General features: G+C 41.9%; 1 pseudogene; it reads left to right on the top strand.

Moving 5' to 3' along the window:
- Positions 1-7,846: 7,846 nt before the first annotated feature.
- Positions 7,847-240,137, top strand: LOC143390356 (AT-rich interactive domain-containing protein 1B-like; annotated as a pseudogene).
- The last annotated feature ends 48,221 nt before the right edge of the window (positions 240,138-288,358 follow it).

The following is a 288,358-nucleotide window of genomic DNA, read 5'->3' on the forward strand; positions in this document are numbered from 1 at the left end:
AGTGCTGTACCATGGCCCCCAAGAGACCTCCTCTGTACTCTCTGCCCTGCCCAGTGCTGTCCCATGGCGCCCAGGAGACCTCCTCTGCACTCCCTGCCCAGCCCAGTGCTGTCCCATGGCTCATTTGGGGACATCCTCTGCACTACCTGCCCAGCCCAGTGCTGTCCTATGGCCCCCAGGAGACCTCCTCTCCACTCCTTGCCATACCTAGTGCTGTCCCATGGCCGCTAGGAGACCTCCTCTTCACTCCCTGCGCAGCCCAGTGCTGTCCCATGGCCCACAGGAGACCTCCTCTGCACTCCCTGCCCAGCCCAGTGCTGTCCCTTGGCTCATTTGGAGACATCCTCTGCACTACCTGCCCATCCCAGTGCTGTCCTATGGCCCCCAGGAGACCTCCTCTTCACTCCCTGCCCAGCCCAGTGCTGTCCCATGGCCCACAGGAGACCTCCTCCGCACTCCCTGCCCAGCCCAGTGCTGTCCCATGGCTCATTTGGAGACAACCTCTGCACTCCCTGCCCAGCCCAGTGCTGGCCCATGGCCCCCAGAGACCTCCTCTGCACTCCCTGCCCAGCCCAGTGCTTTCCCATGGCTTATTTGGAGACCTCCTCTGCACTCCCTGCCCAGCCCAGTGCTTTCCCATGGCTTATTTGGAGACCTCATCTGAACTCCCTGCCCAGCCCAGTGCTTTCCCATGGCCCCCAAGAGACCTCCTCTATACTGTCTGCCCCGGCCAGTGCTGTCCCATGGCCCCCAGGTGACCTCCTCTGTACTCTCTGCCCAGCCCAGTGCTGTCCCATGTCCCCCAGGAGACATCCTCTGCACTCCCTGCCCAGCCCGGCGCTGTCCCATGGCCCCCAGGAGACCTGCCTTGTACTCCCTGCACAGCCCAGTGCTGTCCCACGGCCCCCAGGAGACATCCTCTGCACTCCCTGCCCAGCCCGGCGCTGTCCCATGGCCCCCAGGAGACCTGCCTTGTACTCCCTGCACAGCCCAGTGCTGTCCCACGGCCCCCAGGAGACCTCGTCTGCACTACCTGCCCAGCCCAGTTCTGTCCCATGGCCCCCAGGAGACCTCCTCTGCACTCCCTGTCCCGTGCTGTCCCATGGCCCCCAGGAGACTTCTTCTGCACTTCCAGCCCATCCTATCGCTGTCCCATGGCCCCCAGGAGACCTGCCTTGTACGCCCTGCCCAGCCCAGTGCTGTCCCATGGCCCCCAGGAGACCTCCTCTGCACTCCCTGCCCAGGCAGTGATGACTCATGGCCCCCAGGAGACCTCCTCTGCACTCCCTGCCCAGCCAAGTGGTGACCCATGACACCAGGTGACCTTCTGTGCACTCCCTGCACAGCCCAGTGCTGTCTTATGGCCCCCAGAAGACCTTCGTTGCACTCTCTACCCAGCGCAGTGGTGACCAATAAGCCCAGGTGACCTTCTGTGCACTCCCTGCCAAGCCCAGTGCTGTCCCATGGCCCCCAGGACACCTCCTCTGCACTCCCTGCCCAGCCCAGTGCTTTCCCATGGCTCATTTGGAGACCTCCTCTGCACTCCCTGCCCATCCCAGCGCTGTCCCATGGCCCCCAGGAGACCGGCCTTCTACTCCCTGCCCAGCCCAGTGCTGTCCCGTGGTCCCCAGGACACAGCCTCTGTACTCTCTCAGCCCAGTGCTGTCCCATGGCCCCCAGGCGACCTCCTCTACACTCCCTGCCTAGCCCACTGCTGCCCCGTGGCCCCCAAGAGACCTGCCTTGTACTCCCTGCACAGCCCAGTGCTGTTCCATGGCCCCCAGGATATCTCCTCTGCACTCCGTGCCCAGCCCAGTGCTGTCCCATGGCTAATTTGGAAACCATCTCTGCACTCCCTGCCCAGACCAGTGATGTCCCATGGCCCCCAGGAGACCACCTCTGTACACTATGCCCAGCTCAGTGCAGTCCCATGACTCCCAGGAGACCTCCTCTGAACTACCTGCCCAACCCAGCGCTGTCCCATGGCCCCCAGGAAACCTGCCTTGTACTCCCTGGCCAGCCCAGTGCTGTCCCATGGCCCCCATGAGACCTCCTCTGCACTCCCTGCCAAGCCCAGTGCTGTCCCATGCCCCCCAGGAGACCTCCTCTGCACTCCCTGCCCAACCCAGCGCTGTGCCATGGCCCCCAGGAGACCTTCTCTGCACTCTCTACTCAGCCCAGTAATGACCCATGACACCAATGACCTTCTGTGCACTCTCTGCTCAGCCCAGTGGTGACCCATGTCCCCAGGAGATCTTCTCTGCACTCTCTACCCAACCCAGTGGTGACCCATGAACCCAGGTGACCTTCTATACAATTACTGCCCAGCCCAGTGCTGTCACATGTCCCACAGGAGACCTCCTCTGCACTCCCTGACCAGCCCAGTGCTGTCCCATGGCGCCCAGGAGACCTCCTCGGCACTCCCTGCCCAGCCCACTGAGGTCCCATGGACCCCAAAAGACATCCTCTGTACTCCCGGCCCTACCAAGTACTGTCCCATGGCCCCCAGGAGACCTCCTCGGCACTCCCTGCCCAGGCCTCTGATGTCCCATGGCTCCCCAAAGACCTCCTCTGTACTCCCGGCCCAGCCCAATGCTGGCGGATGGCCGCCAAGAGACCTCCTCGGCACTCCCTGCCCAGCCAAGTGCTGGCCCATGGCCCCCAGGAGACCTCCTCTGCACTCCCTGCCCAGCCCAGTGCTTTCCCATGGCTTATTTGGAGACCTCATCTAAACTCCCGGCCCAGCCCAGTGCTGTCCCATGGCTACCACTAGACCTCCTCTGCACTCCCTGCCCAGCCCAGTGCTGTCCGATGGCCCCCAGCAGACCTCCTCTGTACTCTCTGCCCACCCCAGTGCTGTCCCATGTCCCCCAGGAGACCTCTTCTGCACTCCCTGCCCAGCTCGGAGCTGTCCCATGGCCCCCAGGAGACCTGCCTTGTACTCCCTGCCCAGCCCTGCGCTGTCCCACGGCCCCCAGGAGACCTCCTCTGCACTCCCTACCCAGCCCAGTGGTGACCCATGACCCCAGGTGACCTTCTGTGCACTCCCTGCCCAGCGCAGTGCTGTCCCATGGCTCATTTGGAGACCTCCTCCTCTGCACTCCCTGCACAGCCCAGTGCTGTTCCATGGCCCCCAGGAGATTTGCTCTGCACTCCCTGCCCAGCCCAGTCCTTTCCAATGGCTTATTTGGAGACCTCCTCGGCACTCCCTGCCCAGCCTAGTGCTGTCCCATGGCCCCCAAGAGACATCCTCTGTACTCTCTATCCAGCCCAGTGCTGTCCCATGAACCCCATTAGACCTCCTCTGGACTCCCTGCCCAGCCCAGTGCTGTCCCATGCCCCCCAGGAGACCTCTTCTGCACTCCCTGCCCAACCCAGTGCTGTCCCATGGCCCCCAGGAGACGTCCTCTGCACTCTCTACCCAGCCCAGTAGTGACCCATGACACCAATGACCTTCTGTGCACTCTCTGCTCAGCCCAGTGGTGACCCATGACCCCCAGGAGACCTTCTCTGCACTCTCTACCCAACCCAGTGTTGACCCATGACCCCAGGTGACCTTATGTACACTCCCTGCCCAGCCCAGTGCTGTCCCATGCCCCCCAGGAGACCTCTTCTGCACTCCCTGCCCAGCCCAGTGCTATCCCATGGCCCCCAGGATACGTCCTCTGCACTCTCTGCCAAGCCCAGTGCTGTCCCATGGCACCTAGGAGACCTGCTCTGCACTCCCTGCCCAGCCCAGTGCTGTCCCGTGGCCCCCAGGAGACCTCCTCTGCACTCCCTGCCCTGCCCAGTGCTGTCCCATGGCCGCCAGGAGAGCTCCTCTGCATTCCTGCCCAGCCCAGTGCTGTTCCATGGCCCCAAGGAGACCTCCTCTGCACTCCCTGCTCAGCCCAGAGCTGTCCCATGGCCCCCAGGAGACCTTCTTTGCACTCCCTGCCCTGCCCTTTGCTGTCCCTTGGCCGCCAGGAGACCTCCTCTGCACTCCCTGCCCAGCCCAGTGCTGTCCCATGGCCCCCAGGAGACCTGCTCTGTACTCCCTGCCCAGCCCAGTGCTGTCCCATGGCCCTCAGGATACCTCCTCTGTACTCCCTGCCCAGCCCAGTGCTGTCCCATGGCGGGGTCTAGCTGCTCAGACCACACTCCTTCTTCTCACCTTTGCAGACTGCTTCCATTTCTCCACCATGGCCAGGGTCACAGGAACAGACTCATTTTTCTTCCGCTGAGGTCCTCCAGGGACTCTGTCCCCATCCTCTCCTCTGTCTTCTTCGCTTGCTTCCTACACCAGATACAGAAGAGTCATGCTGGGGGAGGGTGTAGAAGCCACAGGTGCCCTGCTGGACAGGTCTGTGCTGTCCTCACCTCCAGTGCACCTGGCAAGGAGTGAAACTGCTCCTCTTCCTCCTTAGAGCTGTCTGAGTCACTAAATTTAGCAGGCTCTTGTCATTGTCTTGCAAGAACTTGTAGAATTCTGGATCTTTTTCCTTCAGCGGAGAGAGCTGGTCCTTGTGCTCAGAGGCACTGCCTTTATGCCTACTGAGAAGGCAGAAGTCAGTAAGCCAGTGAAAAACCAGCAGGGGGTTGGCTTCTTGTCCACATAGCCACTTGTGGGCCTCCTCAGAGAGACCACAGGGTTATTCTGCTCCCTGCACAGCAGCCATCAACAACAAGCAGGAGGTTTCCCACAATGTTAAGTTTTCAGAAAACATAACTCTCTTCTGGACTCCTGTACCCAGAAGCCTCTCCCCGTTGCTTTAACCTCTAGCACACAGACACTCAACCTGTGCTCTCCCCAGACTTGCTGTCCTGGCACCATGCAGTCCCCACAAAGACCTGTCCCTATAACTCATCAACAACATCTTCAAAACCACCAAAGTCTCCTTGCAAACCACCACATCTCTCAACTCTCAATCACCATAATGGCCTCTCCATTCCCACCCTCCTCACCTATGATCCTTTTTGGCACAGAAACCGGAGTGACCTTTTCCCTTTTTTAAAAAATGTCACAGGATGTTGCTTCACAGCTCTCGCTCTGAGGAAACTTCCCATTTTACTGGGTGATCTAACCTGATTCCTCATCACCCACCCTCTGGGTGCATCTTCAACTACTTTCCCACTTCTCCTACCAGTCACCCCTTCCTCATGGGTTCCCACTTCAAGACCTTCTCTGTTCCTGCTGTACGGTCCACACAGCCTACCCCTTCGGGCTGTCACTCAAAACTCAGGCTGTCGCCCTCCCAAGTTTGGCCACTTGGCATCTGCTTTGTTACTGTAGTTAGGACACTTGAGACTGACTCCAGGGCTCCTCAAGCGCTAGGTAAGCGCTCTTCTTCAGAGCTACATCCCCAGCCCTTTCTGCTTTGAGACAGGGTGTTGATAAATTGCCCAGGCTGGCCTCAAACTTGGGCTCTCCTGCCTCAGCCTTCCCAGTGGCTGGGTCTGCAGGCACGGAGCCGGCCCGGCTCTCCGCTCAACCTCCCTCCGGCCCCTCGCGTGGTTCCTGACCGCCCCCTGCGCGCTACAGAAGGGTCCGCCCCACACCGAACTCTACCGGGTCAGAAACGCAACTCTGCGTCACCCGCCAACGCCTGCCCCACCCGGAGGAAGGCTGGCACAGCAAGCCACCCAGGCTCGCCGGCTTACCGGGCCGCGGGGCCCCTACCGGTCTCCAGATGCCGCGCAGCTCCACATCCGCGTGCCTCCCGCTCCCGCGTCGCCGCCTCCGGGGAGCCCTCGGACTCGGACTCAGAGTCGAAGCCTGAGGCCAGGAATTCGTCCACCGTCAGCTCCGCCAGGCGCCAGCGGGTCACGGAGGGTCACAAGGCGCCAGCCCACTAGCCCCAGCCTTCGAAAGAGGTGAGGACAGGCCAGAGCACAGGCTCCCGCAAGGAACACGGCAGACTTACCTCCTGCGGCTCCTCGCCTCAGCCATGACGCCGAGCCCGCCGCGTGCGCCGCACTTCCGGCCCCAGAAAGCCGTGCACTAAGGCACTACCTCCGGGTCGGCCCCGCCCCCGGCCGAGCCCCACCCTGTGGCTGGCTCTGCGATTCTCCACTGCGTAGCCGGTGGCTTCCAGGCGGGAGGGCGCGTTTGCACCCTCATGGCCTCAGGTGGGTTCTGGCACGGCTCTGGCATTCATTCGCCCAACGCGGGCCGGGCCAGGTCAGAGCGCTGCGTCCTCCTCCGTGACACGCTGAAATAACAACTCCCACCTGGGGAATCGAGGCCCTGTCTGCGGCCCACCCGTGCGTCTGCAGGGCGCTGACACCAGACAAAACGTGCGACAGTGGAGACTTCTATACTAAGAACACAATGAACCAAGGGTTTAATGGAGAAAGCAATGAAAACAGAAACGGCAGGGATACAAATAGACAGTCTGACAGGAATCAGAGCATGCTGGGAGGCGGGACTGGCTTCGCCTGATGCGAGGTCGGAGCAAGAGCCCTGTGTCTATCTTGCTGGACGGTCAGCAGCCCCTGGCAGCACCATCCACATTCCATGCAGCGAGGTCCCACGGAAAACACACCCGAGTGTCTGGCCAGGGCGCCCGGGGCTGGGCGGAGAGGATGCATTCCTCTTTCCAGGCTGCAGGGTCCGCGGGCGTGGACGGCTGGACCAAACGGCCAGTGCACGGCCCAAGGCTTGACCCACCACAGCACAACCGGCAGGTGGCTGGCCATCTGGGGCCCGGAGCTTGTCCGCCTGGGGCAGTACGCGGGGCCGAGGGCTACGAGAGGAATCGATCCGGTGGCGCCATGCCGGGCTGACCCGTGTCCAATGTGGATCCTCGAAGCCTCCTCGGAGCGCGAGAGATGGGGCGGGCGGCGCCGAGAAACCTTGTCTGCAGCCGGGGAGGAGCGCGACGCTGAGGGGCCACCGCTGCTGAGCCTCCATCCAGCAGTCGCTCTTGTTTGTCCTGCGCCCTTCGCGGCGGCAGTTCAGTGGCTGAGCTGATGCAGCCGCGCGGCGAGCGCCCAGCCGGCAGGACGCAGAGCCCGGAGAACGGCAGCCCGGGGCCCAGGCCCGAGGCGCCGCCGCCGCAGCCGCAGCCGCCGGCATGAGTAAAGCGGAGAGCGGGCGGCGCCGAGGACCGACAGAGGGACCGGGGGACTCGGAAGAACGGCGTCGCCCGAGAGGCTGCCACAGGCCTGGGTCGTGTGAAGTCCGAGCCCCTCCGTCCTTTGGCCACGGCAGCGGTTCTGGGAAGTCCTGAGTGCTGCGGGGGGGCCAGGGGTGCTGACCCCTGGAAAGAGAGGCCCTAAGCCCCTTGCCTGCCCTTGAATTCCTCCACAACGGGAGGTCCACCTGCTGTACCGGGGGGCCAGGGGTCTGCTTTAAAACAGGCATTGGCCGGTTCCCTGCGTACACCTCCCACATTCCCAGTACTGCTGAGGGATGGGAAGGGTGGCTGGCAAGGCAGGAGCCCTATCCTTAGAAGGGTCGAGGATACCTGTCTCTCAAGGGGAACAAGAGATGGGTGAACTTAGTAGCTGAGAAGGGAGGTGGGCAGAGGAAGCTGGACAGTCAGGGCAGCAGTGTCCGGATGATCCCCCAGTGGGAGTAGGCTTAGAAGAGAGTCTGGTCTGGCTCCAGGGTAGCTCCCTGTAGAGGAGGGGAGGTCTTGCTCCAGGCGGGCAGCATTACTAGGTGGGCCTTGATGCAGAAGTTATGGCCACTGGACTGCTGGACAGATGGTTGACTTGGCTGCCCTGGCCATACCCAGAAGTCTGGTGGTAGAGAGGAGGTGGGTGAGCAGCCCCCTACAGGGCTAACCCTGACCTGGCCCTGCCCACCTGCAGCCCAGAGGCAGAGCGAGCGTGGCCCAGGCAGGCCCTGCCCGCAGCCCCCATGGAAGGTGCCATGCAGCTACTGAGCCGCGAGGGCCACAGTGTGGCCCACAACTCCAAGCGGCACTACCATGATGCCTTCGTAGCCATGAGCCGAATGTGGCAGCGTGGCCTCCTGTGTGACATCATCCTGCATGTGGCCGCCAAGGAGATCCTTGCACACAAGGTGGTGCTGGCCTCCTGTAGCCCCTACTTCCATGCCATGTTCACAAGCAAGTACCACAGTCTGGGTGGCACTTGGGGGCTCTCTGCAGCTCTCCCAGGACAGGTACCAGCCTGACTACTGTCCCCACAGATGAGATGAGTGAGAGCCGCCAGACTCATGTGACACTGCATGACATTGACCCTCAGGCCTTGGACCAACTGGTGCAGTTTGCATATACGGCTGAGATTGTAGTAGGCGAGGGCAACGTACAGGTGAGGCAGTGTGTCTCCTGCCAGATCTCCCCATGCCCTGGCCCCTCACAGGCCTCTCCCCAAACCCTCCAGTTACTTTCACAGCCTGGGCACCTCCCACCAGACCCCATCTCCATGTTCCACAGACGTTGCTCCCAGCTGCCAGCCTGCTGCAGCTGAACGGCATCCGGGATGCCTGCTGCAAGTTCCTGCTGAGTCAGCTGGACCCCTCCAACTGCCTGGGCATCCGGGGCTTTGCCGATACGAACTCCTGCAGTGACCTGCTCAAGGCAGCACACAGGTATGTGCTGCAGCACTTTCTGGACGTGGCCAAGACCGAGGAGTTCATGCTGTTGCCGCTGAAGCAGGTAACCTGCCCACAGGGCCCAACCCACATCCTGCTCCTTCCCACCCCAGCACAATCCTTCACCCCTTGCTCTTTGTTCCCCAGGCCTCGTTCCCAGCTTCTGACCCATGCCCACCCTGTGACCTGTCGCCTGGACACCCCCACCCTGTTCCCATCTCCTGGCTCTACCCAGGTCTTTGCCTTGGACTCTTCATCTCATCTCATCCTTAACAGCCTCTGCTCCTAAACCCCAGTCTTGGTTCCATGTCCCCAAGACTATTTGGGATCTAGGCCACGGCGATGGGCAGGGAGTGCAGAGGAGGTCTCCTGGGGGCCATGGACAGCACTGGGCTGAGCAGAGAGTACAGAGGAGGTCTCTTGGGGGTCATGGGACAGCATTGGGCTGGGCAGGGAGTGCAGAGGAGGTCTCCAGGCTGCCATAGGACAGCACTCGGCTAGCCAGGGAGTACAAGGCAGGTCTCCTGGGGTCCATGGGACAAGCTGGGATGGGCAGGGAGTGCAGAGGAGGTCTCCAAATGAGCCATGGGACAGCAATGGGATGGGCAGGGAGTGCAGAGGAGGTCTCCTAGGGGCCATGGACAGCACTGGGCTGGGCAGGGAGTGCAGAGGAGGTCTCCAAATAAGCCACGGGAAAGGACTGGGCTGGGCAGGGAGTGCAGAGGAAATCTCCTGGGGGCCACTGGACAGCACTGGGCTGGGCAGGGTGTGCAAGGCAGGTCTTCTGGGGGCCATGGGACAGCACTGGGCTGGCAGGGAGTGCAGAGGAGGTCTCCTGGGGGCCATAGGACAGCACTGGGCTAAGCAGAGAGTACAGCGGAGGTCTCCTGGGGTCCATGGGACACCACTGGGCTGGGCAGGGAGTGCAGAGGAGGTCTTCTGGGGGCCATGGGACAGCACTGGGCTGGGCAGGGAGTTCAGAGGAGGTCTCCTGGTGGCCATTGGACGGCGCTGGGCTGGGCAGAGAGTACACAGGAGGTCTCCTGGGGGCCATGGGACAGCGCTGGAATGGGCACGGAGTGCAGAGGAGGTCTCTGGGGGCCATATAATAATAAGCCATGGGAAAGGACTGTGCTGGGCAGGGAGTGCAGAGGAAATCACCTGGGGGCCACAGGACAGCACTGGGCTGGGCAGGGAGTGCAGTGAAGGTCACCTGGGCGCCATGGGACAGCACTGAGCTGAGCAGAAAGTACAGAGGATGTCTCCTGGGGTCCATGGGACAGCAATGGGCTGGGAAGGGAGTGCAGAGGAGGTCTTCTGGGGGCCACGGTACAGCACTGGGCTGGGCACGGAGTGCAGAGGAGGCCTCCTGGCGGCCATGGGACAGCACTGGGCTGGGCAAAGAGTACAGAGGAGTTCTCCTGGGGGCCATGGGACAGCACTGGGCAGAGCAGGGAGTGCAGAGGAGGTCTCCTGGCGACCATGGGACTGCACTGGTGTGGCCAGGGAGTACAAGGTAGGTCTCCTGGGTGCCATGGGACAGCGCTGGGATGTGCTGGGAGGGCAGAGGAGTTCTCCACATGAGCCATGGCACAGCACTGGGATGGGCAGGGAGTGCAGAGGAGGTCTCCTGGGGGCCATGGGACAGCACTGGGCTTGGCAGAGAGTACAGGGGAGGTCTCTTGCGGGCCATGGGACAGTGATGGGCTGGGCAGGGAGTGTAGAGGAGGTCTCCAAATAAGCCATGGGAAAGGACCTGGCTGGGCAGGGAGTGCAGAGGAAATCTCCTGGGGGCCACGGGACAGCACTGGGCTGGGCAGGGAGTGCTGTGGAGGTCACCTGGGCGCCATGGGATAGTACTGGGCTGGGCAGGGAGTGCAGAGGAGGTCTCCTCAGGGCCATGGGACAGCACTGGGCTGGGCAGGGAGTGCAGAGGAGGTCTCCTGGCGGCCATGGGACAGCACTCGGCTGGCCAGGGAGTACAAGGCAGGTCTCTTGGGTGCCATGGGACAGCGCTGGGATGGGCAGGGAGGGCAGAGGACGTCTCCAAATGAGCCATGGGACAGCACTGGGATGGGCAGGGAGTGAAGAGGAGGTCTCCTGGGGGCCATGGACAGCACTGGGCTGAGCAGAGAGTACAGAGGAGGTCTCTTGGGGGCCATGGGACAGCACTGGGCTGGGCAGGGAGTACAGAAGAGGTCTCCAAATAAGCCATGGGAAAGGACTGGGCTGGGCAGGGAGTGCAGAGGAAATCTCCGGGGCGCCACGGGACAGCACTGGGCTGGACAGGGAGTGCAGTGAAGGTCACCTGGGCGCCATGGGACAGCACTGGGCTGGGCAGGGAGTGCAGAGAAGGTTTCCTGGGGGCCATGGGACAGCACTGGGCTGAGCAGGGAGTACAGAGGCGGTGTCCTGGTTGCCATGGGACAGCACTGGGCTGCCAGGGAGTAGAAGGGAGGTCTCCTGGGGGCCATGGGACAGTACTGGGCTGGGCAGGGAGTGCAGAGGAGGTCTCCAAATGAGCCAAGGGACAGCTCGGGTCTGGGCAGGGAGTTCAGAGGAGGTATCCAAATGAGCCATGGGACCTACTGGGCTGGGCAGGGAGTGCAAAGGAGGTCTCCTGGGGTCCATGGGACAACACTGGACTGGGCAGGGGGTACAAGGCAGGTCTTCTGGGTGCCATGGGACAGCACTGGGCTGGGCAGGGAGTACAGTGAAGGTCACCTGGGCGCCATGGGACAGCACTAGGCTGAGCAGAGAGTACAGAGGAGGTCTCCTGGGGTCCATGGGACACCACTGGGCTGGGAAGGGAGTGCAGAGGAGGTCTTCTGGGGGTCAGGGGACAGCAGTGGGCTGGTCAGAGAGTGAAGAGGAGGCCTCCTGGCAGCCATGGGACAGCACTGGGCTGGGCAGAGAGTACAGAGGCGGTCTCCTGGGGGCCATGGTACAGCTCTGGGCAGGGCTGGAGTGCAGAGGAGGTCTCCTGGCGGCCATGGGACTGCACTGGGGTGGCCAGGGAGTACAAGGCAGGTCGCCTGGGTGCCATGGGACAGCGCTGGGATGGGCAGGGAGTGCAGACGAGTTCTCCACATGAGCCATGGGACAGCACTGGGATGGGCAGGGAGTGCAGAGGAGGTCTCCTGGGGGCCATGGGACAGCACTGGGCTGGGCAGAGAGTACAGAGGAGCTCTCTTGGGGCAATGGAACAGCAATGGGCTGGGCAGGGAGTGCAGAGGAGGTCTCTAAATAAGCCATGGGAAAGGACCTGGCAGGGCAGGGAGTGCAGAGGAAATCTCCTGGGGACCACGGGACAGCACTGGGCTGGGCAGGGAGTGCCGTGAATGTCACCTGGGCGCCAAGGGACAGCACTGGGCTGCGCAGAGAGTACAGAGGAGGTCTTTTGGGGGCCCCGGGACAGTATTGGGCTTGGCAGGGAGTTCTGAGGAGGTCTCCTGGCAGCCATGGGACAGCACAGGGATGGGCAGAGAGTACAGATGAGGTCTCCTGGGATCCATGGGACAGCACTGGGCTAAGCAGCGAGTACAGAGGAGGTCTCCTGGGGTCCATGGGACAGCACTAGGCTGGGCAGGGAGTGCAGAGGAGGTCTTCTGGGGGCCACGGGACAGCACTTGGCTGGGCATGGAGTTCTGAGGAGGTCTCCTGGCGGCCATGGGACAGCACTGGGCTGGGCATAGAGTACAGAGGAGGTCTCCTTGGGACCATGGGACAGTACTCGGCTGGGCAGCGAGTGCAGAGGAGGTCTCCTGGTGGCCATGGGACAGCACTGTGGTGGCGACAGAGTACAAGGCAGTTCTCCTGGGTGCCATGGGACAGCGCTGGGATGGGCACGGAGTGCAGAGGATGTCTCTGGGGGCCATTACACAGCCCTGGGCTGGGCAGGGAGTGCAGTGAAGGTCTCCTTGGTGCCATGGGACAGCACTGGGCTGGGCAGGGAGTGCAGAGGAGGTCTCCTGGGGGCCATGGGACAGCACTCGGCTGGGCAGCGAGTGCAGAGGAGGTCTCCTGGCGGCCATGGGACAGCACTGTGGTGGCCAGGCAGTACAAGGCAGTTCTCCTGGGTTCCATGGGACAGTGCTGGGATGGGCACGGAGTGCAGAGGATGTCTCTTGGGGCCATTACACAGCACTGGGCTGGGCAGGGAGTGCAGTGAAGGTCTCCTTGGCGCCATGGGACAGCACTGGGCTGGGCAGGGAGTGCAGAGGAGGTCTCCTGGGGGCCATGGGACAGCACTGGGCTGGGCAGAGAGTACTAGGCAGGTCTCCTGGGGGCCATGGGACAGCACTGGGCTCGGCAGAGAGTACAGAGGAGGTAGTCTGGGTGCCATGGGACAGCACTGGGATGGGCAGGGAGTGCAGAGGAGTTTTCCACATGAGCCATGGGACAGCACTGGGATGGGCAGGGAGTGCAGAGGAGGTCTCCTGGGGGCCATGGGACAGCACTGGGCTTCGCAGAGAGTACAGAGGAGGTCTCTTGCGGGCCATGGGACAGCAATGGGCTGGGCAGGGAGTGTAGAGGAGGTCTCCAAATAAGCCATGGGAAAGGACCTGGCTGGGCAGGGAGTGCAGAGGAAATCTCCTGGGGGCCACGGGACAGCACTGGGCTGGGCAGGGAGTGCTGTGAAGGTCACCCGGGCGCCATGGGATAGTACTGGGCTGGGCAGGGAGTGCAGAGGAGGTCTCATGGGGCCATGGGACAGCACTGGGCTGGGCAGAGAGTACATAGGAGGTCTCCTCAGGGCCATGGGACAGCACTGGGCTGGGCAGGGAGTGCAGAGGAGGTCTCTTGGCGGCCATGGGACAGCACTCGGCTGGCCAGGGAGTACAAGGCAGGTCTCTTGGGTGCCATGGGACAGTGCTGGGATGGGCAGGGAGGGCAGAGGACGTCTCCAAATGAGCCATGGGTCAGCACTGGGATGGGCAGGGAGTGCAGAGGAGGTCTCTTGGGGGCCATGGACAGCACTGGGCTGAGCAGAGAGTACAGAGGAGGTCTCTTGAGGGCCATTGGACAGCACTGGGCTGGGCAGGGAGTGTAGAGGAGGTCTCCAAATAAGCCATGGAAAGGACTGGGCTGGGCAGGGAGTGCAGAGGAAATCTCCTGGGGGCCACGGGACAGCACTGGGCTGGGCAGGGAGTGCAGTGAAGGTCACCTGGGCGCCATGGGACAGCACTGGGCTTGGCAGGGAGTGCAGAGGAGGTTTCCTGGGGGCCATGGGACAGCACTGGGCTGAGCAGGGAGTACAGAGGCGGTGTCCTGGTTGCCATGGGACAGCACTGGGCTGTCAGGGAGTAGAAGGGAGGTCTCCTGGGGGCCATGGGACAGCACTGGGCTGGGCAGGGAGTGCAGAGGAGGTCTCCAAATGAGCCAAGGGACAGCTCTTGGCTGGGCAGGGAGTTCAGAGGAGGTATCCAAATGAGCCATGGGACACTACTGGGCTGGGCAGGGAGTGCAAAGGAAGTCTCCTGGGGTCCATGGGATAGCACTGGACTGGGCAGGGAGTACAAGGCAAGTCTTCTGGGTGCCATGGGACAGCACTGGGCTGAGCAGAGAGTACAGAGGAGGTCTCCTGGAGTCCATGGGACAGCACTGGGCTGGGCAGGGAGTGCAGTGAAGGTCACCTGGGCGCCATGGGACAGCACTGGGCTGAGCAGAGAGTACAGAGGAGGTCTCCTTGGGTCCATGGGACACCACTGGGCTGGGAAGGGAGTGCAGAGGAGGTCTTCTGGGGGCCACGGAACAGCAGTGGGCTGGGCAGGGAGTGAAGAGGAGCCCTCCTGGCAGCCATGGGACAGCACTGGGCTGGGCAGAGAGTACAGAGGCGGTCTCCTGGGGGTCATGGTACAGCTCTGGGCAGGGCAGGGAGTGCAGAGTAGGTCTCCTGGCGGCCATGGGACTGCACTGGGGTGGCCAGGGAGTACAAGGCAGGTCGCCTGGGTGCCATCGGACAGCGCTGGGATGGGCAGGGAGTGCAGAGGAGTTCTCCACATGAGCCATGGGACAACACTGGGATGGGCACGGAGTGCAGAGGAGGTCTCCTGAGGGCCATGGGACAGCACTGGGCTGGGCAGAGAGTACAGAGGAGGTCTCTTGGGGCAATGGAACAGCAATGGGCTGGGCAGGGAGTGCAGAGGAGGTCTCCAAATAAGCCATGGGAAAGGACCTGGCTGCGCAGGGAGTGCAGAGGACATCTCCTGGGGACCACGGGACAGCACAGGGCTGGGCAGGGAGTGCAGTGAAGGTCACCTGGGCACCAAGGGACAGCACTGGGTTGGGCAGAGAGTGCAGAGGAGGTCTCCTGGCAGCCATGGGACAGCACAGGGCTGGGCAGAGAGTACAGAGGAGGTCTCCTGGGGGCCATGGGAGAGCACTGGGCTAAGCAGCGAGTACAGAGGAGGTTTCCTGGGGTCCATGGGACAGCACTAGGCTGGGCAGGGAGTGCAGAGGTGGTCTTCTGGGGGCCACGGGACAGCACTTGCTGGGCAGGGAGTTCTGAGGAGGTCTCCTGGCGGCCATGAGACAGCACTGGGCTGGGCATAGAGTACAGAGGAGGTCTCCTGGCGGCCATGGGACAGCACTGTGGTGGCCACGGAGTACAAGGCAGTTCTCCTGGGTGCCATGGGACAGCGCTGGGATGGGCACGGAGTGCAGAGGATGTCTCTGGGGGCCATTACACAGCACTGGGCTGGGCAGGGAGTGCAGTGAAGGTCTCCTTTTCGCCATGGGACAGCACTGGGCTGGGCAAGGAGTGCAGAGGAGGTCTCCTGGGGGCCATGGGACAGCACTGGGCTGGGCAGAGAGTAGTAGGGAGGTCTCCTGGGGGCCATGGGACAGCACTGGGCTCGGCAGAGAGTACAGAGGAGGTAGTCTGGGGGCCATGGGACAGCACTGGGCTGGGCAGGGAGTGCAGAGGAGGTCTCCAAATAAGCCTTGGGAGAGGACTGGGCTGGGCAGGGAGTGCAGAGGAAATCACCTGGGGCCATGGGACAGCAGTGGGCTGGGCAGGGAGTGCAGAGGAAATCTCCTGGGGCCACGGGACAGCACTGGGGTGGGCAGGGAGTGCAGGGAAGGTCACCTGGGCGCCATGGTATAGCACTGGGCTGGGCAGGGAGTGCACAGGAGGTCTAATGGGGCCATGGGACAGCACTGGGCTGGGCAGAGAGTACAGAGGAGTTCTCCTCAGGGCCATGGGACAGCACTGGGCTGGGCAGGCAGTGCAGAGGAGGTCTCCTGGCGGCCATGGGACAGCACTCGGCTGGCCAGGGAGTACAAGGCAGGTCTCTTGGGTGCCATGGGACAGCGCTGGGATGGCCAGGGAGTGCAGAGTACGTCTCCAAATGAGGCATGGGACAGCACTGGGATGGGCAGGGAGTGCAGAGGAGGTCTCCTGGGGGCCATGGACAGCACTGGGCTGGGCAGAGAGTACAGAGGAGGTCTCTTGGGAGCCATGGGACAGCACTGGGCTGGGCAGGGAGTGCAGAGGAGGTCTCCTGGCGGCAATGGGACAGCACTGTGGTGGCCAGGCAGTACAAGGCAGTTCTCCTGGGTGCCATGGGACAGCGCTGGGATGGGCACGGAGTGCACAGGATGTCTCTGGGGGCCATTACACAGCACTGGGCTGGGCAGGGATTGCAGTGAAGGTCTCCTTGGCGCCATGGGACAGCTCTGGGCTGGGCAGGGAGTGCAGAGGAGGTCTTCTGGGGGCCATGGGACAGCACTGGGCTGGGCAGAGAGTACTTGGGAGGCCTCCTGGGGGCCATGGGACAGCACTGGGCTCGGCAGAGAGTACAGAGGAGGTAGTCTGGGTGCCATGGGACAGCACTGGGATGGGCAGGGAGTGCAGAGGAGTTTTCCACATGAGCCATGGGACAGCACTGGGATGGGCAGGGAGTGCAGAGGAGGTCTCCTGGGGGCCATGGGACAGCACTGGGCTTGGCAGAGAGTACAGAGGAGGTCTCTTGCGGGCCATGGGACAGCAATGGGCTGGGCAGGGAGTGTAGAGGAGGTCTCCAAATAAGCCATGGGAAAGGACCTGGCTGGGCAGGGAGTGCAGAGGAAATCTCCTGGGGGCCACGGGACAGCACTGGGCTGGGCAGGGAGTGCTGTGAAGGTCACCTGGGCGCCATGGGATAGTACTGGGCTGGGCAGGGAGTGCAGAGGAGGTCTCATGGGGCCATGGGACAGCACTGGGCTGGGCAGAGAGTACAGAGGAGGTCTCCTCAGGGCCATGGGACAGCACTGGGCTGGGCAGGGAGTGCAGAGGAGGTCTCCAAATGAGCCAAGGGACAGCTCGGGGCTGGGCAGTGAGTTCAGAGGAGGTATCCAAATGAGCCATGGGACACTACTGGGCAGGGCAGGGAGTGCAAAGGAAGTCTTCTGGGGTCCATGGGACAGCACTGGACTGGGCAGGGAGTACAAGGCAGGTCGTCTGGGTGCCATGGGACAGCACTGGGCTGAGCAGAGAGTACAGAGGAGGTCTCCTGGAGTCCATGGGACAGCACTGGGCTGAGCAGAGAGTACAGAGGAGGTCTCCTGGAGTCCATGGGACAGCACTGGGCTGGGCGGGGAGTGCAGTGAAGGTCACCTGGGCGGCATGGGACAGCCCTGGGTACGCAGGGAGTGCAGAGGAGGTCTCCAGGTAGTCATGGGACTGCACTGAGCTGGGCAGAGTGTACAGAGGTGGTCTCCTGGGGGCCATGGGACAGCACTGGTCTGGGCAGGGAGTGCAGAGGAGGTTTCCAAATGAGCCATGGGATAGCACTGGCCTGGGCACGGAGTGCAGAGGAGGTCTCCTGGGGGCCATGGGACAGCACTGGGCTGTGCAGGGTGTACAAGGCAGGTCTCCTGGGGGCCATGGGGCAGCAGTGGGCTGGGCAGGGAGTGCAGAGGAGGTCTCCTGGGGTCCATGGGACAGCACTGGGCTGAGCAGAGAGTACAGAGGCTGTGTCCTGGGGACCACCGGACAGCACTGGGCTGGGCAGGGAGTAGAAGGCAGGTCTCCTGGGGGCCATGGGACAGCGCAGGGCTGGGCAGGGAGTGCAGAGGATGTCTCCTGGGGGACATGGGACAGCACTGGGCTGGGCAGAGAGTACAGAGGAGGTCACCTGGCGGCCATGGGACACCACTGGCCGGGGCAGAGAATACAGAGGAGGTCTCTTGGGGGCTATGGGACAGCACTGGGCTGGGCAGGGAATGCAGAGGAGGTCTCCTTGGGGCCATGGGAAAGCACTGGGCTGGGCAGGGAGTTCAGATGAGGTCTCCAAATAAGCCATGGGAAAGCACTGGGCTGGGCAGGGACTGCAGAGGAGGTCTCCTGGGGGCCATGGGCCAGCACTGGTCTGGGCAGGGAGTGCAGAGGATGTCTCCAAATGAGCCATGGGACACCACTGCGCTGGGCAGGGATTGCAGAGGAGGTCTTCTGTGGGCCATGGGACTGTACTGGGCTGGGCAGGGAGTTCAGAGGAGGTCTCCAAATGAGCCATGGGAATGCACTGGGCTGTGCAGGGAGTGAAGAGGAGGTCTCCTGGGGGCCATGGGACAGCACTGGGTTGGGCAGGGAGTGCAGATGAGGTCTCCAAATGAGCCATGGGAAAGCACTGGGCTGGGCAGAGAGTGCAGAAGAGGTCTCCTCGGCGCCATTGGACAGCAATGGGCTGGGCAGAAAGTACAGAGGAGGTCTCCTGAGGGCCACAGGACAGCTCGGCGCTGGGCAGGGAGTGCAGAGAAGGTCTCCTGGGGCCACGTGACAGTACTGGGCTGGGCATTGAGTACAGAGGAGGTCTCCTGGGGGCCATGGAACAGCACTGGTCTGGGCAGAGAGTGCAGAGGAGGTCTCCTGGGGGGCATGGGACAGCACTGGTCTGGGCAGGGAGTGCAGAGGAGGTCTCATGGGGGCCATGGGACAGCACTGGGCTGGGCAGGGAGTACAAGGCTCGTCTCCGGGGGGCCATGGGACAGCGCTGGGTTGGGCAGGGAGTGTAGAGGAGGTCTCCTGGCGGTCATTGTACTGCACTGGGGTGGGCAGAGTGTACAGAGGTGGTCTGCTGGGGGCCATTGGACAGCACTGGTCTGGGCAGGAAGTGCAGAGGAGGTTTCCAAATGAGCCATGGGACAGCACTGGGCTGGGCACCGAGTGCAGAGGAGGTCTCCTGGGGGTCATGGGACAGCACTGGGCTGTGCAGGGAGTACAAGGCAGGTCTCCTGGGGGCTATGGGACAGCACTGGCCTGGGCAGGGAGTGCAGAGGAGGTCTCCTGGTAGCAATGGGACAGAACTGGTCTGAGCAGAGAGTAAAGAGGCGGTGTCCTGGGGGCCATGGGACAGCACTGGGCTGGGCAGGGAGTAGAAGGTAGATTTCCTGGGGGCCATGGGACAGCGCTGGGATGGGCAGGGAGTGCAGAGGAGGTCTCCTGGGGGCCATGGGACAGCACTGGGCTGGGAAGGAAGTACAATGCAGGTCTCCTGGGGGCCATGGGACAGGACTGGGCTGGGCAGAGAGTACAGAGGAGGTCTCCTGGGTGTCACGCGTCACCAGTGCGCTTGGCAGAGAGTGCACAGAAGGTCACCTGGGGTCATGGGTCACCACTGTGCTGGGTAGGGAGTGCAGAGAAGGTCCTCTTGGGGCCATGGGTTACCACTGGGCTGGGCAGGGAGTGTAGCGGTCTCCTGCGGGCCTTGGGAAAGCACTGGGCTGGGCGGGGAGTGCAGAGGAGGTTTTTGGGGGCCATGGGAAAGGACTGGGCTTGGCAGGGAGTGCACAGAAGGTCACCTGGAATCATGGGTCACCACTGGGCAGGGCAGGGAGTGCAGAGGAAGTCTCCTGGGGGCCATGGGACAGCACTGGTCTGGGCAGGGAGTGCAGAGGAGGTCTCCTGGCGGCCATGGGACAGCACTAGGTAGGGCAGGGAGTGCAGAGGCGGTCTCCTGGGGGCCATGGGACAGCTCTGGGCTGGGCAGGGAGTGCAGAGGAGGTCTCTGGGGGCATGCGACAGCACTGGGCTGGGCAGGTAGTGCAGAGGAGGTCTCCAAATGAGCCATGGGACAGCACTGGGCTGGGCAGAGAGTGCAGAGGAGGTCTCCTGGGCGCTATGGGACAGCACTGGGCAGGGCAGAGAGTACAGAGGAGGTCTCTTGGGGGCCATGGTACAGCACTGGGGTGGGCAGGGAGTGCCGAGGAGGTCTCTTGGCGGCCATGGGGCAGCACTGGGCTGCGCCGGGAGTACAGAGGAGGTCTTTTGGGGGCCATGGGACATCAGTGGGCTGGGCAGAGAGTGCCGAGGAGGTCTCCTGGGCGCCATGGGACAGCACTGGGCTGGTCAGGGAGTGCAGAGGAGGTATCCTGTGGGACATGTGACAGCACTGGGCTGTTCAGGGATTGCACAGAAGGTCACCTGGGTTCATGGGTCACCACTGCGCTGCGTAGAGAGTGCAGAGAAGGTCTCCTGGGGACATGGGTCACCACTGGGCTGAGCAGAGAGTGCACAGAAGGTCATTGGTGTCATGGGTCACTACTGGGCTGAGTAGAGAGTGCAGAGAAGGTCTTCTGGGGGCCATGGGACAGCGCTGGGTTGGGCAGGGAGTGCAGAGGAGCTCTCCTGGGGGGCATGGGACAGCACTGGGCTTGGCAGGGAGTGCAGAGGAGGTCTCATGGGGGTCATGGGACAGCACTGGGCTGGCCAGGGAGTACAAGGCAGGTCTTTTGGGGGCCATGGGACAGCGCTGGGTTGGGCAGGGAGTTCAGAGGAGGTCTCCTGGGCGTCATGGGACTGCACTCAGCTGGGCAGAGTGTACAGAGGTGGTCTCCTGGGGGCCATGGGACAGCACTGGTCTGGGCAGGGAGTGCAGAGGAGGTTTCCAAATGAGCCATGGGACAGCACTGGGCTGGGCACGGAGTGCAGAGGAGGTCTCCTGGGGGCCATGGGACAGCACTGGGCTGTGCAGGGAGTACAAGGCAGGTCTCCTGGGGGCCATGGGGCAGCAGTGGTCTAGGCAGGGAGTGCAGAGGAGGTCGCCTGGGGGCCATGGGACAGCACTGGGCTGAGCAGAGAGTACAGAGGCTGTGTCCTGGGGACCACCGGACAGCACTGGGCTGGGCAGGGAGTAGAAGGCAGGTCTCCTGGGGGCCATGGGACAGCGCAGGGCTGGGCAGGGAGTGCAGCGGATGTCTCCTGGGGGACATGGGACAGCACTGGGCTTGGCAGGGAGTGCAGAGGAGGTCTCCTCGGGGCCGTGGGACAGCACTAGGCTGTGCAGGGAGTACAAGTTAGGTCTCCTGGGGGCCATGGGGCAGCAGTGGACTGGGCAGGGAGTACAGAGGAGGTCTCTTGGGGACCATGGTACAGCACTGGGGTGGGAAGGAGTGCCGAGGAGGTCTCTTAGCGGCCATTGGGCAGCACTGGGCTGGGCCGGGAGTACAGAGGAGGTCTTTTGGGGGCCTTGGGACATCAGTAGGCTGGGCAGCGAGTGCCGAGGAGGTCTCCTGGGCGCCATGGGACAGCACTGGGCTGGTCAGGGAGTGCAGAGGAGGTATCCTGTGGGACATGTGACAGCACTGGGCTGGGCAGGGATTGTACAGAAGGTCACCTGGGTTCATGGGTCACCACTGCGCTGCGTAGAGAGTGCAGAGAAGGTCTCCTGGGGACATGTGTCACCACTGGGCTGAGCAGAGAGTGCACAGAAGGTCATTGGTGTCATGGGTCACTCCTGGGCTGAGTAGAGAGTGCAGAGAAGGTCTTCTGGGGGCCATGGGACAGCGCTGGGTTGGGCAGGGAGTGCAGAGTAGGTCTCCTGGGGGGCATGGGACAGCACTGGGCTTGGCAGGGAGTGCAGAGGAGGTCTCATGGGGGCCATGGGACAGCACTGGACTGGCCAGGGAGTACAAGGCAGGTCTTTTGGGGGCCATGGGACAGCGCTGGGTTGGGCAGGGAGTTCAGAGGAGGTCTCCTGGGAGTCATGGGACTGCACTCAGCTGGGCAGAGTGTACAGAGGTGGTCTCCTGGGGGCCATGGGAGAGCACTTGTCTGGGCAGGGAGGGCCGAGGAGGTCTCCTGGGGGCCATGGGACAGCACTGGGCTGGGCAGGGATTGTACAGAGGTCACCTGGGTTCATGGGTCACCACTGGGCTGGGTAGAGAGTGCAGAGAAGGTCTCCTGGGGACGTGGGTCACCACTGGGCTGAGCAGAGAGTGCACAGAAGGTCATTGGTGTCATGGGTCACTACTGGGCTGGGTATAGAGTGCGGAGAAGGTCTCCTGGGGGCCATGGGACAGCACTGGGCTGGCCAGGGAGTACAAGGCAGGTTTCCTGGGGGCCATGGGACAGCGCTGGGTTGGGCAGGGAGTGCAGAGGAGGTCTCCTGGGGGGCATGGGACGGCACTGGTCTTGGCAGGGAGTGCAGATGAGGTTCATGGGGGCCATGGGACAGCACTGTGCTGGCCAGGGAGTACAAGGCAGGTCTCCTGGGGGCCATGGGACAGCCCTGGGTACGCAGGGAGTGCAGAGGAGGTCTCCTGGGAGTCATGGGACTGCACTGAGCTGGGCAGAGTGTACAGAGGTGGTCTCCTGGGGGCCATGGGACAGCACTGGTCTGGGCAGGGAGTTCAGATGAGGTCTCCAAATAAGCCATGGGAAAGCACTGGGCTGGGCAGGGAGTGCAGAGGAGGTCTCCTGGGAGCCATGGGCCAGCACTGGTCTGGGCAGGGAGTGCAGAGGATGTCTCCAAATGAGCCATGGGACAGCACTGCGCTGGGCAGGGAGTGCAGAGGAGGTCTTCTGTGGGCCATGGGACAGCACTGGGCTGGGCAGGGAGTGCCGAGGAGGTCTCCAAATGAGCCATGGGAAAGCACTGGGCTTGGCAGGGAGTGAAGAGGAGGTCTCCTGGGGGCCATGGGACAGCACTGGGCTGGGCAGGGAGTGCAGATGAGGTCTCCAAATGAGCCATGGGAAAGCACTGGGCTGGGCAGAGAGTGCAGAGGAGGTCTCCTGCGGGCCATTGGACAGCAATGGGCTGGCCAGAAAGTACAGAGGAGGTCTCCTGAGGGCCACGGGACAGCTCGGCTCTGGGCAGGGAGTGCAGAGAAGGTCTCCTGTGGCCACGTGACAGTACTGGGCTGGGCAGGGAGTACAGAGGAGGTCTCCTGCGGGCCATGGAACAGCACTGGGCTGGGCAGAGAGTGCAGAGGAGGTCTCCTGGGGGCATGGGACAGCACTGGTCTGGGTAGGGAGTGCAGAGGAGGTCTCATGGGGGCCCTGGGACAGCACTGAGCTGGGCAGGGAGTACAAGGCTGGTCTCAGGGGGGCCATGGGACAGCGCTGGGTTGGGCAGGGAGTGCAGAGGAGGTCTCCTGGCGGTCATGGTACTGCACTGTGCTGGGCAGAGTGTACAGAGGTGGTCTGCTGGGGCCCATTGGACAGCACTGGTCTGGGCAGGAAGTGCAGAGGAGGTTTCCAAATGAGCCATGGGACAGCACTGGGCTGGGCACCGAGTGCAGAGGAGGTCTCCTGGGGGTCATGGGACAGCACTGGGCTGTGCAGGGAGTACAAGGCAGGTCTCCTGGGGGCTATGGGACAGCACTGGCCTGGGCAGGGAATGCAGAGGAGGTCTCCTGGTAGCCATGGGACAGAACTGGTCTGAGCAGAGAGTACAGAGGCGGTGTCCTGGGGGCCATGGGACAGCACTGGGCTGGGCAGGGAGTAGAAGGCATATCTCCTGGGGGGCCATGGGACAGCACTGGGATGGGCAGGGAGTGCAGAGGAGGTCTCCTGGGCGCCATGGGACAGCACTGGGCAGGGCAGAGAGTACAGAGGAGGTCTCTTGGGGACCATGGTACAGCACTGGGGTGGGAAGGAGTGCCGAGGAGGTCTCTTAGCGGCCATGGGGCAGCACTGGGCTGGGCCGGGAGTACAGAGGAGGTCTTTTGGGGGCCTTGGGACATCAGTAGGCTGGGCAGCGAGTGCCGAGGAGGTCTCCTGGGCGCCATGGGACAGTACTGGGCTGGTCAGGGAGTGCAGAGGAGGTATCCTGTGGGACATGTGACAGCACTGGGCTGGGCAGGGATTGTACAGAAGGTCACCTGGGTTCATGGGTCACCACTGCGCTGCGTAGAGAGTGCAGAGAAGGTCTCCTGGGGACATGTGTCACCACTGGGCTGAGCAGAGAGTGCACAGAAGGTCATTGGTGTCATGGGTCACTACTGGGCTGGGTAGAGAGTGCAGAGAAGGTCTCCTGGGGGCCATAGGACAGCGCTGGGTTGGGCAGGGAGTGCAGAGGAGGTCTCCTGGGGGGCATGGGACAGCACTGGGCTTGGCAGGGAGTGCAGAGGAGGTCTCATGGAGGCCATGGGACAGCACTGGGCTGGCCAGGGAGTACAAGGCAGGTCTTCTGGGGGCCATGGGACAGCGCTGGGTTGGCAGGGCGTGCGGAGGAGGTCTCCTGGGAGTCATGGGAATGCACTCAGCTGGGCAGAGTGTACAGAGGTGGTCTCCTGGGGGCCGTGGGACAGCACTTGTCTGGGCAGGGAGGGCCGAGGAGGTCTCCTGGGGGCCATGGGACAGCACTGGGCTGGGCAGGGATTGTACAGAGGTCACCTGGGTTCATGGGTCACCACTGGGCTGGGTAGAGAGTGCAGAGAAGGTCTCCTGGGGACGTGGGTCACCACTGGGCTGAGCAGAGAGTGCACAGAAGGTCATTGGTGTCATGGGTCACTACTGGGCTGGGTATAGAGTGCGGAGAAGGTCTCCTGGGGGCCATGGGACAGCACCGGGCTGGCCAGGGAGTACAAGGCAGGTTTCCTGGGGGCCATGGGACAGCGCTGGGTTGGGCAGGGAGTGCAGAGGAGGTCTCCTGGGGGGCATGGGACGGCACTGGTCTTGGCAGGGAGTGCAGATGAGGTTCATGGGGGCCATGGGACAGCACTGTGCTGGCCAGGGAGTACAAGGCAGGTCTCCTGGGGGCCATGGGACAGCCCTGGGTACGCAGGGAGTGCAGAGGAGGTCTCCTGGGAGTCATGGGACTGCACTGAGCTGGGCAGAGTGTACAGAGGTGGTCTCCTGGGGGCCATGGGACAGCACTGGTCTGGGCAGGGAGTGCAGAGGAGGTTTCCAAATGAGCCATGGGACAGCACTGGCCTGGGCACGGAGTGCAGAGGAGGTCTCATGGGGCCCATGGGACAGCACTGGGCTGTGCAGGAAGTACAAGGCAGGTCTCCTGGGGGCCATGGGGCAGCAGTGGGCTGGGCAGGGAGTGCAGAGGTCTCCTGGGGTCCTTGGGACAGCACTGGGCTGAGCAGAGTACAGAGGCTGTGTCCTGGGGACCACCGGACAGCACTTGGCTGGGCAGGGAGTAGAAGGCAGGTCTCCTGGGTGCCATGGGACAGCGCCGGGCTGGGCAGGGAGTGCAGAGGATGTCTCCTGGGGGACATGGGGCAGCACTGGGCTGGGCATAGTGTACAGAGGAGGTCACCTGGGGGCCATGGGACAGCACTGGCTGGGGTAGAGAATACAGAGGAGGTCTCTTGGGGACCATGGGACAGGACCCGGCTGGGCAGGGAATGCAGAGGAGGTCTCCTTGGCGCCATGGGAAAGCACTGGGCTGGGCAGGGAGTTCAGATGAGGTCTCCAAATAAGCCATGGGAAAGCACTGGGCTGGGCAGGAGTGTAGAGGAGGTCTCCTGGGGGCCATGGGCCAGCACTGGGCTGGGCAGGGAGTGCAGAGGATGTCTCCAAATGAGCCATGGGACAGCACTGGGCTGGGCAGGGAGTGCAGAGGAGGTCTTCTGCGGGCCATGGGACAGCACTGGGCTGGGCAGGGAGTGCAGAGGAGGTCTCCAAATGAGCCATGGGAAAGCACTGGGCTGGGCAGGGAGTGCAGATGAGGTCTTTAAATGAGCCATGGGAAAGCACTGGGCTGGGCAGAGAGTGCAGAGGAGGTCTCCTGGGGGCCATTGGACAGCACTAGGTAGGGCAGGGTGTGCAGAGCAGGTCTCCTGGCAGCCATGGGACAGCACTTGGTAGGGCAGGGTGTGCAGAGGAGGTCTCCTGGGGGCCATGGGACAGCTCTGGGCTGGGCAGGGAGTGCAGAGGAGGTCTCTGGGTGCATGCGACAGCACTGGGCTGGGCAGGTAGTGCAGAGGAGGTCTCCAAATGGGCCATTGGACCGCACTGGACTGGGCAGAGAGTGCAGAGGAGGTCTCCTGGGGGGCATGGGACAGCACTGGTATGGGTAGGGAGTGCAGAGGAGGTCTCATGGGGGCCATGGGACAGCACTGGGCTGGGCAGGGAGTACAAGGCTGGTCTCCGGGGGCCATGGGACAGTGCTGGGTTGGGCAGGGAGTGCAGAGGAGGTCTCCTGGCGGTCATGGTACTGCACTGGGCTGGGCAGAGTGTACAGAGGTGGTCTGCTGGGGGCCATTCGACAGCACTGGTCTGGGCAGGAAGTGCAGAGGAGGTTTCCAAATGAGCCATGGGACAGCACTGGGCTGGGCACCGAGTGCAGAGGAGGTCTCCTGGGGGTCATGGGACAGCACTGGGCTGTGCAGGGAGTACAAGGCAGGTCTCCTGGGGGCTATTGGACTGCACTGGCCTGGGCGGGGAGTGCAGAGGAGGTCTCCTGGTAGCCATGGGGCAGAACTGGTCTGAGCAGAGAGTACAGAGGCGGTGTCCTGGGGTCCATGGGATAGCATTGGGCTGGGCAGGGAGTAGAAGGCATATCTCCTGGGGGCCATGGGACAGCGCTGGGATGGGCAGGGAGTGCAGAGGAGGTCTCCTGGGTGCCATGGGACAGCACTGGGCTGGGCACGGAGTACAAGGCAGGTTTCCTGGGGGCCATGGGACAGGACTGGGCTGGGCAGAGAGTACACAGGAGGTCTCCTGGGGGTCATGGGTCAACAATGGGCTGGGCAGAGAGTGCACAGAAGGTCACCTGGGGTCATGGGTCACCACTATGCTGGCTAGAGAGTGCAGAGAAGGTCTCCTTGGGGTCATGGGTCACCACTGGGCTGGGCAGGGAGTGTAACGGTCTCCTGGGGGCCATGGGAAAGCACTGGGCTGGGCAGGGAGTGCAGAGGAGGTTTCTTGGGGGCCATGGGAAAGCACTGGGCTGGGCAGGGAGTGCAGAGGAAGTCTCCTGGGGGCCATGGGACAGCACTGGTCTGGGCAGGGAGTGCAGAGGAGGTCTCCTGGCGGCCATGGGACAGCACTAGGTAGGGCAGGGAGTGCAGAGGAGGTCTCCTGGGGGCCATGGGACAGCTCTGGGCTGGGCAGGGAGTGCAGAGGAGGTCTCTGGGGGCATGCGACAGCACTGGGCTGGGCAGGTAGTGCAGAGGAGGTCTCCAAATCAGCCATGGGACAGCACTGGGCTGGGCAGGGAGTGCAGAGGAGGTCTCCTGGGCGCCATGGGACAACACTGGGCAGGGCAGAGAGTATAGAGGAGGTCTCTTGGGGGCCATGGTACAGCACTGGGGTGGGCAGGGAGTGCCGAGGAGGTCTCTTGGCGGCCATGGGACAGCACTGGGCTGGGCCGGGAGTACTGAGGAAGTCTTTTGGGGGCCATGGGACATCAGTGGGCTGGGCAGGGAGTGCCGAGGAGGTCTCCTGGGCGCCATGGGACAGCACTGGTCTGGGCAGGAAGTGTAGAGGAGGTTTCCAAATGAGCCATGGGACAGCACTGGGCTGGCCACCGAGTGCAGAGGAGGTCTCCTGGGGGTCATGGGACAGCACTGGGCTGTGCAGGGAGTACAAGGCAGGTCTCCTGGGGACTATGGGACAGCACTGGCCTGGGCAGGGAGTGCAGAGGAGGTCTCATGGTAGCCATGGGACAGTACTGGTCTGAGCAGAGAGTACAGAGGCGGTGTCCTGGGGGCCATGGGACAGCACTGGGCTGGGCAGGGAGTAGAAGGCATATCTCTTGGGGGCCATGGGACAGCGCTGGAATGGCCAGGGAGTGCAGAGGAGGTCTCCTGGGGGCCATGGGACACCACTGGGCTTGGTAGAGAGTGCAGAGAAGGTCTCCTGGGGGTCATGGGTCACCACTGGGCTGGGCAGAGAGTGCAAAGACGGTAACCTGGGGTCATGGGTCACCACTGGGCTGGGTAGAGAGTGCAGAGATGGTGTCCTGGGGGCCATAAGACAGCACTGGGCTGGGCAGGGAGTGCACAGAAGGTCACCTGGGGTCATGGGTCACCACTTGGCTGGGCAGGGAGTGCAGAGGAGGTCTCCTGGGGGCCATGAGTCATCACTGGGCTGGGCAGGGAGTGCAGAGGAGGTCTTCTGGGGGCCATGGGACAGCACTGGGCTGGGCAGGGTGTACAAGGCAGGTCTCCTGGGGGCCATGGGACAGCGCTGGGATGGGCAGGAAGTGCAGAAGAGGTCTCCTGGGGGCCATGGGATAGCACTGGTCTTGGCAGAGAGTACAGAGGAGATCTCCTGGGGGCCATGGGCAGCACTGGGCTGGGCAGTGAGTGCAGAGGAGGTCTCCAAATGAGCCATGGGACAGCACTGCGCTGGGCAGGGAGTGCACAGAAGGTCACCTGGGGTCATGGGTCACCACTGGGCTGGGCAGGGAGTGCAGAGGAGGTCTCCTGAGGGCCATAGGACAGAACTGGGTTGGGCAGGGAGTGCAGAGGAGGTCTCCTGGGGGCCGTGGGACAGCACTGGGCTGTGCAGAGGGTACAAGGCAGGTCTCCTTGGTGCCATGGGACAGCAGTGGCCTGTGCAGGGAGTGCAGAGGAGGTCTCCTGGTAGCCATGTATTTCAGATTTTTTTAAAAACTGGATATTTTGTATACCTTAATGAGATGCCTTGGGAATGGGATCCGGTCTAAACACAAAATTCACTTATATTTTACATAAAACTAATGGACATAGCCTGAAGGTAGTTTCATACATTATTTTTAGTGCACTGTGCATCACATGAGGTCTAATGTGGAATTTTCCTCTTGTGGCATCATATCACTGTTAAAAATTTGGGATTTGGGAGGATTTGGGATTTCTGGATTAGGGATGCTGCTCAACCTTTGTAAGGGAAGAGAGAATATTAAGAAGGCAAAGTGGTTTACAGTGTCAGACTCTGAATTAGTATACAGGGTAAAAATGGGAGTTCATAACCTACTTTAATCTAATGTATGAAATATGATATGTCAAGAGCTTTGTAATGTTTTGAACAACCAATAAAAAAAAGAATTGGGAAAAGGCCACTGGATTCAACCCATGATCAGTCACATGACCTTGGAGCACTTTGAGGAATGTGAGGACTGTCACCTGGTTGTATAGATTTAAGGTAAAAGTGGTCAGTAGGAAAATGGAGTTGGAAGTACACTCTTTTCTGAAGAAGGATTTATATTTTTTAATCTTTTTTTGTAGTTGTAGATGGACAGAATGCCTTTACTTTATTTTTTTTAATTTTTATGTGGTGCTGAGGATTGAACCCAGTGCCTCATGCATGCTAGGCAAGCTCTACCACTGAGCTACAGCTCCAGCCCCATGAAGAAGGATTTAAATAGCCTAGATCAGAGTAGGTGGAACTGGACCAAGGCTTCCTGGAATGGTAAGAGTTATCTGGGTTCTGGGAAGATGGGTTGAATTTGAATAGGCGGATAGAATGGCAAGAGATGCCTAACAGTCCCACATTCTTTTTGGTATCCCTATAGTATTTACTGTTCCCAAGTCATTGCACAGTCCACACGCATGGGCCAGGCATAGGCCAAGGAACAGCAGAGTTCAATTGTAAAGGGAAGGTTGGCCACATCATAGAAGACCATACATGGCTTGTCTAGGGGATACGTTCTAAGTAGGACAACATCCAGTGGATCACGGCTAGACATACAGGAAGCCTGATCAGAAGAATGGCATAGCAGGGCTGGGGCTGGGGCTCAGTGGTGGAGCACTTGTCTAGCATATGTGAGGCACTGGGTTCGATTCTCAGCACTGCATATAAATAAATAAATGTCCATTGTCACCTAGAAAAAAAAATTAAAAAGAAAATGATGTAGCAGAGCCAATATTTTAGAATTAAAAGATTGGGGTGTGCAAGATATCTACCTTTTTAGTTTAAACAAATAGTTTAAACTGGGTTATGTAGAGCCCAGAAATAAAGGAGCACATCTGCCTAGAATGTCAGTTTGATTTGATTTGTATGGGGTAGGAAAACATGCAAATAGGTAGCCGTAGTAGAATGCAGAATTTGAATGATGTGAGACAAACACTAAGACTTCCAAAGGCATTTCAGGCTCATAGAAGTCCTCCCCACCTCCCTACCCAGGGATGCCTCTAGCACTTGCTTTCCCTCTCCGTTGCCTGTAGGGCACTTGGCTGGTGACGTTTGGGGAATACTGAGTTAGCAGAACATGAAAAATTCAGGAGGGAAGCAGATGAGAACCTGGCTAAGGCGGTGACCGAGGTCAGGAGAACAGGGGAGTGAGAAAAGGCTACGAATGACTGGCAGAGGTAAGGTCCTAGACCTAACTGGATTTGGAAGAGCAGGCACAGTAGGGTTCAGAGTAATTCTCCTTCAGTGGTCCATGTGAGACTGAGTGTTCTTTCTCTTGTTCTTTTTTCTTTTTTTAATCTCAGACTTGAGTTTGGGAGGTGTCCTTTTATTCCCTATTGATGATAAAGAGTCAAGAAACACAGGGCAAGATCTGGTTAGTTTAAAAACAAAAACACATCTCTTAATCAGAGCTAACATTTGGCTCCCAATAATTTCTCTTAAAGCCTTTCCTGCCCCTGCTGGCCAAGATCTCTAGTATGCGAGTGGTTTGCTACGGCTGCCATAACAGTGCCTCAGACTGGCACTCAGCTTAACCCTAGATACATATGTTCTCAGAGCTCTGGGTGCCACCAGTCCAGGATTAGAGTGTCAGTAGGTGGGTTTCTCCTGAGGCTTCTCTCCTTGACTTGCAGATGACCACCTCACTGTGTTCTTCAGAGGACATGAGCCAGTTTCGATTAGGGCCCACCCTAATAACCTAATTTTAACTAAATAATCTCCATTCTTTGTTTTTATTTTACGTGACAGAATGTATTTTGACATGTCATATATACATGGAGTGTAACTGCCCACTCTTTTTTTTAAGAGGGAGGGAGGGAGGGAGGGAGGGAGGGAGAGAGAGAGAGAGAGAGAGAGAGAGAGAGAGAGAGAGAATTTTAATGTTTATTTTTTAGTTTTTCGGCGGACACAACATCTTTGTTTGTATGTGGTGCTGAGGATCGAACCTGGGCCACACGCATGCCAGGCGAGCACGCTACGGCTTGAGCCACATCCCCAGCCCTGTAACTGCCCATTCTTGTGGTTGTCCATGGTGTGGAGTTACACTGGTTATGTGTTCATGTATGAACATAGGAAAGTTATCTGCAATTCATTCTACTGTCAGTATAACTCTTTTTAAGGCTTTTGTCCAAGTGTAGTTACATTCTGGGGTACTAGGAGTACCCCAAATTCAAAACATGGATTTGGGGGAGCAGGGTCCATCCCATAACAAGCAGGTTGGCCCCCACACTCTTCGCCATCCCCCAGCCTTCTGAGTATCACAGCCCCTAAGCGCTGTCCCCTGCTTCCTTATCATCCCCTGGCCTAGACTCCATGCCCCTTCGTGTGTAGGGACTTTTTTATCCTTAGTATCCCACATAGTATCGGCTCCTAGGAAATGCTCAGTAAACATTTACTGAAGAGTAAGAAAATATGTCTCAAAACTCTGGGGGTTTCATCATTTATTACATGAAAGTTTCTGTAAAAGATTGTGTTTGCTGGCCAGCCACAAGCAGAGGAAAGGAACCAGTACAACACTTCTCTGCTTACATCAGAATCCTCCTTTTGCACCTTAAGTATCTCTTGCTTGCTTGTCTGTCATTTGGAATACCTGTAGTGAATTCACTTACCATACTGATAGTTTTCTCCAAGACCTGAGTCCACATCCAAATTTTTTTTTTTTTAAGAGAGAGAGAGAGAATTTTTTTAATATTTATTTTTTTAGTTTTCGGCGGACACAACATCTTTGTTTTTATGTGGTGCTGAGGATCGAACCCGGGCTGCACGCATGCCAGGCGAGCGCGCTACCGCTTGAGCCACATCCCCAGCCCCTCCACATCCAAATTTTGAACCAAAACTTACACTTAAGAAATTTAGAAACCAGGCTGAAAGAGGTTCATTCTCTTCATATTGGTGGTGTGTGTGACTAGCAACAAAGTGGTTTCCGGTTTATTGGTTCATTCAGGAATTTCTAAAATAAGAAAAAAAGGCAGAGGGTATACAACATAATGTCCATACATGAGAATTTCAGAATATAGTTACTCAGGAAACTGTTCACGGTGTGGAACGTTGTGTCTCACATTGGCTCCAGAAGCTCCCTGAACTCTCCAGCTTCCCCCATTAGTTGGAGGTGGGGGATCTTTGGCATCTGTTTTCATAGAGATTGTCTAGACAGAAATGGTTCCCAGGACAAGCAGGCAGCCTAACTCTAGTGTCAGAGGACTGGATCGTGAGAACCTCTAAAATCCTATCTACTCCTAAGAGTAATTTTTCTTTACCTATGAGAACATTTAGAAAGTACAAGTTTTAGATTCCAGTTTTTAACATATCATGAAAAGAGGAAGAAATTCCCGTTACCACAAATTCAAGTTATGATGAGTACATAATCACACATTGCTGTGCAAGCAGAGTATACTAAAGAGATGGAGCCACCCGGTGCAGTGACACACACCTGTAATCGCAGCAGCTCAGGAGGCCGAGGCAGGAGGATCACAAGTTCAAAGCTAACCTCGGCAATTTAGTGAGGCCCTAAGCAACTTAACAAGACCCTGTCTCAAAATAAAAAAATTAAAAAAAAGACTGGAGATGTGGCTTAGTGGTTAAGCACCCCTGGGTTCAATCTCTGTAACCAAAAAAGGGGCCGGGGGGATGGAGCCAAAGCCTAAGTTGTCCATAAAAGGCTATGGCAGGTCACTGAGTTGACAGTGGAACTGTCTCATGTCATCCATCTAATGGTTGTTCTTTCTAGTTAGCCTTGGTATTGGCTCAGCACCGTGATCGCTCTAATGTCCTGTCTGGCATTAAGATGGCAGCCCTAGAAGAGGGCCTCAAGAAGATATTTTTAGCAGCAAAGAAAAAGAAAGGTAAGCTCTTCCACCTGAGATCAGGAGAGGACCTTCTTCTTCCAGACATGTGGTGTCGTTTTGAGGGGGAGATGAGGAATGTCCAGACCACACTCGGTTTGCATGGCAAAGGTAGAGCACAGAGTGCTGACCACTTCATCTTGTCTGTGTGTGACCCGTTTCCTTTTCAGGTTGGTTTTATATTTGTTATCTCGTTTTTATCATGATTTTACAGTGGGGAAGCAGAAGATTAGAGATGAAGAAATTTGGTCATACGCAATTGGGAAAAGCCGTTTATTATACTTCCCCTTAGAGAGTCACAGTATGCCATGACTCTCTGCCAAAGAAATTTAATTTTGTTTCTAAACCTAGTGTGTCTTGGTGTTTGTTGAATTTCATGGATTATTGGGGAATCTTTGATTTCACCATTAATCATATTCTACTTCCATTGTGCCTGCTTATTTTCAAGAGCCTGTGGATCTTTATGTTTAGCAGAACAACTTAATTTTTCCCTATTATAATCCCCTCACCAGCATATTTTTCACACTGTATTTGTGTATTTTGTGTGGACAGTCATTTTCTTCTCTGTATATCGTATACCCATCAACCCATTTTTGATGAGTGAAGACATCATGATCTTTTTTTGCAAATGCCAGTGGAATATTATGCATCCATAAAATAGATGAAATACTGATATGAGCTCCAGTATGGATGAACTTTGAAAGAATGCTAAGTAAAAGACAGTCAAAAAGCTCACATATTGCATAATTCCATTTATAGGAAATGCTCATAATAGACAAATCTAGAAAGCCGACTAATGTTTGTCAGAAAGGAGGAAGGAGAGAGTGAGGAGGGAATTTATTATTCTTATAGAGAATCTTCTTTTGAGGTAGTGAAATGTTTTGGACTCAGATAAAGGTGTTTGCACAATATGTAAATATACTAAGTGCCACTGAATTGTATCCTTCAAAATGGTTAAAATGACAAAATTTTATTTTCTACATATTTTATTAGTTTTAAGAACATGCATGATCTCTGGATCTTCTTTCTGAAATTGAAGCAACCCAGTTGTAGGGGGAGTGTGAGAAATTTTGCATGAGCATCAGCCAGGATATGGGCACTTAAAATAGAAAAAAAAAACAGGAAAATTAGAAGTTAAAAGTACTAGTGCTTTTAGTATCCTTGCAGTTCACTGTTTAAAATATATTATTCTTTTTAAATGAAAGCCAAATTTTTAAATTTAACCCTTTATTTTTAAAACCATCTAAAGCAGATCAGATTTTAGCAAAATATTTCTATCCATCTATCTAAATCTATTTATCAAACATGAATTATCTATGTGGTCACCCCTCTATCAGTGCATATCTTCCTAGAAAATTTTCTGTAATTTTCTAATATAAATAATAGTAATTTATGGATGGCAGAATTCTGGTGATAAAAATAAGTCTTCCTTTTAATTTTTGCATTGTTTGAATTCCTTGTAATGAACATGTATCATTTTTATAAACAGCTTTGTGTGATTTTTTTAACCAAGTAGTCTAATAAGCAATACTAATACTAATACTAATACTAATAATAAAGTGGCACAGAGGGGTAAATATGCTGAGATGTAATGACAATTAGTTCTGGGGGAAATATAGTTTTTTTTGTTTTGTTTTGTTTTAATTTTCTTGGGTTACTTTTTCAATTCCCAAGGTAATATTTTAAAAATCCTTAAAACTTAGAGAAATATTCAGAAGCTTGGCCAATGTCACAAAACTGTTCAGAGTGGAACTAGCCGGGGCTGGGATTCAGATTTGCTTGATATCAAAGCGCAATTCTCAGACTTGACTTAATCTTGCCATAAGTAGTATGGCTTTGTTTTTCAAAAATTCAATCTCAATGTAATTTCCCCCTGGATTCTAACTACTGACTGAGCCCTACATCTGTAGTTCAAAATGCCAAGCCTGCAGAGGAGGGTATTGTCTGTGCTTTCAGTTCCAGGAAATTATCCACCTACCATCAAAATGCCCAGGGTCGTAGCATCTGCTGCATACAGAGCACAAACAGGATGCATTGCTCAGCAACACAGAGTCCAGATTCCTCGTGAATTAAGATGCCCAGAAGCCCACTGCAGAGGGAGCTCTGTGGTGTTCGATTACCCATTTACTCACTGCTTATTGAGTTCCTGGGAACTATAAATGTGGATCCCTGATTGTTAGTAATGTTCTCCTTAAGACATTTTTTTTTCCAAGCAGAAACCAACTCATGCGAAAAGAGGAATTTTATTACTCCTGTAATCCCAGCAATTTGGGAGGCTGAGGAAGAAAGATCGGAAGTTCTAGATCAGCCTCAGCCACCTACTGAGATCCTGTCTCAAAATAAAAATAAAAAGGGTTGGAGATGTAGCTCATTGGTAAAGCACCTCTGGGTTCAATCCCCAGGTCTACAAAACAAAAAGCAAAACCTAGTTGGTTTTTTAGGATTGAAAGACTGAGTTATATCTGAAACTCAGACACAAAATGACACCAGGGATGGGACTTAGAAATTCAAAACAAATGGTCTAAAGTCACATGGTTCAAATTTAAACCTTTCCTCTGACATTAGCCCTCTGGCCTTAGATAATTTTCTTAACCACTCCATCTGCTTATCTGTAAAGGAGACATAACAGTAGTCTCCTCACTGGTAATTCTGAGTGTTAAGCAGGTTACATATGTAAAAAGGGCTTATCAGAGTGACTGATAGCTCTTTGAATTCTTCTTATTAAAATATACCACTGAATACTTGATTTCTTAATTTTTTAGCCTACCTGCTCAGTCCTATAGATTTTGTATGTTCCAGTTCAGCTTCAGTAGGCATAGTAATTTGACAACCTCTTCGTTTCAAATCCAAATTTCTAGAAAATATATTGGTTGACTCATTGGACTAGGAGTTTTTTCCTTGTGCAATAAATAGAAGCCAGTAAGTACAGACTAGTTGTAAATAATCATGGCTGTTGGGAATCCAGTGTTACCACGTGCATGAAAGAAAGGGGAACTGAGCCAGGGGGTAGGCACTACATGGACCAATGGAGAAGTGGATAGTACATGGAGGAAATCTCTACATGTGCTGCTTTTTTGCTGGTGTTCAGAAGGAAAAGTGGGAAAGAATTCTTTGCTTTAGCTTGGATGTGCTAAAACTATTTCTGTGAATCCCTATCTTTCTTTTTCAAATCTTCCAATCAACCAACCAATCTTTCTGTCAAGCAGCCAACTGTGCTCTTGGATTTAACATTTTGTGATAGAGACTTTGAAAGCTACCATGAAGATAATGAAGGAAATAATATACTTGGTCTTTTTTCTTTCTTTTTTCATTGCCTATTCATTATCATGGATGGAGAGGTATGAGCCTTCACTCTTCCCACAGTGAATTCTTTTTAACAAAATCTGGCACTCTGGAATCAGTAATAGATTTTTCTACATGTTATTGTTAGAAATCTTTTCTTCATAATAGATTCAACTTTACAAAACACCAAGCTACAGTTGAGTAAGATGCCCTACACTGTCTAATTAAGTTGTGAATCTCTAAGATACTTGGATAATTATATTCAAGTCTGGACTTTTGAAACCTACCTACCTTGGAGGTTTCAACCTCCATTAATAATTGACTGGATTTATTTGTTTACAAGACCCAGCTCAGACTAACTACAACAATAAGAGGAGCTCATCAGTTTATTTAACCAAGAAGTTCCATGACAGGTTAAGACTTCAGGCATAGATTGATCTAGTGGTTTACCCATATCACTAGGGTGCTTCTTGCTTTTCTCCATCTTATCTTCCATTTAAAGGTTGGAATTCTTCATGACTTCAAAAGGCTGGTGGTAAAACAGAAGCTCCATTTTTTTTCTGTTTCAGCAGATTGGAGAATGTATTCTTTTGGCAGCTTCCACAGAAAAGATAAGATACTTTTTCCCCCAGAATTCCTCCAAAAGGCCATTCACACTGGCTGGTAGAAGGATGTATTGACATAAACCAGTCAAGGCAGGAGAGGGGGGATAGTAGAGGCTAGAAAAGGTAGCAGAATACAACAGTTACTAATATGGCAATTTGTAAAAATGTGGATGTGTAAATAATGTGATTGTGCAATCCGTGTATGGGGTCAAAATGGGAGTTCATAACTCACTTGAATCTAATGTAGGAAATATGGTCTCAAGAGCGATGTAATGTTTTAAGCAACCAATATAAAAAAGAGGTCTTCATTTTTCTTTGTAGTTGAGATCTCCTGTTTCCGCGACATGTTTAGTTGTGTTCTCTCCTTTAGTCCTCCCATGCTCTAGTTATTCTGATATGGAAAAACTAGCTGAAATGCCCAACCAGTCTCTAAATCAGTGACAATTTTTCATTAAGCCTAAAGTCACTTTACATTTGCTACAGTCATACTAAATACACTTCTTTGTTGGGAGTTTAAAAGATATTTCCATCAGCTAGATTACAAGGACCTAGAACTCCCATTCTTGTTTATGTAAGAGTGGCTTCATCAGATTAAATGCTGTTCTCTGGAATAAAATAAAATAGGAATAATTTACTCATAAGATTCCTACGTAAACCATCTTTATTTACAAAGTACTATCTTAAGAATTATTGTTTCATTGAGCTTCAATTGGAGCCAAAGTATAGTCAATTACTGATGTAAAAGCAGTTACTTAAAAACTAAAAATGAGAGATAAGTCAAATTACATTTGAAGAGAGCGCAACAGCATGAGGTTTCTTGTTTGGTTCTGGATGTTGAGTAACAGGCTCATTTGCAGGTGGAAGGAACCCTTCAGGGAACTCACTTGTACTTTCAGAATGGGGGTGTAGAGGGCTGAATTCCAGCTCTTGGGGGAAGATTGTGAGGAAAACCCCCTCCCTGCATAGACACTTCGCATTGGAAATGGAGTGGGTGGCGGGTCAGGTGGAAAATAATCTCCAGGTTCACACACAAGTTTCCTGGGAGAGGTGGAGGAAAAAAGAGGTCCTCTTCTCATGTACTGACTCCTTGGGTCAACTGGAAACAAGGCACCTCTGACTGGAGGGAAAGGTGCCAACACAGAGCCAGAGCCAGTTGCTTGGTTTTCAGCATGGAGAGGTGAATCAGGCACATCAGAGTCCAAAGGAGGCATATTAGGAATTCTGTGTTCTGCTGGTCCCGATGCTCTACCACAATTTGAGTAAAACCTATCTTGCCTTTGTAGAGGAAGACGTGGATCAGAAGAATATGGTTGGCCTGGCGGAGGGATCATCAGCCTGCTGGCCTGTTCCCCTGGAGGAGAGAGGGGCCCAGTCTGAGAAGGTGCTCTCTGAAAATCAGTGAACTTATGACAGCTGGATTCTCTTCCTTTACTGCTAGTCGCATGGTCCAGAGGATTCTCCAGGGCCCCTTGACCCTCTTCCTCCTCCCACTGGAGTGAAAGGTGAGAGTGTGAGTGGACCACTCTTTTCAAAATGAGGAGGTCTCCTTTCAGATGAAGGATGACATATTGGTGAGGGCCCATTTGGAGAAGGCTTTCTGCCCATAGCTGAGTTGGAAACATCCAGTGCATCATAGGGATCTTTTTCTACAAGTTCAAATCTAAGCTCCTTCTCAGTTAATTTTTGTCTGTTGCGTGCATTTTGTTTCCTGACATAAGTGAGGTTTCTTTCAGCAAACCGAGCTGCCAACTCACTAGCATGTGCTTCTTTCTCAGAGGAAATAATCTTCCCCAGACAGGAATGAATGGTACTCTGCAATTGTTCTTGAAGATATTGGGCTCTCTTTCTGTAGGTCTCCAGCTCTTTTATTGTATGGCTCATCTTTTCTTCGGCTTTGGAAAGTTTCTCCTCTTGCTCCACACGGTAGTTTTCCTCCACTCTTAATTTCCTGTGCAGTTTCATCACATTTTCTTGATAGCGTTCCATCATGACTTTAAAGTTCTTCTGTAGGGTCTCATTCTCACTTTGCAGCTGTGCGTTTTCTGACTGCAAGGATGCCTGTTCAGTCTGCAGACTTTTAAGGTGTTCTGTAAGGTCTTTCGTGGTTTTCTCCACTTCAGATGAGAAAGTACATTTTTGAATTCTTCCTCCTTCCAAGATTTCTAAGGAGGCCTTTAGCTTATCACCATAAACCAGGTTCCTCAAAGCTCCTTTGGACTCATCCTCCAAGTGAGCACCAGTTTCGGGTTCTCTCGTCTTTCCCAGTTCCAGGTGACCACCATCCCTTTGGGCTCCCAGGCTTGGAGAAGATCTATCCTTCATCTTCAGCAAGCATTCACTCAGAGACTCCATGTGATTTTCTGTGTCCCTTAGAACTTGTTCTCCAGCTACTTTAGAGTCCTCTAATATGATTTTTGCTTTATATTGGACACCTCCTTGTTCCCTCTGTGCTTCAGCTTCTCCTCGTATTGTTGGTCTCTGCGTTTGCAGAAGTAGGGATCCTTCATTCAAAACCTCTTTGATTGCCAGCTTCAGTTCTTCCTCATTCACTTGAAAGAGTCTCCAGTTTGTTTTAGCTTCAGCTATTTGTGATCTGAGGGATACAGATTCACCTTGGAGGGACTGTATCCTTCTTGATAGATGTGCCATCGTTTCATCCTGTTGACCATGTTGAGCCTTCTGTGCTTTCAGCTCTTCTTCTAGAAAGAGCATTTCAACGCCATGGCTGGATTCGGATCTATGCAGCTTTTCGTCGGTTGCCTCCAGCTGTTGTGCTTCTCTTGAACCCTTCTCAAACCTGCAATCCTTTAAAGATGATTCTAAGCCTTCATGTTCTTTTTCAACAAGGCTCACTTTTTCAAGAAGTCCACATTTTGCCTCAATAAGTCCAGCAAGATTTAGAGCCAGCCTTTTTTCTCTTCCCACGTAAAGCCTGCTAAGAACCGACTGAAAACCTCTCCAGAAAAGTGAGAGAACAGCAAAAAATCCAAGAGCTGTACACATCACCAACTCCCAAGGAAAGCCATAAGGAAGATGGCCTGGCTTCATGTCTTCGGACAATGCTGCCACAACCCTGGGTGCTTCTCCCAGAACCACCCGCTAGTATGGCTGAGAGGCAGCCCTTGGCTCCTCCATCACGCCAAGAAAGCTTTGGCTCTTGCCACCACAACCACAGCCGGCCCAGGCAGGCCAACAAGACTGTGGACACTCAGGTGTTTGGTCAGGAACTCCAACCTGCACCAGGCAACGGAGCAGACCACTGTGATCCCCTTCATGGGCTGAGCGTATGGTGGGTGGTGGGCGTATGGCGGTGGGAGCCATGATCAAAGGCTCCCAGGAGCCTTGTGTGCTCAACTGCCCATCAGGGGAGTCTTGTCCCCCTCCCTACCCAGTGCATCCTCAAGGGCCACAGGTTTAGGTCCCTCCCACTCCAGCCAGAGAGAAGTCCTCTCCATGCCTCCCACCCCTTGATTGGTTTAGGCCAGGCCAAGGCGGGGTTAGTAGGAAGATTCCATCCAGTCATAATAACATTCAGTTTGATGTCACTCAAATTCCAAAGATGACTAAACTGTTCAAACAGCTTTTATGGCCTATATTGGTCTTTGTGTCCCCTGCCTTTTGTTTGAGTGACTCAGTCCTTTCCCTGCCCTTGTGCTCTCCCTATTTCCTACCTTCCTTGCTTCCTTCCTCCCTTCCTGGTTTTTCTCCTTTTCTTCTTCCTTCTTTTCTACCTCCCTCCATCCCACCAACTTTGCCTTCCTCCCTTCCAACTTTCTCTGTCCCTTCCCTCCCTTTTCTTTTCTTGCAAGTGTTTGGGGTGACTCCTGTTCATGGAGTCATGTGTACAGAAATGATACCTGGTTCTATTGAACTCTACTTAATTGTTTCTCACCTCTGTGCTCCTTTAGCCAAGTCACTCCTCAACACTTACTGTAACCCTTTAAATTTTTTGTCCATTTTCATTTAAAAACTCTTTCAAAAATTGAACCATTTCGCATGCAGATACAGTCTTCTTGATCTGCTATTAATCCCCCACTACTGACATTGTAAGTTATTGAAATGTACACTTCCAGACCGTTTCCAGATTTTTGATTTCTGTATATCTATCTGTCTATCTATTTACAAACATAACATGGTATTCTGAAAGTATCGTTCTGCTTTTGGAGCTCTACATTGTGTTTTTCAGAAGCAGGCCTATTACACAGAGATGAATCCATGTTACCTAGATTGAGTTCAAACCGGAATGTGCACTCTGAATCCCATTATATTGTTCTACCTACTAATGGACAGTTCAGTTATATCCAGACCTCACCACCTCCCCCATTAAGTAAAACCCTTGTGAAGAGACATGTAGATGCCTTTATGAACATCCTGATAATTTTTCATGGCAGTGTTTTCAAAAACCAGTTAGTAAAATCAATTTACTCCATTGCAGCCTGAAATTACCTTCATTCCAGTTTACTGGTATAAGAACCGCAGTATATCAGCAACAATTCTCCAATAGTAGTTCAGGCAGAAGTCATTCTAGATAACAATGAGTGCCGGATCCTCCATGTATTTTACACAGCCCATGACAGGGGACATCCGTCCACTGGTTTAGAACAACTGATGTTTTATGCTGGCAATTTAGGTTTATTTAAAGGAGTGATTAGAAAACAGGTGAGACAGACTGATTAGATTCAGTATGTATGTTGGCTTTGTTTTTCTAGGCCTGAGTTTTTCACATTTCAATTAATTGTAGGTTAAGTATCAGGCAGATTCTTCACTGGGCTTCAAATGTGATAAAGTTGCTTCTTATTTTTAAGAAGGCCGTTGCAATCCTGCATTTATTTTACACCTCAGTGCTTGTTTTACACACAAGCACACACAGCCACACACCACACACATCAACAAACACACAAACACATAATTAGAGCACATTTAACACTGAAATAAAGCTTTACCTACTAATTCATAACTAGGGTATTTTTTTAAAAAGTATTGTGTCTTGGTCTCTACTAGGGAAACATTGTTCAATGTGAGATCTCTGGTTTGGTGTAGGGCAGTGAATGTTCACTTGTTGGCAATGATATAGAAATGGGGATAAAGAGTTTTCACAGTAGGTAGGCAGAGTCAGAGTATGGAATCTAAGAATAAGAAATTGGGGAATTTCCTCTTTGTTTCTTCATTTCAATCTCCTAATAATTCATGTATATTTTCCAAAAGTCTCCCAGAAAACAAGGACTAGGTCAATCCACATATCAGTGAACCATAGGAGAATGCTATTCTGAATTTCATATAAACAGTCATAAAATAAAAAAAGACAGGTGCTGTGGTTTTGGCTCAGCACTAGAGTGCTGGCTTCACACTTTCAAAGGTCCTGAGTTGGATCCCCAACACCATATGTGAAAGGAATGAATGAACCAATGCATGAGTGTATGATGAATGAATTAAAGGTATAAGGAGGAGGAGGAAGAGGACGAGGAGGAGAAGAAATAGAAGAAGATGATGAGTAATTTGACAGAAGGGAAAAAGGGGAGGAGAGTGAGTTTAAAGTGTGGTTTCCAATTCCCAAACGTTAAATTACAGCAGACGGGATAGAGAGAGAAGATGGGAGGGCAGGAGAGGGGGGATAGTAGAGGCTAGAAAAGGTAGCAGAATACAACAGTTACTAATATGGCAATTTGTAAAAATGTGGATGTGTAAACAATGTGATTGTGCAATCCGTGTATGGGGTCAAAATGGGAGTTCATAACTCACTTGAATCTAATGTAGGAAATATGGTATCTCAAGAGCGATGTAATGTTTTAAGCAACCAATATAAAAAAGAGGTCTTCATTTTTCTTTGTAGTTGAGATCTCCTGTTTCCGCGACATGTTTAGTTGTGTTCTCTCCTTTAGTCCTCCCATGCTCTAGTTATTCTGATATGGAAAAACTAGCTGAAATGCCCAACCAGTCTCTAAATCAGTGACAATTTTCATTAAGCCTAAAGTCACTTTACATTTGCTACAGTCATACTAAATACACTTCTTTGTTGGGAGTTTAAAAGATATTTCCATCAGCTAGATTACAAGGACCTAGAACTCCCATTCTTGTTTATGTAAGAGTGGCTTCATCAGATTAAATGCTGTTCTCTGGAATAAAATAAAATAGGAATAATTTACTCATAAGATTCCTACGTAAACCATCTTTATTTACAAAGTACTATCTTAAGAATTATTGTTTCATTGAGCTTCAATTGGAGCCAAAGTATAGTCAATTACTGATGTAAAAGCAGTTACTTAAAAACTAAAAATGAGAGATAAGTCAAATTACATTTGAAGAGAGCACAACAGCATGAGGGTTCTTGTTTGGTTCTGGATGTTGAGTAACAGGCTCATTTGCAGGTGGAAGGAACCCTTCAGGGAACCCACTTGTACTTTCAGAATGGGGGTGTAGAGGGCTGAATTCCAGCTCTTGGGGGAAGATTGTGAGGAAAACCCCCTCCCTGCATAGACACTTCGCATTGGAAATGGAGTGGGTGGCGGGTCAGGTGGAAAATAATCTCCAGGTTCACACACAAGTTTCCTGGGAGAGGTGGAGGAAAAAAGAGGTCCTCTTCTCATGTACTGACTCCTTGGGTCAACTGGAAACAAGGCACCTCTGACTGGAGGGAAAGCTGCCAACACAGAGCCAGAGCCAGTTGCTTGGTTTTCAGCATGGAGAGGTGAATCAGGCACATCAGAGTCCAAAGGAGGCATATTAGGAATTCTGTGTTCTGCTGGTCCCGATGCTCTACCACAATTTGAGTAAAACCTATCTTGCCTTTGTAGAGGAAGACGTGGATCAGAAGAATACGGTTGGCCTGGCGGAGGGATCATCAGCCTGCTGGCCTGTTCCCCTGGAGGAGAGAGGGGCCCAGTCTGAGAAGGTGCTCTCTGAAAATCAGTGAACTTATGACAGCTGGATTCTCTTCCTTTACTGCTAGTCGCATGGTCCAGAGGATTCTCCAGGGCCCCTTGACCCTCTTCCTCCTCCCACTGGAGTGAAAGGTGAGAGTGTGAGTGGACCACTCTTTTCAAAATGAGGAGGTCTCCTTTCAGATGAAGGGTGACCTACTGGTGAGGGCCCATTTGGAGAAGGCTTTCTGCCCATTGCTGAGTTGGAAACATCCAGTGCATCATAGGGACCTTTTTCTACAAGTACAAATCTAAGCTCCTTCTCAGTTAATTTTTGTCTGTTGCGTGCATTTTGTTTCCTGACATAAGTGAGGTTTCTTTCAGCAAACCGAGCTGCCAACTCACTAGCATGTGCTTCTTTCTCAGAGGAAATAATCTTCCCCAGACAGGAATGAATGGTACTCTGCAATTGTTCTTGAAGATATTGGGCTCTCATTCTGTAGGTCTCCAGCTCTTTTATTGTATGGCTCATCTTTTCTTCGACTTTGGAAAGTTTCTCCTCTTGCTCCACACGGTAGTTTTCCTCCACTCTTAATTTCCTGTGCAGTTTCATCACATTTTCTTGATAGCGTTCCATCATGACTTTAAAGTTCTTCTGTAGGGTCTCATTCTCACTTTGCAGCTGTGCGTTTTCTGACTGCAAGGATGCCTGTTCAGTCTGCAGACTTTTAAGGTGTTCTGTAAGGTCTTTCGTGGTTTTCTCCACTTCAGATGAGAAAGTACATTTTTTAATTCTTCCTCCTTCCAAGATTTCTAAGGAGGCCTTTAGCTTATCACCATAAACCAGGTTCCTCAAAGCTCCTTTGGACTCATCCTCCAAGTGAACACCAATTTTGGGTTTACTCGTCTTTCCCAGTTCCAGGTGACCACCATCCCTTTGGGCTCCCAGGCTTGGAGAAGATCTATCCTTCATCTTCAGCAAGCATTCACTCAGAGACTCCATGTGATTTTCTGTGTCCCTTAGAACTTGTTCTCCAGCTACTTTAGAGTCCTCTAATATGATTTTTGCTTTATATTGGACACCTCCTTGTTCCCTCTGTGCACAGCTTCTCCTTGTATTGTTGGTCTGCGTTTGCGGAAGTAGGGATCCTTCATTCAAAACCTCTTTGATAGCCAGCTTCAGTTCTTCCTCATTCACTTGAAAGAGTCTCCAGTTTGTTTTAGCTTCAGCTATTTGTCATCTGAGGGATTCAGATTCACCTTGGAGGGACTGTATCCTTCTTGATAGATGCGCCATCGTTTCATCCTGTTGACCATGTTGAGCCTTCTGTGCTTTGAGCTCTTTATCTAGAAAGAGCATTTCAACGCCATGGCTGGATTCGGACCTATGCAGCCTTTCGTTGGTTACCTCCAGCTGTTGCGCTTCTCTTGAACCCTTCTCAAACCTGCAATCCTTTAAAGATGATTCTAAGCCTTCATGTTCTTTTTCAACAAGGCTCACTTTTTCAGGAAGTCCACATTTTGCCTCAATAAGTCCAGCAAGATTTAGAGCCAGCCTTTTTTCTCTTCCCACGCAAAGCCTGCTACGAACCGACTGAAAACCTCTCCAGAAAAGTGAGAGAACAGCAAAAAATCCAAGAGATGTACACATCACCAACTCCCAAGGAAAGCCATAAGGGACATGGCCTGGCTTCATGTCTTCGGACAATGCTGCCACAACCCTGGGTGCTTCTCCCAGAACCACCCGCTAGTATGGCTGAGAGGCAGCCCTTGGCTCCTCCATCACGCCAAGACAGCTTTGGCTCTTGCCACCACAACCACAGCCTGCCCAGGCAGGCCAACACAGGCTGTGGACACTCAGGTGTTTGGTCAGGAACTCCAACCTGCACCAGGCAACGGAGCAGACCACTGTGATCCCCTTCAGGGGCTGAGCGTATGGTGGGTGGTGGGCGTATGGCGGTGGGAGCCATGATCAAAGGCTCCCAGGAGCCTTGTGCTCAACTGCCCATCAGGGGAGTCTTGTCCCCTTCCCTACCTAGTGCATCCTCAAGGGCCACAGGTTTAGGTCCCTCCCACTCCAGCCAGAGAGAATTCCTCTCAATGCCTCCCACCCCTTGATTTGGTTTAGGCCAGGCCAAGGCGGGGTTAGTAGGAAGATTCCATCCAGTCATAATAACATTCAGTTTAATGTCACTCAAATTCCAAAGATGACTAAACTGTTCAAACAGCTTTTATGGCCTATATTGGTTTTTGTGTCCCCTGCCTTTTGTTTGAGTGACTCAGTCCTTTCCCTGCCCTTGTGCTCTTTCTATTTCCTACCTTCCTTGCTTCCTTCCTCCCTTCCTGGTTTTTACTCCTTTTCTTCTTCCTTCTTTTCTACCTCCCTCCATCCCACCAACTTTGCCTTCCTCCTTTCCAACTTTCTCTCTTTCTTCCCTCCCTTTTCTTTTCTTGCAAGTGTTTGGGGTGAAAGTCCATGGCAGGCCAGCCCCAAGCTAGGCAAGGTCACTGCCACTGAGCTACAAAATCCCCAGACCTGCTGCCACTTCCTATGCAACTAATTTGAATTATCTCTAAAGAGAAACTCTCACATTAGTCTATTTTCAACGTAATTTCAGAAGAGTTGCTAACATGGGCATGAATCAGTTATGACAAGTCATTTTTGAAAAGCACGGCACAGCTAATGTTCCTCAAAAGAAGGAGTTGAAAAGTTTAGTTGGTTTTCAGGTCAGCATTTCTAGACTAGTACAAATCCTCCTAATCCTGATCTCTCCTTAGTCCTATGATTTCTTTAAGTGTCCCCTTTGCTACTGTTCATGGAGTCATGTGTACAGAAATGATACCTGGTTCTATTGAACTCTAATTAATTGTTTCTCACCTCTGTGCTCCTTTAGCCAAGTCACTCCTCAACACTTACTGTAACCCTTTAAATTTTTTTGTCCATTTTCATTTAAAAACTCTTTCAAAAATTGAACCATTTCCCATGCAGATACAGTCTTCTTGATCTGCTATTAATCCCCCACTACTGACATTGTAAGGTATTGAAATGTACACTTCCAGACCATTTTCAGATTTTTGATTTCTGTATATCTATCTGTCTATCTATTTACAAACATAACATGGTATTCTGAAAGTATCGTTCTGCTTTTGGAGCTCTACATTGTGTTTTTCAGAAGCAGGCCTATTACACAGAGGTGAATCCATATTACCTAGATTGAGTTCAAACCGGAATGTGCACTCTGATTCCCATTATAATGTTCTACCTACTAATGGACAGTTCAGTTATATCCAGACCTCACCACCTCCCCCATTAAGTAAAACCCTTGTGAAGAGACATGTAGATGCCTTTATGAACATACTGATAATTTTTCATGGCAGTGTTTTCAAAAACCAGTTAGTAAAATCAATTTACTCCATTGCAGCCTGAAATTACCTTCATTCCAGTTTACTGGTATAAGAACCGCAGTATATCAGCAACAATTCTCCAATAGTAGTTCAGGCAGAAGTCATTCTAGATAACAATGAGTGCCGGATCCTCCATGTATTTTACACAGCCCATGACAGGGGACATCCGTCCACTGGTTTAGAACAACTGATGTTTTATGCTGGCAATTTAGGTTTATTTAAAGGAGTGATTAGAAGACAGGTGAGACAGACTGATTAGATTCAGTATGTATGTTGGCTTTGTTTTTCTAGGCCTGAGTTTTTCACATTTCAATTAATTGTAGGTTAAGTATCAGGCAGATTCTTCACTGGGCTTCAAATGTGATAAAGTTGCTTCTTATTTTTAAGAAGGCCGTTGCAATCCTGCAATTATTTTACACCTCAGTGCTTCTTTTACACACAAGCACACACAGCCACACACCACACACATCAACAAACACACAAACACATAATTAGAGCACATTTAACACTGAAATAAAGCTTTACCTACTAATTCATAACTAGGGTATTTTTTTTAATAAGTATTGTGTCTTGACCTCTACTGGGGAAACATTGTTCAATGTGAGTTCTCTGGTTTGTTGTATGGCAGTGAATGTTCACTTGTTGATAATGATATAGAAATGGGGAGTAAGAGTTTAAAAGTTTTCACAGTAGGTAGGCAGAGTCAGAGTATGGAATCTAAGAATAAGAAATTGGGGAATTTCCTCTTTGTTTCTTCATTTCAATCTTTTAATAATTCATGTATATTTTCCAAAAGTCTCCCAGAAAACAAGGACTAGGTCAATCCACATATCAGTGAACCATAGTAGAATGCTATTCTGAATTTCATACAAACAGTCATAAAATAAAAAAGACATGTGCTGGGGTTTTGGCTCAGCACTAGAGTGCTGGCTTCACACTTTCAAAGGTCCTGAGTTGGATCCCCAACACCATATGTGAAAGGAATGAATGAACCAATGCATGAGTGTATGATGAATGAATTAAAGGTATAAGGAGGAGGAGGAAGAGGATGAGGAGTAGAAGAAATAGAAGAAGATGATGAGTAATTTGACAGAAGGGAAAAAGGGGAGGGGAGTGAGTTTAAAATGTGGTTTCCAATTCCCAAACGTTAAATTACGGCAGATGGGATAGAGAGAGAAGATGGGAGGGCAGGAGAGGGGGGATAGTAGAGGCTAGAAAAGGTAGCAGAATACAACAGTTACTAATATGGCAATTTGTAAAAATGTGGATGTGTAAACAATGTGATTGTGCAATCCGTGTATGGGGTCAAAATGGGAGTTCATAACTCACTTGAATCTAATGTAGGAAATATGGTATCTCAAGAGCGATGTAATGTTTTAAGCAACCAATATAAAAAAGAGGTCTTCATTTTTCTTTGTAGTTGAGATCTCCTGTTTCCGCGACATGTTTAGTTGTGTTCTCTCCTTTAGTCCTCCCATGCTCTAGTTATTCTGATATGGAAAAACTAGCTGAAATGCCCAACCAGTCTCTAAATCAGTGACAATTTTTCATTAAGCCTAAAGTCACTTTACATTTGCTACAGTCATACTAAATACACTTCTTTGTTGGGAGTTTAAAAGATATTTCCGTCAGCTAGATTACAAGGACCTAGAACTCCCATTCTTGTTTATGTAAGAGTGGCTTCATCAGATTAAATGCTGTTCTCTGGAATAAAATAAAATAGGAATAATTTACTCATAAGATTCCTACGTAAACCATCTTTATTTACAAAGTACTATCTTAAGAATTATTGTTTCATTGAGCTTCAATTGGAGCCAAAGTATAGTCAATTACTGATGTAAAAGCAGTTACTTAAAAACTAAAAATGAGAGATAAGTCAAATTACATTTGAAGAGAGCACAACAGCATGAGGTTTCTTGTTTGGTTCTGGATGTTGAGTAACAGGCTCATTTGCAGGTGGAAGGAACCCTTCAGGGAACTCACTTGTACTTTCAGAATGGGGGTGTAGAGGGCTCAATTCCAGCTCTTGGGGGAAGATTGTGAGGAAAACCCCCTCCCTGCATAGACACTTCGCATTGGAAATGGAGTGGGTGGCGGGTCAGGTGGAAAATAATCTCCAGGTTCACACACAAGTTTCCTGGGAGAGGTGGAGGAAAAAAGAGGTCCTCTTCTCATGTACTGACTCCTTGGGTCAACTGGAAACAAGGCACCTCTGACTGGAGGGAAAGGTGCCAACACAGAGCCAGAGCCAGTTGCTTGGTTTTCAGCATGGAGAGGTGAATCAGGCACATCAGAGTCCAAAGGAGGCATATTAGGAATTCTGTGTTCTGCTGGTCCCGATGCTCTACCACAATTTGAGTAAAACCTATCTTGCCTTTGTAGAGGAAGACGTGGATCAGAAGAATATGGTTGGCCTGGCGGAGGGATCATCAGCCTGCTGGCCTGTTCCCCTGGAGGAGAGAGGGGCCCAGTCTGAGAAGGTGCTCTCTGAAAATCAGTGAACTTATGACAGCTGGATTCTCTTCCTTTACTGCTAGTCGCATGGTCCAGAGGATTCTCCAGGGCCCTTGACCCTGTTCCTCCTCCCACAGGAGTGAAAGGTGAGAGTGTGAGTGGACCACTCTTTTCAAAATGAGGAGGTCTCCTTTCAGATGAAGGGTGACCTACTGGTGAGGGCCCATTTGGAGAAGGCTTTCTGCCCATTGCTGAGTTGGAAACATCCAGTGCATCATAGGGATCTTTTTCTACAAGTTCAAATCTAAGGTCCTTCTCAGTTAATTTTTGTCTGTTGCGTGCATTTTGTTTCCTGAAATAAGTGAGGTTTCTTTCAGCAAACCGAGCTGCCAACTCAGTAGCATGTGCTTCTTTCTCAGAGGAAATAATCTTCCCCAGACAGGAATGAATGGTACTCTGCAATTGTTCTTGAAGATATTGGGCTCTCTTTCTGTAGGTCTCCAGCTCTTTTATTGTATGGCTCATCTTTTCTTCGGCTTTGGAGAGTTTCTCCTCTTGCTCCACACGGTAGTTTTCCTCCACTCTTAATTTCCTGTGCAGTTTCATCATATTTTCTTGATAGCGTTCCATCATGACTTTAAAGTTCATCTGTAGGGTCTCATTCTCACTTTGCAGCTGTGCATTTTCTGACTGCAAGGATGCCTATTCAGTCTGCAGACTTTTAAGGTGTTCTGTAAGGTCTTTCGTGGTTTTCTCCACTTCAGATGAGAAAGTACATTTTTGAATTCTTCCTCCTTCCAAGATTTCTAAGGAGGCCTTTAGCTTATCACCATAAACCAGGTTCCTCAAAGCTCCTTTGGACTCATCCTCCAAGTGAGCACCAATTTTGGGTTCACTCGTCTTTCCCAGTTCCAGGTGACCACCATCCCTTTGGGCTCCCAGGCTTGGAGAAGATCTATCCTTCATCTTCAGCAAGCATTCACTCAGAGACTCCATGTGATTTTCTGTGTCCCTTAGAACTTGTTCTCCAGCTACTTTAGAGTCCTCTAATATGACTTTTGCTTTATATTGGACACCTCCTTGTTCCCTCTGTGCTTCAGCTTCTCCTCGTATTGTTGGTCTCTGCGTTTGCGGAAGTAGGGATCCTTCATTCAAAACCTCTTTGATTGCCAGCTTCAGTTCTTCCTCATTCACTTGAAAGAGTCTCCAGTTTGTTTTAGCTTCAGCTATTTGTGATCTGAGGGATTCAGATTCACCTTGGAGGGACTGTATCCTTCTTGATAGATGTGCCATCGTTTCATCCTGTTGACCATGTTGAGCCTTCTGTGCTTTGAGCTCTTCTTCTAGAAAGAGCATTTCAACGCCATGGCTGGATTCGGACCTATGCAGCTTTTCGTCGGTTGCCTCCAGCTGTTGTGCTTCTCTTGAACCCTTCTCAAACCTGCAATCCTTTAAAGATGATTCTAAGCCTTCATGTTCTTTTTCAACAAGGCTCACTTTTTCAAGAAGTCCACATTTTGCCTCAATAATTCCAGCAAGATTTAGAGCCAGCCTTTTTTCTCTTCCCACGCAAAGCCTGCTACGAACCGACTGAAAACCTCTCCAGAAAAGTGAGAGAACAGCAAAAAATGCAAGAGCTGTACAAATCACCAACTCCCAAGGAAAGCCATAAGGAAGATGGCCTGGCTTCATGTCTTCGGACAATGCTGCCACAACCCTGGGTGCTTCTCCCAGAACCACCCGCTAGTATGGCTGAGAGGCAGGCCTTGGCTCCTCCATCACGCCAAGAAAGCTTTGGCTCTTGCCACCACAACCACAGCCTGCCCAGGCAGGCCAACAAGGCTGTGGACACTCAGGTGTTTGGTCAGGAACTCCAACCTGCACCAGGCAACGGAGCAGACCACTGTGATCCCCTTCAGGGGCTGAGCGTATGGTGGGTGGTGGGCGTATGGCGGTGGGAGCCATGATCAACGGCTCCCAGGAGCCTTGTTGTGCTCAACTGCCCATCAGGGGAGTCTTGTCCCCTTCCCTACCCAGTGCATCCTCAAGGGCCACAGGTTTAGGTCCCTCCCACTCCAGCCAGAGAGAATTCCTCTCCATGCCTCCCACCCCTTGATTTGCTTTAGGCCATGCCAAGGCGGGGTTAGTAGGAAGATTCCATCCAGTCATAATAACATTCAGTTTGATGTCACTCAAATTCCAAAGATGACTAAACTGTTCAAACAGCTTTTATGGCCTATATTGGTCTTTGTGTCCCCTGCCTTTTGTTTGAGTGACTCAGTCCTTTCCCTGCCCTTGTGCTCTCCCTATTTCCTAACTTCCTTGCTTCCTTCCTCCCTTCCTGGTTTTTCTCCTTTTCTTCTTCCTTCTTTTCTACCTCCCTCCATCCCACCAACTTTGCCTTCCTCCCTTCCAACTTTCTCTGTCCCTTCCCTCCCTTTTCTTTTCTTGCAAGTGTTTGGGGTGACTCCTGTTCATGGAGTCATGTGTACAGAAATGATACCTGGTTCTATTGAACTCTACTTAATTGTTTCTCACCTCTGTGCTCCTTTAGCCAAGTCACTCCTCAACACTTACTGTAACCCTTTAAATTTTTTGTCCATTTTCATTTAAAAACTCTTTCAAAAATTGAACCATTTCGCATACAGATACAGTCTTCTTGATCTGCTATTAATGCCCCACTACTGACATTGTAAGTTATTGAAATGTACACTTCCAGACCGTTTTCAGATTTTTGATTTCTGTATATCTATCTGTCTATCTATTTACAAACATAACATGGTATTCTGAAAGTATCGTTCTGCTTTTGGAGCTCTACATTGTGTTTTTCAGAAGCAGGCCTATTACACAGAGATGAATCCATGTTACCTAGATTGAGTTCAAACCGGAATGTGCACTCTGATTCCCATTATATTGTTCTACCTACTAATGGACAGTTCAGTTATATCCAGACCTCACCACCTCCCCCATTAAGTAAAACCCTTGTGAAGAGACATGTAGATGCCTTTATGAACATCCTGATAATTTTTCATGGCAGTGTTTTCAAAAACCAGTTAGTAAAATCAATTTACTCCATTGCAGCCTGAAATTACCTTCATTCCAGTTTACTGGTATAAGAACCGCAGTATATCAGCAACAATTCTCCAATAGTAGTTCAGGCAGAAGTCATTCTAGATAACAATGAGTGCCGGATCCTCCATGTATTTTACACAGCCCATGACAGGGGACATCCGTCCACTGGTTTAGAACAACTGATGTTTTATGCTGGCAATTTAGGTTTATTTAAAGGAGTGATTAGAAAACAGGTGAGACAGACTGATTAGATTCAGTATGTATGTTGGCTTTGTTTTTCTAGGCCTGAGTTTTTCACATTTCAATTAATTGTAGGTTAAGTATCAGGCAGATTCTTCACTGGGCTTCAAATGTGATAAAGTTGCTTCTTATTTTTAAGAAGGCCGTTGCAATCCTGCATTTATTTTACACCTCAGTGCTTGTTTTACACACAAGCACACACAGCCACACACCACACACATCAACAAACACACAAACACATAATTAGAGCACATTTAACACTGAAATAAAGCTTTACCTACTAATTCATAACTAGGGTATTTTTTTAAAAAGTATTGTGTCTTGGTCTCTACTAGGGAAACATTGTTCAATGTGAGATCTCTGGTTTGGTGTAGGGCAGTGAATGTTCACTTGTTGGCAATGATATAGAAATGGGGATAAAGAGTTTTCACAGTAGGTAGGCAGAGTCAGAGTATGGAATCTAAGAATAAGAAATTGGGGAATTTCCTCTTTGTTTCTTCATTTCAATCTCCTAATAATTCATGTATATTTTCCAAAAGTCTCCCAGAAAACAAGGACTAGGTCAATCCACATATCAGTGAACCATAGGAGAATGCTATTCTGAATTTCATATAAACAGTCATAAAATAAAAAAAGACATGTGCTGGGGTTTTGGCTCAGCACTAGAGTGCTGGCTTCACACTTTCAAAGGTCCTGAGTTGGATCCCCAACACCATATGTGAAAGGAATGAATGAACCAATGCATGAGTGTATGATGAATGAATTAAAGGTATAAGGAGGAGGAGGAAGAGGACGAGGAGGAGAAGAAATAGAAGAAGATGATGAGTAATTTGACAGAAGGGAAAAAGGGGAGGAGAGTGAGTTTAAAGTGTGGTTTCCAATTCCCAAACGTTAAATTACAGCAGACGGGATAGAGAGAGAAGATGGGAGGGCAGGAGAGGGGGGATAGTAGAGGCTAGAAAAGGTAGCAGAATACAACAGTTACTAATATGGCAATTTGTAAAAATGTGGATGTGTAAACAATGTGATTGTGCAATCCGTGTATGGGGTCAAAATGGGAGTTCATAACTCACTTGAATCTAATGTAGGAAATATGGTATCTCAAGAGCGATGTAATGTTTTAAGCAACCAATATAAAAAAGAGGTCTTCATTTTTCTTTGTAGTTGAGATCTCCTGTTTCCGCGACATGTTTAGTTGTGTTCTCTCCTTTAGTCCTCCCATGCTCTAGTTATTCTGATATGGAAAAACTAGCTGAAATGCCCAACCAGTCTCTAAATCAGTGACAATTTTTCATTAAGCCTAAAGTCACTTTACTTTTGCTACAGTCATACTAAATACACTTCTTTGTTGGGAGTTTAAAAGATATTTCCATCAGCTAGATACAAGGACCTAGAACTCCCATTCTTGTTTATGTAAGAGTGGCTTCATCAGATTAAATGCTGTTCTCTGGAATAAAATAAAATAGGAATAATTTACTCATAAGATTCCTACATAAACCATCTTTATTTACAAAGTACTATCTTAAGAATTATTGTTTCATTGAGCTTCAATTGGAGCCAAAGTATAGTCAATTACTGATGTAAAAGCAGTTACTTAAAAACTAAAAATGAGAGATAAGTCAAATTACATTTGAAGAGAGCACAACAGCATGAGGTTTCTTGTTTGGTTCTGGATGTTGAGTAACAGGCTCATTTGCAGGTGGAAGGAACCCTTCAGGGAACTCACTTGTACTTTCAGATTGGGGGTGTAGAGGGCTGAATTCCAGCTCTTGGGGGAAGATTTTGAGGAAAACCCCCTCCCTGCTTAGACACTTCGCATTGGAAATGGATTGGGTGGCGGGTCAGGTGGAAAATAATCTCCAGGTTCACACACAAGTTTCCTGGGAGCGGTGGAGGAAAAAAGAGGTCCTCTTCTCATGTACTGACTCCTTGGGTTAACTGGAAACAAGGCACCTCTGACTGGAGGGAAAGGTGCCAACACAGAGCCAGAGCCAGTTGCTTGGTTTTCAGCATGGAGAGGTGAATCAGGCACATCAGAGTCCAAAGGAGGCTTATTAGGAATTCTGTGTTCTGCTGGTCCCGATGCTCTACCACAATTTGAGTAAAACCTATCTTGCCTTTGTAGAGGAAGACGTGGATCAGAAGAATATGGTTGGCCTGGCGGAGGGATCATCAGCCTGCTGGCCTGTTCCCCTGGAGGAGAGAGGGGCCCAGTCTGAGAAGGTGCTCTCTGAAAATCAGTGAACTTATGACAGCTGGATTCTCTTCCTTTACTGCTAGTCGCATGGTCCAGAGGATTCTCCAGGGCCCCTTGACCCTCTTCCTCCTCCCACTGGAGTGAAAGGTGAGAGTGTGAGTGGACCACTCTTCAAAATGAGGAGGTCTCCTTTCAGATGAAGGGTGACCTACTGGTGAGGGCCCATTTGGAGAAGGCTTTCTGCCCATTGCTGAGTTGGAAACATCCAGTGCATCATAGGGACCTTTTTCTACAAGTTCAAATCTAAGCTCCTTCTCAGTTAATTTTTGTCTGTTGTGTGCATTTTGTTTCCTGACATAAGTGAGGTTTCTTTCAGCAAACCGAGCTGCCAACTCAGTAGCATGTGCTTCTTTCTCAGAGGAAATAATCTTCCCCAGACAGGAATGAATGGTACTCTGCAATTGTTCTTGAAGATATTGGGCTCTCTTTCTGTAGGTCTCCTGCTCTTTTATTGTATGGCTCATCTTTTCTTCGGCTTTGGAGAGTTTCTCCTCTTGCTCCGCACGGTAGTTTTCCTCCACTCTTAATTTCCTGTGCAGTTTCATCATATTTTCTTGATAGCGTTCCATCATGACTTTAAAGTTCTTCTGTAGGGTCTCATTCTCACTTTGCAGCTGTGCATTTTCTGACTGCAAGGATGCCTATTCAGTCTGCAGACTTTTAAGGTGTTCTGTAAGGTCTTTCGTGGTTTTCTCCACTTCAGATGAGAAAGTACATTTTTGAATTCTTCCTCCTTCCAAGATTTCTAAGGAGGCCTTTAGCTTATCACCATAAACCAGGTTCCTCAAAGCTCCTTTGGACTCATCCTCCAAGTGAACACCAATTTTGGGTTCACTCGTCTTTTTCAGTTCCAGGTGACCACCATCCCTTTGGGCTCCCAGGCTTGGAGAAGATCTATCCTTCATCTTCAGCAAGCATTCACTCAGAGACTCCATGTGATTTTCTGTGTCCCTTAGAACTTGTTCTCCAGCTACTTTAGAGTCCTCTAATATGATTTTTGCTTTATATTGGACACCTCCTTGTTCCCTCTGTGCTTCAGCTTCTCCTCGTATTGTTGGTCTCTGCGTTTGCGGAAGTAGGGATCCTTCATTCAAAACCTCTTTGATAGCCAGCTTCAGTTCTTCCTCATTCACTTGAAAGAGTCTCCAGTTTGTTTTAGCTTCAGCTATTTGTGATCTGAGGGATTCAGATTCACCTTGGAGGGACTGTATCCTTCTTGATAGATGCGCCATCGTTTCATTCTGTTGACCATGTTGAGCCCTCTGTGCTTTGAGCTCTTTATCTAGAAAGAGCATTTCAACGCCATGGCTGGATTCGGACCTATGCAGCCTTTCGTCGGTTGCCTCCAGCTGTTGTGCTTCTCTTGAACCCTTCTCAAACCTGCAATCCTTTAAAGATGATTCTAAGCCTTCATGTTCTTTTTCAACAAGGCTCACTTTTTCAGGAAGTCCACATTTTGCCTCAATAAGTCCAGCAAGATTTAGAGCCAGCCTTTTTTCTTTTCCCACGCAAAGCCTGCTACGAACCGACTGAAAACCTCTCCAGAAAAGTGAGAGAACAGCAAAAAATCCAAGAGCTGTACACATCACCAACTCCCAAGGAAAGCCATAAGGGACATGGCCTGGCTTCATGTCTTCGGACAATGCTGCCACAACCCTGTGTGCTTCTCCCAGAACCACCCGCTAGTATGGCTGAGAGGCAGCCCTTGGCTCCTCCATCACGCCAAGACAGCTTTGGCTCTTGCCACCACAACCACAGCCTGCCCAGGCAGGCCAACACAGGCTGTGGACACTCAGGTGTTTGGTCAGGAACTCCAACCTGCACCAGGCAACGGAGCAGACCACTGTGATCCCCTTCAGGGGCTGAGCGTATGGTGGGTGGTGGGCGTATGGCGGTGGGAGCCATGATCAAAGGCTCCCAGGAGCCTTGTGCTCAACTGCCCATCAGGGGAGTCTTGTCCCCTTCCCTACCTAGTGCATCCTCAAGGGCCACAGGTTTAGGTCCCTCCCACTCCAGCCAGAGAGAATTCCTCTCCATGCCACCCACCCCTTGATTTGGTTTAGGCCAGGCCAAGGTGGGGTTAGTAGGAAGATTCCATCCAGTCATAATAACATTCAGTTTGATGTCACTCAAATTCCAAAGATGACTAAACTGTTCAAACAGCTTTTATGGCCTATATTGGTCTTTGTGTCCCCTGCCTTTTGTTTGAGTGACTCAGTCCTTTCGCTGCCCTTGTGCTCTTTCTATTTCCTACCTTCCTTGCTTCCTTCCTCCCTTCCTGGTTTTTACTCCTTTTCTTCTTCCTTCTTTTCTACCTCCCTCCATCCCACCAACTTTGCCTTCCTCCTTTCCAACTTTCTCTCTTTCTTCCCTCCCTTTTCTTTTCTTGCAAGTGTTTGGGGTGAAAGTCCATGGCAGGCCACCCCAAGCTAGGCAAGGTCACTGCCACTGAGCTACAAAATCCCCAGACCTGCTGCCACTTCCTATGCAACTAATTTGAATTATCTCTAAAGAGAAACTCTCACATTAGTCTACTTTCAACGTAATTTCGGAGGAGTTGCTAACATGGGCATAAATCAGTTATGACAAGTCATTTTTGAAAAGCACGGCACAGCTAATGTTCCTCAAAAGAAGGAGTTGAAAAGTTTAGTTGGTTTTCAGGTCAGCATTTCTAGACTAGTACAAATCCTCCTAATCCTGATCTCTCCTTAGTCCTATGATTTCTTTAAGTGTCCCCTTTGCTCCTGTTCATGGAGTCATGTGTACAGAAATGATACCTGGTTCTATTGAACTCTAATTAATTGTTTCTCACCTCTGTGCTCCTTTAGCCAAGTCACTCCTCAACACTTACTGTAACCCTTTAAATTTTTTTGTCCATTTTCATTTAAAAACTCTTTCAAAAATTGAACCATTTCCCATGCAGATACAGTCTTCTTGATCTGCTATTAATCCCCCACTACTGACATTGTAAGGTATTGAAATGTACACTTCCAGACCGTTTTCAGATTTTTGATTTCTGTATATCTATCTGTCTATCTATTTACAAACATAACATGGTATTCTGAAAGTATCGTTCTGCTTTTGGAGCTCTACATTGTGTTTTTCAGAAGCAGGCCTATTACACAGAGATGAATCCATGTTACCTAGATTGAGTTCAAACCGGAATGTGCACTCTGATTCCCATTATATTGTTCTACCTACTAATGGACAGTTCAGTTATATCCAGACCTCACCACCTCCCCCATTAAGTAAAACCCTTGTGAAGAGACATGTAGATGCCTTTATGAACATCCTGATAATTTTTCATGGCAGTGTTTTCAAAAACCAGTTAGTAAAATCAATTTACTCCATTGCAGCCTGAAATTACCTTCATTCCAGTTTACTGGTATAAGAACCGCAGTATATCAGCAACAATTCTCCAATAGTAGTTCAGGCAGAAGTCATTCTAGATAACAATGAGTGCCGGATCCTCCATGTATTTTACACAGCCCATGACAGGGGACATCCGTCCACTGGTTTAGAACAACTGATGTTTTATGCTGGCAATTTAGGTTTATTTAAAGGAGTGATTAGAAAACAGGTGAGACAGACTGATTAGATTCAGTATGTATGTTGGCTTTGTTTTTCTAGGCCTGAGTTTTTCACATTTCAATTAATTGTAGGTTAAGTATCAGGCAGATTCTTCACTGGGCTTCAAATGTGATAAAGTTGCTTCTTATTTTTAAGAAGGCCGTTGCAATCCTGCATTTATTTTACACCTCAGTGCTTGTTTTACACACAAGCACACACAGCCACACACCACACACATCAACAAACACACAAACACATAATTAGAGCACATTTAACACTGAAATAAAGCTTTACCTACTAATTCATAACTAGGGTATTTTTTTTAATAAGTATTGTGTCTTGACCTCTACTGGGGAAACATTGTTCAATGTGAGTTCTCTGGTTTGTTGTATGGCAGTGAATGTTCACTTGTTGATAATGATATAGAAATGGGGAGTAAGAGTTTAAAAGTTTTCACAGTAGGTAGGCAGAGTCAGAGTATGGAATCTAAGAATAAGAAATTGGGGAATTTCCTCTTTGTTTCTTCATTTCAATCTTTTAATAATTCATGTATATTTTCCAAAAGTCTCCCAGAAAACAAGGACTAGGTCAATCCACATATCAGTGAACCATAGTAGAATGCTATTCTGAATTTCATACAAAAAGTCATAAAATAAAAAAGACATGTGCTGGGGTTTTGGCTCAGCACTAGAGTGCTGGCTTCACACTTTCAAAGGTCCTGAGTTGGATCCCCAACACCATATGTGAAAGGAATGAATGAACCAATGCATGAGTGTATGATGAATGAATTAAAGGTATAAGAGGAGGAGGAAGAGGACGAGGAGTAGAAGAAATAGAAGAAGATGATGAGTAATTTGACAGAAGGGAAAAAGGGGAGGGGAGTGAGTTTAAAGTGTGGTTTCCAATTCCCAAACGTTAAATTACGGCAGATGGGATAGAGAGAGAAGATGGGAGGGCAGGAGTGGGGGGATAGTAGAGGCTAGAAAAGGTAGCAGAATACAACAGTTACTAATATGGCAATTTGTAAAAATGTGGATGTGTAAACAATGTGATTGTGCAATCCGTGTATGGGGTCAAAATGGGAGTTCATAACTCACTTGAATCTAATGTAGGAAATATGGTATCTCAAGAGCGATGTAGTGTTTTAAGCAACCAATATAAAAAAGAGGTCTTCATTTTTCTTTGTAGTTGAGATCTCCTGTTTCCGCGACATGTTTAGTTGTGTTCTCTCCTTTAGTCCTCCCATGCTCTAGTTATTCTGATATGGAAAAACTAGCTGAAATGCCCAACCAGTCTCTAAATCAGTGACAATTTTTCATTAAGCCTAAAGTCACTTTACATTTGCGACAGTCATACTAAATACACTTCTTTCTTGGGAGTTTAAAAGATATTTCCATCAGCTAGATTACAAGGACCTAGAACTCCCATTCTTGTTTATGTAAGAGTGGCTTCATCGTATAAATGCTGTTCTCTGGAATAAAATAAAATAGGAATAATTTACTCATAAGATTCCTACGTAAACCATCTTTATTTACAAAGTACTATCTTAAGAATTATTGTTTCATTGAGCTCCAATTGGAGCCAAAGTATAGTCAATTACTAATGTAAAAGCAGTTACTTAAAAACTAAAAATGAGAGATAAGTCAAATTTCATTTGAAGAGAGCGCAACAGCATGAGGTTTCTTGTTTGGTTCTGGATGTTGAGTAACAGGCTCATTTGCAGGTGGAAGGAACCCTTCAGGGAACTCACTTGTACTTTCAGAATGGGGGTGTAGAGGGCTGAATTCCAGCTCTTGGGGGAAGATTGTGAGGAAAACCCCCTCCCTGCATAGACACTTCGCATTGGAAATGGAGTGGGTGGCGGGTCAGGTGGAAAATAATCTCCAGGTTCCCAGACAAGTTTCCTGGGAGAGGTGGAGGAAAAAAGAGGTCCTCTTCTCATGTACTGACTCCTTGGGTCAACTGGAAACAAGGCACCTCTGACTGGAGGGAAAGGTGCCAACACAGAGCCAGAGCCAGTTGCTTGGTTTTCAGCATGGAGAGGTGAATCAGGCACATCAGAGTCCAAAGGAGGCATATTAGGAATTCTGTGTTCTGCTGGTCCCGATGCTCTACCACAATTTGAGTAAAACCTATCTAGCCTTTGTAGAGGAAGACGTGCATCAGAAGAATATGGTTGGATTGGCGGAGGGATCATCAGCCTGCTGGCCTGTTCCCCTGGAGGAGAGAGGGGCCCAGTCTGAGAAGGTGCTCTCTGAAAATCAGTGAACTTATGACAGCTGGATTCTCTTCCTTTACTGCTAGTCGCATGGTCCAGAGGATTCTCCAGGGCCCCTTGACCCTCTTCCTCCTCCCACTGGAGTGAAAGGTGAGAGTGTGAGTGGACCGCTCTTTTCAAAATGAGGAGGTCTTTTTTCAGATGAATGGTGACCTATTGGTGAGGGCTCATTTGGAGAAGGCTCTCTGTCCATTGGTGAGTTGGAAACATCCAGTGCATCATAGGGATCTTTTTCTACAAGTGCAAATCTAAGCTCCTTCTCAGTTAATTTTTGTCTGTTGTGCGCATTTTGTTTCCTGAAATAACTGAGGTTTCTTTCAGCAATCCGAGCTGCCAACTCACTAGCATGTGCTTCTTTCTCAGAAGAAATAATCTTCCCCAGACAGGAATGAATGGTTCTCTGCAATTCTTCTTCAAGATATTTGGCTCTCTTTCTGTAGGTCTCTAGCTCTTTTATTGTATGGCTCTACTTTTGTTCGACTTTGGAGAGTTTCTCCTCTTGCTCCACCCGGTAGTTTTCCTCCACTGTTAATTTCCTGTGCAGTTTCATCATGTTTTCTTGATAGCGTTCCATCATGACTTTAATGTTCTTCTGTAGGGTCTCATTCTCACTTTGCAGCTGTGCATTTTCACATTAATGTTTATAGCAGTTCAGTTCACAATAGGAACCAACTTAGATGCCCTTCAATAGAAGAATGGATAAAGAAACTGTAGTATGTTACACAATGGAATATTACTCAGCAATAAAGAGAAGTGAAATTATGAAATTTGCAGGTAAATGGATGAAGTTGGAAAATATCGTGCTAAGCAATGTAAGCAAATAAAAAAAAAAGGCTGAAATGTTGTCTCTGATAATTGGATGCTGATCCTTAATGTGGCGAGTGTCACAGGGAGAATGGAGAAACTTTAATTGGGCAATGGGCAGGGAGGAATTTGGAGGGGGTATGGGGGCAAGAAAGATGTGGAATGAGATGAACATCATTACCTTAGGTACATGTGTGACTGCATATATGGTGAGGTTCTACATCCTGTACAATCAGAGAAAAGAAAATTTGTGCTCCATTATATATTTGGAACCAGGCACCATATCAAACTCTTGCAATCCCAGTGGCTCAGAATACTAAGCCATAAAGTTGTTGACATACTCAAAGCCAGCCTCAGCAACTTAGTCCCTAAGCAACTTAGTGAGACCTTCTCTCAAAATAAAAAAGGCTTGGGGATGTGGCTCCGTAGTTGAGAGTATCCCCAGATTCATTTCTAGGTACAAAAATAAATAAATAAAGTATATATCATATACATACTTAATGTTATAATGAAAAGAGATAACTAGAATTAAAGAATGAAGGTGAAAGAGGAAATTTAAAATAATAGAAGTATTTACATATGCGTATATCTAGTATGCATATATATATAAATATAAAACTTCAACAGTGGGAGAAAAAGTTATAATTATTTCTTATACTTCAGCATTGCTTGACATATTAAAATAAACATGCATTGCTTAAAAATATGAAAACAACTTTATGACATAAAATATACATGGTATTATGAAATTGATAACGTTTTCAGTATAACAAGTATTGGCACGTATGAGAAACAGAAAGCTATTTCATTCTGATCTTTTAGTTTATGCATTTGGTACTGAGTGATTTTTTTTGGTTGTTTCAGAAGAAAAGGGACAGAGAATAGAGCAGAAGAAACTAGGTAACCTTCAAACACTTTGGAGCTGCAATGAGAACATACTCTAAAATATTCACTCATTGTGGAATTGAATAACATCCATTTCACAAACCAAAGACTTTTCCTATCTCACAAATCAATTTCATTCTATTATATTGGTGAATTAGTTTCTTTTAGTGAATTGGTTGTTCCATTTTAACTGTTGGCCTTCTAATAAAAGGGAAAGACATGTATTAGAAGTATAGAAAATAGTCAAGATAATAGCCCAGCAATACTTCTTACTTATCATCTAACCTCTTCTTTTCAGATTTCCCCATGCTTCAGTGACCACGAGCTGTTACCATTGAATTAGGCATGGCAAGCCTCTCCAGGGCCCCTATTCTTTCAAGGAGTGGTTTGTTGGGGGTACAGTTATGAACAATGGTAATGAAACTATCACCATTTGTTTGAAATCTCATGTAGAGATTTTGAAATTCAAATGAGATATCACTATTCTTCTTATATTTAAGTCATAGGAAAATTAAATTTGATGCATCCTTTAAATTTGTTTTTGCTCTTATAAATCTATGATCGTTACACAGCTTTGAAGTGAAAATAAATCATGAAGTTGAAAAAAGTTACCCTCTATCAATATTGTTGTTGTTCCTATAAATAAGATGGAATACAATTGTATACTTTCGTGTTGGAGAACACACCCATACACTCACATACATATGGTATACACATGTATGTAGTCATGAATATATGAAAATATACATCCAGAGAGAGAGAGAGAGAGAGAGAGAGAGAGAGAGAGAGAGAGAGAGAGAAGCCTTGTAAGCATGAAATTAATTCTCTTTTTTTCAAAGATCTAATGTTATCATTTCATACATAATTTGTGAATTATAACTTATATAAATTTTGGCATCAAGGAGGTCTTAGATTTGATTTCTTTTTTTTAAAATTTTTTTTAATATTTATTTTTTAGTTACTGGCGGACACAACATCTTTGTTTTGTATGTGGTGCTGAGGATCAAACCCGGGTCGCACGCATGCCAGGCAAGCGCGCTACCACTTGAGCCACATCCCCAGCCCCTTGGATTTGATTTCTGATACTAGTATATTATATATACATTATATCCCCTGCACAATAAGAAATGAAGCAATGTTGGACTGATATTCCAAACTAGATGAAATTTGTTTATAGACAATAGGTTAAAAATAGAATATACACTTGTCAATTTAACTTATGTCTGTGAAGGAATTTTTTTTAAGTTTATGTGAAATAAATGTCAACATGAAATAAATATGAGTTTAATTTAGATCATAGATCCAATCTATAATGAAATGACAGATTCACAATGAATGAAAATTGTGAAACAAAGAATGTTCTTAGAGCAACAATATTTTCTGTCAAACTATTAATAATCTAGAATACAATATCATATACACACATTTATTCTTATCCACATATAATCTTATGGTTGGGATTTGGAAAGTCTCCCAAAGTTTCTTTTGTCTGTTAAGAGCTTGTTCCCCAAATAAAGGTAAGTTTGGAGGTTTGGCCCTTGGGAAGTGATTGTATAATGAGGGCTCTGACCTCATTACTGGATTAATCCATTGAAGGAAACATAATTTGATTGGACTATTGGGAGCTAGTAGAAACTCTATGCAGTGGGTATGGTTGAAAGTAGGTTATTGGAAGCATGCCCTAGGAGTGGATTTCTTTCCTTGTCTGCTTATTCTATCTCTCTCATTCTCTCTCCCTCCCTTTCTCCTTCCTTCTTGGCTGCCTTGTGCTGAAGTGTTTTCCTCCACCTGGACTTTCCACCATGATGCTCTGCTCAGGCCCAAAGCAATGCAGCCAACTGAATATGGCCTGAAACCTTGAATAAATAAAATAAATTGCACCAAAATAAATCTTTCCTCCTCCACCTTGTTTGTGGCACGTATTTTGGTCACAGTGATAAAAATCTGACTAACACATATAGGTATTAAAGAACGCATGTATCTCTGTGTCAGAACAATAACATCCTTTGAAACTAGTTGACAGTTGGTGAAATGCTTTTACTTCATCTCACTTTACTATGAAGATGTGAGAAGACGTGGTTGACTTGTTTATTTTATATGACTTTGCTTATGAAGTAGGTAATAGGTACATTATACAATATACCTCTTTCACAAAAATTCAATAAAACTATCAAAAAGACAGATGCAGATTTTTTCTTTTCTCTGCCTTTGTCCCAATCATTTCACTTATCTCTAGTTTGTTATCTCAGCCTTAGTTTAACAACAAGTACTGTCAGTGCCTTAAGCAAATCTTCCTCCTGAAAACTACACTGTGGAAAGGTTCAAATTAAAGCAAATATTAAACTTTGCTCTTACCAGTACCTTAAATACTTTCTTAGCCTCAAGGATCAGTCCAAGACTGTGTACTTTCAATGGCTCCTCTCCTCTCTCTGTTAAAGTTCTCTATCAACTCTCTCTTTATTGTGCATTGTTCTGGTCACAGACATACACACATATTTATTTCAAATTATCTGTTTTTTGTTGTGTGTGTGTGTGTGTGTATGTGTGTGTGTATGTGTGTGTTTGCATCTGTGTGTGTGTGAACCCTCCTTTATTTCAAACTCCCATAGCAGTCATTGTTAATGTCAGTCATTTGGACATTTAATCACATACAGCATGATAGAGTAGAAATAATGCTGGAATTTAGTTTCAAAGTACAAGTCCAAAAATTTACAGTGATAATAACAACATGTAGGAGGAGACGGAAATGAGATATAATAAAAATATAGACTTGAGATGGATGCTGAGAGGAGAAAAGAATGAGTTTGGGTTCTAGTCATTGGTAACTGGCAAATAATGGTGGTGTCATCTAAGACTGAGCTGAATGAACAAAAGCAATGTTTTATATGACCCTATTTCTATAAAATCTTAGTTTACAGAGTTTTAGTGTTTACTTATCATTATTTCTAGATTCTTTAATGGCTCTGTACACATTTCCAATCTCCCTACCTCCTCAATGTATTAATGCATGAATACCAAGAATGAACAGGAGCTTGGTCATTAATACTGTGCTCATCTAACAACTGAAATTATATAGATTCACATTTTATAATGTATAGATTTAAAATAGCAATGTGAATTTCCACTTATCCTTCAGATACTTGACATTAGCATTGTCCTTTTCTAACAAAAAATTATTCCTAATGTTAATATATTAGATGTATAAATTGAGGACATCTGTGAAAACTCACCTATTCTGACAGAATCCCAGGAGCATTCCTTCACTCTACCTTTAAGAACCCAACTAAAGACTGAAATTTCAACAGGTGTGTAACTATACAAAATACTATTTCAAGATGTTGCTTTTGATAATATATTAGTTCCTTTTGAAACTGCACACTCAGTTCCAAATTTCATATGCCTTTATAATTTCTCATCCTTGTAAGGTGGTATTTTTTAACATATTGCAATGAAAGAAGCTGCATTTTAATGGCATGCTTAATGCATGTGAATACTTTGAGTAATTCTCACTTGCCTTGATTCCTTTTTAAAAAAGTGAGATTCTACGCTTAAAAGAAAATTTTTTATTTAAATAAGCAATTTTCTGGTAGAACTTAAAGTTACTTATGTATAATATGGTCTATGAAATGGAATTTTTAAGCAAATGAGGATTGTGATATTTTTAAAGTTATATTTAAGTAAAAGTTTCATATATGCCTGTAGATAAAAAGTGGACATATGTGTACTGTATTAATTATATGGATGATATATATATATATATATATATATATATATATATATATATATATATATAAAGTTTATATGTGTTTTTGAATAAAATATGGATGTATGCATGTGTTGAGTAATCTCAAAATAAAAAATGCTATCTCTAGAGAATGTTCTGTGCACCAGTTTAAGGAATTACTTTGATTCTTTCTTTATATTTCACATATCACCAATGTTTTATTGTTATCAATAAGTTTACCCCAGTATGGAGAATCACCAATATATCTAAGAATCTTAGGATAGGCTTCAAATTTTTAAAAGCATCCCTTTTCTAAAAGCCACTCATCAAGTGTAAATAAAATGATTAAAATTGCTTTAATTTACTGGTGAACATAAATATTTCTTACTTTTGAAAGATCACGTAATTCCACAGAAGTAAATATTCCATCCAAAACTATTGGTTTATTAAGAATCACTCCAGTTCAATAACCTAAATCTAGTTATTATAGAAAAATGAAGAAATTTGGAACTCAAGGGTTTAGAATAGTGAAATATACACATTAATTTTTGAGGGGATACCAAGGATTGAACTCAGGAGCCCTCAACCACTAAGCCACATCTATAGCCCTATTTTGCATTTTATTTAAAGACAGGGAATCACTGAGTTGCTTAGCACCTCACTTTTGCTGAGGTTGGCTTTAAACTTGAGATCCTCCTGACTCAGTCTCCCAAGCCTCTGGGATTACAGGCATGTGCCACCAGCTCATATTATTTTTATACTTTATTCATTTCTGGATTTATGAGGCCTTAAAACCATAACACTTTCTAAAGAAACTGGCATCCATTCTTTCCCTGTTGTTTTTGAAACTAGATGGTACTTAAACATTGGTCCAAATGGAATAAAATTCCCATTTGTGGAATTCCAGCTCCTTAAATCAAGAGGTGTAGAGGCAGGGAAATGTACTCTGAAGTCACATATATTTAGTGTGAAGCCCAGCACTTTTATCTGTGCCTCAGTTTCCTTAGCTGTAAAATAGGAATAACACACATAGTACCTTCACCGTGTCTTGAAAACTAAAGGAAATAATGTACATTAAGCATTTTTTGGTTCCTCCCAGAGACAGTGATCACTTGACTACTTCCTGCCAATGGGCATTAGTGCTCTTTGATTATTAACTAGAATTTACTTCTATAGTTTATCTGTTTCTGTCTTCTACATATTTTAGAGGTTTTGAAACAGAAAATATGCCAGAAAAAAATAAGGTCAGAAGGAGAATATTATAACAGCTTTATAAAAAAATCCGAAAGGTGCAATGACTTGCCATCTCTACAGTAGGCCTAATGTAATATGCCATAAAAATAGTTTTAAAATAACAAGATGAGAGAGTTATTTATAGAAAAATAGATAAAGCTTTTAATGGTAAGTTGGTACTCTGAATTTCTAAGAAAATGATTGTTATCTCTTTGTCATTATATGTAATATATGCAGTGCATCTATGTATTTTTCAGGCTTTTCCTATGAAAGAAATGTAGTTTCCCATCATTGTGATTTAACCCTGAACTTACAGAGATTTAAGAGCATGCACTCTAATAAGTTATACAATATCTGTAATGGTTCATACTCAGGGGTCAAGATCGTACTTGATGATAATGGTGAATAACATTTTTCAAAAAATCGTGAACGACCACATGGTTGGTATTTTTTCAAGCTAAGTAAAAAATATCAATTAGGCATTTTGTTGTTTAAACTGTCAGTTTTTTCAATTGACCTACTTTTTAGCACTGGCAATAACACCAATTTAGGAAAAGGAGTGTTTCATCAGCAAAGGGTCAAGTTAAGGGAGTAAATTATGGCATCCCTCCCAAGTATGTTTCAGTTTGCCAGAGTGGATGATTGCCTATTCATGGGGAAAGAACGCTATGTGAGAATTCCAGGGCTCTTTGTGTTTTGGCAGCTTTTTTTCACTGTAAGTCAAGGAATCACAGGCTTTAATGTACAGACCTGTGGAGATGGGTGGAAGGAGAGAGGGAACTGGATAAATGGCTTTGAAATGAGATTTATTTACTCTTTTCTTCTTCAAAGAACAAGAGGTATAGTTATATTAATTGTTTGGTGTCTATTTTATAGCTTTTAAAAACAGAGAATAATTCATCTTGATTCTGTAATTACCAGCTATACAAACAGCATATGAAAAGTCTTGACAAGTAGGCTTTTTAAACATGGAATAGCTATTACAATGGCCAAAGTGTTAGATTAAAATATCAAGGTTGTGCCATTTGATAAATTCTTTTCTTTCTTAATAGGAGGTGTTATGTACGTTTGTATGCTAATTCTAAAATGTCTGTACTGTGTATGAAACTAAATATCAAACAGATCACTAAATTCAATGAACCAATAAACGGTAGTTTTCCAAAACATTCTGAAGGAACTGGTTACATATTTTCTTCTGGATAAGAAGTTGGTTTTGTTCTTGGAATACAATCGATTTTTTATTGATTATTTTTTTTAATTGGTTGTTCAAAATATTACAAAGCTCTTGACATCTCGTATTACATATATTAGATTCAAGTGAATTTTGAACTCCCATTTTTACCCCAAATACAGATTGCAGAATCACATCGGTTACACCTCCACATTTTTACATAATGCCATATTAGTAACTGTTGTATTCTGCTACCTTTCCTATCCTCTGCTATCCCCCCTCCCCTCCCATCTTTCTCTTCCCCATCTACTGTAATTCATTTCCCTCCTTGTTTATTTTCCCCTTCCCCTCACAACTTCTTATATGTAATTTTGTATAACATTGAGGGTCTCCCTCCATTTCCATGAAATTTCCCTTTTCTCTCCCTTTCCCTCCCACCTCATGTCTCTGATTGATGTTGATCTTTTCTTCTTGCTCTTCCTCCCTGCTCTGTTATTAGTTGCTCTCATTATATCAAAGAAGACATTATTGATTATAAGTCTATAAAATTATAAATCAAGAGTTTTATCTATCGCATGAAGGTCATGCCTCCATGACAACATTGTTATAGACTGAAGTCTGGGTTAAAAAGCATCCGTTTAACTCCCATGAGGCACTGACAAAGATAAAGTAAAGGAATTCATAAACCCATTTATGCCACATACATGGATCAAATAAATTATTACAACCTTATATCTGAGTTTCACTCTCTGGGTGAGACAATGTCCTGGAAATGACCCCAGTTGAAACTGGCAGGAGATGATTATCTTTCTCCCCTTTCCACTTTAGCCTGGGGTCAGAAAAATCCAAGTAGTAGTTTGTTGTAGTTTGGATCCAGAATGTTCCTCCCTTGGTGTTATGTTTTGAAGACAGAGGTGGGGCTTTTAGTAAGTGAATGTGTCTTGAGGTTCTGACCTCATCAGTGGTTAAATCTTTGACTGCTGAATGGACTATAGGGAGGCTGGGAAACTGTAGATGACGGGGCATCATTGGAAGAAGTGTATACCTGAGGAGGTCTCTCATCTACCTGGCTGCCATGAACTGAGCAGCTTTCCTCCATCCTGCATTTCCATGACGATATTCTGCCTTACCTCAGGTCCAAAGCAATGGAACCAGTCAAGAAAGAAATACCTGAAACCAGGAGCTAAAATATATCTTTTCGCCTCCAACATATAAAAGCTGACAAACTGCCTTATCAAAATTATCAAATATATAAGTTAATATATTTTATGTGAAAAATGTATATCAAAGAAAATTTTCCCCAAAACTATAGCATTTTTAACATTTCCTAATGAATATGACCATTAGTTATTCATTGATAACATAGTTTTTTTTTGTTTTGATCCTATTGTGTGGCATGCAAACTTCATCTTTTATGTCCTGATTATTTATGTAACTATGAATTCACCATTATGTTTCCATTCCTTCATTGAAAGTAGACTTCAAAAATTACACTGAAAAAAAGCATTCTAGCACAATATTCAATATTTTAACAGTATATCTTTTCATATCAATGTAAAATATGGGCTACTTCCAACATTTTACCTAAAATCTTTTCAAATGGGAATTCCAGATAATTATTTTATTGTCTTCCTGACTAGGTAGAATATTACATTTGAGTATTTGAAAAATGAAAAGAACATTGAAACCGTTAGTTATGACATTGGAGCTCATTTATTTGGAAAAACATAACCTTTTTTTTTCTAATTTGGTATAATACAAATAGAACTACAGCTTTGAAAAACATCACCCAACTTTTTTTTTTTTTTTTTAATCACAGCTGGTAAGAAACCAAGAAATACTGTGAGGTCAAAGACTAAGTAAATGCAAGAAATGGAGAATTAAAGAGAACACTATATCATGCTTACATCTGGTTGATATTTGCTGACACAAGGTGAGATTGGCTTCTGTTTCAAAGGCCTTCTGGGAGTAGACCTCAAGAGAGAAAATCATAGGCCTGCATAAGGAGACTACTTAACCCCCATATAGTGACAGTACCAAAGGACCACATTGTGAGCATCAAGTATGAACAAAACATAAATCCCAATTGCACAGAGATTGAGAGGGATAATGGCTCTTGAAAAAATTTACAACCAATACCTGACCTGATATGATGTTTGGTCCTGTATATTTAATAGTGTTGACAAAATGTAAGTTTTAAAAAGGGCAACAAGGGTTGAGGTTGTAGCTCAGTGGTAGAGTGCTTGCCTAGCATGTGTGAGGCACTAGGTTCAATTCTCAGCACCACATATAAATAAATAAATAAAATAAAGGTTCATCAACATCTTAAAACAAAATAAAACAAAAACAAAATACTCAAGCTAACAATGTAATTTAACATATCTATAAGTTGTAATTGCCATGTTACAAGGTCTGCAAATCTGCCCTGGTTTTACCCTAGATTCCAAGTCTTAAAGAATTCCACAGATAAATTTATAAATAACATGATCTTATACATAAAAAAAATCAATCAGTAATTGCATAATAAATCAAGTTGTCATGAGTAAGAGCCGACAGAAATAAGAACTATGAGAATCAGAGCTATAAATATAAAAACTTCAGATAGTGAAATTATCTGGCATAAAATAAAAACTGATATTTTGTATATTGAGATAAATAGAAGGGAATTGGAATGTCAAAAAAGGCAATTAATTACAAAATAGCCCATAATGCTTGAAAAAAAATGTTATTTTCTAGAAGTAAAAAAAATGTTCCTTTTAATATAATAAACCTAATGTCAGGTTAGCATTGAATAGAAGTAGTAGCTGGAGAATAAATCTAAGTGAATAATACAGAATATAGGGAGAAAAGAGAAAAAAATAGAAAATATGAAAGAAATCTAAGAGCAATAAAGGCTAGACTGATGACAAAAAATTTAATTAAATTAAGGATAAATAGTAGATATACCAGAAGCAATGTTTATACATAATGATTGAATACTCCATACCTGCCAAAATATACCAAACTATAGAATTAATATGATAAAGCAAATCTGAGGAGGACAAAAATATTTTAAAAATCATACTTATGCACATATAATGTAACTGTACAACCAATTAAAATATTGTTTCAAAATTTTTGAAACATTTGAGCAGAAAAACATCCAGAATACCACTTATGGAAAGATAACCTAATTTATTATAAAAAAGCATGAACTTGAGGAGAGAAAATGAGAATATTCTTCCTTCAAGACAACTGACATAAAATGGGACTGTCCTAGGAAAAGAGGGTTCTGTGATGATTCCATATATAAAATAAATGAAAATAAGACAAATTCTGTACTATGAAAGTGGAAGCAAAAGAGAATGGAATCCCATCCTTAGGGTATAGTGAAAATAAAACTATTAGTCTAAAAATTGAATTATTGTAATCCCTGGGACTAAGGAAACTGAGGGATAAGGACCACAAGGTGAAGGCCAACCTGGACAATTCAGTGAGAGCAGAGTCCCAAAAATAAAAAAGTGGGCCAGGGGTCAGATGGTAGCTCAGTGGTAAAGAGCCGTTTTATTCAACCTCCAGTAACACTCTCTCTCTCTCTCTCTCTCCCTCTCTCTCTCTCTCACACACACACACACACACACACACACACACACACACACACACACACATATATATGTATATATATATATATATATATATATATATATATATATATATATATATATATATAAAACATAAAGTGTTAAAAATACTTAAAAGTTCATATGGAGAAAGGAAAAATAAAGACATTTTAGGACAAAGAAAACTAAACATCAGTGTATCCTTACTAAAAAAAGTGATAACTGATGATTTCACAAATAATAATAAGTTATAAGGTTATTAAAAATAAAAACTAAAATGTGTGATCAAACAATATAAAAGATAAAGTAGAATTGCTGTAGTTACTGTTCTAAATACTTCATTATTTAGAAGGAAATTAAGAATATAGTTAAATTTTGACATTTAAAAATTTCTAAGAGAAGCATTAAAGTTACAAAATTATATAATTTTCAATATATGAGAAATAAAAAAAATATTAAATAAAGGCATATAAAAGGTGAAATTCATAAAGTACAAAATAAGATGGAACAACAAAACAGGATTTATAAGTATTTAAAATCAAAGTACAAATAAAAAATGATACACTTACATAACAAAGAAAATCAGAATAGACTTTATAAAAGCGAGATACCTCCTCTTATTCAAAAAGAAATACCCAAAACTGTAGGATGAAAAATGTTGAAAGTGGGCTGGGGTTGTGACTCAGCAGTAGAGTGCTCACCTAGCACACTTGAGGCCCTGGGTTCTATCCTCAGTACCACATAAAAATAAATAAAAAAGTAAAGGTTTTGTGTCTAACTACAAATAAAAAACATAAATCTTAAAAAAATGCTGAAAGATAAATTATGAAAAATGATCTACCAGTCAGAAAATATAAAAATGTTAGAGTTTTTGAATTATTTGCTGGTAAAATAAGCTTTACATCCAAAAGGCATTTTTATGAAAGATAAATACATTAACTACAAAATGCTGATAGTTTCATTAGAAACATGTATGTCAAAATTTACTTGTATCAATCAATATGATAGCCTTTTTATACAAGGTAAAATAAGTGGAAAAAATAAAAAGAAGAAATCTACTATAATAATCTACTATACTATAAATCTACTATAATACTATAATATAATATAATATATATATAATATATATAATATAATACTATAAGTATTATTATTTAAATAAAAGATCTTTCAAAAATTAATAGGCTATATGGATTTAAAAAAAATCAGCAAAGATAAAGAAGATTTGAATAACAGCATTACCCTTATGTAATGTATACCTAATCAACAGTGGACCCAATAACTAAAAAATTATACTTTATATTTTGACACAATTATAATTATTGTGTGGATCTGAAAATATTATCTGATCAAATTAATAAATGTCTAAAACTATCATATGATGCCCAAAGTGGCATATCCAAGGAATAAACGACATTTGAGGATTAAAAAAACAACTGATAGCCAGGTGCAGTGTGACATGCCTGTAATCCCAGTGGCTTGGGAGCCTGAGGCAGGAGGATCTCAAGTTTAAAGACAGCCTCAGCAACTTCAAGGCTCCAAGTAACTCAGTGAGACCCTGTCTCTAAATAAAATAAAAAATAGGGCTGCTGATGTGACTCAGTGGTCAAGTACCCCTGAGTTCAATCCTAGGTACCCCTCCCCAAAAAAGAAAAAAAATTCAAGTAATGTATTTTAGTATTGTAATTAACCAAATTAGAAAAATCACTATCTTTTAAAATTATGCCCAAAATTACTAGATACAATTCCACATTCATCTTGGATTTAATAAAATTTTATAAAGAAAGAAATCTCTCTAAAAGGATAAAAATAGCTGCAAGAAATTATAATAGTCATCATCTTCAATGAGGAACTTTTAAAAAGTCTTTCCTATGAGATTACAAATAAGACGTGGCTATTCCTTCTACCAAATCCATTTAAGTTCTGTTCTGAATATCTTACCCATAACAATAAGGCAAGAAAATTATTTAAGAATATTTGAATGGAATGAGAGAAACAAGCCAGTCATTACTTTCAAACATATGATTATGTAGAGAATATGAAAGAAATTACACTTCGATGATCACAATAAACACAATAGTTCAACAAGATTACTGGGTTTAAAAATTTGCATACAGAAATTATACATAATATAATTCTATAGACAAGTAGCAAAGTTTATAAAATATAATAATGCTAAAACTTCAAAATTTTCAAGAGTATAAGATGCCACCCCCAAGATGTGCACAGATGATTACTTGAAGACATCATGAAAAGTTATTAAATCCCCAATCAAGAAAAGAGACCTTAGAAGAAATCAGTTCTGTTCATGGATTTTTCAGCCTCCTGAATAGTGAGATAAGAAATTTCAAAATTCCCTTTGCAGTGACATTTTGTTGTAGAAGCACTAATCAAGCTAATACTTATGGAATTTCTATGTTTAATGCTCTTTGGGGAACTGCCAAACACTCTTGCACAAAGGTTGCTTCATTTTAAACTGCCAAAGAACCTCACTGAAGAGAATTTGCCTAATTGTCACTATCCCTACCAAGGTGGATATTTATTTTCAGGTCTTAACATCATTATTTAACATTACCTAAACACATATGTTGTGTTATGATATATATGTGATATATATTATGATATACATATTATTGTTGCTTAATATATATATAGTGACAGAGTCAATAGTGCACATTATATACTTCGTTAGTTTTTTAATGAAATATATTTCAGCATTTACTTAAGCTTTAAAAAATATATGTAATAATTCATCTATATCCTGCACAATATTCTAAGTGTTTTCCATGTATAAACCAACTCAGTTAGTTTAAAAAGTTCATAAGAGGTGCTCAAAACATTAAAAGGGCCTTGTAATAAATTTGTAAAAGATATAAAAGACCTTTATTCAAAAAATATACAATGTAATGAAGAAAATTAAGGTTTTCCAAAAATAATACCCTGAATATCAAGGTCAAAAGACTCTGCATAAAAATGCAAAAAAAATATTATTTTCAATAGTAATAGAAACCCCAAAAGATGTTTGCATGTTTATGCATGTGTTTGTGTCTGAGTTTAATTTGTAAAACTGATCTGAATATTTATGTATAATTGCCATGGTCAAAAATTACCACAGAACATGGAAATTTGGAGAAGAGACTTTCAGTTCAATATGGTCCCCATTGTGCATTGTTGTCTTGTTGCATGAGCTTCTGGTGTGACACTGGAAAAGTCGGTGTCAAGGCTCAAGTCAAGGAGCTTTACTCCTCCATTTTCTCCTGGGTTTTACTAGTTTGGGTTCTACATTTATGTTTTGAAACAATTTCAAATGGATGTTTTACAGGTTTTATAAAGTAAGGGTCTAGTTCCTTTCTCTTGCATGGAGATATTCAGTTCTGCTAACACAATTTATTAGTTACCATTCTCTTCCACTGTGTATTTTTGGTGTTCTTGTCAAAAATTTATTGACAGTGTGTTTAGGTTTATTTCTGTTCCACTGCTCTATGTATCTGCTTATATCAGTAACATAGTACAGCCATAGCTTTATAATACAATTTGAATTAAGGAAAATCTTCTGCACAGAAAAGAAAATAATCAAAGGAAATATAATGGATTAAAGGATATATAGTTTTAAAATATTTTTCCAATTTATAGGTTGTCTTTATTTCATAGATTATTTTCTTGGCTGTGCAGAAGATTTTCCTACAAATAAAAACTACGATATTATCTCACACCTATTAGGATGACTTTTTCCAAAAGAAAAGAAATAACAAGTGTTGGCTAGGATATGGAAAAGGAATTCTTGTGTACTCTTGGTTGGAATGTGAATTGATATGGCCATATGGAAGGCACTATTGAGATTTCTCAAAAAGCTACAATAGAACTACTGTACAATCATCAACCCATTTTGTGTACAAAGACAAAGGAAGTTAAATCAATATCTTGGAAGGTATCTGTACTCTCATGCTTGTGACAGCAGTATTCACAAAAACCAAGATAGGGAAACAAGATAAATCTTGTTAATTAATAGATGAATCTCTCCATCCCCTCTTTCACACACACACACACACAAACACACACATGGAAAGAGAGAGAGAGAGAGAGACATAGACAGAGATAGAGGCAGAGGAATAAAGAGAACTATTACTTAGCATCAAAAAAGAACATTCTGCAATTTGTGACAACAAATTTGTAGAGATATTATGCTAAGTGAAATCACGGAAATAAGCTAGACACAGCAGGGAAATACTGTATGATCTTATTTACATGTGGAAGCTAAAAGAGTTAAATACATATAAATGGAATATAAAACTAGGGTCCACTAGGGAATTCAATGAAAAAGGGCAGTGTACAGATTGAAATGTTGATTAGAGTATGAAGTTGGTGGGTGTGGTGGTGCACACCTCTAACACCAGTGACTTGGGAGAATACTGCAGGAAAATAGCACGTTTGAGGTCAGTCTCAACTTAATGAGGTCACAACTTAATGAAATCCTGTCTCAAAGTATTTTTAAGAAGGGTTGGATATGTAGTTCGGTTGTAGAATACTCCTGGGTTCAATTCCTAGTTTAAAAAAAAAAAGGAAGAAAGATAAAATGGTAAGAAGTTGCAGTTGTGTGTGTGTTAAGTCCAGAGATCTAATGTACATTGTGATGATGGTATTTAAACCTGTATTGTATATTGGAAATATGATGAGAGCTGATTTCAGGTGCTCCTACCACAAATTTAAAAAGTAAGTGAGCACATTAATATGTTAATATGCTCAACAGTAATATACCTTAATATAATACAAATATACACCATGATATACACTTTAAGTATATACTTTAATATGTAGATATGTACTTTAAATATGTATTATAAAAATAATAAGATTTGGATTCAGTCTAGGTGCCTGTCAACAGAGGAATGGATAAAGAATATATGTGATGTATAAGTAATAGAGCCATAAAGAAGAAGGAATTCTTGTCATTTACAACAAAATGAATGGAACTCTTGGACATCAAGTTAAGTGAAATAAGTCAGACACAGAAAGACAAGTTTCTCACATTTCCTCTCATATATGAAAACTAGAAAAAGAAGTAGAAAGTAGAAGAGGGACCATAACAGAAGGTGATCAAGAGGATGGGAGAGAAAGGGGAAGGTATGAGAGGGTAGAAAAGGGTAGATGGATATGACCAATGCACAATAGATGCAAGTGTGAAAATAGAATAATGCATTCTATTAATTTGTGTGATTGAAAATGTGTTAATAATAAAAAAGAAAGGAAAAGATGACTTACAATACAAAAACATCACACATCTATAGCAATTAACAGTCTGTAATAAAGGCAATGAGACACATGGGAAAATACAAAATAATAGAGAACTCAAACAATTCTATGCATTGAATATACAGATACTTGATAAAAATACAGGTGTCATTTCAGAAGTATTGAAAAAAGACACATTCAATGGTGCACACAGATTTATGTCCTCTGACTTGTGATTATTAAATTTTATAAGTTAGTTATTAAATATGCTCACTCTTGAAATTAAACTATAAACTAGCAATTAAATTATACTAAAAATAAATGTAATAAATAATTAAAACCTAAACCATTTAATTATTTGACTGTATTTTATTATTTCTTTGCTCTTGTTGACATTTTTATTTCCCGTGTGTCTGGATGATAGCTTGTAGATCAACTATCATTGCCCAAATTTGTATTCACTAATGTCATATTAATATCTGGAAATCATCAAAGTTGGGAATATTTAGACGATTGAAATAGGCAAATACTAGTCCTAAGCATTTGTTGCCTGGTGTTTATCAGCACACAACTGGACAGATATTTTAGTAAATGGCACCAAGACAATTAGATAAAAATATGGAGAAACTTTAAATTTACTCACCGTCTCATTATATGTAATAATTCTAGGTGGCATAAAAACTTAAATGTGAACGATAAAACATCAAGTTTTTTTTTAAAAATCTCATGTCATCAATTTAAGAATGGATGACTTAAAATAGACAGCACTGACCATAATGAGTTGTAAAGTAAGAAAAGATATTTTTAAAAATTTACATGAGCTAATAAAATGACAGAAGATGAAATAGGAGAGGGTGACAAAGGTAACTTATTTTCCATAATAGTTTGAATAGAATTCAAGTGTTTTCTGTGTAATCTGTCACTTCACAAAGATATATGATCACTTAAAGTTTAGAATTATTGTTATGAACCTATTCTGCAGGTACATGCTAATGAACGAATAAGAAAGCCTAAACTCAAAAGTCTTCATACACATCCTATAAAGAAGGAAAGAACCCTAAAATGCTGAAATACCGATATGGATGTATGTAACTTACAATGTACTTTTTACAAATTAGAGAAGAATTTCTGTGGCTTCTGTGGAAATGTTAACTGTTTTAAGAATTGAACACAGACAGTTGGGGAGAAGGAGCTAAGTATGTATGCAGATTCAGTTCATCACTGGGAATTGAAAATATCTCTTTTGCAAAGTGTAGGATGTGAAATGGCAGCAGTTTTCAGAGTTAAAATTCCTTAGAGAGGAACTAAAAGATAAAGAATGTAAGAACTGAAAAAGACCTTAGGGATGATCTCTTCCAATCCCTCATATTACCAATGCAGGAAACTTGTCTATAAAGATGAAGTTACTTATCCAAAGTCACCCACCTAGCCAATGACAAAAAAATAGGCTTTGATATGAATCAGTGTATTTTAGTGTTCGAATTACAAAGAAATTACTTGAATTCATGTCAAAATCTGATTTTCTAATGTACTTTTTACATGGCTGATTTCTGTAAATATGTTTTAGAATGATAATATTGTGGGTACAGTTTAAAAACAGATAACAGCAATAGCCTGAAAGAAGTGAGACTGTATTCCAGCTAAGCCAGATAAAAGGATTCAGCATTTTAGGACTACCAAAAATAAACAGAATTCAGTTTACTCTGCTTTGAAATACTATTCCATCATGAAATATAAGCTTAAAATCAGACAGCAAAATTCATTTAAAAAGTATTTACAAACCTTAGTAGTAAGTATTGTTTATCATGTTTGTCTATGAACACTTTGGCTTGATGGTGCATTTGCTAATTCAAATGCAGACCTCATCACTTCCCTCAGGGAGCTCAGTCTACTGTGGGACAACAGTCAATCAACTGTAATATATGCTTACAGCAGAAGTTCCTTCTGCTGGGAAAGCTTGAACCAGAGGTCTTTCACCTGTTCCTCATTGAGGCCTTCCCTGGGGAAAAGGGGAGGAGTTGAGCTCTGAAAGTAAATTGGTATTAGCAGCAGGATTAGGATGGGGTCTGAGGATTCAGCCCCAGGTAAAAGGAGGTTGAGTATGGTTTCAGTTCAGAGAACTTTGGAAAGTTTGTAACAATATGAATCTGGCACAAAAGGTACAGGATAAACATTAAAGGACTTTGGAGAGCATTTGAGAGAATTTTACTTTTTATTTTTAGCCCAAGACAAAACATCGTGTGTTTTAAATAATGGGATTCTATTACAGATATGCTTAGATACTTGTGAATTTGGAAATACTAGCATCTATTGCCTTACTAATAAAATGAAGAGTATAAGTAAACGCAGAGTATAGAATATTACATAATGCTGAGTTAACAAATGTTAGTGCCTTCTGGAATATTCTTAAATTGGAATTTCTGCAAAGTATTTTAAAGGTGATTAAAACAGAGCACTTAGCCCCCTCCCTATCCCTATCTATCTCTTGGCCTGAGTGCCTAGCACAAAAATGTGTTCCTGGTGAACACTCCAAAGATGCACTAATAGTGAGTCAAACAATTAGTTCCCCTGAGTTAAAATTCTTTAATTAAGATATACAGACAAGTGTGTTTTTTATGTGCATCATGCTATGCCCCCATATGCATATACTTTTTGTATTTTTAAACAGGATTGACAAGCTCATTAGGCAGTGCTCTGTTCAGTGAAAAGACATAGAGCTTGGAGGTAACCTTTTCTGTTGGAAAATTGTGCATTTACTAGATGTCTTTAAAATTGGGTTGTTCCTGGATGCCAATAAATTCACTTCCTTTCTAGGAATTTTGTATATACTCTTTCCCTGAAAACTCACTGCTAATCTGACAAGATATGTGTTTAAAAGAACATATCCTGTGCATGCATTTTGTTGTTGTTGTTGTTGTTTTGTTTTGTCTTTAACCCTGCCACCTTGTGAAAGAAACCTGAAACTACAATTTGATCAATTCCAATTCCAACTGATTCTGAACAACATGTCAGATTCTCCACACTATTTGAAAGTACTTTGTACAGCAGGTTACAACACAAGTGCTCCTGGTTACTGTATTTATGAAGAAGCAGTTTTTAGGGGACTTTATATATACTTTGTGTTTGTCTATGTGTGTGTGTGTGTGTGTGTGTGTGTGTGTGTGTGTGTGTATCTATGTGTATGTACATACACATATGTGTATTTATTCATTCATTTATTCAGTGGTACTAGGGATTGAACCCAGGGGTGTTCTACCAGAGCTACGTCGCTAGAAGTTTTCATTTTTTTTTTTTAAATTTGACACAGGGTGTAGGCTGGATTCAAACTTCTGATCCTCCTGCCTCAGTCTTGAGTAGGTTGGATTACAGGTGTGTGTCACTGCACCCAGTCTTTATATTTTACAATGAACAGACATCTCTTTTATTGGACTAGGAACTGTAAGCAAAAAGGGGGACCATGAATTTAGTACAAGGAATGCCACATCTATGGATCCAGGACATAGGCAGAATGCCTTTCAAACATAGACAATGAGGTTTAAAAATTTAGGGGTTTTAGTGCAGTTCTACTGAGGGATATCTTAGAATTGCTTTCTTAATCAAGAATACATTATATTTTATCTGAATTTAACAATTTTTCCCCTGAAGGTATTCAGAATTAGATGCAGAAACTAATGTCACGTAATAAACACAGATTCAGGGTAATTTTGCATAGGCATTAGATTTTAAAAGTGGGAAGTCTCATAGATTTGTAATGAAAATAGGTAGCTAAGAAAGTTCAGAAGCATAAATATCACATTAAATTTGAATCCCATTCATTACCTTTACTTGTTTTGGAGACAATCATTTTAAAAGTAGACTTTTAAACTTTGAGGCTGTAGAGTTTCCATTATCCACCCACAATGTGACCAGATAAAAAGGCAGAACAATCTGGACTGCAAAGAGAGAAAATAATAAAGTAGATATTTGAAAAGAAGTTGAGAAATAGGCAGAGGATTAGTGGAATATTTTTCTTTTTAAATTCTAGAGAGATCTACCATGTGCTTCACTTGTCTGTAACACACACACACAAACATGTACTTGCACACACAGATGTACAAGTGTAAACTACGTCGTGTCCTTAGAGTCCACTTGCTTTAACTTTTTTTCTGTAACTTGTCAACAATAAGTTTAAATCTTTGAAAGATGCTTGTATCATTTCTCAAAGATATGCAAAATAACATACTCAATTTTAAGTTCTTTACATCTTGGTATGGCTTTTCAGGTACTCCATGTGACAATCATATTTGTGTTTTCCTCAATTCCACATTTAGCTAGTTAGATAAAAACATCAGATTTCCAAGTGGGTAATAATCCCTTCACATTTTACCTTCATATATATATATATTTTTTTCTTTTTTGGTTATCAAAATTTTATGATTTTATGTCTTAAAATTTATCATTGCTATATTATTAATTTTCTATCATCCTCGGCCTCTACTGTATTTCAATGAGCAAGATATTAAAGTCCTTGTAGATAATGCACTGAAGTAGCAGTTTGTTACACAGAATCCTAGGGGTCCCAGGAGATACCCTTGCAAACATTTTGTACATGCTGAATGATCTATTAAGCACTAAAATGGAAAAGTTACCTGTAAACAGTCCCACTCAAATTTTACCTCTCATAAGTAACAGTACCATTAATGTACATCTGAATGTAATGTTATTTACATATAATTAAAACTCTGTAAATCTTATTAAAACTGATTTTTAGTTCCATTCATAATCTATATGGAAAATTTATCTACATAACAGAAATTCATTGGAAGAAAAACAAAAGGCAGAGTTTAAAATATTAACTATCTTTAATAATGACATCTAGCTAACTTTACTCATTACTTAATTCAATTATTAGGCTTTTACTCCCCATTCTCTGCTTCATTTATCCCTAAGTTGAACAGAAATTAATGAACTTCATCAAACTCAAAAATATTTTTTATGAGAAATTGAACCCCTGAGGGCTTAACCACTGAACCATATCCCCAGTTATGTTTATTTAATTATTTATTTTGCTACAGGATCTCACCAATTTGCTTGGATGCTGGCTAAACTGCTGAGACTGGCTTAAACTATAGATCTTTTTGCCTCAGCCTCTGTAGTCACTGGGAATATGGGTGTATGCTACTGCACCCAACTCTGACACATAAATCTTATTAATAGCAAATCAAAGGGCTTCGCCCAGAGTGGAACTATAAACTTTATTTTAGAAGTGAATAAAACACCCAAATATTGTCTTAATCAGTTTCCCCCACTCCCAGGCAACTGAATCATTGTTGAGGGATAATGCACTGACTTTTCACGTAATTCACGTAATTATTGTTATCACTTGTAGCAGGCAGGACTTATCACAGCACTCAAGATCATGGGAAAGACCCTTTCCTTAAAACTCCTACTCAAAGATTGAGTATAAAATGGGTGCTTATGCTTAACAATGGTCTGGCCAACTTTCTTACAATAACATTGCATCCCTTTCCTATGGGATCCCCCCTACTTCCTCTGCTTTCACTGGAGTCTAACCTGCACTGGGATCAGAAGCCTTTCTGCATACTCCTGACTCAATTTTCTTTATCCTTCTGTGTATTTCCTCACTATTTTGGCATAATCAATCACCTGCAATAATTTAAAGAAAACCTAAGTGACTAAAGATGGAGTGCATTCAAAAGAAAATATGCCCCTGATGTTATTCTGAAGGTGCTGAGTCTTGGAATGGAACATTAGATATGAATAAGATTAGATGAGAAATTGTACCCTGAAGAAAATCTATGGAAAAGCAGCAACAGAGGAAAAATACTGAAGAGATCTCTGTTGCCAAAAATATTGACTATGAGGATGTGATGTACTGTAAAGTTTGACAGACAAGGTGTGTACCAGATTAAGAGGATCCTTAAATAGTAGACAATTTAGAATTCAAGGAGTAGATGCAGATTCAATAGTTTTGCTGATTGCACTACATAATTTGTCAAAAGTAACAATTAAGCAGAGATGATTTGGATAGAAAATGAACAATGATATTTTATTCATATCATGTATTTATTTACATTTGTATGTCATAATATTATTTCTTAATATAAATTTAGATTTTCTAAAGCAAATTAACAAAAGATACCACCTCAGTGGTATCTTTGTTTTAAGAACAGAACATTATTTATGATAGGAAGACATTTAAAAGTGAGAAACACAATGTTTCTTGTGCTGATAAGTCACCTATAAAACTAAAATTAAAAGGTAAGAATTTTGTTCTGGATTTGTAGAGGATTGCAGTGTCAATGACATTGGAAGGATATTTAGAGCCTGGACAAAGATCAAAGGATTAGTGGAAAATGGATGAGACAGTCAATGTGGAAACAGTGTGTGTGTGTGTGTGTGTGTGTGTGTGTGTGTGTGTGTGTGTGTGTGTATTTAAAGATAAAGGATAATGATCTATTTTCAGGGTACATATAACATTATTGCCTAAGGGAAAAGAAATCACATTGACAGGCCAAAGTGAAATCACTAGCAAATGATTGTGTTCATGACACTGTGGACTCAAATATATATATTACATACACACACACACACACACACTTAGTTCTTTATGATGATTAGAGTCCCTTCCCATTCAAAGAAAAAAAAAGTGAATGAAATTATAGTAATACATAGAGGCAGTCTGGGAAAATTTTTCTCATAAACATTTGAATTAATTGTATTTATAAAATTCGAAATCATCTAGGCAGGGAAATAAAAGGTCAACTAGAAAATAAATATTAAGAAGATGACCTCAGAGGTACATGCACAGTTAAAATTCACATCTACTGAGCTGCAATTTTGAAGGGTACAAAGTACTGGTGATTGGGAGACTCAACTCTTTCGTTTACTTATGTGTGATTCCCTGTCAAGAGACTTGGCTGCACCAAGATTCAATGTTCTCACCTATAAAAATAGGCAGAGTAAATGTCTTCCACCTGGTAGAATGGTTGTTATGGTATGCAGAAAACAAGTAGAAATGATGAGAATAATTCATGCTACATATATGTTAGCTATCATTATACTATAAAGAGTTTTGACCCCAAAACTTTATTTCCTTATCTGTAAAATAACCTTCTGTTTTCAAGAGCTTGTAAAGCATGCAGATCCTTCACACTTCTTATGAAACAGTATGAAGAAATATGCATCCAGTTAATATACTCATTAAAGTGCAAAAAAATGGTAAAAATATAAAAGATGATCTGGTGATGAAAATTGAAGCCAATTCATCATAATAGTAAGTATAAAGTACTAGTTATAAGTGTGGTTACGATTTGAAATTTACTAAGCAAACCATTTCTAAAAATTATATGTATAATATAAAAATAATTTAACTAAACAGTGGGGTCAAAAACTTTACTAATATTGGAACATCATAAGAAAGATAAGAATTAACACAGAGATTTTATATTAACAGAAAAATAGAAGATCTATTTCAATCTTTGATATTAATAATTGGAGAAATTAAAGTATAAACTACACACATTAAAACACATACATTTCATCATGTCCAATATAATAAAAAACTAAAAAAAACCCCTCTGCTAAATGATTTATTGTATATTGCAGGCAAAACCTACAAAGACACTTTCATAAATCAGAAGCCTAGTACCCACAGTAATACTGGTGAAAATCACAGATTGTTTGATAATATGAAAGTAACAGCCTTTCTTGTTCTCCTTGTCTATCCTCCTACCTCTGAATCCTGCTGGTTTTAAATCAACATCCATTTTGATATTCAGAAATTTACCAGGATTCATTGTGAAATGATTTGTACAAACATTAGTTTTAAATTGATTCATAGTGTCAGCTGCAAATAGCAACAACAAAAATCTGCTCCTCCACCTGACCCAAAAAACAAAAACAAAAAAAAACTTACTACTAGAAATAGAGTTGATCAAAGAAAGCTCTCACTTATATGCCATGCCACTGCAAAGTCCATTCTGCTGGAGTTTATGCTCAGAGTTAAAACAGAGGAATGGACCTTTCCATATTTGACATGTCTTTCTTTCCTCTGTTCTCTCCTATGTCCTAATGAAGATATGTCTTTAACTTCAATTTAGTAGTAAATCTGAGAGGTTTATTTTTAACTCCCTTTAAAAAAAAGATAAATACTTCTTCCTATGAATTAGACACTGTATACAATAATTTGTTGCTCAGGAAATTTAAGGTTTATAAACAAAATGAAAGCACTTGAGTATAAGGAAAGGATTAATAGACTGTCAAGAAACTATTTGGTTAAAAATGTATCCTCATATAGTTGAATCTGGGAATTGGTTTCAGTTTTAGATTTGGTTAATGGATACACCTTATAATTTTTAAGTTTATCCATATATGTAAATAAAATATTTTACAATATTTGCTCAAAATTTCTTAGAAACACTATGTTTTCCTGGTGGGTTTTTTATGCTACATACTTAACCTTATTTTCTAAATTGAACTTCTGAAAATATTTCAAAATTTAATCCCAATCCCATGAAGTATATCAAAAATATATTTTATTTTTGGAAATTTTTTTAGTAGGGATGGACTGATGTTAGAGTTTTTCAATCATTTACTTGGAATTAAAAAAAAAATAGATGGCTGTCGAGTAACCCAACATATTATAATGGAATCCGGTAAACTGATTATGTTCTGTGAAATTCAGAGAGTAATATTTAAGGAAGGTAGGGTTATTTATTTTCAAATGAAGAAAAATGTTAAACATATCTTCAATTATATAAATTAAATAGCCTTTGGAAATGAAGACATCTTTGGGGTATTTTATGGAAATGTCTGTGTGCAAGCTCACATATGCAATGCTGAGTGTCACTGATGAAAATTATAACATTTGGTGGAAGTTAAAATAATAAAACAAATATTTTAAAAATGTTTTCTTTCGAAACTTCGTCCTTCTTGCAGCTCAGTTTTGAGTAACCCTGTAGTACTCAATTCTATTTCCATTGCTTTTCCGCCCCCTCTCTTTTTGGATTTGAATGTACTATGCTAATTACCATTGATAAAGCCAGTGTATTTTAAGAGAAACAAAAACCAAAAATTAAAATAGAAGAATCAAAATAAGAATTAATGATAGGCAATTTATACTTGGATTTGGGTTTTGTGCAAATGAATTAAATGCCCAAATCTCTTACAAGAAAAGAATCATATTGGTGTTCTTTCCCAAATCCATAAAATTTGTGTAATTGAACCATTGGAGATTGAGTTAAGGTTAAATGGTAGAGGGGTTAAAGAAGCCAAGTATTCGAATTCCAGAACTCATTATGGAACAGTGATGTCTAAAGTCTAAATACTGTTGATACAGAGAGTTAACATGCTTGTTGTTATCTCATAGTGATTATCCACGCATAAATGACAGTGTGTTCTTATTTTTTCTTTATTATTCTCCTTTTCGTGATTATTTCATCCTCCTTCTCTCTTTTTTTTTTAATACCATGGATTGAACCCAGGAGCACTTAGTCACTGAGCCACATTCCCAACCCTTTATATATATATGTATATATATATATATATATATATATATATATATATATATATATATATATATATATATTTAGAGATAGGGTCTCACTTAGTTGCTTAGAGTCTTGCTCAGTTGCTGAGGCTGACTTTGAATGCACTGTCTTTCTGCTTCAGCCTCCTGAGCCACTGGCGTCACAGGCATATGTCACTGTGACCACATCTTTATATTATTTAACTCACTAATTTGAATATCAAAATAAATTTTGCCTATAATATTATTTACACAAAAATATTAATAAAAGTTTTAAAATTTGAAATGATATATTTGATTATGTATCAATTCAGTATATAAAAATTGAGCAAAATGAAGACTTAAACCCCAGATTGCAAATTATTATAGAAGAACAGGAACAGCTACCATTGCAATGCTACGTAAAAAGAAAAGTCAAATGAATAAACATCATTTTACATTACCCACAGACAATTGGATCATTCAACAATTTTTTTCTACTATCAAGAAATTTAAGGCAACTCTCGATCAAAGGAGTAATCAAAGTTACAAACTCAGTACTCATCTATCTATATGTTGACATACAGCTAAGACACATTTTTTTTTTCAAATTATCTTCATTTGGAGTTATTGTTTGCCTTTCTGCTAGGAAATAAATAACTTCATTATAAATGGTAGTGTCAAGTGCAAATGAAAGTATTCATTCTATAAACAAAAACTCAAAGAATAGCCTGTCTTTATATACTTGAGTCAAGAAGCTTTTTTGTTTGTTTTTACCCCTATATTTTAATGATCCTGTTCATTTGGAAATACTTAAATGATATAAACTTATTGCCTGTGCAGGGTGACAATTTCATGGAAAGAAGTCCAATGTTCGAGTGTACTGGGGGAATTCAGAAGAGACTTTTATTGGGTATCATTTTTGTTTTTAAGCCTCTATTGCTAGTGACTGGGAATGTGGGTCTGTACACAAATTATTATATGGTTTGTAATAAATAAGCCTTTTATTGTGTGAAAAACACTTAAATAAGAGTTAGATTTTGTAGTATTGTAGGAAGAAACACCACATTAATCATTCTAAAGCACATACTTCACCAGAATTTCACATTAAAACAAACCTGCAAATGATTGTTCATTCTCCGTCCCTTCTTACATAATCACTTTTTTATTGAGTGGATTAAAAACCAACTCGATGGACTAAAATGAATATCAATTACTTACAGGTTCAAGAATATTTAAAGTTCAACTAAAGACAGGCAGTTCAGTTTGGGGAAAAGCAGAAAACCTCTACTATTTTCTGAAGTGGGGTTGAATTAAATAACAAATACTGCTTTTCTTGATAATCACAGCCCAACATTCTATGTCTAAATTATATTTTCTTGAAGGGAACTTGTGGGCACTCAGGAAACCCATATTCTTTTCAACATCTCATATGGCAATATCACAAGGAACCCCAGGAGTTACCTCATCTGAGAACTGTAGACAGGATGTTAACAACACATGGCAGAAGACTTCTGTACTTTCTTTGAGTTCCTATATTATAACATACCCCAGACCCCATGATAATGTGTGGTATGATTCTTTAACTTGGATATGCTATGGCATTAATCTATGTATTTATGCGATGCAAATATCGATTACTTGTCCTATGTATTTATTAAGTTCTTGTTATATGTGAAATACTCAGGTAAGTGTTGGCATAGGACAACAATGGTATAGTAAATCTCTACAATATATTACCCAAATATTTTGTAATAACCTGTCAACAAAAGTTCATATTATCTTAATATTAATCTTGACACATAGATCCCATCATTTCATTTCCCCAGATATCATCAATGATTACCTTTATACCCTTTGCAACAAGCAATTGCTGAGAGAAGAAATTCTAACTTTAACTTCCTGATCTAAATCCCAGAGTTAATATTCAGGTGTATTTTCTATATTTCTCTTCACTTTACTTTGGCATTATCTATTAAATAGTTGATTTGTTTTGGAGTCCTACAGAGCATGTTTAAAATACTTCTCTCCTACCTTGTAGCCAGTGATTCTCAGGCAAGTTACTTTGCTGCCCCTCATAAAGTTGGGCATTACCTAACATAAAGTTGTTTCAAGGATCAATTACGGAAACACATAGAGCAATTAAAAACACTTTCTAGCAAAGGGTAGATGTACTGTATATGTTAACATTAGCTTCAGTATTTATTATAGGTAAGAGTGCAGATAGTAGTGTGTTGTGAACTCATGTAATCTGGGTCAAACTTTGCCTCTGCCACTTACTAGTTTTGTGGACATGCATAAGTTACCCCACATAACTAAAGCTCATTTTTAAAGTGAGAAAATTATGATACATATTGCAAAAGATTAGTGTATTAAATTAAAAAACAAAACATCAACATATTTTCTGGCATACAGCACTCAAGTTGGCTATTTAAAACAACTGTTGTGCTTTGCATTACCTTTATTATTTGCATTCTTATTTTCATTCTATTTTAAAAATATGCTGTGTATGCGGGTCTTTCTGCCTTTCTTCATATTGATCCTTTTCCTAGAATATGCTGTTCTTCTTTAGATATTTTATTCATAGTCCAAACTTTTAAGCCTCTGAGTCCTGAGCTGAGTATGAGCTGCCTTCTAACTTCCAAAAAGCACTTCTTCCAGAAGTCTTTTCTTATAACATTTCAGTTCCTACTCTGTTGCACAGATATTTTTACTATTACTTAAGAGATGTTCCATATATATAGAAAGCTATACAGAATAATAAAATGAATACCTGTGTTCTCAATGCCCAGCTAAAGAAAATTAACTTCTACCCATTGAGAAATACTATAAGAGCAGAGAACATTAGGAAAGACAAACTACAGACTGAGAGGAAGTATTTGTACTACCACAGTTTCTGAGGCCATTTCATACCCCTTCTGAACTGGGATTGTTACATGAAATACAGGCTGCCAAATTGAATTTGAATTTCATACAAAAGTTTTTATTGTTGTTGTTGCTGTTGTTGTTGTTTTTAGTCCAGTTATGTATCAAAAACTGTGTTCCTTCTTCCTCCACAGGTACCCCACCTATAAATTTACTGTGCATTATTTTTTTTTAATTTCTTTACATTTTTGCTAATTACACATTTTGTTAGCAACCTCATAATAATGTTACACGTTTGAGGCAATAAATGGTAACATGACTTATGGGCTTTTAGGATACTGGAAAGCACTCACAGGTGACCCAAGGAAAGGAAAGCATGAGCTTGGTATGAATATTTGTTCCCTAGGTTCTCTTCCGCCTGCGTTAGTTCCTGTGGCTATTTTCTCTAATTGAGGACAATGGCTCCTGTTGGTCAGACTTCTTTATAGCTAGCACACTTTATTCTGGTTCCAGTAACATCTGTAACAACTCTCTTTCTCTTTGTATCTTTTATCCTAGAACTGGCAGTGACTCCTGCTGACATTAGCCCTGGGATGCTAAAGTCCCTTTTTTGATTTTTTTTTAAGCCTGCCCAAAACTTTGCAGAGAATCTCTTTATAAAATTCTCCTTAGTCTTCTGGTCTGACTATGCCATCCTGTTTCTTCATGGGACACTGACACTATCATATGCTTAGGAATAGAACATTTTTTGAGTATGCATACCTTCAACTTGACTAGTTATTGCCAAATTGTTAAATTGTTCTCTGCTGATATTGTATCAGTCTATAATTTCACCAGTAGTAAATATGAACCCCTTCATTTGTTTTGCAAACTTGATGTTTGATGTATCTCATGGTTTTAGTATACATTTACTGAAATCTATTATGTTAGAGAAACTCTTCATGTTTTATTCATAATTCAGTACCCATTAATTACCTGATCATATTTCTACCTCTTTTTTCTAATGTGTCCTCATTGTTCTTATTAATTTTTGGCAGTACTTTACGTATTATGGATTGTATTCATATATCAGTTATGGCCATCAAAAACATGTCCTTATGTTCTGCAGCTTATATTGTCACTGAAATAAAATGGTACCTTTTGATGCCCACAATTTTAAAATATTAATGCAGTCAGATTGATCAGACTTTTCCTTTATGTTTTATGCTTTTTGTTGTAGTATAGATATTTATGTATATGGCTCATCTTCCCTAAAAGAATATAAATTCTATGTGGGCTAAACAAATATATAAATATCTGATTCAACTTCATGTCCTTCAAAGCACCTAGCTTTGTGCTTTGCACATAGAAGGGATAAAGCACAGATAAATATTGTCCAAAGAATGAATAAATAGTTTAGCTTGAACCATATCTCCCAGTCCTCAGTAAAAAATAAAAAGCCAAATTCTTATTAGAATAGAGTGATTTACCAAAATGTAGACATTTTTCGGTATCCTCAAATACCTCAAAGACAAAGTGAAAACAGAAAAAAAAATGTTGATGGAGAAAATATTTATTCTCACCTATGTTTACTGGGGCGAGTATGATCACTCTGGGTGAAGTTTAGAAGATGCTCTTTGGGAATAAAAATGTAAAGAAAGTGTAAATAAACATGCCTTAGTATACATAAAAGGAGGGATCATTTTGTATATAAATAAGTGAACATTTTTCATGATATATATATGCATACATGTGTGTTCATATATATTTTTGTTTATTCACTGTATCTTGCAAAGTAACTTTGATCTTACAAAGCCAAGAAATCTACACTTGGTTTGAATGATAAAACAATTCTTATATTTGTAGATAAACAACAATATACGGCATAGGACAAGACTTTTGTCAATTAGCTGAATATTAGAATGACCTGTAAAATTTTATAAATGAAGCCCTAAAACTTGAAGTAATAGATCAGTAAATAGGACAATTCCTGTGTGTGTGTGTGTGTGTGTGTGTGTGTGTGTGTGTAATGATCACCCTCTTTTTCTCATATCCAGCTATATTAGACACAGCTGTATTAGGATTCAAATATTTGCTTCATCAAGATAACTCAGTAATGGCTGAGAAGTATTAACAAGTAAAAAACTGTTTTCAGGCAAGTACTATGTTTCCCTCTCCCTTAACTGGAACATGCCATAATCTTTCCCTGTAAATCCAGGGCTCTGGATCTCCAAGTTCCTCAAGAATGAAAGCATCCGGTCTTGCTCTTCTGAAATTATCTGTCTCTCAGTTTTATCTTTTTCTATTCTTGGAATTAATAGACAATATGATGTTGATTCACAGGAAGAGGCTACAATAGTGAGAATCCTTGGAAGAAAGCACATATGAAATTGTGGTATGATGAAAGAGAGAAACTATTAGGGTTTTCCCAGCACAGTGCATCTTTCTTATCCAACCACAATGTAGCATGATGACAGCTTTCACTTTAACAAGTTTTTCTTGGGGCTAAAATATTGTAAAATGATTACTTACAGTAGCCCGACGACGATATCCCGTGATCTCTGCCATCTAGCATGGGGAGCTAGATTCTCTAAGAGTATTTTAATCTCAACTCTGAGTCACTGAACAGCTTGAAAATTTTTCTCTCATGAGGGTGAGGATTATAGCGCCTTCTGAGAGACAAGTCATTTATTTGACACTTCAGGGGTGAATTAGCAATTGAGCTAAGTAGCTTCTTAATTGTGGGCAGAATTTCTTCTTTTAGCATCACCCTGATAAACAAAGCCACTGCACACAGCCCAGCATTGGCATGCTGACTTTGTTCAGAAGGCAGTCCTAGTGCATTAGAGGAGGCAGCTGGGTGCACAGTAAATGTGTCATTTGCTATTTAACATCTCTGTGACCTGGATTTAAATTTGCAGTGGCACAAAATGCAACCTCAGTTCTCTCAGAAGGCTATTAAGTCATTCCCAGTAAGCTTGTGGAGAATCTAAAAGACTAAAAGGTTCTTTGCAACCCAACACCAAGTCTTATTTGCAAAGATGGCAAAGTAGTTTGTTTCTCTTAAAGGGATTGTTGAAAGGGAAAAGAATAGGCTCCGTTAATCAACTGATATGAATACATATTATTCATATTTTTAAAAATACACTATGCTTCAGCCAGGATCTCACGAAGAATGTAACTGTCCTGTGATGACTTTTAATCAAGCTGCTTTTCAAGAACATAAATTTGGCTTTTTTTTTTTTTTTTTTTTGACTGTAGGGTAAAATCAGACTAAAATTAAAAGCTTTAAAATAGATGTGTTTTCTTCCCTGAAAGTATCATTACCTACATTCTGCTTCATAATATTGTCCTTTCTATTACATCTGAAAGTCAGAATGAATTGCAGCTGTAACTTTATGTAATCAGAATAATGTAAAATGCTGTTTTTCATTAGACTAATTCTAAATCTATTTTTCTTAAACTATTTCTATTTTATTACTCCTCTTATACAAGGAAACTACTGTACTTTTTATTTTTTGAATCAAATTTTTAATATCTCCTTTATTCTTATTCATTGTTCAACAATCCATTCACATTCAATTTACACCAACATTGGATCAATAAGTAAATTAATCCGGCTTACTCACCACCATTAAACAGCCAAGCCCTCAGGAAAAGTTGTCTTTGTCCCCAACCCCCAGGGTATTAGTTTCTTTTTGGAAGCTGGCAGAAAACATCATTAACTGAAAACAGAGTTCTTGATTACTATAGCAGACAAGGTGCTAATTGTTTCTAATGACCTCAAATAAGCTTTGTTATTTGTACAAACAGTATTCAGAATGGTGGCAACCTTTCCTTTCTGCCTTACCAGTATGTCTCCCCAGAATTACCCAGTGCAAAGACTTTTGTTGATCATTTACTTCCTAATAATGAGATGATGGGCTATCATACCAACACCAAAGTCACTTGCTAACTACACATTATGTATAACTCATATGCCAACCTGGTGATTTTTAAAAGTTTGTACACATTGTAATCACCTGAAGATCTTTTCATAAATAGGGATAGCTATAGTGTAAGAATTCTACTTTATTGGGCTGGGGATGTGGCTCAAGCGGTAGCATGCTCGCCTGGCATGCATGCGGCCCGGGTTCCATCCTCAGCACTACATGCAAAACGAAGATGTTGCATCCGCTGATGATTAAAAAAATAAATAAATATTAAAAATTCTCTCTCTCTCTCTCTCTCCCTCCCTCTCTCACTCTCTCTTAAAGAAAAGAATTCTACTTTATTAAAATCTCTAGCCTGCCTCTAAAAGTAATATAAAGGGACTCACCTAAATAATTGAATAATTTCTGAAACTACATTAGGAAGGTAAAAAGAAACAGGTGAAATTCATTTTAAACTATATTTATTTAGCATAATATATCCAATTATTATTATTTAAACATATAATTAATATTTAAATATTAATAAAAATTTCATAATTTTTGTATTATATCCTTGGAATCTATGTTTTACAACTACAGAACATTTAAGTCTAAGCACATTTCAAGAGTTCAATAGATGTATGTGGTTGGTATCTATTGTGCTGGCTAACATAGGGCTAGCATTTATGGAATCTGCATTTTAACTTGCTTTCAAGGCAGGTAGTCATTGATTGCACTCATAGAAATCTTTTTTTTTTTTTTTGTGGTGCTAGGGATTGAACCCACGACCTAGTGTACTAGTTATTTTAAATGCATAAAAGTGTGAGAGAATAGACTTTCATCCCAGAAAGTTTGTTTTCCAGCAGAGCCATCTGTACATGGCCACATACGTAACTAAATAGAACAAAAGTTGGAAAGTGACAAACGCATCAAGAGGCACAGGAACATGTGTCATATGGTTTCAAAGGAGAATGTTCAGCTGGGAGAATAAAGGAAATCGATGCTTAATGGAGAAGATTGCATGCAATTTTGATAAGATGGAGATATTGCAATTCAAAGATTTTTCTAAAGCCCTGATGCTAATTATCAGCAAAATGAAGATTCTTTACCGGTTCCATTGATTCTGTGAGCACTCAGCCACCAACCCATATCCAAATAATAATCAGATTCCATGAAAAAAATAGGGGATCTTGTCCTATTTTACTTACCTAAGTGTATTCCAACATACTTTACATTCTAACCAAAATATAGTTTAATTTTTGAAAAGCCTATTTCAAAAGAATATATTATCTATCATATATTTCCTGGTTGCAATTATAATGTTCCTCAGTATTTCTGATTTGTAGATAATGGTTAAATGATAAAGCATACAGGTTTTCTTCAAATTTTTCTTTTTCAATGTGCCCAACACTTGGTATCTTCTAAAATACTACCAAATACTTCCTACACTATAAGACACCTGAAATATTTAATTCATAACCCACTCTTCCTATTCATTTGGGAGAATTATAATCTTAAGTAGAATTATACTATTTATCATTTATCACTGTAATTTGTACTGTGTAGCTCCAGGAAACAAATTTCTTAAAATATTCTACTAATATTGTACACATCAAGTAAAAAACTGACGAATATTTACAATAAGCTAAAGAATATAGATAGGTCACATTAGACTTAGTAGGTCTTAAAACCTGCTAAGAGACACTGTTTAAAAAGCATATTATCTTTAAATATATTACCTCATTCAATTAATGGTTAAATTGAATAGATCTTTCAACAATAACTTCAATCAGCGCAGCTTTTTATTATTAAATTTAAACTCAAATTCCCAATTAAAAGCTGTTCATGAAGTGAAAATATAATTAACTATAAATACTAAAGCAGCATAATTTAAATTCTTAATTTAGTTATTTCATGATGTATAGCAAAATGCAGCATTTGAAGTAATTATTTATATAATTGCTTAGAGATAATTATGATCCAACCAAGAGGTAATGTGGACAAATTAAATTTAAATGAATTTCTTAAACTTGTAATCATTTTTTCAATGAATCATTAAAACAAAGAATTTTTTTGAAAATATGAACTCTTGGCTTGGAATATTAGATCCTGTTCCCTGAGGCATTATGTTCTGATATAGAGAAATAATCTACTCTTTAAAACACAATTTTCATCATTTACTCCAATGTGTACTATTGCCAAGAGAAATGACAGATACAAAATTGTATAGTAGTTCAAAATTCTGAATAATGTTTTCCCTTGAAAAAATCTTAATCAAAAGCAATTGTCTTATTAGTTTTTATTATAGGCCTTTGGTGACTTTAATTGCCCTTGATATTTTTAAGTTTTTTGGTAAAGTATGGGCATCTTCTTTAGAAGCACAAATAAATAAATAAATTTCAACATAACATGTGAAACTGATAATACACACTTTTAACCTACAAAAATGAAAATTCTATATGGTTTAGCCTAATAGTTTTCTGTAGAGTTGGGCACAGTTCATTCACTGAGTATGATTCATAGTGTACTCTGAAGTAACAAGGATACTCATCTTCTCTCCCCACTCATCAGTCCTTCTCATTGATGACAACATTATCTAATAGGATTTGGGTCACAACATTTTTCATACAACATATCTAGGAAAAAATGAGTCATTTAATTTTTGCAAAGGTATCTTTCACGTGCAATGTAAAAGATATTTTGTTTTTTTTTAATTCACACACATACACCATAAAAATATAATTAGCTAGAACATTCTTTATAGTGTCCATATAGTTATGAGCACATAGCACTAAAGATGTTTTAGGGTTAGATTAGGCAAATATTCAACTTTGGACATATAAGGAGTCAGTGCATAGCAAAGGTAGTGAGAGTAAATGCTACTGACTGCATTGTTTTTTTTTTCCTAGAGCTGACCAGATTGGAAATTAAAGATTAAAAGGTATAATTAAACAGCTTAATATATTTAAACTTTATAAAAACAATATTTTAAGAATCTTTTTTACACTCAAAAAGGTTATGTAGAGATTACCAATAAACTAACATTTTAATCATTATGTGATACTATAAGCTAAAACATTAGTTTTTGATTTTTGTTTTATATTCTATTTGGGCATGACTGACATGGGATAGGTCTTATCATCTCTTTCTCCTTGTGCAATGATATCCAAAGATAATATGATAGTGTCCCCTTCACAAGTTTGTGAGGAACAATATATATTTATTTTTCATATTCCCTTCATGATCTAGGATAGCATCCTTCATGTCATTTCTTCTAATATATCGTTGTGAAGCAAATAATAAGTTAGTATATTTTCAAACTAAAATATGTTTTGCAGTCCTTATAATTATTTTAAGCCACAGTGACCTTTGATAATACAGGACTTTTTTTTAACTTTCTGACAAACAAGTTATAAGCTAAAAGACTTGGATAAAATTTATATATTTACCAAAGGATTGTTAAGTAATTTCCAAGCCTTAGACATGTAAAATGCAATTTTGAATAGAATACTTTCTCCAATTTGAATCCCTTACCTGAACTCTATGTCTCCCCATGGGTAATAAGATACAGATGACATACTATTTTCTCTCTCTCTACTTCTTTTTGGAGGTACACTGGAACCTGAATACAGCAATTTTAAGTGTATGTTTTAATATTGCCTGAGAGTAATCAACTCACCCTGTGTTCTTGCTATTTTGATCTTTCTATAAAAAGAGAAGCTGTAAAAAGCAAGTAACAAAATTCTGTTTCTTTTCTTTCTTTCTTTCTTCTTCTTCTTTTTTTTTATGATGCTAAGACTTGGCCAATTCACAAAAGATTTTCTAATTACTGAGACAAATTTAATGCTATAAGCCAATTGTTGGAATAATAAGTGCTAAACCTTGAGTGCAGAATAATGAATATATTGTCTAATCACTGAGTTAATCTACCCTCTGCAATTTTTCTTACCCAAGACTGGTTTTAAATCAACACATCCATACTGAGTTCCTAGCCACTGAGTCTTAACTATTTTTCAAATTAATAATTTTTTATTAAGGTGAAGAGGAGATTAGTAAGTTGAACAAGGATGTTATTCATTATTAGACTATTTCACTCAGTATTTTAGTATCTTTAGCATATGGCAATAAATAAAAGGGACAAAATCCTTTCTGATTTTGTGGAGTTTATAATCCTCCAGAAAGAAACAGTACAACACCATGAAATAGGCCAGGGGGTGTTAAAATGCTGTGAAGAAAAATAAAAGAGCATGATGAATGGGGAAGTGAGTTGTCTCCCTATTTTAGACAAAGTTGTCAGTGATGTCTTCCTTGGATGTAGCAATCTTTGAGTAAATACCTAGAAGAAATGGCTACTATGACTGCAATAGAGAGGAGGGACAGGGGATGAAGTTCAGCCAGGAGTGAAAAGTAGATCCTACAGCATCTATCTGACCATGTTTCAGACTTTAACTCAAAGCAAAATGGAAAATAATCAACAGAAGAATTTAGTTTCTTTTTTTTCACCAATCATACATTTCAGCATGGTTTGCCTCTAGGAGGAACATCTACCCATCCATAAGTATTCATACCTGTTTTGCTTCCTTCTGACTCAGGAGTCTGTCTTGGGACTGCTGGTATCCTTCTTCTATTAGTAAGATACTAGATACTCTTTTATACAGATGATGTCTGTGCACTGAGGTCTTTTTGAAACCACTGTGTTTCTATAACCCTGTCAGATTACTGCTCTCCACTGACATTCCAGTGGAGAAGCCATTCTAACCCACTTGTTTACAAGTCAGTGGGTACATTCGTTTTCTATGTTCCTCAGATGTCTAACACATGGGGCACAGAGAAAGAAATCCTTTGTACTTCAAACAGAAGACAGGAAGGCCTTAGCCACCATATTCTTCTCCATAATCTTTGTGAAACAAGCAGATTCTATTCAACTCCATAATTTCCTGTGGACAATTGTCCCAATTCTATTACACTGGTCTTCCTGAAAGATGATTGTCTAATTAGTTATTCCCAACTCCTTACAAACTCCTGGAACTCTTTGGACTTAGTACCAAGTTAGTTTACATGGAATTGAATTTTGTTCATTATCTATTTTTGAGGATCTTGTTTCTTTCTTTACTTAATCTTTTTTTTCTTCACATTCCGGATACTCAAAAAAATCTATTGCATGCAAAAAAACATATAGTTTAATTCTCTTTACAGGCAGGAAAATATCTCATGGTCATGCTGTTAGTTACTATGGTTAACTCAATAAATCACAAGTGCTTTATTAAAACAGGAAAAGATTTTAATTCCATAATGATGTAAATTAATGAGGGAGGTATCTGAAATAATAAAAACATCACTGGTAATGTAAAATTTTATCTCTTAAAAATGTTCCATTTAATTCATTATAGGTGTATAATTAAGAGGAGATATTGGATGAAATACAGAATATTAATGCAAATTTTTCACATATTTCTTACTTAAGTGCTAGATTCTCATCTATTTTACTCAAATGTATACATGCAAGTAATGCTATTTTTATCTGTAGAAAAATAAAGCTTAAAAAGTATATATATATATATATATATATATATATATATATATATATATACACATATAACATTCAAAGAAATCATGTTTATCACGTTTTTCAAGTTGAACAGCAGAGTGAGCTACTTACATTTTTGGTAGGACATGAAAACCCCTGAACATTAATGCAAATAATGAATTTACCCTTACTTAAAAGGCACCATTGTCTGGGTTCTGATAGTAGTACACAACACTTCTTCTTGAAAACATATTAGGCATTTATTTAACATGAACTGACTTTATACATATAAAAATGGTATTTAATATAAGTCTTGTTAACTTACACAATGAAGTTTACTTTTCTTTAATTATAATTACTTGGAACAAGAATTAAAAAAAATAATTGCCCTTGGTCTCATTTATAATGTGTTGAATTTTATGATAGCATGTATTTTTCTTACCTTGGCCTCAAATTTTGAAGTATTACAACAGAAGAACAAAAATATTTTTCTGTCCATTTAACAAATATAGTATCTTACCCTGTCAGTCAGTGAATTATAATGCATCAGACATAAATCAGTGAGGAACTACTTAAATTTGCACCTTGTAATCAGAGCTACAAATTTTGGCAGCAGGCCAAATAATCCAGTGCTAAACGTGCAACATTATTTTATTCCAGTAACATATTAACAAAATGTACAACCATTTTGACTTGGTGGATGATCTAACAACATCCCAGCAAAAAGGCTTTGTCCATTTTTTACACAAATGTCTTTTCCTTGATGATAAATGTATTTTGTAATTTTCATGATGAATCAGTGAGAGAAATTAGCTGTGCCCTTCTGGTGCTTTGTATGTTTTAATCTCACTGCTTTAGAAATGCAGGCTCCAATTCGACATGAAATAAAATCTTTGTATATAATTTTCCTGAATTTCTTTATTCGTTGGACTTGTAATCCCACTTCTGGCTAACTTGCCTTTCTGGAGTCCACAGGCTTTATAGTACTGGAAACAATGCAAAATAACATAATTACCTAAAACAGGATTTCATGATTGCCAGTCTAGGTAGCACATTTATTATGACCTGTATTTCTATTCTAGGTGCAAAGTATAAATGAATAGAAAATAAGTTCCTAAATAATAAAAAAATATTTTAAATAAGAATAAATGATAGTTACACAGAATTTTTATTATATAACACATATCTTTGCCTCTATTTTGCATGAAGTCAAGACCTAGAAGAGGTATACAGCTTCTTAAAAAACTAACTCATTTGAAGATGTGGAACAGGGTCATGTTCCACATAAATCAGAGCCCTCAATGAACACTATTTCCCATCTGTTCAATCTGCAGGATACAAAAAAAAAATAAATATTTTGTTGGGAAGTAGACCAGCAGGGTGATTGACTCATCCTTGTTTTTCTGAGACTTTCCCCATTTTAGCAATGAAACTCTTGTTTCCTGGCAGTTCCCTCAGTTCCAGGCAAACTGGGACAGTTGGTCACCCTATGTATACTGCAATAAATTATCTAAATTTCTTTTGTTCAAATATAATTTTACTTGAAATTCCAACATAAGGCAGTTGCATGTGCAGCTTCTTTGCTGTAGCCATGCAAAATCAACCCAACACTACCATCAGCATGGATGCTCATCCAAGGGCTCCCTAACCTTTCCCTGAGCCTACCTTATTGGCTAAATTTCAACTAAGGTGATGATTTCTCTGATCCTCAATTTTCTTACATGAAGTCACATTTTTTTCTTGAAGCATGGTTATGATATGTAAATTTCTCCTACTTGAAACCAACTTGATTTCCAGACCATGTGTACAACAGTGTGCATCATAGACACTGAAATTACTTTAGTACTTCCTGATGAAAAGAGATTACAAAGGATAATCACACCACTTGAGTTGACTGCCTTGCATGGATAGATTTATGTAACAGTATTTAAAGACTGAAATTTAAGTAGCAAGTGCAATAAAAGTATACATGTCAAAAGTAGATTCTTATATTTTGATGTCTGTATTTTTATCAGTCTTCATTAAAAAAAAACAGAGCTCTTTGCAAAACTTATACAACCATGAGAATTAAAATTTTCCAGCAAGCAAACTTTGGCCAAATCATAGTCTAATAAAATACTTTAAACCATTTATACATTCTGTTTGTGGTTTTGCTGATGATATGTGTGTGAGTTACTCCTATGGGTTCTCATAGGGGAAAATCTTATTTCATTTTTTCCTAGTCTTTCAAAAATGCAGATATTCTGGTTGGTATCATAAATATACACCTTACAGTATCTTTTGAAGTAAAGATATAGAAATGTGGTAGATTGCAACAAATATTCCAAAGTGATTCTTTGTGATTTCAATCTTTCAAGAAAATTTAATTAAATTAGTCATAATCCCAAGAGCATTCACTCATCTATCCATAGATAAATATTATTTGTTCTGGCTTTAATATTGTATAATATCCAAATCAAATTTATGCCTCTCTAAATTATTTGATACATGTAAAATTTATATTAAACTAAAATATCATTTAAAATCTTATTCAGAAATATGTAATCCAGGATAGTATTTAGTCTTGATTTTTGAAAGTGGGCTTTGAGAATGGCAAGGCAAATATTCACCATGGAGCTAGCAACCATCTTAATCACTATCCTCTCAGAAACATCTGGCTGAAACCCGGACACTTTAGGCATCCTTTTAGAATGGGAATTGATTCCTGGAATAAAACAACTCCATACACAATAAAATCCAGGGCTTTGTAGATGAATTCAATTAGTGTCCTCAATTGAATACAAGGAGAAAAGATAAACCGGTGGTTATGAATATGGCTCCACAATTTTACGGAATTTTCCCCATTGCAATCAAATGGTTTAATGGCCTTTTCAATTAAATAGTCCACTATAGGAACATTTTGAAGCTTAGCTAAAACTGTTCCTTGGGATATTTGGGGGCCAAATTAACTTTACTCCTGATTGTTGGATTGTATGGCACTTGTTGCAATTCACGATGCCTATGTATCATTGTTCAGTTCTATTTTCAACTTTGTGTCTGCAAACGACTTTCTGTAGCTCTCCAGTATTCCACCAGGAATCTAGACAAAGAACAGTTAATCTGTGTCAATTTACTGACAGTCACCTGGGTTACATTTCTCCCTGCTTTCTCTCTGCTAATGCTTTCTTGGACAGTGAGTCTTGCCGTAATGAGATTTTCCTAGACAACCTGACTTGCTGGCAAATCCCAAGGGCAGAGGCAAGGAGATTATAATATCTTGGGTCTCCTATGTAGGTCGTGTTGATGGATTTCAAAAAGTGATCTCATGGAAGCAAAACAGAATTAAAAAATATCTTCCCTTTGCTTTGAATATGCCAATGTCTTTTTTTTAAAAAAAAAAATCACATCTGGCCCTAGAAATGAAGGAAGCATATTATTTCCTTGAAAGAGTATAAAGAACTGTACAGGAGGGAGTAAATTATGGTGGTAGGGGTCTATGGAATGGAAAATAATAGTGTTGGTGGAAAAAGTAAACATGTAGGCGGGGTGATGAATGAGTGGTTTAGACAGTGACTCACGTTTGACTTTTGACAATATCTAAAATGCATTCTTCATAGACTTCAAGTTCTAGCCATCACCTTTTTCTTTTCCTGTCAAAGCCCTCCCCAACCTGTTCTATGTGATCTCCTCATAACACACAACACACACACGCACACACACACAGACACACAGGAGCCACAAGATGACTGGAGATCAAATACATCTTTTCACAGAATGAAAGCCACAGAAATAACTGAATGAATTTCAATTTTTGCTAGAAAATATTCTATATATAATGTTACAGTTTCTCTTTTAATTATTTCTGATAGTATTCAAGAGAACACTATATCGTCTTGCCATAGTTTAGGGATCACATGAATGAACTATGGGTAGTTTGCTTTACAATAAATTATTTTATCCACACATTGTTCTTTTATTGTTTATTTCTCCTCATGTTGTCCTGACTTCTCATTCATAGGACCTTCAGAGTTTCACCTTCAGAACTCCTAGCCCAAGACAAATTAGCACAGCAGGAAGTGATAGCTGTTCTGTGTGACTCAAGAGAAAAAATATACATTATTTCTCTCTAATCTGCTAAAGCACATTTGACTTGATTCCCATGTCGATTTTCATTTTGACAAGATAGATGGCAAGGCAAGTACAATTGTACAGATTTGCACATTTATTCCCATTTTCAAGGCATGAGTGGAGAAATCTTTCCTGGTTGATGACTTAAAGTGTCCTGTCACTCTTGTCTTAGGTATGATAGTGTTCAGAAATCAGGATGCTCTAATATGCCATCACAATATCCCATTAACTCACTGGGCTTAGCAGTGCATTTGAGGTGTCAAGGGCAAAGAATCCTAATTCAACTGCCACTGATTTGTTACACTTACCAATGAGACAAGGCATACTAACTCTGGGGTGTTAATTTTAAAAACTATCTTCAAGCTCAGGAGAATATAAGCACTTATAACAGGAGGGATGGGTTTGTCAGCATCCTTGCTACTGTCTTCATCCATTTTTACTGAGTTATGCATGAGAGGCATACTGCTGTTAGAGCTGAGCCTGAAGTTTGGCTCTGGATTTTAGTTTTAAAGTCACACATTTTTTTGTCCTCATTTTAATTTTTTTTAAATTTATGAAGTCACAAATCTTGTGTCTATATATCTTATGTAATATTATTTGGTTTTCAAAAGAAATTTGATAGCCAATATAAGGGCATGGGTTGATATTCATTATTATTTTCAGAAAATAAAATGAATAATAATAATGAATAATAATAGAATAATAATAATGAAAAGCTTTTCCTTTGAAAAACTTTAGACTATTGTCAATGAATTCTGAAGCAAAACAAAACCAAAAATCACTAGATTACAGTTTCATATTTAGGAAGAATCACCCATTTTTCTTTTTCTGAATTCTCTACCTGTATTTCTAGGTAAGGGGTGGCTCAGCAGTAGAGTGTTTCCCTAACATGTGTAAAGCTGTGGGTTTTATTTTCAGTACTGCACAGAGAAACAAACAAAACCCCTGCATTTCTACATCTCTTGGGTGGTGGATATTGCATAATAATGGCTTGTGTTCTCTATAATATCTAAAACCATAATCTGGTAAAATTTACAACATATCGTATGCCACAGTTTAGGAATCACATGAATGAACTATTATTTAATCACAGACTACAGCTATGAAGCTTACTGAATATCTTGCCATAAAGACTAGGTGAAAAAGAAAGTGGAGAGTAAGGCTGCACATGTGAAAATCTATTACATCTCCAAAAAGCACCTTGAAATTGCCCACCCTAAGCTCAAATTAATTCAATAAATTTTATTCACATTCTCATTATATCAGGGACACTAGCAAAATTTAAAGAGAAATCAAATAAGAAGACAGTGCTTGACATCATAAAGTTGACAAAATTACAGCAGCAAAAATATTCTTTCTTTGTGTGTGTCTCTCTGTGAGACACATGAACCAACACACTCAAATATAAGCAGTGTAACAAATTCAACTAAAGAGGTAACACAGTTACTTGAAGCTACAGAAGAGAAAAAAAATAAATGGTTGAGAAAATATAACTGGACTGTAATTATGAGCAGAAACAAATTATTCATGTATTTTTTTAGGACATCTTTTAAGTTTTGGAATAAATTTAGATTTACAGAAAAGTTGTAAACATATTAAAGAGATTTCTTGTATATCCAGCTTTCCATAATGCCAACGTCTTTATAACAATAGTACAGATGTCAAAACTGAGAAACCAACGTTGATTATGTTACTTTTAACTGACCTCTGGACTTTATATGAATTTCAGAAGTTTTCCACCAATGTTCTTTTTCTGTTCCAGGATTCAATTAAGAGCATGCCATTGCATTTAGGATAGAAATAATTTTAGTTCATAACTTCCATCATCAATTATAATTCTTGATAGAGTTGTGTGGTAAGGTAAAATTGAGTTCTAGGGAAAGAAATGCCTGGTTTTAAATTCTTATTTTGCAAATTACCAAAGTACTATAACACTAACAAATAACTTAATATCTCTAGGCTGCAGTGTAGTCAGTTGTGAAATAGAAATAACAATAGTAGCAGCTTCTGTGTTGCTGCCTAAACAAGAAAATGTAGTTGAAGTGCTTAGCTGGTGTCTGACCCTAACATTTAATGATTGTTAGCAAACATTATGTTGTCTTATGTTGATTCCCTTAAAAAAGAAAAAAAGTGTAATCATGCGAGAAACTTAAAAATGTATGATATAATGCAACAACAGCAGTACATTTTGCAGTTCAAATGAGAATTATATGCATTAAAGCTAGAGTTCAAAAAAAAGTGTTTGAGGTGGACAGTGATGATTTGACAGGGCATGGATAGATAAGAAAAAATGGTAAGACATTTAAAGTACCCATGAAAAAGAACACAAAGAAAATCTGAAGAAAGGGCAGATGACTGGTTTAGCAATAACACAAACTTGATTATAAGAGTAATTAGGAGGAAGCTGGAGAAAGACACTGGATCAGTCTTGATGGCCTTGAATGCCAGGAAAAGAGGACTTGACTTGGTTGAGTAGGCAACAGGTGACCATGGGAGATTTGTATCCCCTAAACTGTAATTTCATAAAGTGGGCAGAATCTATTGTGAGGTGGGTCCTTTCAGAAGCACACTAACTCTCATTAATGGCAAATTAGGGATACAAATATAGTACCAATTTTTTATAATTGCATAACAAGATTACTGAACATGAGGGCAGGTACTGAATTTACACTTAAGTACCAATTCTTTGGAGCTTCTTAAAGCAAATTTTACTCTTATGCAATAATCATATGCAGCATTTATGGATCAGTTTTTATTTGGAAACCACCCACACGTGTAATTGCAGACAAGAGGGCAAAAATCATTAACAACTTTTCAAAAATGATAGCTATTTTGTTCTCTCCTTGTGGATTAATATGAGAAATACTTATCGAGATTTTATTGGTATTATATCAGTCATGACTTTCATATTAATTATCTTAGGTGTGAAAGAGATATTACACATCCTCCAAAGTGTATCTGTGAGTATGCTTGAATATTGGAACCACAGTGTAAAATAGTGAGAGGAGAATTCTCTAACCTTGGTGTCAAAATGTGCCTGTGCTAATTCTAAAACGTGTATCAGGCACATGACTTCAATAAACCTCAGATTCCTTGAGCTTTATTTTCTTTACTAGAGAAATAGAAATGATAATATATAATACCACATCTCAAACAATGTAAGGATCAAATTAAATGTTGAATGTAGGAATACTTTAAAACATAAAAATATTTACTATAAATAGTGGTCATCACTTTATGGTATTTTATTTTAGTTTTCTCTTGTTTGGAGTCAAGAAAGTTGAATAAGTCATATCTATAAATTCTAATTTTATTAAAACAGTTTTAACTTTATGCCTCACCAGTTTTTCGTTTAAATTATAAGAGTACAATGAAATAATATGATTTCACCCTGAATGTATTTTGTCTCTGTATTCATTTCCAACTGAAGTTGTCACTTGGGGATATGAATGTACACACACACACACACACACACACAAGAATATAATACAGGGCCAGGAAGTGGAATTAAAAGATTGACTCAGATCGAGTCATCCAAAAATATATCGCATAGCATGCTTTCCCATCAAACGGACTGCAGTCTCTTTCTCTTTACCCTCAGGTTCAAAACATGTCCTTCTTCAGTGTCAAATAAACATCCATCTGATGATGTTCTCCAATGAGATAAGAGATTATAAATGAGGCAGAAACTCTAACCATGAAGAGAACTGAAGAAAAAGAAATAAAAATAAAAAAGAAAAAGAAAAATTGCTTCTGAAGATGTGGATTTCAGAGTCAGGCAGCTGTCTCCAATTCCCAGAAGTCCAAACGTAGCAATTAGCGCCAGAACTGGTAAATAAACTGGTAGACCCTCCTGTTTGGGAAAAATTTTTCAAATGAATAAATGACGAAAATGGCTCAATGAAAATCTCACGCAAAAGGGTGAAATATAATGACTATCTGATCTGTTAAAAGGAAAAAGCTTTTAAACTAATCGATCTTTTCCACAACAAATTATGTCATAGCCATTTAAGATGATCCCATCTTAAATGGGCAAGTGACAAAGAAATATATATCTAATATACTTGCTCAATGGATGGATTCTCTGTACCCTAAGAAAATGCATTTGGGAGCTTTTATTTTTAAAGGGGAATACACATTAGATCCTTGTGGATGATCTTATCTTTAGTTTTACCCTTGCTGTTGCCAAGGTTTAGAACATAGGAAATTGAGACTGAGCCTTTTTTTTAACCTTCAGGCTTGATGGGCAAATGTGTAGCAATCATTTAACCTGTGTGCTTCATTGATGGTATCCCTCAAAGGACTACACTAATGTATGTCTCACTAATGCTTGCCATCCATCCACTTCATGGGCACATTACAAGGGTTAATTAATAAGGCCGATAAGCACTTTGTTAATTCAAAGTAAATAATAGAAGTGCTAACTAAGCTGAATAAAAAGAAGAGACTCACCTGATGGTTAACTGATTTGAATTTTCAGTGATTTATGGATTTCCCGAATAGTTTCTTTGGTCCTTTACAATAAATTAAAGCCATTCTGGCACATTTTAAAAAACTCATTTCTAAGACATAAGAAATGAACAGTGTGCCCATCATTTCTAATGTGAAAAATGTCTTATAGTAATTTTCTAGATACACTAGAATTATGCATCACTGTTTACAGAAATCGTAAATTGCTCTTTTATTTCTACCTTTGTTCCATGGCAGAATATGTCAAGATGATGGAAAAATACAATGCTCTAATTGGTCAGAAAACCAGGAGTACAAATTTCCATTGACTTCTGAGAGAAAATATCTCAAGCATTGGTAAGAAAGATAAACTCTAAGGACGAGAGCAGTTTATTCCACCCTGATTTAATACTTAGTCCTGGTTTACCTAATTCAGCTGTCAGGAAGACTAATGAGGACCCAATGATGATGGGAGGTTTTTTGATGCCAGCTTTGTCCTTAATGGACTGGATTCAACTCAAAATTATTTCCAGCACTCAGTAGAATGTTTCACCATATCTCAGCAAAGTCACAGATGAAATAATTTCCACCAGACATTGGTAGTGTAGTTATAACTAAAGCTAGACAGTTCAGTGTAGAGTGAGGTAATTATCTGGGATAACACTAACCAATCAAACTTTGTTATGCATATTAGTCAGCTTTGGGCTGACAAAACTAAAACAACACACTGGGTGGCTCACACAGTAGACATTTATGTTCTTATGGTGTTATAGGCTTGCACATGATCAAGGTCCTAGCAAATTTGGTTTCTGCTGAGGGCTGTCTCTGCCTCCTAAATGGTGGCTTTCTCAATCTGCTCTCTTGTAGCCTTTCTCTTGTGTTTGCTCACATTGTCATCTCTGGAATATCTTCCTCTTCTTAGAAAGACACCAGTTCTACCTAATTAAAACTCTACTTTTATGACTTCATTTATTTCTAATTATCTCTATGAAAATCCTGTCTCCAAATACATTGGGGGTGGATAAATGCTTTAACATATATATTTTGGGAGGACATGATTCAGTTCATAACACTGTGACACATGACAGTCAAGATACTTGTGCAACCACAATATTCCTGCATACCTTCTGTATGTGAAACTAAACAGAAAGGTAAATTCTGCTGTTGTATTTATTTCCATATAGAACAATGTCTGTAATGTTCGAATAATAATGATGCACTTGAGATAAGTGTGTTAACATTAGGCCATCTCCAATCTAAAAGGAAATGTTGAAAGTTGTAACAAATGTTCATTTTCCTTCTCAGGCTCAACTTTAGAGTTAGTTGAAAAAATTGAGCGATATGAATTCATGGATGCCACTTTTCTCACTCCAATAAGCAACACAGAGTACCTGGTTTGCTTGAAATTCAGCCAGAGTGAAAAATCATTTCAGTATATAATCCTTAGATGAAAACAAAACTTTTTAAATACAAAAAGCAACTCACTAGAACCCCAGGTGTGAGCTAAATATCTATGCTCCAGCAAACTCTTTTCTATCAAAATGAAGCAGCATACACAGAATCCACACCAAACCTGTAGCTGAAAACTGTACAATCTTAAAGAGATTTTGTTAATTACTTGAGCTCATTACCTGTACATCTTTCTGACCTGTCGTTATGTTTGATTTCCAATATATTAGAACTCAACTGTCCCCTTTAATTGTTCTAATAAGGAGTAACCAATAGAGTTTGCATAGAGAGAAGACCAAATGCCCATTATGCCCCAAATAAGGAAAAGGTTAAACAATTATTTGGATAGAGGAAATAGTTGGACCATGGCAAAACACAGCACCAAGGGGCTTATACCCTTAATGAACTACATTCAATAATTAGTATTCCCACGAGTCTAACCAGTAGTGATTTAGTTTTAGAAAATAATCATCTGTCACATTCAGTTGATGCCAACATTTGAATTATTTCTATCTAGTTGTTTTCTCATTAATTTGTACATTCTGATTTCCATTGTTAAATAAAACCCTTTACTTAAATAAAGGGAGTTTATCCTTAGTTTTCATCTGCACTTTTAGCAATTTATAGTTGTCCAATGTTTACAAAATATATTTGTGTTAAATAGCATCAGATTTAGCTGATTTTCACTTTTTAGTTATGTGAGAAAAGTTATTCAGCAATAGACTGATTTAAAACTTCACTGCCCTCCTCTCAAGACTGGGGAGCTAAGCAAATTGATTTTATGAGGCTCAAGATCTCTATAGCTCAAAGGATCTGGTTTTCAATTGCTTATCATTTGAACTCCAAATTTAATCAAACTTAATGCTCCACTGAGACTTTTCTACAAGGGATGTTATAAGGGAAGAACAGAGAGGTTTTGATAAGGTGAGAAGAATTTGGGAGACAGAGCTGCTCTAGAGGAAGGGTCAGTAGAGATCTTGACTGTTAGTCCCATCTGTATATCAAATATGTAGTGAGTTAAGTTTTGGCCTCCAAATAGATATATGTATCCCCTGAACATGTTAATCCAATTTAACAAAGAAGAGGTATCTTTGCAAATATAATTAAGTTAAGGGTTTTGAGATGAGATCATCCTGGATTGAAGTGATTTCAAAATCCAACACAAAGAGAAGATCAAATGAAGATTGAGACAAAGACTAGAGAGATGCAGCCACATGCCAAGGAATGTTTGGAGCCACAAGAAGCTGTAAGAGGAAAGAAAGGATTCCCTCCTAGTACCTTAAGAAGAAGAGTGTCTATGTTGAAATGATCAATTATTATCTCCATAATTGTGAGAGAATAAGTGTCACTTGTTTTAAGCCACCAGGTTTGTGGTGACTTATTACAGCAATCTTAGGAAACTAATACAGTAAGTAAACAAGATTAGTGATTTGGTAATAAAGATCATGACTGGTGTCCATGGGTGAAAGAAACAAGAGAACATCTGGATGCTGCATTTCTTGTTAGAGTCTGTAAACAAGTCAAGATGGCGCCTGGCATTTTGTAGAGGGAGTGGTTTGTGAAGTAACGCCAGCGAGCCATTAAGTGTGGAGATTCCTTATTGGTTGAGTGCTGTATCTAGTTTATGTTAATTAAGATAAGCTGTGTTGAATGTATATATACCCCTCCTGTCCTGCTGTATCAATCTACACAAGTTGCTTGTCACCCCCCGGTTATTTTGCTGCAGCCAGACTGCGGCAATTTCTGTTCCTGGAGTGATGTTGGATCAGAGTCTTCAGTGGTCAGTTAACTGCACAGGTGTCAAATGCATAGAAAATTGATTTCTACCAAGTGGTTTCCATGAGGAAACACCTGAGGGAGTATAAACTTTTTTTCTATATTTTGAATTTTGCATTTTTCAACAGTATATGGATATTTAAGATGTTATGTAAATCCAAAATATTCTGTCTGCAGTGAACATTTTGTGAATCAGCTCCACTAAGATGCTTCAGTACTCACTGGGGCAAAAACAATTTAAGAGAGGACAGTTTAAGAGATAATAATCAAAAGAATGTGTACAGGAAGGCAATATGGGCTATAATTAGATACCCATAAACTCAGTTTAGCAGGGGAAGTATTATATAAACTGAAAATCTCATGATAAGTAGAAGTATATGAATTTGGCTACATGAGTAGAAGGAGTAAATCTTTTATTAGATTATTAATAATGGTGTAAGTTTGAGGTCAGTATCAGGGTATACTATGGAAATTCAGGCTGCCCAATCTCTTTTTCTTGTGTTCTGTGGTTCTGTTTTAAAGCAATGTAAGGTATCAATCTGAAGGGTGATCTGTCAAAGAGATCTGATAATCAGAATACATTTGGACAAAATGCATGCCAAAGTTTCATTCATTAACCCAAAAGAATATCCTATGTACCAACCTCTTTTTAGATACTGGTGATCTAACAAGGAATGGCACACATATGGTAGGTTTCTTCAAAAATCTGTCTCTACATCTGTACTTGTAAAAATTAAATTTCTGATTAAAACAAACAAACAAACAAACAAACAACAACAAAATAACCCTACAAAGTAAGACTATTTGTAACTTACTTATTTTAGTTCATCTTAAAAATACTATATACCTGCTATTTTAGAGTCTACCATTCATTTTATGTCTCTTCTTTATCTTCAAAAATAATAAGAAGCAACTAAATTTATAATTTTTTTCCAGGAATTACTTTAAAAACCTATGAAAGGATTATGTTAGTTCTCTTTTGATCCCTCAGCACTACCCTCAGAATGCAAGGGATAGGGGGCGTTTTAGTCCCCAAGTTTGATGTGACCCAACTAATAATACCTTTCATTATTCTATAACACTTCTATTTTGTAAAGGACATTAAAGACTAATTTCATTCTATCCTCAAAAGGGGTCAAATCTCAAGGCCAAATTGCTTCCTGCCTTGCCAACTGGCTCTTTGGATTTCTGGCTTTGACTTCCCAAAGTTCCACTAAATATTGAACAGGGAAGTTAAAAAGAAATCTCTTGAGACCATATTTCTGCCTCAGGCAATTGCAACCCACATTCTCTTACAATTTATTCATCTCTCACATGAGCAGAGAAACAACTTTTGCTTATCAAGTGAGGCTGACTTGGACTTCACATGTCAGAAAATTGGTCTGATTACTCTATCCATTAAAGGAAAAATGGTGTCTTGACTTTCACCTGCTATTGGAATGAATAAAGGCAGCATCATGGATCACATGTTCAGAAAGTGGGCTGTCATGATATCTCACAACAGGCTTGGCAAGCTGGAACTCAGAAGAACAACCAGAAGTCAGAGATTGAAAACTTGTGTGCAGGCTGGTTTGATTTAATGTCTTAAGGTTATAAAGGTAAAATGCTACTATTTTTAAAAATTTAACCTCTAGAAGTGAAATTATGGAATGAAAGTAGAGACAACAGTTAATATATAATTTACACTTTGCATTGGTATACCTTAAGAGCTCTGAAAATCTTGAAACTGACAAAAGACTTTATAAATAGTTTCAGGTGAAATAGGTTCAAAAATTTCTTTTAAAAACAATAATACATATAGAAATAATACTTTATCTTACCCCCAAATTAATTTTTTTGGTCAAGATGATGAGAACACTATCACTATGGTGGTAGAGAATTATAAGATTCAGAATAGTTAATATATGTCAAGACATAAAACAGAAAAATATTTAATGGTTTCAAACACAAATGTAAATAACTATAAAAGTAGAGCATATAACACATAATTATTCTAAAGTCCCAAAATCCAAATGTAATAATTAATATCAAATGTTCATGCTATTTCTACACTGACTACCTACCATGCAAACTCTCTAAGGCTTTGTTTCCTTTAGGATTAAGAAATAAGGCAGAATGAGTATGTTGAAACAGACCTCTCTTTCAGTTTTTTATGAGATTGTAAATAATGATTTTGGAATGGGTTTTATCAATAAATATTAATTTTAAAATGTTTATACGCTGCACTTACAAATTACACATTTGAGAATCTAACCATAAAATAATCTGAAATATGGCTAGGGAATCTAAAACTTCTAAATAGCCACAACAGGGAATCACTTAGTACCTTATAACACACATCACAAATATATATGATAATAAAATTTCACACATAATATATGATAAAATATTACATAGTATGAAAAATTATTTTTAAAGCCATCAAATAATATAATAAAATATTTATGATGTAGTTCTTATTAAAATATTGAAAAAATTTGACAGTACAAACTAGAAAACAATATTTCAACAATTCATGATAGTAATGATGGAATTATGAATAATTTTTTAAAATTACCACAGTTAATATTTAAGTCTTCAACTTTTCTAATGATCTTAAAACCACTATTTGAAAATTTCTGGCAATATAGCTTTTTATGTAAAGAAATCTGTAGAGAGTTAAGTTTGGGAGGATTGAAGAAGTATGAGTAGAGATAACATATGTAATATGAAATAAGTAAATAAGCTTTTGAAAGTTCTATAGGATTCCTTGTGAAATGTTCTTCCTTGGGGGATTCTCTTACCATGTAAGGAAATGGTTGGTCTTGGCCTTTAAATTCATATTTGATTTTTTTCAGAAATAGCAAATATGTCAGAATTTGTGTCTGTGTCTTGACCCTCATTTACTTAAAAGAGGTTCTCTCTGAAGAAGAATATTTTTTGTGGTAATAGGGAGTAAATGCCCTCCATATGCAAGAAGAAACAGGGTTGTCAGTTTTGCATCTGTAATGCATTTGAATGGAAGGAGGTAAGAAGCCACTATTTATAGTTCAGCTGTAGTGGTGGAGGAACACAACATCTTTTTAATTTAGAAGATCTTAATCTTATTCCACTCTATCATCCTTTCATAGATCCTGTTTGGCCCATCATAAGTAGAGCAGATTAAATGAGGGGTGTGGAAATATATTCTATATACAAATGTAACAACTGAGAAGTGTTTACATGAAAAACCAACAAGACTTATTTATTTTAGATTTATCATATCTTTGATGCTTTCAACATTCACAGCCTCTCAGTCTCAAATCTGACAAAGTAGTAGTACAGGTGACTCATCTGGCCATTAGGAACTGGTTAATTATGGGAAAAGATAGTTTCAGTAATATTTAAAAGGAATTTATGTATAATGGGATATTTGAGCAGAATGAATAATTTTTAAAATAATTTAAACAAATGCATGAATTAAAAAAACAAAGAAAAAATAAAGTGACTTTAAGTTTTGCTGATAAATGAAAATGGATCTTGACTAACAAAAATGCCAAATATATATTTATAGCTAATTCATTATATATTTCATCAGTATGAGGAGAAATTATTGCATATGAGGGAAATTCACTTTATTGTTTTGTGTGTAAGTTCATGTTTGGGAGCATAATTTGGTTTACTAATTATTTGGGGTAACTTTCAAATATATTGCAATTCATATTTGTGCATAAGGAAATACTAGCTTTATAGGAGCAAAAGATCAAAATGACAAAACAAATTAGCTAACAGTCTATCTGAAAAAAAAAATTAAGGTTTACACTTATGATGATAGAAAATCCTCTGAATATATATTTTAAAAATATTATGTAAGCCCCACTCTCTATACACTTATGTTCCAAAGAATCATGTTCTTACACTTGAGGACATTTTTACACATAGTATTCATAGAGACACTGCCAAAATGTTCTGAATCATTTTTGTCTTTTTTCTCCTTCCCAAGGCTCCAGAAAATATTAAGCATCATCTGTACAATGCTACAATGCCACTGCAGATTTCTGTTTTTTTGTATTGCCTGTGGTGTGTGTGTGTGTGTGTGTGTGTGTGTGTGTGTGTGTGTGTGTGTGTGTTTTGTAGGTAGTAAGTTTTACTCACACTCAGGACTGCACACTTATTCTTTTTGATGAATCCAGAGGATTATAGCAACAACATGACATCATCTTAAAGAATGATCTCCCATCTTTTATAATGTTTAGAAAGTGTTGAAGAAAATCACAAAATTTTAGCAAACTTTCAGCCCCTCATAATGTTAAAAAAACAAAATTAAAATTCACACTATGTAAAACAAGATTTTGCCAAATAGTCTCTGTAAACATAACATCTTCTGGTCTTTGTAAACATAACAATTGCTGTTCACCCCACTACACATTAGTTTCAAAGTTCTGCAGAAAAAGAGGATTTGGAAAGTCTATAAAATATTTCTCAAATATTTTTAAATATGATAAAATTTATTTACTAAAATCTAACCTTTTGTTCTCAACATAGCAAAGTGCTGAAATGTTTGATAACAAAATAATTGGTGAGGTAATTTCAATCCATGATATTAAACCTATTACGGAGAGCTCCAAAAACCAGTTTTGCAATTCTTGACTTAATACCTACCTACAGCATGTAAAAAGAGTGACAGATAAAAAACAAGGCCAGAAAAAAAAATTTCTTTGGATAAAATGGTTGACATATTATAGAATTCTTCTCCTTTTCCCCCTTTAGTGAAATAGGAGAGAATAGAATGGGACAACTCAGAAAGCTTGGTATATATCTCCCTGTGTCTGCATGATAGTGAACCTAGGTTTCTACAGTGACCTGAGAAATGTAAAAGGCATAGGCTGTGAATATGTAGCCAACAGTGGAGATAACCAGAGAGAATAGGAGGGGGAAAGAGAGAGAGAGAGGAGAGGCTGACTGCACTATCACTTCCTCAGAATGAGACTATATTTGGAAATGGGGTCTTTAAAGAGATAATTAAGGCTAAGTGAGATTAATAAAGTTGGCTTTAATTCAGTATGATAGATATCCTTATTCAAGGACATTAGGACAGGCACACAGAGGGAAACCATTTGAAAATAATAGAAGGCAAGAGTCATTATAAACCAAGGAGAGAGCACTCAGGACAAATCAAAGCTGTCAAAACCTTGATCTGAGAATTCCAGCCTCTGGCACTGTGAGGAGATAAATCATTGTTTAAACTGCCTGGTCTCTGGGTCATTGTTGTGGCAGCTCCTAAAAAGTAGTAAAACTAGTAGCTGTCAAAACTATGATTTCAGATATGAAAGGAAGATATGTGGATATTTTTCATGGACCAATATGGCCCTTTGGAGGAAAACAAACTTGATGCTATTTCAAATCCTGTGATGAAGAATAACTGCAGGGTCACGTAAAGCCCCATACATCAGGAAGGCTGAGAAGTACCCAAAGTTCAAGGGTGAAATTAATGCTCTTTGTGAGGGGGTTATGCAGGGGAGATCTTCTCAGCAAGGAAATCTCAGGTAAGTATAAACTATTCTCATGAAAATAAGAGCCAGTTTAGAAAACCCAGCCAATGCCTAATGAGAGTAGTACCCATCATATAAGGTAGAACATTTTACTGTCACTCAGAACTGCACTCTCATTCTTTTTGGTGAAACCAGAGGATTATAGCAATACTATGACATCATCTTAGAGAATGATTTCCCATCTTTTCATCATGTTTTGAAAGTGATGAAGAAAATCATGAAATTTTAGCAAACTTTCAGCCCCTCATAATGTTAAAAAACAATAAAATTCATACTATTTAAAACAAGATTTTATGAAATGGTCTCTGTAAACATAACATCTTATGATCTTTGTAAACATAATAATTGCTGTCCTCCTCCTTGGCCTTACCTTTCCTCTCATTTCCCAAACAACCTCAAACACTGAGGATGTCAGAGACAGTTTGCACCAGGATGGGAGGTAGGAGGAAAGATTCACTTATCCTACCAATCCACTCTCTCAGCAGGACTGAGAAGAAAAGATCTTAAAAATTGAAGATCTGATTTTATTTTAGACTCTATATTTTAGCAACTGAACCATTTGTGAAATTAAAGATGATGACAAAAATATATTTTTGAGAACGTGTCTGAGGAAAAAAATGATAGAATCTGAGTGAGATTTTACCCAGGAGCAAAGAATCAGGTGAAAATATTATCCTTTTTGCTTACCCTCAGTGGAATCCTGTGTATATAATGTACATGGTGTACTGAGAACCTACCTTCATGAAAATCAATTCCAAATGTGATGCAAAGCTCCTATTAAGTACTTAGTGAGAGGAAGAAAAAAAATGGTCTCTGCTAAAGGTTTCAGGCTGGGCTAGAGAATTAAATTGACATAAAACAGATTAACAAGAGAAACATACAGATGTATATAATTTTACATAACAAGGGAACCCTCATAAGGAAATGACAACTTAATGAACTGGCAAAACCTACCTACTTATGTATTAGGTAGAACTGAGAGAGGTGATTGTGGAAAGAAACTAAATTATGTGGGGAAGCTAAAAGAAGATAAGAATTATTTTTACAAGGTCTGTTTATACAGAATTCTCTTCACTATGACTCCTTGTTGAAGAATGTTTCTTTTCTCTGGATACAGGGAGGGCATCCTTCACATGGGAGCTTTTATCTACTCTTTTCAGGAGGAAAAGCACAGATTAGAATGCCCTTCTTGCATCTGCTGTTTTTCAAGTGCCTTTAGCTCAAATTAATCTTTATGCCAAAGTGGCATATTTTGGGGTGATATATTATTCCACCCTTCATTAGGAATTTTTTGAGAATTGAACTGACAGAAGATATTAGGCTCTTTAAAATATATTGTGCCATTTAATCCTCTTAGAAAGCCCTGAAAAATATCCTTTTTATAGAAGTATGTAATCAAAGTAGTTCTCAATTTCCTGAAACTTATGAATATAAAAATTCTGGAATTTGAACCCTGTGATATCTGGCACCAAAGTCCATATACTTTCCGCTATGATTGAGTGTATTCCCCTGACCATTTGTTAATTGTTCAGTAAGCAGTTTTCAAAGAAAGTAAGGCAAAATTATTTCATAATGAAGGATATTCATAAAAGAAAACTAACAATATCCAATAATTTGGCTTACTTTAATTAATTTGAAATGCTAATAATGTGCCTAATATTTACCTACAATATGCCGCTTATTGTGGTTTATTCAAAGAAAAAAGCACAACTTTTATATTTAAATTACTCATAATTTAGTAAAGAGGGAGACTTCATAATGTGAAACATTTAAATAACAGCTCAAATCATCCATAAGACATTTCTTTGAGGAAGAGATATATGCACTAAGACAAGAAAAACTGGACATTTTGAGAAATCATGGGAGTTTTTTTTTCAAAACATCTGATAAAATACAGGATAGATGTAAGGATATTTAGATATTTGAAAGTTGAAAAATAAAGAAATTTGAATAAATGAGTATATAAATAATAAATATTCCAATAAATATTTATATATAAAAGTAGAATATAATTAATGTGCTTCTTAAACAATCATCTTCTGTTGAATTAATATAGAACTTAAGGATGATATAGCATTTAACTTCATCTTTGATATAATTTTGGTCTCTCCTCTTTAGTATTCAAAGCTGTAAATTAAAGTCATGTACATGTAAAATATTGCAAAATAAACAAACATTTTAATTCTAATAGTATAAAGGATGAGAAAACAATATAAATACTGTTGTAAAACAACATAGTATGTATTAATTTCACTCAGAAGTGTATTTCCTAAAGTACATTCTGAGTTATCCCATGTACTTACAGAATTCGTATATCAAAAACATCCTAACAGATTTTAGGGTCAATGATTGGGAAAAAATTGAATTAACCAAAGTTAAACACATGCATCTGTTACATAGAAACTTTTAGAGTATTAACACACTAATATGAAATACGCAGCTTCTCAAAATATCATTTGAGGATGGAAATGTTCTGGTTGTCACTTTAAATATCACAAATGAATTGTATATTGTGTCACAGTATCAAAAATGTTATTAAAGTATAAATCAATATAAACCATTCTCAACTACTAAGTATACCAACTGAAGTAGTTAGCATTGCATTTCACAAATTATAAAGTACATTGTTTATTAAAGTACATAAAATGACCATTACAACATAAATTCTGCTGAGGACATAAGACAAATTATTTGGGGATCTTTTGAGCTACAATAACTGACAATATCATAATGTCCAAAGAAAACTGAATATGTGTCATTAAATTTTATAGTATTTCTTAGTTGTTAATAATTGGAATAAAATAGGATCTATGTATAGTTTAATAATTTTAATGATCATAATCATTCTTTGCATGGCTTTGACTACAACCAGGTAAGTGAAGTCAGAGGGCACTTGCCTTAGGTGCAAAATTTAAGGAGCTGCTGCAAACTCAGAAATATATATATATATATATATATATATATATATATATATATATATATATATATATATATTATTTCATACAAAATTCAAAATTGACAGAAAATTTTGTGATGAACAAAATATAAAAAGTTTTGGTAGAAATGGATTCATGTTACTGAATTTTCCTTTTTCATGAGCATCTCATATGGCTTCATACTCCATTAGTTCTTTGCTATAGTTAGTTCCACAATTTATGTAGAAATTATATGCATAAAATTTCATACATAAAACTAGTCTTATGGAAAGTAGAATAAAATTTTATAGGATTTCTCATTAGTAACTTAATTTGTTTTTATTATTTAATATATGGGGGAAAATGCTAGGCAACAACACAACAAGAAAATGATGAATGTTGTAGCGAAAAAAAATGACAATTTCTACATTCAAAAATTTTCCTTTAATTTCAAAGTCTCCTTTCTCAAAGTTATTGTTTATATGGCTTCAAGTCAATATATAAATAAAAAGTACAACTGTGCTTGTGTATGAAAGTCTATGGATAATCTAGTATTCATTTTAATGGTACAAAGTATCACAGCAGTTTATGTTTGTAGAGCACTTAGGCTGTTTAGTAAGTACCTAAAATAAATGAAAAATGCTTCCAGCAGTACTTGGTAAGTTCCTGGTGGCATAAAATTCCCATTCCTCTTTCTCTCCTTCAAAAACAGAAATAGAAAGAAAAACTGGAATCTTTCTAGGCAGTCATCTGCAACTTACCCACTATGAAAATCTGATTTTTGGAGATTACCCATTTATTTGAATAGCTAACTGATATGAAGTATACTTTACCATGTACTGCTTTTCCTTGTGTTTAATTGTAAGTTACAACCAGAATGAAGATGGAGGATACAATCAAAGGAAGAACAAAACACACTCAGAAAAACGATTTTGATCATAAGCATGTGGTGTCTATAGAAACTGTTCTGTTGGAAAAGGGTTAGCTGTTTCAGTGATCAAGTTAATGAAGGTATCATTAGATCTCTATTTTAACACAGCGATTTCATTGCATATTACACTTCATGCAGCTGAGCTGTTACATTGCTAATTTAGCTTTTCAGAATATTGGAATCAGAAATTCTTTTATTTCAGTGGGGACAAAAGGAATACTGAATATTTGAGATAATTATCTTTTCTGTTAAGAAACAAGCTGTAATGTTGTAGTGGAATATTTTGATGAATGGATCCTTTACAGAGCTGCATGCTCTGCCTCCTCCATGAAAGGCAGGCACAATGCCTGAGACACCAGAACCAGGCATACTCTGAGACAATGAATGCACAGGTGGTAAATTAGCTAGAGGAAGTGTTTTCTGGTTCCTGAAAGCTGATTTACCATATGGAATATTATGGCACTTCTTAAACAATAGAAAGTGGGATGGGGTGAGAAACGGGGAAAAAAGACTACATGATTGAACACTAAACTATTTTGTAATTCATATTCATAGGCATAGTTTTCCATGTGCCATGAAAACAAATGAGTTAACTAACCCTTCTGCAACTGTATGAAATTTTTTCCAGACTCTGTTATAAATTACTTCTGCTATAGAAAGAAAGACTCATATGCCATGGGCTCTCTGTTCTCAAGGCTGTGGTGTTTACCAGTTTGGGGGCCAATCCCTGATCTACAAACTATCCTGCCACCCTTACACTCACTATACTTATAGCAACTAAAGAATATGTTTACTGCTTTATTTTACTATTGTCTTGGTATTTCTCAGACAAAACCTAAAGAGTAATTTTTTCTATAATGGTAAATGTGTTTCTTCCAATGTAAGCTCTATTTTACATCATTTTCTACAGAACATTTCTAGGTGAGCTGTAGCTGAATATGCCCGTTAAATCTAATAGCACTGTCCATCTAGGAAGGTATCTGTGGGCATTACAGACCTCAAAACAAAACAAACAAAAAAGGATATCTTTTCAGGAATACTGAGAACTATAGTTTTCCATCAATGTCTTTATTTCAAAGGGTATAAACAACTTTTTCATAGACACTTATTGTTACATGTACTTTTTTCTCCAATTGGTGCTGCTCTGAAAGAAGGCATATTCAGCCAAAGCCATTAAGCTAGGAGCATTTATATGAGCAAACGGCATGATCTAAATTCAGCAATCCAGGCCTATACATAAATGAGAAGCAGAAAGAATGAAAAAGAATCATACTTCACAAAATGAAAGGATCAAGAGACAATATGTCCCATGTCAGAATTTTAATCCTCCCATTACTCTCAATATTCATGCTCTGGTAATTTTGTTTTTTATCTCTCCTTCTCCCTGTAATATTTAGTTGTTCCCTCTTCATTTCCTCTGTTTCACCTTAATATGCTAGAAAATCCAATGTTCTATTGGTACAAGATATAACACAGCACATCACTCCTCAATAAACTCTATCAACTTTTTATTTAATCCCAAATGGTCTTCAGGAAAGTTTGTGTGAGAGAGTCCTTACAAACAAAGGGCCTGCTGATTGGAGGTTTGATTTACTGTACTGACAATACATCTCCTCTTCACAAAGGAAACACTTGTTCTCCATTCTGTCCCATTTCAGAACAAAGTTCTGGAAATTCTACTTGACAGACACATAAGTGATTCTAGTCCTTGTGGACTGAATCTGTAGCAATAACAAAAAGAAATACTTGGGACTGAAAATTTAATATTGGGGGGTATATTTATTAATCAAATCATTGACTGTGTCAGGTCATAAAGTATGTTTTTAATTATGTCATTTGCAAAAAAAACTCTGTAATTTAGGTGAAAGAAACATTGAAAAATGCATTGGTTAGGGCCCTGCCAGAATGAAGACCTTACTCAATGGGGTGAGTGATGAAAGCTGATTGAAGGGACTTTTTAAAAGGAAATGAACAGGAACATTAAGAGTCAGGTATTCCCCATGGCAAAAGGCATTTAACATACCTATATACCAGTGGGCAGAAAAGATTGAATCTTGCAGAAGGAACTGAAGATAACAGAAAATTACATGCAGATTATGTGTATATTGAAAGGGAGGTAGGGAGAGAGAAGTTGGGGAGGAAACTGAATTTTGGAATCACCAAGGATTGTAGGGGTATCTGAGGGAATGGAAGCAATCTCAGTCCTTTCTTCCTTCCACTGTTCATAGCAATTGGCCATGAGTATGCTAAATATGCCATAAGGTGTAATAGTGTTCATGAGTTGCTTTATATGACCACAAAACAATTGGAGATTATTTGCATTTTTAAAAATTTATAGAATAGTTATGTATTTATTTATTTTGTGTTGTTGCTTTTAGGTAGTAAACATACACAACTGAGTAATAGGAAGAGATTCTCACCTAACTTCTATTTCATAGAGACTCTATTGCTTGCTTCTCCATGAAAGCTTATTCTTTGCCACACATTAGGGAGATGATGATGATAATGATGATGACAATAATTATAATATCAGTGGGTATGTGAGGAGTAATATTAGTTAAATAATTCTTCACCTCTGTGGTTCTCTGATTCTAAAGGGGTTTCTTTATAACCATGTTACAGAATTATGTTTTAGTTCCCAATAAATTAGTATGTTGAAGCCTTAACCTCCAGCATGGCTATGTTTGGAGATAGGGTCTTGTAGATATCATTAAGATTAAATGAAGTCATGAGATTGGGGCACTGATATAATAGGATTAATGACCTTAAAAGAATTGATACCAAAAACATGTTCATAAACTCTCTCTCTTCTCTCTATATCCTCCCAGTGAGACAACACTTGAGAAACAGTTGTCATTAAGAAGCCAGGGAGAGGGCCAAAGCAGAAATCAAAGCAGCTGCCACCTTGATTATAGACATCCCAGTTTCTAGAATGATAAGGAAAAACATTTTCTGTTTTAAAGCCACTGGTGTGTGGTATTTTGTTATGGCAGCCTATGCTGACCAATACAGAACCGGGAAGCTTAGATCAACTTACATCAACTTAGACAAAAAGAAAAGGTGTGTGTGTGTGTGTGTGTGTGTGTGTGTGTGAGAGAGAGAGAGAGAGAGAGAGAGAGAGAGAGAGAGAGAGAGAGAGAGGGAGAGAGACCACCTCAAAGTTTTGATTACAATTCAGATTAGAATGAAACATAGATCAGGGGAATCTTCTTAGAGTAGATTGCCTAACTTATTTTTAAAGATGAAAAAGAGTTTCATTAAGCAAGATAAAGAGGAAAGTTTATTCATGAACTGTGGATTAATGAAGAGGAAATACAGTTGGAAAAAAACAGCATAAAAAAACAGAAATGCAAGGAATTGGTGAAGGAAAAGGTCTGAAAAAGAAATGGGAGATGAGGTGAGGTCATTAGGGGAGAGATCACATGTCCACAAACCATTTGAAAAACTGAAATATACATATCTATTGAAAACCCATCTTCAAAACATTGATGTCAATGGAAGTTTGTTCCCAGTGTGTGCCTTTTTGGGATTGCTTATGTGGAACTCAGAGCACTCATAAAGAAATTCTATCACATTGTTTTTACTATTTAGAGGGTATCCCAAGTTGACCTCACTGCCAAGATTTCTATTCATTTCCTATGACAAACTTCTGCACACAGAAAGATAAGGTTCAGGATTTTTGTCTGCCGTGCTTTCAGTAGACTTCAAAAACTCTACATACTAAAACACATGATACATTGGAATATAGGGAGGAGACATATAGCAGTATAAAATAAAATTTAAATTAATTTACTCTTGGTTTAGAAATATAGCCAACTCTCTTATCTTGGATTTTATTTTTAAAATATATAATCTGTGACAATAATTTATGATGATTTGTTTATTTTAACATGAAATGAACAGAACAAAATGCTATGCTAATGATCCAAGAAAAATGTCACATAGAAAGATATTTATCCAGAGGAATGGATCACTTAATTGAAAAGGTATACTATTTTTCTGTTAGGAAAAAAAAATCATCAAGATATTTAGCAATGTTTTATTACTCTAAGATACACATTTTTACATTTTAAAATCTGAGTTTGAGAGGATGCTTAAAATTGACAACTGGCCAGCTAACAGTCACAATGTAGCTGTCATTGACTTGACAAGCCTAAAATCAATCATCATTGTTCATGTTGTCTTTGCATCAATTGAGTTATGTGCATTATTAGTGCTACATGTATTATGTTTTAATTGCTGCTTAAAATATCTTTAAAGAGATGACAGTATTCAACATGGAAACAATAATATGGTAACCATAAAACATGACAACACAGATGATTAATTTATGCTTTTTAAAAAATTCCAAGGTAGATCAAAAATTCTTTTGCAATATATGGAGAATAAAATTTCAAGTGATGAAAAAAATAAAGATTTTCTAACAATGCTAGTTTTTATTCACTTACTGGTTTTCTGATTTTAAAAGAGCTGCAGATTTCATATGCTCATATTAGTAGTATTGAAATTGCATTATGAAAAATAAGGTTTGGGTCATTTTCCATGTTTATTCTTAAGACCAATTGTAGAGAGTAAGATCTATTTTCTCATTTCCAAACATGGTCTGAGAACATTGTTGGCATTATTTCTTGTGTTTACATGAAGAAACCATGTGAGGGATGAAATTATACTTTGACATGTAAATGAAATTGATTATTTTCCTGGTAGACTGATAAAACAAATTGCCTATACATTTCTTACTAACACTTACTGTTGCTCTCCTGTAGAATCATGGGATACACTGTTCTTCACTACTTTTTCTTACTCCTATTACAAATTTTAATTAGAATATATATGAATTTTGCTTCTAATGTTAAGAAGTGAGAAGTAGATCATTCTATAAATATCAGCTATTATGTGTTCTCACATAAATAAATAATAAACTCTGAGCAAAATCCATGAAAGAGCTGCCTGCGTGCTCTGAAAAAATTTTTAATGTCAAAATATTGTCAGTCAAAACTGAGAACAAGCAAAATGATATAAACTGAGTTTTCCAGTTTTGTCTTTGATTCCCTGAGGGTGGCCTAATTGTGGCTTTGATTGCAACATATAGGCATCTAAACTCTGATAAAAGAGTACATAGGCTGTTGTGCTTGAAAAATTCAGAGAGATCAAGGTAATAAACATCCCCTGGAGATTGAGAAGAAAATCCCAGAAAAGAAAGCACCAAAGAAGAGAAAAACAGTGTATAGGCAGTTTGAGTTTACATCTTGTCCCCAACATTTCAGGAAGATAAATGAAAGCACCTTCAACTATGGCTGAAATTACTGAACTGAGATCAGTATTTTCAGACATCACTGTATGCTTTGTAAAAGCAAACTACCAACCTAACAAACAAAAATCATTTAGTTCTTTGGCATTATTGAGGAATACACAGTCTATGCACCATAATATTAAAAATGTTCAGAGTCCAATTGACATCTTCAACGTACAGAAAGCAAGAACATAGAGTTCATTCTCAAAACACTAGGCAGTAAGCACATGCTAACCTTGAGATTGCCTGGAGGTTGCAGTTGAGGAGTTGATATAACTCTCACTAGTGCTCAGATAAAGCAAAATATGCTCATCATGAAATGAAAGAGAAAGTGCTAGAAAAAAATAAAATATAGAAAAAGAACCAAATGCAATATCTAAAGTAAATTTTTGAAGAGCAAAACGAAATATCTATATTAAACCTCAAGGACCTGTAGGTTATTACCAAAACATCTTGTTTCTCAAGAGAAGAGGGAAAACAAGATATTGAAAAAACAATACCAGAAAACTACCCCAATTTGGAAATATAAATATACTTATAGATTTAGAAGCTTATTGAAATAAACAGAACAAACTTGAAAAAATTCACACTTACGCACACAAGAGTCAAACTGCTGAAATCTAAGATAGAGAAATAAACAGTGAAATCTTCTGTGTACTCAGAGAAAATTTCTAGATATATAGGGAAAAAAATTAGACCATAACAGACAGCTCAACAAAAAATATGAAGTTCAGAAGAAAATAGAAAATTTCTTGAAAAGATTAAAAGAAAAAGCAAAACAAGAAAAGAGAACAAAGGATTTTATTTCCAAGCAATGTGAGGAATCCTCAAAAAACTATGAATGGAACCACTATTTTAATCCAAATAAACGAAAATCAGTATACTATAGTGATATAGTCACATCCATGTTTATAGCAGCATAATTCAAAATACAAAAATTATGGAACCAGCCCAGATGCCCATCAATAGATGAATGGATTAAGAAAATGTGTTATACCAAAGGACTTAAATATACTACAGGGACACAGCCACATTAATCTTTATAGCAGAACAATTCACAATAGCTAAACTGTGGAGCCAACCTAGATGCCTTTCAGTGGATGAATAGATAAAAAATAAATGTGGCATATATACACAATGGAATTTTACTTAGCATTAAAAGAGAATAAAATCATGGCATTTGCAGGTAAATGGATGGCACTGGAAAAGATAAATGCTAAGTGAAGTTAGCCAATCCCCAAAAGACAAATGCTGAATGTTTTCTCTGATATAAGGAGTATGACTCATAGTGGGGTAGGGAGGGGGAGCATGGGAGGAATAGATGAATTCTAGATAGGGAAGAAGAGTGGGAGGGAAAGGGAATGGGCAGGGAATTAGCAAGGGCGGTGAAATGTGATGAATATCATTATCCAAAGTACATGTATGAAAACTCGAATTGGGTGTCAACATACTTTTCATACAAACAGATATGAAAAGTTGTGGTATATATGTGTAAGAAGAATTGTAATGCAAAAAAACAAAAACAAAAAAGTACATGTATAAAGGCATGAATTGGCGTGAACATACTCTATATACAAAGATATGAAAAATCATATTGCATATGTGTAATAAGGATTGTAATGCATTCTGCTATCATGTACTTAAAAATAAAATCAATATAACAAATTTTTTAAAAAAAGAAATTTTTTTCTCTTCAGATACAAAAAAAACTGCATAACATGTGATATACTTAACATGTCTTCCATTTGTGTCCTACAAATTTCAAATGAAATAAAGGCAAGGCTACTAGTGACCAACTTGAAAAAAAAAGAAAAGAAAATGTAGTATATATACACAAAGGAGTTTTACTCAGTCAAAAAGAAGAATGAAATAATAGAATTTGCCAGTAAATGAATGAAATTGGAGAACCTGGTGCTAAGTGAATTAAGCCAGATTTAAAAAGTCAAGGGTAGAATGTTTTCTCTCATATGAAGAAGTTAGAGAAAAATAAGAGAAAAAAGCAGGTACAGGGTCAGATATCATAAAGATAAAGAGAAGATCAGTGGAGTAGAAGAAGGAGATGGGGAGGGAGAAGGGATGTGAAAGGGGAGAAAATGCTGAATGAGTTTAACAAAATCATATAATATGCCTATAGAAATATACCAGAGTGAATGCCATCTTAATGTATATGCACAAAACACCGATAAAAAATAGTAAATAAATATATGAGCTAAAGAAAAACCAATAGAATAGTAGAAAGAGAATAGAGGAAGGGAGGAAGGGAGAGAGAGTGGGGCAGGGGAATGGGGACTAAAATGGAATAGATCAAACCCCATGCACTTATGATAATTGTCAAAATAAACATAACTACTGTGTATAACTGTAATTTTCTAATAAAACTGCAAAGAAATGAATAAAAGAGGATGAGACTTGATTCTTGAATGAAAAAGAGTACTATTTACAGCAAAAAATTCTTCAGTAATGAAAACAAAGCATTTTTACATGAAGTAAAATGAGGAGAATTTGCCCTCAGTAGGCTCCATAAAGGAAAAGATGCACAAAATAAATTATTAAATGCAAAAAAGAAAAATTATTTCAAATAAATCTTAGATATTTTTGAATAAGTGAAGAATATTCAAAATATTGAAAATATGGACAATGCATGGCTTCTATTTTCTTTAAGATTCACATGGTTATTTAAAATAAAATATTGAATTATCTTTTATAATAAATGGGTATATAGTACATATGAATACAGCAAGATAAAGAAGGGCAAGAGCGTGTCAAATGGGCTTAGATTGAAAAGTTTCTACATTTATCCAGAATGCCAAAATATTATCTCTAAGTAGGCAGTGAAGAAAACAGTAAGAATGATTATATAATCCATCTAACATTAAATTAAAAAAATCCTAAGAGTAATAACTCAGGTGCCTGGTAAATTAAAAAAAGCAATTTTAAATTATTAAGAGAAGATAGCAAATGGGATCAGAGAGAAATACTAAAGATGAAAAGAAATAATTTAATAAATTAAATTAATAAAAATATTTATTTAAATAGAAGAAATAATAGATTTACAGTCTTAAGTCCAACCACAATAATTATAATACATGTTAATGGACTATTCACTCCAATAGAAAGATAAAGATTATCAAAATAAATACAAATCAAGACCTATATATTCTACCCAAAATTTTTCAGAAAATATAAAGGCAGAGGAATGCTTTCCAATGAATTTGATAAGGCAAAATTACCCAAACCAAAAAAAAGACTATGTAAGGAAAAAATCTGTGAACTACTAATATCTCTCATAAGCATGGGCAGGAACATCATTAACAACATATTAGCAAATCAAATAGAACAATGTACATTTTTTAAAAAGAGTAATAATACACATGGGCTGAGGTTGTGGCTCAGTGGCTGAGTGCTTGCCTTGCACATGTGAGGCACTGGGTTTAATCCTCAGCACCACATAAAAATAAATAAACAAAATAAAGAATTTCTGTCCACGTATAACTAAAAAAAAAGGTGGGGGTAGTTATAGTAACTGAGTGGGATTTATCCTAGGAATGCAAATGTTAAATGAATCTGAAAATTAGTCTAATTTATTTTAATAACAGAATAAATGAGAAAAGACTTGTAATCAATTTAATAGATGCAGCAAAACTATGTAGAAATTAATTAAAATCTCTCAAAAAATAATAATTAATAAGAACTTTCTCATTCTGATAAAAGGAATCTTGAAAAACCTTGCAGAGCACAAACACATTAGTAGAGTTGCTATAGTAATATCATTTTGAATTCATATATTAATGAAAGGAGAGAACACTTGAAATAGACCACCATGTCTCACGATTTTGCTTTTTGTGCTATATTATTTTAATCTATTCTTAAGCAGATAACTAGAGTAGCAAATATTGATAATTCTAAGTATTATTAACTTGAAATACGTATGCTCTACTTCTTTTGCATCTGTACAATGGGAATAAAAATAACAGCAATAATAATAATAATATTATCTCATAGAATTCTTGAAAGGATGTGATGAATTAACTTATGTGAGATGCTTAGAATAATCCTTGGTGCACACTAAGTGCTTTGTGTGTTATTATTGAAATATAATAACTATTATAGGAGGCTGCTAATTACCTTTAATAATAAGAATCCCAAACATTATTTGTAGAATGCCTGACATTTTACAATATCTGAACTGTTGTTTTTTTGTACAGATTTTTCACCACATATACTGATTTCATTTAAAATGACTGCTTTGATTTATTATAATATGAGGATCATGTAAGAAATTTTTTATTGCCACCACTCCATATATTCATAATATTTACATTATTTGATTCCAATCTGTCTGAGTTATAAGAAAAGATATTTGTGGAACCCAACATAATAGTAGTCATACTTTTGACAGCAATTGATTGAGAAAACTTCAAAATGACAACAAACCTATTTTTAAATACAAGCACATGTACATGAATGCTGATTATCAAACATATAGATCAAAGTTGTTCATCAAAATGTAAGTATTTGACACACTCTGTCTTTCTAAACATCACTGAAGGCTTTCTTTGTCTCTCTTTTGATTCTTGTCAGGCATGGTATTTCTGAGTACATCAAATATTCTGTTGAGGATTATAACCTTAAGGAGCACAGTTTCGAGGGTTCTGATATGTAGTGTGTTATTATTCCTGAAGTAAGAATTTTAAAAATAAAATATTTTCATATAAAGTTCTATAATAATTGCATTTTTTGTAATATTTTTCTTTTCATTGTAATTTTTAATATCCTTCTATAGTCCATGAATAAAATTAAATAACATTTTAGAGTATCTGAGCCTTGTACATCATGATGTTTCATTTACCTGAGTTGTATTTCTGAGTGAATATTGACAGTAAACCTATTCAAATATAAGTATTTGAATAAACTTATAATAGTGTACCAGACAATTGTAAGAGCTTACATCATATACTAAGTATGTGACTTAAGAGTTGCTATCTGCAACAGAAACAAAAATTCCTTGAGTCTTATATTTAGACCCTTGCTACCAGAAAGAATATGGATTCAAACTTAGGTCTGACGTACTTTGGGCACATTCAGATTGTCTTTCTCAAGGTCAATGTCAGACTTGTTACTTAGTATGTCTACAGCCAGAACGTTCTGTCTATGCAGGACCATTACATAATTGTATTCCTCAGGTACCCATGTCACGTACTCTGGGAACTGGTGTTTCACACCACTCAATGCTGCACACCATATCTGTCCTTGAATTATCCATCACAGCTTCACAATAACATTCATGGTACCCAATTTATTGCCTTCCTGAAGATTCATAAAAGTGATCCCTGAAAGCTTGCTTGCTTCATAAACTTCTGAGATAATCAGAATAGATTCCTTCAGAGCTAGCACAATTATTATTTTCTGTTTCTTCACAGCAGGTTTCATAACATACCTTGTAATACCCCAGTTCATTATGTCTTTTGCTTGGAAATTAATTGCATCCTAGCAGCAGGAACATCCCTCACCATTGATTATTTTCCTCCCTATACTTTGTCTCAATTTATTCCAGTCATGTTTGTCTTTAACTAAGATTTTTAATTTTTTTTTAAATTTCTACTGTCTAGACACACCCCAACAGAGATGCACAGTTCCTTCCTCAGTGTGACAACAGAGAAGATATGCTTAAAGATTTCTTTTCTTTTCAAATTAGAAATATATTGTGATTTAAATTGCTTATACAAAATAATTTCAGCTAGAAAAGATAAGCCCCTCTGACCCATCCTCACCACCACAACCAATAAATGTACATTTAAAATTGGATAAATATTGTAAGGGAACAAGTAGATGAGAAAGATAGAAACATGAGGTTAAGAGAATAATGAGAGAGAGAGAGAGAGAGAAAGAGAGAGAGAGAGAGAGAGAATAATTCTATAAAATGGGCCCACTGCACTGACCCCCCCCATCCCCATCTCATGTTTTTTTAAGGAGACATATAGATTAGGATGGTGGGAACATGAGGGTAAGAGAATAATTCTATAACATGAGCCCACTGTACTGACTCTCCACATGCTTCCTTTGCCCAAAAGCAATCTGCCTGCAGCCCCTACCTGGCCTGAGGGGACAGGAACTGTCACATTCTTCAACAAACTGAGGCAGGGGGCCTGGCAGTCAGTGATGATAATGAATGATGGGAGACAGGATGATGACTGGTTATCACTGGGTTGCTAATAGAAAACCTCTAGGGGGAATCACACTTCCCAGCTGAAAGGGTTGCTAACCCCTCTGGGATCTGACAGCATTTCCTGACAGAAATGATTACCCCCTGTGCTGCTTCTTTCTGTCTTGGGCACTTGTACACAAGGCGAAAGAAGGTGAAGCATTCTGGGGAACCTATAAAAGAGCAAGACATACCCGCTTTTGAGGGCATACAGCTCTTGGCCCCACTTTTTTCCAGAGAAGTCTGTCTCTGTCCCTTTCTTAAATAAAACTTGTTTTCTACACTTGCCTCAGCATTTCTTGGGTGTATAATCTTCAAAGTCAGTGGAAGGAAGACCAGAGGGCTGGTATCAATATTATCAAATTTATGTCTACAGAGATCATTCCCATTTCACTAATACCCACAACAAATGAGAACACCAGTTTCCTGTTTCAGTCGGAGTTCAGATGGGAAAAGAGAAACCTTTCTTTTCTATATTTGGTGTCATCAAGATGCTCCAATTGACTGAATACATTATGTTAGCACCAAATCTTGTTGGCAAGAACTTTATTTGACAACCTCCGCATTCCTCACCCTACCATCTGTTTTCCTTGGTCCTTAGTCATAAGAAAAAGAACTGATATTTTGCAACACCCATATCAAGCTGACCTAATGCCAGATTTCAATTGACTTCAGAGAATACTCAGCCTTTGGATTCCTACACAGGGTGTGCAAAGAAAGATGTGAAAATGATTCAGAGAGAACTATGTAAATGAAGCGGAGTCATTGGGAGCAGATGCAGATGAGCTCCTACACTCCATATATAAGCCAGTAAGCTAAGGCCAAAAATTCTCATGATTTGAAACACATTGCAAAATAAGTTACTTTTAGGAGCAGATTGGAAGTACAAACTGACTCTCAATGATGTACTCTAGTAGCTATGTTTTCACATATCATCCCCTTCCTTTGACAGCAGATGCAAAATGCAAATCAAATTTGCCCTTGTAAATATATCAATAATTACAATTGTTACTGGCTTATTTATCCGTGACTTAATTACAACCAATGCACTGTCTATCATTTCTACCTAATAGCTAACTCCCTTCTCCTTTTTCTAATATCTTCATTCTCTAAACATGTCATTAATTTGCATATGTTCAACGTTAATTAGCACAGACCATACAACATGAATAATAATTTCTCATATGGGATGTGTAATTATCTCAGGTTCTTTCAGTCACCAGCAAGTTAATTAAGACCTTCTATGTCCTCTTGCTGTGCTTTGATTAAGATTTAATTTTGCCTCCTGGGCAGCTTCCACCCCCTTGATTTTGGAATATATGTTTGGAATATATATATATATATATATATATATATATATATATATATATATATATATATATATCAAATGAAATGAAAACTCTTCAAAGATTGCACTTTCTGTAGATTAAATTTGATTTTAATAGTTTGTTTACAAACTAAGACACAATCTCTATGTTACTGCTGATCTCATGTATGTCTATATCTGAAAATACCTGGTCTCTGAATTTACACATGTATGCACTCTTTCTTACTCCTCATGTTTTTTTGTTCATATAGGGGTACTTAAGGAGAGTGAACAATTTTATTATTCTTTATTTCTCTCCTTGAGCTAGTCCAATACTTGGCACATATAAAAAACTCTAGAAGCATATTTTCTTGAATATGAAGGAGAGACATTAACTCATTAAGCATCTAAAAAGCTGTCCTATCACTTGTAGTTTATATTATTAAATAAGTTGTGTGATTCTGTCATATTCTGTGTGCATTACATTATCCTACATGCTAATAGAATTCTCTTTGTTGTTTTTACTCTTGAGTAGAAGCATTTGATCAAAAGATCTACAATTACACAAAAATATTTATCATCCTGACAAAAGAACATTACTATTCCATTTAGACAGCAACCTTTGCAGCTGAGAGTTTCAATAGAGTTTTGAAAAAACAGTTCACTTCAGTTCCAGTCAAGGCATCTGTGGATTTATTGGAAATACTTTCAAAATGGCTAAATTCATATATTGGATAGTGATAATTTTTGTACAAAGCATTTATGATTTTTCTGCAGTCTCAACTACTTCAGATAACTTAGCAATCATCCAGTGTTACTTCATATGAATGATTGCAGCTTTCTTTCAGGCATTTAAGGCAAGCCTCATTGATTCTCTTCATGATTTATTAAGCTAGAGTTCTTTTGTGGTTAAGTGACAGAATTCAGATATGACTGTAATAACTTTTGTAATGGTTTTTAAAAAGCTTGATGGAAGAATGTGAAGTTTGTATATCACCTAAATTAAGTGTCTACTTAGTCAAACACATGTGACCTGTTTCCAAACAATTTCAGAATGACTCATAGCTGATGCTTGCACCAGAGATAGAATTATTTCACATTAGTATAATGAAAAAATATGCAAACATAGTTTCCATATTTTGTATATTATTTTAACTAGGACTTGGTTGGAAATAAAATATCCCAGTCATAATGACGATGACCTGGAAATCAGAAAGGGTAAAACTGTAAAAAAAAAATAACTAAGATAAGCATGTATCCACAGAGGAATAACATTTAGGAATTCACTGGGCAATTGTTTGCAGAGGGGTCTGAAAACCAGTAGTGTTGCTCTTCCATTAAGAACAGTAACAAGAAAAGAACTATGAGGATAGATAACAGAAGAATAAAATAATTTTTACAGTAGAACTCAATTATTAGCCTATACAGTTAATGAATAACCCAACTGTATACTGACACACAAGATTATTAGAAATGTAGTCTAAATCAAGAATGATCCTCAGTGTAGTCAATGAAAAGCCTTGTTACTGGACCTGCTGTGTAAAAAGTCTCAGAAGCAATGGATGACTTGATGATGAAATAATTAATAGCCCTGAGATTGTTTTAACCTACTCCAAGGTTTCAGATTTTGTGGATATGCTAAATTTACAGGAGGAACTGGCTTTATGAGAGGGGATAGAGGTCCAAAACAAGACCACTTGCTGTATCCCTGCCTCATTGAATTTACAGACTCTTCTCTCCCTAATCCCAGCAACATTATAAAAGTCCTAGGACATTTAAACAGGGGAGATAGTGATGATAAGAATTTCATGGCTATAGGGCATTGTTTTTGTGAATGTATGCAAAAGGAGAACCTATAGTTTGCTGATATGTTTTGCTTTTTGTTAAAAAAAGTGCAAAAAAGGTCATAAATTTTCTATTTTGTCTATCAAAGCAGAAAGTTGAATATCTGCCCTATCCTGGCAGATTTGAAAAGAAATGGTAAGATATTTTGTAGGCAACCCTCAAGTAAGATTTTTCTGTTGTATTTTTTTTCATGATTAGCTGGCAGTTATGTGTTTTGAGGAGGAACATCAAAGATAAATTGTTATTTCAGAACATTATATCACATAACAACACTGTTGATGTCAATCTTGAGCACCCGACTGAGGTTGAACTTCACTGTAAAACTCTTTTATTTTTGCCGTTATATACCATGATCTTCAGAGGTTACTTTGGGAATTCCATACTTAAGAAGTAGGGAGTTATGTTCCATCTCATTAAGGGTAGAAGGAGTGTTTATATAAATTATTTGATTTGCTTCCACATGAGATTTTTCTTTACTGTACCCAATTTAATTATCCATTCATTTGTTCATATCAGTACAGTCTCACATATATTTATTTCATACATTGGTTTATAATCTCATTATTTATTTTGATACTCAAATAAATAATTACATTATTTATTTTTTTTTAAAGAGAGAGAGAGAAGAGAGAGAGAGAATTTTTTAATATTTATTTTTTAGTTATTGGCGGGCACAACATCTTTGTTTGTACATGGTACTGAGAATCGAACCCGGGCCGCACGCATGCCAGGCGAGCACACTACCACTTGAGCCACATCCCCAGCCCCACATTATTTATTTTGTTACACAAATTCTTCCAGCTTTAAGATTTCTGTGTTGGCTCTTGTGTTCTTTTAACATATCCCTGAAGTTGCGGGACCAATTTATTTATTTGTTTGTTTATTTATTTATAGCAAGTTCTGGCACAACACTCTAGTAGTGGATTTTAAGAACAATTATGAGAAGAATGGTGAATACCTATGTGCAGTAACAAATGAGGCCAGCCACAGGTATTAAATCCTTTTTAAGTAAACCAAGAGAATTTCTGTGAACTGAACTCAGACTTTTTCCAATGATGTTCTTTATTTGTTTCATTATTTCTACCAGAATATAAATCAGATTTTAAGCTTATATATGCCATTGACTGTTACACAAAAAGCTTAAGAAATGCCTTTACCAAATGAAAAATTGAGGGTGACCTTTCAGCTCCAATGCTAAAATACATACTGACTGTGTTTCTTTCAGTATTTAACATAGATAATGTTAGATGAATACTATTTGTCTAATGCCAGTACACAAACCCTTCCTTATTCACATTTCAATTTTCATGTAACTCAAAGCTTTCATATTTTAGAAAACACTGTGTTCTATGTCAGATCCAAAAATCACAGATTATCACAGTTTGATAGTAATCTGCCTATTATATTACATCAATCCTAATAAAATAGTTTCAGTTCTGGATCCTAGTGTATAAATGTGTGTAAATGCTTATTGTATCAGAGCAAAAATAAGGCAGAGAATGAGAAACATACTGTGCTAAGACTGATTCTGTGAAAACTATGTTGAACTTGGTCTTTAACATTCCTCTAAAACCCTGTCTCCTCCTGTGTACCTTTATCCAGTCATGCTCTGACTCCTGCAAATGATTCAGGCTTTAAAAGACTGTTTATCCTACCGCCAATCCCTTCAAGATATCTCAATATCCTATATTTATAGTCTTTTAGTAAAAACTATTCTTTCTTAGAAAACATCTACCTTCTAAGACAAAATTTCTCTCAATATCCTATATTTATAGTCTTTAAGTAAAAAACTATTCTTTCTTAGAAAACATCTACCTTCTAAGACAAAATGCTTTCTACCTTAGTGACATTCAACTATACTTTTTCTGTGCTGAAAATGTTATTGTTGCTTGTTATGATTTCCTGCTGGTTTCAGAAGGTTCTTAACACTATTTATTACTTTGGAACCAGGAGAGAGGGGAAAAGGTACATGTCCAGATTTCTGGCCAGTAGGCTTGTTTTTACACAAATTTCTATGCTCTTTGAAAGGTTGTTAAGTCCTGTGTATATCATCTCACAATTACTGGCTTTCTGAGGTCATGCTTCATGGTATCAACTGCCTAGAGGCTGTACCCACTCAAAAGCTCATCACAAAAGGTATGCCCTGTTCTTTCCTCTTTTGTGTTTTTCTGTTTGGGAAATCTTTACATAAACCTGGTTGATGGCTCACAGCTCTTCAGTCTTTCTGTTTAGTATCTGTTGAAAGCATCCCCTGGGGACTGACCTTAAATGTTCTCTCCATCTAGAGCCAACAGGAAATATCCTCCTCTTCCTTGTGGCCAGGTTCTTCAAAGAAGTTTGCCAGAGCACGGCAGCTAGAAGACAGCGATCAAAGAACGGTTATTTGTGTATGGTGTATGTAGCTGAGATTTTGAACAACAGAGTATGATACTATGTGATCAGAGAAATAGTATTTCCTCTTCCACCTTAAAATTGATTGTACCACAAATTTGGTAGTGGTTGGTGGAATATGACACTGCCCTTGAATAAAAATCAGAACAATTCAATTATTCCTCTCATCAAAGAGTACACATAAGATACTTAAAACTGCAAATACAATTTCAACTAAGTTTTTCAAATTTCCAAGCTCCACATGACAACCATATCTTCAAGATTTACTCAGGGGCACTGGTACTTTTGCAGGGTGAGATGTGTGCTGGACGTGATGGTCAAAGTCATTATCCCTTTTAAAAACATTCTTTCAAAATATAGAAACAACATCAATTATGCATAAGATTAGAAAGTTAGAGAATTTGTAGACAATTGAGTTTGTGTAAGTTTGAAGCAAATGAAGAAATTTAAAACATAAATCAAATAATTCCAACATCTTTTTCTCACCCAGCTTAAAAGCTTCTAGAGACTCTTTACTGTCAAAAGAATTATGACCAATTTGTCTAAGAGATGAGAATACAAGCATAATGATTGAATTCCTCCCTAGAATCACTTTCACCATGACATTGCTTGTATCTCTTTCTATACAGAAATGCTTGCAGTTCTCATAACTGACCACACTATTTCAATGCTGTCATTTTTCTACCATGTTATATTCTCTCTTTGGAATTTATTTATATTAATCTAACATAGTAATTAAAATTCTTCATTTATTATTATTGGGTATATAGAGGCTCACCTCTATCATTGCATTTTCTTTCTTCTTTTACATTTTTTTCTTTGCTTTATCCAACAAGTCTATAGCACTTACTAAACACAAAGCAAATACTTTTTGAATGGATGATTTCACATAGACCATAACTGCAAAAACATCAACTAAGCCCAATCTTATGAATATAGGAAAGTATGTCATCATAAAACGAAATTATGAAGGCAATGTAACACAGGTTAATAATATATACATAAATATATGTAATCATGTATATATATATATATATATATATATATATATATATATATATTTATTTATTTATTTATATCAATAAGTAGATATAACTAGTGACAATAATACCTGCAGTACATTTAATAATGTCTTCTCAAAATACATACAACTGAAATATTAGAATGTGATATTATTTGGAAATAGAGACTTTGAGGATATAACTAGTTCAGTTACAATGAACTCACAGGATCAGAGTGGATATTAAATCCAATGCATTGTGTCCTTTGAAGGGAACAGGAGATATGGAGTCATAGAAGAAAGAGGCCAAGTGAATATGGGGCAGAGTCTGGTGTGACAACACTGTAAACGAAGGAACACTGAGGACTTGATGAGTGCCACAGTCCAGCTGCGGCAAAATAGAGGGGCGGGGTGGAGTTTGGGGGGGATGAACAACTTGTGTAGATTGATACAGCAGGAGTAGGAGCCATTTATTGTAAGACAACAGAGGTATTCATACATTCCACACAGCTTATCTTAATTAGCATAAACTAGATACAGCAGTCAACCAATAATAAATCTCCACACTTATTGGCTCGCTTGCTCCACCTCACAAACCACTCCCCCTGGCATTTTGCCAGGCGCCATCCAGACTTGTTTACAGACTCTAACATTTCTCTGGTAAAATGCCAGGTGCCATCCTGACTTGTTTGCAGACTCCAACAGATGAGAAATGGCAAAAGCTAAGAAAAGAAAAGGATCATTCCTCCAGAGCCTTCAGAGGGTGTGTGGCCATGCTGATGCCTTTATTTTGACCTCTAGACTCCAAAACCATGGAAGAATTTTTCACGGGCTCTTTTCCACTTGAAGCTCTGAACAAAAATAATAATAAGCCACTCAAGTAAACTAAGTCAATATATCAAAGGAAAAAATGACTTGATGTAGTGCTAGCCCATCCATATCCTTCCTTCTTGATCTCTATTATATTTTTATTTTTTATGCAAAATTAAGCAAATATCTGCCATGGCTCTTAGCTTTTTCATATGACACACAAACATTTAGAAGTTATTATTTATTATTTGGTTTTGGAGAATTAAAATAGTCATCAAATATTTACACTTATTTTCACCCCATATTTTAATTCATTCTTCTACTACATGAAATCATCTAGGATCATATCTGTTTGTGTATAATTTTACAGATATTCATGTAACTTTCATATTGAAAAGTTGTTGAAGAATTACACATCAAAATTACAATCAAACTAAAACTCCAGATATATTCATGATTCTGGAAAATCAATTTATTCAAATAAATAATTTGACTTCAGTACATTTTGAAATTAGGTGTAGGTAGAAAAAATTAGATGATTGAACCCACTCTATAGAGTGTTTTTATAGAGGAATCAAAGTACAATAAGCTTAGTCTAAATTTTTAAATAATTAAAAGAGTTCACTTCAATTGAGTTTAGAAGATTAGTATCCAATATCATTTTAAATGACTTGGAAAAAAATGTCCCTAATCACGTGTGATGAAGATGACTTTTTTTTTCATTTTTATTTTCTATTATTAAGAAAAATTCAGGGGGTTGTTATTTCTATTTTTAAAAAATATTTATGTATTTATTCTAATTAGATATGACAACAGAATGCATTTTGATTCATTGTATACAATTGTTGCACAAATTTTATTTCTCTAGTTATACATGATGTAGTGTCATACCATATGTGCAGTCACACATGTACTAGGGTAATGATGTGCATTTCATTCCACCAACTTTTCTGCCCCCATGACCACCTTTCCCTCCCCTTTACTTAATCAAATTTCCTCCATTTTTCTCAAACCACCCCCCCCTCCACCACTGATAATGAATCAGCACACACTTATCAGAGAGAACATTAACCTTTGGTTTTTGGGGATTGGCTTCTTTGCTTACCATGATATTCTCCAACTCCATCCATTTCCCTGAAAATGCCATAATTTTATTCTCTTTTAATGCTGAGTCATATTCCATTGTGTATATATACCACAGTTTCTTTATCCATATATCTATTGAAGGTCATCTATGTTGATTCCACAGTTTAGTTATTGTGAATTGAGCTGCTATAAACATTGATGTGGCTGCTACTAAAGTATGCTGATTTTAAATTCTTTGGGTTTAAACCAAGGAGTGGGATAGCTAACTCAAGTAGTGGTTCCATTTGAGGTTTTCTAAGAAATCTCCTACTGCTTTCCAGATGGGCTGCACCAATTTGCAGTACCACCAGCAAAGTATGAGTGTGCCTTTTTCACCACATCCTTGCCAATACTTGTTATTTGTATTCTTGAGGACTATCATTCTGACTGGCATGAGATGAAATCTTACAGTAGTTCTGATTTGCATTTCTCTAAGTATTAGAAATGTTGAACATTTTTTTTCATGTATTTGTTAATTGATTTTATATATTCTTCTGAGAATTGTCTGTTCAGTTCCTTAGCCCATTTGTTGACTGGGTTGTTTGTTTTGTTGGTGTTAAGTTTTTTGAGTTCTTTATATATCCTGGAGATTAGTGCTCTATCTGACGTGCATGTGGCAAAATTTTGCTCCCAAAATGTAGGCTTCTCTTCATCTCATTGGTTGTTTACTTTTTTGACAAGAAGCTTTTTAGTTTGAATCCATCCCATTTATTAATTCTGTTTCTTGCACTTCTTTAGGAGGCTTGTTAAGGAAGTCAGAGCCTCATCCGACATGATGAAGATTGGGGCCTACTTTTTACTCTATTAGGTGCAGGGTCTCTGGTCTAAATCCTAGGTCCTCGATCCACTTTGATTTGAGTTTTGTGATTGGTGAGAGATAGGGGTTTACTTTCATTTTGCATATAAATTCCCAGTTTTCCCAGCACCATTTGTTGAAAAGGCTATCTTTTATCCAATGTATGCTTTGAGTGCCTTTGTGTAGTATGAGATAACTGTATTTATGTGGGTTTGTCTCTGCATCTTTTATTCTGTACCATTGGTCTACAAGTCTATTTTGGTGCCAATACCATGCAATTTTTGTTACCATAGCTTTGTATAGTTTAAGGTCTACTATTAATGACTCCTGATTCACTCTTCTCACTAAGTATTGCTTTGGCTACTCTTTGATCTCTTTCCAAATGAGTTTCATAATTGCTTTTTCTGTTTCTATAAGGAATGATCTTGGGATTTTAATTGGAATTGTATTGAATCTGTATAGCGCTTTGGGTAGTCTGGCCTTTTTGACAATATTAATTTTGCCTATCCAAAAGCATGGGAGATCTTTCCATCTTCTAAGGTCATCTTCAATTTCTTTCTTTAGTGTTCTGTAGTTTTTATTCTAGAGATTTTTCACCTCTTTTGTTAAATTGAGTCCCAATTTTTATTTTCCTTATTTTCTTATTTACTTATTTATTTATTTTTGAGGCTAATGTTAAGGTAGTAGTTTTCCTAATTTCTCTTTCAGAGGATTCAAAACTGATTTATAGAAATGGATTTTATTTATGGGTATTGATTTTATACCCTGCTACTTTGCTGAATTCTTTTGGATCTTCTAGGTATAGAATCATGTCATCAGCAAATAATGATAATTTAAGTTCTTTTTTCCTACTTGTATATTTTTAATTTCTTTAATCCAATTGCTCTGACTAGAGTTTCAAGGGCTATGTTGAATAGAAGTGGTGAAAGAGAGTATCCCTGTCTCATTCCAGTTATTAGAGGGAATGCTTTTAGTTTTTCTCCATTTAGAATGACATTGGCCTTGGGTTTAGCATAGATAATATATACAATGTTGAGTTATGATCCTATTATCCCCAGTTTTTCTAGTGTTTTGAACATGAAACGGTGCTGTATTTTGGCAAGTGCTTTCTCTGCATCAATTCATATAATCATATGATTCTTATCTTTAAGTCTATTGATGTGATGAATAAATTTATTGATTTCTGTATATTGAACCAAACTTGCATCTCTGAAATGAATTCCCACTTGATTATGGTGCACTATTTTTAAAAATATATTTCTGTATGTGATTTGCCAGAATTTTGTTGAGAATTTTTATGTTAATGTTCATCAGGGATATTGGTCTGAAATTTTTTTTCCTTGATGTGTCTCTGACTGGTTTTGGTATCAGGATGATACTAGCTTCATAGAATGAATTTGGAAGGACTCTCTTTTTTTCTATTTCATGGAGTAATTTGAGGAGTATTGGTGTTAATTCTCTCATGAGGGTTGTCAGGTCAGTGTGGTCAGTCCTAGGCCTTACCTGGGCCTGGGCTCCCATGTGGGTCTGCTGGATGAATTAGTTTCTGTTATAAGTCATATCACCCAGCTCATGTAATTTCTATGGCTTCTCCAGCAAAACAAATATAATTCATAAAATGTATTTTAATGATTATAATACTTAGCATAGCATTTCATGATAAGTCTGACTTTTCTAACAGCTTTTGTTCTTGTTGTGCACACATGGCATTATTGAATGATTTCCTTGGTTGTCCAAACAGTTTGAGCCCACAATAATCCTTTGAATTCTGCCATGCAAATTATTTGTAAGTCAAACATTCCAGATCTTCTTCAGAGATCCACAGTCCCTGAATATACCTAGAGTGGAGGTTCCCTATTTTTCTTCCCATTTATTCTTAATTCATCACTTCCTGGTGCCTTCATCTTGAAAAAGTTTCCTTTAAAAAGTGTACATTCTCTAATTCATTTCTATAATAACATAATTTTCACACTCAACTTTCTTCTGAAACCCTATTTTTCCTTTCCTTATGTTTTATGGTTAAAACTAATATATTACCTTCTTACATTAATACTACACTGTTCCTTACTTGAAAGACAGAATTATCTGCAATGAAAGCAGCAGAGAACCTAGAAAATCTGTTAAGGATTTGCTGAAATTGTAATTTTGAAAAGGACTGCCCTCTTCTCTTTATCATCTGCCATGTTATGTAAATACAAGTTAGGAGACTAGAGTATCAGAAAACTTGTTGCTTTTTTAGCTTAAAGTTATCAAAAATATTGAGGGTATGAGGACACTTTGAAGAAGGCTCACTGATAGCTGGAGCAGTACTCAGTCCTGCTGAGTACTGATGGATAAGGTGTACAGACCAATCCTCCTGTTTAGCAAAATAAAACATAGGACAAAATGTTAACATCATGATAAAAACACATAAGACCCTGTGAGATTGTGAGAAACTTGAGGTGTAAAACTTAAGAATGTGATGGGGCTCAAAATATGTTACTCCAAAATATGCATCTTGGCATTTGAGAAAACAGCAGAATCAGAAAGGTCTTTCTCAACTTCCCTTCTTCTCTCTCCTCTGAAGCAGGTCACAAATGCTTCATTCTAGGGGTGCCACCCTTAAACCAGGAGGAAAGCAGTATCCTTATCTCTGAAGACAAAAGGATATAATAAAGAATCTGAATGATTGGCCTCTGGTTTATTGTCATTAGCTAACACCCTCTTGGTTCTCCAATCCCATTTCTCTAAAACGGAAGCATAAAAATAAACCACTTTTCCAGTTTCTTTTGGCTTTCATCTCTTTATCAGGAGTCTCATGTCATATAAAACTTATATTAAATAAATTTGTATGCTTCTCTCTCCTTAATCTATTTTTTGATGAACAAAGGTCACAGAGATAAATCAAACATTTGGGGCTGCTTTGGAAGCATTTGATACATTTTCAGAAATTGCTGAAGTCTTGTCATTTTTATTATCTCAAACTTTGGAGATACCTTCTCAACAATCTGCTTGCAACCTTCAGCTAGACCATGGAAAGGAAAATGCTGTTTTGGAAGAGATCATTTCTATGTGCTTGGAAATCACAAAACTTTCATCTCATGTTACAGAAGTTATGTCTGACCCAATGAAATAAGAATTGATTATGTTTCTCTGAAAGTAGGAAAAAGGCTTGAAAATAAAATAGAAGTTAATAATTATATTAAAGTTTCTTCTTATTAATTGAAGTTATAAATTGACTTTAAATTAACTCAATGCCCCGATTTTGAGAAAGGTACAAAATGTATCATTTACTTCTATAAAACCACATATACCCATATACACTAAATAAATGAAACACAACTCTAGACACAACTGTTTTGTTATTTAATAATCCATAGATCTAAACATAGTACAACCACACAGCTTGTACTAAAAAAAATACTTGTTCAGTAAAAATAAAAATATTTATGTTTATGATTATTTTATAAACCATCAAAAAATGGCATCAGACTCATCAAAAGCAAAGGCCATATAGATAAACTGGCCCATTCAGAGAGCCACTAGCGGTTCCCCACTGGAAGCTTAAAGATGACTTATTGACACTGTTGCAAAAAAGAACATGCATTCATCAGGAATCTAATTTGTTAGAGGTTAATAACATTTACCATTTGACTGCAGAGGTCTGTTAGCATAGAATTTAGAAAATGTATGGATAATTCAGACACTGATGAAAGGGAAGCTAAAGAATGCCAAATTCAGGTGTTTCTCCTTCAATGAGAAATTTCTGTGAAGAAAAGATTATAACAAGGTTCTGAGTATAGCTATCAGGAAAAGGATGAAACTCTACAACAATCACATTTTCTCAAAATCAGAAATGAGACATGGCATGCCATTAACATTTTCACATTTTGAAATAGGGGTTTTATTTATTTTCTGACATTCTGTTGAGAAAAGATTTGGTCTCCAATTTCTCCCCCACATTACAAACAAGAAGGTGCTCTTTAAAATGCAAAATGGGAGTTGAAGCTAATAGGATTCCAGATTTATGCCTTTAACAATTTAACAATTAGCAAGAGACATCAACCATACTGGAGAGATCTGTACAAGTAATTTATATCATTTTCAATGGCTTCCAAATAAAATATCAAGAAACATTTTCAAAACTGCAGAATCAATTGATTTCAATATAATACTGAAAGTCCACAGAGGCAGATAATATATTCAATAACCTCTCAAAACTTTCAATTGTAATTATACACTGATATTGGAAAAACAATACTAATACTGTCCTCTGATATTAAAGCATATTAATAGTTACAAGTTAACATAGAAAGAGAAACAGTCTGCCATAGCAACTGACTGCAATTACTATTCAGCACTGTGAACTGGCACTACTAAAATTTTGCTAAGCAAACTCTATTGAGTATCTGTCTTAAAAATGCTTCAATCAATAATAAAAAAAAAGTTTATTTGACTTGTAATCAGATTCTAATTCTACTTTCACTTTTTCTACAGGCTAAATAACTACAATTAACCACTGATTAATGCTGTAGTTAATGAGAAATTAAGGCATTTTTCAATTTTCTCCCCAAACCCAAAGCAACATTTAGTTAAAATATATTTCATTGTTGACAGGAAAAGTAAAATGGTAAGCAAATGTTTTCTAAAAAGTTAAATGATCATTTTAATCTCACTCTCTAGTATAGAGAATTTGAACACAGGGCTTGACACAAATTTTAAATATAGTTCTGAAAAAACTCAGAACTATATTTAAGTTCATTAATATTTTTTCTCTAATTTATTTCATGCTTTAAGAGTAAATTTTAGAATTATTTTATTCTAACAAGAAAATGAATTTGAATCATTCAAGATAGTTATTTTTTACATAAATAATCTACAATAATCAAGACAAAATATTTGTAGAAACTGATGCAATCTTTAAAATAATATATTTAATTTAATTTCCATTACATTTTCTTTCTTCCATAATTTATTTAATTCCATTATTTGCCTTAAGTGTTAAAGTTACTTTGGCTGGGGAAAAGTGAAGGGGAAAAATGTGGGGGATTTTGAATCTCAAGTTTACCTTCAGAAATACCAACTTTAATTATCACAAGAAAATGTGTAGAGCTGGCTCAATTAACTAGAGAAAGATCATAATTTTAAGATAGTCTTTTCATTTTAACCTTTATAAACTTTGGTTGAGTTAACTGCTTCCATGCAGATTCATTATCTAATTTATGTCACAGGTTGAGACAAATGGTTTATGAACAACATTCTTTAACACCAAATTCTCTTTTCACTATTAATTTCACATTAATATCTATCTTTATAGAAGTTCAATTCAGGGCACAGTATGAGAACATGGTTAAAAACAACCTTCAGGACTAAATTGATAATGTATTATATATAGTGTGTTTATTCTGTTATTTTGTTTTTCTATTACTGGGGATTTGAACCTTGAGCCTGACGTAAGCTGGGCAAGTACTCTCTACCACTGAGCTGCTTGCCCAGTCTAACATTTAAATTTGCCCTGTAAAGAACAAGCAAGTACAAAGATAGTCTTATACATTTAATCTTACACATTTATATTTATTTAGCAATTTCAATGGATTATCCTGTCCACTTCTCTCTGATGCTAAGCACATTTTGACTCAGGAAAGATTCACACTTGGCATCCTCTCATATTCTTATGTCACCTTCATTCTTGGAGGCTTCATTCTATGAAGCACCTATGGCCTTCATTCTGCTTCCTGGTACTCAGAATTCTGAGTAACAACCACCAAGCAGTAATTTTTTTCTAGCAAATGTTGTTTTTTCTGACTGCTGTAAAAATTCCTTACCTTGCTATTATTCTTATGGAAGACAAAAAATATTTCTCAGAGATGTTAAATATCTTGTTCAGAGGTCATATGTCTAGGGAAATACGGATCAATACTTTTCAAAGATCATCATACCTCATATTCTGAACACTTTTTGCTTTCACACAATCTTTGTTTTTGATTAGAGGGAAGGAATGGGTTAAACACATGCTTTATAAATATTAGTATGCATATTCTTAATGGGTACCATATCTATGGTAGAATATATAAGTAGAAACTCTGGAATTTTTCAGTGTCCAATCTGGGATACAACTTATGGTGGCCCTCATGTTGATGAAAGTAAGGGAACATATTGTCTAGATTTCACATTTGACAGTAATTAATTATTGAAGTTGATAAAATACGGAGAAGGAGACATCAAGGATGATTCCAAAACTAATTCTAGAAGGTGGTTTTAGTCTTAACCATATTTAGAATAGGGACATGACACATCTGCAGTGGTAACTGCAGAAGGGCAAGTGATAAGTTCATTTTCAGATGCATTGGATTTGAGGTACTCAGGATACCTGCCAGTAGAGATATTTAGAGAGTAAAATGGATGTCAAGTAGTTCAAAATATGGTGCTGGGAAATAAGATATATATCTCTCTATATCTCTCTCCAACTCTCTCTCTCTCTTTCTCTTTCTCTTTCTCTCTCTCTGCCTCTCCATATATATATGTGCAATCTTTAAAATAATATATTTACTTTCCACTATATTTTCTTTTTTTCATAATTTATGTATATGTGTGTGTGTGTGTGTGTGTGTAGAGGGAGAGAAAGAGAGAGAGAGATTAAGAAGGAGAGACAAAGGAGAGACAGTGAGGGAAGAAGAGAGACACTTATCACTGAAGTTTGTTAATATATATTACTAGTCAATGTCAGAGAAGTAAGAATTGAAATTGTGCCAGAAAACAAGTTATGGTGGAAAAACAACACAAAAAACAGAATAGCAAAAGGTGAGTATTGAGGAAAAGATAATTTCATGCTGTGAAAAGTGAAAGGAGTCCCTAGAAAAATACTAATGAACAACAAACTTAAGCCCATTACAATTATGCAGACATCAGTGAATGGAAGTCTTCAAAGCAGAAGATGCCAACACTTCTACAAAATTATACTGAGGAAATAGAGGATAAGTTCTGACAAACAGTTGTTGACTGTCATGAAAAGGAGCTCACTGATGAAAATGAAAGAAAATAGACACCTACTCAAGGAAATCTATACTACCAGCTTGGCTTTCTCATTCAGCTAAGGGACTTTTCCCTCACACTAGACTCAGTATAGTCACCCATTTTAGTCAGTGCCTCAAATATTTGCAAGCTGCTTATATCACCATTTTCTGTGCATTTTTTCTTTGTAATATAGAATTCACTGAGTTACATTCCAAGACTATTTTTATTTTCATTTTATTCTATTTTGAGACAGCTCTCTCTAAGTTGTTTAGGGCCTAGCTAAGTTGCTGATGTCAGCCTCAAACTCATGATCCTCCTGCCTCAACTTTCCAAGTTACTACAATTCAATCTCCAGGACTAAACCAAATGAATAAACAACAACAACAACAAAATAGAACTCACCACACCTACCATATCTATGCACAAATAATTCCAACATTGAAGGGGACTGGGTTTAAAAAGTAGCAATTAGACGGAAGGAAGGGAAGAAAGAAAACAGAGAGAAAAAAACTGGAAGAGAGGAGAAAGAAGGGAGGATTTCTTTTATTCTGTTTCTCTTTTCTATGCTCAAAGGGAAGGTGAAAAACAAAAATCAAAATTACCTTGGGCTGGGATTGTGGCTCAGCATAAGCACTCACCTAGCACGGGCAGGACCCGGGTTCTATTCTCAGCACCACATAAAAATAAAAAAGGCATTATGTTGTGTCCACCAACAAAAAAGATTGCCTCTCTCTCTCTCTCTCTCTCTCTCTCTCTCTCTCTCTCTCTCTCTCTCTCTCACACTCTCTCTTTTAAAAGAATAAAAGAACTTTTATTGATGCATCGCTCTAAAAATAAATTTATTGATCATTTTTACTGTTTACTTACCACATGAAAATGTAAGCTTGAAGATAGTAGAGATTTTTGCCATTTTGTATGTTTTGTATTTCCAGTACCCTAGATTGTACCAAGTCAGGGTGGTACAAACTTCTGGTGACTTTAAACTTCCAAGGGCCAAACACCTAGATTATTTGAAGAATTTTTAATGTTTATTTCACCATATGCGATTATGTTTACTCACTCTGTTTAGAGTCAAAATTCCTGCATAAGGAGGTTCACCATCATATTTGATGTATTTTTATGTACAAAATTTGTGCATGTGTTTACAAACATGTCTATCACATAGTATATAATAGGATTCCACATGAATACACTCCTCTGCAAGCATATGTGTCAAGTATAAAGAAAAAACTACCCACAAACTAAAGGCTAATAAGTTAGAACATCAGAAAAGATTAGAATTAGGTGTAAATTTAAAACATACTTTAAAGTGTAGCCACAAAGCCTTTGAGTGTTAAGTATTTTTATGGCATTGCTGAGATTTGGGGCCTTAGATGGATTCTAAGACTAATGGTATCTGTTCTAAAATTGTCTTCAAAATTAGCAGATGTTCAGATACAGATTGCATATTTATCTTTTATCAGGAACCAAATCTGGAGATTTTACTTATTTCAAAGAAGAAAAATTAAGAACCACTGATGAATGCCCTTATACAAGTAAGAATGCCCTTATTTTTCACTCCCAATCTTTTTCATCTACTTAAAAAACACAGAGAGGCTACGTACATGCTTCATACTCTAGTAAGACTTTTACAATATAATAACAAAAAGATACAAACCACTCATGTCCCATAGGTTATAGTCTGCTAATATCTAACTGTTCTAAAATATCTAGTTTGGACCAGACTTATACATATTTTCATCACCTCTGATTTTATTTTACTGACATTCAAATAAAATAATATCCCAATGAATTCAAATTTATTAACAGAAAGATAAAAGCAATTCTATTTCATGTTTATGAAAATGTATTTAAAGAAAATTGAATCATACATTTTTATTATGTGGTGTAATATCATACATTATTGATTGTCAGTTTTCCTTTTACTTGTTAAAATATGCAGCATTTGGTTCTGATATTTTAAGTGTTTTGCACATTTACAAAAATAAAATAGTCAGCACTTTGAAGTTGTTGTGCTACCCAACCTCATCCTAATGCAAAAGAATAATAAGTTTCTTCTTGCAAATTAATAAGAAAAATATATTTAAAAAGCCAAAATCATTTGAAACCTTTCTTATTCCCTTTTAGGATTCACAGTGCTTCTTTACATTTTCATGAGTTTTATTTTTATTAAATATTTTAAAATCTTCAAATCAAATCATGTGATGCTGAAATAATTTGTTCCCTTCATGTACTTACTTTGTTAAACTTCTTGTTCCTCCATTTATAGAATATTAGTCTTTTGACACAGGACAATATGACTCTTGTGAATGGTTTTCAAATTTTGTCATTGTTTTTCTGATATATGAACAGTCAGGTCAAATATCTGTCTACAGTCCTTATGAGATAATGGCTATTTTGTTTTAGACTCATTTTTTTCTTCTTTATCCCATGGTGTGAAGGAGAAATGAGTAAGTCATGTTTCCATCAATATTGCTTATAATCTCTCTACCAGGTTTGCATCACAGTACCTGAGGTGATAGTAAAAATTGAGGCTTTCTTACATTGGAAAAAAAACCTTTTACAATAGGCTCATAAAACCCTATTTTTAAATATGATAAACTAATATACAAGGTAATTAATAACTTAAGGCCAGTCTTATGTAGTGAAAACAAACATTATGTAAAGAACTTTACATTGTGATTACTATCAAATGTGTATTGTTTTTCTCATACTTAAAGATTTAATCAGAACTTCAACTAAATTATTTTTATTAAATATCTACACCTTATTTCACATACTGATAGTAAATCTGTCTTTTAAACTTGAAGTTTGTGATTTTCTGCTCATATTTCCCTCACTCTTGAACAAAACATGCACTTAGCACATTTTAACACCAATTATTAGCTTCCTAAATAATATTTATGTATATTAATGTTAGAAACCTTAAATCCCACTGTACTTTTATAATTGCTTTTTATCACCAGAACTCATTTAGGTTAATTCCCAGATTTATATTCTGCCTTTTTTCTTGTTTCACGTCTGGGATTCCATTTGGGACCTATTATTTTTTTTTTCTTCCTAAAGAAGAGTTTTTATTATTTTCTTACAGGTTCTTTTGCTGGCAGTGAATCTTTAATTCCTCATATGCAAATGCTTTGATGTTATCTTTGTTATTAAAATATATTTATTTACAAAGGAGGAATTCAACTTGAAAATTGTACACTTCAGCATCTTGAAGATGCACTGTCCTCTGGCCCTTAATGCTCAGAAGCCACTCAGTAACTTATGTGAGATTAATCTCTGGCTAATTTTTAAATTTTTTTTTTAGAGAGAACTTTTTTGATATGTATTTTTCAGTTTTTGGCGAATACAACTTCCTTGTTTGTATGTGGTGCTGAGGATCAAACCCGGGCCGCACGCATACCAGGCGAGCACGCTACCGCTTGAGCCACATCCCCAGCCCCTATTTTTAAAAATTTTTATGCTTTGTTTACTTCATTACTTCTGGAAAATTCTCATCCATTATCTCATACAAAAATCTCCTGTGCTCCATTTTAGCTATACTCTTTTATTATTTTGGTTTAGAGGATATTACATCTTCTCATTGTCTCCTTTTCTACCTATTCTTTATGTCTATATTTTACTTGTCCCTGTTTCTCTCTAGCTCAGCTGTGTCAAACTTGTTCTTAGTTCAAATATGTAGTATCATTTTTTTATGGTTTCTAATTCTTTGCTCTAAGTTCTTAGGTTACTTTTTTCTTTCCCTTAACCTTGCATACTGTATCATAATGTGTATCTATAACTCCCACATCCAGTAGCCCTCTGGAACAACTTCTACAGAATGTTTTTTGACTGATTCTAGCTCATGCATTTTTATTCTGGCATCTACTTCCTATCTTTGTGTATTTAAATAAATGTTTTCAAAAATATTTGAGTCCTAAGAAGATATTATATTCTTTCAGAGATGAACTTCTCTTTCTTCTGCTGAGAAGAAATGTGCTAGGAGGTCCACACTAAAGCTTGAGAATTGTGAGAGCTAATTACCTAGATGGCCAGGTTCTCCAGCCTCCTGCCCAGAGCAAGGGATATTATACTAGGGCTTCCAACTTTGTAATTGCTGAATAGTAACTCTCATCTTTCCATCTTAGAGAAACTGTTGAATGGAACTTTCACCACAGATGCACATGGAGGATTGGCAGAAGTTTCCAGAACACAGAGGGCAAAAAGGGGCTATCTCTCAGGAACGTCCATCTTCCTAGTGGCCTATATTTCTGACTACTGCTGTCTGCTGCCTGTTGTAGTTGTGGTTCAAAATTACCCTAAGAAACAGTCATTCCCTCCCTCATTTTTATATGAGGCTCTCATTGATTTATTAAGTTGTTTTTCAATCCAATTTCTTAGAAGCCTTTGTGAAGAGATGATATGAATTACTTGTTCACCATTTACTGGAAATGTATGATACATAAAGGTTAGCTTTTCACAGAAATTTTTCTGTAAACATATTATGTTTTGGTTATCTTAATGTTACTAATTTTGATGTAAAACTGCTCAAAGCATATTTATGTTAAGAAAAGAGACAAAAGAGGGAAACAGTTTTTACATGAAGATACTAAATATAATATTTTTAAATCCATAGAAAATGAAATGTATCAAGTGTAAACAGTGGAGAAATAGGTGTGATAGCTATAATAGTATATGATTAAACTGAAGATTAATGAATAAAGGAAACAGGATCAATAACCCACAATTATTGATATGAATTTTGTTGGGATTTTAGAAGGCCAGGCATTAGAGGAGCTTTTGGACACTGAGATCTAGGCCGAGGGTGGCTTTCTCCACAGCACTGGGAATCTCACCCAGAATTTCACATGATTTTGCTGTTAAAGCCTTCTCAGCTATAGTTTATATAAGTTTGTGAGCTCCTCAGAATTTCCAATTCCAGATATGTATTCACAGATATTTTTCCTCTTCTCCTCTCATTGTGTCTTCTTTGGGGTGATAGTCATGTCCAGGCATTGTGGTGGATGACAGTGGAAGATTTTTATGTGCCACGTGTTCCCATATGTATTAGAGTCATTTTCCGTTTTGCCATTTGAAATATTGAATCTCTGACACTAACCCATAACCTTCTAGGCTCTGACTGCTTATCCTAACATTGATAAAAATAATCCTAAAGGAATAGAAGTAGAGGCATTTGATAGGAGGCATGGTGTATACTTGGACTTGCCTTTTGCTTCATCAGAGATACATATTATAAAACCTGTGACACATTTTTCTCATTTTACTTCTCCAAGAATATTCAAAATCAACAAATATGTAGCTTCCTGACTCCTTGTCTCTGTCGCCAGCGTCTCAATGCATATTTTTTATACATATATATAATCCTACTGCCATCACAGGTATATTTTTGAGAGTACTCTCACTTTGGTAAATACGAATTTCATGAAGAGATCACTGTTCCCCAATACACTGAGGTTACTGAAAATTCAAGCTGTGGTGAGCTTTCTACTTCAACAAGTTTAGACATGAAACAATGTAGAGGAAAATAAATATTTTGGGTACATATGTGAAGGATATATATATCCCCTTATGAATTTCAATTGGCATACATACTATTACATTTTAATGTAATATATATATATATATATATATATATATATATATATAGTATGAATTTGCAAACATGAACTATATGTGTCATATACTTATACTACCTTGATTCTTTCATGTCCATCTGTGTGGATTTATAATCAAATTTTCAAGAGATATTTTTCAGAAATATTCATTGTCTTGACATACATATTCATTTTGGAATACTCAAAATGAACTTAAGTTAATATTGAGTACTAACCCTAATACTTCTACAGTAAGTGACCCACTTTAACATCAATTAAAGTATATTCATATGGGACATGATGTGTATTTTGAGGTAAATTTTTATTCAAAATTGTTATATTCCTATTTCTTCAGTATATATACATCATAGGATGTATCATTTCATCCACAATTCACAAATTGATATGCATATGATTCACTTTCATTCACGCCCTGTATCAGATCCCATGTATTTCTCCATGTTGCTTTACTTGCTTTTTCATGAGATTTCTTTTATATCACATAACTTTTTAATTCCTTCATCATTTTTGAAGCAAAACTCAAACACAGTTTGTTATTATTTTTAACCCTAATATTACCACTACATGTATAACTGCTTGGATTGAATGTTTGTATGTGAATACCAGATTTTATGTATTTTTTAAAATATCAATTCAATCCATTATTTAAAATAGTAACCTGTTATATTCTTTATTCACCATATGGTCTATTCATGCATCATCTCAATATACATAAACCCAGGGTACACCTATTTTTATCCCCAAACTCTAAATGATAGTGTTTCAAAACATGCTTCCAGAAATTGTGGAAGAAATATGCATGTCACCTGCTCCATATATTCCTTTCATCACATCATGTTCTGGACACAAAATGCAAAACTCACACTTATCTTATTCTTCTACCAAAGCCTCAATTTAAGGAGAGCATGGATTATTAAAATCATCTATGTCTGCATTGCCTATTGTTTTCAAATTTCAATCCCATGGTGAGTATACACTTGATTATTTCAAGGATAGTGTATTCAACTACCCCCCTGTTGAAATCATCCCTGATCTTATCACTCATTTTGTACTTTGCCTGATCTCCTAACATCCTTATTGATATCTCTTTCCCCAAGTGCCTTGTTGTGACTGAGTCTTCATGTATGCTGACATTCCCATTTACACTTTAAGAGAAATTCATTGGATTGCAAAAAGGGCCTTTGGTCCAAATTTTAAACTCACTATTCTTCCTTACCCTACACTGGAATCCTGCCTACTCTCTCTATTTCACTGCAAGCTCTCTTTTACATTCAGTAGTCCCAGGTACAAGATCTTAGGCCATTGTCTATGGATTTAGAGGATTCATCTGTGCAGAACATAATTCAAAACTATGTATCTAAATCAAGGGCCCAACAAACTTGTGTGCTTCAGATCTTACCTAGTTTTCTATTTTCATACTTACATTTCACCTTACATTCCTATAAATATCCCAGTTGCTCAATACCCGTATTCAGCCAGCAGAATGACTTTTAACCCAAATCGAACATGATATGCCCCTTAACTGTACTCTGTTTCCTCAATCTATTTTCACATAACAGCAGGTCCTGAGTTGATCTTGCCATACAGGTATGTAGGGAATCCTACAGCTGCTGAGAAGCTCAAAGCAACTAGGTAGGGCCTGTGAGGTCTAAAGTCATCTTCCCTGGCCAACAACCCAGTCAGGATGAAGGGATGAGGCTGAATCAGCCTCTCTCTTCTCAATGCAGGGAAGATGGACACAATCAGGTCTGTGTGGATTGCTGATTTCGGGCTCCTAGGGTATATAGACCAGTATGTCTTGTGAAAATGTCACAGGAAGGTGGGGCAGCCTCCATCTCATGGGACCCTTGGAAAAAACTGTTAGGACAAAGTGGTTGCCAAGGCAGTGACCGCATTCACTTCCCTGAAGGAAGTGACCTTACCTCACTTCCTTGGTGATGGAACTCTCTGAATTTGGGATCCAGGAGGCGATTCATCCAGAGGCAGTTCCACTCCCAGTGGGCTCACTTGATTGTCTATACCAAGGCCAGAGTCATTCTTTGTTGGTACCTAGTGATGTGTGGATAGCCAAATGCCTTGAATGGTCTCAACAGGGGCCTTTCCTGAGAAAGAAGTGTTGACTCATTGCTGGCTCCTGACAACTACAGAGAGATGGCCAAGGAGACCAGAGCTGAGACAGAACAGGCCACTGCTGAGGAACATTATTTCACCCACCAGTCAGAGGACAGAGTGCATAGATGCAGACCAAATACAGGGGTGGGTTCTGTGTCTCAATGGGTGTGTGTTTCAATTTGTCGTTTTGTCTCATGTTCTGAGAACGTGAAGGAAAAACTTTTTTGTTGTTGTTGTTGTTGTTGTTGGTTTGAAATGGACTGTTAACTAGTGAGCCATTTTATGTCAGTGGATCCCACTGGGTTTGTGGTTAAAGAGTGTAGAGAGAAGAATGCAGCCGTGAATGTGTCCTGTATAGTGGAAATCTTTGCAGGACTCCTCATGTCCAATTTATGAATGTACTGCTGCTTGCCTTGCAGGTGTGCAACACCTACCAAGATCCTAAGTTCCTGTATTCTTCCTGAATTTTTTTTACTAAGTTCAGTTGAACATCACTGTGACTTTACTTGAAAAAGCAGCCATTTCACATTTCACTAAATATTCTATCTATGAGCTAAAAGTCTAAACGTAATTCAGAATAGCCTTAGTTGGTTGTGGAAATAGAATAGCATCAAAACAGTTAGAAGCTATGAAGCGCTGAAATTTTGTCTTCAATACACTTAAGAAGAACAAAGCTTTATAAAGCACCATTTCACTACTTATGTTCAATTAATTATAACATTTCTCTGGAGAGACAAATATACATATTCCACTAAAATTTTAAGCAAGTGCAAGTTCACCAAGTGAGACTTCAGATAAATGCTGGGTAAGAAAATAGCACTACCATCAACCACAGCTTTGTAAGTCAGAAGACTATTTTTTGAAACAGATCCTTTTTAATATAAATCTTTTATATATGCTTAGAGGTGAAGTCCCAGTAAATATTACCTTATCAAAGGAAATTTTTTGGTGGGGTTAAAGTGTGGGCATTAGACCAATATTTCTTACCTGTAGCTTCAATCTACTTAAGCAACATGTATACCCAGAGAGCAGATAGTCAATATTTTCTCATAAGAAGATCCTTGGATCATCTTTAGCATTTAGAAAAGGCCTGAGTTCTGTGTGTAATAGAAGAAATTGCCTTTAAGTTTAAAATATTTCCTGCAGATGTTCCCACAAAAGATCTTCCCTCTAAAAAAACTCAGCTGAGGCTATGAAATATGTACTTCCAGCTGTGGGACCCACCAGAAGTCACCCAAAATACTCTGAAAAAAGCAACTTGTCAGTTAAATGAATGAATCTTAAGATTTTCCACGCAGGGTGTTGATGAATGTGCAATGTACACACTGGTTTTGCTTAGGCAGTGACTGCTCAGCAAAAACCAGGATTATACCCACAGAAACAGTGCCTGCTGGGACTAAAGAAAACAGAAAATGGGACCCAGTGAAGGAAGCCTGCCAACATGTGTTACTGTTTGAGAAAGTGAGGAATGACTCCCGAGGAATTTAGAGAACCTCTGACTGCTGCTTCCCTCACAAGCCTGGAGCAAGGTGGCTCCCTCCTCCATTTTAGCAGAACAAGTGGTTACCACAAAGAACACATGGAACATGCCCTCCCGAGAGAGCCATGTTGGTTGGTCTCTGGGGCAGACCTGAAGGACCTGAAGGACCCATGTTTTCCAAGAGGCACTTATTTTCTTTCTTCTGTCTTTGATACACATGGTTGTCCTAAATGTCTTGCCATTGGCCTCGGTGACATCAGATACTCCGAGACTGTTCCAGAGAGTTTTGCTTCAGCTGCTGCAACTTTTGATGAGTGTTCATCTCAGATAACTCCACCCCACAGCTTCTCTAGATGATGTCCCCCTCTGCGGCCACTGTAGCTGTCCCCTCTGTGGTCTCTCAGAAGCTCCTCTCGAGAGGAAGCAGGACGTCCGCTGTATAGGCAGGACATGGTGCACATGTGTGAGCCTTCCATCTTCCGTTTTTGTTTGTTTGTTTGTTTTTTCCTACATGAGCAGTCTTCTCCTCACCCTTTTTGGAACAGTGGAATAGTCTGAGTACTGTTTCCCTTATGCTGCAACAAAAGTTCTAATGAAATGGGTTTTATTTTGTGTATTCATGATTTCTCTCTTGAGTAGAACCAGCGGACCTGTTGACTCTAAAAGCTAGTAACACTGAGGCTGCTGGTACTAAAAGCAGCCACAAACCAGGGCTGGCAACGCTGAGGGGTCTAGCAGCCAGAGAGGAACAGAGTGCAATGGAGAGTTCCAGAGAGCAGTTGGTAGCTGCTGGCTCCAGCTTCTAGTGTAACAGGTGTCCACTTAACTTTTTTTTTCCTTTTTTTGCATTGCAATATTCTTTTTGTTTTTTTATTGGTTGTTCAAAACATTACAAAGCTCTTGACACATCATCTTTCATACATTTGAAAAAAAACAAGGGAGAGAATTGAACCATTTCACTTTTTGAACATAGCCTTCACTGCTCTGAGGCCTAGTCTAAAAGGGTTGTGTTTATCTTTTCCTCCCCTCCCTCTTCCCTCCCTAACCTGGGGGCCGGGAAGAAGAACCACAGCCTCTGGGACTAGAGTCCTCTGTGCTTCTCTCTAGCTAGCAAAGCAATAAAACTTCTTTTTCCTTTCTCTCCAAATCACGTCCTTGTTATCAGATTGGCATCTGGGACAAAGATGGAGCTTTTGGTAACAAACGAATTATGTAGAAGTCTTCATGTCTGATGGAATGTTTCTGGTAGAGTTTGGGACCTATCTTGTGTCTTTCTTCCTTCTGCTTTCTGCCTGCTGGAATGGGAATATCCTACGCTTATCTAACCATTGTATTTTGGGAGCACATAATTCATCTGACTTCACAATTTCACAGTTGGAGAGGAATCTGGTCTTAGGATGAGTCTCACATTTAAATGACGTTTAGCCAAGAGTAGACTTTACAAGTTGAGTTGATGCTGGTATGAGTTAGGACTTCAGGACTGTTGGGTTTTTAATAAATATACTTTGCATGCAAGAAGGACATGCATTTTAAGCTATAGACTGGAATATGTCTCCCCCAAATTCAGATATTGAACCCCTAAATCCCAATGGGATGGTATTTGGAGATGGAGCCTTTTGGAAATAATTAAGGTTAATTGAGATCATATGGGTCTGATGAGGAAGAGAAGGGCTGGGGATGAAGCTCAGTAGTAGAGTGTTGGCCTGGCATGCATGAGACCATGGTTTTGGTCCCTAGCATCGCAAAGAGAGAGGCAGAGATATCTTTTTCTCTTCATATCCATGAACAGATCAATTGACATATGAGGAAATGGCAAGGCATGGCAATGTACAAGCCAAACAAACAAACAAAAAAACTTTATCAGAAAATGATCCTGCCTGCCCATGAAAATTTCTGTTGTTTAAGCCACCCAATGAATGTAATTTTGTTATGACAGCCTGAGTTAATACAGGTCTCATTTTAAAATTTAAAATAATGAGAACAGCAAAAATATTTTGTCTCTCCTACCTTCGTACACCTACGCAGCTTTTTGTGTTATTTTTCAACTGAATCTGTCACCAGTTGAGTTGAGACGACTCAGTTAGTAGGGTTGGAGGATGCTTGGATAAAATAATGCACTACATTGGCACTGCTGCTCTCTCCCGTTCTTTAAGTCACATGGCTAATGGTGCTACTGCAGGACTCTCAGCGAAGATGATTGTCATCATGCCAGTCATTTGACAGGGGCTTTTCTTCCTCAACACCAGCTGGAGGCCAACTCAAGTATTGATTGCTGTCATTTTGCTTCTATGAGCTCCCGTTGCTCAACCTTCAGTTTTGCTCAGATATGTTTATAGGGAAGCCATATGTGTGTGTGTGTGGGGGGTGAGTGTGCACACATCAAGGTGAGATACTTTTGCACGTGTGCTAATCTTACCAATTTTTGTTTTCTTTTTCACCATGCCACTAGTAGGCCACTTACTCATTTGGGACCTAACAGTTCTCTAACAGAAGCAAGGCTGGACTCCACTGTGATTCCTAGGATTATCCAGTGGCTTCCAGAAAGCCATATGGCCTCCTAGGACTATGGGGTTGAGCACATGTCATATGTTGGAAATGATAAACCCTTTTCTCAAACTATAAGAACTAGATTCATCTGCAAGCAAGAGAGATGTTTTCTTTTGTGAAAAACATGTCCACTCTTACTGCTCCAAGTGTCATTAAAGACTCATTCAAGAGTAAGGAGTGTGGGCTTGGAAGTCAAAGAAGCTTCTAGTTCTGGCTCCCCCAATGACTGGTTGAACAGGTGGAATATTGTCACTTAGCCTCTTTCAGCCTCATAAAATCATCAAGTAAATATTGGTCAAAGGCCCACTGAATGTCAGAGGCTGCACATGGAGATAGGAAGGAAATAAAGAGGAACAAAAAATAAACACATGTAGGGTGGGGGGGAAACTAAACTAAAATTTCCAAATCTCAGAGGAACTTACAACCTTGTAAAAGGAGCAGATGTAAAATAAATATGTCGGGGTGTTCTGGGGACACCAACCTGGGAATCACAGTCTGCCTTTATGTAACATGTGTGATCAGTGACCAGTACTTCAGATGTCCATGTTCTGATGAACTCTTCAGTAGTAGTAATGGAGAGGATGAGAGCTTTGTGCTCATTTAAAGGGAAAAGCAGGAGATGGAAGAGAAATACTGTGGATTAGCTAGCCTATCATGGCATTTGGCACATGACCATGGGACCGAATTTGTGCTGTACCTGAAGACACTCTAGAATGGATGATATTGCTTACACTTGAGAGCATAATACAGTTTTGTTACTTTGGTGTTTTTGCAGCTTTGGACTGCCCTAGATTTCTGTTCCCAGAGCAAGACCTCATTCTCCGAGGAAGAGGAAGCTTTAGCAGCAGGCAGTGCTGAGAGGCAACATGCTCATTAGAGTCAGCAATTGCCCAGGAGACAGTGACAGTTACCAGTTTAGACCCGGGACTGGGATGGCCACACTCAGAGTATGGGTCTTTTTTCTGCACATGTGGGGTGTCCACAGTATTGAGAGGTCATAGATTGTCTTTCTAGCAACTGCTATTATGAGGCAACTGAGGCTACAAATGAATATTAATACTCATACAATCTCAGAGTCCATGGAGCCTGAGTCCAATGTAGATTACATATATGATTATAATAAATTTATAATAAGTATCTAATGATGGTAACCACAGATAGTAATAAGGACACCCAAAAGTATAGAGTGAACTCAGAAGACTTAAGGGAGGATTCAACAGAAAAGGCTATGGTTTATAATTTTCTTATAGGTAGAAAAAATATTTTACATATAGGAAAGGGGAGATATTCATTTCAAAAAGGTCAGAATATGTAAAAGCATGAAGAACTAGAGAACTGAGGGAATTTGAGTAATTCTCTCAAAAAAAGGCAAAGAGATATCTTGAAAGAACGAATTAGTTAGGAATGCTTTTTGTTGCATATCACAGAAAACCCAGAGGAAATAGTTGCAATGAACAAAAGTTTATTTTTATCTCAAAATAAAAAAAAAAAAAAACAAGTTCACAATAAGTAATTGCTGGATATGTTTCAGGGTCAATAATGCCACTCCTTCATGACTGTAACATGACTGCTACTGCTCCAAACATTGCACACATGCTTCAGGCAGGAGGAATAGGAAACAGAAAATGGTTATGCCTTACTTTTTTTTTTCCTGGAAAGACAAGAATTTGTCAGAATCTTATCAACACGATTTCAAGTAGATATAATCCTGATTGTGTCAAATGTCTCTTCTCATGGTACCATGCGCCCACTCCCCCGCCCCCCCCCCAAATCTGGGAAAATAAAGATTTATCTTCATCTACTGTTGTATTTATAAAACCCCAAAGAATTGTTAGAAATAAAAAGATGGATCAACAGGAAGTGGTGAAAAATTATACATTGTTAGAGTATTCAGCCTATGTACATGTAGGAGAAATAAAAGTTAAAAAGTAAAGAAAAGGGTTACCTGGTTTGAAAGGCCTCTTGGGCCTATAAATTTTGGTCTCTGGTCCTCAAGGCAGAGAACCCACTAATTTTCTTTTAATATATATTCTGTAAACTCCCTTGTCAATCATCCCTAACACTGTACAGAACATCCTTTGGAAACTTAGGCAATGTTAGCCATTGCCATGAACTCCCTGCTTATCCGACTTCCGCTGAAACTCAGGGAACACAGAACATTCCTCCTTCTCCTCCCTAATTAAGCTCCATACTGGGACTCTGGCACATTAAAGGTGAGTGAGTACAGCAGGAAGCAGCTGCTCCTGACGAGAACAGACCTTCCTCATATCCAGCATCTAGGAGCAGTACTGAGATGGGCAAGAGACTGGAGGAAGGAAATTTCATTCAGATCCTGACTGTCACAGATGAGCTTCCTGGCCTCACACAACTCATTCTCTAGGCTCCTGTCATGGAGGATAAGCTAAAATAATAGGGTTGAACTAGTGAAATTATAGAATCCATTCTAGTTCTATGATTATTTGTTGATTTATATCCTTCAGCTCCTCCAAGCATGCACACACACCCTGGCTGTATTTTTTAAAGATTGATAGGATGACATTTAATGGGGAAAAAATCAAGGCAAAAACCTTCCTTTATTAGAGACATGGATCTCTAAGTTAGCTAGGTTAACAGTCTTTGTACAAGTAACATTGTAGCCATTAAGGAACCTATGAACTAATATCTCCCCACCACCATTTCCCAGTTTTGGAGTCCTACATTGGTGTAGCTTTGTCTCTCTTATTTCACTATGAAAAGTTTTGCGTCAGGCGGCTGGGTAATCCTCTTATTTCCTTCAGAACACATGACTGTTCATTAAGCTTGGAGCTACAGCCTTCATGCTTCTAGACAGTCACAAATATCTTTAAATATCATTCATGCATGGCTGTGCGAATAAGAAAGAGGAGGTTTTGGAATTGGGTTCAGGGAAATAATGACCTCGCTGTCATTTATCATCAATAAGCCCTTGAAGATAGTCCACATAGGCACTGCTGGACAGAGATGCTCAGTCAGTGTGCTCCACTAGCTTCTAGGCTCTGCTTCTGATTGCTCTTCTTGGACCATTTTTTTTATTTAACTTTGGCGAATTACTAATGTTATAGACGATATTTGCTTCTGTTGTGGATGAGATCAAATCACTTGTCAAATAAGCTGATCTTGAAATTTGGGTGGAACGTCTCAACACTGGGGACTAAAGACAACATGTTCACTGAAAAAGGAAATCTTCATTACTGTGAGTGTACAGCATTCTGTTGTTGCAGGAGAACTCTGACATTTTTCTAACTGGATTGCATCTGCACTTTTAAAAGACAGAAAAGTAGAGTATCACTGGAGATAATAGGATCTGAAACTCGAAAGCCTTCATATTTTATTAGAGCTATATTGATCCCATTTCATTAAGTCACTGGAGTGTTATTTCACATTCCGGTGTCTGCATAACTGCATTGCCTTTGTTTCTCAGTTCTATTTAAAATTCCCTGCCACATCAAGGCTAGTGAATGTCAGTGAAGATAACTATCAACATGTAATAACTTCCAACTACAAGAATGTGTAGCTTGAAAGCACTTGAATGATCAGGTCTCTTTGTAATAAGTGGGAGCCAGGGAAGGACAAATTAAGTCCAACCACTTGGTGTGGATGTCAGATTTAATTTGAGTTCTGACCATCCGTGCATAGACATAGACATTTATCACAGATGGTCAAGGAATGGAAGTGTGTTCTAATGAACAATAAGTCTACATAAAGCAAATGAAAGACTGATTCCCACAACACAAAGAACCTCTAGATCAACCAGTCTCAAAATTACAAAAGAACCTGGGAAAGGATGTAATGTGAATTTGCACCATGAAAATATATTACAATGACAACTTAATTTAGTAACTTGCTTCGAACTTTGTTCTAGTTGTCCATTGTTGCAAAGAAACAAATAAACAAACAAAAAACAAAAATAAAATAGCAAACTTGTTGACATTAAGCAAGAATTTATTATTATCTTTACTGGCTCTGTGAGTCTCACATAGCATTACAGCCAGATGTTAATTGACTTTTGAAGGTTTAACAGGGTCACGATCAAGATAACTTCTTCAATCACTGGTCTATCATCTGCCTGAGTTAAAACTACTTAGGGCTGTTCAAGCATCTTTTTTTTTCCATGCCATCACTTCACATGACTAGTTGGAGTATCCACAGAGCATAGTGGTCTGAGAAAATTGGTTTTCCCTAGAGCAGAATTGGTTTTACCCAGAGACAAAGTTAGAAACTACAAGAGTTCTTATGACATAAGATGAGGAGTCAGTCAGACAGTATTACCCCTCTCACAAATTATTTGTTACCAGCATATCACAACGTCAGCCTAGACTCAAGGGTCAGGAATTATATAAGGGCATGAATATTAGGAAGCGTGGTCAGTAGAGGTCCTTATTCAGAGAACAGCTATAAAAACCTTGTTAATCTACGAGCTGAGGGATTTGCTGTTGCTTACTATGAATAGAGCACTCCTCTAAATAAGATGTTTCTTAACTTACAATGGGGTGATATCCTCATAAACCAAATGAAAATTGAAAATTTCTTAAGTTGAAAATGTGTTTGATACACCTGGTTGGTCCTACTGAGCATCACAGCTTTGCCTATCCTATCTTTAAGATTAAGTGTTCCAAACACTTCCATTATCCTACTGTTGAACAAACTTATCTAATATGAAGACTATTTTAAAATAAAGAGTGAAATATCTCATGTATACACATAATAGGCATTTTGCAGACATGATGGGATGCAAAATAATAAAAAAACCACTATATCTGAAAACTATAGCATTGCAGGACACTGCAAAGAATGGGTTATTTATGTTTGTGATCTCATGGTTGCCTGGGAGATGACAAGCAACACAAGAGAGTACTGTACCACATTTTGCTAGCTCTGGAAAAGATAAAAATTCAAAATACAATGCATAATCTCATTTCCTACTAAATGTGCTTTGCTTTTGCACCATCCCAAAGTTGAAAATTCAAGTCAAACCATCTTAAGTTAGGGACTATCTGTACTTTTGTATGCATTATCCATTTTAATATTTGTAATAACTCAGTGAAAGATGAGGTTTTTTTATTTGTTTGTTTGTTTTTAAGTAAACTAATTGTTTTATATATTTGGTGCATGACAGCTCTGTACCAGACTGTGGTGGATGGAATTCTACATGGCCCTTGAGGTCTCTGCCCCATGGTGTTCCTCCTCTAACTCTTGTTATGTGACAAAGGGATTTTGCATATTTAATTAAGTTTTCTAATTAGTTGACTTCAATACAAGGAGCTTATTCAGGTGAGACTATCCTTTAAAAGCAGGGATTTTTCAAATCGCCTAATATCATACAACTCAACCTGCAAAAGGCCTTAAAGTGTCAAAACAGAAAACTTGACTCTAACAGATTGAGGACTCAGGGTTAAAACCTGCCTTCAGCATCTTATTTTATTTATATTTACATTCAGGGATTTTTCTCCAGCTGGTAGCAGAAGAAAAAGTCAAAGAGATAAAAAGCATGTGAAGGAATCCATGAGCCACTGCTGACCTTGAAGATAAAGTGGTTGTGTGAAGGCTGTAGAGAGATTTTAGCAGAGGTGGGTAACAACAGCCCAACAGCCAACGAGAAAACAAGGACTTCAATCCAGCAATCATAAGGAAATATGTTCTACCATAGTTAAGGGAATTTTGATGCATGTTCATCCTCACTTTCCAGGTCTGAACTTAACCAGACCAATCCTTAATTTGGGCCTTATGATCCCTAAGCAGAGAACCCAGTTGAGTCTGGCTGGACATCAAAATTGTAGAGCTATGAAATAAGTAGGCATTGTATTGTCACAAAATGTGGTAATTTGTTAGTCAGAAACCAAAAGTCTAATTTGGTACCTATAGGGCTTTTGTGGGTATCACGCTCTTGCTTGAACTTTGCCTGTTTGTTCTGCTATCCTAAAATACCACAGACTGGGTCATTGATAAACAATAGAGTTTATTTCCCACCATTCCAGAGGCTGGGAGGTCCAAGATGGAGGAATCAGCACATCTGTTTGTCTGGACATGGCTTCATCCTCTAGAGGGAAGAACACCATCCCCATATTGTACAAGGTGAAAGGGAAAGTCTCTTTTGTTGAGAGCCACAGCCAAAGGGGCTCCAGCAAACTTTCAGACTGCCAGCTGATGATTGGCTCACAGCGGCCCCAGCAACACCTAGCTGATTGGCTCCTCTGTGGAGATGCTCATTGAGCTGTTTCCCTGCCCTTTCAGACTGCCAGCTGATGATTGGCTCACAGCAGCCCCAGCAACATCTAGCAACATCTAGCTGATTGGCTCCTCTGCGGTGATGCTCATTGGGCTGTTTCCCTGCCCTTTCAGACCACGGAGCTGCTCATTGGGGGACTTTTTTGGCTCCGCCCATGCGACCCAGCCAATCGGCCTCAAGAGCAGGAGGATTGTGGGAGGAAGTTGTTGTTGGGGTGTGTGGCTTGTGGGAAGCCGGTGGTGGCAGTTGGGCTCTGAGGGTTTTTTCCTGAGGAGCTGTTTTGTTTATCTTGTGTGGTTCTAAAAATAAAGTTAGTTTCTTTTGACAAGTGGCTCCTGAATTGTGCCCAGCCAGACTGCGGCATTTGGTGGCTCGCATGGGGACCGACTGAGGGTAAGTAAACCGCTCGCCCCTGAGAGCAGGGTGAGAGGATGGGGAGCCATTTTAAGATTCCTCTTTTGTTTTGCTTCATTTTTGTTTTAAGTTGCCTGTCCCTGGAGATGAGTGAGATGGAAGAAAAACCGCTCACTTCTGAGGAAAAACTATTTACGTCTGAGGAACAGATAGGGAGAAAGGACGGATGCACATATAAGGAGGATAGAAAGGCTATAAGGAATTTTTGTTGTTCCATTTTTATTTCATTCTGTCTCGGTTTTGTTTGGCGTCATCTTGTTGGGTTGTATTATAGTAGAAATACGGGATCAGAAACTAGTAAAAAACAAACTGAAAGAGTGTTAAGTAAATTGTTAGAGGAAGAAGGCATCTCAGTAAAATCAAGAACAGTCAGGGCATACGTTGATACAATGCAAAAATGTAGCCCATGGCTTTTTAAGGAGGAGTTGTTAAATATATCACAATGGAACCATCATGGTGAAGATTTAAAAAGAATAGAAAAGAACAGCCCAGGAACGCTGCCAGCTGGCACATTGGCATTGTGGGCATTGGTATCTGGTTTTCTTAGTCCAAAACCTTCAATTCAGACAAAGGTAGAGGAAGGAGAAGACATATTGATTCAAGTAAATGAGGAGGTCTCTCAAGTTAGTCAGAAAGAGGAAAAGATTCAAGTAAAAGAGAAGGTCTTTCGAGCTAATCAGACAGAGAAAGAAAGTTTAGAGCAGAAAAAGCCATCAGGGGGAAAGTTACAAAAGGAGACTGCTACTAAAACCTTTCTATCACCAGAGGGCTTAAGTGTCCAACCAACAGCACCACCTCTACAGGAGACTGCTACTAACACCTTTCTATCACCAGAGGACGTAAGTGTCCAACTGACAAGGCCACCTTCATATGCTGAGAGGCCCCCAACCCCCACAGTGGATAGTTCAGATCCTGAGACAGGATCTCAAGTATTAACATGCCCTGTATTTGAGGTAGGAGGGCAGCGAATTTACCATACTTTACATTTCAAAACAGTGAAGCAGCTAAAAGAGGCTGTAACAACCTATGGTCCTCAAGCACCCTTCACTGTAAGCTTGGTGGAATCCATTACCAACTTGAACTTGACGCCAGCAGATTGGGCTAATACGTGTAAAGCTGTGCTAAATGGAGGACAATACCTGTTATGGAAGGTTGCCAATGAGGAATTTTGCAAGGAGACAGCTAGGTGAAATGCAGCAGCTGGTTATCCTCAGAGAAATCTAGATATGTTGTTAGGAAAGGGACCTTATGAGGGTCAGCACCAACAAATTGCATATGATCCTGGTGTATATTTACAAATTGCTGTAGATGCAGTTAAGGCATGGAAGACTTTACAAGGACATGGAGGTTTACAAGGTCAATTATCTAAGATAATACAAGGAACTAATGAATCTTATGCTGAATTTGTAGATAGGCTTATTCAAACAGCTACCAGAGTTTTTGGGAATACAGAACAAGCAATGCCATTAATAAAACAACTGGCTTATGACCAAGCGAATCGTTGGTGCAGAGATATCATTAGACCATGGAAACATGAAGATTTAAACACATATATTAAATTATGTAGAGACATTAATGAACAAGAGCAAGTCATGGCAGCTGCAGTAAAACAGGCTTTAGATGCCAGAGACATTAATGAACAAGGGAAAATTGTGGCAGCTGCAGTAAAACAGGCTTTAGATGCCAGAGACATTAATGAACAAGGGCAAATTGTGGCAGCTGCAGTAAAACAGGCTTTAGATTCCAGGCCAAGAACATGCTACAATTGTGAACAAACAGGACATTTTAAAAGGAATTGCCCCATAGGAGGAGGGTTTAACAAAACTAGGTATCAAAGGAGTAGAATACCAGGTATTTGCCCACGATGCCGTAGAGGGAGACATTGGGCTAATGAATGCTGTTCTCAAACCACCATAGAGGGTACTCCATTATCAAAAAACGAACAAGGACCAAGTGTTTATCCACGATATCGTGGAGAAAGGCATTGGGCTCCATTGCAAAAAAATGGACAGGGGGGCCCAATGCTCCGGGGCCCAAAACCACAAATATACGGAGCACCGGAGGAACCCAGCAACCCTATCAGGGTAGTGCCCAGGACACATTGTCCATCAGATCCCTCATCAGACAAACCAGAGGGAGCGCAGGGTTGGACATCTGCGCCTCCGCCAGATCAGTACTAACTCCGGAGATGGGAGTTCAAATCATTCCCACAGGGGTGAAAGGACCTCTTCCCAAAGGAACAGTAGGCTTATTATTGGGACTCAGCTCTTCTACTCTAAAAGGACTTATGATAAGTCCTGGGGTAATTGATCCCGATTATGAAGGTGAAATAAAAATTATAGCCAGTTCTCCAAATGGTATATCAGTAATTTCACCAGGAGATAGAATAGCACAGTTACTAATAATACCAAGCCTACATGATAAATTTTCCAGTCGTGCTATAGAAAGAGGTTCCAAGGGATTAGGCTCCACAGGTGTAGATTGGGCTATGCTGTCTTTAAATTTAGATTCTCGCCCCATGCTAAAACTAAATATTCAAGGACATGAATTTAATGGGCTACTGGATACAGGTGCAGACCTTAGCATCATCTCTCGTCAAGAATGGCCAAAACATTGGCCATTACAACAAGCCACTCAAACGCTTCGAGGCCTAGGAGTGGCGATTAATCCCCATAGAAGTGCAATGGTATTAGATTGGAAGGATCCTGAAGGATGTGAAGGAACTATACAGCCATATGTATTGGATCATCTTCCTATAAATTTATGGGGACGAGATGTCCTAGATCAATTAGGTTTGACATTAACAAATAACATCAACCAAAATGCACCCACTATTATGACTAGACAAGGTTTTAGGAAAGGAAAAAGATTAGGAAAACAAGAACAAGGTATAGCAGCACCAATACAAATAGATCAAGGAACAGACAGACATGGGTTGGATTTTCAGAAAGGGCCACTGAGACAATAAAAATTACTTGGAAATCAGAAAGACCAGTATGGGTTCCTCAGTGGCCCCTGACTAAAGAAAAGATACTAGCAGCCCATGATCTGGTCAAACAACAATTAGCAGAAGGACATATACAACCTTCTGTATCTCCCCATAATACTCCCATTTTTGTCATCAAAAAGAAATCTGGTAAATGGAGATTATTGCAAGATTTAAGAGCCATTAATAATGAGATGGTTATTATGGGACCTGCTCAATCGGGGATTCCTCAATTGTCTGCTTTGCCAAAAACTTGGTATGTTTTAGTTATAGATATTAAAGATTGTTTTTTTTCAATACCAATTCATCCTGAGGATAGTCCATGCTTTGCATTTACTATCCCTGCACTGAATCATGAAGGTCCTGATCAGAGATATGAATGGAAAGTACTCCCTCAAGGGATGGCTAACAGCCCAACTATGTGTCAAATTTATGTTAACAAAGCAATCCAGCCACTTAGAAATCAAAATCCTGAACTACAAATATTTCACTATATGGATGATGTATTATTAGCACACAAAGCTAAAAACACATTGCTAGACTGTTATGCCACACTTACAAACTTATTAAAAAATTATAATCTAGAGATAGCAATAGATAAAGTACAATTAAATTTTCCAATTAATTATTTAGGAGTTCTATTATCCTCAACCATGGTCCGTCCACCAAAAATTCAAATACGAGTAGATCAACTCAAATCACTTAATGACTTTCAAAAGTTATTAGGAGACATAAACTGGATAAGGCCTTATCTAGGTATACCAACAGGAGAGTTGGGACCTTTATTTGATATCCTAAAAGGTCCATCAGATCCAAATTCACCCCGAATGTTAACGCCTGAAGCAAGAAAGGCATTAAAAATCATTGAAACATATATGGAAAATATGCATTTGGATAGAATTGATATAAGTTTCCTTTATTATTTATTGTACTACCAACAAAAAATATTCCTACAGGAGTATTTTGGCAAGAAGGTCCATTATTGTGGATACATTTATCTTATTCTCCTAACACTATTCTTACTAGATATCCTGAGGCTGTAGGACAATTAATACTCAAAGGAATAAAAGCAGCAAAGGGAGTGTTTGGAATTTCTCCCAATAAAATTATTACTCCATATACTATGAATCAAATTGATGAGTTAGCTAATGAGTTAAATACTTGGGCAATAATCATGTGCAAATCTAATGTTTCATTTGATAACCACTTACCATCTAATCCTTTATTGTCTTTTTGGTCATCGCATCCTGTAATTTTTCCAAAAATGACAAGAAAAACACCTATCGGGAATGCTCCAAATATATTCACTGATGGATCAAATAATGGTAAAGCAGCAATAGTTACAGTTACTATTATGGTATTATATAAAAATGTGGATGTGTAACCGATATGATTCTGAAATCTTTGTAATGTTTTGAATAACCAATGAAAAAATAAAATTAAAAAAAAAAGAAAAAAAAATAGTTACACCTGATCAAACTTTTATATTTTTAGTACCCAAACAATCAGCTCAAAAGGTAGAGCTTAAGGCAGTATTACAGGCTTTTGTGATGTTTAAAAATTCTGTATTTAATTTATTTTCCGATAGTCAATATATAGTTAATGCTATAGTATCCCTTGAAGATGCTGGTAGGATTTCCCCTTCCTCTACTATTTTCTCTTTGTTTTCCACTATACAAAGTCTAATCTGGGACATAAAAGATCCATTCTTTATAGGACATATCAGGGCACATACAGGATTGCCTGGAGCCCTTAGTTTGGGCAATGATTTAGCAGATAAAACTACACATGACATACACATTTTCTCTACACTAGAAGAAGCTATAAATTTTCATAAAAAGTTCCATGTCAATGCTAATACTTTACAAAAGCGTTTTAAAATAACTAAGGAACAAGCTATACAAATAATAAAACAATGTCAAAATTGTGTGACCTTTTTACCACAAGTTAATCTTGGAGTCAATCCTAAAGAATTGATACCTAACCATATTTGGCAGATGGACGTCACACATTTGCCAGAATTTGGAAAATTAAAATATTTGCATGTTACAGTTGATACTTCTTCTGGATTTTGATGGGCTCTCTTCATGCCAGAGAAAAAACTAAAGATGTTATAGCTCATTGCTTACAAAATTTTGCCACTGTGGGCGTTCCAAAACAGTTAAAAACAGATAATGCCCCTGGTTATACTTCTACCTCTTTTAAACAATTTTGCTCATCATTTGGAATTACTCATATAACAGGAATCCCATACAATCCACAGGGACAAGGCATTGTTGAAAGAGCTCATCAAACTATTAAAATGTACTTATTAAAGCAAAAAGAAGGAATTGGAAAGGGGTATATATTCCCCAAAGATAAACTTAAAATAATCCTTTTTACTCTAAACTTTTTAAATTTGGATTCATCAGGGCTTAGTGCTGCGGAAAGGCATATGTGTCCAAAAAATGTATATAAGCCCAAGGTACTTTGGAAGGATATTCTAACAGGACAATGGAAAGGTCCTGATCCAGTAATTGTCTGGAGTCGGGGGTCTGTTTGTGTGTTTCCACAGGGAGAACAGCAGCCGATTTGGATTCCAGAGAGATTAACTAAGGTGCTGACCCAGTGATTGCCTGGAATCGGGGGTCTGTTTATGTGTTTCCACAGGGAGAACAGCAGCTGATTTGGATTCCAGACAGATTAACTAAAGCGATTTCTACAGACCAAAAAGAAGATGTGATATCCAGAACTCCAGTTTGGTTATTCTTACATCTGCGACAGAACCAGAATGCTTTTTTCAATATCTATTTTATTATTGCCCTTTCCTATATTTTTTTTTTTGAGCTCATACAGACCTAGGTTAATGTTTTGCTGATCAGTTCTATTTTTTGACTATAGAGTTTTTAAACATTGCAATGGAGATTTCACCTGTAAAAAGTTATAAGGCCTTTACTATTATGTTATGTGTCATATGTATTATGTGTGCACACTTGTGTTTTGTGTTTGAATGTACGTATGTCCATATGTCATATATGATGAGCGCTCATGAAAAAAATGGATCCAAATAATTTTTTTTTTATTCACGTGATTTAAATGGTTTAATTTAAATTGGGTAAACAGCTGTTGAAGATTGTTTTATAATGTGAACAAAAAAGGAGGTTAACAGATCTGTTTGTTTACTTTCACCTTTCCTTTTCATTATATTTAATAATTCTCTTAAAGATAATGTAAATTGTTAAGAAAATTGTTTTCTTTTAATGCCTTCTGGAACGTTACATAATTTTTTCTTTAGCCATTATTGCCAAAATTCCTATCTTCATCCCAGTGCCGGTGAAGACAATGTAAATTGTTAAGAAAATTGTTTTCTTTTAGTGCCTTCTGGAATGTTATATAATGTTATATAATTTTTCTTTAGCCATTATTGTCAGAATTCCTATCTTCATCCCAGTGCATGAAGACAAAGATAAAACCAATCTACAGCTTCTGCAATAGCCATCACTGAACTGCTTGCAGAACTTGCCTGGACTATGTATCACTTATATGCATCGTGAACTCACTTGTATGCATTGTGAACTATCTGTTGGTGCAGCAACTTCTGGTAGTGTTGGGGTATTTATGCTGATGGTGTCATCGGTGGTACAATTTTTCCAAAAGGAGCCGTCAGCTGGCTTGGTGTATCTTCCTCCCTTCTGTTTATCATGATCGTTCAGCTAAAATTTGGGGGCCAACAGAGGTGAGGCAAAGAACCTCACCCCCCCGCTGGTACGAAGACCTCTACACAGGTGTGGCTGTATACTGGACTGGTAGTCAATGACGGGTAAGATCCAATTACTATGGTACCAACCTAAGACAGGAGGCTGACGCCTTGAGGTCAGCTCATCCAATAATGGGTAAGGACCATATGTACTATTGGACAACCTAAGGCAGACACGGTCCCTAAGCCACATGCTTCTTGTTTAAACAGAGAGGGGGAGATGTTGAGAGCCACAGCCGAAGGGGCTCCAGCAAACTTTCAGACTGCCAGCTGATGATTGGCTCACAGCGGCCCAAGCAACACCTAGCTGATTGGCTCCTCTGTGGAGATGCTCATTGAGCTGTTTCCCTGCCCTTTCAGACTGCCAGCTGATGATTGGCTCACAGCAGCCCCAGCAACGTCTAGCAACATCTAGCTGATTGGCTCCTCTGCGGTGATGCTCATTGGGCTGTTTCCCTGCCCTTTCAGACCACGGAGCTGCTCATTGGGGGACTTTTTTGGCTCCGCCCATGCGACCCAGCCAATCGGCCTCAAGAGCAGGAGGATTGTGGGAGGAAGTTGTTGTTGGGGTGTGTGGCCTGTGGGAAGCCGGTGGTGGCAGTTGGACTCTGAGGGTTTTTTCCTGAGGAGCTGTTTTGTTTATCTTGTGTGGTTGTAAAAATAAAGTTAGTTTCTTTTGACAAGTGGCTCCTGAATTGTGCCCAGCCAGACTGCGGCACTCTTTTATTAGGGTCTTGATCCCATTCACAAGGTCTCATTCCTGATGACATTACACTGAAAATTTGGGAGAGATATAGGCAAACCAATTTCTAATTCCCCCCACTCCTTTTCCAGTTTTTTTTTTTTCAATGAACTTTCTCTAGTAAATTCATTTCATTTCAAACTCCTTATCTTGGGATTTCACTTTGGAGAATTAACTGAGTTAACAGAGCTGGTCCTAGAAAGTGGACAGTGGGAGAGAATCCTGAGGTGGGGTCATTTACCAGCCTGATGGTAACATAGATGCAATTACTGGTGGAAACTGTATTGTAACTTGTAATTCAATAGCGTCTTATATCTAACCTTCCTCTGAGGTGAATTGGGATGGGATTGGAGGGAATGGATTTATTTTCTTTTGCATTATCTCCAGCATTCAAGTAATATAGGGGAAGTAGTAACTTTTAGAATCATTGAGTGATTGATTGGGTTTTGTCAAATATCATTTATATACTAAAAAAAGGAAAGGATAAACTCAAGTCTTGTAGCCTCATGTTTGGCAACTGGGGTACATGGCATCCTAACTTTCTCTCCAAAAATCTTGTGCAGCTCCACCCCTATGTCCTTGCTATTTGAAGACCACTTGGCCTCCCTCTCTGTTGGCTTAATTCTGCTCAATTCCTACAGCTTTCCTCAAAAGACACTCCATATTACTGGCATCTCTTAATCTGGAGAGTATCCAGTGCTATTTGAGCTTCCTTTACACATCTCCAGGCAGCACCCTCTCAGCGGCTGCTTGCAGGGTCTCAGGAGCTACAAGACTTCTTTTCCCAGGTGAATTTTTCTCTTGCTTTGATCTTGTTTCTTTTTTCTATCCCCCTATTTATCCCCTGTGGAATACAAATGTTTATTCTGTGCCTTCATATTTTGGATATATATAATTTGCTTCAGACTTTTAGAGGGACTCATGCTGAGAGTTTGCCTTGAATCTCAGTGGAGACTTTGAACTTGAATGTTTAGGCAATCCTTGAATTATTGAGACTTGGAAATGGACTAAATGTATTTTTCACTGTGGGGTGGACATGAGCTTTTGAGGGTACAGGCAGAATATTATGGTTTAGATATGAGGTATCATCCAAAAACTCACTCGTGAGACAATGCAAGAAAGTTTCGAGATGAAATGATTGGTTTATGAGAGCTACATCCTGATCATTGCTGATAGGGATTAACTGGATGGTAACTCTAAGCAGGTGGGATATAGCTGGAGGAGGTGGGGTCACTAGTGGTGTGCGATTGGGACTTATATTTTGTCCTTGTTGATCAGAGTTCTCTCTCCCTGATTCCTGGTAGCATGTGCCACATTCCTCTACCACATTGTTCCACCATGAAGTTCTGCCTCAACTAGGCCCTGGAGCAATGAACTTGGCTATCTATTTACTGAGCTTCTGAAATCATCCTCCTCTAATCCACGGCAGCAGAAGTGTTGACCAAGTGTCAGAGAAGTCTAGAATAAATGGTGAAGGTGGGAGATGGTGTACATTACTTAGGCGACAGGACCAACTATGATGGAAGTCCTGCCATAGAGCACAATATAGTATAACTCACTAATACTTCCTTTTCATTTTTATTTTTCTAGGAATTTTATCAGACATCATCTTGAAGCAACAGTGTAATGGATTTAATGTGACAACTGAATGGATCTGACCATTGATATGGATGAATTGTAGCAGATCATGTTTCCCACACGTTTCTTATAATCATCCACAGATTTCCCCACTAACTCATATTCTACCAGTCCAAATCTGCATCTTTTAAACATAGAGCTGTCTTCAGGATGATGAGCATACCCTGTCTACACAAATGAGATACAAAAAGCCTGAAAATGTATGTTCCTTCAGGAAAAGCCACTAAAAAATAATTAGTGACATAAAGGTACAAATTCTCAGCTCTCTCACAACGTGATGAACTGAACTCTTGTGAAATATAGACTGCATACATTATCCGGTTAGGATTGACCTAAGTTTACTATCTGTAGGACTTGATTACCATATTTATGCTTGATCTCCTTCTAGTTAAAGGACAACTTCCCTTGAATTCATGAATTCTTTCTCTGCTACATCATTTAGAAGCAATTCTTCCTTCTCTTCTTCTCCACTGATATGGTTTGAATGTGTATGCCCCTACAAAATTCATATATTGGAATTTAAACCCCAAGATGATAATATTAGACGATGGGACCTTTGGGAGGGGACTAGGTGAAACCCTCATTAATGGGAACAATGCTTTTATGAAAGAGCTGGGAGAAATCACTCGGGCACTTTTGACCCTTCACCTTCTGCCAGGTGAAGATGCAATAACAAGATGACAACTTGGAAATAAAGATGAGCTTCACCAAATCTGCTGGTACCTTGATCTTGGGCTTCTCACCCTCCAGAACTATGAGCAATAAATTTCCATTGTTTACAAATTACCTAGTCTGTGGGTATTTTGTTGTAGCACCAGGAATACATCAAGATCTCCTCTACACATACCCTTTCCCCGGCTTCTCCTTTACTACTTCTCCTCCTTCTTCCCCTTTCTCCTCTTCTTCTTCCTCCCCTTTTCCTCCTCCTCCTCTTCCCCTCTTCCTTCTCCTTCTCCTCTTACTCTTCTTTTTCCTCCTCCTCGTTCTTCTCCTTCTTCTTTTCTAGCTTATTTATTTCAGAAAGCATGGTTCCTTTAAGAACTCAGTCATATCAACTAGTTAAGACTATTCTGAGCAATGCAAGATGCCACTGAAGAGCTTTGAGCAGAGAAAAATGACACAGAAAAACGACACTTTTCTGGATATTTCATGTAGAAAAGACTGTAAGACAGGAGTGGAATGACAGATGATAAGGGGGGAGACTTCACGTAAAATATGTGTACACACTCACACACACACAGCCCTTCATGGTATGATATGTGTATGTGCCAATCTCTCCTCCCTTATTGTATATATTTTTAAAAATTTCCATTGTCCATGGAAATTAACAACACTGTCTCCCTTACCACTTGAAGATAGGGATTATGGTCACAAGGTCTGGAAAACCAAAAATAAACAAGGAAAATTTTTTCCCATCATTCTCACCCCCTATTTAGGAGTAAAGACCCATGTCTTAATTATTGTGCATGGATATAATTGTCCTCTCTACCTCTATCCTTCCCAATACTGAACTGGGTAGAACATTTTTTTCTTACATTCATTGTCACATTTCTTGTCTTATCTTAGGCATTCTTTTTTTACCATTTTTCTTAAAATAATTAAAATCAGCTGTAAATTGATTTTATGAATGAACAAGTGAATAAAATTTTAAACTAATTAACCAAAGTGGGAATATGAAGAGAATGTCAAACCTGAAACCTGGAAAGGCACCAGAACATTAGTGTGGGCTGTAAACAGGAACTGATCATTAGACCCAAGAAGATAGTGCCTTTAAATAATTAATGCAATTATAACAGGAAGAAGAGAATGTACAAATATATATATATATATATTATTGAGCATTTGCTTTGGGAATCATTTTCCTGAGCATTTCCTTTTTCTATTTAGTTATACATACTATTAGGGTTCATTTTGACATAATTATACAAGCAAGAAATAAAGTTTTCTCTGATTCAGTTCCTAGTAATTCCCCTTTCCCTCCCCTCCCTCCGTGTTCCCTTTCGTCTATTCTACTAATCTTTCTTCAATTTATCAATATATTTCCTTAAATTAGTGTCGTGTGTGTGTGTGTGTGTGTGTGTGTGTGTGTGTGTGTGTGTATGATTTACTGTGGTATATTCAAATATCTACATAGGAAATTTTGGTCAGATTCATTCCAGTGTTCTTCCTGTCCCTCCTCCTTTACCCTCAATCCCATTCCTCTTCTTCATTAACCTCTTCCTACTCTTCCTGAGCATTTTCTATCCATTCCTTAAGTTAATCTTCACAGCAGCCCGATAGGTTTGCATTACTCTAACTTTTTACAGATATTAGCAGCAAGGAACACTTGGGAGAAGTAATGTGTGGACCCTTAATGAAAAGTATGCAAACAACAATTCAAAACTCCACTGGATTAGGTTGAAATTAGGAAGACACTGGTGTGGTTGCTGTGGGGATATATTCTGGCTCATTTGGGATTTCTTATGAAAACTCTGGGGAGGCTGAATCAGCACATACAGGAAATCAATGGTTCCATATATAAAAAGTTGAAGGAGACAGAGAAGCAGCAGCTGGAGATCATGGTGCATGGAGATTCCAACTTAACACAAACATGAAGAATGGCCCTGGATTGCAAAAGACTTAATCTACTTACACATAACATATGATGACAGAGTACCATTCCTTTGTGAGACACTTACCTGTATTTCAATTCCTTTCATTTTCATGACATAACTCTCACAGAAAGATATTCTTCTCTTCCTTCCACTCTCCTCCTCCCTGGCTTCACTTCCCTTTCCAGTCCATCTCCTCCACTTCTTCTCCACCTCCATTTTTCTCCTTCCCCTCTCCCTTTAATGAAGAACAAAGCTAACAGTTGAACCCCAAGTTTCTGATTTCAAACCCACCATGTGCTGCCTCTATTATTTCTGTGTAAAATATGAATTTTCTTGAGATCTATGTGTTAAGTTAGTTTTTGGCAGGTGTAGAATTAATTTTAATTTATGTGAGAATAAATTTTAAAAGGAAAATTTGACAGGTAAAATTTGAAGAGTTGAAATTGAGAAAAATCAACATAGTCCCCAAAGCAAAAATGATATATATATAAATTGACTTCTGCTTAACATGTGTTTGAAAAATCATCATTATTTATTATGTTCATCATCAGCCACTTAAGAGCTTGTATTACTGGGGCTGGAATTGCAGCTTAGTGGTAAAGTGCTTATTAGAGCATGCATTAGGCCCTGAGTTTGCTCCTTGGCACATCCCAAATTGATCAGTCTTTCTTGGATTATTTACTAAATTCAGTATTTAGTTTTCCTATCTCATTAGTTCTTTGCTTGATTAAGTAGTATATATAATTATTATTTATTATATTACCTTTATATGAAACCTTCTAATCTTGTGTTAGGAGATCAGGCAAAGTACAAAATGAGTGATAAGATCAGGGATAATTTCAACAGGGGGGTAGTTGAACACACTATCCTTGAAAGAATCAAGTGTATACTCACAGTAAGATTGAAATTTGAAAACAATAGGCAATGCAGACGTAGATGATTTTAGTAATCCATGCTCTTTTTATAATGAGGCTATGGGAGAAGAATAAGATAAGTGTGAGTTTTGCATTTTGTGTCCAGAACATGATGTGATGAAAGGAATATATGGAGCAGGTGACATGCGTATTACTTCCACCATTTCTGGGAGCATGTTTTGAAACCCTATCATTTAGAGTTTGGGGATAAAAATAGGTGTACCCTGGGTTTATGTATATAGAGATAATGCATGAATAGACAATATGGTGAATAAAAAATAAAACAGGTTACTATTTTAAATAATGGATTGAATTGATATTTTAAAAAATACATGAAATCTGGTATTCACATACAAACATTCAATCCAAGTAGTTATACATATAGTGGTAATATTAGGGTTACTAATTATAACCAACTGTGTTTGAGTTTTGCTTTGAAAATGATGATGGAATTCAAAAGTTATGTGATATAAAAGAAATCTCATGAAAAAGCAAGTAAAGCAACATGGAGAAATACATGGGATCTGATTCAGGGAGTGAATTAAAGTGAATCATATGCATATCATTTGTGAATTGTGGATGAAATGATACATCCTATGATGGATATATACTGAAGAAATAGGAATATAACAATTTTGAATAAAAATTTAATTAAAAATACACATCATGTCCCATATAATTATACTTTCATTGATGTTAAACTGGGTCTCTTACTGTAGAAATTTTAGGGTAGTTACTCAATATTCACTGAAGTTCATTTTGAGTATTCCAAAATGAATATGTATGTCAAAAAATGAGTATTTCTGAAAAATATCTCCTGAAAAGTTGATTATAAATCCACACAGATGGACATGAAAGAATCAAGGTAGTATAAGTATATGACACACATAGTTCATGTTTGCAAATTTATACTAAATATATATATATATATATATATATATATATATATATATATATATATATATATAATACATTAAAATGTTATAGTATGTATGCCAATCGAAATTCATAAGGGGATACATATCCTTCACATATGTACCCAAAATATTCACTCTCCTCTACATTGTTTCATGACTAACTTGTTGAAATATAAAGCTCACCACAGCTTGAAATTTCAGTTACCTCAGTGTATTGGGGGGCAGTGAACTCTTCATGCAATTTGTATTTACCAAAGTGAGAGTACTCTCAAAAATATAACTGTGATGGCAGTAGGATTATATATAAGTATATAAAAATATACATTGTGACCCAGGCGACAGAGACAGGAAGTCAGGAAGTTACATATTTGTTGATTTTGAAAATTCTTGGAGAAGTAAAATGAGAAAAATGTGTCACAGGTTTTATAATATGTATCTCTGATGAAGCAAAAGGCAAGGCCAAGTATACACCATGCCTCCTATCAAATGCCTCTACTTCTATTCCTTTAGAATTATTTTTATTGATGTTAGGGTAAGTAGTCAGAGCCTAGAAAGTTATGGGTTAGTGTCAGAGATTCAATATTTCAAATGGCAAAATGGAAAATGAGTATAATACATATGGGAACACGTGGCACATAAAAATCTTCCACTGTCATCCACCACAATGCCTGGACATTACTATCACCCTAAAGAAGACACAATGAGAGGAGAAGAGGAAAAAAATCTGTAAATACATATCTGGAATTGGAAATTCTGAGGAGCTCACAAACCTGGGTGTGGCAGAAGAGATCTCAAAAGTTGAGGACAGGGTAAACATTCCACAAACATGGAACCCTGCTGGCCTAATGACTTCTTGACTATCTGCCTCAGACATTCGTCCACTGGAAATATAGCTTTGTATTTTAGATTTCTTTGTAGTGAGATTATGAAAGCTTGATCTGAATCTATGTGAAGAGGAGGAGATGGGTTCATATTTTCCAATAGGAACAGGAGGCAGCAGACCTGAATCCTCTCTATGCAGGTTACTGTGGAAGTTGTGGTATGAATGTCTCCCTGGGTGCATTGTGAAGCCTTTGGCTCAATGCCCAGTTTTAATGGCATAACTTACAGCTTCCCTGGAAAATTGGTGTTTGTTTTTGAAATACAAAAAGGTCAACCAGGACACAGTGCTGGAGGGAGATCTGCCACATGGTGTGAGTCAGGGTCTGAAGGCAAAAACACAAACTGGGCTGCTACCCCATATATCTTTCCCACTTGAGTGTAGCAACTTGTTTCTGAGCATCGCACCAAATCCTCTCCCCACAACAACATGCCTTTATATTTTTGGGTCTCCTGGCTGCACTTTGTGAATCACATGTCATTTGGAAGCCAATGACAGAAGTCCAGAGGCCCACCACAGATTTTGGACCACACACCTGCACTCCATTGCTCCAGGTCCAGTTCCCTGCTGGCTCCTACTCACTGGCCTCTCTGTTCTTAACCAGGGTCATGAATTCCACTCAGTCAAAAATGGGACTCGCTGGTTCAGTCATGATGAGAAACAGGAGATCTAAAGGTTCTCCAGGGATTTCTGGTCTTGGGATTCTCAAAAACTTCATGGTATTGGCCTAGCCATATTTAAAGAATGAAGAAGTTGACACTGTGGGTTTTACTTCATTCAGGAGCCATTGAGTGTTGAGGAATCTCCTTTCAGTAAAAGCTCTGGAGATCATATACAGGCAAAGTTCCCAAGGAGTGGCAAAAGGTCACAGGAATCCAGGCCCATTGGGGTCTAAAATATGAGGTTCCTGTGAGTTTTGGCTCTCAACTATAGCTGAGAAGGCTTTCACAGCAAAATCATGTGAAATCCTGGCTGAGATTCCCAGTGCTGTGGAGAAAGCCACCCTCGGCCTAGATCTCAGTTTCCATAGGCTCCTCTAATGCCTGGCCTTCTAAAATCCCAACACAATTCATGGCAATAGTTCTCTGAGATCAGTTCCAGTACTCAGTCTCTAATGGCATCACACCAGAGTTCAAGCTGAGGTGGAGCCAGTCATCTTTTCCAACCACCACACAAAAGACCACTATTCTAACAAAAACACTCCCACATGGCCCTCATCTTTTTCCATACAGACACTCATCATAACATTCTGGCTGGGGGTTTTTATAGGGTGAGCAGTCTTTGATTGTGTGCAAAGAAATCTCTCATGCCCATCATATGCCAAATGTCATGGTGGCCTGGACACCCTTCCTGAGAAACAGCCTAGATAAAATGGGCCTGTAGCACATACTGCTCTGCTTCTCAAATTAGAGGCCTCCTGCCTGCCAGGGGTAGATTCTTTATGTGTACTGCACTCATGAAAAAACCCAAACACCTGTGTGCTAGTTACTGGAGGGCTTGCAACAACTCATTTGACCCAGAGGATCCCTGTTCTGACTTCATAGGGGTAAGGAGCCTGACCAGAGGAAGGCAAGACTTCATCCAATATTACACTTCTTTTTCATCCTTTTAGATTGGGATGGACACATGGGATTTTTCTTGAGTTTCCTGGGGTGCTGAGAATGTAATTCACAGCCACACACAGGGCCAAGAGTCTGATTCAGACACAGCTTTTACAAAGCACTTTACTTCAAAGGCACAGATTAGGCCTCTTCTTTTCCATTTGAAACTGTTTTCTTGAGGAGTCCCAAAGGAGTGCCCTAATGCAAACACCTCTCTGACATTCAGGGGAACAGAACAATAAGGAAGAAAGAAGCCTGGAGAAAAACTTTTCTTTAATTGAACACTGTGGCATTGACAGCTCCTGATCATGCAACTTGGGTTACTATCTATCAGTTTGGGATACTCTGGATTTTCATATAAAAATTCATAGAAGAAATCTCATGTCTCTGAAGAAAAGTAGCAAAACTTATCCAGGTCTCCATAACTTGATTCTATGAAAAAAGAGCCAAAGAATATATGTTTAACTTTGAGAAATAGCATCTGGGAATAATTCATGTATTACATATAGACACTTTGATGGTTAGCAGGTGAAATATGGTTAGTGGTGGATCTCTAGTTCTGAATAAGCACAAATACACTAGAAGAAATAGGCATCCTACTGTTGGAATAGTTTAAACAATTTTTTTTCTTTAATACTGGATCAAATTATTCTTCTGAGATCCCTTCTAGCTGTACTTTGAAACTTGGAGACTATGGAATTACTAAAATAATGTTATTGCATTTCTGAGCAGTCATTTGTACATTTTATATAAATGGAAAAATTTTGAATAGGCTGTACTTTTCTTTTGCCAGTATCTAAGAAGCTTGCTATCTATTTGTAAACACACCAAATGTAATTCAAGAAGTTTGCATAAAATGAAAACCATTTATCACTAGAAGACATTCTTCATATGTGGTATCTATTTCTACATGGTTTAAACATATTCTCTTGTGGATGAAAAAATAAAGCACTTTAGGTAATTGTCTTTGCATTTACATAGCACCTTCACTTAAGACACCTGGGTGTGTCCTACTACTGATATCAATGTCTTGTTTTACTTTATCTGATCTTAGTGTATATTATAATCCATGGTTATCATTAGTAGCTTTGAATTTCAGGATTGATTAATACAGGATGATCTTTAATTTTGCCAATTTCTGTTAAGGCAATTTTTCTTCATATTTTATTCAATTATTAATTCAAAAAGCATGTCTTATTTTTTCAAATTAATGTGTGTTTTAAATCCAGGCTTAATTTGTGCCGCAGTCTGGCTGGGCACAAAATCACGAGCCACTCAAACAGGAACAAACTTTATTTTGAAACTCCTGCCAATGCCCTGTATGCTCCCCTGGAAAGATGCCGACCCCCACACGCATCATTCTCCCGGGCCCACACCAACAGCAAATCCCTTCTCTGGAATTTCCTCCTACTGCACTTCCCCAACCAATGGGAACTCTCCAGGAGTCCCAAAGCAGGCTAAGGTGGACAGCAGGGGTCTAATATCCATTTGAATGCACATCTTAACATAATCATATCATCTCAATGGCTTCCTGGCATCACCTTTCAACCAAAAATACCATGCATCATTACTACTTGGCTATGGCTCTTAGCATCTCCCCCCTTCTGTTTAATTAAGCAACAAGCAATGTGGCTTAGGGACGGTGTCTGTGTCTGTTAGGTTGTCCAATTCAACATAGGGTACCTACCCGTCATCGGATGAGCTGACCTCTAGGAGTCAGCCTCCTGTCTTAGGTTGGTACCACTGCAATTGGATCATACCCATCACTGACTACCGGTCCAGCTTATAGCCATACTTGTGGATAGGCCTATGCACCAGTGTGGGGGGGGGGGTGAGATTCTTTGCCTCACCTCTGTTGGCCCCCAAATCCTTGGTGCCAGGTATCCTCAATGACTGCACAGCCAAAGCATCTTGCCAAAAGCATACACCATCTTGGCATTCTTTCCCAATCATAAGGAATATTGAAATATTCTGTAAAATAATCGATGGAAAGATCAAGTCTGTGGAAGAGCTTCTGGAAGCTGAAGTTCTCAAAGTTGCTAATAAGGAGAAAACTGTTCAGGATTTGAAACAGGAAATAGAGACTCTAAAAGAAGAAGTAGGAAATATCCAGCTGGAAAAGGCTCCCACTCCTGATACAGTATGTTTGTGTGTTGTCTTGTCTTGAAATGTTGTATTGTCTTTGTGATGAAAATACGGAAGAGGTGTTAAGTAAATTGTTGTAAAAAGGAGGCACCCCAATGGAACTGAGAATAGTTAGGGCATGTGTTGATAAAAGCCCAGAAAGTCTAGTCAGAAAAAAGAAAGTTCAGAAGAAGAAGGATTATCAGGAAAAAAGTTGCAGCAAAAGACTATTACTGAATACTTTTCGTTATAGGATGGGAGCAAATCTGCTCGTCCCTGTTCGTCACCCCTCGGTTATTTTGCTGCAGCCAGACTGCGGCAAATTTGTTGGGGTTATGGGAGTAGGAGGGAAGTTGTTTTCTTGTTGTTATCTATATAATTTTACTTTGAACCTTTCAAGATATGGCTAGATAGACCACCAACTCTTACCAATTTCACCAGTCCCAGGTGAAGGATAGAAGTGGCATAGGTTTATTCTTGGAATAGTGCTTCATTCCCATCACAAAATGTCTGATATGAAGGAAGTCTCCTTTTAAAATATTAAATACTAAAATTAACACAAATGTTCATGAGCTTGGTTAATAGTAAATGTCTTTTGGAACTTTTGAGATCACAGTGTCATTGACCTTTGCTTTTCTTTACAAATAGCCTCTGCTAGAATCTCAATCCAAGATTGTATTCAGCCCAAATTTCTCCCTTCTGGCATGCCAAGCAGATTACCACTTCTCAACTGGATTTTCCAAATCTGAACATCATATCTTATTAAGATTATTGATGGGAGATTCACCCTTCTTTGAAAGCAGTTTTCATTATAAATAACAGAAATGAAAGAAAACCTGTTATATTTGTTCCTACCAAAATTCAAATACTTAATGAGACATCTTTTGAAGCTTTAAGTGGTTGTTTTATTTTAAGGAGCCATTTCTATGTTCATTCACACAAACTTGTTGGTGGGAGAGATTTGTTCAACCCCCACTTTCTAACTGGCACCTTTCCCACTCATGTCTTTGCAAGAAGAAAAACAAACAAACAAAACACTTGTGTTGTTGTTGTTGTTTTGTTTCTTCCTCTATAGAATTGGAAGCTATATGTTACTTTCTAAATTATTTTATGTTTATATGAATGTATGAATGTCTCTCTTAAGAAGGCATATTTTCCCTGAGAATTACAAATGATGTTTTGAGCTCTTATTATCTCTGTCAATTAAATGTATCTGAGACTTATTAAAATAAGAAATCTGTTATAGATAATACATTTTAAATATTAACTCCTAAAAATGTTATGTAGTGAAAAATAGGACCACATTATTAACATTGCTTATTATTATTTATATGCAATCTATTTCAAAGGAATTTTTCAATATTTTTCCAATTTTAGATTTTTCTTTTTAAATTTTTCTACTTATGAACTGGTTTTTAAAAAAGAAAACAAGGATTAAGAAATATTTTAGGTAACATTACAAAATGATGGACAAATTATTAGTTTATTTTTCCTACAAACTGAACTTGAACAGATGTGTAATGCAGGTGTAGATCATCAACACTTTATGATATGCCTGCTTTCAATTTTCATCTAATGCCTTGATTGCTTACGAGTTAGTCATGTGTGGTGTTAGAAATTTTTGAAATACTGCTTAATCAGTTGTTAATTAAGAATAAATCATCACATTTTAGAGAGATGGTAAAATACCCTTTTCTGATGAAATGGCAATTGCTCTTTTTCTTTGCTTTTGTTGTACAAAATTGAGCTCCGAGATTTGGATGATTAGAGATTACCAGCCACAATTATGATGTTCTGATTTAACATTGCCCTCTTTGTGAGATAGTATGAACTTGTTGATGCTTTTTAAAAGCATAAGTGCTTCTTTGATGTTTATATTATGAATATTGCTCATGATTGATATTTGGAAATTAGTTCAAGGAAGGCTTTACATGAATGTAACATAATTGCATTTCTTTGTGTCAATTGATTTTATCACTATATTTAATGGTTTGTTGCATACTTTGCAGGATAATGAATTTTGTTTCCTTGCATTATTCTATAAATAACCTTAAACTTTTAAATTAGGATAATCATAGTTGCTTTCTTAACCTTGCAAACATGTACTGCTCCATGAATTTAAGAACTGGAATATATATCTAACTCGAACTACATCAAATATGACATATCCATATGTATGCATTCAAACTGTTTACTCAGAAAGACATACTTCATACCTCTTAGATAATGGTTTCTTCTACTTGTGTTCACTATTAACCTTTTGTCTCCATATTGCTAGAGATGCCTTTTTATAGCTCCATGAATTTTTATCAATTCATTTAAATGGATATACTTAACAATGATTTTTTACATAAAGCAAAAACTTGAGCTTGTATATGACATTCATTGACAGTTGCTCTAGAGATGTATACAGTTTTCACTGATAGTTATGTTTGAGAAGTTTTTTTGGTTTTTATTTTCTTTATTGGCCTTGGTAAATATACTGAAACTTTGAAACATGCACATACACTTAAAAATTTTTTTTGAAGATTACCTGAGAATATACAAAACACTCATCTGCAAAACTTGACAAAACATTTACCTAAATCAAGCAGGCACAATTGAAATTGAGTATTTGGCAATTAAAGTACATATATTTTTTTATATTACATCATGACCTTATGACCCTTCATAATCATTTAACTTGTTATGTGGTAACTGGAGCTAAGACTTTCCAGAATATAATGTTCCTATCAGTCCAAAGAAATGAAACCACTTGGTAAAACTGACAGATTTTAAGTCAAGGAGATTTTTCTTTTTATGTCATACATTATTTAGATGGGTAACTAATAATCACCAAGGATGTTAGTATTGATATAATAAATAGAAGCATATATTCTTGCTACTTGTTGTTGCCATGGGAAACACCCTATGATTATTGTTTTAGTTTTTAAATTTCAATTATTTTATTTATACATGTAATAATAAAATATCTCTATAGTAATAAAATTGAAATTAAAATAATGAATCCATTCCTTATATATTAAGTAAATATATATTGAGGTTCACTGTAGGCAATTTAGTCTGTCCTTTAATTTACTTTTTCCATTTTTAAAATTAGACTTAGAATGTCCCCTTCTTTCTGATAAATTTTGAAAACCTAGCATGCTGATTTTTTTCCTAAAACTTCAAGTTTTTCATATTGTTATGAATTTTTTGAATCATTTGTTGTTTTTCTTTTTTTGAAGTAAAGCATGGTCCTTTTTGTTTTTTCTTAATGACTAACTAGCTAACTGAGGCTGCAACATAAAATAATACTGGTGTTTTTCCAAATGATTAGAGATACCCTTTTATATAATCTAAATATTTGAGCCTCTATACTATTTTACTCTGCTCCATGACCTATTTGTCTCTTTCTTCATTACTATAATGATTTTCTTTCATGGTAGTATTTTAAGACAATTTTGTTTTATATTATATTTTAATAACTCTTACATGAACTCACACACCAAATAACAGTTTTTATTGCACAATTATCATAATATACTGACCTCTTTACCTACCTTATATGAACACAAATTTTTAAAAAGTCACTATACATACATATGTACATGTATATATGTATGTATGTATATATATATATATATATATATATATATATATATATTAGAAAAATAAATTTATCACACTAACCAATAAATTAATAAATATTGGATATACATATGACAAATAATAATTTTGAAGAAATGTCAAGAAAATAATTTCCTAGGCCTCAGTATATAAAGATAAACATTTTATAGTTAACAAAATGCTTAACTATGATAATATAATAATTTATATATTAAAAATTAAAAGATTAAATTTATTGAGTTTTATGGTAGGATGTGAAAATCAGAATTTTCAGGGCATCTTAAGTTCATTTAATAGGGCTATAGTTAATTCCTCAAAGACAGTGGGATTGGAAACCATGAGTTTTAGGGCTAGGTTTAATGGTAAACTTTACATCAAATTCAGAAACATTTATCCAAGATGTCCATTCCCACTCTGTTAGGGGGGAAATAGTTATTAAAATCTAGCATATTTTTGAGTTCTATTCCAGAAATAAGTGTCTTTCCTGACAGGCAGGTCTGCCTGGGCATATCAGGACTAACACTGACCATTTAGCAAATAGTACCATATTAATACAAATTTATTACTGTTATGTCTTGGAATTCAATAGTAAAACTAAAGCAATAATAAGAGCCAGTTGCTGGCAAATGCTAGTCACTGATCAGATTCCCAGATAGGGGACAAGCTGCTTGAAACTGCTTCCTTCATTACTTTTCAAAGTGTCACAAGCAAAACTTGCACACATCCATCTGCTGACAGTTATGAGGTACACAACTCCTACGTGGACACTGGCCTTTTTGGAGAAGTTCCCTTCCTCAAGAGGGTGTATATTTAGGCTTCCTGTTAGAATCATACAGAACCTTGTTGAAAATGCAGATTCCTGGGCCCCATATAGGAACTACTGAGTGAGTAGCATGAGGGCCAGGAATCTGCATTTTTCAACAAGTAACACAAAATATCTGCATTGCAAAGGCTTTCTTATGAAACATCCCCACTCTGCACTGGAAAGTTGTGTTGTCTGAGGAAAGTAGTTTGTCACTTATCAGCCTCAATGTCACAGAACTAAAGAAATGAAGCAATTATGACTCTCTTGAAGGTGCATGTTGATTGCTCAGATGAGGTGGGACCTGACCCAGAGACAAGACTTATTAAGTATTATTTATTCCTGTTAGTGGATGTAACTGAATTCATTTCAAGGATGTGAAGGAAATACAGGGGAAAGTTTGTTCTTTCACTTGCAGAAGGGGCTGGTCTTTAAAATACCATCTCAGTTAGTGCTCTTTCCCAGCCTCCCTGCTTGTCTCCATTCATTTCAGAATCTAAACTCTGCAAACCTTTATCCTCCTGGGATCCCCCTTAGAGGATTCAAATTCGGGGGTTTCCAAAAACTGTCTCTGAATGGAATCAAAAGAAGATGCACTGTCCCCAGGAACAATAAGCAAAGTCCTCTGTTTGCAAAGTGATCCAAAATGAGTCATTTCATTTGGGGAAAATGAATACATCTTATCTTGCCAATGTTTCACCTCAGGAAGAAGTAGCATTCATGAATGCAAAAGCAGGCTTCTTCTGAGGAAAAGAATGAGTTCTCAACTACAGATGGAGCCTAAGAAAGCCAACCAGAGAGATGGTAGTTCACATCGTTGGAGTCTCAAGAAAAATAACCTCACTGAGCAGGGAGTAGAGCAGCGGTCCTGTGAGGGTCACATAGGATTTGTGACATTCACATTGAGTGAAAAAGATCAGCTCTCAGTGTCCTTTAGTAACTTCCTTAGGCTGATGATAGCTAGAAAGTTCCTGCAGAATTGCAGTGCAGCCTGACTGCTAGTTTTAGTGAGTTTTTTTTTTTTTTAATGTATGGGTCTCCACTGAATAGCGGGAAGGAGAACTTTCCTCTTTTCCTTTCAGTTTATGACCTGAGGACACTGTTGAGTGAGTCCTAAATCCAATGAAACACATGGTACCTGTACTGTCCAGGCAGCCCATGTACCAAGATGAGGATAATCCAAGAATGCTGCCTCAGAGCCTGCACAGTGCCTGCTGGGTGCTGAAACCCTTGGCCATGACCCAGGGCCCTCATCCTTGTCCTGGGCACTGTACTCTGTCCTGGATGACAAGTTGGGTTTTCAAGTCACTAGAATACAAAGCAGAAGGAACTGGGATATCAAAAGCATGAACAAAACGCCATGGGCACAACCTGGCACATGAAGCCCAGCATTCTTCATGGCCACAGAGAAGCCACCACACTGGGGACTCTGAGAAAGCTGCGGACATGCAGGGTGGAGGATGGAGTTTGATTCAGGTAGAGGAATCACCCTAAGTCACAGACACTGGCCAGAAAGAGGGCTGTAATCACTGGATGCATTTGGAAGGGCATGTGTCACTGTTTGGAAAGAGCATGAGGCACCGCAGGAAGGAGGTGGAAACCCTGCTGCACAGCTGGTGGTGTCGGGAGTATCACAGGTACAGCATGCAGGTGATAGGGTGTCCCTGATGCTCTCCTTTGGACATGATAAAGGAGGCTGAGAGTTCCCATGATCCTCCTGGAGGAGGCTCCGGGAAGCAGGTGATGTCCTCGCAGTCCAACTCCCAAGGCTGGGAGAGAAAGGCAAGGTCAGAGTTATAAGCTCTGCAGGCCTCTAATCCAAGTGTGAAAATACAGTGATGCCCTCCCCACCCTGCAGGTGTGAATTTAGAACTTCTATTTTCTACACGGCCTTTCAAAGTGGAATTTAGTTAAATAAACTTTTATGATCATCTATGAGTTATTGCATTGCTTATTTATAGTATTTTCATAATGATAAGAAATTTTCAGGTATTTTTGTGCTGTCTTACTAACAGACGATTATTTTAATAAAAATATATAAAATGTCAGGTACATTGAGAGATGCAGAGCTGATTAGGACCCAGTCAATGCTGTCATAGAGATTTTAGATAAAGAAGCATTATGCAAGAAAAAAAAAAGATTCATAACATATGTCAGGTTATTTATTTTGTTTGAAGCTGCTTACAGTGGCCAAGTTTGCACACACAAATCTGAGAACTCAATAATAGTAAATACAGCATCTTCACCATCTTTGTAATCTCCCTCGTCAAGAGCACTGCTCCTCAGAGTGTGATTTTGGGAACTTTCAGGAAGCCACTTCTACATCCACACCTGAGATGCTGGTATCAGGGTGGTGCTGGCAACATAAAATGAATTTGGAAGTCTTCCCTGATCTTCTATTATTTGGAAGACTTTGTAAAGAAAATGATACTAATTCTTCTTTAAGTGTTTGGTAGGATTCAGCTGTGAAGCCTTATGGTCCTGGGAGATTTTTTTTTATTATTACCACTTTAATCTCTTTATTTTTATTGGTCTGTCCAGGCTTTCTATTTATTCTTGATCCATTCTTAGAAGGTATGTGCTTCTAAAAATTTATCTGTTTCTTCCAGAATATTCATTTTTTTGGCATACTGTTCATAATTATCCTTTTTATTTATAAGATGTTCTCTATATGGTCTCTTCTTTAATTTCTTATTTTTATCACCTGAGTCTTCACCCTATTTTGTTAATCTAGTTAAACTTTTATCAATATTATTTGTTTATTCAAATGACCAAATTTTAGTTTAGTTTTTTTCCTATACATTTTCTATTTGATTTACTTCTGTTCTTGTCTTGATTACCTGATTCCATCTGTTAACTTTGGGTTAGGATTTTTTTTCCTTATTTTTCTAGTTCCTAGAGGTAAAAGTTGGATGTTTATTTAAGATATCTTTATTCTTTTAATATAGTGTTTATTGCTATAAACTTTTCTTCTGTTATTGCTTTTTCCTCTTCTCATAAAAGTTTTGCAAATTAATTTTTGTTTATCTCTAGTTAATTTTTTAAAAAATTCTCTTTGGTTTCCTCTTTGATCTAGAGGTTGGTCAAGAGTGTGTTGTTCAATTTTTACATACTTAAAATTTTCCCATGTTCTTGCTGATACCTAGTTTTGTTCCACTGATTAAAGACCTCAACATAAGTTGTGAAACTAAAACTTCCAGAAGAAAGCATAACCAAAATTTTCCTCATTCCCCTGGTAGTTATTTTTTAGATACAAACAAACAAAAGCCCTCAGGCTATAAAAGTAAAATTGAACCTTTGGGACTATATAAAACTAAAAAGGTCATGCACAGCAAAAAATTGGTCAACAAAATAAAAAAAAGGCTTTGGAATGGGAGTAAATATTTGTAAAGCCATGTAGGGTTAATATCCAAACTATGTAAGAAATTTCTAAAACTCATTGGTAAAAAAGAAAAGAAAAAAAATTAAACTTATTTTTAAGAAACGGGCAAAGAAGTTGGACATGATTTTTTAAAACAAATATACAAATGGCCAAGAGGTATATGAAAAGGTGCTCAACATCATTAAACTAGGAAAATGAAAATGAAAACCACAATAAGATATTTCCTTATACCTGTTAGGAGAGTGATTATGAAAAAGATAAAGAGTTGAGCATTGGCCAGGATGTGGAAAAATGGGAACATTTGAGCAGCTGATATGGAAAATAGTTTGGAGGTTCTTCAAAAAAAATTAAAAATAGAACACCATATGACCTGCAACTTCTCTGTTGAGTGTATGTTATCATCTATGGGACTTGGGTTTGTTATTTCCATTCAGCAAAGAATTGAAGAAAAGGACACAGAGATAGCAAGCAAACAGTAGGTTTACTGCAAAAACGACTGTAACAGACTTCTCAGAAGAAAAGTGGGGAGTTGTGAGTCTGGTGGGGAAGTTTTGGCTTGTTCTTTTTATGGTCTCTGGAATCTCCTTTCTTATCTTCTCCTCTTTCCATGTTCTCCTCACTATTGTTCATTGGTCTCCCCTGTGTGCACTCATCTATTTTAATTTTTCTATTGGATTTCCTGCTTAGGAGCACTAGTACAGAAGTGTCTAGCTAATTGGGTCCCCCATTTGTGTCTACAGCACTTTCCTTAATCCATAGTTGACCTCATTGGAAGACTCTCTCCAGACTCCTTTAATCTGGTCCTGTCCTGAACTTCCTCACTCATCATCTTGCCCTGACTACCTATGCCTTTGTACATCCCCTTCACATACATCTAAAGGAAGTGAAATCAGTTTTTCTGTGGTGATATCTGTATTCCTGTTTTCATTGTAGAATTATTCTCAAGATATGAACACATCCTAAGTTTCCATCGATGAAAGAATGGATAATTGTTGTATATACATGTATGCAATAGAACATAATTCAGCCCTAAAAAAAGAAGATATTACCATTTGAAACACCCTGGATAAACCCGGAGGACTTTAGCTAAGTGAGATAAGCCAGACACAAAAAAGACAAATTCTCTATTATCTTTCTCATACTTGCATTAAAAAAAAAGAAAAATCAAATAAAAAGAAACAGATTTGAACAGTGGTTGTTTGGAGCAGGAAAAGGAAGGAAAGGGTGAAAAATAGATCAAAGAGTACAAATTTGCATTAAGACAGAAGGAATCAGTCTAGAGATTTAGTGTGCAGCATGAGAACAATAGTTAATAATACTGCATTGTTTACCAAAAACTTACTAAGGGAGTAGATTTTAGGTATTCTTACCATAAATAAAAGGTTAAATAAAAAAGATTATAAATATGTTTATTTGTTTGACTATCCTTATAATTTTACTATGTAAAAATACAGTAAAACAACATGCTGTATTTCTTAATATACATAATAAAGATACATTTTGAAAAGCTGCACAAGTCAGAGTCACTTAATTCATTGGAGGTGGTGAGATGACTCATAATACAGAACAATGTAAGACTTTTAAATAAATAGGTCTTTAAAAATATTGCTGAGTAATAGCCTGGACAGTAATCTTGTCTTTTAATCTACATGACATTATGCAGTGTTTTTATGCAAATTCTTGTCAATCATACCAAGTTTGGAAAAAGCAGTCAAAGTTTAAAGAGAAAGGTAAGACTTCTATTTACACCACAGGGTTGATGGACATGAAATGCAGTCTCAATTTACAGATTTTAAAATTTATATTTTAATGATGCTGTATGCTTAGTTTTTTTTTAATAGAACTACCTGAATTTTAACATCTTTACAGATGTGCAGGCATATAAAAATAATATGTGAGTCACAGGCATTTTCCTTTACACTTGTTTTCCTGATGCATTTGCTTTGTTGAATAAGAATGGGGAAAATACCAAAAGTTACAGTGTTCTAAGAGACATCACAAAACCAACTCATAAAGTCTCCAGGGCTGTATTAAAATATAGCTGATATAAAAAGCAAAGAAATGGAATCATTATTGCCACAATATCTTCACCTGTGTATATTATGGACCCTTTGAAGCAGGATTCTAAAAACTATAAAAGATAATATGGCTTTCTAAAGAATGTGCTTTCCAGTTTCAAACTAAAGTAGCACTTCTCTTTCATTTCGGATTATGCCACCTGGTGCCAGGGCACCCATACCCACTCTTCCCAGAAACAATGAGTCATTCTTCTTCTTATTTCTTCATCAGGGGCTGGCCTCTCCTAGGTTTACTCTCCAGCCTCACAGTCTGGATTCTCTATTCGTTGTGTACCACTTGGATTCCAGCTATGGTTAAGATTCAACTGATCCATGCATTCTTTTGATATATCCTATTCTCCACGCTCTTGCTCTTGGACTTAGTGTCAGTGAATAATTCAGAGCCCAAGACTGTAAGACCTAATTTACACTTATGAGTTCTCTTATCATTTTTTTTGTGCACACCTTGCAAAACTTTGATGCCCTCTCATAGAAGCCAAAGTCTTGCCTATGTTTTACAATGTTCTTTCACAGATCCCTGTTGACCCTTCTTCTCTCAGTTCATGGTTTTCTCTTAATTTGGAAGTCCCTGGACACACTGTCCTTCCTTCATTTTCTCATGAGCTAAGCATCAGGATTTATGATGGTTCCATTTTCTCAACATGGAACTAGCACAGACTGTCTTCCTATTCTCCACCTCTTCATTTTCTGTTTACCCTTGGGTTGTCAGCTTTAAGTAGACTTAAAAGCAGCTGATGAAAATATCCAGTAATTCATACTCTTGAAAAAAATTGATAATTTTATATCTGAACTTTTACTAGAGGTTTGAATTAAAATACTGCCTAATCCCTAAAGCCCAACCTTCCCTTCCACAAAGTGAGAATGATAATATGAAATAGCTAGAATAGTGAAGAATAATAAATAACTCAAGGACTTTCTCAAAAATGGAAATAAAAGTATAATTTGAAAATCTTTCTCAAGCCCTGTCTAAGCAGCAAGAAAGACACAAATAATATAATTACACCAGAAAATATTTGTATTCACACTGTTTAATATTATTAAAACCATAGACCACAAAATACAGCAATGTGAGGACAAGATTTCACCAGCCACAATACCCATGGTGCTGTGAAATCTGCAGGGTGATACCATGGGAAATGACCAGATAGCTAATGGTCAGGATAATTCCTTAAGCAAAACAGAGGGACACCGGCTCACTGGAAACCTCAGAAAGCCAACTTAAAACTGCAGGCTGATTTTGGAAAGGACCTGCAAGCTCTAAAAGTGAGTGAATGCAGAGAGTCGGTACAAGCCCTAAAGAGAATGAAAAGTTTGAGACACATAACTAGGACACCAAAGTTTTCTTTCAGAAAAATCCTCACACTGAGGAACTGTGCATTACAGATAAAACAAGAAGAAATCCTGGAGGAAAGGGAAGGAGAAAAACAGGAGCCATCCAAAAGAAAGAAAACATATTTTGAATATCACACTGAAACAATAGAAGTGGGTATTCTAGAAATACAAAATGAAAAGAAATAACAAAATTCCCTAATTTCTTATATAATAACAGAAATATTAAGATAGAATTTTATATCATCTTATAAGAAAAATATGTGACAGAATATACTTCTCCATCAAAGGAAACATGCTAGAAAAAAGATGACCACAAAAAGATGAGAACTATAACATATTTCAAAGAAAGAGAAACTATATAAAGATAATGATGCAAGATATTAATTATGACAAGTCATAATTGGACATGTGTTAGATCTCAATATAGCATTATGAATAAAATTCAAAAATAATTTCAGAAATTAAAATTAAGTATGAAGAAACAGAAGAGTGGATAAAATAGCCAAAAAGAAATGAAAAACATAAAAATGATTTGTTAGAAAGTTGTAAATTTAAAGATATGCAAGGAGATTTAGCATGATATAATAAGTGTCTCAAAAGAAGTACAAAACTATAGAATTATAGTGAATAGTAAATTCTAACTATTTTTCCTGAAGAAAAGAGTTTAAAATTACATTTTTTAAAATAGTTTATTACATACTTAAGAAAAATTGTTCCACATAGACCAATATTTAGACATATTTAATGAAATTTGTAGACTTCAAAGAAAAAAAGACACAACCAAACACTTCAGTACAGTTAGCACACTTTTCTTAAGTGAAAAAGGTCAATTAATCATCAATATTTTCTTCATTGCAGATAAAATTGTGGTGATACTTACAATATCCCCTAGAAAAGAAAATAGAATCCAAGGATTTTATATCCATCCATATGGACTTTCAAGTATAAAGATGGAAAATATATTGGTATATTTAACTCATAACTAAGGACATATTGTTCCCATGAGTTCTTCTGGAGACGTCTACTACAAACAAGCTTTAGATCATCAAAACAAATATATAAAGTTACATTAGTATAAAAACATGGATACAGAAAAATAATTTTATTTATTTTTATAAACAATGTTCACTATTGGGTGTGTGTATGTGTGTGTAACTATGTTTAATTCTTCTGTAGGTGGGGAGAACTTTTAGGCACTTCCTTAGTGTGAGCACTTCCTTAGTGTGTGCCTTTTGTCAAAGGCAAAGTCGAATTGCCGGAGACGCTGGCAGGAGCAGAGTCTGTGGGTACTAGGGATGGCACCAAGTTTGAAGGGAAAATAACAGACAAACAGAGTAACCAGAATAGCCACAAAGAACCATATTTTCAAGTGTTAGGAGAAGAGAGGGGGTCATAGGGTCAATCAGAGATTTTCTGTAGGAGACCCAAAGGCCTACTTTCCCCATTTGGGTGCCCTATCAGTCATTTGTTGAGATCCCAGGGGATGACTGGAGTAGAGAATCCAAAATATAGGCAGAAAGCCAAATGGATAGTGGAACAAAGAATATGCAGCAGAGTTTAGGAACTGGGCAAACCAGAAGAGATCTGGTAAGAGTTTCATAAGCAGGTTTGAAAGGTTCTTGATACCCCTTTCCTTTGTGTAAGTGTGCAGAATACCAAGCTGCTTGCAAGTTTCAGAATTAGCTCCAAAATTCTGGATTGATTGGTGTCTAAAAAGAATTGAAGGCATCTGTATTGGCACAGGGTTCTTTAGAGAATCAGAACCAATAGATTTTGTATATATGGAGGGAGGTTTATTGTAAAGAATTGGCTTGTGCATTCGTGGAGGCTGGCCAGTTCTAAATCTGCAGAGCAGGCCACCAGCCTGGAGACCCAGAGGAAAGCTGCCATTTGGGTCTGAAGGCAGTCAGCTGGCAGTGCACAGTCCTGGGAGGGAGGTCCTGTCTGTTTCTATTAAGACTTTCAAATGATTGGATGAATCCACTCCAGGATATAGAGTGTGATCTGCTTTTTCCAAAGTACACTGATTTAAATGTTAATCTTATCCTTCCCCATCTCCCTCCTAATCTCCTCTCCTGCTGCTTTTCCCTATTGTTCACGGTGGGTGGGTCCTTCTGTTAGCTGCAGTGTACCACACTTGTACCTGGGACCTGGGATAGCTCTTCTTTATATCCGGGGGATTTTCCTTCTAGACATTAAGATGGAACTTGGACAATAACAAACATCAATCAATCATACCAACTTCAAACTTCCATACTCAAATAACCGATCAAATGATGTCAGTAATAAACAAATGTTCAATGCCATAGGGGAGTGGCACATGGTTCTGTGAGCACCCATAATAGGGAGACCCGACCTGGTTTGAGGTGGCGGGGGAAGATATCAGGAAGGACTTTGAGTGACACCTGAGCTGAAGATGTCCAACTGAGATGGGTCAACTCTGAAAAGAGCAGCAGAAGAGTCTCAAATGGAACATGCGCACTGACGAGGTGGTGGTGTTAGTAGTGTCCCAAGCAGTAAAACCAAAGTCAGGGACCTGAGTTCCGCAGAGGACCCCATAAGAAACGGAGCACCAGCTGTTCTCTGTGCTACCTGGAGCCTCCAGCCCCAGGCCAGGGTCACCTCTGCCAGGCAGAGCTGGAGCCTTCTGCCGCTGCGCACTGGCTTTGCCGGGCCTCAAAGCACCAGGAACCTCTTCCGTCCCGCCCTGACCTCATATCAGGTGATGTTGGCCTGCCAGAGCCAGGACCCAGGGGGTGCAGGGTAACCAGAGCCCACCCTCTACTGCGGGGCAAGTCCCCGCCAGCCGCCAAGGAAGGCGTCTCTGTGTGGCTGCGGACGCTGAGTGGCGTGGCGTGGCGAGAAGCATTGGCGGCTAAAGCCAGAGAGCTGCCGAAAGCTCAGACACTAGGTGGGACAATGGAGCCCTGCAGGTGCACAGCTCTGGGTCGTAGTGTGACAGCTCCATGCCAGTTGGGTGAGACCTCACCTTGTCCTGATAACATGGAACTGAGGCCTTAAGGAGCCCACAAGGTGAGCAAAACCCTGTTGACAATGGGTGGACGGTTTGCCACCTTTGGGCCAGTGGTCTTGATTCCATGAAGGTGAGAAAAGAGGGATTCGTGCCACATTTGGCCAATTGATGATGACCACCACCCTAAGGAGGCACTTACTGGCCATTAATAGAAGGCCTGTGTCCTGAGCAAGCTATGCCTTAACAAAGACCTAACACCTTTGTGCCGACTTTCCACACTGTCAGAATTTTCTGAATAACAATCAGTTCACAAGCTACACCACTTTCAGGAGATGCAATTCACTGAATACTGGTGGGTCACTGGGCAATCTCAAATTCTTTTATTCCATTCCAATCACAATTTCTGATATCTGTAACTCTCAAATTACACATTGTACTTCACACACACACATATGTGTGTGTATGTGTGTATCTCATATATATATATAATCTCCACTCAAACTATATATATATATATATATATATATATATATATATATATATATATATATATATATATATATCTCGTAGGAAGATTAAGAAAGGGTTAAGGGAGCCGCAGAATGCTGTACCAAAAGCACAGGCAGCTGGCAGATATGAATGCAAAGACCACGTAGGTGGTCAGATAGGGTTTTAATGAACCAGTTCTTCTGAGTTGTTAAGACAGAGGATCTGGACTGAAGGGAATTTCAGAAGATCAGCTTAAAGGGTTAGCTTGATGTGCAGGCTTGGAGTGAGCCATGAATCTTCCTTACAGGCAGGAGAAACCTTACTGTGCTGAACCCTGCAGGGACAGAACCAAAGGATCATTGCTGACACGTTTTTTCTTTCCTTGAGCAAGATTCAGGAGGGATAACCAGGTGACATGATCAGGGAGCCCTCATGTCCAGTTTTGGGGACTTCCTTCTTTCATGAGTCTCAGGTGAGTGGGTTGTATCCAGTGAGGTTGATAAGCTCCTGTGTTTTAGTTCCTGATATGATTTGGGATGTCCATGTAGCCAGGTGCTCCTGATTTAGTTTGATAAATTGGCATGAATAAGTTGTTCATCAGTTTGTACCATATGGTTTGCAGGGCAGATGGTGGTTGTTTACTTGAACAAACAAGGTGTGGAGTTATCCTTCTTTGGCATTTGGATTCAAAGTGGAGTAACTCAGGGCAACCTACTGAGTTTACAAAAATGGCGTAAAGCAGGGTTAGACACAGCCTGAAAACTCCTGTTCTATACATCCTGGAGGAACTCAGAGCTCTGCTCTCCATAGCCTATGTATATAACATGTAAAAGTTGTTTTTAACTTTACTCCCCACCTTTTAAGAGAAAACTTCCTGTATCTGGACATTGCAGATGTAAAGATGCCTATGTATGATAGAAGTGACACTAGCAGTGTTACTGGCCCACATTTGTTGACTGGATCAGAGGACATGGATTAGAAGCCCTAGAGAAGAATGAAAAAACTGTCCTGTGCCAAACTGGTCATATGTAAAAGATGTTTTTCATATTAAAACCATTGTTTTTTTTTGTGTGTGTGTGTGTATGTGTGCATTTTAGTCCTCATTATCGAATTTATAGATGACAATGCTAAGTACTCTTTTGGAAATATCAAGCCTTCCTAGATGTTCTGAAGTGCCTGATCTTCATGTTGAAAGTAGAAGTTGTAAATATATAACATATTTTATTAATTTTCTTTTGTTAAAATTCATTTGAAATGTTGTTTCAAGGGTGCATACACATTGTGCACTGGTTCTCTGAAGAAGACGAAATGCAGAGTTCTATGCCAGTGTGCTTATGAGAAAAGAGTAACCATTGTTCCTAATGTCTGTGCATTTTGTTTTATTTTGATTTGTATATAATGTACACAAGGGACAAATGAGTACTAATCTACGCTATGTACTTTTTCTAGATGTTAATGAGATTGCCAGTGTATGGCAAGTGATAGTTAACTAGTAAATTTTACATTTTTTATTAAAATTCCTAGAAAAGATTGTTTTCTGAAAATGTGAGTATGAAAGCCCACTGGGTTGGTGAAGTATGGGAATGTTCATAGGTAGACCCTTTAAAATTAAAAGTATTATTACATGTGTACAGTTTATTCAAGATCGTTGTGTGCACATTGAACCAATTTGAGTTCTTGCTTGAAATACCTGGTCTTTCTAGATGTTTAGAAGTGCCTGATGTACGTTAAACTTGAAGGTAGTAAAATGTCACCTTTAAAATATCTTTTTTCTAAAATTTACATGAAATATTATCTTTTTGAATGGAATTATTAAACCACTGTTGTGAGCAGTATTGTACCATCTGTACTTGTTTAGTATTTTGAAGAAGGTTGGAGGGAAGCCATTGCAAAAGGTTTTATGCTAGTGTGTTCATTTTCAGACAACATTTTTCTGTATGTTTTATGCATTTTGTTTTGTTGTGATATAAAGGAAAAATGAGTCCCAAATTTGCAACAAGTAGTCTACATATTAAAGAGGTTGCTAGTGTTTGACAAAGTAGAAAAATTAGAACATTTTTTACATTTCTTGTTGAAATTCACAAGAAAGCTTGTCCTCTGAAGACCACTTTTAGATATGAATTTGTTCAACCATCTCTAAGCATCACATATGTCCACTAGACTGGAGGTGGAGAGAAGGAAGTAAGGAGGGAATGATTCAAGGTCAAAATGTTCAGATTAGAAGATAACTCATATTGTAACTATTAATATGCATGCTGTATGCATAGCAGACAAGTTCTTATATGAAGTATCAAGTCCTTCTAAATATTTAGAAGTGCTTGATATATTTAAAAGTAGAAGCAGTATAAGAAAATTTTTTGTAAATAGCTTTAAAAACTGGAGTCACTAAATCCACTCCGTAAAAGAGTATATTATCTATGCTTGTTCTTTAGGGGCCACTTCTCACTTTAGTCTCCATAGAGTGCTTGCAAGAGAGAAGAAAGGCAAAATGTCTCCCAATTGCTCCTATTTCCCAAAAGTTTCCCAATTGCTCCTATTTCCCAAAGTCTTTTTCCTGTCTGAAGAGCAAAGAACTCACTGGTCAGACCTGCAGGTCAGGAGGCAGCATATAATCACCTCAGACCTGCCTTGATGTGGTCAGGAGAAAAAGTAGGTTTTCAGGCCAGTGTGTCAGGGAATGTCTGCAGAGGCAGGCTGTTCACAAACTACAGGATATAGAAAACAGCTGTTGCTTAAAGTTCCACAATATTTGAAAATAAAAATGATAGTAGATTTGACCCAAGTTAACCAGACTACAATATTATTTTATGATTCTAGATTTAACTTCCTCTAACTTTTGGGTTCTGTTTTAGTCAGCTCTTTTGCTGCTGCAAGTAAAAGACCCAACAAGAACAATTGCAGAGGAGGAGAAGTTGGGGATTCACAATTTCAGAGGCCTCAAGGCAGGTACAGTAGGCTCCATTCCTCTAGGCTCAAGGTGAGGCCGAACATCATGGTAGAAGGTTGTCGCAGAGGGAGGCAGCTCACATGATGATCAGAAAGCAAAGAGAGACTCTGCTTGCCATATACAAATATGTACCCTAAAGCCAGGCCCCAGTGACCCACCTCCTTCAGCCACACTGCACCTGCTTCCAGCTACCACCTAATTAATCCCATCAAGGGATAAATTCACTGATTGGATTAAAGCTCTCACAACCTAAGCATTTCCCCACTGAATCCTCTTGTATTTTCTTACATGTGAGCTTTTGGGGGATACCGCACATCTAAACCGTGACAAGTTCCTTGATTAGAAGTACAACATTTAAATTTTTTCTTCAATTCCTCCTGTCCTTATTTTACCCTTCTGTTTCCTTCAGTCTGCCTTCTGTTTTTTTCCCATATTCTGAAAAGAAAAGGGATGGGTACTTGATGCTCACTGTGCATTTTACAGTCCCTGAACTAACCATTGACATCATGTTTCCAAATCATTTTTTAAAAAGTCATTCTTGTTTATCCTTTGTAAATTTATTTTGTTTATTTTTTATATGGTGCTAAAGATCAAATACAGTGCCTCACATGTGTTAGGGAAGCACTGTACCACTGAGCCACAACCCCAGCCCACATTTCCAAATTTTATAGACTATCATTATCTACACGGATAAGGGTCAATTATGTGCTCAGAAATGGCTACAAGATTCTTTACTCCAGTTATTCCTAGGAAATATAAACCTCCTTTTACTTCATTTAATCACCTCAGACACTTTTCCAAAACCGTGCTCCTTTGGGCTATAGGATCATTGATACAATAACAAAACTTATAATCGTGCTCTGAAAGCCAATGGCAGAGAGAAACCATCCCATGCACGCCCTTGGTACAGAACCTCTAGTTCAACTGGATGGGCTGGAAGGAGGCCAAGGGCTCACTTTAATGGGTAGGATGTATCTTCTGGTGATTGATCACCTCCTCTGTAAATTACCAAGATGACCAATGACTTATTGAGAAGTTTTTCAAGCAGTAAATCCTCTCATTCCCCATTCTCTTGGGCAGTAATGGCATTTCTTAAGTCACAGAGAAATACAGCTGAGGTTACACATTCCTAAGAAGCAAAACTTGACTTGCAAAAGGAACAACTGGTAGGATTTTGGGCAATGTCAGCAATGCTGATCAGCAGCCATGCCTTCCTCAGTTCTCATTTATCAGGCAATGCAATTTTTGACAGATATCTTACTTGCACATTCAAAATGCCCATTTTAAAATGTATAATAGAGAATGAAGAAATTTGAGGAGTTTCAAACCAACATATGCTTATAGTCATGTAAGTCTGGTTTTTAAGTCAGTAATTATCACTGATTATCATAATACATATTAGCCCAGTTCTTTATGATTCGAAATTGCTTATGTGTACTTTAACACCTTTAATGCATAAAATATGATATTACTATTCCTATTTTCAAAATAATATTCAGACATGACTTAGAAATACTGTCAACTGTGAGTAAGCCGTCACCAGTGGAGAAGCAGGCCTTAGCAGAAGCCACGTGCCACGGCGTTCTCTGGAGCTGGGTGCTGTTGTTCTTGCGACCCTCATGAAAGACAGAGCAGGGTTGTGCAGCTGTGGTGCACAGGGCCCTCTCCTCACCTTGTGCCGGTTTTTGACCCTTCTGTTCTTCTGGAAGGAGTGTTTTTCAATGTACAGGTTCTTACTTTGTTAGACCCCAGAGATGAAACTGCACGAAATCAATCTAGCACTTTGAACAAGGCTGTCTTCCTGGTGTAATATCTCTCAGCTGCTTTTTTGAGGTTTCACACATTCACAAAAATAACAGCATTTTTACCTGATCCCAATAGATTTTTCTCTGCAGCTGCATCACTTGAAAAAGCTTTTTGTTCCAGTTCTTAAAGTCTTAAGTATTGAAAGTAATTTGAAAAGACAAAGAAAAACATCCCAATTATGATTTGTGTGTGTTGTGATGACTTTAAGGGCTGACAGGGCTTCGAATGGGCTTTGAAAAACCAGCCAGTGTGTCCATGGTGGAAAATACAGGATTTCAGAGTGCATTATTGAGTGTGCTGTTGTAAACTCGTGGGCACGTGGCATGGTAGGCTTTTTTTGGCAGGACCTATGGTCTCAACCTGCAGCGATGCTAATGATATTAGCAAATTAGCACCACGGAGCTTGCCAGCTAATTCACCAGAGCCTGCTCACTCTCTCGCTGCTATAATTAAAACTAATTATTTTCTAAAACATAGTAATATATGAATATGTGCAATAATCATTTTGTAGTGGGCAATCTGTGGAGTCTTTTTTTAAAGCTGCCACCCCCACCCTTGGCACATGGTGCCCTGTGTGTACGGCCTGGCTGAACCAGCACTCTCGCCTTTGCAGCATGTGAACCGGGTTCTGCCCATCAGACCTCGGGTTCATGTAATTCTGACAGGGATCAATTTCTGGTTTCCCCTCCTTTATAAGGCTCATGCTCTCTCCCACCCCCTCGCCTCCCCGCCTCACAGTCCTCTCCACGCATCTGTTTGATGTCCCACTTGAAGCATCTCCAGTCAGGGTTGTACAGATGGTTTTCACAGCTGGTTTCTTTGGAAGTTCAGCTGTGATTCCCTGGATAGTTATACCAATTCCCTGCTGAGTCCTTGTTCTTCCTTTAGAAAGAAATCAAAACCCGTAGTTTTTTTTTTGTTTGTTTGTTTTTTTAAATTTGCAATTTTTATTATTTCATACAATCTTTATTATTTCATTACAATTCTATTTCAAATAACAAATACAATATGTTTATAAACATATGAAAGACCTAGAAAAATAATTTGGACAAATCAAAAAATGAAATATAATTACATATTTCCTGTGGAAGATTCTCTGACCCATCATGTCCATTCTAGTTTAAATCTGCATGCCTGAATTTTGTCTAAGCATCAATACACACATTCTAGTGAATGTCAATATAGATACCATGGTCAGTTTTCAATTGCGTGATAATTAAGACCTCATATCCCCACCAATAAGTTTTAGCATGTTTGAATTCCCTTAACATAGACAAGGCAGAGTTCCACTAAGTATATTTCAGGCAAAACCCATAGTTTTAACCTGAAGATGTCCGTTAGTATCTGTGATAAAGGTGTGCAAATTAAGTGTTCTCTGGTGAAGCTGTGAGGCCTAGAGGGAGCCCATTGCATGGGTGGCTTTCCCCCTGCAGTGGTGATCTGAGCTGGCTGTCAAGGGGCTGAGGACTGGAAGTAGTGTGCCAGGCTGCAGGGACACCCCAGCACCTTGCAAAGAAATGCACAGCCTTCCCTGCAAAAGGTCTTTTCCAATTATTGTTTTTGAAGTCATTTGGCTAATCATCTTCCCTTATTATAGACTAGACCGTGTGCAATAAATAAAAAATTTGAATGAAGCAATAAGAAGTTTCAGATAATTTCACAAACTATAGATTATTTGAACTGAGGATATCAGAAGTCACTAAGCCCTCTGGCACCCAGGTAATGGATGGATATACATACCTAGTGTTTGCTTCCAAACCCTGATGAGCATGTAAACAGTTGCTTATTCCATTTGTTGCCTAGTCTGTTATAACTAAATAATATTGATAATAAGTTGGCCTTCGGTGGGGTAGGTCTTCAACACACAGAATGGTTGTCACTTTTCTTTTTTTTTCTTTTACAAGAAGGATTGCCAAAATGTGGTGCTATTCACATTTCAGAAATAAGAATGCTCCCAGTTACCATTTCTCTCTTCTTTTCTTCCTTGAAGGGAAACTCAGGTGTCCCATGCCTTACTCAGTAACAGTGCTGGCAGCACAGTCGGACAAATCACATGTATAATCCTGACTCTTTATCCTGTTTTCGATTAGCATCTATGGGTCTTGCAGATATGATGTCTCCCGGTGAATCCAAACTGCCCGTGCCTCTCAAAGCAGATGGCAAAGAAGAAGGCACTCCACAGCCCGATAGCAAGTCGAAGGTACTTCCTCCCCTGCACGCGGTGTGGGTGCTGCCTGACCAAAGCTGCCATGCTGCTACTCTTCCCTGGTGCTGGCTACCCTTTTTGTTCTCTTGGTCTCTTCTCTCCTGCATGCCTTCATTTTGTGCAACATGTTCTAGTCTTTTCTTTCCCCACCCCCTCCATGGTGTGGATCTGAAAGTTACTAGTTCTTATGGCATTAACTCATATGTTGGGGAAGGGGGTGGGGACAAGACCCACCTGAGAAATGCTTTGGGGGTGGGGAGAAGTGAGGGATCTTGCCTGGTTTTGATCCTTGCAGCCATTTTCTCTGCCTTCAGTTTGTAGCTTCCTGTTTTGGCCGCCCAGCAACAACAACATACTTAATATTTTGCTTTCCTGCCTTATTTGATAAATAAGGTTAACAGCTTTTTTTTTCCTTTCTTTCACATTGGGTAACCCATGCTTAGCATGCCATGTAAGCTTGAAGTAAGCATGGTGGCTTTGTGGCCTTATCCAGCATCCAGCAAACTTACCAAATCATACTAATTAAGAATGTTGTTTTAATACCTAATACATGTGTTTGTGTGTGTGTTTGTACATGTCTTTATATATATATATATATATATAGTCTGTTAAACTGGATGTACTTTTTGTTATTTTAAATAAAGTTTGCCCTACCTTTGTTATTTTTTTTTATTTTTATTTTTTTTATTCCTCTACCACAGGATAGCTACAGCTCTCAGGGTATTTCTCAGCCCCCAACCCCCGGCAACCTGCCAGTCCCTTCCCCAATGTCCCCCAGCTCTGCCAGCATCTCCTCCTTTCATGGAAATGAGAGCGATAGCATTAGCAGCCCAGGCTGGCCAAAGACTCCATCAAGCCCTGTAAGTGGCTCTGGTTGTTTGTTATTTTTGATTTTGGGGGGTTTTGGATAATTAATTAATTCTATGTTAATGCTTGCTTGTTGGTTTGTTTTATAAGACTTTTTCTTTATTATTGATCTGTGAAAAGGTTTTCTTTATAAATGATTGCATTGGTAATAAAATGAGTACTGTTTATGTGCATTGTAAAAGTTGGTTTCTGGTAACAGCTGTTTGGTGAAGTGCCCCCGCACAAAACGTGCTGGATCTGAACTCAGGGGGCATTCTCCAAACAAGCTGTTTCTCCATTTACATGGGAACTGATGACAGCTATGGATTAAGTGATACATTTGGCCCAGCTAAGTCTGTCCTGGGCTGTTCCATCTGAAATATTTCAAAACTGCCTACCTAAATAAATAAATATACAACCTGGGTATGGTGTGGCATAACATCAGCCTTGCTTCATTTTCAAATCATATGTCTGAATTAACAAACTTACAGAAATGTTAGTGCATGTGAATTTTTAGATTAATAATGTGTACCTATATTGCAATCAGTTGAGGTTGAAAAATGGTGTTCTGCACAAGACTGCTGATAATCTTGAAATATGTGTGATTTCCATATGATATATAAATAACAAATGGTATTGTGTGTATCAGGGACTTCTTTTAGCCTTAATGTCCTTAGAGTTGGGCCTACTAAAGAAATTAATTCTGTGTCATTAAAAAAAAAGAGAGAGAGTAATGTGCTGTATTAACCTTTGTTTTACATTCATATAGGGAATCAAAAGATCTTTTTGAAAAATCTTTAACATGTAATTAGTTGCCAAGAAGGCTTAATTAATGGGCCAATTTTAAGGCAACTAATTGAAGAGCACAGCCCAGGAAAAGTGAGTCAGAGGGAAGACCATTCTGGCTATGAGGGATCTGGCAATCTAGTCAAAACCCAGAATGAGTCTGCTATTGATTATCCGCTCACTGGGTTAAATAGATAGAGCTTGACAGGTTGAAGAGCTGGTCTTTCTAGTAAATATTTGTGAAATTCACACCGAGCTCTGGTACAACCAGCGTTTTCCTTTTTCAGAGGAAGAAAGGGCACTTTGTTCTTGCCTTCCCTGGAGATGTGTTTCCATTGCAACCCGAGATGAGACATGCAATGCTTCCAGGATGTGTGAAGCAGGGCTGAAGAACAGGGAGAGTTGACTCCTTAGTTTTGGTGTCTCTATGTTATTTGCTTTGAGTCTCAGAAGGCAGCAACATTGTGTGGGTTTTTTTTTTCCCATAATCCACCCTGGTTATTTTTTCTTCCTCCCTCCCTCCCTCCCGCTCTCTCCCCCTTTCTTTCTTTCTTCCTTCTTTCCTCTCTTTATATAGGAAACGGCATTTTGGATCAGTAATGCTTTTAAATGAAAAGGTAAAATTCAAATAATGTTCCAAACACACTCGCACATTGACTCAGAGGAAAAATTTCAGAGGTAGAAAATAATAACCTTTAAAACTTCAGACAATAATTAAGAATAATAATTTACTAAAAGCAGACTGTAAAGCTGGGTTTGTGGCTCAGTGGCAGACCACTGCCTAGCAAATGTGTGGCCCTGGGTTCCATCCTCAGCACCACATAGAAATAAATAAATAAAAGGTATTGTTTCCATCTACAACTAAAAAAAAAGACACTACAAACAGACCTTGCTAATCTCAGAATTACAAAGAATGACTGAGGGTGGGTACTGGCTTCTAGCTTACTGGTCAGATTGTCTCCATCCAGCAAGTCTGTAGGAAGAGCTCATCAAAATCCCACTTTCTACTTAAATGTAAGAAAATCAAATAATCCTTGACCCCATTTTCTGTTTCTAATACAATTACACTTGAAATTGTATATTAACATTTACTAAATATTTCTACATTCTTTAGTCTTCTAAATTGTTTTATGTTTAAAATTTTACAAGCAAACTTTTGGCTCTGGTGCTAGAGAAGCTGTTTGCTAAAGTGAAAGTTGTCATACTCTTGCTCTATATTGTGCAATAACCACTTTTTTTAATGAGTTGGTAATTCAGGAAGGGGGACCAAAGGAGGGCATCATGAAGGACCACATGTCATTTTCACTATCCAGTCACTGCAAATATATGCGATTCAGGAATATTTAACTGCTCTGTCTGAGGTACCACTTCAATTTGTGCTTGCAATTGTTCTTAATAATGTCCCTAATAAAGCCCATCTAACAGCAGGACTAAAAGAGGCAAAATAATAAGCCTGCTGTTGCTTTGACAGTGTACTGTGGACCAACATTGTTTTGTTACAAAACATTCTAAAATAAAAATAAGCACTTGTCCACACACATGCACATATACATATCACCAAACATATGGTAAAGACTGTGAAAATGTAAATCTGCCTAAAAGGCTTGAGGGAAATGTACTTTTAGCCTTAATTAAAGTATATGCAATGAAAACATTTGTGGCACCATAAGAATGTCTTGCTGTAGTTTTTTAACAATTTACATTCCTTTCTTTGCCTCCACAACAGTTTCAGAACAGTAGGATGTAATTTTTACAGCACCCAAGCAGCATTAGATGGTCCTTGGTGACCTGGAAAAGTTACCTGGTCTTTCTGAAGGGCCATCGCTTGTCCATTGCTGGGGGCATGGTGAGGGGAGCCTATGGTAAAGACCTTTATCTAGAGGTTTCCTTGTAGTCTATTAATTTTTTATTTTGGTTTTCTTCAGTCCTAGGGAAGGAACCCAGGGCCTTATTTATGGTAGGCAAGTTCTCTACCACTGAGCTGCATCCTTAGCCCATGGCTAACGCCTACAGTCAAGAAGTGGTGTGTTGAGCCTGGTCAGTGGAGAGAGTAATGACACATGTGCTCTTTATCTACTGAGCCTTGTTTCTCCTCCTGTCCTTTTTCTATATTCAGACACCCAGATCCTAGCTCTGGTAATAATTTGGCTAGTGAGCAGGCCTTTCAGCCTGCAGTCTTGCTGATTGCATTCACATTCACTTCACACCTTTCTCACTGAAATCCTGTGGACAGGCTGATTGAATAGGTTCTTGGTTCTTATTTGAATGCTGCCAGACTTTTCACACTTTTTCCTTCCATTGGAAACTTCATACACAAATGTCTATAAGGACCATCAATGTTATGGCCACTGTGCTAAGTGCTGTGGATTCAACCTAAAGTCTAGTCAAGAGTGCAGTCAGACCAACAAGCACACGCCAAACAGTTTTACCAACTGTGTAATGAAGGACTGCAAAGGAAACATGAAGTGCTGGCAGATTGAAATAGTCCCCCAGGATTGTTGTCAAACAGATGGAGGCCCGACTGTGCGGTGCAGTGTCCTTTGTTATGGTGCCATAAAAGTACTTTGGGGGAAGATCTTAATATTAAAAATAAACCTTTTATCTTTATACATTTTTCTAATTTTAGGAGAACAAATTGAGATAGCACAAGTTAACAAAGAAAGGTGACAAGAGTTAAAATACATATATGCAAACTAAGCAGCTAATCATACCTCAGGCCTGCTCCAAGTTATAGGCATCACTGCCTTCCGATAGCAGGAGCAACCTGTCTACACCCCAGTCATGATTAGCCACTCCCCAGTCTCAGTTTAGAGAGGACCAATGGCAGGTGGAGGGGCTGGGATTGTGCCCCAGGGGTAGAGCACTTGCCTAGCACATGCGAGATACTGAGTTCAATCCTCAGCACCACTTAAATATAAATAAGTATATAAAATAGAGGTATTATATCCAACTACAACTAAAAAAATTTTTTTTTAAATTAAATAGGTGGCAAATGGATCTTAAATTTAGGGTAAGGATAAAATTGGTCATTTTAAATTGAAATGATTGCTTTTATTTCTCATATCTTTAATCTCAAACTTTACCTCTCAGTTTTTCACAAGTGACATGAAAGAAGGAAGACGTTTTTTAATTTAACTGATTACAGGTGGTAATACTTTCTTCCTCATTTTCTTATTATTTCAAAACTTCACTTTTGGAAAACACAGGACTTATTTTTTTCTAGTGTGTCTAGTACTCAGTACTAGCATGTACCTGGCAGCAGCATCCTGCTGATAACACCCATGTCTTGCAGTGCAATCTGAGAGTCCAGTGTGAGCCGTGTAGACACTTTGTCTTCCACCTCCAATAATCCTGGGGTACAATAGCACAGAAGGAAGGACATATGTATACATAACCTGGATGCATGTGGGCATACGATATATGGATGGATATGGATGTATGTTTTAAGTTCTTACCTAAAATAATTTCTTGCCACGAGTGGTGGCATATGCCTATAATCCCAGCAGTTTGGGAGAATGAGGCAGGAGGATTGCAAATTCAAGGCTAGCTTCAGCAACTTAGCGAGACCCTATTTCAAAAATTTTAATAAAGGAATGCAGATTGGCTCAGTGGTAGTGAGCCAACAGGTTAAATTCCTAGTACCACAAAGTAGCAATGATCATGGTAATTTCTAAGTGAGTTGAAGTTTTAACATCAACAGCAAAGTCAGTTCTCAAAAGCTCACACTATTTTTTATCCTACCATTCTACATTTTAATCTACATCAACTGCGTCACCCATAATTATATATTTTATGTAAAGATTTTATGCCTCAGTAATTCTAAAGGTGAAGGCTTAATAATGCAGCCAGATGGCTTTGGACAGTGGCATGGCAGATGGGAGCTGCCACTCTTGAGGCTCTGAGGGTTCCGTTCTCAGGCATTCTTTTTCAGCGCCTGACTTATTACTAAGGGTCATGTCAAGAAATAAGGTGTAACAGCCAAGCACAGTGTCAGTCATGTTATTGACCACCCCCCCCACACCAATTTCAGCTATATATTTTAAACCATGTTAATGCTAAAAAAATTAAAAGGAAAAAAAAAACAAGACTGTTTCAAATAGTGACTATATTGCCAGTGACAGCCTAGTAAATACTCAGGAAAAAATGAAATAAATTATTTGTTCCAGGGAAATCTTTTTTTTTCTTTTAATTTTTTTAGTTGTAGATGGACACAATACCCTTCTTTTACTTATTTATTTTTATGTGGTTCTGAGGAGCAAACCCAGTGCCTCACACATGCCAGGCCAGCCCTCTACCACTGAGCCACAGCCCCGGCCCCCAGGGAAATCATTATTGAAAACTTAGCAGTGGTTTTACACAATAACCCTAGCATTACAGATATTATAAATACATATACATTATTACAAGGATAGAGACAAAAGATAGGAAGGAATGTAGTAGGGCTGCATAGAACTGAAAGAGCCACCTGGCCAGATCCACGATCCAGAGGGAAGGTGAACATTTTTACAGAAGTGCTGAGGGTGAGGCCCACGTGTGGCTGGAGCAGGAGTTGAGAGCTATTAAAAGAAGAACCTGAGAGCCCCTTCACCTGAGAGCAGCTCGGGCAGTGTTGAGTGGGGAGAGCCAGGAAGAGCTGATCCCTGGCCCGGCACATGCGCCAGCTCAGGGCCAGACTTTGTGTTTCTCAGCAAGTGCCGCTGTCACTCCTCTGGGTGATTCAGGGTTTTCATGAGACACACACTAGCCATTCTTTTATTTATATTATTTCTTAATTTTTTTTAGTTGTAGATGGACAGGATACCTTTATTTATTTTTATGTGGTGCTGAGGATCGAACCCAGTGCCTCAAAGACACCAGGTGAGGACTCTGCCACTGAGCCACAGCCCTGGCCCCACACTAGCCATTCTTGGTGTGACAAGGAAAAGTAGGAATAGATTTAGTTTGGGGGCTCTGCAATATGACAGGTAATATTTTTAATTCACTGTGATCCTTCTCTGAGCTAGAACCTTTTCTTTTAAAAAATGCAATGACACTTCATTGGAATGTTGCCTTCTGGGATTCAATGCTTATTAGTTAAAGCAGGTTTCTGTTTATTTTGGTTTAGTTTTTTAAGTGTCTAAAAGGGAAAGTTTGGGCCCTTTTATTTAAAGTCAAAGTAAAATCTTAACTAAGAGAATGTGTAGTCTGTGCCTGAACAAGTAGCCTTCATTCCTGACTGTCATGTGATAGCAATAGTTTTTACTGTCGTCTCTTCTTGTTGGTGGGCTCACAACTGTTTCCTCACCTTCTTCCCTCCACCTCCCTGCCCGTCTCCACATGCTGTCTCTGGCACTAGAAGTCCAGTTCATCCACCACCACTGGGGAGAAGATCACAAAGGTCTACGAGCTGGGGAACGAGCCAGAGAGGAAGCTGTGGGTAGACCGGTATCTGACGTTCATGGAAGAGAGGGGCTCCCCGGTCTCCAGTCTGCCTGCAGTGTGCAAGAAGCCCCTGGACCTGTTCCGGCTCTATGTCTGTGTCAAAGAGATTGGAGGTTTGGCCCAGGTAAGAATGAGTAAATGAATTAGAAGTCATTGCAAGCAGAATTTTACAGAAGCTTTCATTGAATATGTGAACTCAGGGGTTTTTTTGTTTGTTTTTCTTTTTTGGGGTACCAGGAATTGAATTCAGAGGCACTCGACCACAAGCCACATCCCCAGCACTATTTTGTATTTTATTTAGAGACAGGGTCTCACTGTCTCACTACATGCTTCACATGTAGCTTTTGCTGAGGCTGGCTTTGAACTCATCATTCTCCTGCCTCAGTCTACCAAGCCACTGCAATTACAGGAGTGCACCACCACACCTGTTTGGAATCAGGTTTTTCTCTCACAAAGGAAATGCTAAACCTGTTGGAAGGTCACCTTCTGGTTGGGGAAAGGGGTGGCTCTACCACAATCCAGTGTGACCTCAGTAGCTCTAGAATTCTCTGGAATCTGCCATGAGTTCATATAAACACTTTAGAAATTTTTTGTGAATGGCTGAATTACTTATCTGGATCAGATATAAATCACATTCACTGTTTCCCTCTGTCCAGAGCAACTTATCACAGAAATTAAGTCATCCTGGTAAAGCCACGTCCATGACCTCTGGACAGTGAGGAGGCTGCTGTGTGGTTTGTAGTAGAGCTGGGCTAGAGTGGAACAGGGGAGGTGGCCTGGGTACAGAGCTCCAGGAGGTGCTCATGGTCCTGGTGAGCTACTGCCTAACTCTGAAAATAAGTGTCCCCTAAATCTTATGACCTGGGCACCTACTTTGCTCACCCCAGCCCTACCATTTTTTCAGTAAGGAGCCTAGTTGGTTGGACGTATCCTGTCATAGAAACATGTGAGGGTACTAAATCATGAGCTAGTGTCACACTGTGGCCTTTGTCTTTCTATATGCCCAGGAGGTGGAGGGTCAACAGACCCAAAGCCTAGATGAGGAGGCCATGTGTCAAGACTGTAATCCCAGCAGCTCAGCTAAGGCAAAAGGATCACAGGCCCAATTTAGGGAAACCCTGTCTCAAAATTAAAAATAAAAAAAAAACTGGGGAAGTAGCTTAGTGGTAGAATGCTTACCTAGCACAGGTAAGGCCCTGGGTTCAATACTTAGTACAGGGGATGGGGTAGAATAGATGAAGAAATTCTAATAACAGGATAAAGTACAATAATATAGTGGCCCAGGGACATTCCCACAGTAGGTAGCAGAGGCAGATCTATCTGACTCCAAAACATGCCTTTTTGATCCCCCAATAGTTCTCTACCCCAGCTGTGTATGAAAATCTCCTGGGTCCCACCCAGGAGACAGCCTCCAATCCTGGTGACCAAGGTGACCAGATCACTATCCAAGGGCAAGTCTTCATTCATAAGTGTCACTGAGGGCCTGCTGTGTCTCATGCTACCACTTTGGGGGACACAGAGGGGACTTTTGTTCTTGGCCTTCCCACTGGACACCAGACTAAGGCCTATGAAAGAAACAATTAAAGCTTTTTTCAAGACTCTGCATCCTCAGATATGAGTTAAGTGACACAGACCCATGTGAGTGATGGTCATCAGAGAGAGTGATCCAGATACCTCTTCCCACCACCTTCTCCCACTCCCCACGTTTCTACACCTAGAATTTTTCCAACAGAGACTTCAGAATCACCAAGATCATCAAACTGGTATCATATAGCAGTTGTCGGGCTACCTTATTGTGACTCTCTCAGCAGTGCATACCCAGATTGGATCTGCAGACATGAATCTTTGCTAGCTTACTAATGAGAGGGTTACTCACATGTAGCTGGGGACAGCTGCACCCGTGCACCGACCAGCTCAAACTCACCTGCTCAGGCTGCCCCAAACAGCATGCTGACTGGTTTTGAGGCAGCCACAGGCCTGCTGTTTGCAGTCTTGTGTTAAGTGGCAGAAGAGGCTTTTCCCTTAGCATTCCACAGTTGGTTTATTCTGCGTCATTTAGTACTAGATGCATGGACGTAAAGAGCCCTGTAAGAAAGATGGACTCTAGAAATTCAACATTTCATGAAAAGCTGCTGTCTCCTTGACCCTTCAGCGCTACTTAGCACAGCAGACACCAAAGGCACATCCTGCCCCAAGTCATTTGTAGATCTCCACGTTTCACTGTGTGTCTGACCTTTCATAACCTGCTCCCAGGAGGGAATGAGGTGAAATAGTGCCCTGAATCTCTATGTTGCATCTCAGGACCTCCTTATCATCTTGCTCTGTCTGCCCCTGCACTTGTCCCCGTCCCTTCTGCAGTGGAGATGTCTCCAGCCTGAGTGGGCTCATCCTGTGCAGTACTTACAAATTTTGGTCCCCACCCAGCCTCTGAGCTGGGGGCAAAGTGCTCAGCCAGGGAGCCACGGCACCATGACGTGTTTTTAAGTTTGGGGCATTTGGTGACAAGGACTCACCGCCTTTGCACAGGTGCTGCTTCTGCCCACATCACAAGAATCCTCCAGTGAGAGGGCAGTGAACAGATGGACATGGACAGACTTACAGTCTCAGTTTGGGAACTACTGGCTGTTGGAGAAAAGCACACTTAAATTGAAAAACTGCTATTACTTTTAAAGCCATTGTTTGATGCCCTTTTTGCTTAATTGGCCATGGGGTGGGATGGGTGTAAGCAGGAGTACCCTTCACTGGAGGACCCTGTGCGAGGCCTCAGGAGCTGGAGCCAGTAGAAGGCCTCTGTGAGCGTGCCTTTATGTCGCTATCAGCAGGTTGCTTAATGGCTTCATAACTCTGAATGCTGTCTGCACTGTGAGTGGGAGTAATGAGCATTAGTTAAAAGAGGCAAAGAAAAAAAGTCAACCAAGACATTAAGTGCTTTTTTTGTCTCCTGGCTTTAAACAAGCCACTTTGCTGCAAACCAATGATCCTGCTGTTTCTTCTCTTTTTCTTTTTCTGCTAGGTTAATAAAAACAAGAAGTGGCGTGAGCTGGCAACCAACCTAAATGTTGGCACTTCAAGCAGTGCAGCAAGCTCCCTGAAAAAGCAGTATATCCAGTACCTGTTTGCTTTCGAGTGCAAGATCTAGCGAGGGGAGGAGCCCCCACCTGAAGTCTTCAGCACCGGGGACACGAAGAAGCAGCCCAAACTCCAGCCGCCATCTCCTGGTAGGTGGCAGCGCTACAGCTGGCAGAGGAAAGCCCAGGGTGCTAGAGGCCAGAACTGGAGGCTGCACAGCTGTGGGGACAGGGAGAGAGGAGAGGAGGGGCATTCCAGACCTTTGAGAGGAAGTGGTGTCTCCTTTTGTTTGATTGTTTAATTGTACCCACTGGCAGTGCTTAGGAAAGTGAGCATAAGATTTGGGGTGTTGTCCTCTGTGGTCGGCACCTGAAAGGCCTCACTCTTTTGCTTTTACCTAATTTAGTCAAAATGGACTTTGCAATTCTGAGATATATATCTTTATTTCTTATACAAGAATTTTTAAATTTGCCACATAACTGCATAAAATAAACATCACATTCACCTGTTCCGAAATTTAGCCCTGCTGCACCATGTCACCTGTAGGTATAACAGCTGGCTACTGCCAACCCTTCCTCTTCCCAGGGTTCAGGTTTGTTTATTAGCAAAATGAAATTCATACTTGGTTTCTGATGTCCCCTACCCAGCAGGTTCTTACTTTGCAGGAATCCCGTGAACCACCATCAAGATCCGTCCATCCCTACTTCTGAAATGGGTTGAGTGGTGAGCTTAGACGGAGTCCAGAGTCAGGACCCTGCATGCGTGTGGCTCTCCAGGCAGACAGGATGCCTGTGCCTGCCTCTCCAGCCCCTGGGAGAGTCTGCCCTTCTTTGCAGCTCTCCCACTGGCCTTCATTCTCCCACTTAGGATTCAGATTTGAAGTTACCAAGTCTCTTACTCTGATAGTAAATGCAGTACTTGAGGCAGGAAGAAGCTGGCAGCATGCTCTGCTCTAGGTGACCTTCCCACCCGAGAAAATCCCACCAATTCTGTTTTTGGCAACTCGTCATTACAGAGGACATTTCCAAGCCCAGTGACTTTCATCAGTGACTTTGCTGTGCTGTTCCCTGTCCCTACACAGGAGACAGAGGCTACACACACTGCTGGTGTTAGCACAGCCTACTCTGAGCAAAGCTGTTGCTCTGTTCTGGTTGTATACAGTGGGCCAAGAGCTTTCAGCATGCTCATCACTTTGCCTTCGTATCAATCCTGGCTCTTGATGCTGTTAGATACCCCTGAGAAAGCAAAGGCAGGAAGAAGCTAAGTTCCTCATAGCCACGCAGCAGGGCCACAGGAGGTCAGATTTGGGGTGTTTGACTCTAGCTCATTCACTGAACCCACAAATGCCTCAGCTTGTATGACAATGTCTTTGTAGCAGATAAATGGTTGATACCTAGAAGGCAGAGAAGGGAGTTGTTCCCTTTTGATGATTGCCTCCAGCTCCTGTCTGGATGGCAAAGCTGGTATCTAAGGTTGCCAGTCAAGCCGTCTCACGTAAACACTTTTCAGCCTGGAGTACACTTGTAGAAAATACACCTAGATTTAGACCTGTAGGTTCCAAGTATAAGGAGGAATCCTCCTCTTTGACCCCACCCTTAAAAATCTTGAGCCTTTGTCACTTAGGGTGTTTCTGAAAAACTGGGAAATCTAATTTTTTAAATTGCATGTTACATTGAGTTCACAGAATGAAAGAAGCTTGCCACAAACAGCTCTGAAACTATTTCTCCAAAATAAAAACTCAGTGGGGTGCAGGGAAAAAAGTGGTGATGTCTGCAAAGATCCAAGGGAAGGAGCATGTCCCTGAACAGTCTGCTTGTGTGGGGATTGCTCTCCCAGCATGCCTCAGCCAAGCACTGAAGCCTCACCACAGTCTAGATCCTCCAGAAAGTGGAGGCCTGTTCTAACTGCTGGCTCTTTCCTTCCCCTTTTCTAAAACTGCTGCCTTTAGGATGGCATTACATTTGAGCTAAACAAAAGAGGTTAGATTGTGCATGCACCCTTTGGATCAGATGGAGCTGGGGTCCTGCCTGTGATACAGGAGGCAGTGAAAACAGAGCTTCCTGGCCTTGATTGTGAATTCAGTGGCCAGCTAGGAGAGCACCGTGCTGAGTTCTGTGGACCCCACAAAGACTGGCCAGAGGGTAGTGAGCAGTGGCATCCTCACATCCGAAGTCAGACCTTGCATCAGTTGTCCATGCACCTGTCTGGTGGCCTGTCTGGGCCTAATGCCACCACTAAGGAGAGTATCTCTGAAACATTTGTATTGCCAAAGAAGGAAATTAAAAAATCTTCCTAACTATTCCCCATGTCAGTATCTCATAAAAGATTATTCCATAATCTTTCATCTAATTTTCAGCAAAAAAGAAGTGTTCTTTGAAGTCATTAAGAACACAATTATAGGGCTGGGGTTGTGGCTCAGTGGTAGAGCATTTTTCTAGCATGCATGAGGCACTGGGTTAGATTCTCAGCACCCCATAAAAATAAATAAAATAAAAATCCATCAAATATTTTAATATATTTTTTAAAAATACTTAAAAAAAAAAACCCACAATTATAGAAGGATGCAGTAGCGCCACCTGTAATCTTAGAGGTTCAGGAAACTGAGGCAGGAGGATCACAAGTTCACAACCAGCCTCAACAACTTGGCAAGCCCTAAGCAACTCATAGAGACCCTATCTCTAAATAAAATATAAAAAAGGGCTGGGGATGTGGTTCAGTGGGTAAGCCGCATTTGGTTCAGTGCCCAGTACCAAAAAAAGAAGAACATGATTCCAGTTTAATTCTATCAGCACATCCAGGTAAACTAAACTAAATGATTCCCAAGAAACATTCTAGATTTTTGTCCAAATAGTCTCTGAACCAAATGAAAAAGCTAAATCACAGCCATATGCCTGTAATCCCAGCATCTGGGGAGGCTGAGACAGGAGGATCACAAATTCAGAGCCAGCCTCAGCAGTTTAGCAAGGCCTTAAGCAAATCAAAGAGATCCTGCCTCTAAATAGAAACATATAAAAGGGCTGGGGATGTGGCTCAATGGTGGAGTGCCCCTGGGTTTAATCCCCAGTACGAAGAAAAAGAAATGAAAAGAAAAATCTAAATCACTTGGCTGTATCCTAAGAGCATTGCATTGGTACAGCTTTGATTTGATGTGGCTTCTGTGTCTCAAGATATCTGTATAGTCGGTCACTGGTGGCATGACCTCTTCACCTCTGGGGATACATTGCATAGGCACACCAGACACCCAGGTGTGCCCACAGGAACCTGGACAAGGCCTTGAACTGTGGTCTGCATCTCTAAAGGCACCAAGGGGTCTCCATTACTGAACCTATGGAGTATCACAGAGCAGTTCCAGACATCAGCCAGGCACAATGAACCACCAACCAGGTGGCCCCAGCAGGCCAGAGGGTGGAGGGAGATGAATGGCTCTATGGAGAACCAGGCACAGAAGCTGTACATTCAATTAGTAAGGCTGTAACCAAAAACCCATCCATCTTTGCTGGCAGGTGGCTGACTGAATTTCTATTATTAGTTGACAGGTGATGTCACAAAACCTGTCATGGATCCAACTAGGGAATCCTCAGTGGAAGATAAATGAGAAAGGGGTTGGGGTATAAACAAAGGTGCCCTCTGGTTGACCTCCAGTCACCAGACCTGGGACACATCAGCTGCTGTTCTCCTCACCCTCCTCCCCACGTCCCTCCCATCAGAACTATGGCACCGTTCAGTGCTGTGTAAATTATCTTCCCAGCTAGGAGCCTGGCTGTTCTCTGTGAAGCTGTGAATGTACTTAACCTTCAGTAACCTTTCCATTGTTTACTTTAGAGTATAAATTTGTAGCTTCTGGCAAAAGGTAGTGATGTCCTAGAGAGCTAGACCTGCCTCCTCCTAAAGGCTGCTTTTTTCCCCCTTGAAAGGAAAGGGGAAAACCCTGGCAAGAGAGAATTTTTCCTTTTTTTTTTCTTTCTTATTTTATTAGCTGTAAATGTGAGTACTTGTACATAAGGGTCATTCTGTAATCACAGCCTGTGCGCCTGGTTTCAGGAAGGCTGTGGGGAGCCTGCTTGCTTTAAGGAGCAGGCGGTTTCTCATCTGAAGCCCTGGGGGCGGCTGGTCTGCAGGACTGCCCTCGTTTGTTTATTTGTTTATTTATTTATTTATTTATTCTATTTCTTTTTTTTTATTGTTGGTTGTTCAAAACATTACATAGTTCTTGATATATCATATTTCACACTTTGATTCAAGTGGGTTATGAACTCCCATTTTTACCCCATATACAGATTGCAGAATCACATCAGTTACACTTCCATTGATTTATATATTGCCATACTGGTGTCTGTTGTATTCTGCTGCCTTTCCTATCCTTTACTATCCCCCTCCCCCCCCTCCCCTCCCCTCTTCTCTCTCTACCCCCTCTACTGCAGTTCATATCTCCCCCTTGTAAAGGGAAAAATAATGCCCTCGTATATTTATAAGACTGCCTTACCCCTTTTATTATTATGACCTACCTGCTCAATATGCATATCCCGGTTTTGCCAAAATTTTATTTGTAAGCAGTCATTAATTTTTTTCCTCAAAATGCCTGTGTTAGGGGCTGTGGTTGTAACTTAGCAGTCGAGCATGCACCTAGTGCGTGTGAGGCCCTGGGTTCGAGCCTCAGCACCACATAAAAATAAATAAAATAAATCCCTGTGTTAGTAGAGATAGTCCAAAAAAAAGTAGAGATAGTCTTCCCTCATGTCCGAGAAATCTCGAGTCTCTATGTGCCAGGCATGCAGGGTGGATGGCACATAGAGCACAACCTGTGACCAGTCCAACCAAGGGCCAGGCAGGTCTGTAATCCGGCCAGAAGGTCTGTGCTTAGAGAGAGTCTTTCTAACAAGAAGTCTTCTACTCGATCCCATTTCTGCCTCCTTCACAGTGTGCCCTGTAATCTGGGTACTTGTTTCACCTCCGTTTTCTGGGCAGGGACATGTGAATAATGCTAATCATAGTGAGTCCTGAGTATTTCATTGGAAAGGAAGCAGAAACAGTAACAGCAAATGTTCTCCTTTCCAGTCAGCTCCACCCTGCCTGCCCTCAGTTCCAGTTGTGAACGCCCTGACTGTGAACTCTGAGAGGGCAGGGCTGTCACCTGCCTGTCAGTTTGCTACACTCTGTACCCAAGTGTAGAAAAGACCTGGAGTTCAGTTGGCACCTCACCCGTACCCAGTCAATATGTGAAACCAATGTCTGCCGAACATCCAGCATGTTAAGGACCATGATGCCCGATAAAGCTGGAGCCTTTAAAGTAAAATCTCAGAACTTCAGCAGCAACATTAAAGAACTCCAAACCAGAATAACTTGTGTTTTTTCGTGATAAATCTGATTTTATAATTCTAAAAACAACTGAGTTGTTAAGGGCTGTGCTTAGACACGCAGGTGTTGAGAGGGTGTTAGAATAACAGAAGGCTCATTGATACTTTGTATCATTTCTTATTTCTTTTCCTGTTAAAAAATTTCTCATTCCCCAACACTCTCAACTGTTTTCTAATTTGTTTTTTTTTTAAACAGCACAATAGTGTGCCAATTGTTGTACTAAAAATTTTATCCTGTTTTCCTTTATTTACATTTAGACTAGATAGATAGCACTGGAATAAACATTGCTCTGCCTAAAGCCTTCTTTTTATTATTTTCTTGGGATAAATGCTTAGGAAAGCAATTACCCAGTCAAAAGGTATAAATGTTTTATGACTCAAAAATGAAGTATATGCCCACATATTTTACTCAAAAATAATCTTATCAAGGATCAGTATAATTTTCACTATAAACAATGTGAAGCAACTAATTTTACTGACTGTTTTCAGTGGATATTTGTACTGTTTCTTTGTATTGTCCTTTTTTTATTGGTACATTATAACTATACATAATAGGGGATTTGTTGTTACATATCCATACATGGACATTATTGATACTATTTCAATCAATGTGCATTATTTTAAATTGTTTCTTTTATGTACATAAAAAGCTAAAACCAGCCACTTGGCAACCTTTGCTTTCTTTCTCCATTTTCCCTTGCCCACTGCCAGCTAACTCAGGATCTTTGCAAGGCCCACAGATTCCCCAGTCAACTGGCAGCAATTCCATGGCAGAGGTTTCAGGCGACCTGAAGCCACCCACCCCAGCCTCCACTCCTCATGGACAGATGACCCCAATGCAAGGTGGAAGGTATGTTCAGAGAACTATGACCCATCCAGAATCAGATTTATCTTTTGATTTTTCAGGAGCAAACTTCACCAAATGAAGAAATAGTATTTCTAGTGAGTTTTTATTTTATTTATTTTATTTTATTTTCTAGTGAATTTTTAAATGTTGATTATTATTAGCTTTTTTCATGTAATTTATTTTGGATGGTTTTGCATTGGTAAATTTCAAGATTGGTTTATTAACTCCTACTATTATCATTAAGCTTTCACTTTTTGTTTTCTTTCCATTTTTTTATTGGTACATTATTGTTGTACATAATAGTGGGATTTGTTGTTACGTATTCATACATGTACACAATGGCAACATAATTTGGCCAGTATCACTCCCCAGCACTTCACTCCTCCCTGCATACCTCCCATCCCAGTCTCTCTCCTTTACTGATTTCCCTTTAATTTACATGAGATCCCCTCCAACTTTCTTAATTTCACCCTTGGCCTTCTAAGTTTGGTTTATTTCACCAGTGGTCTCTAGTTCCATCCATTTTCCTGCAGATGACATAATTTCATTTTTCTTTGTGGTTGAATAAAACTCCATTGTTTACATATACCACATTTTACATATACCACATTTTCCCTATCTATTCATCCATTGATGGACACCTAGTCTGGTTCCATAGTTCAGGTATAAACATGGGTATGCATATATCACTGTAGTAAGATGACTTGCACCAACTTGTGAAAGTGTTTCTTTTTCATTACATCCTTGCCAGCATTTATTATTATTTGTATTTTTGATGGCTGCCATTCTGACTGATGTGAGATGAAATCTCAGTGTAGTTTTGATTTGCATTTACCTGTGCCTGATTTTAGCTTTCATTGTTTGCATCTCTTCAGAAGCAGTACAATCAGTGTGCACGACCCTTTCTCCGACGTGAGTGATTCATCATTCCCAAAACAGAACTCAATGACTCCAAACGCCCCATACCAGCAGGGCATGAGCATGCCAGACATGATGGGAAGAATGCCCTATGAACCCAACAAGGACCCCTTTGGTGGAATGAGAAAAGGTACATGCAGAGGGGCCTCTGCCCATAAGCAGGCCTAAGGACACTCTTCGCACTGCTATTCCATTGCCAACTTACCTGTCCATTCAGAACAGGTAGAAGCGTGTGCTCTCTGGGTTTGGCAGCCCCCAACTTTCCCACCCTTCTGTTTGTGGGAAATATGTTAAGCATCTTAGTGCCTTATTTTCCTCATCTAGAAATTGGGAAAGTAATAGGACCTGCCTCAGAGGCGTCATGAGGATTAATTGAGTTCCCGTTCATAAGCCTGTAGAGGAATAAGGGGTGCCTGGTAAGCAAGCACGATCAGTACTACCTAGCAGCAGTGGTGCTGTCCTGTTAGTCTGACCCAGGCACAGTGCTAGGTTCTAGGTAGGATAAATCATGCATGCCCTACCCTCAAGGAACTGACACTCCTAAGAGGGGGGAGGTTAGGCCTCAAATGGCTTATAAGATTATGATTGGTAGAAGAAAGGGGAAAAAAAAGAAAGGATAGCAAGAGGTTGGGGCAATGAAAGGGAGGGAAAGCTACTGAGATTGTGTGGTTCTGAGGGCTCTGAGATGTCAGATATCTGAGGACAAGGAAGGAGCCCCTCAGGACGTTGCTGGGCATATTTGTAGAGGTGGCAGCTGCCTGGGGCATAGTGAATGTGGGCAGGTTGAGGCATCCAGGTCAGACAGGGACAGGCCCTCCACCTTCATGGCAGATGGAAAGATTTAGTTCTTTGCCATGTAAGGGGTGTTCAATGGGGAAGTGACATGACTAGATTTTTTTGGTAAAAGTAAATTATACATAAATAACTGACCATCTCATGGTGCATGTATTGAGAGAAGTGAGTGGAGTCAGAAGTCCGTTGGGAGGGTGGGGTTGAGAGCCAAAGGCTGATGGCTGGAGGCGCTGGTAGAGGAACAGGACAGTGAGGGAAATCCAGCATCACTGTGACTGTGTCCAGGTGGTGAAGAATGGGTGGTGGGTGCAGGGTGTGACTTTGGAATCCTGAGCACAGGGACAATCTGTAGCTGTGGGACTGAGAGTCAGAGAGCGGGAGGGTTGGGCGAACCCCTGGAGGAGTCCAGGAGTGCTGGGCAGGTTTCTCCCAGGCTGCGTCCACATAAAGTCCTGGCTCTCCCCCAGCATGTCAGCCCCAAGCAGAAAACCTGGAAGTTTGCTTTTTGTCATCCTTCCAAATACAGCTGGGTCCTGTGAAATTGAGACACGATGCAAACATGAGTGAAAAACATTTCAGAAATAGTGAATGATATTTTTATGGAAGCACTTAACTCTGGGATTCCTTAATAAGGAAATCTGTGCTGTTATATTGTCTAAATAGAGAGAAACATAAACCTTGAAGCTTTATGTTTATGGTTTTCACAAGTATTATGGAAACTGCGCTGAATAAGGATAGGGCTGTAAAAAAAATCTATTTCCTGTGGATTTCCATTTAACTGTTTTAATTTGGGATTAAAGTACAAATTTTTTTAGTATTGAACTAGTGAAAGGAAAAATGAAGAATCCCCAAAATTTAAATATTGGGTATATACCATTAAACAACTGAGATTTATGATATTTCAGAAAACATAAAGCAAAGATAATTTCTACTTTTTCCTTTCAAAGGTTTCAGGGCTACTTATTCCAAGTAAACATTTTGCAGACCATACAATAATCTGTAGGCTCAGAAATTCAAAAGCTTGGTGCATGTTAAAGGTAGATATGTTTCATAGTGATACAAAAGGCTAGATATAACATTTTGTCAGTGTTTTTGTGTCCGTATCCCAGTTTTAGACTCTGAAAATATGAGAACAATATGGGGAAAAATTAGTATTGCCAGCAGCTGCGGAGACTGAAGCGAGAGGATTGCAAATTTGAAGCCAGCCTTAGCAAATTACCAAAGCCCTCAGCAAATTATTCAGACCCTGTCTCAGAATTTTAAAAAGTACTAAGGATGGAAAGTATACCTGGGTTCAATCCCTAGTATCAAAATAATAATAGTAGTAGGAGTGATAGTAGGAGTGACAGTTAATAGTACTCAATAGTATTCAAAATCTGGCCTCAAAATCTACTGTGGACCATTTCACTCTCCTATCTATCTGCTGTTAGCTAAAGTAGTATTTGTCTTGTTCCTTATACCTATAGCTTTTCATGCTTTAAAAATGAATTTGGGGGTTGGGGTAGTGATTTTGGGGTTACCTTGCCAGGCACTAGGTAGATATATAGTGTGCTTCATCAGCTATGTAGACAATGACTAGAACAATCCCTAGTATATTTCAGCTCACTTGCTGAAATTTTGGTGTCCGTATCCCACTTTTAGACTTTGAAAATATGACAATAATATGGAAAAATTTGTATTTTAATCCCAAATTAAAACAGATATATAGAAAACCACAGGAAATAGATTTTTTTTACAGCCCGATTCCTATTCAGTGCAGTTTACATTCTTTACTTGTCTCGTTCTGTAAGGGAACTTGGCAGTGAGCTGACCAGACCACTCTCAGTGGAAAACATGCTCTTTGTCATGGCTGCCACCCGGAGACAGCTGCTGTGGGAGTTGCCAACCCATGGTGTGGCAGCATGGTGAACCCAAGTGCCAGGCTTTTGCCTTATTCCTGAGGTACCGATCCTGAACAAGTGATCATGGTGTTTGTATGTGGCTTAAGTAGTTATTTTGAGTATCTGTAATATCTGAATACATAGCTCTACTTGCTTTTTGTAATGGAATAGATACACCTAATGCTCTAGAGTTGGATGGGTTAGTTCCTAATATTTTCTGTTGTGAACAGTGATGCAGTGGCTGTTGAATTCGAAGCACTTGTGACAGTGTTTCTGCAAATCTGTCCCTCACTCAGATTGTTCAAAGGACAGGAAGTTTTATTTTGTTTGTTTTGTTCCTTGACTCAGTAATCTATGATCCAAAAAACCACCCCCAAACTTAGTGGCTTCAACAGCACCACTTTGCAGTGTCTTCACTGTCTCGTGGCTGTGTTAGGCTGGCTTGCTCTTGGCTCCATATGTTGTCAGCCAGGACACTGAGGTGGCTTCCAGCATCTGACAGCTAGATTGGGAGCTCTGTGAGTGGTGTCTCCTGAGTGGCCAGTTTCTACAGAAGACTCCTGAAGCTTTGGGCTGGGGACTCCTCCACAGGAAATTTTTGCCTAACTTCTTGGTCCCCATGACATGATAGATGGGGCTCAAGGAGATAAGACTCCAAAGGGAGTTTCCAAAAGAACATGTCCCAGTTGCAAGAATTTGCTTGTACCCATTGGCCAGAGCCCCACTGGTCAATACTAATCACGTGATCCAGCTCAAAGTCACTAGGGAGGAGACTTCACAGGCCAAATATCGGCAGATGTGCTTTTTGGGGTTGTGGAAGAGTAGCCTCCCTTAGCAGGTATTGAGAACTCCGGGTACTCCCAGCATGTGTGTAAGAGAGTGGATCTCCCACCCCCACCAGGGATGATTAATATCATTCATTCTAATGTTTGCCAGACTGTGGGGAAAAGGCCTTGTGATCGTTTTGACTTGGATTTCTTTAATTATTAGTGAGCTCCCACATCTTTTCACATGTCACTTGTTGATTGTTCATTTGTTTCTCCTTTTCTTTGAATGGGTTTGTCCAGTTTTGTCTTTTTTCCTATTGGTTTTTAAGAAATTTTTTTGTGTATCTAGGAATTAAGCTATTTAATTTTAATTATGCTACTTGATATTTTTGTTTTCACATCTACAAAATGGAAAGTAATCTCAAAACTGGTTCTTCCAGGCTTGAAGTGCAATCTTCCGTCAAGTAGGAGGAAGTGCACGGTGCGTGAAGGCCTTGGTCCCGAGGCGGCTTCGGGTTCGCCTCAGTGCCAGCCAACAGATGTCTGAGCTCACAAACTTAGTCAGCGTCTGCCTCGCCCAACATAAAAGCAACCATCATAGAATGAAGAAAGTATGATGTATCAGTTAAAGTTTGCATTAGAATGTTTAATTTGCCTGAAGGCTCGTTTCTGGACTTGGTCCCATTTCCTCAGCTGAGCTGATGCAGATTTGCATGCAGGGGCTTATTGGCAGGCTACCTCTGTTAGAAATAGCCAGGGCCCAGCCCATCTGGAGCTATTCTTAACTCTGGTGATTTTCTCTGTTCTGATTTTGGAAGAGTCTGTGCATGGGTGTTCATGTTGAGGTCTTCAGGTCTTCTCCCTCACATTGGAACTCACTGTGTACACACATTTTATTGTCTTCCTCACAGCTATGCCACGAGATGTTGAGTGGCCTCTTGTATAGTTAAGACTTAGACCTCACTGGTATGGACCTGGGCCCCGAGTGGGTTGCTGGTTGCTGCATAACAGGTGAAGGTTCCTCAGGCTGGAGTCAAGGTGTCGCCAGGACTCCCTCTGAGTCAGGCTCTGGGTCCTTTTCAAATTAATTCAGGTTGTTGACAGAATTCAGTTCCTGTGGTTAAAGCCTGGTTGACCACTGGCTTGTTGACTGATCCCTGCCTCCTCTCAGCGGGGCAGTGGCTTAAGGACAACCTAAGGTCTCAGACTGGCTCCATCTCCAGCCTCTAGCCAGGGATTTGAAGGGCTACCTGGATACTCTCCTTTATGGTTAACTCACAGCTGATTAGTGACTTTAATTACACCTGTGAAATTCCTCTTAGCACCTAATACACCATAATCAGGGGCAGCATAAGCCATGCTGTTTCAAGGCTCCGTCATGTTCCAAGCAAGGCAGTCATTTAAGGTACACATTGGGGTGGCAGAGGTGTCTTTGGGGACATCTTAGGGTTCTGCCCCACCAGGACCCACCTGACTTCAGACACTGGGTTCTGTCATTAGTATTGTGGTGTGCCATGTGGACATGGGGCAGACTCCTAGAAGGAGTTAACTTGCAGATGCCTCATTTTATGCCTTTTCTTCAAATATTGCAGTGCCTTGAAGTAGCAAGCCGTTTTTGATGCAAGGCCAGATGCCCAACAGCAGCATGCAGGACGTGTACAGCCAGAGTCCCGCAGGGGCCGTGTCCAACCTGAGCATGGGTCAGCGGCAGCAGTTTCCCTATGGGGTCACTTATGACCGGAGGTGAGTATTTTTCAAAAGGAAGACGAGAAGAATCAGGAGAAATGCTGTTCTAACTTACTCTCCTGAGCCCTGGCGCTGAGCCACTTGGGGCAGCCCAGTGGCCCTTCCTGTCTAGTTGCCACTGATCCCCAGGTGAGTGTCAGCTGGCTGCCTTCAGGGACAGCCACAGCAGGACCCCAAAGAAGGACCTTGTCCCCAGGCAACCAGATGGCTTTGTACTTTTGTAAGCAAATTCATAGCATAAATAAGATATTTGGGGCTCTTCTGGCTGCTGCTAGAGGCTTCTCCTGTGAACTCAATACCCAAGGCCACTCCTCAGCACACCATGCCACACTGCTGCACCCAGCATGTACTTCCCTCTCTGAGGTGGTCACTGTCACCACAGTGAGGTGGCCCGGCTGCAGCAGGTGTGACTTCTCTGGGAGCTACCAGACTCCTGGATTTTGCAGAACCAGCTCTCTCCTCCCCACTCTGTTTCTTAAGGAAGGTCTGAGGGTTGTAGTGTCATGCTTCGGGTGTTCTGGAAAGGTCTTCCAGATGTTGCTCCTTCTGATGTTTTCACTCTTCCTTCTAAAAAGAGAGTGCACATTACTCCTTGATAAACAGTTCTGAGAATGCCCGCCACGTGGCCTACATGAGCCTCTCTAAAGGAAGCCATCTTGTCATCGAAGTGGCCAGTTAGGCCACAGGACCAGCCCAGAAGGAAGAGAGCCATTGAGATGTCAGAGAGAGGTCATCATAAACTGCCCTACAGCAGGGGCACGGGGGAGCTTTCTTTGTGATGAGAACCCTCCCCTGTGCCCCTGGTTCAATATGCCCTCCCCTTTGTGGGAGTGTTCGCTCCCTCCCATCCAGGGAAGCACTCAGGCTTTAATGTCATATTTGATCTTCAAAGGAAAAAAAGAGGAGAGACTGGAAGCAATGAAAGAGTGTGAGTGGAGTGCCACTCACAGAGCAGAGCTGGCTCTCAGGCCACTTCCTCCAGGATCTGGGGGTGCATATGCCCAGGGACCACCTGCTGAGATGGCCCCTCTCACCCTCCACACACGGGGTGCTCTTTAGTTTAATCAGAGGGAGGAAGTTGGGAAGATTGCTGTTTTACTAGGTAAGGTTTCTCCCTGACATTTTCTGCACACCGGTTCTTGAGAGTATATAGCTATGTTGTGCCCAAGTAGCAAAACACTGTCTCATAGTGGCTGAAGAATTTGTTCTTCTAGTTGTTAACCCTGGCCATATATATATGCCTCAATCAGTTGGCCATTATAATGTTTAGTGTGCCTGATCAGGATTTTCGTTTGAGTTTAAGACCCAGTTAAAACTGACTGACTGATTTTATTAACAAGATTACAAGAACATTTTCATATATTATTAGACGATTTCCAGTACATATGCTTTTCTGGTTCAACCACATGAGATTTACTTCATTAAGTTTGCTTTTCTGAAAAATGTTACTTAGATTTTTATCCATGTCAATTATATTTCTTTATTTCTAGATAATCATAGTAGTTTAAAAAAATCTGTCTTTTTTACCTGTTGATATTTAAAAATTTATTTTTTTCTTATTCCTTGATTATGTTAGGAATATATTCAATTTTGTTACTCTCTTTCTTACAAGATTCAATTTATTAATTTAAACCAACTTATTTTTCAAGAGTTCAAATCTGTTGCCCTTGAGAACATACTATTTTGTGGTATTTACAATTTCTCTGTATAGTTGCAGTTGGAAATAAATGTATTACTTATTTCCAGGTTGTGACTTAATAGGAGTACATTTCAGTCATTGTTGTTTTTTTTCCGTAGACTTTCAGGTCATAGAACTATGAAATTTTGTGACTGTATCAGCATCATTGGAATTAGGTTTGACCTTTAAAAACTTAAACATTTTTATTCAAAATGAGAAAGTAAAAAGTAGACCATTTTGCATGTGGCAGCACTTCTACCAACACTACTTGAGACCCAGGTTCCTCTGCTTCTTGCTGTCATGGTGCCTCACATGGCGTCCGTGACACTTCCTGGGTGAGCTTCAGTGGGAGGCGGAGCTTCTGCCCCAAAGGCTTGGGCAGGTGCCCACAGGTGCTGCCTGTTCAACCGGTATTTCTCTCACACCTATTAGCAACATCCCAAACCAGGAGTTTGGCAGCACTCCCGAAATGGGTGTTCCCTTCCTTCTTGCTAAAAGCTACAGCAGCTGCTGCCCAGTAAGGCTGTGGGGAACAGTGTGTGACAGAGGAACGGCAGCACCACTGGGGGTAGAGTATCCAAAATGGACTGCTCATGCTGTGCTCATCCCAAGTCCTTTGTGCATTAAGTTTCCTTTGAATGCCTTGTTCCAGGCATGAACCTTATGGGCAGCAGTATCCAGGCCAAGGTCCTCCAGCAGGACAGCCACCATATGGAGGACACCAGCCTGGCCTGTATCCCCAGAAGCCGATGAGTTGGCAAGTGGGTGTGGGGCCTTGTGTTCTCTATTCCTCTTTGAGAATCTGAAACTCAACTTGTGTTACTTCTGAAGATTTTTAGGAATTATAACCAAAATTATTAGCATTTATTGAACATTCAGGATGTATTTAATACTAAAAAGTACTTCTGGAATTTGGGAGTCAGTAATTAAACATAGCTCTTATTATATAATATTGTGAAATAAATATTACATGTTAAATGAAGTTAAATACATTAATTCTTACAAACGATGACAAGACCAATGGAGAGTGAGGTGTGTTGTGAAGAGGTTCCATAGTGTACAGTTGGCTTCTTGTCTGTAGGTTCCAAATCCATGGATTCAGCCAGCCACAGACCAAAAATGTTTGAAAGTATCTTTAAAAAAATTGTATCTGTACAGAACATGTACATGCTTCTTTCTCATTATTCCCCAAACAATAGAGATAGCAATTTATAAAGCATTCATTAAAATTGTATAGGTATTAGAAATAATCTAAAGATGAATTAAAGTATACAGGAGGCAGTACATAGGTTATTTGCAAAGACTGCACCGTATTCAGACTTGAGTGTTCTTGGATTTTGGTGTCCACAGGGGTCATGGAACCAATCCCCTGCAGATACCATGGGACAACTGTATACTCTTGTGTCAAAAGCTGTTGTAAAACAGAAATTTGTCAGTGTTTTGAAGAATATATAGAAAAGGAAACTCAAAATGTTATATAGTAAAAGTTAATTTGTCTTTAAAAAACTAAGATATTAATGCCCCATAATCAAGTTGGCGGTGGCCATTGCTATTTAGCTGTACAAACCCCATGCAGCTGTCAGAGTTGATGCTAAGGCTTGGGCCTCTGGGTGGCTTTTCAAAAACATAGGACCTCGCTATTTCTAAACAACCTTTCAGATGAAAGACCTCTTGCATAATAGAGGATTTTTTAAAAAAATTTTATCACAAAGTAGCTTTTAAACATTTAGGGTTTTTTGGAGAGATATATGTAATAATAATAGAATATATATGTGTGTGTATTTTATATATGCGTGCACACACACACACATACATACAGTGACTTGTATTATTGAGCCATCTGATCTTAAACAGTTTTCAGGTAAAACAAGTACTAATTAAAATCTCAGCATCTCACTCCCTCCCAACCAGAGATTCCCACCCACCCTGACTAGCACTGGTCCCCAGAGTTCCCAGCTTAGTGACAGGTACTGCTGGGGCTGGACACTGGGTGACATGATGTCACAGCCTGGGGAGCTGAATTCTGTCTGGAGACTTTTCTGTAAGACATCTCTTTGGCCCTGGAACTTCTAGTGGCCCTGGGCTCCTCAGTGCTCTCCTGTGGGCCAGCCTTTTGTTTCTCAGTGTGGCTTCAAGCCCCACCCAGCACCCGCCTGTGTGCTGAGGCTGCACTGTCACCATGCTTCAAGGAGAGGAGGCTTTTGTTTCTGCCACAGAAAATTTCCAACGTGTAAAAACAAACTTTGGAAACCCTCTTTGGAGTGTGTGACACAAGGCATTATGTGACATGGAAACAGCCCCAAATTGTTAGTTCTCATTATGTAGGAGCTTCCCATGTTCATCTTGAAATGAACATTACCACCAGGTAATAACTATTTTGCATAATTTGAGCTTGGGTGATTATACCTCTAAGAGCACACCAGCATGATTTGACTTTATATAAATTTCAGAATTAAAAATGCCACATGGATGCACTTGGATGCACTCCAGCCAAGTGCCACAAGGGAGACATGTATAACATGCAGTATGGCAATCAGCAGCAAGAGATGTACAACCAGTATGGAAGTTCTTACTCTGGCCCGGACCGGAGGCCCCTTCAGGGCCAGTATCCATACCCCTACAACAGAGAGAGAATGCAGGGCCCAGGCCAGATGCAGCCCCACGGAATCCCACTTCAGATGCTGGGCGGCCCCATGCAGGCATCCTCCGGTGAAGGGCCTCAGCAGAACATATGGGCAGCATGTAATGATATGCCTTACCCCTACCCAAACAGGCAGGGCCCCAGCGGCCCTGCACAGGCTCCCCCTTATCCAGGCATGAGCTGCACGGATGACTTGATGGTACTTGATCAGAGGATAAATCACAAGAGCCAGTGGCCTTCTCACGTCAGCCAATGCCAGCCTTATATGTCATCTTCGCCTCCATGCAGCCCATCACGCGCCCACCTCAGTCATCCTACCAGACACCACCATCACTGCCAAACCATATCTCCAGGGCGCCCAGCCCGGCTTCCTTCCAGCGCTTTCTGGAGAATCACATGTCTCTAAGCAAGTCCCCCTTTCTGCCCACCATGAAGATGCAGAAGGTCATGCCTACAGTCCCCACGTCCCAGGTCACTGGGCCACCCCCCCCAGCCACCCCCAATCAGAAGGGAGATCACCCTTCCTCCTGGCTCAGTGGAAGCATCACAACCAGTCCTGAAGCAAAGGCGAAAGATTACCTCCAAAGATATTGGTAAGAATTACAGAGATTTGTTCTGGAAATGAATTTCAGTTGAAGTCTAGAATTTTTTTTTCCACATTGTTTTTATGAGTGCATTATAGTTGAACATAATGGTGGGATTATTGCTACATATTCATATATGCACTCAATATAATCATATAATTTGGCCTAGAATTTTAATTTTAATTGATGTAATTTTTGTTGATATTAGTAAGATAAGTTTTCTTTAAAATATTTTTGTTTTAGGTGGACACAGTATCTTTATTATTTATTTTTATGTGGTGCTGAGGATCGAACCCAGTGCCTCGCACATGCCAGGCCAGCGCACAACCACTTGAGCCACAATCCCCAGCCTCATAAGATAAGTACTTATGAGTGCAAATTATCAGAATGCTTTTATGTAAGAGCAATAGTTGGAAACCATACAAATTAAGATGTTGCTGGAGAAGAACTTGAGTTGATGTCGTATTTTTAGGTGTGAATGTTGTGTGGAGATTAGAGCTTCAAATAGGAGGTCAGGGGCTGAAGTTGTGACTCAGTGGCAGAGTGCATGCCTTGCACATGTGAGCAAGGCACTGGGTTTGATCCTCAGCACCACATAAAAATAAACCTTAAAAAATAAAGATTTTTATAAATATAATATTTATTTAATAAGAGGTCAGGGAATCCTCAGTAAGTCTATACTGTGTTTCAGGCTTAAGGATTTGACATTAACCAAACCACTTAATCCCTACATCATGTGCTAACAAACCCCACTGTGAGGTCATGGAAATGCTAAGGGTGACCCTGAGAATTTGAAGGCATGCCACTCTGATTTGGTAACAACACTGTGAATTGCCATGGGAAAAAGTGGAGATTTGGCCGGCATCCGTAGATATGGTACCTGGAGCCGGCTGCTGTGTGCTCCGTGGATTTGACATAATCTGCCCAGCACTGGCAAATGTGGCCCAGGGAGCTACTTCAGTTGAAGCGGATGTCACTTGTTCAGCCTTCAAGAGAGTGTAAATGCTCATTAGAGATCTGGAATGTCTGGGAGTACACAGTTTTTTTGCATTTACTTAACACAAGGGAAATAATAGATGTTGGTTGAATAAGAAAAAAATTTCAGAATCACTTGACTTAAATTATTTGTAGCAATTAGAAAATTGAAGATTCTAAATTAATGCATTAAAGATGTTTTTAGTCACGGACATGAAGAAGATATATATGTAGAGAGAAAAAAGTAAGGCATTTTGATATCTAAGGGCATCACATGGGGAGAGAAAATACAGACACTTTCACACCATTTTTTATATAGAAATATATATAAAAACAATGTGTACATATGTATGTTTAAATAAATATTTATTATTGTTTAACAATTCTTAGTATATGTTATATAAGTACTTGTCTGAAGCCTAGGGAAAAATGTTATTTATTTTTTTTTTTGGATAACAGGGATTGAACCCAGGGGGCTATACCAGCTATATCCCCTGTCCTGGTGGTTTGTTGGTTTGTTTGTTTTTGGTTTGGGGGGGTTGTGTTTTTGTGTGTGTGTGTGTGTGTGTGTTTGTTTGTGTGTGTGTGTGTGTGTGTGTGTGAGAGAGAGAGAGAGAGAGAAAGAGACACACAGACAGACATGGTATTGCTGAGTTGCTTTGGGCCTTGCTAAGTGGCTGAGGCTATCCTTAGAACTCATGACCCTCCTGTCTCAGCTTCCTGAGTTGCTTGTTCCTTATTAAAAAAAAAGTTTGACTTTTCTAATGTAAAAATACTATATGACTATCTATCTTAGAAAGTTTGAAAAATAGAATTAAAATAAAGGAGGAGGGTTGGGGTTGTAGCTCAGTGGTAGTAGTACGCTCTTGCCTAGCACATGTGAGGCACTGAGTTCACTCTTCGGCACTGCATAAAAATAAAGGTATTTTGTCCATCTACAGCTTAAAACATTTTTTAAAATAAAACAAAGGAGGAACGAGTTCAGTGCCCTCCCCCATGACACAGTACTATGGGTGCCCAGAAACCCCCTCCTACCCTCCTAGCTTTGGCTCAGGCACATCAAGTAGAACAGGTCTCCTCCTCAGTCCTGGTCTCCCACCATGCTCTCCTGCAGGGCCTCCTGAGCAGCTCCCATTGAAAAGTAATGGGTCCATTCCAGCCCCATCATAGGCAAATCTTATAATTCTTTATCTAATCACTTTATTTCTTCAGGAACAGGAATAAGGAAAACAAGAAAAAATACAGCCCTTTTATTTCCCATTCCTTGGTTCAGACCACACTCTGAAATCTAACCATCATAGTGCTTATATTTGTCAGCAGCATGTTCTTGAGCAGGAGCTCAAAAATAGAAGAAGACAGCATGGGGATATCAAGACTTTGTATCTGAGGATGTGCCATTTGGGATTTAAATTTTCCTTTTGTGTCCTGCATACTTACCAGCCTTCCAGAGACATTTGTGAGTGAAGAATGCAAAAGAAGACAGGAGCACTTCCGGGCCCATTCTTACTAGAAACCAATGCATCCTTACAGACTGTTAGGTGGTAAAATACCCGAGATGAGAAAGGACCCTGTGCCTAGCCCAGCCATCTCGGCTAGCAGTGGTCCGTGTTTCACCAGCAAAACAACAAAAAGATCTTAGACAACAGACGTTTCTTAGCAAAACTTGTCACCTCCATTTAATCTTAGAAGAGGGGCATGTTCGGCTCTCAGAGCATCTGTTTAACCCTGTGCTCCACTTCTTTCCTCTCATTCTTTTGTTACTTTCTGCCCTTTCATTCATAGAGTTCATTTTACTGATATCCTTATTCTTTCCTGTTTTCAGTTACCCCTGAGGCATGGCATGTGATGATGTCCCTTAAATCAGGGCTTTTGGCTGAAAGTACTTGGGCTCTGGACACTATCAACATCCTTCTCTATGATGACAGCACGGTTGCTACTTTCAATCTCTCCCAGGTGAGCAAGCTGGCACCAGACTAGCCAGTGGCCAGATTAAAGTGTTAGGAAATGAAATCCAGTCGTGCAACACACCTGATCTGATGCCCAGGTTGATTGGTAGTGATCAGCTAACCTCTCTAATCATTGTAGTCATAAATCGACATTGATCAGTATGTAGCTGCCTGAGAATGTGATCTGCGGTGATACTCATTTCAGTCAGGTGACACATACACATACCTGTGCTTCTCAGGAAAACAGTGACTGTGGGTGGGGGGTGTGGCCAAGTTAAATCTTTAGATGAATGTTAGCAGGCCAAAGGGAATATTAGTCAAAATGTAACATAAAGTTAAGAGTGAATCAGGGTTGGAAAAATGGTTAGTTCCAATGGAACATTGCCCTACTTTTCAGGGGGATGTGATGTCTTTCAGTTAATTAAAAACAAATAGGGGCTGAGATTGTGGCTCAGTAGTAGAGCGCTTGCCTAGGGGGCCTGGATTCAATTTTCAGCACCAAACATATATAAATGAATAAAATAAAGGCTCATCAAAACATATATAACAACAAATGGTATGCTACAGAAAATGTATGAAGTATATAGAAGTAGAGAGGAGGTCAGTGAACCTCACCACCCCACCCTACCTCCAGCTGGAAATTTCCTGGTCTTGTGGCCAAACCTCTGTCTAGGTCTACGCCTTTATTCTGCCTCTTCCCAGGTTATTCTGAAGCAGTTATTTCACCTTTAAGAATGAGCCTCGCCAGCAGGTGCGCTGCTAGTAGCTGGGCGGAAGGCAGCTGGATGGGGGGAGCTCAGGATGGGCCCTTCTCCCTGGAGCACATGAGCAATGCTCTGCTTTCTGTTAAAAACAGAGCACTTTCCTTGCTTCCACTGAAATAAGACCATCCTCTCCCACCTCCCCTTTCTTCTTTCATATATTCCTCAGTGTAATGTGCCCCAGAAGGGTGATTTTCAGTTGATAGAAAGCAGATTAATAAGGTCTTAAATGTCACACAAAGTCTCTTTTAAAAGAAAATAAATATTTTAAAATGTATCTGGCCTTCACTAGAGTAATTAACTTTCATCCTTATAATAGGTGAACTGTGCTGGTCACATGTTCTCACACTCAGGATCATTTTTTTAACTTCCCCTTTTCCCCAGGGGAAAAGTATGCTTCAGTTATCCAGACTCCTACCTGGAAACGGTTTCTTTGGGACCCTGAAAGCAAGTACTGTGCCAGAGTCGGTGCTTCTCACTTTCCAAAAGACACTGCTGGTAAACAGGACAGTGTGGTGATGCCGGTGTCTGTCATGAGAAAACACTTTTTATGACCTATTTCTTGAAGGGCCCTTATCTGGCAGCTTGCTCTTGCAATTGGTGGCTCTCTCCTAGTGGCTTTTGTCTTTCAGCTTGAGCTGTGACTAACTGAAATGTAAAATTGCATTTTAGGAAACATTTTAATTCATTTATCAAAGACTAAATTGATTTGTTTCTAATTTTCAGTGTTTATGAGCTACCACATAGTTGAAATTATCTTCTCTAAAGAATATATAGTGAATATAAATTAGGGTAACCTATGGCACCTGAGACAAAAATAACCATAAAAACCTAAGAATAATAACCATAAAAATCCCAGCAAGCAAGTCTCAGATAAATAACAGAAGAGAACGAGTCACTTTGGGTGAAAGAGTCTATAACATCCACATTCCTACTCTTCTAATAATGAGTGTGCTGTATCTAAACCAGGTGGATAAAGAAGAGCCGAGCCCTCCCTCATTGATGACATTAGCAATGTGGAGCAAGAAGTCAGGTTCAGGTTGGGGGAGTTGAAAGTCAGCAGCAACGGGAGGCGTGCCTGTGTTGGCTGAGTTCATGATGTGGGCTTTGGGAAGTTCACCTAGCACACATGTGGTCCTACCCAGCCAGAAAGGTGGTCCCAGGGTGATGTCATGACTGTATCTCTTCTCTCTCCTCTCCTGTAGTTGTCTGGATTTCTTGAACTTTTAGTAGAATACTTTAGAAAATGCCTGATTGACATTTTTGGAATTCTCATGGAGTATGAAGTGGGAGACCCCAGCCAGAAAGCACTCTGTCACAGTGCAGTAAAGGGAGAGGACAGCCAGTCCCTGGTAGAAGATTCTGGGAAAGAGGAAGAAGACACTGAGGGTCTCGAGGAGGAGGAGGAGGATGAGGAGGAAGAGGAGGAAGACATCGAAAAGGTGGAGTCGAGGCAAAGAGCAGTGCCACCCTCACTGCCCCAGACACCACTACAGCCCCCAAAGAGAAGCCCAGACAGGCCAGTAAGTTTGACAAGCTGCCCATAAAGATTGTCAAGAAGAACAACCTGTTTGTGGTGGACCGCTCTGACCGGCTGGGCCGCGCAGGAGTTCAGCAGCGGGCTTCTGCACTGGCAGCTGGGGGGCGGTGACACCACGGAGCACATCCAGACCCATTTTGAGAGTAAGATGGAGATTCCTCCTCGCAGGCGCCCACCTCCCCCTTTAAGCTCCACAGGTAGAAAGAAAGAGCCAGAAGGAAAAGGTGATTCTGAAGAGCAGCCAGAGAAAAGCATCATAGCCACCATCGATGATGTCCTGTCTGCTCGGCTGGGGGCCTTGCTCGAAGAAGCAAACCCTGGACCCCAGACGGAAAGCAGCAAGTTTCCCTTTGGTATACAGCAGGCCAAAAGCCACCGGAACATCAGGCTGCTGGAAGATGAGCCCAGGAGCCGGGACGAGACCCCGCTGTGCACCATCGCACACTGGCAAGACTCGCTGGCCAGGCGCTGCATCTGCGTGTCCAACATCGTGCGCAGCTTGTCTTTCGTGCCTGGCAACAACGCAGAGATGTCCAAACATCCGGGCTTGGTGCTGATCCTGGGGAAGCTGATTCTTCTTCACCACGAGCATCCAGAGACAAAACGAGTGCCGCAGACCTACGAGAAGGACGAGGACGAGGACAAGGGGGTGGCCTGCAGCAAAGATGAGTGGTGGTGGGACTGCCTGGAGGTCTTGCGGGACAACACACTGGTCACATTGGCCAACATCTCGGGGCAGCTAGACTTGTCCGCTTACACGGAAAGCATCTGCTTGCCGATCCTGGATGGCTTGCTGCACTGGATGGTGTGCCCATCCGCAGAGGCGCAAGACCCCTTTCCCACAGTGGGACCCAACTCGGTCCTGTCGCCTCAAAGACTTGTGCTGGAGACCCTCTGTAAGCTCAGCATCCAGGACAACAACGTGGACCTCATCTTGGCCATGCCTCCATTTAGTCATCAGGAGAAATTCTATGCTACGTTAGTTAGGTACATTGGGGATCGCAAAAAACCAGTCTGTCGAGAAATGTCCATGGCGCTTTTATCGAACCTTGCCCAGGGGGATGCGCTAGCAGCAAGGGCAATAGCTGTGCAGAAGGGAAGCATTGGGAACTTGATAAGCTTCCTGGAGGACGGGGTCACAATGGCGCAGTACCAGCAGAGCCAGCATAACCTCATACACATGAAGCCCCCACCTCTGGAACCACCTAGCGTAGACATGATGTGCAGGGCGGCCAAGGCTTTACTGGCCATGGCCAGAGTGGATGAGAACCGCTCGGAATTCCTTTTGCACGAGGCTCGGTTGCTGGATATCTCGATATCAGCTGTCCTGAACTCTCTGGTTGCATCTGTCATCTGTGATGTACTATTTCAGATTGGGCAGTTATGACATAGTGAGAAGGCAAGCATGTGTGTGTGAAGATTAGAGCGTCACATATAACTGGCTGTTTTCTGTTCTTGTTTATCCAGTGTAGGAAGAAGGAAAAGAAAATCTTTGCTCCTCTGCCCCGTTCACTATTTACCAATTGGGAATTAAATAATTAATTTGAAAAGTTATTAAATTAATATTTGCTGTCTGTGTTTATAAGTACATCCTTTGGGGTTTTTTATTTCTTTTTCTTTTTTTTTAACCAAAGTTGCTGTCTAGTGCATTCAAAGGTCACATTTTGTTTTTCACAGATTCTCTCTTTAATGTTCTTTTTTCCATGTTGTATTGCGTTTTGGGGGAAGCAAATTGAATTTAAAGAAAAAAGTTTCGGCAAAAGCTGCTAAGATGGGAAAATTTCACCACACTGAGTCAAAAAGGTGAAAAATTATTAGTTTCTTATGTATTTTATTCTTCAGAGAATGTTAAAAAAAAAGTTGCATCCCATCACCTAAAGCTCTGTGCAATAGAAACTTCTAGAGATATAGGTATAGGGGCTCAAGGAGGTGTGTCAGTCAGTAGTCAGAACTATGAATGATACTGGTTTCTCCACAGGAAGATGGTTACATTAGGCTAGGAGCAAAAACAATGTCTTTTAAGTTAGGATTGAAAATACATACCTGATAGCGATCAATGAAAATTGCTTCCTCACCACTACCGCCTTGTCTGCTGTCTGTCATTTGGCCCCCCACATGACAGTTCTTCACAATTCCTTTAATCATTTTTTAAATATTTTTTTTACTGCCTATGGGCTGTGATGTATATAGAAGTTGTACATTAAACATACCCTCACTTTTTTTTCTTTTCTTTTTTTTTGTTGTTTTTTAGTACAATTTTTTTAGTTTCTTTTTCATGATGTGGTAACTACGAAGTGATAGTAGATTTAAATGATTTTTTATTTTTATTTTATATATTTTTTCATTAGGGCCATATCTCCAAAAATAAAAAAGAAACAAAAAACACAAAAAACAAAAACAAACAAACAAAAAAAGAGGGTAATGTACAAGTTTCTGTATGTATAAAGCCATGCTCTGTTTCGAGAGAGCAGCTGATTACAATTTGCTTCATGAATCACGGTGTGGAAATGGTTGCATATGGATTGATTTAGAAATGGTTACCAGTACAGACAAAAGAAAAAATACAATTAAAAGGAAGAAACACAACTTCAAAGATTTTTCAATGACGAGAATCCACATTTGTATTTCAAGATAATGTAGTTAAAAAAAATGAAAAAAAAACTTGATGTAAATTCCTCCTTTTCCTCTGGCTTAAGGAATATCATTTATTCAGTATAAAATCTTTATATGTTCCACATGTTAAGAATAAATGTACATTAAATCTTGTTAAGCACTGTGATGGGTGTTCTTGAATACTGTTCTAGTTTCCTTAAAGTGGCTTTATAGTGACGAGTTATTTACAAGAAATAGGGGAAATACAGCAGCATCCTCAAATTACAAAGCCCTGAGGTGTGAAGGCACCTTTCGAGGGTTACCTACTTTAGAGTGGGAAGCAACACTTCGATTTTCTCAAATTATTTAGCTAATTAGTCTTTCTTTGAAGCAATTAACTCTGACATTGAGGTATGATCATTTTCAATGTAGATGGGAAGTGGCCGCCAACCCACTGGAGGTGAGAACTCCGAAGCTGACTAGCCAGAAATGTAACACTCTGTCTTTCTCTGGTCCATCGTAATTTTAATCAAAGTTCAGTCTATCCCATGTTTTTTCTGTGTGCCTCAAAGTTATTTTGCATTTAGTTTACTCCACCATGTATAATATTATATTGTGCAATGTTAAAAAGAATATGTTATATTGTATGTGGTGTACATAGTGCAAAGTGATTATTTCTATTTCAGGGCTTATTATTATTCTCATAGTCCTTCCTACCTGGTGCAGAGTAGCTCTTTAATACTCGTCAGTTCTAATTTAAACTTTTTCTCCAGGGGTCGTTGACTGTTATTGTATACCATCAATTTCTCTGAAACTACTACAGAGTCATCCTGTTAGTGGACCCCTGCTTCTTCTAGCTCTACCTCGCACCCCTCTTCTAGTCACAGTGTACTCCACACTCCCAGTCCCTGACACATCTGCCTTCCTGGTTCACGTTACCCACAGTAACATATGGAAGAGTTAGACAGGCACACGCAGTCAGAATCAGTGTAAGACATGACTCTGTAGTCACGAGGAAAAAAAAAATAAGAATTTTTCCTGCAAGCAGTCTCATCTGTCAACTCCCACATTACTTAGTCAAACAATCTTCTTACATAACAATGCAGCCAAATATATGTTGAATTAAAAACCCATTTATAATTCTACTTTAAATACAGCTGCTTGCTAAAAACAGATTTTAGTGCTCCAAGCTTAAAACATGGAGATTTGTAAGATGGAATTCAATATGATTCTAATTTGTCTTTCATAGTGTATGAATAAAAGGTGTATTTCGTGAACTCTGAGTTATCTAATGTCCCAATTCTCTAGTCAATCAGAAGAGTAAAATCATATACTATGAATGTCATGCTTTGAGTTGTAGCCAGTGCCCAGAGTCCAACCATTGAGCAGCTCGTGGGCACAGGCAAACATGCAGCACAGTCTCTAGGCTCCTTCAGGAAGATTCTAGCATTCTTTCTCCACTCTCACCCCAGAATCAAGACTCACAGAAGCCCATGAAGAATTGCAGCCTGCTTGAGATCATCTTGCCTATAAACTGAGTTATTGCTTTGTCCTAAAAATTAGTTTTTTTTTCTATGAGGCTTTTCAGAAACTTACAGGATGCCCATACTTTAAATGTGTACCAAAAAAAAAAAAAGATAAAAATAAAGGAGCAAAGAAAGTTTAGTATTTTGGAATGGTGCTATAAAGTTGAATCTGTTGGTATTTGAGTGATTTTTTTTAATGTCACATAAATGATACTATGGGGTGGCATCTGCTCAGAAATAGCTACTTGGAGTGTTTGGTTTGAGAAGGAAGCAGAATCGGTTTTTACTGATGAGTGTGGCCTGTTTGAAGATTGTTAAACTTTAAAAATTGTAGTGGAGAATGCTTTTTTCCTAGTGGATGGGGGCAGTTTACACAGCATAAACTCTGTTGCTCTAATACAAGGCATGCTGCTTCCACTGAGAAAGCCTCCCTTTCCAAAACTGCCAAAAGTTTTTCGTCTCCTCTCAGATGACATGTGCCAGTTCCCCTATCTGTTCCCCTATGAGGAATGAAGAAAGCATTATAAATGAGCCACAATGGAGACCAGACAACCCATTGCTTTTGGGTGGGCTGAGGTCTCTTTCTGGGAGCCCAGTGGCTGGGGCCATCACCCTGTGCCCCTGGCGCACCCAGGAGAACTTGGAAGTAAACTTTAACTTAATACTTAGGCAAGTTTCTCAAAACTAGTAAATATTTCTGGTAGTGTACATCTGCTAAGGCCACACGTCATTCATTAATTCAGCAGAGGTACTGAGCTCATACCAGGTGCCCTTCTCTGTCCAGGCTCTCAGGAGTCACCAGTGGATAATGGCCTTGGTTTAATTGCATTTCCATCTTTCACATCAGACATTCATAGAAATGTACAAGTCTGCTCAATGCAGTTTGCTTCCAAAACAATACCCGCTGCACTTTGGCAATGATAACGGGTTTTGCTGTTAGACACATAGGGTAGCCTGGAGACCTCCCTGTGTGCCCTGCAGATGACTCTGAGGCCCCTGCCAGCTCTGAAAGTTCCCTGCTCAGTCTCCTCTAAGGGGTCTAGGAGTTTGACAGTGGAGGGAGAAACTGCAGTCCCCCATACAAAGCTCTGGAGCCCCTGCGTCAAGTGCACAGCACTCTGCAATGCCAGGCTCCAATTTCCCATGTAACTCCCTACCAGGTTTAAAAATGGGAACTTGGAGAATGAGTCAGGAGTGGGGGAGATTATCACATGTATGAACAAATGCGACTTTTTCTCCAGTCTGACTTCAGGCACTTGAAGGCTTACTCCAGCTTTCTCCAGTCATTCTAAGAAACAAAAGAGATCTCAAAAAAACCCTGTGTTCTGTCCTGAGGGCACTCCATAACCCACCGTACCACACTGGAGAGGAAAGTGGCCTGCGGGCAGGAGGCTCGCTAACCCCAAGCATCTCCTGACTTAAGTAGCATGGAATTTTTTATTTTATTTATTTTTTTTTTATAATTCTTATAAACATGCTGCAGAGCTTTGAACAACACTGGCTAGCCAGAGAGCATGTTGGACTTTTCCCCTAAATGTCCATGTTCCTTGCATTCGTTTCTCAAACTGAAAGATGTCCTCCCTGAAGAAGAGTGTCACTGTGACCTTGAGCAAGGTATTTAAATTCTTGAACCTGTTTCCTCGCCTGCAATGGTCTAACCCCCACCTCACAGTATTGACAAGATTAAATGAGACAATACAGGTAAAAGCCTTACAATTACTGAGCGTGCATTAGTCCTAATGTATTTATACACACATGGTTCCTTTGTCTGCTGCTCTAACGTGTTTTGCATGTTTTAAAAGTAAGGCTTGAGAGAATATCGTGAGCTTTGTCATTTGGGGTGTTCTGGGGAATGCCATGCCTAGCCTGTTGCTCACCTGTGTTCAGTGCCAAGGGTGATTCTGATGCTTTTTTATTGAATGTCAGTTTGGGATGTCAGACATCCAGGGACGGGGCAGACCCCTCCTTTTTGATATACCTAGGGGAAGCTAGTCTGAAATCCAATCATGCAATAAGTTTGTGCTGTCGCCCCCTGCCCAGGAAAGGTAAAATACGACAGTGACTGGTCACAGTGTTTGACGTCATACTCCTTTTTCTCTGATACACACAGCACAGAGCTTGCCTAGAAACAAGGTGCCCATCTTCACACTGAGCTGAGAGGCACCATAGTTCCAGAACTGTAGAGTCGAGTCCAGGCCTCTTCATTTGAGCGCAAGCATAAGGTCAAGGAAGGAGTAGAGACTGAGCTTTGCTCTTCCACCCAAGGTTGGCTCTTAGCTGGCCTGGGATCTGAATATTCTACAAACCACGTTTTCCCAAAGAATCGAGGAACTATAATATAGATACAGCTCCTTAAAGATATCCTTCACAAAACGCACACTTCCAAAAGGCAACAACCATAGCATCCACACCAATGCCTCCTGGTAAGTGGTGATCACTACGTTTTTTTGCACTTCAAGGAGTAGCATAGCTTCTAGTTGTTCACCACAGAAGCCTTGGTACAGAACACTATCCTGTCCACCATTCAAAAAGAGTTGCAGAGGCCTGTATACCAAGTCATGTGCTGAGCTGGAATTTCACAACAAAGTACTTGGGGCCCATGATACTCTGAGAAATTAAGAGTTCAGCAACAACCAAGCCCTAGCTGTGTTCACGGCTTAATCTGTAGTCATCCCAGTGGGCCCATCACTAGGAACTGGCATGCCACCGACAGGCACCACGTCACTCTGGTCCTGGAAGCTCTGTTGGCCAGGGCTGCTGGAACATTCCACCTGATGAATGACCGCTGACATCCTAGTGGACAACCCTTAGGATTCTGATTTCATAGTATCTTCCTTTCTTGCTTTTTATTCACTCACTGTGATTTAGAAGGGACACCTGAGGAATGACAAGTGACAAGGACATAGGATGCCAGTTGTTTATATTTGGTTCATGACTTCTAAAAATACTGGTCCCATGCAAGAGGTTATTTGTGCCCATGGAACCATGAAAATAAAAATAAACAAACCCTAATAGACCTAATGGCAGGGGAGTGACGTGGTATATCTCACATGTTTAGGATGAATCCACTTGGCATGATTTTTTAAAAAATCACCCATAAGTGCAATGCTTGTGTTGTTGGTTCCGTGTGTTTTTCACCAAATGGTGTGAACATATGGCCAGTACTTCTCTTGACCATAAGATCTAAAAGGAGAAGGCTCCTGATGGCAAAGAGCCACCGTGATTTATCGAGATGAGTTTCCGTTCCCGGGGAGCCGTTGCAAAGGCTCTGCAGCCAGTTTTTTCCCGTGCCATTCCCTTTCCCCACATTGAACATTCCGTGGCTGCTATGGTAGTGACGGGAGATTGGAATGCATGTTGGAAAAAAAAAATCAGGTTTTGTTAATTAGTGAAAGTTTATCTTGGTGGGCTCTTGTTTTCAAAAATTAAATCTGATGTATTAGCTTGGGGACTCCGAGTGCTGAGCAATCAAGCCTTGATATAAACTGGCATCTCTTCCCACCCACCCAGAATCTGTCTTTAATGGCTGCTGTTAAATGGTGAAATTTGTCAGTGCCTGTAAATTGTGCAGTCTGATGCTCGTGGGGGGAATTACAAGCTTGCAGTTTTGGAGAGCACCTCTGCTCCAGGCCTCTTGCCTGGCATCCTCTGTGGAGCTAGAGGTGGGAAGTCTGTTGTTTTCTATCTTCTTGAAAGTATCTGAAGCTGGGCTTGGATGCAGACCAGATTGGGAATTTCACAGGGCTCCTGTCCTCTGCGAGAGACCTGCATGCCCACCTCAGGACAGCAGAGCGGCTTCCCACATCCACTCACCCAGAGCCCTTTTTGCAGCTCCCAGGGCAGGAGCTCCAACCTGCCTACCTGGGCCCAACGGGAGGCCCTGACTCTAGAGGGAGCGGGACCCAGCTATGTCTTCCAGGAAGCAGGTCCCCCCAGGACCCAGACAAGGGGCCCCAATTCGGAGCTTGCTCACTGTCACACTTATGGTGCTGGTGCCTCAGCATCACAGTGGACAAAGTCTGAGCCCGAGTCTAGCACATGACAGGTGTTTAATAGACACTTTCATTCCAAAAAAAAAGTTGAGCCCTAGCATACATAATAAGAGCCGTCCTGTGTGGTGGCATTGCAGAAATACCCACCAGGAGCTGGGGGAGGACACATGACAGGAGCCCGTGGGCTTGGAGGGGTGACCTGGGAGGGCTTCCTGTGGGACACAGCTTGTGAAGCTGCCAGGCCAGAGGAAAGGAGATGGCCACTGGTCGTGGGGACAGTTATGTGAGAGCCCTGGGCATCCTGGTTCTAGCAGATATCCACCAGCAACCAGGGCGGCTGCGGCAGGAGGAAGGCAAGTTCCAGACCAGCCTGGGAAACTTCATGAGGCCTTGTCTCAAGATACAGTAAAAAGGACCAGGTGTGGCTCAGTGGTGGAGTGCCCCTGTGCTCAATCCCCAATACCAAGAAACAAAAAGAAAAGAAACCCAAAGAGTTCAACTCTAGGCTTGAGGCTACCAGAAGGTGGGGTGGGGGTGCACAGATGAGACTGGAAAGGGGGCAGACACAGGCCACAGTTGTCCCTCCAGAGCAGCTGGCACTGGGAAGCTGGTGAAAGATTTTCATGCTGGACAAAATCCTCCACCCAGATTGAAGCCGGACTTGAGCAGTGGCATGGGCCTGAAGGCCATCAGGTTTGGCAGGACTCAAGCAGGGGATGTGGAGGGCCGAGGAAGTCTGCAGTCTTGGAAAGGGCCACAGACTCAGCGTGCTGGGCATGGGCTTCAGAGGTTAGTGGTCCCATCAATAAAGGAGAGTCACACAGAAGAGTGCTGCCAGTCAGGACAGATCTGAGGAAGGTGCAGCTGGGGACCAGACAGCAAGGCTCAGGGACAGATCTGTCTCAGAATCGGGGCCTCCCTAGGTGTGCAGAACCTCGGCAGAGGCCTGGCTCATGGCAAGGGAAGCTAACCAGGGGGTTGCAGGGTAATAAGAGTGTCACCAACGGTCCAGGTGGGACCATGGTGATCTGGGGCCCTAGAGTCTGGAAGCAGGTGAGATTCGGGAGGGACAGAAAAGGGCACTGCTGGTGGGAGTGGAGGGGGTGGGCCAGCACTGAGGAATGGCACTCCAGGGCCAGGAAAGGTGGGGAAGTGTCTACCCAGAGCCCCCGGGGGAACAGCCTGGCTGAGACCCAAGTGGGACTCCCGCTTCCAGGTCCATAAGCCCCCAAACTCCTGTGGTCTTCAGCCCCCAAGGATGAGGTGGTACAGGAGCTGTGAGGTTGGTGCTCTGCACCATCGGGGGACTGGCCAGTGTGGCCTGCTGGAAGGCTGGGAGCCAGCTCCTGAGTCCACCGACAGGAGAGCTTGGTGTGGTCTGTGCGGGGTGATTAGCACGGGTCACCTCAAGGCACAGCACACTGTGTGATGACCTGAAGTCTGGGTTCCAGCTCAGAACAAGGGCATAAAGGGAGAGGCCAGAGAGAAGAGGAGACTAGGGAGAGGACACGGGGAGGGGGAAGGTACCAGGAGGCTTCCTCAGCAGGCCCGGGGCTCAGGACCGCTGGCAGCGACCACGTCTCCTGAAGCATTGAGGACCTCTGGGAAGTTCCAGGGGCAGGGAGGGGACTGTCCTTCATCACCTTCAGCACTGCTCTATGGGCCCTCCCTCAAGCTGTTCCTCAGAAAAGACTTGTGAGGCCCAGTGTCTGGCCTGGACCCTCCCAATGCACACAGCTGATTAGCAGTTCCAGGGGTCCCCTATGACCAGCAATCTCGCTCCTTCTCATGCATGAAAAAGGAATTGTACTTTGCTCTTCAGAAGCTGTTGAATGAAGAAGGACATTCGGCTCTCTGTGGTGTTTTCACTTAACCTTGGAAGCTGATCTCTGGCAGCAGTTTCTGAACTGGGGCTATGACATCAGCGGTCACAAATCCCGAAGGCTGAGGAACTGACTGGGGGCTTGAGGGGGAGGCTGAGGACCCCATGAAAGTCTCCAAGGTCCCTGGTTAATATCAGAGGAGTGGGGTTCAGCCCCCAACTTGCAGGATGCACTGCTAGAAGGAGCAGGCTTTGTCACGTCCATCAACCTGAACATTAGAGGATTTGGAACCACCCCACAGTGGCCTGGAGAGTGGTCTATAATGCAAGATGTATGGCAGGTGGCCAGTCCCCATTTGCATGGGCTCCCAACTAAGGATGGATCCCAGGTGAGTCAAGTGACCTTACACATCCCCTTTTGACTCCTGGCCTCCTCTTGTGCTGGCCTGTATTTCTCTTGAAGTCTCTTCTCCAGGTCACTTTTGTCTCAAGATCAGCTTTTCCAAGTGACCAGAACATCCCAAGGTAAGTGTTGAAGTCAGCTTTTTTTGTCACTGTGACCAAAAGACCTGACAAGAAGAGAAGAAGAGCACAGAAGAGGAAAGGGTTATTTTGATGCACAGTTTCAGAGGTCTGTGCGTAGATGGCCGACTCTCGTGCTCTGGCCCACGGTGAGGTGGAGCAGAAGGGCAGGAGGTCAGGACATGGCAACCAGAAAGCAGAGAGTGTCACTCGCCAGAGACGGAATACAAACCCAAGACAAACCCCCATTGACCCAGCCGCACCCTACCTGTTTACAGTTACCACCGAGTTGATTCCTGTCAGTGGATTCATGCGCTGATTAGGCTAAGGCTAGCATAGCCCCATCAGGTCACGTCTAGACTGTCCCGCATTGTCTCACATGCAAGATTTGGGGAGACCTCATATCTAAACTGTACAGTAAGTACCTAGGTTATGGTGCCGCTCACCTCCATGTTGTGGGTACCCTGTGGGGAAGGGGTGTGCATGGCCGGTGGACAGTTCACAAACAGGCCTAGGCTGGATGCTGTGTGTGGCCTGGGACCCCTTCAGCACTTCTCCCCTAAGACCCTTATGCACCAGCCCAGGAACAGCACCCACCAGGGGCCTTGGCTGGGCCCAGTGGTCTGGGGTTCGTCTCACAAGAGTTCACGGGAAGATGGACAAAGCAGATTTTTGCTTTTCTGAAGCTACTCCCCATGCAAAAGATGGGCATGCAAAAGTAGGCAACACCCCCAGCCCACCCGGTCCTCTGTCCAGCTCTTCCTGTCCATTGCCAGTGTTGGCACCGGGGCGGCCTCCCTGGACTCCTGCCCACTTCAGAGAGCCAGCTCCTGGGAGAGCTCATTTCACCAGCCGCCCGGGGCTACCTCCCAAGCCCACCCTTCCACTTTCCCTCTTTCCTCGCTCTGCCTCATCCTTCATTAGAACATTCCTTTTCAGGGTCTGACTTTGTACAGATATTCAACGTTTCGAGTTTTTCAGGCCCATCCTTCTGCAGTGCAAATACCATGATTGGTATTTCTAAGTGTGGTTCCTTTTCCTCCCACCCAGGAACTTTTTCAGTTATCCAGTGGCTTGGCTCTTGCCCCTTGTTATAGGTTGGGTTTTATGGCCGTATTGCCATGGACTGTGACTTATGCAATTTCTATCTCTGTTCATTTTTCTTCTCTTAGTTCCTTGGTCACTTGTCTGTTCCATTTTTTTTCCTTTGGGAACTCCTGTAGGCCCAGTCTCCTGAGCAGGGATCTGTGTTCTGTCCTTTCTCTTATCTTCCTTGTTATTCATAATTCTCACCTTGTTTTCTTCTGAGAGCTCAGAGAATTTCTTGAGTGATTAGGTATCTGTACTATCCAACATGCTGTTCACTGGTTCTTTTGAGCTAAAAAAAAGATAATAGTTTTTACTTCAAAGCACAACACTTTAAAATCTCAGATGGTTCTCAAGTTTCTTTGAGAATAAAGTTTTATTTCTGTTTCTTAGTTCGAATCCACTTCATAGCAAAATATTTGCTGTGATTTCTCTTATCTTGGGTTTAGAGATGTTTTTGTATGTCCAATTGTTTTTCTCTCTGATGTTTTGAATTTGAGATGGATTTGGCTGAAAACTTTATTAAAGTATTTCGGTCTCCCACAAAGCAGTGGAGAAACTCTCATCGTCCGTATTTTAATTTTATTTCACTGAAGGTCCCAGGCACCCTGAGGTAGAAAGCGAGAGTCAAGGTAGACGCTGCACAGTGACAAAACCCTCTGTGACGGCAGTGACACTGGCACTGAGGGGGCTTCCTGAGGCTGCGTGTAGAGCATCATCGTTGGCTTCAGGGCTGTGCCTGTCATGCTCTTAGGGGGCACTTTTCCCAGGCAGTGGAAGGGGGCTCCGTGGAGATGGCCGAGCAGCACCTGGGGGCTTCTAGTGGACTCAGGACCCCAGTAGGGTGCTCAGTGAGAGGGCCTTAGTCAGGGGAGAAAGCGAGACCAGGGTGACTCTGACAGTGAGTGGGTCATCATCCTGAAGGAAGCTGGGGACAGCCAGTGCTGGAGGCGTGCAAGGGTGTTATTTTTGACAATATGAAGGGAAACATTTAGGCAGTCATTAGAGAGCATGGTCATGGGGCTTGTCACTTGCTCTTGGCGACAGCTTTACCATCTTCTAATTTCTCCTGCGCCTCCAATTACCCTTCAGGGCGACTTGGTCTGCGGTGGAGCCCTCCAGCCAGCAGCTCTGTGAGAAAACGAGGTCCACGCATCTTGAACGTGCCTCTTGGAAAGAAGACTGAGAAAAGCAATTAGAAGTTTCCGGAATTGCCTGGAGAGGAGAAGGCCCGCTGGGGCCAGAGAGGAAGGAGGAGGCAGACACCCGTCAGGACCGGCTGTGCTTTGAGAGGGCCGCCAGGGCCACAGCTGGGCTGTGTCCTGGCCTCCACCAGGGCACAGGAAGGAAGGGCAACAATCTCCATGGCAAGGACTTGGGTCAGGCATGAGCGGCCCTTCCAGTCCAGACTTCCGGGAGATGGCCCATGGCTCAGTGAGACGGGGAGCTGCAGCCCCTGGGGATGGCATGGGTGCAGATGGCCTGCCCTGGTCCCTTGGAACCATGTGGCCATTTAAGACCAAGGCTAGCATCCCCTCAGGTCCCATGTGCCCTTGGATGTAGGGGCCTAATTACAGCAGCTGAAAGGCCTTTCGTCCCTGGGCTCAGAGCGTCCCTGGAAGGAGGGCTGCCGCTGGGGAGGGGGTGGGGTGAGTGGTGAGCAGCTGAGAGGCCCAGCAGTCCTCTCGGTGGCTCCCTGCAGTGGCACATGCTAAGAACTCTGCTATAGTCCTTATAGCCAGGAGTGACCAGGACATCGGGGTCTGTGCAGGGCCAGGTGTCAGGACGCTGGCGATTTCTCCCTTTGAAGAACAGGCAGATGAAACCCAGTGTATGAAAGCAAAGCAAAGAGGAGCCTATTCAGAAGTGGGAAGAGAGAGCTCGACAGGCTGTGCCCTCAGCACTAGGGACATATGGCATTTGTCAGTCAAACACAGAGCAACCTTCACAAAGCCATCAGAAGGCGGCCCCATGCCGTCTCTGCCATTCATGCCGACTGATGGCTCCCCTGTCCTGCAGGCCCCACTGACGAGCCGTCCCTGGGACTAATTAGCCTTCCAGAGGGCAATCAAGGGCCCTCTCCTGGAACTTTCTTAGGAACAGAGCCAATGGCTGGCTTCAAATGGACACCACTAGAAACGGAGAGACCCAATTAAGCAGTGTCTGCATCCCAGTGATGGCCAGGGGCGCTTCCGGGGCGCCAGCCTCTGCCTGATCCTGTTCCTGAGCCAGGGAGGAGCTGCCAGCATCTGCAGGTGTTCTTTCTGATGCTGTCCCTTATCTATGTCGTGTCACACAGCCCTGGCATTGATACCATTAACTTTACGCACAGTCCTGTGGGGGCAAACTGGGGTCTGCTCTCCACAGTTGGGTCTTCAGAGCCCAGATGGGCCCCACACAGATGTTCACTTAATGTGGCCAAATGCTGAAGCGCTGTTCCCTCTGGATGCTTCCCAAGGCAGTTCCTTTGAGGAGTGTGCTTTCAACAGGCCTGGGGTGTTGGTTTCCGTCTGTTCTCAGGCAGTTGGGCCCTACTGTCAAACTCACCACGCCCACTGGCCCCATCACTGAGTCTCTTCAGGGTGTTCTCTGTGCACCTTCTAGGGATGAAATCCAATAGAGTTGAGAGGAACTTCTGGTGCCAGCCAAGGGTCAGGCTGCTGCTTGTGCCTCACCTTCACCCCCCCCTTCCCTTGCAGCCCCAGATAAAGGAGTATCGGCTCCACTGAACATTGTGCCCTACCCAAAAGGGCCTCCCATTTATTACAACCCTTCCAGGACAGGACTGGCAAGCCCCCTTTCACCTGGAGTGCAAGTCAGTTTCCCACTACTGTAACAAAATGTCTTAGATACTCAATTTAAAAGAGGAAAGGTTCATTTTGACTCACTGCTCTGGAGGTTCCATTCCATGATCCATTGGCCCTGTTGCTTTGGTCTGTGGCAGGGTGGCGGGTCTTGGTAGGAGTAACTCACAGAGGAAGATGCTTACCTCATGGCTGGTTGCAAAAGAGAAAAGGGTGGGTCCCCCTTCTGGGGTCCAGCCCTGGTGGCAACTCCCTTCCAGGAGGTCTCACCACTTAGGGGTTCCACTACCTTCCAACTGCCCCAACAACTCAGGACCAAGGCTCCAACACGTGGGCCTTGGGGATGCATTGCAGATCTGAACTATGTCCTGGTTTCTTTACCCTCAGGACAAAAAACTAGGGTCAGGACAGACTGCAGGTAGGAGAAAGCAATGTCTACCAGAGTAAAGCCAGAGCTTCGACAGCTTGATGCTCTGGGACATCGGCAAAATAAAACTCCATAGACCCAGGAAGGGAGAAGTCTTGAGGCATGGCAGAAGAAGGTGTCAGAGACCATGAATCCACCCAAGTCTCCTGAGTCTGTCCCCTCAGGGCTTGAACCAAGTCCAGACTGTGGCCCACGGGTGGCCTCGGCTGCACTGTGGTCTCGCCGTGCACCAGGAGGCTGAATTTCCAGCGCTGCTGTTCTTCACCTGGAGTCAGTGGTCCAAGTGTGTCCAGGGCGAGGGTGTGGCCCAATGGGGAGTGTGGCTTGCGGGGTGCGACTCGGCTTGTCCCAGGCCCTGGGTTCCAGCCCAGCCCAGCACAAAAGATAAAAAAGAAAAAGAGGAAGATGCAAAAAAAAAAAAAAAATTAAAGAGGGATGACAAATCCATTGTAGAAATTTTGAAAAGTATGGGTGCATAAAGATAAAAATCTAAAATAAAAATTACCTGTATTCTGGCATCTAGAAATATCTACTTCAATAAAATACTCAATTTTAGAAGCAAACTTTAAAATTTATTACAGCATGAACCTCTTCATGTCATTAATTTTTCTAAACTTTAAGCCGTAGTGGCTGCCTAGGGTTCCATTTATTTCACCAATCCCCACTCATTGGACATTTATGCCTTTTCCACATTTTCAACCATCATAAAAAATGCTGCAGTGAACACCCCAGAAGATAAATCTTTGTCACTATCTGTAATTAATTCATTAAGACAAATTCCAAGGAGTAAAAACAGTGTATCAAATGGCATGACTGGACACACAGCCTACTTACCCTCCCGAGAACTTCACATCTGTGAAAAGTCCAACCTAAGAATCTCGCTCCTGAACCCTGCCTGTGCTGGGAGCCTTCCCCCACATTACTGAGGAAAAAAGAAGGTACGTTTTCATTTTTTTACCAGCAGACTTGAACTTTTTCAAAGATGTTCTTAGCCCCTCAATATTTTGTCTTTTAGAAATTTTCTGCCTGTATCCTTTGTGGATCTTTTTCACCAGAATATAAATCTTTTATAAAAATTGATCCAGTTTGAGTTATATTCATTTCTTTAAAAAAAATCCTTTTCTTAAAAAAATCACTAGTTCCTTTGTTTTTTTGACCTCAGTTTTGTTTCAGACCTCAGTCTCTTTATCTGCAAAATGAAACTCTGGGCCAAATAACCTGCTGCCCCCACCCCCAGTCATTCAGAGAGCGCGCATCTGACCTGTCTGTTGCCAGCTGCGGCTATTACAGGGCTCCTCATCCACGGCTGCTTGGGGCAGGAAAAATGGAATTGCACATGTCCGCCTGAGTTGGGTATCCCCCTTGAAGAATCAAGTTGGGTCTGCGAACCAGGCTCCCAGGTGTGCATAGGCACCAGTCCCTGCCAAGGAGATGTCCAGGCCCAGGGTCCCACTGGGAGGCTCCGGAGGCTGGAGGAGGCTCGGTGCAGGCAGTTCTGAGGGATGCAAAAGGACACAATGGGCCCACCTTGCCCACTGACTGGTTGAGGACATGGTGACATCCTCTGGGTACATTTGTGACAACAAAGAATTTACCTGTACACAGGAAATGTAGATTCAGAGCTCTGAAACCCCCCTACCCCCCCCTACATACACACAGCAGGTACCTGCAGGGAGAATGTGACCCAGAAGCACTTCTTTCAAGAACCAAAGGTTTCTGCCACTAGGAGGTACCAAATTTATTTCTTTTTTAATTTGCATTTTCCTGTATAAATGTGACTGTAGTTGAGTGAGCGACACCATCTCTCTGTTCCTTTCCCTCTGAGGGGCTGCCTCCTCATGGATGGCTCTTAGGCAGTCGCTCTGAGGCCACCTGCCATTGTCAGGTTAGCACTCTCGACCCCCCTGCCCCCGGAGCGCATGAGCTGGCAGACACAGGCCCCGGCAGTACTGGAATGGGAGTTTTCTCCCACTGGCCGCCATGTGGATCTGTAGGATTGGGGCCAGAACCTCTTCAAATATGGATTTTCAGGAGCATTGGGGCAGAAATCATGACACTGCCACTTCTCCAAGTCACCAGGCAAAAGCGCGGTCTAGGAACGGAGCACCCCCCCCTCCCCGCACCCGCTGGCTTTCTGGTACCCTGGGGCCTGGAAGTCCCTTGCTGGCTCCCAGGCCAGGAAAACAGCTGTTTAGTGTGACAGGTGGGATCAAGGCTGCAGCCCAGGGTGGGCGGCTAGTGAGAGAGGACCCACACTCGGGCAGTGCTGCCATCTGATAAGCACTCGGAGCTGGGTGAGCTCTGAGACTCCTGTCACTTCTGCTCAGGACATGGGACAGCAAACCTCTGTCACCACGGCCATCCTGAGGATGGCTGGCCCTGGTGCCCTGAAGCCCAGCCCTGGCTGCTTGAGGATCCCAGACAAGTCGCCCTGAAACAGAGCCCTAAGCTGGGATCCTTCTGGCCAGGCCAGGGTCGGGGCAGACAAAAGCCCCCTTGCACATGTCCCAGCCTCAGAGTAAGTGACCTCAGAGTGAGTGGAGGGGCAGTCTCCACCCTGAGAGCTCAGGGGCTGCACGCAGGCACCGCCCAGGAGGGCGAGAGGTGCTGGGCCTGGGAGGGCCTGCATCCTGGCTGGGCTGGGGTCCTTCCAAAGTGAGACACACATCATCAGGATTCAGAATGGCCACCACCTGGGGCTCATAATGTCCCATCCATGTTTCCATTCCTTAATTCTTTAAAGGTAAGAAAATGCAGTTTTCCTCTTTTAATTGGGGATAAAGTGGGAGTGGGGACAATTGGAGTCAGAAAGGCCTCAGGCATACCACATCACCTTCCCTTTACAGCGTCCTCACTTGTAAAACAGGAATCGTGTCCAGATCTCCCAGGAAATGGGGGTTCTTGTGGCGTTCCCTGGCGAGGAAAGGTAGAGACCAGAGGAGACACACACACATGCATACATGCTTGCACTCCTGGTCTCTGGTCATATGATGCCCTGTACCACCTTGGGACTCTGCAATAAAGCCATCACCAGAAGCAGATCTTTGGCCCAGACCTCCAGAACCATGAGCCAAAATATGCCTCTCTTTATAAACTAACCTGCTTCAGGTATTTTGTCATAGTGACAACAACTAATATGCTAGCCCTGCAGGATTCATGTTCAGTAAGAAATAGAGAAATTATAATCATGGCAAAATATGTTTATAGACTCACTGACAAAGTGACATGGGGGGTCCAAGGAAGGGGAGATTGAACAGTTTCATATTTGTGTATTTATGATATATACATTAGGTAATTTTGTGTACATAATATGAGAGAGAGGAGTCCATTCCATACCAGGAGCTATATATATAGTGTGAGTCAATCAACTTGGATGCTGCACCCCAGAGACATGGAGGGACAGACAAGAAATAAGACAGACAGATGAACAGTTAGAGGTGGAAATTCATGTCACAGAGGGAAAAATTCAGGGGACATGATAGACGATGCGGAGGTTCCCAGGCAGATCTATCTGGAAGGGCTTCTCTTTGGATGTGGCATAAACTGAGACCAGAGGGGGCCAGTCAGGAAGCCCTGAGGTGGGGGGGCTGTGGCTTTGGAGGAGCAGGAGGCACCCTGAGGCTGGAGAAGCTGGGAGGGGTCTCGTCAGGCTGCGAGTTTGTTCTGGTCCACTGGACCAGGAAAGTCCCCTCCAGGAGACATCTTGGATAAGGATGTCCCCAGGCACAGACCACCCTGGAGGCCACCTGGAGGATGAACACCACTCGGCCTCCTGGTGCAGCACAAGGAGCCCCACTGGGTGGGAGCTCAGGACAGGGGTGAGGGCAGGATGGCCCTGGGGCAACATCTGAGGTCTGCCCCAGGGTGGGGACTTGGTGCCAGGCAGGCACAGCAGGCATTGGTCTCGGGCCTCACAGGCCAGAGGCGCTGAGCCCAGGGAACAGAGCCTGTGCAGCTCAGAGGCTCACAGCTGTCCAGAAGGTTGTCCAGCACAGGGAGGCCATGTGGGGAGGACTGGCCCTCTGCAGCCTCTCCCTGCCCACCTCAAAGTTGGAGGCCTGTGTCCTTCATAGCATCCAGAGCAAGAAGCGGGAGGCCCAGGGCTGACTCAGCCCCACTGGTTTAGAGGCTGCTGCTCTTGAAAGCCTCAGGGAGACCTCTGCCAGGTGTCTCCAGAGAACCCGCCACGGCAGTCTCCAGACTGGGAGGGCAAGACTGGCAACCAGGTGTCTGCTGCAGTCTCCGGGCCTGAGAACTGTGTGCCGAGGCTGGGGCAGCCCCTCTGCCCTGCCACCTTCTTCGCACCAGGAGACAGTGGCTTCCAACCCACCCCCATCCGTGTGTCACCCTGCTTTGGGTCAAGGGAGACCTGGCCTAGCGTGGCTCTGAGGTCTGCAGGAGCCAGAGACCCTCAGTGTGTGTTGGCGACTTGCGGAAGAGGAGGCTCTGGGACGGGGCCGCAGCAGGCAGGGGCAACAGAGAGCATGGCCTCGTAGAAGGCACATCCATAGGGCCCCCCTGGCAGCAGGGGTTGAGGAGGGGGACCTAGCACTCCCAGCCAGCAGGGACCCTGGGTCTCTGTGGACCCTGAAGGAGGAAAGTGTGCATCCTCTGGAGGATTCTGTCTGGCAGGAGATGCTGTCTCCTGAAGATCTGCCTCTGGCATCCTTCTGGAACTTTCCAGAACACCTCCTGTCCATCGGAGTTGCAGCCCCGCCTCCTGGAAATGTCTGGGTGCTCTATGCTCAGTGACCCTCTGTGCCGTGCACGCAGAGCTCCTCTGAATGCTGTCCCCACAGCTGCCCTGCTCCTGCCTCCCCAGCCCCCTGGTCCATGTGTCTGGTCTCCATGACGACAGGGCCTCTCAGGGATGCGCCTTTCTTTGAGGTCATGCCTGCCGCCTCTCAGCTGAGATTTGTCACCTCCCTGCCTGCCATGCCCTGCCCCAAGCCCCCTTTTCCCCAAGTTGCCCGTGCACCCTGAAGGTCTGCCTTGATCTCCCCAGACTGGCTCCCCGGCCCTCTTGTTCAGATGGTTACTGAGCTCTGCTGACCCGCTCCGGGCTCCAGTGTTTTGACATGGGGATTAGGAGGACTGGGTGCTGATGTGTTCAGGAGTGTGGGACACAGTGGCCGGGTCGGTAACAGTCCTCTGTGTGGCGTCTGGAAGGGGCGCCAGCTAGGGGGTCTGCCAGGGTGCGTAGGTGTGTTCAGTGGATAATTCTTGAGCACCCAGTGAGATGGGCCCTGGGAATGGTCATATTTAACAAATGAGTAGAGGAGATATCCAGTTAAGTTTGAATTTCAGTAAACAATAATTTTCTTCTTTTAGCATATGTGTCAATAGTGTATTCATTGCTTATCTGAAATTCATACTTAACTGGGCATCCTGCATTTTATCTGACGACTGTAAGTGAAAGAGAAACAAAACAAGTAAATACAAAATTAATATAACTCCAGGATTGGGGCCATTGGTAGGAAGAAGGAAAAAAAATTCCAACAGTGCTCTGTGAGAGCATTCCAAGGGGCTGGCGGGATGGTTAGCAATGCCCTCCCGGAGTCTTGGAGCACAGGAAAGATGCTACCACACCAAGCCCAGGGAGAGCATTCTGGGCAGATGGTTAACATATGTGCAAAGGCCCTGAGGTAGTAAAGAATTTGATAGGATCCTCAGGAAACCAGGCTGGTGTGACTAGAGAGGCCAGCAGGTAGGTTGATGGCATAATGAACCCAGCCACAATGAGCAAGTGCTCAACAAACTTCTGTTATTGTGCATTATTGTATAATAATAAGTATGATTTTTAAAGTCAGGCCAGATGTGAATCCCAACTATTTCATGGAACGCTTCACATACTACACTGTTATATTCTATGAGAACTTTCCCTAAAGAAGCCCTCAGTGCTCTTCATGCTGAATCTCATCCCAGCCAAGAATAATACATTTAAAAGTCCTCTTTGAAAAGATGCACCCTATTATCTGAAGATTCTGTTTTCCATCATAGGCACTTCCACAGTGAAGTCACCCAATACACAGGTCACTGAGGACAGGAAGTCAGCGGCTGCGGCTCAGGCCCGCAGTGCAGGGCTCTGATCCCATGCCTGGGTAGGGCAGGGCCACTGTCCGGGGAAGTTAGCTGCAACTTCTTTTTTTCTTGCTGCACCTCAAAAGAAAACTTTCCATTTTAAATTAACAGCATGTCCACTGCCAATATTTGTGGTTACTACCTGTACCGTAAATCTCTTTTAGAGGTGTCTGAGAGCAGCATACACAATGAAACCTCAACGTGAAACTTGATTTAAAGTGCTTTTTCATTAATATAACAAATGAAGTGTGCCCAAATTTGAAAGTATATTCCTTTGGGCCTAATTAAAATACTGAACAAAATACATGGATATGTGTATTTTAAATGAAGACATTCAGTAGCTAGAATTAGCTGCAAAAATTAATTCAAATTGAAAAGAGCATTATGAGTGCATTGTTACTATTAACACAGTCAATCGGCTTCCTCTGAGACAGCCCCAGCAACGTGCATTTGATTTAGAGCCCAAGAGAGCGACAGGCAGGCTTTGCTTTAAAAAATATGTGCACCCTACAAAGTGGGCCTGGTGTCCCTGGTGGCTACTTGATCTGGGCTGAGTTTCTGGGGGAGTTTCCAGGGCCTGAGGTTAGGGTGTGAGCAGGGATCCTCTCCCTGACCTGGGCATCCTGACTGGAATTGGGAGGAAACAAAATGTTTTCCCGTTGAAATGGAAAGGGGCATTCATTGATGGGTCAGGGCCTGGAACACCAGGAGCAGCTTCCAGGAACAGGCCCCAAAGAGTGACCAGAAAGTACTCAAAAAGACTGGAAGACAGGGTGAGTTGGCAGGAGCCAGCATGGACAGTGGTTGTATGGAGGCACTGCTTTGCCACCAGTCCTCACCCCAGACCCTCAGGGGCACTACACTGAGGGGTGCACCTGATCCCGGGTCGGGGGGTATCACTGGCCCAAGACAGAACTCAAGAGCTCACATTCCAAAGATTTGGGGATGCTTCTCCTGGGGTTAATTTTGGTCAAAAGCAAAAGATAATTGAGCAGTCAGGATACCTGAGCAGAGAGATCCTCTCAGCCCCCGGGGACAGGGCCTTGTTTCCAGGCCCTAGAGCAGGACTTCTTACCCTCAGAGATGGAGACCAGCCTCAACCCTGGGCAGGAAGGAGACCCAAGGAGCAAGGGAGACGATTGAGGGCCCAGAGAAGAGTAAGATGGCATGGAGCTCCAAGGAAGGCCTGGCCATGCGCCCCGGAGACTGTCAGCGTGAGGACACACTATGTGTTTTAGTCAGCTTTGTATAGCTGTGACAAAAATACCCATCAAGAACAATCTGAAGGAGGGAATGTTTATCTGGGCTCATGGTTTCAGAAGCCTCAGTCGGTGGACTCAGACCTCGACTCCGTAACTCTAGGCCCAAGGCGGGTCAGACATCCTGGCACAAGGAAGGCCGCTCTGCTCAAGACAGGGTCAGAGAGCAGGGGAGTGACCGCAGGGAAGATGCACCCTCCAAGGGCAGCCCCCAGTGACCCCCTTTCTCCAGCCACACCCTCCCGCCTATAGTAACCACCCAGTCAGTCCATTCAAACCAGGATGGACTGACCAGGGTACAGGTCTCACAGTGCAATCATCTCACCTCTGAATATTCCTGCATTAACAGGAGTTTTGAGGGACACGTCGCATCCAAACCACAGCACTACAAAAAAGTGGACCCTCTTGGAGAAGTGACAGGATGTTTGTGTTTGCTGAAGGGAAAACTTGAACTCCTGACCACAAGACCTCCACACCTCCAGTCCTCACCTGGAGCCGAAAGGCCTAGTACAATATCTATGCTAGGGGTCGTGGAATTAAATACTTCACATGAAGTGTGGTTCCTCAGAGCTGTGAGTACTGCATAATTGTTAGTCATTATTCTCATTATTCTGTAAGTTACTGGCTCTTATTCCAGCCGCTGGGGACTGTTGGGAAGTCAAGGACCATAATGGTAATTGATATTTGTATGGTGCTTTATAATTCACAAGTCACTCCCCTGTATTTGATCTCCTTTAAGCAGATGGCAATGTAGGTCAGGCATTGTGAGTGTCATTCCAATTTTCACTGAGGAAAATGTGTGGCTTCTCCAGCTTTACCTAGCTCCTCTGTGGGTTCCAGTCAGAATCTCCTATCCCTCCTCCTGCATCTCCTCCCCTTGGGGTGGGGGCAGGAGGTCCCCTGGAAGAATCCAGAGAAAGCATTATAGAACTGTGAGCTTCACATATGTCACACACCCGGGCAGAAGGAATGAAGCCCGGCAGAGATGGCACAGACTGGCAGAGATGTAAACCCACAGGGACCGTGTCTCTCAGAACTCTTCGATCTGGTCAACAATCCGCTTCATGCTTACAGTTGCAATCAGTTTCCATGGCGACCAGAAGACCCCCCCCCCCAAGGTCTCAGGTCAAATCTCTCTATCTCTGGGTGATATTGTCAAAGGCTGGTGGCAGCTACAAACATTTCTATATTTACCTAGAAACTATCAACAAGCTATCAACAGTGAAGAATTCTGGGCTCATGGGAATTCTTAGATCTCAAGTCCTCAGGAGGTGGCATCTTGCATTTGAAGATGCTGCATGATTGCCCATGAACCCAGGCCCAGGTTAACCCCCAGCCAGGCCTTCCCCAGGCTGGCTCCAGGAAGAGGCGGGGTGGGTGTGGTCAGGGGTGTGTGCAGCACAACTCCTTTGTTTTTTTAAACTAATATAAATGTCCTCCATGAAGAGGCCAAGAGAGCTCTCCTTTCCTATCTGGCCAGTACCCCAAATAGCCAGCCACACTGAACTAATACCCTGTCATTACTCCATGAGCCAAAACTTCCCGAGTCAAGGTTCAGAGCTGGGGCCAGAGGCAGCAGGTGGTGAAAGGATGGGTACCTGTCTCCTGTGGGACTTTGAAGAAAGACTAAGGTGGAAAAGTTTGGTAGGCCTCTTTGATGGTGAAAGGCAGTAGCCTGGCTCCAAAATTCAAAGGCTGAAGGACACAGGCTTGTTTCCCACCTGGAAAAGCAATGAAGTCAGGGAGATCCTCAGTTTGTTCTGCTGTGAGCACAGGAAGTCCTGAATTCACCTGGGCAATGGACGTCAGAAGCTCATTGCTCCTGGAGAAATGATGGAGACAGAAACTATTACTGGGCTCTCCAGAAAACTAAGAGCCAATAGGAGAAGGGCGTTTGAAGGTCGTGGGGTCAGAAGGGGTTCTGGCCACCACACCTCTGAAACACATGCCAAGTGACCGGGGCCTAAAAGTAGGGGCCTCCAGAACACTGGCTGGTTCCCAACATGTGTGCCTTTAGACATGCAGTTCCCTCCCCTGGAATGCCCTTCCTCTCACTCTGCCTTTAAGTGTCACAACCATCTTGGGGATCTGAGTAACATGACATTTCAAGAAGACTGGAAGGATTTGCATCAGACTGCATTTGTGTAGGAAGGAGCCAGGGAGAGAGACGTCAAAATAGGTGCAATGGTTTCTTGCCTATTGGAGTGCTGGGGGGCTGTAGAACACTTGTCCCCCCACACAATGAAGGGCATGTTCCAAGACCCCAGGGAATGCCCTGAACACAGTACAGAACCCTATGAGTACATGTTTTCCCTCTGCACACATGCTTATGATAAAGCTTATGAATTTGACACAGTAAGGAATTAACAACCATAGCCAATAAGAAAATAGACAATAGTAACAATATATTGTAATTGCAGGGGCACCCCCTTTCTCCACAGAAAATCTTAACTGGGCTTCTCCAGAAATCTTCACCTTGTCAGCAGAAGAGTCTGCAAAAGAGTTCAATGTAGATAAACTTTCTATTTTCGTGTTGCCCTGTTTTACTTGGCCACTGGCCAGGAAGAAATCAGCACTCCAGGTGCTGGACACCCCTTTACTAGTTTCTCACAAACATATCCAGTATAGTAGTTTGTAGAAATGTGCAAACAAGGCCTCTGGCCTTGAGCTGGGCTTCACAGAGAAGTCTACATTTCTAAGATAAGAGAAGTTACCAATTGAGCTCCATGGTAACAGCTGGCAGGGGAGGAAAGACAGGGGAGAAGAAGCTCTCCCCTTCTCAGGTGTTGTCCTTGAAGGGTTAACTTGCCCAAAACAGTGAAAGAAAAACTTGCTGTTATGTGAACTTCTGCAGACTGTGAACTTATGAGTCCCTCCCCTTACATACTGGCTATAAAACTCTGAAACTCCCTGAACTCATGGTTCAGGGGATTGATTGGTTACAGCAAAAGCTGTGCCCCCTGAACCTAGCTGCAGCCAAATAACACTGTTTCCTGCTGTCTTCTGTGCCTTGCCTCGTTTATCCCTACAACATAATAAGTTATGCACATGTGATTTCTCCCTGGAATCAAGACAAATATTAACATTTTTGAACTGGGATTTCTTTGCAAGTAGCCACCACCATGGGGACCAGGACCAGGATGCCCCCCAGAAATCAAAGGGCCAGATGGGGCAGGACTACCATGTGAGACTGGTGAGGAAACTGAGAAGGAGGTGGAGGAGGGGTGCTCACCTTCCTTCTGACAGGTGAACCTCTTCTGTCTGTGACACAGTCACGGAAGGTGACTGAAGTTACCAGAGGAAGGGCATGGTGAAAACTCAGGCAGGCCCAGTGGTGGTGACTTGGGTTACTGGTGGCCAGAACTGGGTCAGACAGGGCGAGTCAGACAGGGTCAGAGCCAACCTGGGCAGAAGCCAAAGCAGACCAGGCTGGCTGGGAGACCAACAGGGAGCCACGTGGGCCCAGCTCCCTTTCTCCTGGAGATTTTAACCTGCTCTGGAAGGGCAACTGAGGCCCCAGGAAGCTTAACAATCTTTTATATATTTATTTCTAAAGCATTTCTTAGGACTTGGACCTTTCAAGCTGATGGCTTTGGTGGAACCGGAGGGCCAGCTGGGGTGTGCAGAACTGTGCCAGGCAGGCGGCAGCCGCGGAGCGCTGGCCACAGTCGCACGCCTTTAGGTACGGGAAGAAAATGGGGTTCCGCCAAGATGCTGGGTGTGGCCACCCGCGCCCCAGCGCACACTACCCGGCGCAGGAGTGTTGGGGTGCAGGGCGGGGCCGGCGATCCTGGGCTGGGCGGGGCGGGGAGTCAGGGGTCACCTCTGGTGTCGCTAAGGCAGTCCCGAATGGAGGCTGGAGGAGGGATGCGGGCTCGCTCGCAAGCTGATCCTCCTCACAGCCCGGCCTTTCGGGGAAAGCAGGTGTCCCGGGGGTCCCCACTCAACGGGGAACAGCTCCCCTGCGGCGCTGAAGCCTCTGGGCTCCGTCCCCCTCTGTCCCCCGAAGGTCGCGGGGTGGGGCTGGGGCGAGGACCTACTGCTCTGATTTGGGTTCCAGGGGTGCCGTCCATTTGGCTGCCGGGCGCGGCTGAGCGCTCCCCCTACCCCAGTGGCCCGAGGCACACCCCGCGACCTCGCCTCCTGCCTGGGAAATGTCTGCGACCACACAGACGTCTGGCCTCCCGCGCGGGGTCCGTCACAGCGCGCTCCCGCCCGGGGGAGTGGTACCCGGCCACCGGGGGAGCACCCGCCACGGTCCGGCCCGCACCCCACTTCGCTCAGGAGCGGCCAGCTCCGCAGGGACCAGAGATGCAGCTGGGGCGGCGGGCGGGAGCGGGGCGACCCCGGACAGTGCCAGGCGGCTCCGCAGCTCCGAGCGCCCGGGCGCCACCTCTGGGCCGGTGCGCGGCTTGTGGCGGGGGAGAAGTTGCGGTCGCCGACTGGCGGTCCTAGGAGCCTGTCACTCTGGGCCAGGGTCTTGGGCACCCGCATTTCAAACCAGCCCGGGCCATGACATTTGGCCGCGCTCCTTTGCAGACTCCAGCGCTCTCCTTGGCAGTCCCCAGGACGGAAGAGGGCACATCCTGCCCCACCTGGTGGCCGTCGCCGGCACCCTGCAGCGCTGGGACCCGTCCCTGCCTCTGGGCGTGGGCTGAGCATGGTATCAGAGGCCTCCGACCAGGAAGTCCTTCCTAGCTGGCCACCGAGGGGCACGAGGAGGTGTGAGGATTTCAGGCAGCCTACTGTCTAATTGGAAGTGGGTGTTAAGGATGCGAAATTCAGTTTTGTCAAGTGAAATGTCAGAGATTTAGAGTCTCAAACCCACTCCTAGCCTTTTGTTATTTGACTATCTTTATCCTTGGCAATGTGTGATTCCCATGTTTCAAAGAAAGAACTTTAAAGGTTCAAAACGCTCCCAAGATTTCAAGTAGCTCTTTTAAAAGTACTTTGATGGTTTAAATGAAGCACATGAATACATATCTCTTAAATTACCCAGGGTTTTAAGTCAGAGAAAATGTCTTTGGCACAATGGATTGGGATTTTGTCCTGTGTGTGTGTGTGTGTGTGTGTGTAAGTGCATGTATCATCATCAGCTGGGTGGGAGAAGGAGGAGCCAGGTGAAGGATGTAGGACCTTCTGCCACTTTGCTTCATGAGATTATTGGAGAAGGAAGGAACTTGCATGTTCTTCTCAGGCAGGGGCAGCCAGGTGGCCACATAAGAGCCCTGAAGGGGCCTGGATGAGGTCCTTCATGGGGGCCTTCCTCTTGCTCTTTATGCTCCACCTTGATCAGCAGGGAATCCTGCATGACACAGAATAAATGAATGTGGCCATCTCATCTCTCTTGCTACACCTGCAGCTTACCCATAACCAAGTGATTGATCAAAAGATGAATCTTCCAGGCCAAATCTTCAAGAAAACAGTACCAATGCCAGGCACAGTGGTGCACACCTGTACTTCCAGTCGCTTAGTATGCTGAGCAGGAAGATCCCAAGTTTGAAGCCAGCCTCAGCAACTTAGTGAAGCCCTAAGAGCAACTTAGTGAGATCCTGTCTTAAAATAAAAAGATTTAAAATGGAGCTGGAGAAGTAGTTCAGTGGTAAAGCACATCTGGATTCAAACCCCAGTATGAAGGGAGGGAGGGAGGGAGGGAGGGAGGAAGGAAGGAAGGAAGGAAGGAAGGAAGGAAGGAAGGAGGGAGGGAGAATCAGCACCAACTAGGGGGGCCTGAAGCTCAGAAAGAAGCAGTTTGGTGTGTGGTGAATGCCCAGGCTGGAGGGTCAGTCACACAGCCTGGAATTTCTGCTCTAGGTAACCTCTCCAACGCTTAGTGCCCTCACCCATAAACCAGGATTAGAGGGGGCCTAAGGCACTGCATTATTGAGAGGATTAACCCAGATACACACAAAGTGCTTAGCCTACAAGCACCTTCAATGTGTGTTGGTGGAGATGGGGCTGCTGGTGATGGGGGTGACAATGAGGCTGGTGGTGATGATGGTCACCATACAAGCTCTCTTTCAGCACCTGGGTCCCAGTGTTATGACCAGACTCTTACCATAACTGTGCCTACTGTCTGTACCATTTGTTTTGATACTCTTGTGGTCACCTCCAATGGCACATGCCCTGACCCTCTCTTGTGGTCAGCTCTTTGGGGAGGGATCAACCCTCTCCACCGCAGCCCTGGCAGCTGGTAGTCATTCAGGAGGTGGATCCCCAACCCTAAGAGCAAGCCTTCCTCCTGGGAGGACTTTGGATGAGAAGAGGATGTGCCCAGAGGCAGCCTCTCCTGCCCTGCTTGGGCTCAGCCAGCTCTGCAAAGATGTTTCTAGAGAGGCTGAGTAGTCTTGGGACAGCCCTGGCCTTGTGCATACAACAAGAGATGGAGGACAAAAAGATGAGAGTTTTCCAAACTATGTTTTAGAATAATAAACTTGGGAAAGAGATTTCCCTGAGAGAGAAGGGTTTGGGAAGACAAATTTTTGGGATCATGGTCCCTTGCAGAAGAGGCCCTGTTCAACCTCAAAACTTTCCATCCCCCAGCTCTTCTTGGAGCCCTTGTTCCTGAATCATCAAGCCCCAGGTGTTCTCTGAACTCTCCCATACCCCATGAGTAGGCACAGTGCCAGCTCTTGTTTTTCTTTTTTCATCTTGTTCCTGTGCCCCAGTTCTGGCTGAGATTGGAAGGTAGGGCTCTGGAGGGCAGGGCTCTCACTGGCACACTTAAAGTCCTCCCCAAAGCACTTAGTAGACAGTGGTGGGGGTGACCCCATATCTGGCATCCCACATATTCTGCACATACTGGGTGTTGGCAAATGTCTACTGAATAAATGACCAGTGACAGGCGAGGGGTGACATCACCTTCTCAAGGCAGGCTCTGTGCTTATCCTTCCAGGCCAGGTGCCCTCAATAGTCATGTGCTCAGGACCTTAGTTGTGCCACAGCACAAGGTGCCTCCAGAGAGGAGCACAGCTGCTTGACAGAACCTGCCCCTTGCATTCTAACAGTTTTTGCTCCTGGGGAATTTACCTCCTCTCTCTCATTTGGAAATTCTGTGATTTTAAGCAATCAATACTTTTAGATTTTTGAAAATGAAATCCTCATCCAGCCAGTTTTCATCCCAGATTCAGAAATGCTTCAAAAACGATCACCGTCCCCATCACAAAGGCTGGAGAAAAGTACAAACTCTTGATTTTCCTGCATAACTCCTTGAGGGGCTGGGGTTGCTGTGGGTGGAAGCCCACACTGGAAAGACCCAGCAAGGCACCAGCACAGTCCTAATCTCTCTCTATTACCGCAGTGGATGGTGAGAGGGGGATTACTGCAGCTATAAATCAGCTTTGTGTTTTGGATAATCTAATACATTTGTCAAGTGGTGTTCTTGCGCTTGGCATGCATAGAAGCGCTCAGTTGGCACAAAGTTTGCAATCAATCTCCCCCGTTCGCTCCCACCCAGCCTTGCCACCTCCCTGGAACCTTCCTAATATTTTATACATAAACCAGTTTGGATTCACGGGGCATTCCAGCTAGTAAATGCTCTGAAGATTCATCTTTATGGACTAGCAGCCCAGCCTTGGAGGCATCCCAGCTTCTTAAGATTAATAGGAATTTTATTTGGTGTGTTATTCTGTGAGGGCCGTCCAGGCTGGGGGTTGCTAGGCTCTGTCATTGTGCGTGCTCTCCTCCAGAGTAATGAGGAGACTAGAGGGAAGGGCTGGGGGATGGGGGGCTCAGAAAAATGACCCTCTTTATTCCCCTTCCAATTCCAGAGCCTCCCAGTAGCATGTTCTAAGCCCTTTGAGGCTCCCAAGGCCCACGGGAACATGAACAGTGAGTCTCTAGGACCCGGTATCATTCTCCTTGGATTACATGATTGTGTCCCAGTGCCCTGGGAAGAGAGACCAGAGATCAAATGGATGAAGACAGTGGCCAGGGGAGGGGCCTGGCCCTACCAAAGGGAACGTACACACTTGCAGTTTGGTTGGCTTTAAAGCGTAGCCCTTGTAATAAATGCACACGGCAAATGTGCTGAGCAAACACCTCCGTGTTCATCAATATGTGGGGCTGTTTATTGCCTCATTAACTTGGAAGCAAGTGATATTGTCTCTTAAATCAACGACTGCGTGGACAGCCTTGGCGCTACGGGAGAACAGTACATCCAGGCCGCGCCGGTGCTGGAATTAATGGCCGAGGCTGTGACTGAAAGGTGCTTAGTCACTGCAGAGGGAATTGGGAGCCATGGACGCATCTGGGCCAGGCTGGGCCAGGGCCTCCGCAACTGTGCACCATGCCACATAGGGAAGTATGCACAGGACAGAAGCCCACGACCCAACCCGAAAAGGTCTGTGCCAGGGCCTGCTGGGCACCCTCATCCCCGCCCCCAGCACCTTGCAGAGCATCACTGGGACAGATGCTGGAGGAACAGATGCCCGTGGGATCACACCCGTCAAGTTCAGGGGTAATCCTGGGGGCCGAGCCTGCAGGGGAGGCAAGCCCCTAGTGCCTAGTCAGTTCTGGGAGATGCAGGTTCCGGGGTGGGATATGGGTAAGGAGACCTGCCATCAAGAATGCTGCTGTGTTTGAAGGGCCACAGCAGGAGGTACTGCAGGATGAACCGGCCTGCACCTGCCCCCACCCCCCTGCTCCCAATGGCGGTTGAGTGGGTGGCCCCGTGGAAGGATTTGTCCACAACTTAATCCCCAGAACCTGTATGTGAAACCTCACTGGGGAGAAAAGGTCTTTGCGGATGTAGTGAAGTCAAAGATCTTGAGAGGAAATGACCACCTGGATTATATGGGTGAACCCTCAATCAAATGACCACTGTCCTCACAAGAGAGGCAGAGGAAGACTCCAGATGGACAGAGGAGGAGGGGACAAGGGGACAACATCCTCTTTCAAGTTAAATATTAGTGCTCCACCTCTGCCCCAGGTGTTCACCCTGAGCTTCTTTCTTGATTTTCCTGCTTGTGCCCACCCCTCCCACCTGGGGTACAGGGTGGACGTTGCCTGAGCCTTGGCGAAGTCACTGGGGAGTCATTTTACAAGTGGGCAGGTGGCCTGGCTTACAGCCTGGCTGAAGTTCAGGTGACGCCTTCAGGTAGGCGCGAGGGGCCACCATGGCTTCTCTGCAGAGCCTTGTGTCTCCTTTGATAGGTCTGCCTGGAGTTCAAGGTCGAACTCTCTCTCGGAGGGTCAGGAACCCCATCGTTCACTAGCAGAGACAGAGGCCTTCCCCTCACCCAGGCTCAAGGGAGACAGCTGTGGGCTGCAGGATGACAGTTCGTGGACCAATAGTGGAAAATGTTTAGGCTCAACTGTTCGAAGCAGCTGATATTTGAATTCTTTTGACCTACAAAATGACAATTCACATGGTTCCACATTAATCTCACCACGGGGATCTGGACAACCCAGATCTGGATGGCCATTTTTCCCCACAGGATCCTGTATGGGAGCCCAGTTACATTCAAATAGGGGCTTGGTGAGCAATGGGCCTCAGCAAGGGTTGGGGCAGGATGGGGAGTCGTGAGAAAGGTCTGGACAGCTGTCAGCTGGAGCCAGCCTGGTGCTCCCAGCCCAGCCGTGACGTTGGCCTGTTGAACAAACACAATTTCACTGAACACCAACTTCAAACTGGGTCATTCTGTGACCAGGTGGGGAGAGATAAAAACAAGTTCCCTCTATAATCACACTGAAACACAAAACAAGCACAGTGTGCAAACCCCAGAACTTAGCATCCCTGCCCCCTCGGCCAGGCACAGGCAAAGCCTCCTTCCATTTCTTTGCATCCTTCAATGAAATTAGTGACACGGAACTATACCCAATTTCAGTGTTCTGATATCCACTCTAGAGCAACTGTGCCCCAAATAATCCAGAAGCCCAAGTCCTATAACAAGCTCCAACCAGACCCCTTACTAAGGCTCCCCATGATACATATTCTCCTCTCTGGCTGCAAATACCACAAAGTCCCCACTTTATTCCACCATCTGTATGTTCCTGGTGACTTTGGCTGGTGAGCCCTGGTAATGACAAGGATCTCGGCCCTCCACTATTGCCATTGCCACCACCAACGCAATCCCTGCCACCCATACGCCCACCACCAAAGTCATCCTACCTTTACCACCACCACCTTAACCACATCCACGGTTAATTACTGTGGCTACCACCACCAATACAATCACTTCCACCATAACGATGACCACATCCAGTTAGTATCACTGCCACTGTCACCAGCACGGACACCACCACCACTACCACCTGCTAAACAATTTTATCCTCCTTCCGGTCGGAGGGTAAAATACTGCCATCTCCATTTTCCCTGATGAGGCTGTCACAGCTGGGGAGGTGCTGGAGAAGGCAGCTTTGTGTCCCCACAGATCCTACATGTTGAGATCCTAACCACCCCTCCACCGCCAGCACCACCATGATCCCTTCCTCCATTACCAAGAATGCCATCACTGTCACCCTCCTAGTCACTAACACCAGTACCACCAGCACCCTGTGGTTATGGGTGGTGATGATGGGGTTGGTAGTAGTAACAGTATTAGGAGGTGATTAGGCCATGAGAGTGGGACCCCCATGAATAGGACTGGTGTCCTTATAAAAGAGCTGCCCATGAGCTTGCTCATTCTTTCCACCCTGTGAGAACACAACAAGAAGGGGGCCTCTGCAACCCAGAAGATGGGTCTCACCAGGACCCAACCATGCTCACACCCTGACCTCAGACCTACAGTCTCCCTCACTGTGAGAAATAAAGGTCTGTGGTTTACAAGCCGCCCGGTCTGTGGTAATTCTTTAGAGCAGCTTGAATGGACAAAAGGCTAAGTAATTGGCTCGGATCACACAGCTAGTAATTGACCAAGCAGGATCCGGATGCCCACTCAACCAGGGACGCTCTACTGTGTCGCACCGGGTGTAATGTCACAGTGCTTGGCCCAGAGGTCCCAGCACCTCCCATCCCCACCCCCTTCCCTAGCAGGTGCCCTGGGACTTGCAAAGTGCTGCTTCTTTGAGGTGGGCCTGCACATGCTTGCTGTGTTCTCTCGTGTGTGGATTTTATAATTTAATCCCCAGGATGATATTCCCTTCATGTCCAAGTTCTCCAGTCAATCTCCTTCTCCCTGCATGTGCCAAATGCAGTGAACACTAAATTTTTTTCAGAGCCAAGAATAGAAACTAAGATTTATGAGTCTCCATCTATTACCATAAGCAGCAGGACCACGCGCTCCCTGGACCCTTTATTTCATGACCATATTATTCTTCATAAATGGCACCTTTTAAAGATGCTGCATAAAGAGGCCCAATTCAGAGTTTTAAATTCAAATTATTTAGGCTATCTGAGAACATGCTAAGCATCTGAACCATGGGTGGAAAATGCCCTTTGTGCATGCTTGAGTAAGTCCAAAACAGCTTAAAGGATTTTCTCCAGGTTTTCAAAAAATATATAATTCACTTCTGGACAGAAGGAAAAAATGTGATAAATTTCTCCACAAAATCAAAGCCTTGAGAGAGAAATAGCTTATGTGGCTCTGAAAACCAGAGGCTTTGTAGTAAATGCGGCCCAGCCTTCGATCAGAGCTTGCACAGGTTCTTAATAAAGACGTCAAAGGTGTATCCAGGGAACCAGCTCAGGAGGGCTTGGGGTGTCCAGACTCTGGGTCCTCTTCACGTGGGTGTGTGTGTTGAACACCCACCACGGACAAAGGTCGGAAACCGCAATCGGGCTCACTATGAAGTGTTTTAAGTCATTCTGGTGTCACTGAATGTGAAAGGGGGACTTCTTCAGTAAGGGAACCAGGAGGACAGCATGGTCCAATTTAGGAAATTGCTGCAAAATCCCAGATGCTACAGGAAAGCCCCCTTTCTCTCTTATAGAAATGCACTGTGGTCTAGAAGCAGCTTCCAAGACTTCTCCAGGCATGTCACCGGCGAGGGTGGCCGCACTCTTGCAAGACCCTTCCCACTGCAGCTGTGGGCAGCGGGTGCAGTCTGTACCTGACCCTGGCCCTGGGCTCTAGGCTTGGGGGAGCGCCCTGCTGGACACCAGGCAGGCCATGCCACTGTCCTCTGGAGACAAACCGTTAAGCCAGGTTGAAGGGTTCCTGGTGCTTGGGGGTGGGGGATCTCATCTAATCACTTTTCTTTTTCCTCTGAGCATCATTTTTAAAGCCTCCACAGAACACCTGTCTCCTCTATTTTGCTCTTAGACGACCCCCACTCCCACTTTCCCTCTGTGTCTCTTTCTGTTTCTGTCTATGTCTCTGTCTCTGTCTCTGTCTCTCTCTGTCTCTCTCTCTCTGTCTCTCTCTCTCTCTCTCTCTCTCTCACACACACACACACACACACACACACACACACACACACACACAGATACACACAGTGGCAAAATCCAACCAGCCCAGCTCCCCAGAGCCTTGACCTGTAGGGAGAGCCACTCTTCCCCAGCCCAGGAGGCCACTCTGTTAGTGATGAGCTCACAGCGACTCCCACTCCCACAGCTCCTGCATCCTCCTGCCTGCCCAGTCCCCTGGGGCCCACCCTACCTTGTGCCCCCTAGCCCACCCCCTGGCCCCAGCCTGTATCAGGGCCCCCAGCCTGCAGGGTGCTTTGGTTACAATGTGGGGATCCCTGGGACCCTGATCTGCAAGTCCGGAATGTCCAGGGGCTCCTGACCATGGCACGCACCTCCTCTGGCCACCCGGAACTGCAGGGTCAGGATGGATCCGTACATCTGCAGCCACGTCACAAATACATTGATTTTTGTTACAGCCAGGAGGCCCATCCAATTAAAAACAATCACTGGCCTGTTCCAAGCCTGTCTTTTCTTGCCAAGTGCGCTGACTGCCGCCTGCAGGGGACGGTGCTGGCTGAAGAACGTGGCCTCAGTTTCACTGCTGATCGGAGAAGTTCTGAAGCCCCCCTCTGCTGGGAGGTCCAGGTTTTCCCAGGTGCTGCTGGCCCCTACCTGGGCCTTAGTGGCTAGGGCTGGAGCAGCTTCCCTGGCCTGGGGGCTGAAGTGGTTTATTACTAGTTACTAAGCCTTAGGAGAGGATAGGATCTGCCCTTGTTGGAATTCCTGCCTGGGAGATATCTACAACCGTGGAGGAACCCAGGTGGTAGACATGCCATTTGGAATTAGAGAGCAAATCATAAACACACTTCTCTTACTACTACATAAACAAAGACCTGAAGACCTAGGGAATACAGACATGACATATGCCTGAGCAGGTAGGACTATTTTTATGCTTATTGGTGGAGGCAGTGAATAGAATGAAAAAGATAGACATTGATATCAGACAGTGGGATCAAATCCTGACTCTGCCACTTACTAGTTGTGTGACCTGAGGCAAATTACTTAACCTCTCTGAAAAAGAGTTTCATTATCTCTAAAATCAGGCTAAGAACACCTTCTGGAGAGGTGAAATGGAAAATTCATGCAAAAACCCATAGAAGAGGACCAGGTGGATACTAAGTGATTCATGAATAAAATTTTGATTATTCTTCACATTTCTCTATGACTTTCAGCAATTTTCCTAAGGTCTGTTTGTCCAAGTCTGAAAGTATCTCAGGAGTCTGTATTTCACTTTTTTTCCATTCTGGTCGAGGGTAGCAAAAAAGAGAAATTACACACAGAGAAGGGTTCATTGCCAATCCCACTTTTTCCTCTCCATATTCTTTCTTTTCAGACTTTCCAAACCTTCCTTTTCAATCCAGATGTCGGGGTTAGGGTCTCTATGGATATGGAGGTACTAGCTGCAATTCTGGGTGGGGAACTCATCTTTTTTTCCACCTTGTTGATGTGGGATTTCCTCTTGTGGGGTCTTTCTGGTGCTGTGTGTAGCTAACAGAGGTCACAGGAGGCAGCCATTCGGTGGTGGGCTGGGAATCGGCCCATTACTTTTGGTCTTCAACACTAACACGTTTTGTGATCCGAGTTCTCAGGCATCAGTTTACTTGTCTGTTAAATGGGGATAATAGGATGGACGAACACCTTCTTCCTGGGGTTGTTGTCCTGGGAGGTTGATGTTAGGTTCCTAACATTGAATTCCATTTGAACTATTATTTCACTCTTCCAAAAAATAACTTCTAGAAAGTAATTGAAGACAGATTTGAGATCCTCTTGTTCCAGGACCTCACCAGAACGCGGCACGGATAGTATTTTTAATCTAGTCATCTAATGTGTGTGTGTGGAAAGCTCTCATCATGGTTTTAATTTGCATTTCCTTAGTCAATAATGATTCTGAGAATCTTTTCATGGGGATCACTTACCATCCATATATCTTCTTTGGTTCTTTCTGACCATATGGCAAATTGCCAAAATATTCTGTTCAGTTTTTAATTGTATTGATACCATTTTTATTGATTTTTTGAGAATTTTAGAAACTGTACCCTAGGTTCACATCCTTTGTCAGATAAATATTGTGCAAATATTTTCTTCCTGTCCATGATATTCCTTTTGATTCTCTTATTGTCTCAAGTGGAAGTATTTAATTTTGGTGAAACCCAATTTATCACTTTTATTTTTCTCTTATGGATAATGTGTTTGGGGTTGGAGCTAGGAAATCTTTTCCTAAGCCAAGGTTACCACATTCTCTGTTATATTTTCTTCTAGAAGTTTTATGGTTTTACATTTCACATTGAAGTCCTGTTAATTTTTGTACATGAGGTTTGGATGGAGGTTGGATCTTTGGCAGATAGATGTCCAGTTATTCAGTATGATTTATTGAAAAAGTCATCTTTTCCACACTGATGACCTTTGTCCCTTTGCTGAAAATCAGCTGTCCATCTGTGTCTGTTCCGTGTGTGTCTATCCTGAGTGTCTCCATCTTCATTTTATAAACCTGCGTGAACAATGGGCAGGAAAGTGGGGGGTCTCTGCTTCCGGTCTTCATCCCCTGGAACCCTTCCCCAAGGTCCCCAGCCAGGACCACCCTCTCTCCCTTCTGGTCCTGGCTTCTGTCCTTCAGCCTGAGGTCCAGTGAGCCTTGCCCGAGCACAGCTTGCTGAGTGCACAGATGTCCATGAGGCGGGCAGGGTTGGGGGAGGGAGGGCAGCAGGTTTTCTGGAAAGTGCAGAGAGTACTCCTATGACCCTTACCACGGCTCTGGATGCCCAGAGTGCTCCCCACCAAGCCAAGCCCTCGGAACCACCAGTCTTCCTCCTGCCCACCACCCTTCCCCTCTTTCCAATCAGGCTAGACAGAAAGAGGCTGCTGAGCTGCTCCCTCTGCTCTCTGAAGGCAGGGAGGGTGAAGCAACCCCAGACCACCATGGCCGCTGCCCAGGGAGGGCTGCCCAGAGGTGGGGGTATGGCAGGATGGCCCCGTGTTTTCCCAGCACCAGGAATCCCATGAAGCCATAACTGTCTCCATACTTGGCAAAGCACCTGGACCCAACAGGATGCTTAATGAAATGATTAAACGTCTCTGTGCGGAGCTGCATTTCATTTATTTAACTTTTATTGTCTTCTGATGAATGTCTGCCACAACCCTAGCTTAACGTGGGAAGGCAGGGGCAGGCCTCTCCACCAGGCAAGGTGGGGGCTGACCTCCGGCTCCACTCCCCCCTTCCTCCCCAACCTGGAGAGCTCATCACTGTCCTTCTGTCCTTCAAGCCATGTCCCCTGTAGATACTGGTCTGGGTACTGACTTGGAAAAAATAATAATAAAAATGTTTTCTTTTTCAAAGAAAATTGTTCTTGGCTAGACAAAATCTTAGGGAGCTGTGTTCCTCATCATCCTTACGTCTCAAGGAGAAGGCGCTGGCTTCAGGACAGTCAATGGACTGAAAATTGTGTGGCTTATATCTAGGAGATTTTTCCAGAGAGTTCTACCTTCCACATAAAATATTATTCTTTCTTTCCCTCTTTCTTTTTTTTCTTTTTGTTTTTTTGCAGGGCTAGGGATGAAATCCAGACTCTCCCATATGCACATCCTCAGCAACCCCCACCCCACCCCAGCAATATGTTTAAGGGGAGAATTGTTTTGGCAGGTACCAGGGATTGAACTCAGGGGCACTCGGCAACTGAGCCACATCCCCAGCCCTATTTTGTATTTTATTTAGAGACAGGGTCTCCCTGAGTTGCTTAGGGCCTTGCTTTTGCTGAGGCTGGCTTTGAACTTGCCATCCTCCTGCCTCAGCTTCCCAAGGCACTGGGATCACAGGTGTGTACCACTGTGCCCAACAAAGGGGGAATTTCATTGGAAAACTTCAGTTGGAAAATGCTGTCGACTTTATCCTTTTTATAAGATCCCTAATGCACTTTACCACTGTAAAGACAGAAATCCTAAGCAAGTTCACCTGCTTAGCTAAAAAGTCCATCATTTTCTTAAACCTATGATAAGAATTTTTTCATCAGTTGACACCTAATACCAAGAAACTTGGTAAAAACGACTTTCCAGAAAATTCCAGAAGCTATTCCAATAAAAACAGTGTGTGTTGTCGTATTCCATTACCTGAAGTCTGAGACCCCCATGAAGATGAGACCGTGAGGACTGTGGGGCTCTCCCAGCTCTCTGCCTGCTTCTTGCTGGCCTACTTGGCTTGACCCTGTTGTGGAAGGAGGGGCCCAGGAGTTCCATCCAGAGCCCTGTAGTGAGCCGGGTGAGCAGGATGTCTGCAAACCCCAGGTCAGGAGGAGCCTCCCCAACCCGGGCACAGGCCGACCTGGATGACACAGTGAGAGCTTTGAGCACAGAGGTTCGTTTCTTTCTCCTGCCAGTTTTCCAGAGAGATCCATCTCCAAGCGTCATGACTGACTGACAAACATTCCCCACCTCCCTTCCTTCTGTTCTGCCCCTCTCCTTGTCTGGACTGGTGTTCAGAATTAGGGATTGGCCGGGAAGACCTCTGCCTTTTAAGAGCTAAGAGAAAGTCAGCGCACCCCACAAGGAGCTGCTTGTCCCCTGGTGCCCAGCTGGCGCTGAGTGTCCCTGTGAGGTAGCTCTCCCCAGCCTCAGAGTCAGCGAATGGAGCCCCCTCCCCGCGCTCCCCCCACCTTCAAGCCTGCTCGGGTCCTCTCGGAGCCCGTGTGCGTGCTCTGACTCTTTGGCCTCGTGATTCCATCAATTTCTTCATCCATTTAAGCCGGCTTTATTTTTCGTGTGCCTATTGTGACAGCCAATCCTGAAGTTGCCTGGGTCTTTTCCGAGGACGGCCAAACCATCATGCAGACCCTGATAAAATGCCGTAAGCCCCAGGCAGTTTCTGGGCGCCCCCGCAGCTGGCTGCGTTCGGAGCTGCACATCAATTCCGCCCTCGGAGGGGTCGCCTGGAGGGGCCGCCGGGATCGCGCGTGTCCTGTGGCTCTGGGTCTTGCTGCAAACGCTGGCTTCTTCTCCTTCTGGAGAATTTCTTCAAACATTAATAATTTCCCTCACCTCTCGCTGTCTTTTGTTGGCAAACTATACAAAATGCAAATCATCCAGAAACCAATTTATTTTAGAAGGTTGCAGCTGTTCTGCTGCATTCACAGGGCACGGTGGGCACTTTTCGGGTGTGTGTCTGTGAGTGCACACAGGCGTGGAAGGCACCAGTGGCTCTTCACAGGAGCAAGGGAGCTCCAGGTAAGAGCCTCAGGTTCAGGGTCCGTGCAAGCAGATCACCTTCAGATGGCTCTCCACAGCCCAGGAATCTGCCAAAGGAGGGGCAGGGAATGTATTTCAGTAGCACACGGGACCAAGGAGACACGTGGTGGACAGGCAGAGGCGCCTGCACTCGTGTTCTCCAGCCAGGCTCTGAAATCTTCAGCCTGGGGAACTTTGGGGCTCTCCCCACTGGCCCTGGTTGGTTAGCCATAGAACTCCTCATTGCAAGCATCCAAGTCTTTCCTCTCTGGTGGTTTTGCAAAATGTCAAGATCATGTTCCTGAAAGAGAAGGCTCTGGGCCTTTCTCCTGCTTCGGTGGCACTCACCCCACACTGTTCTTGGCTCACCCATTAGCCGCCCCTCTTTCATGCTTCCCAGCTGGTAGGGAGGGGGATTTTCTGAGGTAAAGGGAAGGTAGTCCCTCAATTGCAGCCCCCTGGGGCACACTGGACCGGATCTGAGCCAATCACCGTCATTCCAAGATGGCTCCATGACTTGGCATGTGGTCAGTTGTGATCAGTGAGATGGATTCAAGACAAAGCAACCTAAGAAGAAGGCCCCCTCTGCCTCACCTCCCTGCCTCAAATGCTTTTGTGGGATGGTGCGACCCCAGGAGTTTGGCAGAGGCTTGTGACGGTGAAGCAACAGGCCTGGGACAGCTAGCTGCATGCTAAGGTTGGCGGAGTGGGGAGCTAGATGCCATCCTGGACTGGCGATCTCTAGACTTCCAGTCAGGAGAGATGCACTCTCTGGCCATCCACCAGCGTCCCCGTCCCAGGTATTCACAGCCTTCATCACCATAGTAAACCCCAGCCAAAGCCCAGCAGGAACTCCAAGTGCTTCGTCATCTTCTCAACAGTGTCCAAGTGGAAATGAGCAAGGTCCCCACTATATAGATGACCAAACTGAGGCACTGTGCAGGTAAACAACTCCCCCTGGGCAGTTCTTCAGTAGGTGACAGAGCTAGTCCTGACCCCAGCAGTGTGGTACCAGCCAGACTCTGAACCATTGGGCTAATATGTCGTCTAAGCCTGGTCATGAAGAGTTCAGCTGGCACACACAGAGGGGCAGTGCACAGGAGTGCCAGGGGCCCTCCCTACAGACCCAGCCCAGAACCCCATCTGTGTATGTGGCACCTTTAGGTACAGTGTGTCAGCCCTTGGTGGTTTTTGCCCCCTGCCTGTGTCACCATTGTATCCACAGGGATTTCACAGGAAACCAGGAGTGGCGTGCCCAGAATAAACACAGAAAGAAATCAGGAGCCTTCTGCAAGTTGGGCCCCAGGGGCAAGGCAACCCAGGAGCCACAAGGACCTCCTGCCGAATCTCGGGGTGCAGTCTGGAAAACGGGGGGGAGAAGCAGAACTCCCCACTGGGGGCAGACCCAGAGCCAGACCCAGAGGCCAGACCCAGAGCCCCAGAGGGAACCCGCAGAGGCCGACCTTGTTCTAAGTGTGTCCGCTGAAGAGTGATGGCAGTGTGCACTCATCATGGGTCTGGAGGGACAAGGGGAGGCCTCAGGGACGCAGACCCAGCACACCCTCTGAAACTCTTACTGAGGGTGTGCTGGGCTGAGGGGCTGCCCAGCCAGGCTCTCTAGGTGGGTGGTTTTCCTGTGTTCTGCGAAGTCCTTGGGCAAGCATTCTACAGAGAAGTCTAATCCACCAGCTCAACGCTGGGCAAAATAATATTTCTTATCACAACCTGGCCTGAGTACTGGGCAGAGATGAAAGGGGACAGGCAGACCCTGAAGAGAAGTCTGCTCCTCCCTCAGGTGAGTGCAGATCCCGAAGGGTGGGCACAGTGGTGAGTCCAGAGTCCTGCCACACACAGCCTGGGCTGCGGGGAGGCAGCCTTCAGCAAGTCAGGCCTAGAACTGGAATGTCCATTCCATTGCGAGGCTAAAATCCCTTCTGGAAGCTTCTGTCCCTTGGGCTTGTTCCCACTTACTCAGCCAGCAGGGCAGCAGCTGTAGGACTGGATCCTGGTAGGAACCAGGCACCACTGCATGGGCAGGCAGTGAAGGGCTGAGTTTCTTGCAGTCAGACAATGGGTGTCAATCATTCGTAGGATGTGATTGACAGCAAATCCTGAAAACAGCCTGGGAGTTCGACCAACTTCACCTGCAGATTCTGCATATATATATATATATATATATATATATATACACACACACACATATGTGGGCAGAATCCTCCGTGTGTATATACACGGAGGGAGAGAGACGAGAGGGATTTGCAGATGGAGAGATGCAGAGACAGGGCCTGTTAAGACTTGTTGGTTTCCACCAGGAGCTCGAGTGCCGGGGCTGGGGTTGGGGTTCTCAGACGGCAGAGGACTCGGGAAACTTGCAGAACAGGAAATGTACTTCTGCTTCCTGCCCTCTGATCATGTAGAAGAGGGACCGAGTGTGCAGAACGTGCTCTAAATAGGACAGGCCCTGGGCAGAGCACGAGGGACACAGAGGGCCTTCCGAGTGCCACTGTCCACTGAAGCCTGTCCCCAGGAGGAGATGACTCCCGAGGGCCTCTCTGGGAGAAGCTGTCTTCTCGTCCTGTGTACCCTCCTGCTTGTTACCATTGCTGTCCCTTCCTCAAAACCCCCACTCCTCTGACAGGTGCGCCAGAGTGTCACACCAACCACAGCCCCTCCTCATTGTGATGATGTCACTCTCCCGCCCTCTCCCTCTTTGGCCCAGGATCTTGATCACAGTTTCTCTCCGATTGCCCTCTTCTGGGTCCCCAGGCCCCGTGCCTACGAGGCCAAGGATACCCCACATTTCTGATCACAGCCCCCCCTCCAGAAAAAACTCCCCCAGGCCTCCATCTGTGGTTGCCACCCACACTTCCTTGAGAACTGTGACTCCTGGTGGCACCCTAAAGCCAACAATCCAGGACCTCAGCACCTCCAGCCCAGGGGCCCCAGTGCTGCCACAGGCTTCATGAGACCCCCACTGTGTTCACTTCCTGCTTTTCCCTGCAGGGACTTGGGGGTCTGTCAGTGTGTCCCTGTCCTGGTCCCTTCCCCACCAGGGGTCTTGCGACCCTGGTTACCCAGCACCTCACCTTCTCTGGGCCTGCCCCTGTGCAGCTGGACTCCTTGGGGAAACCCCACAACCATGCTGATTGGTGTCACGCGCAACCAGAGCCTCTGCGGCCCTTGGCCACACCTGCACTTCCCAGCCGTTCCCCCCGCCTGCTGCCTGTCTCCCCTCCTCTCTCCTGGCTGGTGGCCTTCTTTCTCCTGTCTGTGGAACAGGAGTGACTGGAGGGCCACCTTCTGCCTTGGTTGGCAGCTTAGATCTCTGCTGGGTCACTTCCCTCCACAAACAAACATGACACCAATGCTCCATCTGATCGACTTTGTTAGGTGAGACGGTGACGGTCACAGTGGCGTAGAGCTCAGGTTCTTTGTGTCTTTATCTGTTGCGGATGAATACCAAAGTGAATCTGGGTGAAATCATAGAATGTCCTAGATTTTCTTTAAAATACATCTGGGGGTTGGGTGGAAGACAGGGACCCACAGGAATCTGTTTATTCTCTTTCCTTTTGTGTAGGTTGACAAAGTCCCATGTTATAAAAGTGCTGTCCCCTTCTCTAATCTCTTCTGAGGAGAAATTTCAGCTCTCTGCTGGAAATCTTATACTCCAGAGGGAATTCCAAAGTGGGATTCTTCCGGGCCCAAGTCTTCCTCTCCAGCAAACCTTCCACCAGCCCCTGGGCCCAAGTGAGCCGCACCACCTGGCTTGGGTGACACAGTAGCCTCCTTCCTGGCCCTTCCACTGTCACCTCTGCCCTGCAGCAGTTCTCCAGCAGGGACTCAGCACATTCTGTGGTGGATTTTAGGTCTCCTCGCTGCTCCACCCAACCCCCGCCCCCCAGGTTTCCAGGATGTTGGGGATGATACTCTTGCTCCTCGCCAGCCCACCTCACCCTGGCTTGCTCCTGCCGGGCCCCTGTCCTCTGGTCCCACTTTTCATCTGGAATGCTCTCCCAGCCTTACCTGGCTCAGCCTCTGTACTGGTCAGGTCTCCTCTCCCCAGTCAACCTGGACACCCTGAATTTTTTTCTTGGAGCCACACAGACTGGGGGCTCTAAACAGCAAGAGGTGTATCGTCCCTGTCCTGGAGGCTGGAGTCTGTATTCAGGGCATTGGCTGGTGGGTCCTTCTGAGCCTGCGAGGGAGGGTCTGTTCCCGGCTTCTTGTGTGGCTTGTAAATGGCATCTCCCTGATCACACCTGTTTTCCCTGTGTGGGCTGGTGGCCAAATTTCCCCTCTTGTAAGAACCCCAGGTGGACTAGACTGGGGGCCCTGCTGACCAGGGGGTAGGACTTCGACATATGAATGGGGCAGGGGGGCACAGTGCGGCCCACAACACGGCCCCCAGCAGCCTCTTACATCCCCTCCCTTGCTATTCTTGGAAGCATTCTTTCATACTTCTGATCTTTTTTCTGGATGTGCTTGGGGTGTGTCTGTCCCATGTGAATGTAATTGGGAGAAAGTGAGTCCTCTCTCCATCTTCCCAGCCTGAGCACCTGGCTGCTCTGGGAGGGAGGGAGTGAATTCAGCTCTCACCTGTGTGTCTTGGTGTCCCACTTTCCCTCTAGTGGCCACAGTGCCCCCTAACTTCTTCAGGTGAGCATAGGCCCAGCTGCCTGTGACTCTGCAGAGAACCGCTGGTGACAGGAGAGGCCTGAGTCCACTCCCAGAAAGCCTTGGAGGTCACAGAGGGACCACAGATCTTCTTTTTCTTTGTAATCACCTCATTATTTGTCAGGTCTCATCCCCCTGCCAGAAATGACAAGATGGAAGAGTTATCCTCTGTGTTTATAAGCCAAAATGCCAGGGGCAGGTAAATACCATCAGAGAGAGCTACCAGTGCCTGGCAGCCGCTGTATAATTGGACTGAGATGAAGGAGGTTTGGGTCGGGAGCCCAAGGCTTTCTACTGCACCAAGCTCTTTGTGGAAGGAAGGGGCTCCTTCTATGGCCAAAGGAATAGGGGATCTCAGGGGTCCCTGAGGAGCCAGGGGCCTGAACAGGACCTAAGGAACTACTATCATTATCATGGTCATCTTCATTGTCAGCATTACCATCATTACTACCATTACTATCACCATATCACCATCATCAATATCACCACCATCATCATCATCACCACCATCACCACCATCACCACCATCATCACAATCATCATTATCACCACCATCATCACCACCATCACCACCATCACTACCATCACCACCATGATCACTATCACCACCATCACCACCATCATCACTATCATCATTATCACCACCACCATCACCACCATCATCACTATCACCATCATCATCACCACCATCACCACCATCACTGCCATCACCACCATCACCACCATCATCACCATCATTATCACCACCACCATCACCACCATCACAACTATCACCACCATCACCACCATTATCACTATCACCACCATCATCATCATCATCATCACCATTACCACTATCACCATCATCAATATGAACATAAGCAGTGTCATCACCATCACCACCATCATCACCATCATCACCACCATTAAAATCATCACCATCACTATCATCAATATGAACATGATGAGCATCATCAATCTCATCAATATGATCATGATTGTCATCATTATCATCATCATCATCATCACCATCATCAGCACTACCAGCATCATCACCATCATTAGCATCATCAGTATGAACATGATCACCATCATCGTCATTACTATCATCACTACCAACATATTACCACCATCGATATCAATGTCACCAACATCATTGCCATCATCACCGTTGCCATCTTCATCGCATGCTATTATTTTATACAGAACATTTTATACAAATAGCCCTCTCAAGGCAAAACACTTCTTTTTGTCAAAGAGGCAGTATACCACACAAGATATGAAAATATGGGTACGAACAGGACAAACGACCCCCATCACACATGTAGCAAGCAATCATGAACTGGAGCTACCACCTTAGGCAGTTGCCAGGTGGCTGGGTGGCTCTGCCCACCACAACTGTCTTCACTCATGCACTATTGCAGCTGGGAGTGGTCTCCCTGGGCTGGGCTGCAGAGCTTAGGGTCAGCAGGGATGCCTCTCTTCTAGGTGTCACAGAGGATGTGTGCTCAGGTTGGGTCCTGGCTGAAGGGGCAGCAGCTGCTCTCATGATGATGACAAAATTGCAAGAAATAAGTGGGAACAGACAAGTTTTCTTGAGGATGGACTTAGAGCTGGCACAGTGTCAATGACCAAAAGGAGTCATGTGGGCAAGCCCAGAGCCAAAGGCCAGGCCACCAGCACCCTGCAGTAGAGCTCATCCTCACGGGCTTTGAGGACCCTGGTTGCTATGGTGTGAGGCACCCTCTTTCCTGCTTCCTGTGGTGAAGGTCCTCTGCCATCTCTGCCTGAAACACTGGAGGCTACAGGTGTGGTGAAGAGCTGAGGCCATGCTGGGAGCAATGGGTGTAGGGGCCCAAGGCAGCTGCCCTAAGTAGCCCATCTACCGAGGGTTCAGATTCTGTTTCTGACAGATTTCAGCTTGGCGATGTTGGACAAGTCCTCACATCTCTTTGGGGCTTTGCGCTCAAGTGTGTAAAATGAGGTCATGGCCCTGGAGGCCAGGATGGGATGAAGGAGTGTGAGCCCAAGGCCCATGGCCTGACCAGGGTGGGGCTCAGGAGGTGTGGCTGCTCCTGCTGCTGCTGCTCACTACTCGAGTCCCACCGGGAGGCAGGACTTGGGTGGAAGAGTCAGGAGGCCTGATTCCTACTGATCTGTGTGGCCAGGGAAGGTCGAGTAAAGAGTGGGCAAATGAGGAAGAGAAGGACATGCCCCGTGAGAGGAGGGAAAAACCAAAGCAAGGGGAACCTGAAGGGCCCCCAGGTGTTTCCACATTTACAGTAGGAGTGGCTCCCCACCATCAGCAGGGAACAGGGAGGCCAGGCGACACTGGCGGAGTCCACACAGGCAGGGATTCTTGCATGTCTGACTTTGGAAGGCAGAGTGGCAGCAGGTTGGCCACGGGGCTCTGGGTGTCCTTGGACTGTCACATCCAGACATTGTCCTCAGAGGAAGAACCGACTCTTCTGCATCTCCTTAAAAGCCAGGAAACCTTCCCAGCCTGGGTCCTGTGCCCTCTCCGAACCAATCTCTGCCAGTTAGCAGAGAATGATCTTGGGTTTGGTCCAATCAGAGCATGTCCTGGAGCTGGGGACAGGGTGACCTGGAACAAAATTGGAGGCATGTTGTGTGAGCATCCCATAGTACCCGCTAAACCCTGGAGCGGGAAAGAACTTCCTGCCCGGGCAGCATCTGCAGCTGCTACAAGGCCACTTTGGGTAGAAAACTGTATGGTGTCCCCAGAGAGGGGCCAGCTGGGGCCTCCCTGCCCATGGGGACTGCAGGTCTGTCCAAACAGGAACTGAAATAGATACAGCCTTTGTTTCCAGGGATCTCAGGGGCCCAGCATTTGGCTCATGAAAGCAGAGCTGCAGGGCCAAGTCTGGGTGACTAGTCCAGGCCAGAGTACAGGCTGTTCCAACCAGACCCTTTCCTTCACAGCATGGGCACTGGCAGCTGCACAGTGGCCTGCTGGCCAAAGGTTTATGTGTCACTGTGGTTTAAAGAACCACACTCATTGCCAGAAAGTGGGCTGGGGGCCTGTCTTCAGGATGGCAGTGTCCATACCTCGAGCTTCCCTGTGGGATCTTAAAGAAGCTTCTACAGGAAAGCAGTAGAATTGTACCCTGCCTCACAGCAGCACACCAGAGCAAGGACTGTGGAGATCTTCTCTTTCTTCTTGCTTGATGTGACTCAGGGTCCTCAGAGGGTGATGATGACCCCTGTGCTTCCCACTGTGGGCAGGGTAGGGTTCCCTTGCTCTCTGGGGGACTTTCCAGGGTTGGGGAGAGTAAGAGCTCCTCTGTAAGAAAGCAGCTCTCAGGCCCTCATCTGGGAGCTGTGGACCCTCTGTGCAGATGGGCTGCCTGTTCCAGTCCCCTGAGTGTTTGGCTGACACCAGTGGGCTCTATGTCCCTCTGTGAGTCAGTGACCAAGCATGTCCTGCAGAGGTCTGGATCCAGCCCCAGCCCTGAAGACGCTGGGGTCCCCACCACTCTACAGGCGACGATCCACGGCACAACCCTTTGGAGGTGTTTCTCTGGCTTTCCACGCCACTTCCACAGTCCTTGGTGAGGGTGGCCACTGGTGCCTGGAATCAGAAAGAAATCCCCAGAGCTCAGGCTAGGTGTTCTGGCTCTGCAGCAGAGCCTCCCAGGCCCCCAGAGACTGCAGGGCCTGGCACTCCATACCTGCTTTTTAAAAGCACCATTGAGATCAACTTTGCAAACCACCTCGAGCTGGTTCACCCACAGTAAGCGGGCACCTCAGGGCAGGCCTCTTTTGACTTGGTACCTGCTATTTAGGTGGAGTGGGAAGTACTTGCCCTTTGGGATCCCACTTTGAAGTAGAACTCCTGACTAAGAGGCCTGCAGGACCCCATGACCTTTAGTCACCAAGAAATATCAGGACAGAAAGTATAGATCCCGTCAACTCTGTCCCCTAGGCCCTAGGTTTGAATTTTGTAGTGATACAAATTGCAGTCACAAAATCACATGAGCAAAAATCATAACTTAATTTTTCTACAATTAAACTTAATTTTAATCCTAAACCCCATTTCTGTCTGATGGCAGAAAAACTAGTCTAACCTGATCATCTCAGACCATTTCATGATCTAGCAGCTTTTTTGTGCTTAAGATCAGCTCAAATTAGGTTTCTCCTCTCCTCCATTGACAGCATCTCATTTTAGGGGCTGCTGGGAGGCGGTTGGCTTAGTTGGTATATCATATTATAAGGGTGACCCAGTTCTTCCCTGTCTACTTCAACTCTAGCCCTCGCCATGGGGCCTTGCTTTGGTTGATGGATTTTTACAAATGTGAGGCCACTCCAGGCTCGCAGGGCACTTGCATGGTTAGATTTGCTTGTCTTTCCCTCTGCTCTGGCCAAGAGCTGGGCACACCCAGGGCAGCCTGGCTTGCCCCAGATGTGAGGGAGGCCATCCTAGAGTGGCCAGCAGTCCCAGATGTGTGGGTGAGCTACCCACAGCAGCTAGGGGCACTCTGAACAGCCCCCTGGAGGCTCAGGAGCTGAATGAATGTCTGGTTTTGTTGTGCAGCATTTCAGGGGCTATAAATAAATGATCCACACCAGGTCGTACTGCCTCGGGAAAGTGCCTGTCTTTCCAGCACAGGCAGTTATGTAAATGCAAGTTCTTCTCATAGTTGATTATTGCTCTTTATTCCTAGTGGGAGCTCTGGCCGGAGCCATCCCTCCCCGGACTGACTGACTGGCCACAGCTCCATAGGTCACTGTGCTATTTGAATCTCTGCCCTCATCCTGGCGCCTCTGAGCTGATGGCGCTCTCCTTCCACCAATGTCCACCCCTTCTCAGGGCATCAGGATGAGGCTGCCTGCTGGAACCTCCCAGGACTGTGAGAGACTGGGGAATGTCAACCAGCCCTGCCTTTTCCTGGCCCCCAGGAAAGAATCTCCACTCCATTACCCGAGTCCACAGAGGTGTGGATTCTATCTGTATAGTAGGCTGGCCTCCCGGGGCCCCAGACAGGAAGCAGACCCAACTCTCAGTGCTCAGAGACTTGAAACCCAGCTTGGTGATCTGTCGTTGGTTGCCCCATGTCCCCACAAAAAAAGCTCAAAGTCTCCTTCTTAAGCTTGTCTGGTGTCCCCTTCTCCCAGGACGTCAGAGCCTTCTAAGGGAATCTCGAGCACCTAAGCACCCATTTCCTCCAGGGGAGCTTAAGGGTCATTGGCCTTCTTTTCTGGGGGCGAAGGATCTGGCTTTCAGCTCTCCCCTTCCCAACATGGAGCTGATAGCACACTCTTCTGCCTGGGTCCCTAT

Source organism: Callospermophilus lateralis, unplaced genomic scaffold (assembly GCF_048772815.1).
Source record: "Callospermophilus lateralis isolate mCalLat2 unplaced genomic scaffold, mCalLat2.hap1 Scaffold_1167, whole genome shotgun sequence".
Lineage (NCBI taxonomy): Eukaryota > Metazoa > Chordata > Mammalia > Rodentia > Sciuridae > Callospermophilus > Callospermophilus lateralis.